Genomic DNA, 260,493 nt, shown 5'->3' with positions numbered 1-260,493 from the left:
AAATCAAAGTCTTGGTCTCCTTGCAAATATCCAGAAGACTAAGGATTGCAAGGGGGAGAGAATGATTTCCATCGGCAACCGACATTGCTTTTCAAAGTTTTTCACTCGATTTGTGGCTTCCCTCTGCAAACAAGATCAGTGGTATTGACCGATTAATTGTAAATCTGTTCTTTCCCCCCTCTATAAAATTGAACACAATTTTCAACACTTAATAATTCTAAACAGCTTCCCTTGCTGTTTTCCTGCGGGAGGGATCTGCAGGTGCCATACAGAGGCAAGATTGGATGACAGTGATGGAGGAACGATACTTGGATCCAAACAATATTGAAATGCAGAAATATCACCCCTGTTTACTTTTATACTGAGCTGGATTTCTTCTTAGCTTGTCATTCGGCTAGCCTTTCTGCTGAATCATTACAGCACTTTGAAAGCCAGGCATGCTTAGATGTTTGTATTGAAGAAAGGAGGGGAGAGAATAAAGTCTTAAGGACTTTAATAAGCACAAATAAAAGCTTCACACCACAGCAGAGAGGTGTCTGCAAGGTATGGTCCAAAAAGTCAAGATGCATATGCTGTCAACCAATAGGTTGCTGGTACAATTAAAAGTGTTGGTTTAACCTTTAAAGCCATGTCTTGGCTTCCCGCCTAGCTCCAGGACTGCTTCCTCCTGGTAGAACCAGTCTATCCTATGTGCTCATCCCAGTTGGGGATGCTTCGCAATTGCTGGTTTATGTGAGGAGCAAGGGCCCAGAGGCAGTGCATGGCTTTCCTGCAGAAGTTTGATTGGCACCTTCTTCAGCAGTTTTCCAGAAGGCTGTTAAGACTGGACTCTTTCACAGGGCACTGGAAAAATAGTGCTTATGAGATGAAGGAGAAAACACTGTGCTGTTTCCTCTCACTTCCATTTCCAAGAAAGTTATTCCCTTTAAAAGGAATGCAGTTTTTTTTAAAAAAGGAGGGCTTGTTTGCTTGCTGCGCTCAAGGAGTGAGAGTGGATTTCAAGTGCCAGAAGACATAAGAACATTGCTAAAGAAAAAGAAAAGCAACAGAAAGAGGAAAGCTGGAGCTCTAAGGCTAAAATAAGAAAGAAATAAAAAAAGGGGGGGGGAAGCCGAAATATGCTGTAAGGGAGAAGAATCTGTAGTTGGCAGCACGTAAGTAGCTGTGCATTCATATGCTGAGCAGGGCTGCTTAAGAGCTTTCTCTAGCAGAGGAGGGAAGAAAAGAAAGGCCTTGGCAGCTGGAGAGGAAATTCTGGAGGAACTTAGTTGCAATGACCCAGGCAAAGCTGGGAGAAGGAGAGGCAACAGACCAGGTGGACAGTGCCAAAGTAAGACCAAGTGGGAAAAGTTCTCTACAGATCAGAGGCCAGCAGAAACCTAGTAGTGACGGGCTGTGTTTCTAGAGAGGGGTCCAAGCTACTGTAGAAGAAGGAAGGGAGATGAAAGTGGTTATTTTCCTCCCTTTGGAATTCCAAGTAGCCCATCCCCTAAAACTTAGCTAAAGAGCTTCAAGAGGTGTCTGGAAGGCTGGGATGATGGTAATGCAACCACAGTCAGCCAGAGTCAATGGCCAGCCATATCAATAGAAACCACACTCAGATAAGAATAAGAAGAAGTAGTAGAATTCAATAGACTGTGGTGATAGAAAGAAAGGAGCCTGGGAAAGAAAATCATAAGGCCAAGAGGACAGGACAAAAAAGATCTGAAAAAGTCAGGAGACAACTCAAGGGAGCCTAGTAGCAGCCAGTACTGTCTGCCCCAACACCACAGTGAAGAAAGGGTTAAGCCAGTGGGGAGCAGATGTAGCAAATGGCCAAGAGAGGCAAAGCCAGAAAAGCCAGTGCAGATAGGCTTTCACCTCAGAGTAAGAAGAACCAGAGCCGTATGATGCTAGTGGTGATGTCAGGCAACAACAAACCATTTCCAATACCATGGAGGCCTTGTGGTTCTCTGAGCTTGGTTCTTTTCTTGCAAATGTTTCATTACCCAGTTAGGTAAGATCTTCAGTGCTAAAATGGGATGGGGTTTGCTCTCTATTTATATACTGTGGCCTGCTTTGCCAGTGCTGGTGGGGGTTTTGTTTTGCTCCTCTGGTAGTTCCTTGATTAGCATATATTTACTGCTTGATTGTGTGCCTGGTGGTAACCTTTGCCTATCTGGGTGATGATTACTGGTGAGGAAATCTTCTGGTCTTTTGTCTCTTTTGAATAGTATGTAGATGCTGTTTATCTCTATGTGTCTGTCAATTGCTGCCTTGTCTGAATACTAAGCTTCCAAGAATTCTCTTGCATTTTTGGATTTAGCTTGGTCTAAAATGCTGACAGTTCCCCAGTTACTAACCTAGCTGGGTAATGAAACATTTGCAAGAAAAGAACCAAGCTCAGAGAACCCCAAGGACTCCACAGTTCAACCCTGAGCTACACATATTCGCCTCTATTAGTTCCAATACCACAATAGTCCACCTGAGTCAATTGACAACAGAAACCAGCCAAGCAACAAAGAAAGATAAGGGAGAGATGGTTGGTGGCATAAAAAAGCCTGAGGTGACTCCATATTGAGGAGCATAGCAGCATAGTGATTGTGCATAACCAGTGTGGGGTGAGGGGGAAGCTGAGAACAAAAAGGTTGCAATTACATGCTGGACTTTGCATCAGCATCAAAGAATGTGCAAACAGGCATGGGACTGTGCAACTCAAGGCATACTAAATTATAAAATTTGCTGAAAAATCTTGGGTAATGTAACCCTGTCCAGAGCTAAAGATGGAACGGTCTGGAATCAGAAGGTTTTTGAACCAACAGTTGTTCCATCTTGCTGGTAGTAAATCTTCACCTGTTTCTCCCTCCAGTCTCACACAATGTCCAGGCACGAATCAGCTTCCACCATAATCCATCATGATTATGGCACTGAAAAGTCATGGATTAATGCATATACCAATGACTTGTTAAAATGATGTAAGGGAAAAAAAACAGAATAATACATTATGTACTGTTATTTGCCTAGATAAATTTTAAGCAAAATATCAGAAGGAATAGTCTTCTTATGTGAACTGAAAGCATACTAAAAGAACCTTTCAGGTCACTCTTTCAGTTTTATGTTCTCTTCTAGTTATATTTATGAATTCAGGGAGACAGACTTGAACTTCCAATGACTCACTCATTTAAACAGTACTATCTAAAACCAGGAAGGATCATCAAACCACTATAATAGCTTTCTCCAGATCTGATGCCCTACAAATATGTTCTATGCAATTTCCATAATTCCCAGGAAGCATGATCAATTATGGGAGTAATAGTCAAAATTCACTCAAGAAGAAGGCAGAAATAAATGTAAGTTTATAGTATAGTTAAGTCGTCTCTAGTTACCTTTAAAACTGGGACAAGAGTTACTGGGTAATACTGTACTAACTTTGGCATGTTTTCTTTTCAATTAGCTAGTGAAGAATTCCAGGTATTATGACTTTCTCTCCACGATAACATCGAGAAGGAGAAGGAGGCTACCTCCAGAAGTATTACTATAACACTTCAGCAATCTTTGTAGCTAAAAGTACAGTCAATTGTGCAATGCCAAATGTATTGAAGTGCAGTGTAACAGAGGTCACAACAAATATTTTATTTAATTGATTTTGGGGTCTCACTGGGTTTGGGAGTGGCAACCTGATTCCTCCCACACCTAGAGTGCCAAAGGTGAGTGAAATTGGAAACTGCTGAAATCTTGAATATCCATTCCCCTGAAAGCCCCAAATCAAGTTGTCATTAAAGTAAATGAGATGAATAGCTTATGCTCGTATTCTATAGCATCTCTCTATTCTTTCTATTTACTTAAATGTCAGTTCCTCTGAATTACATGGAGTGCACTCTAAAGAAACACAAAAAGGCTTGCAGTTGTAGAAAGAGATTTTGGTCTTGTAAAGTAGTTATAGTCACTGTTTAGCAGTCACACCTGGAGGCTGGTAGTCCTGGAGGCAGCTGCATATCCTAACTTGAGCAGATGTTAAACCACTTCAATTATGTTCATATGAACATCTTAATGCATATTAAGATATTAATCATAATGCTGGACTTTTTGTGTTTCATTTTAAATATGATTTTTACAGGTCAGCAAGTCTATATTATAGCAACAACAAATATGTATATATTTGAGTAGGCAGGATCTGTGTTATGATGTTACCTTATTTTACTTTGATAATTTATCTGATAGCTCATTAACTACTGGTTATATATGCTTGTTTTATTGTAGTAGTTGTAAGAAGCTTAGGGTCCGAAGGTGGAAGAAAGATGCAATTCTGATGATATGTGATTGGGAACTTCTCTGCCGTGGCTCCCTCCTTGTGGAACATTCTCCCCCGTGAAGTTAGGCTGAAGTCCCTCAAGACCTGGTTGTGTCATCAGGCCTGGGGGTCTTTGGGAACTGGAGACATTTTTAGATGGCTACACTGTAATTGATATTCTTCTCTCTCTGTGGGATTTGTATATTTTAAAATCTTTTTTAAAATGTGTGATAATGTTTTATTCTAATAATAACTTTTTATCTTTTTATAATGCCTGTTTTTGTTCACTTGTTATTTTATTTTAATTGTTGTATGCCACCCAGAGTCGCTTTGTGTGAGATGGGTGGCTATATAAGTGTGATGTATAAATAAAATAAATAAAAGTTAGTAGAATATGACAAAATTAACAGCATACAGTATATGCACAACAACAGTTTAATCAAATTCAAGCAAGCATGGTTCCCTATATACAATATATTATACAGCATGGTAAATATCAACACTTCTGAAGGAGCTTAAATGCTTTTAAACACAGCAGATTGGTCAAGGCACAAAAAAGGAGAAAGTTGGAAACCAAACAGCTTTTTTATAATGTTACTGATTTTTTTGGTCTGTCTTTCTTTTTTCTTGAATATGCACAAATAATCATAAATAACAATACAGTGGAGCCCTTAGTATGAAGTATTATGTTTGCAATGATCCTTGCTCACAGCTATGTAGGCTGAGCACCTTTGACCCTGGAATTTCTCTAAAAACATGTCAGGGGAAGGCAGGAGAACAGAAGGATGATTTTTCCCTGTGATGGGTGTGGGAGGCAAGTAGCTTGCAGAGGGTTCTGAACTGCAGCCCCCAGCAATCCCTGCCTGCTTGGCCAGTGCTAAGGAAAGCTGGGAGCGGTAAGACTGCAGAGGTTGCTGAAATACATGTTCTCCATCCCTGCCTTATGTCTCCATTCCTTTTATGAAATTAGCATGAAATTAGATTTTTGAGGCAGCCGGAGCAATTGAGGAAAATAATTTCAAGCGTTGTGACAGCTCATTGTAGGCCACTCTGTAGAGCTAGATCAGGATTCTCTAGAATAACTTGTTTAATACGCATTCGGGTAAGGAGGCTATTCTTCGTATGAGCATTATTATAAACAAAATGGTGGGTCCAAACATCTCTGAATATTCACAGAAAATCATCTGCTAAAAGATAATCCCTGGACCCCTCTAAATTAAACGAAACAAATCCATTATCTATTGTTTTGCAGCAGCAAATAAAAGCTGAGGATTTCCCATTTTTCTTTCAGAGCAGGGCTAAGCGATCTGCAGCTGACTAACTGGCCAATTTCCCCTTGGTAGCCCTGAGCACTTTCACACTGCACTTTCAAAATTTGGTGGCAAAATCACTGCTTTTCAGAGGCGTGATTTGCGGGTGATTTAGGGGTGGGAAGGTAAAAATATATTTCCAATTTTAAGTGTTCTGGTGTTGTTATAACATTACTTGCCTGATTATGTATTGCCTGACTCCTTTCTCTCTCTGAGCTGTCTGCAAAGTATAGTGTAATATCTATTGCAAATATAGCCACTGATTCGATTATCAAATGAGAGCTGATGCTCTGAGAGGACAAGAGGGGCGTGGGAGGCGAGGCAGTGTTTATTAAAGTCACCTCTATGTGGGGACTCCCAAGGGCAGTGCTAGTTCTTGCATTAAGAGAACATCAATGGCTGCCACAAAAGGTCTATTAAAACGTGTCACTGCATATGTTAGCCCAATGGCCCAGAGAGTCAGATAAAAAGAGGGAGAAAAAAGGCTTAAAAACTCAGCAGGTCAGTCTTGAGCATCTGACCCAAAGATTGGCTCTATAGTTACAGCTCATAGTGTGAGATTCTTTTCCAAAATATGCTAAATGAGCAATAGAATGAATAACTCTTACCCTTGCTATTAATAGGTACTAGAACGTACATCTACTAGGAGGTGAAAATGGCTGGTTCCAAGAGTAATGTGATGCAAGGATAAGATTATGCATTATAAAATTACACCTTTGAGAACAAATGCATAGGCAGATTAAACAGGCAGAGAAATCTATAATATTTAAGCTGGCTTGGAGTATTCTCCACTATCTATTCTCAGAGAGAAAAAAGTATTTTTTTCAGAAATTAGATACAGAGAGGGAGTAATATTTCCAGTCCCATATACTGTACCTATTGCTGTCTCGTCTTTTTTAGTCTGTCCAGTAGCATCAGCACAGTCATGCCCTGCTTCTGCTGCTTCGGGGTTCTTTCTTCAACTTACATATCTTCCTCTTTTCAGGATAAGTTGCGCAAGCGGGTCAAAGCCAATGACAATGACATGGTGAACAGGAGGACATGCTGCTATTGCATCGTTTGCTGTGGGATGACATTTCTATAGGCAACAGTTCTTTCAACTAAGTGCGAGTGAGAGCAGGATTAATACATCAGTGAATATCTTCACAAGCATAGAAAGACAGATGAAAACCACTGGTGCGTGTGAGAGTATAGATATTGATGTACTGAAGTCACTCATTATTTGTTTTCCTATTTGAATATTTTTGCTTCTATAATAGGTCTAGTTTTGTTTCCCAGCATTTCTATATCCAAAAGTTATATAGAAGAGCTTGTTTAGAAATACGACTTAAATAGAAGTTTATTTTATACATTATAATTTTTGCACAAAAACTGCCCTATTTTTGTTACCAATTACCCTGTTTTTGATATCCCCCCCACAATACTTTTATTTAAACAGGTTGTTCCCTCTATTTTCCCCTCTTTAAGATTTATGATGTCCCAAGTTCTTTCATTCCCCTGATGGATGGCGTGCCATTTGTTCTATAAGGCTGGTTATACAGAGTAAATTTTAATGCATTTTTATTTCTGGTCCACCTGTGTTGTGGTCCTTTCTGATCTAAGCACCTAATTCACATTAAAGAGCCAGACGTTTTAAGCTACTACTCCTAGCAATTGCTTGCATTGCTGATTCCTTAGAGAAGAATATGATAAATTGAGAAAGAGTAATCTCTTTTATGTATTTGTTGATTTTTAAGGGCCATTCACTGTTTTCAGCCTAGCGGGGGATCTGAGAGGCTCAACCTGTCCCATCACTTCTGATCACTCTGACTAATATCTTTCCACTTTCTCCCTCTGATCTTACATGATCTCCCTGAGAAGTTGGTGTGACCAATCATATCCTGTTTTACTAAAGCATTTTGGAAGACTCAGGGAAGTTGGGGTCAAAGGGAAAGGGCTAGACTGGAAAACCAAGATTTGAAAATGTGAACTTAGTTTCATTCAGAACAGCTAGTGAAAAACAAACAACAAAGCATCTGGGTTGACTGTACCATTAAGCAAAGTGAGGTGAAAATGGGAAGTGGTGATTGGTATTAGAGGAGAGAGTTGGGCTATGCATTTCTGAAGCCGGCCTCTTTCCTCCAAGTGCAGATTATACTATTCCATTGTTAGTTGAAGAACTTTTAAGAATTGAATATGGGCCATAATATTTTTCGTTCTTTCAGGCAGCAAGATAACTTTGCCAAGAGAGAGGGAGGGAGGGAGGGAGGGAGGAAGGAAGGAAGGAAGGAAGGAAGGAAGGAAGGAAGGAAGGAAGGAAGGAAGGAAGGAAGGAAGGAAGGAAGGAAGGAAGGAAGGATACATATTTTTCTAGAATTATAGACATAAATTAGGTACAGAATTATGGACATAATTTTACAATTTTATATACATAAATCTGTTAGATTGTACCAATTATCCTTTCTCCCATATTTCTCCTGTAGTTTAGGTAAGAATCAATTATATTTCTTTTTTCTTCTGTGATTGCAAAGAAGACATGCCTTGTCCTATATATGGAATATAGAGTTCTTTATTTAATGTACTTATGTGACACCATACTACATATGATATTTATTCCTGCTTCTTAAGTGCTTAACCCAACTGCCTTTGTGTCAAATCAAAACAGCCATAATCCAGAACCTAATCCCAACCCAACCTGGATTGAGATCACAGGTTAGTTTTCTGGTGGAAATTGCCTAACTTGCTGCTATTTAAACATTCAGTAAACCTGGAAGGAATTGCTTTTGAAGCAAAACATTTTTGCAGAAACCCAACTCAACTTGTAAGTTTGAATAATGCCATATGTAGTTTGACCCTCATGCATAATTCATAAGTCAGGCTTGTTATGCATGCTGGTGGCTGCAGATCAGAAGTAGTTTTAATTTTTATTTGCAAGTTGCATTTTGGTATTTATTTTAATTGTATTTTGCTACTTTACATTTTATTTATTTCTACTTTTATTTGATTACTTTTGTGATGAGGGATTGATAGCAACAAAATTCCCCCTTTCAAAAATTAGCCACCATTTTTCCATTAGCAGTGGAGGACACAATGACATGGAGATGTTTTTTTTCAGTGTTATGGCTTCCTTGACAGGTGAGGATGAAATCCTGCAGCCAATTCTCTTTTCTAACAGATGGAAGAGCAAGCGGAAGAGGGAAATCAACAGAACAGGAATGCTAAAGATACTTCCTTCTCGTATATTGGTAATGCTGGAAGATTTTCAATGGAAAATACTGTTTGTTCCTTAAAAGCAAAAATGAAATTGGAAGATTTAGGGAGGTGTTTTTTTTTTTTTAATGGAGACAAAATGTAAGGTTTTGCCTCCAATCTCCAGTGCAAAAAAGACCAAAAGATTCAGCCCTGCCCATATTTGGCACTTGGGGAGTGGGGCACAAAAACTGCTGGTGGGCTACTTGTTTTTTATGGCCCTCTCCTAAGTCTTCCTATAATTCCATATATATCTGTACGTAAGGGTGGAAAACCTTATTTTGTTTCAGCTCATGAGGGTATGATGCTGATGGGGTAACATTACCGAATGAGGCAAAGCTGGAATCAGGGGTATCTGCAATGATGTGATCAAAGCTCTGGCTGTATTATAGGTCATTGATGAAGATATAAAATGGATGAAGCTTTGTTTGCAATGTTGTGGCTGCCATCCCAACATTTTTTACCCATACCCTGCAGACCCCCCAGATGGCATTTTATAAGCATTTCCTTTTTTCTTTTTTAACCACTAGGGACATTAATAAATGCATTAAGCCTGTTGGAAGCTTTGTATTTTAGAAGAAAATATTATTGTTGTAATTTTATTTATTTACTTGTGCAATTGATCTACCTCCCCAACCCTAATGCACTCTAGGCAGATTACAGATAATAAAAAATATATAATAAAAATTAAATTAGATTAATCATTAAAACTAGTACAGATATAGACTCCAATGGGTCGACAGTTAGTTCTTTTCTGGAAAAGCCAGGTTTTTTAAATCAGCTTTTGGAAGGCCATAAGAGTGATGGTATTTGTCTGGGGGAGGGGGAGAAGGAACAAAGATCTGGGGGAGGGCGAGAAGGAGCAGAGGGGATGTGTGTGGTCTATAAGCCACAGGTTCCTCACTCTTGCTATACATTATATAGGCTCAGAAAGGCAAAGCATTTAGTGCAACTCTGATTTTCTCTGATTACATGCCCAGCAGATGGAATAGTGCCAGCTGAGCTGAAGATATGAAAGCTTTTTAAAAAATATATATGCATTGGAGTGAAAGCTAAAGTAACAGGAGCAAGAGCAGGAAGCCTTCAAGATAAAAATAACTTTGAAGGTAATGACGAAGCCATGGAGATGGAAGTGAAGGAAACATCAGAGAATCAGCAATTTAAGCATGTTTCAGTGGACTAAGAGAAAACAAGGTTCAAAACCTTAGGGAATATTCAGGCTCCAAAGGCCAGGAATGATGATTATGTCAGTGGATGCATTTCAGATGTCAAGGTCAATTTTCAAACTCATTTTGTAATGAACTGACAAAGTTGGAACAAATAACACACATAGAGATCTATCTATCATCCATCTACCTATCTATCTATTTATACACAATTTATGCACACAAAGACACATACATGCAAGGTCCCACCCACATCTGTACCTGACTTAAGGCTACAACCCATCGTCCCCAGAAGGGTGTCTAAGATGATGCAAGCTGCATTGGGTACCAGTTTGCTTCCGGGTCCAACTCAAGGCATTGGTTATCACCTTTAAAGCCCTACATGGCATGGGACCAGGTTACCTAAGGGACCGCCTCTTCCCCATGACTTCAGCCTGTCCCACCTGATCACACAGAGAGGGCATGCTTTGGACCCCCTTGGTAAAAGAGCTCCGATTAGCGGGGTCCAGAAGATGGGCCTTCTCGGCTGTGGCCCCCGCCCTTTGGAATATCCTGCCCCCAGAGTTGAGATTGGTCCTTTCACTCCTGGCCTTCCAGAGGGATTTGAAGACCTGGCTCTGCCACTTGGCCTGGGGTGAGGAGGGAAGACATCAAGTGTGGGGATGGCTAGTCCCTTAGAAGCCTTTCGTCTGCAGCTCTGGAAACCATCAGCCTTTTGGACTTTTTCTTTTTTGGTACTGCTTTGTATAGTTTTTATGTTTTCTGTAATTTTATATATATTTATTGTTTTAATGGATCATGTGAGCCACCCAGAGTCCCCCATTAGGGGGAGATGGGTGGAGATAAATCTAATCAATCAATCAATCAATCAATAATCAATCTCCAAGGAGCCTTCTAATTGTACGTTTCTATGAAACCACTGAACTGTTCCCCATTCTCATTCATTTGGTGCTTTACAATTGCGCCTATGTTCTTGATGAGACTTAGCAAACCGATATAAGCATTTTTTTTAAAGGCATATACTGAATGTGTGGAACTTTATATTTTAAATTGGTTAAATCAGACTTTCACAACTGGGTGACCAGGTATGTTGGGCTTTGTGTTCCATAATTACCAGGATTATAGAATTATAGGCATCAAAATCCAGCACTTTTCCAAAGTATATTTATCCCAGGGAATCTCTATGTTTATGGCATGCCTTTAGTTTGGTGGAATTTCTGTCCTCGCTTGTTGTACTCTGCCTTTCCTTTCATGATAACTACATTATTCTTCTCCCTAAGAGAATTATATTGGCCAGTTTGACAGAGATTTCTTGAAATTCTATTTTTTAACATTCCAAAAATGGCAGAAAAGAGGGCAGTGGGGAGGGTTGCAAAGGAGATTGTAGTCAATTCTGTCTGAAACTTCAGATATGTGAAAATTCTGCCTGAAACTTCAGTGATATGATCATTCATTTCTACTTGCTTTAGAGAATATTTGGGGATGTTCTGTAAGTTTTGTCAGTCATCTTTATTTTGATATTCCTCTCTGAGGCAGAAAGTATATATACAATATATGAAACAAAACAGGGACATGGGGGAAATGAGGAAAAAAGCTATGAAAAGCTATAGTGGATGGCTTAATGTACATTACTTTTCACTCTTATTTTGTGCCTTTATTGTGTGTGTGAATGTTGGAAACTGGGCATGTTCTGTTAAGAAAATTAGTGTTTAAATTTCAGGGTGATATTCCAATAATCTCAACTGATAGGAAAGTATATTTCCCAAGCACAAGTATTTAGCTCAGCAACTGCTAGAATGTCACTGGTCAAAGTTCGCTACATCCTGCTGAATGATCAGAGCTGTATCACTTGATTGTGCAAATGTTTAGACTGTCAAGGTGAAATTACCTTATTGAAAAGAATTTACCATATCCCCCTCCTCATTCAGTCATCCTTCCATCCATCCATCCATCCATCCATCCATCCATCCATCCATCCATCCATCCACGTTATGCCATTCCTGTAAGGACACACACTAGATGCAGCGTTCTTGCCTTTTCTGCCAGAACTTTCAACCTGATTCACTCTTTTTTCAAAAGATGTTCCTGTAGTTGTTTTTTTTTTTTAAGTCAAAGTATGATATGTAGTTCTAAAGGAAAAAAAAAAAATTGGTTCTGGATGAAATGCAAACAGATCTTATGTATTTTTAAAATGATGTTATATATCATGTTAATTTCTGAAATAAACAATATATTTATGGATAATGGGAAAAGTGATGGATAGATAGCCAAGCTCTTCTTGGACGTCAGATGGTTAAGCATCTTGCTCAAAGATGCTCTCTGCAGAATTCACAACTCTCCAGCAAGAGTTGAGTCTTTAAAAAAAGGAAATCATTCTTATTAAATGAAAAGTACCCCACTCTTGCCAAGTTACATGACATTTATGTAGCAATAAGGGAAGGATAATGCCAGAAAATATCAACTATGACTTTCTTAACAGGGATCATGATAGGACCAAGTTAAATGATACCCAAATATACCATTTTCCCACATTAGCTAGTCTGGTCTCCAATAAAATAAACCTGGGGGCACTTTGGATGGACAAATTCTCAGTGTGCTTAAGGTGTCCTTTTCATTCTAGATTTAAAGCAGTCAGCCTTTTTGTAGTTAGAGATCACACTTCAAGGGGGTGTAGGGTTTTTTTACATGGTATATGACACTGTTCTAAATGGCTTTTTGATTTCTTTCTCCTTATATACAGTACGTGTCAAATATTAATTGTATGCATTCTCCTTGGCCTTTTCTTTCCTCTTTGCCCAGCTCCACAGAACAGTTAGATAATCTTGACACTGATAACCATGCCAAATGTTCCCAAACAGTTCACTTAGATTTATTTTTGAGCTTTCAGCCTCAATTGCTTGAGTTTTTCATCCCTATCTTTTGTGCCTTACATGAAGCTGAAGGAAGGACATTAATGCATGTGATTAAATATGTGACTAAACTCTTCACATAGTGTAAGTGTTCCTATATTCTTCTCTTTGGGATGTTGGATCTATGTGATTGAAAGATTTCTTTAAATAGCAACTTTGTTCCAAGTTCTGACATAATTTTTACCAAGAAGAGAGCAAACTGTACTCTGTGGGGCACAAGTGAAATCTCCTTGGAGCCTCTGTCCCAAGTCAAATTTTAAGATAACACTCTTCTGTGTAAGTGCTGTTACGGTGTTCTGAGGATTATGGTTCCCTTAATGTCAAGGAATAAGATTCTAAGCAGCAAAGTATGTGTATACACACAGGAAAAGTACATGGGAATTATCTAGTGACATATGTTATGCATATGAATTACTATCACTTAATGTGCATAATACAGATTTTATTTTATTTTATTATTTTAAAAGATTTGTATGGCCATCCATCTCAGAACAACTCTGGGTGGCTCACAAGAAAACGATATGGTGATACTCACCTTTAAAGAGTCCCTACAACTTTCTATGGCTCCTGCAATGCCTGTTAAAAGAGGGGGGAAAGGGTGCAATTGTCCACAGCTTAATATGTGGAAGTGGTCTATCCACCCAAAAATGTAGTGCATAAGACTTTGATTTAACAGACTCACATTTAGTGGACTTTGAATGCAAGAGACAACATTTCCACCCAGACATCCCCACGAAGTAATGATAAGTTCATTCCATGATGGCAGTTAAATTTGCATTGGTTTTACACCATTTAGGGCAATTTATATGCGTAACAGCATCATTTGCATAATAATATTATTACATGAAAAGATGCAATTTTATGAAAATGATACAGTTGCATGATTTGGGCAATTCAAATTACATAAATTGAGACGAATGGTATAATTTGAGATATATTTGACATATATCCAGGAGCAATAGACAATTCCTCCCCAAGCATGATTCATTGAATTTTAAATCTGCAAATGGATCATTTTTTTTTTCATTTAAGGAGGGAAAACTAATCAATTGAAATATAATAGCGACAGTTATCTCAGTGTATCAATTTTCCTCACACTCAATAGCCAAAAACAATGTAGAAAAAAAGTATAACGATGGGTGTATGAAGGGAAATATTCAACCATAAATTCTGCTCTCTGGCTTCTCAATGTCAGATTCAGCCTAGAAAGCACACACTGCTAGCGCAAAGCCATTGGTCAGTTTCACCGCCTCAGGCAACAGGTGATCAGGGCAAGGAAACAAGGTAACCGCAAGTTAACTACTGACAGGGGGCGGGCAGTTAACTCGCAGCAGAGAGCCAATTAGAAGTGGCAACACTGGAGCCCAGGCGCCCCGGGCAACTCCGGCTTACAATACGCCAGAGTGCAGCAATCCAGAGGCAATCAGCGGGCAATTCAAAACCAGATTAAAACAGCCACTCCAACTCACCATAAGAAAAGTTCAAGGAATGCAAGGGCAAGACAGACAAAGGAAGAAGATTATAACACAACAGAAACCGGCTGAATCTGCCATCAGGGCAAGGGGAAGGAAGATCGCAATGGACAGATGGGCAGCCCAGGTCAAGGGCAAGGGGCGGAACCGAGGGGTAACTACGGGTCAAGGGGGGAACCCTATAAAACTGCTGTAAGAAACCGCGCAAAGCCAATCCTGGCTGTCTGTAACTGCTATGCATTACGCCTAAATAAACTAGCTTTCATCCGAGCCTGTGCCTCACCAGGTTTCTGTTCAGCTCTGAATGCAGCGAACCTTATGCTCAACACCTTAAAAGGCCATGGGCTACTGAGGATGCTTATTCTGACATTTGAATTGTGGAAAGGAATGCTGCAGTTTTAACTTCTATATGTCTATACATTGCAATGTTTTCGGAAGTATGCCAATAGCTGTCCCTTGTTCACTCGTCTGGTTTAGCTCCAATTCTGTTCACAACCAATCTGAGTCTGCTAACAGAAAAATGCTATAAGCCTTTGGATTGCTTTAAGTGAATTCCCTTCAGCTTTGACTCTAGATGTTTTTAATACTTTCTCCCTTTTTTTAATAGGATTTTTAAAAATATAATCTTTATTAAGAATTTTAATTACAATAGTAAAAAACTAATAAAGACTAAACTTAGAGAAAGAGAAGAGAATGGAAAGAAAGAATAAAAAGTACAGAAAAAAGAAAAGGAAAGAAAGAAGAAAAAGAAAATAAAGAATACAATAAAGAAAAAGAAATGAAATGATATATATAAAGAAGTGATTTCCAACCTTCTTCACAGCAAGTATAACAAATTTAATAACTCTTCATTCCTTATAAGGTTAAACATATATCTCTTCATCCCATATTCCATCCCTTATCTATAAGCAAATCCATCAAACATCAATTTTTCAATCCTGGTGTTAGCAAAAAGTCCATAAAGGGTTGCCAGAACATTGCAAAAAAAAAAAAATCTTATTTTAACCTTGATCAAATAAACTAATTTTTTTTATTTTTTACTTTTCCTTCTAACAGTCTTAATCTTTAAATCGATCAAATATTATCATAAGATGATTTTTCTTCAATACTTCTTTATCCATTGCACAGATTTCTTCAAGGCTTATAAGCCTCTTTTGTAGATCCAATAAGAAAACATTTTCAAGGTAATTCTCTTGGTTTATCATTTGTATTTCCCTTTTAATTTTTAAAACTTCAGACAGTTTCTTTTGTATATCCAGTAAAGTATCCTTTTCCAATTCATTCTCTTGGCCTGTCATTTGTAGTTCCACACTCTGTACTTTCTTTATCTTGTCAGATAAAATTTGTTCCACATCTGTCATTCCTTCATTTGCATCTTTTAGACATAGTCTATCCATAGAATCAGACATCATTACTGGCAGTGTTGATATTGTAGTTACTAACTTCTGGGTCCATTCTTCAAAGAACTCCTTTAGTATTTCCGATGTTACAACATTTTGTATCATTTTGTAAGTCCCAATATTAACTGATATTAGGTTTGCATTTTTTTTCCTTTTCTCTGCTTAAAATATTTAGTACCCTCTAGTGTCCAATTTCTAAAATCATCTCTTATCTTTTGCTATGACTTGTAATTGCCAAAACAGTCAAAATAAGTCTGTTTCCCAGAGAAGTTGTTTATTTTTTATAATTAATTCCAAAATCTAATAGTGAAAGTCAATTTTACATATTTATCAGGATCCATTTATAACTTTCTTAGATCAAAATCTTATTTAGCTTTTTGCTGTTTATTTCAAATTCTTTAAGTTCTTAAGCTTGTAATTAATTTTTCTTTTGTTTAGAGTTGAAGATAAGATTTTTATATTTAACAGGGCTAGATAGAAGTATCTAGGCATCATGAATCTAATCTCTAGGATGAAAATCTGTCTTAGTTGTTGACTGTAATAATGAATACTGTACCTTTTTAAAAAGTTCTACACAAGTTAGTTACTTAATTAGAAATCTTTAAAAAAAAATTCCAAGGGTTGTTATTTTTTTAAGCCTCTGTGTTTGTCACAGCCTGAAGATAATTGATATCTGACCACTGTTCTTTGCCATCCTTTCAGACAAAACAAAAGAAATCAGTATTTAAAATTGGGTTTTATTTTTTAAATTGCTGAGCATCCACTAAGGACAAGGATGCCCAGAGTTCTCCACTTTCAAGAAAGGCTGCACTGGAGAAAATTGCAAGCTATTTAAAAATGATTCTGAATGTTTTTGTAGAAATTAAAAAAAAAGTGGTTGTAGGGCAAGTACTCTGGGGAATTGTAAAGAAATTAGAATAAAAGCATGTAGCTGGCCAATATTACTGCCAGGTATGTCTATGCATATATTAGCTAGTAATCAGGAAGAAACCCCTTTTAATTCAGGACCCTTTCAGATCAAGAAGACCCCAGATTAAATGAATAAGGAGCCTACAACTGTTTATATTCATTTATGTTTTTGAGGTTAATATTTGGGCCATAATAAGCTGCCGTGAATGCACTCTAAAAAGAAATCTCTACTCCTTCCTTGGCTGGCTCCTGTGAATGAGAACTGCAGACAACTACTGCTTTATTCTACTATAAAATATTTACCAGGGTTTATAGATAAAGGCTCATGTTTCTGAAGTCAAGTACTAAAACATATTGGAGAGAATAAAGAATCTATTGTTCCACAAAGAAGTTCCTTAATGTGAGAAGCTTTTTCATTAAGAGGAGAATGGATACTTATTCAGAAAGTCAATTGATATTAAATCACAAAGACAATATTGACTGAGTTATTGGATCATTAAATTCATTTTACCCTGACTTTCTCAAGCTGCTTGTGTTGTTTCTTACTCTTACCCCTCCCTTCTTCCCTCCCCCCCTTTTGATAACTATAAGCATTATGGAATGTCTTTCCATCATATTTTATTATAATGTTGCCTTCCTCAAAATTTTTGGATGTTCCTCCTAAAGGGAAACTATGATTTCAGTACCTGTTGCTTTTATCCAATTTGCCCTAACTTGGTTGGGAATTTCGATAGTTGAAATCCAAAACATCTGGAAGGAATCAAATTGGGGAATGTTGCTTCAGCCAAATCCATTGACATAACAAGACAATTAAAAATATATAGAAACCTCTACTGTGACACCAGCCACATTAAATAAATAATCCATGGATAAGAAAAGCATATTTTAAATTCATATACTGACAAAATTCCTGGTTTCCCTAAAATTATCTTAAAACTCGTAAAAATACTTTTGAAAAATCTGGAAAGATTCCCAAAATGTATTATCCAAACTTAGTTTCAGTCTTCCTTCTTGTCAGGGATTTATTGACAAAGATGGAGCTAAGCAAAGATCACTCAGTCACTTGATTCACTGCCTGAACTGATGCCAGACCCTGGTAGCAAAACCTCTCTTTCCCATAGCTCATTAGATGCTAGTACATTGTCCAATATTCTTCAAAACAATGACAGTGAATAGACTTTTTAACGATTACAACCCAATGTTTGTTATCCTTTGGGGCATTATATAAATAGAAGATCAACCATTTATTTACATTGCAAATGTCAGAATGCTATCTAAAAAGCAGGTTGGGATCAGATAGAAGTTTCCTTCTCACTTCTCATAGTTAAATATTCAGAATCACAACAGGACTGTTCTATCACATATGTATATACATAGGTATGCATGTCATCCATTTTAAATATCTTTATCCTCTGGATTTTAAAAATATACCTATTGTGGATGGAGATGGGAGGAAAGGTGTGGATTAGCATAAATTATTTCCCTTTTCCCCCTTATGCTGTAGTAATTTTCAGGATGAGAAATGCCTGAATAGAAACAGCAGGAATAGAAACCTGATCTTATATTTCATGAGATCTGCTGCAAATACAGATGTACACAGATATATTTAATCTCCCCTATAAAGTGTGATTTTTTTTTATTTTACAGAAACATTGCTTTTATTTCAATATTTATACTGAAATATCCATTTGTATTTGGACTGTACCTGAAATTCCAGAATAGAAGTTTTGAAGAATCCTTGGAATAACTATTACATATAGTTATGCAATATAAATGTACATTTATACAAGGCATATACTCCAAAACCCCATTAACTGAGTGGACCTGCCCTTGGGGTGACAAGAAGATTGAAACCATTTTGCATGTATTGTTACACTATAAATTCTACAGGGACATCAGGTCTGTTTATATCCTACCCCTAATATGGAAATTTCCTAATTTCCAGGAAAGGCAGACAATTTTTATGTGAACCATCTTCTAGAAGACTCAAAACTCTTTATCATTTGTGCAGTAGCCAAATTCTGTGTTGTCGCGATGAAAATAAGGCATAACTGGTCACAGAAACAATTACTTCTGTTTTATTCACCACTTCAGGTTTATTATAAGTTAGCTATTTTGTTTTGTGTGATATGTTACCTCACAGGTTATAATATTTTAGATTTACACTTCTACAGGTAATTAACACACCATTATTTATTTATTTATCAAACTTATCCCCGCCCATCTCCCCCCAATGGGGGACTCTGGGCAGCTTACAACATATTAAAACAATAAATAAATATACAGTTAAAATTTATAAGAAAACACATTTACACAGAGTAAAAAGAAGAGGAAAAATCCAGGAGGCTGATGGAAGCAACACCAGGCCTCTAGGAGGCTAGCCAACCCCATATCTGATGACCTCCCTCGCCACCCCAGGCCAGATGACAGAGCCAGGTCTTCAAGTCCCTCCGAAAGGCCGGGAATGAGGGGGCCTGTCTCACCTCCGGGGGCAAGATGTTCCAAAGGGCAGGGGCTACAGCAGAGAAGGCCCCCACCCTTTGGATGACATGCAATTATAGTAGCATATGTTACATTTTTATTACAGAGATTCTTTGTTATGCTAATATTATATCTCACCCAATTGATTTTACTTTTGTGTTGTATATTTTCAAATTTTGCTGATAATTGACCAAATAAACAGTATTTTAATATATTTTTGTGTCTTTGTTAACAAGTTTTATTTTAACCATTAAGAATTTAATTATTTCTCATGAACTTCAAGCTGAATTTTAATCTGTCTTTTTGGAAAGTTCTATAAATAAATAATTTTAAGAGTCATTCCATTATTTTGAGTAATATTACTTAATGAGATTTGCTTTGTTTAACATTAGATTATGTGCATATTGTAAGTGGATAGATGCATACATTCTACTATTATTTATTTATTTATTTGCTCTGTAAACATGTGAAAAATTTAGAACTCTCTTATTAGTCTCAATTGCTCAGTTATGGAACATCAACCTGATTTTTAAACAACAAATTCACCACATATTATCTGATCTTTCCATCAGTAAAAAGCCAATTCAAAGGTGAGATATGATATAATTAAACCAATTTTTAGAGTTTGGAATGCTCACCTTCTTCCAGGAATGCATAATCACCTTTTTTGTGAAAGTCAAAATATTTCCTAAACCCTTCAAAAATTGACAAGTTCCAAACGTGGAGGATATACAAGTCTAACAACACATTAACATCTTTAAATCTTAGCTTCCTCTCGGGGACCTGATTCACCACAGTAGTAATGTCTAATAAAAAGAATTATTATTGGACATATAGCATATTTATTTACTTGCTGATATTTATTTATTAGATTATATCTTACCATTTTTTTTTACAACTGCACTAATGTATTTTCAAATTTATTATACTTGCAACATTTTGAACATCTGTTGGAGGTCCAATAAATCCTCCAAAGAAATGTTTGTTTAGTTAACTAGGTTTTAAAATTATATGAAACAAATACAAAGTTCCTTAATAAATGAGACCATTGGTTGCTAAGGGATGAACCAAACAAGGAACATAACTATTGCTTTAATGATATATTGTCATATTTGGCAAATTATACTCCTTTTGTAATATTTCAAAAGTTTTGAAAGTATCATTAATATCCATGCTTTTAAAAAAAGTATTTTTAAAATAAGAATTATTCCAATCTATCACTTTCTCATGAAAACTAAGGACAAATTTTAATTTCTTAGACAGTAATGCTCAAATATGTCTAAATGTCAAGTACTGGAGATATCATTGAATTTCTACTCTAGTTGAAACTAGGAACTTGTTACAACTTCAAGAGTGCCACCTAATAGTTCTGTTGGGTCCAATATAGGATATAATTTATATTATTTGAATACATTATTAAAGTTAATAAATATGCACATAAAATGAGGAAAATGAAAACCCTCCATTATCATATGAGAGACATACTTTTAAAAAAGAGATATTTGGTGTATGCAAATATTAATTAATGCATAATTTGTTTAAAGTATCTGGGAGGAATCAGCATGGCCCTAGCCCTCAGCATATACATCATTCTTAAAGCCATATTCATTTTTCTCTCATTTATTCTTCTCCATAACAACATAGATATTTTCATCTATCCCTTAATTCATCCCTTCCTAGAAATATCCATGTGAGAGGGACAGGAACTTTCATTCATTACCTAAAATTTATAAAATTGCTAACGGCCAGTGATATTTGGGTAATACCTTTATGAAGACCAACCAGAAGGACACAAATGGGTTTGTAAGTTTTCAAAGTCTACAAACATAACATAAATATGCTTTGTGCATTCTTTGCAATCACAGCGGGGATTTAGAAATCTAGTCTAGCATTAATCATCTGTTCAGTTGTCTAAATTCCTACCGATGAATAAAGTGGTACTTTTGAAAAATAACTTTATAGAAAAATGCCTGCTTAGGAAAGCTTATTTCCAAATTTAAATGTATTGGTTTCCACTGTCAGCTGGATGATTTTTACTCAATATAAAAGATGTGCTAATGGAAATAGGATCCATTACAAAAATACAGAAACAGAATTACATTTTAAAATTATGGCATGTGGTCAGGATTCTGGATTAGGTAACCATTTATCCAATTGGAAAAGTAGGTCCTGTGCATTTTAACAATCAAAACCAAAGAGTACAAAAGCATTTCCATGTTTATATTATGAAATAGCAGTGACCTGAGGGTAAAATGAAAGATTGTATACCAAATGACTAGATTGTGTTTCAAAGCCAACTGCAAATAGAATTAAATCACAGAATCATAAAGGACTGTTTAGGCCACTGTTCAGTGTAAGAATCCAATAAATTCTTTTGTCTCCTAGAAACATAGATATAAGTAAATGCTGATGGAGGATGGACAGTCAGAAACATCTTTCTTTTTTAAAAGGCCCTTTCACATGAGCATGATCAATGGCAGTATTTTCAGTATTTAGTATTATTTGTAATCTGGCTGCTTGCCTTGCAAATGTGACCAGTTCTTTGATTCTAGATATATGCTCTTGTTTTAAAAGAGTACTGTATATACTCTTGTTTTAAAAGTATGAATGGGTCAGTGTTTATTTTGGTAGCTATTATACATCTAAGAATAAGCAAGAAGTATGCATGTATGTTCAAATACCAGAGAGAGAGAGAGAGAGTTAACAGAGTGTGTAAACTATTGTAAAATATCCTTAATTTCACCTGCTAGCAAAATAATTCATAGGTTCATCCAATGCAGATTAGAATCCTACATGAAAAAAGAGATGCCATATGTTCAATCTGGCTTTAGAAAAGGCTGAAGAACATGATATATCGTTGCTGATACATGCTGGATAATTCAGAAAGACAAAGAATACCAAAAAGACATCACTATGTGCTTCATTTATTACAGCAAGGCCTTCAATTGAGTTGATCACATCACACTGTGGAATGTGTTTAGAAAAATGGGAATCCCAGAACATCGCATTGTCCTCATGAAAAACTTATATATAGATCAGGAAGCCACAGTATGTACAGAACATGGTGAAACAGAATGACTCTAGATTGGCAAAGGAGTGATACAAGGCTGCATACGTTTCTCTTCTTTATTCAGCCTATATGCTGAATATATTTTAAGGGAAGCTGGATTGGAAGAAGATGAGTGTGGTTTTAAAATTGGAGGAAGAAGCATCAATAATCTGTGCTATGCTGATGTTGCTACTCTGATAGGTGAAAATGCAAAGGATCTGCAAGCTCTAGTAATAAAAGTTAAGGAGCACAATGAAAAAATGGGACTAAAATTAAATATAAAAAAGATCAAACTAATTACAACAGGTAGAACAACCAGTCTTAAAATTGACAATGAATATATCAAAGTGGTGGATAGCTTCTGTCTTTTATGATCAGCCATCAACAGTAAAGGAAAAAGCAGTCAAGATTACCACTTGGTAGAGCAGCCATGTAGGCCTTGGAAAAGATATTCAGATGCCATGATGTATCTAAACCCTCAGAGATTAGAATCATGCAAGCCATAGTACAGTGGTACCTCAGGTTATGAATTTAACCCAATTTGTTCGCAACCCGAAGCAAATTTTCCCATAAGGTTCAATGTAATTACCGTTAATCCGTTCCGGCGTCCACGGACCACGCGTCAAGGGTGGAAAAACGGCTGCGGACCACGTGGCAGGGTGGAAAAACGGCCATGGACTGCGCGGCAGGGCGGAAAAATGGCCGCAGACCATGTGGCATGGGCAGAAAAACGGCTGCGGACCACGTGGCAGGGTGGAAAAACGGCCGCGGACTGCGCGGCAGGGCAGAAAAACGGCCACAGACCATGTGGCACGGGCGGAAAAACGGCCGTGGACCACGTGGCAGGGCGGAAAAACGGCTGCGGACTGCGCGGCAGGGCGGAAAAATGCCCGCAGACCGCGTGGCACGGGCAGAAAAATGGCCACGGACCATGTGGCTCGGGCGGAAAATGGCTGCGGACCACGTGGCACAGGCGTAAAAATGGCCGCGGACCACGTGGCACAGGCGGAAAAATGGCTGCGGACCACATGTCACGGCGGAAAATGGCCGTGGATCCGGTTCGTACCCCGAGGCGGAGTTCGCAAACCGAGGTAAATTTTTGTGGCCGGAGCTGGTCGTAACCCGAAAAGTTTGTAAGCAGAGGCGTTCGTAACCCAAGGTACCACTGTATTCTCTGTGATGCTCTATGGAAGCGAAACCTGGACTTTGAAGAAGCAGGATAGAAAGAGTATTTATGCTTTTGAATGTTGGTGTTGGAGAAGACTCCAAAGAAATTGATCATTAAAAAAATCAACCCCAAGTTCTCACTTGAGGCACAAATGATCAAGCTCAACTTATCATACTTTGGACACATTATGCAAAGATCTAGCTCTCTGGAGAAGGTTGAAGGAAAGAGAAGAGGACAACCAGCAGCAAGGTAAATAGACTCAGTTACAGTGGTGATGGGGCACTGTTGGGAGATGGGAGATATGTAGTTTTCCTAGCATCCATACATAAGTATTGGTTGGTGCTTGCTTCCAGGACATTTATTTTCAAGTCCTCAGCATATCTTACAGCCCTGGGATTTCCTGGTGATCACCCATTCAAATATCAATCAGGTCTTTTGCTATAAAATAGCATTCATTATTTAGAAGAATTCTTCTGTATTAACTTATCCAAGCTGACCAAATTGTCTTCAAAAGTCCTTCTCCAGGTGTTTCTGCTATCTTACATTTGTTAGTTAATGACCAAGGAAGAGTTCTTTCCATTGTAGCACCCCACCGGGCATTTCTCAGTTGGCATTATGTAACTCTATAAATTTTTAGTTGTTAAATTCTTCCTTTTCCTCCAAGGAAGAAACAACTGCCCAGGAGGCTCAGATTGAGTGAAGAAGGCCTTCTGCCTATGGCCCTGCAGTTAACTCTGCTGCAGCCAGAGCTCCCACTGGTGCACCCAGTTCTGCAGCTCAGGAATGAGGCTAATCTAGTTCCTTCCTTCCTGGGCAAGATGATTGAAAAAGAAAGAATTGAAATGGTGGGTTCTCCCTTTAGCATGTACCAATATCTATGAAATCTATGAAGTATGGAAAAAAGATAAGCCTGGAAGTCCAAGAAACAGCAGTGGGGACTAATTCTAAATATAATTTCTCTCTGTCTCTCTCTCTAGCTAATTAGTAAGTTATAAAAAGGGCTTTAGCTTATTTAGAGGAATTACTCAGCTCTCTAAGGAGAGTTCCATTAGATTAACCAGCTTGGCTTGGTTAATAAAATCAATATTATCCTGCTGAGATCGACCTGGGGGAAAAAAACCCTTAAGGAGAGGAAAGGTCACACTGATTTTAAATTTGACCAAGAACAATTTCTCGTTTTTACCAAGGCTTTTAATGCATTCTCTCTCTCTCTCTCTCTCTCTCTCTCTCTCTCTCACACACACACACACACACACACATTCTTTTTTGATCCAGCTGCTGTAGCACTGACTGCAGGGAGCGAAGCTTTAGAATGACAAATTGGGACTGATAGTTTGCGGAGGGTTTTGAATGCAGTGGTTTACATCCACCCACCCTACCACAAGAGAGAGAAAAAAAATCTGCCCTGACTAGTCACAAATCACCTGGAATTTGGCTTTTGGTCCAATTTGCATTGCCTAATTTGCCTTAAATATTGTTAAGAGCAGGAAGGGCTTTTGCTGGCTTATCTTCAAAAGAAGAGATCTTCCATCCTGATCTGCATTGAAATACTTTCATTTCTGAGGTCCTTCTGCACCTGTGCTTTTCCTCAGTCATCATTATTGCTCCAGGGCCATAGTTAATTCATGGACTGCTTAAAGAACACATTTCTAGTGCTACACCCCAGTGATTTGTGTTGCAATTGCAGGAGAAGTAGACTGAGTTTTAAACCTAAAAGTTGTTTTGTTATTTGATAAATAGTGTGAATCCCTAGCATTGTTCCTGATGTTAGGGGCAACCCAGGTTGTGCTTCTCTCATTGGTTACGGTGTACAAACCCCAAGGAATGCCGGTGAAGGTCTTCTCTTGGTCCCACCAAACTAGAGAACTTTCTTTCGAAAATTCTTTTTGCCCCTTTCTGATAGCCCAGTTATGATTCTTTTCGCAGGCCTTTCACCTAGTTGGTCAGTGATTTTGAATAAACTGTTCTCTTAAGATCATTTTGGCACAGAACTCCAATTCATGTTCGCTCTATTTTAGGTCATTGTACAATTCTATTGTTGATTGATTTTCTTTCTTTATAGTTATGCCACTGTGAGCTTCTCTGAGTATTGGAATAATAATTGAAAGGCAGCATATGTATATACACAGCTTTTTAAAATGTCAGTAAATATGTGTTCCCAACACCACCTGTGCCATGATGCTAGAACAAATCTTTTATTTTCCATATGTTTCTACATTTGCTGCATCAAGATCCCAAATATGAACACAAGCTAGCATCCTTTGTGTATTCAGAGAATACATACTTCTTAAGTGATCGAATGTTAAGTCATCTGCAGGAGGAATCCCAAACATACATGTCACCTTTCTCGTTTATTTTGAGGAAGATGCGTACATTATTCTTGAAATAAGAGCACTCAGCAGAGGCATTTTCCTAAAAGGTTTTTAAAAAAGGTAACATAAAAAAGTAAGTGACGTATGCAGCTCACAGTAGATGACAAATGATTTCAACTTATTTTTAAAGATTGTGGATCCACATCAGCAAGAATACATCTCATGGAACTGGACTTTCCTTTCCATAGATATGCATAAGATGAATACATTGAGGTGCAACAATTACTTATGACTAACAATTACGACTACTTAGTTGAAGATGACTTTGATTGGGTTGCAATGATTGTTTTGTTGTGAGTGAGTTCTATTTAATACAATAGCACTTACCTCCAAATAAGAATGGCAAAGGATTGCGCTGTAAGATGCAGTTGGGACTTAAATTTGTTTTCCTTCTCTGCTCTATAAATCACTTCTATAGATAATAAAAACTCAGCTTCAACAACAAAATTGTGAAGTGAAAATCAATGTGGCAGAGTGCATTCTTCCCAATTCTGAGCAGTTGTAGCTCATTCCCATTACTTAGAAACAAGGAATGTAGGATTCAGAGCAGAGGGGAGGGTGGCTTGAGCTACAGCACCTATTTTTAAAAAAGTGGGGGGTAGAAAAAATTAAGCTCAGATTTTAATTAGTATTCTAAAGATTTTCTTGGAATCTTCAACACTGAAGCTGGCACTTGGAAGCATTTTCATAAGTTGGAGGGCAACAACTTTAGTATTTCATTTGCATTTAATTAATATGATTTCTTTCTCATCGTGGAACATACTGGTCCACAGCTGTCAAATTTATTGTACTTTTTTCTTTTGTTCCAAGATTCTTTTTCTGAATCTGGAAAAAAAAACAACCTTTTGTGCTGGCAATGAATATGTAACTTAGGTATTATTAAAAGGCAAAATAGACATGGCCTCTAGAAAGAAGAGGATTGTTCACTTTCTGTTCAATTAATCACAATCACACCTGGACCCTGGAAGACTATCTATCTGTTTGATTGATGCAATTTGTAAAGGTGGACTTATTACAAGGTAGCTGTGCAGTGAAAACAGGAAGGTGAAATTGTCCATACAGTGTAGTCACATTTAGAAGAAAGAACAAGCTAAGGAACGAAATATGAGACTTCATTTCACATTATAACAAAACACCATTCATTTGAAAAAAAGAATTGTTTTGCCTGGTCTGATATTCTGCCTTGTTAATCATGTACCTGTCACAGGTCATATAGCAATTCCAACAGAAGAGAATATATGTGGCTCATGGTCGATCTGTGGAGTCCTTACTTAGTAAATAAAGTCAAGCATTATTGATCATTTTGACACATCGTTTGGCATCTTATTTCTTCATTCTTCCACCAAACTACAGGGATAATTACAACATGTGCTTCTACCAAAAGACATCTGTAGCCATTCTTTTAGGGTGGAAAAAAATCCAGACAGCTGAGGGAGAAAAGGGAAGTCTCCATCAAAGCTATCAGCACTTATCAGGTAGTGCAGTTAGCAAAAGTGGCTCCATTTTTGTTCATTGCTAACAATAATTTCCTTTGATAGGAAATCACTGGCAGTATATCACATGGGGATCTGCATCACTGCAACACCAGGAGGGGTGCCATTACAGGTAGTCCTTGTTTAGCAACTGCAACTGGGACTGGCAACTCGGTCGTTACCTCAATGGGGTAAGACAAATCTCGGCAATGCCCATCAAAATGATTCATCCCTATTTTCTTCTCCAGGTTCACATGCTCACACCTGGAGGCTTGGCTGGTTCTTTTTCATTTCATTTACTCTTACTCTCTTACCCCACAGTGTGGCATCTCTGCACCTGTTCTTACTGTACAGCACCAGTCAGGGACCTGTCATTCAGGAGTGGGGTTTTCTTTCATGTCCCTTTCTCTAGCTCTAAAATGTCACACCAAAAATTCTTCTCCTAAAGCAAATGTCCTTCTGGCTGGCATTATCCAGCTTAATTAACTTAGCAGGAAACAAAGAACCAGAAAGGTAAGTAACACAGCTTTACTTCTGCTCTTCAAGGCAGAGAAGCCAAGCAGTCTCTGAAATGTCATGCCATTTCTTTTCAGCAATGAAGATTTCATTTTCATAGTTCTTTTCTTGAAGCATCAGCCCTAGTTTAGGATCAGATGCCAACTGCCTCAATTACTAAGTTTGCTACTATGGTAGATGTCTTAGTTATGTCAAATTTGCACTAGTGCAATCCCATGATTCAGTCGGCTCAGAATACAGAGAACTTTCAGGTAGATGGACAACTGGTTGTTGTATGGCTATCTTAGAAATTGAAATCCATTTTTGTAACCCTCAGAGCTTCTTTGAGAATTGTCCCCTAATTCTCAAAACCCCTCAGACTCGACATATTAAACACAGAGAGAACTATATTTAAGTAATTTGATTTTAATTAGATGTGTGTCAAATTAAATCAACTCTATTTTTTCTCTGGAGGCAACCAATTTCTTTGCTTTGATTCAGGCCACCGCTCAAAAGCCAGGTATGCCCTCAATGCAAAAATGTTCTGCTCCTTTGACCTTCGCTCTTCTCTGTATCTCAATATGAATAGGTAATCAGTTACTTGACACTGTCTTACAATGGCAGGCAGGCACCTGATGACAGAACTCTCTTACAGGTGCTTCTTTTAGTTCCCTCTCACTTTTTTGCTGTTGCTGCCAAGCAAAGGCCAATTTGTTCAACAGGGTTTTGGTTTTTGTTAATTAACCATGGGATTTCAATACAGTGTTGCAATGTGAAAGAATATCTCAGTGAACCCAGCACCATATCCAGGCAGCCTGGCAGGAAGACATGTGTAAGAATACTGCTTAACATCTCATCCTTAAGGGAAAAAAATCCTCTCATTGCATCAATTGAGGAGTAAGGCCACTGAATTCAATAGGATGTGGTGATGAATCCCTGCCCTCTCATGACTATTCCTCTAAATAAAAAACATAGCTAACATCTCTAAGCCAAATCTACCAGATTCCACATCCATTCAATGACTCAGCCTTGTGTTAAGTATGTACTTAGGAATCATGTGGAAGTCACCTGAGTAGGTCATCTAAGGCTTTGATTTGATTAGCCACTTTGAATTCTCTTCCTTGGAAACTGTTTCCTTTATCCATTTTCCATAAAACCTGTTGGATGAAGCTGTTTGGGTTTCAAGAAACTGGTGGACAGTAAAGGTCAGAGCCTTCTGTGAAATTTCAGGAAATAACAAAAGACTTATGTTCAAAGATTAATGCTTCTGATAAATGTAGATGACTGAGTCTGGTAAATTTTAGTTGGTAAAGTTAACAGAATAAGTTTATTTTAAACTCTGAGAACTTCGGAGCTAGATTATTTAATAAATGGGGAATAGCAACTGATTTAATCCTGATTTGATCCTTTTTCCCAGCTGCCAGATTCTCAGTGTATGTTTATTTGGTTCTGAAAGGGGGAATATGAAATACCAGTTTTGGATATTAGATGGAGCTGAACTTGGTCCATAGTTCATACCAGTAAATGGAGGCTTGGATTTTGTTTTAGTGATGTTTTCGTGGGGCTTTTTTGTTAGTTTGTATATTTTTTTCCTTTCTCTAGTCTTAAATATTCAGAGATTGTTACGCTGTCCATACATGGTGTGCAGAGTGGATCCCAATTCTGTACTAAAGTGCAAGTGCAATAGCCAAAATGCATAAGTTTTACATTCAGTGATCTTTATTTTTTTGCTGTTATATTTCATGTTTCCTCAAAAGAATGCAGTTTAACATATAAGACACTGCGACTCTCATTTTGTTGTCATAGCAACCTTGTAAATTAGATTTGACTGAGACCATAATTTGCCAGGGCCATCCAATTAAACTTCACGACAGAGGTAGAATTTGAACATGGGTTTCCTCTCTCTATATTTTGATAATGACTCTCAGACACCTACACATTGGCTAATCATGAGGGTATCTGGAGATGATTGTCTAAACAACAGGAAGCAACTAAATTCTCTTCTCTTTTATTATATCCAAGTCTTCCTTAATGGCCTTTTTTTTTTTTTTTAACTTTTTGTACTCTAAATGTTCTGGACATTATTCCACCAATGGCCATAATGGCTAGGGATTATGTAAAAACACCAAATCAAGGATAGCAGTACATACACTTCAATTCATATTTCAGTGACATTTAATGACTTTTCTTCTTATATTATACCATGTTCCTGTTTCAGGAGCATAAATCAGGGGGGGAAAAAGCCCTTTATTAGTAAATGGGAATACATTTTTTCCTTTTCTCTTTGCTTTAATTGACAGGAACCAAAGTTACAAAGAAACTGGGTATGGACAACTTTACTATTTACAAGGGTATCTGAAAGATGTGATCAAAAAAGTAAAGATGGTGGCCCTAATGGTGAGATTCAAGACCCATCCATTTTTTATGTATATTGCTCATTATTTGAATAACAATTACAAGACAGCCAGTGTGGTTTAGTAGTTAAGGCAGTTCACTAGGACAGGGGAGACTCAGGTTCAAGTTAACTCTTAGACATGGAAGTTTACTGAGTGGTCTTCAGTCCAACCTACCTTGCAGAGTTGCCACTGTGATGATAAATAAAGGGTGGTTCTGATGTAAACTGTCCCAGATGGGATAGAAATCTACCAATAAATAAGTAAATAAATTATGCAGGATCTTGTTATAAATGATTGACAGTGGGGACAAATACTCACCTCCCACTACACTTTCTCCACAACATGCTGGTACTTCTGCCTTGTACCTTAATGTTTAATTTCTGTTGGTATTTGTCATTACAACTACCAATATGGGATCACAGATAAAGACATCATTCCAACACAGATTTTCAAGGAAGATTCTTTGAGGGAAAGGATCAAAGAGGATATTTCATGACTTTATAAAAGAAATTAAAATAGCCACTAACTACACAATTATATTAAAAGGTACCCTGTGATGCCTTAAGAAATGCTTAGAACATTTGTGTGATGCCTATGTTAGGTGATTATAGCTATATACCAGTGAATTATTTAAAAAAAAAAACCAAACCTGCAGTTCTATATATATTCTTTTGGAAATCAGTTGCGCTGTCTCCCAAGGGACATAATCCCTAATGAATGTGTTATGAAGTGCAGCTTTAAATTTTAGAAATCGATTTGTAACCCAGACATTTTGCTCAACTTCTAGAATGATCATACATACAGCTTTTTAAAAAAGACCTTATTTTATTTCACTATGCAACTAAAATAAAACAAATATTCTTTGCATTTTGTAAGGTATTGAATGGTTTTTCTGAGCTAGAATTATAAAGGGCAACGAGATAGGAATCTTACATTATCTGCGTTCATGCAACATTTTTCAGCAGTTTATGTGAAACCCCGAGGCTACAGTGTGTTTGATTAGTTTTAATCAAAATGCATGTTTTGTGTGTCCAGCCCATTAAGTTATTTTATAGTTTAATGTAGTCTACAGTTTGAGAGAGGAAAAAATAATTCAGTAACCACATTTGTCTTTTAAGAGAATGCAGCCAGAAAAGGAATAATGGTTATTCTGGCTAAAATATAAATATCTAAAACAGATGGTAGTTATCAAAACCCAAGATAAAAAATAATCTGTTCTCTTCCATTGTTGTGAATTACAGCTCCATCACAATCCATCTGTGCGTTCACAATTTGCATGCAGTAAAAGATGGTATGTTCACATATATGTCTGCATAATTTCTTGATCGTTGTACTGTTTTGCTTTAATGAAACTTTGGCTGCACTTATCTCTGTGTCTCTGCATTGATAGAATTCTGGTCCTGAAGCAATAGATCTTTCATTGTGATAGAAATGGGGTTCTCTAATATGATGCTTTCCAAATGCACTGGATTTCAACCTCATTAATTGCTAGCTAGCATAGTAAAGAGCATGCTGACTTGGAAATTTGAGGGTTGAACAGATATATCTGGTGGGATGGGAAGTGCTGCCACTGAAGTTGGTAGTATAACATGCGTCACTCCCTGATCATTCTCCTGCTGGTTATTTTGGTGATACAATCATACAATCAGCATGCTTCCAGGTGAGACTTTTTTTCATTGTCCACCCTTCTTTATGAAGGGATAGAGTCTCCTTAACCCTTTATTATATATTTTCTTCTCACTGTAGTAAATCTACTTATGAGAAAAAGACCGATGTGCTGCATAAAGAAAGGTACTGCTAGGAATACCTTTATGTTTGAAACCACAATAATCTAGAATAGCCCATTTGTCTCTTATTGTATTAGACTATGATTAATGTTACAAGAATTTCTGCTGCAGTTGAATGAACAAATGAATGGACAAGTATACAAATGAACAATCCAATAAAGGAAGGAAGGAAGGAAGGAAGGAAGGAAGGAAGGAAGGAAGGAAGGAAGGAAGGAAGGAAGGAAGGAAGGAAGGGAAGGGAAGGGGAAGGGGAAGGGGAAGGGGAAGAGGAAGAGGAAGAGGCAGACGAAGAATGTCCTTTGGCCACTTATCATTTTTCTCCTGTACGTAATATTGACTTTGGAACAGAGAAAGTTCCCATCTACTAAATCATACATTGGTTGGTTTAATGTGGCATATTTGACACCAACTGGCCTAGGTTCTCCAGATTTTTGGCTAGATTTTTTTTCAATCCTACCAGGAGTTCTTGGAGGATAGAATTTAAGAACTTCAGCACCATGAATATTTTTACATGTATGAGTCTATTCTTTCCATGTTCACTTTCACTCAGCCACCATTTTATCTCCTCAGCTGAAATATTTTCACACACATTATAAATATGATTAACTATAATTCTAGACTAGATAAGGAAGTCAAAAATACATCCTGGAAGAGCACAAAGTGAAACCACTTCCATATCATGCCAGAAAGTCACATGAATGTATCCGTGTAAGTCATTAGGAGTTAAGCTTGAATTGAAAGAGGTTTTATTTAATAAAGACAAAATACTTTTAATTTTACTTTTTGCTAATACATGTTTTTAAAATTAAGGGAATGAAAGGAAATGGCTTATAAGTGCTTTAGAAATGTAGAAAGGTATAAGAGACAGGGGGTGAGGGGAGAGAAGAAAGCCATTGCTTTGCAAGTTCATTAAAAAGGCTGCATTGGTGTTACTTATGCAACGGTAAACCTGCAGCTTCTGATTTTCAATTCTAAATCTACTAAGATATGCAGAAGTTGAACACTAATGAAAATTGAAGCAAAATAATGTAAAAATAAACATGAATCAGGTGTTAAAAGGCTTGCATAAATGACAAAGGAGCACATCAGCAAGGCTAATGAATGTTGTCTAGTACATGCTATGTGGAACAAAATGTGCTATATTTTTTCTTCTTTCTAGGTGAATAAAAGATAAAACAGAACAAAAAATCAAGTGTAGAAATTACTGATCGTTCAGGCAATTTCCCTTTCTAATTTAAATTCAGGAAGACACCACAAGGACATTGATCTTCATTCCATTGAGTTAGTCTCCAGAAATGTAGCCTTGAATTGGGCAAACTGTTGTGCTATTACACATACAAACAGCTATCAGTCACAAAAGATATTTAAATAGAATAAAACCCAGATCTATCAGCTCAGAAGCAGGTGTCTTTACCAACATCAAAGTAGGCTCTCAGGATATTGAGATAATATTCATATTTTAGTGCCCCAGAGAAGGAGATTGCAAACTGTGTTGAAATTTTTTTAAAAATGCAGCTTTTCACTCATGCACACATTCAGAACCATCTCTTTAAGTATAAAGGATATGAATTTGGTCAATTTGTATAAAATATTAGATGGGATTTTTTTTTTTTCCAGCCCTGATTCCAAATGTGGACTTTACCATGAAGCTTTTGGGGAACTTGGACCAATCCATTTGTTCATTTGAATGAAAAAAAGAAACAATTTAATTATATTGCCTAATAGCTGAAGTTGCTGCTCATATTTCCAAGCAGATGGATAGGTAGACAATTAGGTAGACAGATGATGGATATTTAATCTGTTCCTGTGCAACTTTAGCAGTGACAGATTCATTGCTAGCAAATAAACGTTTACAATCCCAGTCAATTTTTTACTTATTCATGAATATGAATATGTATGCTACTACATTGCCTTCAGTATTATTGAGACGTTCAAAATAGTATGGACATATCTGCACTACAACTAGAGTGAAAATTGTATTTTCATGGCTTGTTGAGAATTGTCTGTTCAAGATCTGCGGCCCTCACCTTTTAGACAGCTACAGTTTCCACTGGTTTCTGGAAATCCAATTTAGGTCTGAATTGTAATTATCCATTTGGAAAAACTCTTCCAATTCCTTGTGTCTTGCCTGTGTTGAGCTGCAATTTGGTAGCGTCTTTTAATTTCCATTTTAGATACTTTCAGATAAGGCAGTTTTGTGCTAGTCATTCATCTACATAACATTCAAAATATATACCAGTATGAACTTTATTCAAATTATATATTTTCCCAATTGTTAACACATGATTATTTTCCAAATTTATTTTTAATTTAAAATAAAACAGATATATGCCATGCAGAAGTTTTCTTAGGCAAGTGAAGTGTTAGATCACATAGATGACCACTGCAACTTGCTGTATTCATTTTTATGAATATATCTTGATCTCACAACTTGGTGTAATTCTATGGTCTATGGTCTATCTATAGTCTCACAACTTAGTGTAAATTATGCAGAAGGCAATCATTTATCTGACAAGTTAATTTCTGATTTGTTCACACAGCTGCAGTCTACAATAAATTGTTTCAAGAAAGAAGGATCAGCAGATGTTATAATTAACAAGGAAATGATGGAGGGACAATGAATAGTGGAACATTTTGCCAGTGCCTGAGAATACACATCTTTGTGATGTATATCCCTGTTATTGTGACTGCTTTTTTAAGGATTATTGTTCTTTCTGACTTGCCAGTATTTATCTTGTTACTGAATTCCTAGTTTCACAGGATCTTCTAAATTGTAATCTCTCACAATAAGCTAATGATTTGCTTCAGACTCCTTACTTCCCCAGATGACTAATTACCTCTCTCCCACAAATGTCTGGGCTTAAAAAAAGCTTTCTTCCAGACTGTGAATCCTACAGAATTCTCAGGTGAAATTAAGTCATAGTGCCATTATGAATCTAATAGAAGAGAATATGTGTAGCTCAGGTTGAACTGTGGTACTCTTTGAGCTTGGTTGTTTGGTTGCAGACATTTCATTACCCAACTAGGTAACATCATCAGTGCTAGTGAATGTGGGGTTGCTCCCTGTTTCTATACGGTAGCTTGCCCTGCCAGTGTTGATGGAGGTGTGGTTTTCTCCTTGCTGGTTCCTTGATTAGGGTATTATTTTCTGCTTGATTGTTTGTCTGGTGTTAATCCCTGCTTATCTGGGTGCAGGCTGCTGGAGAGGATGTGTTCTGGTCTTTTTGATTCCTTCTTAGCTTTTTTATTGTCTCTTTTGGATGGTGTGTAAATGTGGTTTATTTCTATGTGTCTATTGATGGCTGATGTGTCTGAATGCCAAGCTTCCTGGAATTCCCTACTGTTTTTGGATTTAGCTTGGTCTAGAATGCTCACAGTTTCCCAGTTGAAACTGTGGTTGAGTCTGTCCATGTGTTATGAGATTAAGGAGTTTGCATCATGTCTTCTGACTGCCAGCTAGTGTTTATGGATGCATTGTGCTAGTCTTCTGCCTGTCTGTCCTGCATAGTGGCTGTTTCAGCCCTTACACTGTATGTTGTAGATGACTCCTGTTTTTTTCTTTTTGGGCTACTGGGTCTTTTGGTTTACATAAGGTGTTTTGGAGGGCTTTAGTTGGTTTGTGTGCTACGGAGATGCCATGCGGTTGTAATAGTCTGTTGGTTGTTTCTGAGATGTTTCTGACATATGGCAGTATTATCCTTTTCATAGCTTGTGTTGGTTGTGCTGTAGTGGGTTGAGTGGTCAAGCACTTTTTGATAAAGTTGTGTGGGTATCCATTTTGTTGGAAGATATTGTATAGGTGTCTGTTTCCTTTTTCTGGTGTCCCAGGTTGCTGCACATTGTTTGTGCTCATCTGGATAATGTTCTTACACAACTCCTCTTGTGGGAGGTTGGATTGTTACTTTGGTAATGGAAAAAAAAGATGGGACATAAGTTGAAGAGATCATTGGTTGTAAATTAAGAGGAGGTGAAAAGTTACCACAGCTGTTTATACTTGTGATGAAGTTGGAAGTCACTTCTTTATATATGGGAAGACATGGCCCAACTCTTATCTACAAACAAATATATAAAGCATTGTCATTTCAGTCCTGTTGTCAACAAAAGTCCATTAAGCGTTGCCAGAAATAACAACATATCTAATTTAACCTGGATCAAATAAGCCAACTTTATATTCCTTCCTTTTACTACTAACAATTGTAATCCTTAGTCCATTCAAGTAATATCATAGAACTTGATTCTTTTTTTTCTTTACTATATTCTTATTTTTCTTTTTCTTTCTATTCTGTTTTTTCTTTGTCTTTGCACTTTTTACTCTTTATTTCTACTCTTCTTTATTTTAGTTTGTATTAGTTTTTACTATTGAAATTATAATCTTTAATAAAATTATTTTTTTTAAAAGAAAAGCACTTACAAAAAATATTCAGCACTTTTTGTAAAGTTCTACTATTTTATTACCTGGTTCCACTTATATTTTACTCCTCTACTATCCAGCTTAGCTACCAGGGCTGAGTTTCACCTATTATGTTATAATGGTACATGTTACCACCCAATTCACCACCTAACAAGCGGTGGATGGACACGTGCCCAAGTCACTTTTATTTTGCAAGACTTTGACAGTGATTGCTGAAAACAGACAGCAGTTTTACACCATGGAAGTTTCTCACATGGAAGTGAGAAACATGAAAACCATAATGCTCATCTAAAACAGGCCTTAGTATTATGGTATCTGCCAAATTCCCAGACAATTAAAAAAATGAAAATCCCCCAAATCTTGTGAGATAGCTAAATCCTGATAAAAGAGGGTGTATTAGTATGTGGGAATGACCTTGAGGGACGAGGGGGAGAGAGGCTACCTATGGAATGATCAGATAAAGTGGGGAGGAGCCCACAGCTGAATATTGGATAAAGAAAGAAACTTAGGAAAGATATGCCCTAACTACTCAGGCGGTAAATAGGGAGGGTGGGAGATTTGTACTTTCAGACTTGCAAGATTCTGTTAATATAGCCTTACAATGAAGTAGAATTATCTCATCTGGTCCTATTTCCTGTCTGGTTTACCTGAGAGGGCTGACAGAGGGCCATTTTCCTCAAGGATATCTCTCATTAGCTTCAGGGATACATCAGAGTGCTGAACAGATATAACTACTGCCAGGCCTAAGGAGGACCTGGGAAAGCTACTTTGTGACTGCCTTTCTCTGACCTCTTCTCTGTCCTGTTTTTATTTGGTATTAGTAACGATAACAGCTGTTTGTTTTTATTCTACACAGTGATGACACCTCTTGGACTTCTTGTTTTTCTTCTTGATCACTTGCTACCACTAGCCAACCTGCATCATAACAGTACTGAATTGCTGGTCACCTAGTCAAGTTTGCGGTTGTCACAACACATGTAATTGTAAATAAAAGAATTTTATATGGAATAAAGTGCAGATCCCTAAGCTAATCAGATACTATTTCAGCGGGTACATAATCAATAAAGATACCAGGGCAGGGATAAATCCATTCCATACCACTCTAATTTCAAATTGGTGGCATGCTCCCAAAGGCAGCATAAGATTAATTTCAGAACTTTCTAGTAACACAAGGAAAACTCTTCTGCTGAAGAGTTGGGTGGTGGGGCTTATTCCTCCTCCATCAGTTGGTTGGCTATACATGGATTTTATATCAGTTACAACTACACAAGAGACAGTATAGGTTTTGACAACAGAGAAACATTTTGATGGTCAGATTTAAATATTACCAGTATAGAATAGACTAAGAATCTTGAATTATTGAAAAAAGAAACGTAAGGAGAGACTTGCTAAATCTGATAACAGCCTCATTTATTCCAGCATTCTGCTGGTTAATCAGGTGCTGGTAACAAACTCACGGAGTTATAAGTATCTGGTTGCTTGTGTTACCCAGGGAAAGTATTCATGGAGAATTTGATTCTTGGGTTAATATATATCCAATTACCTTGAAGCTACTTTATCTCAAGGGTTATTCAGAGAAAAAATTATGTTGCCATCAACTGGCTTTACTGTGACTGTTTATAATATGTAAAAGCATGTATGATGAACCTGGGCTACCACTAACACCCTGAAATTTTCCTGATGATTTGTGAAAAACCAGGTATTAAAACGTGATTTTAAAAAATATTATAGACAAACTATGCCTTCCATTAAAATTAATTCATGCTCTTATTTCAAAAATTATTTATTAGAAAAATTGTTTCTGGTTCATATACATTTTGTTTCTTAGACCAGAATGTTTATACATTTTTGTTATATTGTAAAAGGGAGCAACTTATAAACTATAAATTTATGATGTATTGGATCTTATAATTTTATTGAAGTTGATTCTATGAAAAGAGAATTTGTTCTGGAAAACTGGTTATCTTCTAATTTTAAAATATTAAAGGAGTTATAATTATTCATGGACCCATTTTAGGAGATGATTAATCATATGCATAAATGTAACGTTTTTTTTAAAAGACAGAACTAAAGAACTGAGAAATCATTATATAATCAATAATTAAAATTACTGCTGTATTTAAAGTTTGTTAACCCACCAATATACTGTAAATATATTAGGTAACTTTATAATTAATGCATTAATCTTAAAACACCAAATCAGAATGTGCTGTTAATTTTAACAAAATTCCATCAAAATATAAATTAAGGGATAGTGCTTGATTTTAATATGTCTATATTTTATTATATTTCTACAATTTTAATAAAATATTTTATTATCCAGAATAAATGTATATATGATTGCAACCTTAAGTTAAGAATACCCCTCTCAAGGATACCCCCATCCAGAACATAAAGAAAAATCTTCCCTCAATGGGGAGATAAAAAAATAAAATGGGGAAAGCTTGGGCTAGCGGTTAAGGCACCAGGCTAGGAAGCAGGAGACTGGGAGTTCTAGTCCTGCCTTAGGCATGAAAGCTGGCTGGGTGACTTTGGGCAAGTCACTCTCTCTCAGCCCAACTCACCCCACAGGGTTGTTGTTGTTGAGGGGAAAATAGGAGGAGGAGGAGGAAGGAGTATTAGATATGTCTGCCGCCTTGAGTTATTTATAAAAATAATAAAGGCAGAATCAAAAAAAAGACATCAGATGCACCTCCCAGCTCTTTCAAGACCTCATCCAGCTCTGATATCTGAAGAAGCAAAAAGGGAAAGCATCTTGAAGTTTGTCTTAGGCAGGCCAACGGAGGCTTTGTATCAAAAGTCTTTCTGGCCCTCAGATGTGGCCCCAAATTATGGGGATAGCAGTTGAGTTAGATTTGAAGCCATGTAATGCAGTTTTCTTGATTGAGGCAAAGAGGTAACTCAGTCTCTCAATCTCCTCACTTTTTACCTCCTCTGCATCACTTACATAGAAGCTTCTGTGGAGAAGCTGTGTGTATTCACAAAACTTCTTCTAGGGATAGCAAATGTTGGAAGAGGCTGTGATAAGCATAGGAGATCAAAGCAATGAATCTATTAGTTTTAATCCACCTCTTGAGCTAATCTAAGTTACACAAACAATTTACAATGATTTGTTTCATAATTCTGTAATAACCCAAAGCTGCAATTCGATACCTCATGTACCCACCTATAAGCCCTTAGGAATTCACTGAGCTTATATCAGAAAAGACTTGTGTAGGATTGCACTATAGATTTGTGTTGTCGCTGAATTACTGGAAAGTATCCAATCAATGTCAGATGTAACTCTATTGTTTTCTTAACTGCCTCCATTGGCATCAATGGTTTTCAAGTATCTTTGTTGAGATCATGTCTGCTGTGTGTAACATCATACATAATGTGATAGTAGAATATTTATGTAATTACTTACTTTGGTTCCAAAATGTTGTGCATATAATCTTATCTAAATGCATATGTACATGTAAGGATCCATGTATTGTAACAAAAGTTGAACAATAGGACTAATACGTGGATTTAATACTTGAATGTCATGAATCATAATACTTACTAATTGTCAGTAACTAGACCTCTCCTTTCATACTGAGCCGACCCTCACTAAATTGTTTTTTGTGAGCAGGGGTGAGGGCTTGCTTTTTATCCTGTCTGCAGCATCATTAGAACTGTCCTGGAAGAAAACTTTTCTTGTACAAATTGTCCTAAGTATTCGTTTATATTCTCGTCGGAAGTTCTGGTTGAGAAGTCCATAAATGATAGCATTAAGGCAACTGTTGAAGTACGCCATGTAGTAGCTAGAAACAAACAACCATTCTGGAATCTTGGGAATGATTGTTTCTGGACTGATAGCCACAGTGAGGCCGATGACATTTAATGGAGCCCAGCAAACTGCGAACAGTACAAAGACCACAAACATGGTGATAAAGTTCCTGAAGTCATGTGGCTTTAGCTTAGGTTTGTAGTCAGGTTTAACTCTTCTCCGTACTTGGATAACTAGGATCCAGATTCTCAGGTAACAAAATGTTACTATGGTTATTGGAAGCATGAAATGAAAAAGCACCACTGCTATGGTGTACGTGGAGCTCACTGACTGGGAGAAAGTACAGGAATAAATCCTGGCATCATACTGAAGGGATCCAACAAAAAGGTTGGGCACGATGGCAACCAAAGTCAAGGTCCAGATTAGAATGACATAGCAGACAGAGTTCTTTTCACTGTACAACCTGTTGTACTTGAGGCTGTGGCAGATGTAGCAATACCGATTAATGGCAATTCCAGTAATGTTGAAGATGGATCCAATAACACTTAGGCCCATAAAAAATCCACTGAGTTGGCAGTGTATATATCCAAGGTTCCAGCCATTATGAAAGATAGATGTCAAGATCAGGGGATAGGGGTAGATAGCTATGATCAAATCAGCGATAGCTAGGTTGACAACAAAAACATTTCCTGAAAAAGAAACATAATACATTGATAAATAACTTACAGTTTTTTTAAACCTAAAGTTACATATAAGCTGAACTGAAGATCAAAGTGTGTGTGATTGTGTGTGCATGTATACACTCATTTCTCCCATGAGAAATTCAACCTATTATGAATTCAACCCATTAGAGCCATAATCTTGATCATAATAAAATGTTTGATAGAGGAACACACACACACACACACACACACACACACACACGTATAGTCTCAAAATTGGTAGAAACTCTAGGTGGTTGATGCAAGTTAGACACTACTGGTCACTTATTTGAGGATATTATAAAGAGTATGGAAGACTGTTATTAGTATTTAAAGACATTAATTACTATAGATACATGCAATCTGTTTCACTCAGTAGAGGCTTTAGAAAAAAAATTCCCAAATCTGCCTCTACATGTATAAGTATTAAAAAATGACACAACATTTCCATGAAAATAAAGTTGTGAAAAGCGCCAAATTGGATGCCACCATAGCAATCTTTCAATGCTCAAATATCCACAGACACACAGAAAGTGTGAGAGATGCAAGAGAAAATTAAAAAAAAAAAAAATTGCGTAGAAAAATCCTTAGTTTCATTAAAAAGGAGATCTTAAATTGGGAAGAATTACAAAATCTAGATCTCAGAAAGTGACTGAACAAAGAAAAACATAAAGGCAAATGATATAAAAGAATTATTTTCAGAATTAAAGTTAGCTAGATACATTAGAGGAAGCTGAGTATATTTTTGAGTATAGTGAAAGCTGTAAATGAAACTTGCTTTAGAAAAATCAATTAAAAATCCAATGGATAAAAATGCACTCTACTAAAATAGACAGTAAACTGGATTAGATTTATACTACTCTAACTACTTGGACATGTGCACTGAAAGCTATTTGTTCTGTTTTGATATTAAAGGAAAATAATATGGGTAGACATTCAGGATTACAAAACTATTAGCACATTCTCATCCTGCTTTAATGATCAGAGCTCAGTTGTCCAAGATTGGATGATCAGAGCTCCAATCTTTAGGGTACATAATGGTTGAAGAAAAATAGAAACATTAATTCTAGCAACTCTCAGGAATATTACATTCTTTTCATAATTCTTATCAACTCCCTCAAATGTGAAATGACTGTTTTATAGTACAGATTCTAGATATAAACCTATGTTATGTAAATGTATAAAAATCCATGTGCATATTAAATGGTAATTCCTATAGACCTGTGGGATTTACTTCTGATTAACTAATTAAAACTGGTAGTGTAGGTGGCCATCCAAAAGGATGTCAATGACTTTAAACTCAAAGTGTTCATTTCAGCAGAAAGGACATGTACTTCAACATGTATTCCCCTCTAAAAATAGGCCATATATTTTACATTATTAGTAATTTTCACATGGGTCTATTTTAGTAGCTTAGCTAAGAGAATTCTGGTAGCAGCTGTCACGTTTGTGGACTGCCTTAACCAAATGCCTCTATTTAGGAGATACAAGCAAGTCTTGTTAATCAAATAACTGACCCAGATGGACATCTAAGAACCAGGAACTCTACAAATGTGTTCCATAAAGAACCAGTTCCCAAAGTGCTGCCCTCATCCTGCTAAGTGTTTGGACCCAGCTGAAACTTTTATAGAGAGTTAAGATTCACCATTAATCTATTGGTGGTTTTGTTTGTAATCTAAGGTATTATGATTTGTGGTTATGTTACAATCAGTGATTGTGATTGTGATTATATAGTGATTGTGTTATAGTGACTTGTGATTTCAGTTATAGTCAGAACAATCTCATGAGTAATTATTTAAAAGATACCTATGTTACTGCAAATAAATCAGAGAACAAAAACTAGACCATTACAGAGTGTGCAACCATGGTCAGGTTGCACTGGGTTTAACTTCAATCATGTTCACAGTTACTATTGTCCTTAGCCCACAAATGCTGTTGGAGCAGAAGTTTTGCAGAAGAATGCCCAGTGTGTAAGGTTTTTAGAAATCATATAAAATCAGCTTCATAAAAGAAGCCTGTCCCCCTCAAACTAAATCTTGACTATCTTATACAAAATGAATTGGCTTACCCTGAATTAAGCTCATATGAATGAGTTCCTGAATGGCCTTTACAAACATATTTCTTTGCAACAATCCACATTTTTGGTTAAGCAATGCTTGCATTTGTTAATCCTATAAAGTGGATGCAATGAATTGTTGGACAAGGATTCACTCTCAAAACCACCATTCCTAAGGAACTGCAAGGCTTTACAGTCTTATCATTTGGACACTTAAAGATGGATAAGAACTTTATTGTGGTACCAAGGTTCATACCTTGGTAAGGCAGGCTGAAATCGGACTTTGAAAAGAGTAATTAATCAATATAACCTTCTGCAATGTTCAGGAAGCATTTAGCACTTTAAGATTACAAACAGTACCTTCAACAATGACTAAGAGTAGATACTGGCAAATTCTTGTTATACAAAAACTCTGCCTTTGTGATAATTCTCAGACTCAGGACTTAGTTTTATATTTCATTTTGTAAGTGCTGATTACATTTATCAGTATATTGAAACGAGATGAGGTATCTGCTAACTTGTTTCATATGTAAGAAAGGTACATTTTATCTGATTTTAATGATGGCACATGAAGCCCCATTTATGTTAGAAGTACAAAAGATCTGTTTAGATTGTATGTATAACCATTTAGATTAAATGGTTATAGGTCTGCAGCCAGTGTTGAATTAAAGCTTTCTGTTTTAACTGTATTTTAAATTGTGTAAATGTGTAAGGGCTATGGCTGCATGCATTTAATAGATTATTGTATATATTGAAATAAAGTCTGGCAAAATTTCAGAAAAAAAAATATTCTGCCTAATTGTAAAATTCAGTAAATCTGAATCTACTGCTAAGAGAGTAGCTAATTGCATAGTTTTAACAAAAGAAACATGTCAGTTTTGTAGCAGAATATATTTTTAATTATTGTTGCAAATAGAATTTCATGTGCCAAATATACCCTCTATTATCATTCTTTCACTCCTATAGTTGAAAACAAATGCTGTTCAACTAGAGAAATTAATCTTCAATCTTTGTGTGAAAATTTCCTATGAAATTTCTGGTACTCAGAAAAGTTCTGTCTCTGGTTAACAGTATCCACCATTAAAATTAGATGCAGTTGGCTGTTTATTCAACACTGGCATTAATTCAATGAATAATTTCCTCTAAAGAGATTCTTATTGTCTCATTAAATTTTAATTTACATCCGTAACATATTTTTAAAGTCTTAAAGAGCTTTGAGTCATGAGTTAAAAACCATTGCCAGTGATTCTACACTTTTTTTTATGTAATAAATTACGTATAATATTTATGTACTTGCCAAGGCACACTCATTTAAGTGAGAACTAACAGCTGGCACAAATTCTCATTTCTCAAACAAATATCAAATCTAAAGCATACCAATATACCTTTACTGATTTCAAAAATAGTAGGCAGGCGGAGGGCGGAGCTGGCGTCGCGGCGATACGGCGGGCGATCCTGGGCTCCCAGGATGGCAGCCGATATCTCCTCGCCCGGACGGTCCCGATGGACCTAAGCCGTCCCGTAGAGATGGCGAACGCAAAGGGCGCGTCCCGCGGATCTCAGGGACGCCGCAAGTCCCAGATCGATCCGGGGAGAAGCTCTTGAAGCCGGTGGAGGAGAGGCAGCCAAAAATGGCTGCGAAAGCCGGGACAGCTCCAAAGGAAGATGGAAGAGAAGGGTGTCAACTGGGTGAGATGGACTTTTACTATTCAACTATTCTTAGAGAACACCTTAAGTAACTTAAAGAGATTTTTAAAAGTGAAGAAAAGTGGATTAAGCGGCGAGATTGAACCCTATTAAAAAAAAGAAGGGGGAGAAAATTTTTCTTTTCAACTTTCCCTTTTTAGTGGAATTGACAAGATGTTTTTCTTTTAAAAAAAATATATTTTTAACTGGATTGGCTTTCTCTTTTTAATACTCAATAACTTTATATTTTAAGCCTTTTTTTTTTACTAAGATTTTTTTTATTGTTATAAGAAATTTATATCTTTTTGACTTTGAAATGGGGAAAGTGGAGTTAAGAGAAAGTAAATGAAAGAAAGTTGCACTGCCATTTAGAGGCGCGAATTAGTGCTTTTTTTTTCATTGTGACGCACGCTCAAAGACCCTGTGCTTTCTAAAAAGATAGTGGGATGTGCATGTTTATACAGGTGCCATCCGTAACTATAAACAAGAAAGTGGAGTTGAAAGCGACTTTGAAAACATTAAGATGGAAAGTTTGAGCCAGTCACAAGAGCCTTGATTAGTGGCAGTAGCTCTTTTTCTGCTAGAAGCTCTGCTTTGCTTTCTATTCCCCCCAGATGGATTTTTTTTTTAAAGAGGCTTAGCCTTTTCCTTCTTTTCCTTTTCTTTTTATTTTTCCTTCTTTTTTTTTCTCTCCTTTTGCTTCTTTTTTTCTCTTATTTTTGGCAAGAACAAAGATAAAGAATCCTTTGACTCAATGAAGGTTTATCAAGATAATAGACTATACGAGAAACACAATGCAGAAAAAGATCTTTAAACTATTGAGGATGACTATAAAAAATTGGAAGAAGAGCTGCAGAAACTCTCAAAAAAAAAAAAAAAAAAAAAAGATATTAAAGCTAAAATGGACTTAATTAAACATAAAACGGGATCATTGGAAAAGGAAGAAATAGTACAAGAAATCAGAAACATTAAACGGAATTATTGTGAGGCCTATAAACTGAGAATTAAAAGGGTTAATCAACTGATAAATGAAGAGAGACAGATTTGTTCTTGGCACTGAGGGTGAGAAAAAGATTATACAAGATTATAATGGAAAATCGTACTAAGAGAATGTACAAAAAGAAGAAGTAAAACAATATTGAAAGAAACTATTGCAGATGTTTAAAGAGAAAATCAGGGGAATACAACAATGATGGAACTGACAGAAGCTCCCAAAAGCAGAATGTTCAAAAGGACACTTATTATTGCTTTCTCTTATCCAATAATATAGAAAAAAGGAATGAACAGCCAGATATTTTGGGACATTGAATGAAAAGGGTGAACTCAAAATTATGCAAGCGCTGGAATAAAGTATAAATCTGAGATATATAGTTAAAAATTGTATAACATGTAGTGAAATCTGGTTAGAACTGTAACTTGGTTAGAATTGTAATTGATACTGTAACTGATATTGGTTAGAATTGTAACTCTTAAGAATTGGAAAAATTAAAAAGTACTTATGCAGGAGGAAGTTATTCAAAATTATGGAATGTGCAGAGATGACTTAAATTGAGATTTGAAATTAGAGTAAGAAGATAAGCAATTTTATATGACACGGGATTTGTTTTTATTAATGATTAGATGAGAAAATATAGTAATGTAATAGATTAGGAAATTTTATAATAGAAATTTGATATTAATTATTATATATATACACATATAATAGATAGATGGAGATGTATTACTAATCCTATTGAAAGTTAAAATTTTTTGTAATATATGATTTTATAGATTAGCTATGAATGATTAATTGTTAATTGATAAGTATACAAGTATATTTTTGAATAGATGATATGAGAATTTAAGATTATGAAAGGGGCACCAACGAGTTTAACTGGTTGACACACGGTATAAAATGGAAGATGCTTTTTTATGCCTTTTTATGTTTTTGTTTGTTCATGTTTGTTTTGTGTTTGTTGTAAAAATAAAAAAAACATTATAAAAAAAAAAATAGTAGGCATAGAGATTTCAAATTCTTCATCATTTTGAATTAATAATTCTAAGAATCAGGACATATCCACCAGTGGCTTAAAATTCATATTATAAGCTTATTGGATATACAATCTCATTGACAAGGAGAGTAATTTAAGTTTTCAGATGACCTTGAGGGGACTATCAATAAACCATGACACTTTTTCTCAGTTATAAGATTCTCATTTATCATCTAAATAATTAGTGTATTTGCTTTTTTTTGGTGCCTTCAAGTCAATCTTGACTCCTGGTGACTGTCTTGACTAGTCCCTGCAGTTTTCTTGGCAAGACCTTTGGAAGTAGTTTGCCATTGTCTTCTTTTTCCTAGGGCTGAGAGAGAATGACTGGCTCAAGGCCATCTAACTGCCTTCATGCCTAAGGTGGGACTAGAACTCAGTTTCTAGCCTGGTGTCTTAACCACTACAGCAAACTGGCTCTCTTGTATTTGCATTACTTTATAATATTCAGCGGCTCAGCTTTCAGTCTAAAGTTCGGTTCTGCAAGCAGAAACATCCTTGACTCTTGGAGAATAGAGAGTTGCCCATTTCCAGTTTTACAGTTTTTATGTTCTTCAAGAAAAGAGCTTTGGTCATGAAGATGGAACTTGGGATGGGACCATTTTTAAAAACATACATAGGAGTTGAACGGACAATTTATATGGCCCCAAGTCACAAAGGAAAAAAAATGCTATCCCTGCCCTAAATAAAGCATTTAGACTTCAGGAACAGCAGTGAAGTATAGCTAGATAGGTGGATACTGTAGATCATTGGTTCTCAATGGGGGCAGTGGGAGGATGCTGAGGGGCGGTGAACTTGTTTTGGGTGGTAGGGGGGCGGTGGGCATGTTTTGGGCGGTAGAGGGGCGATGAGCATGTTTTGGCATTCGAACTTAATTTTAAAACTCCCAAAAAAAGTTATTAAATCGATTATCCGATTTACACCATTTGTACCAGCAATAAAACGAACTTACACGACGGCTGCCCTCACGCACTTCTAAGAATGGTGAGACAAATTTGTATTCTAGGTAGGATGACCTTGAAGAACTTGACACTACGATTCTTCTCCGATCCCAACCAGCACAGCGCATGAGTCAGCTGTTTTCCCGCGCGATTAATTGCAGTGCGTGCGTTGAGCGTCCTTTCAATATGAATGTTTGATTTGACCCATGTTTCTTGAGTTGCTTTTCGTTCGCTTCATTTCTGCTTTTTCCCCTCAGTTTCGATTTACTTTCATTGTTTATTTGGCCAGTCGGCTAGGTAAGTGCGCTTATTAGTTCTTTATCGTGGTTGTGAATTATTAATTTGGAGAAACTAATGAAACTTTGAAAGCCAGCTTCCAGAATGGTGATCGTCTCACAGAATTTTGGCTTCAAAGTAACATCAATCGCCTCTACCCAGGATTGGGGACTATCATCAAAAAAAATTTTAGCGTATTTTTTTGCTGTTTTTTAAATTATCTAATTAAGAATAAAGAATTTTTAAACATTAAAAAAGCATTTGCAAAAAAAATAAAATAAATAAAATAAAAAATAAAAAATTTTTAAAAATGAGCATCAAAAAAATAAATAAACGTATTTACAGCATTTTGAAATAAACGTATTTACATAAAAGAGCATTTAAGCATTTTTTTTGCATTAGTCATTTTAATTTTAATAAAAGGAATGCAATTACCTTCCAGGGCAAAAGTATCAAGTTAAATCGAACAAATTTGGTGTGTAAGTCTACTGAAAAAAATTACTTAAAATTTTTGCCTTTTATAATTCAGTAACTCCCCCCCCATACCCTAAATTACAGGATTTTCACAAAGGGGGGCGTTGAAAAATTTTCCGCTCCTTAGGGGGGCGGCAGCTTCAAAAAGGTTGAGAATCACTGCTGTAGATGATTGATAGATAGATAGATAGATAGATAGATAGATAGATAGATAGATAGATAGATAGGCCTTCAAGTCAGTGTTGACTCCTGGTGACTGCCTGGACTAGTCCCCTGAGTTTTCCTGGCAGGATTTTCAGAAGTGGTTTGCCATTGCCTCCTTCCTAGGGCTGAGAGAAAGTGACTGGTCCAAGGTCACCCAGCTGGCTTTGTGCCTAAGATGGGACTAGAACTCATGGAGTCCTGGTTTCTAGCTTGATGCCTTAACCATTACACAAACTGGCTCTGCAGATATATTAGCTAAAATCAATTTAGAAATGTTCTAAAATATTTCTTTGTGAATACACACACACACGCACACACACAAATCTTTGGAATAAATTCCACTGGATTAAGTAACATTTATTTTCTAATAGATATACATGATGTTAAAAAGTTATCATTTTACAATGAAATCTACAATGTATCATTGGAATACAAGTGTTTGCACACATTTATTTATTTGTTGTATTTATGAATACAAAGTACAGAATACTTGTAAAACCAAGCTCCTATGAATGAAGTTGAAATTTAATATTTGAACTAATTCAGATGGATGTTGAATGATTACTCAGAATCATAATCTATAGACCCTTCTCTTTTCATTGCTCCTTGTCACAATGTTCAATTTCATGAAACACACTTATAAAGATTGTCAGATTCTTTAAATTATAAAGAATTAAAAATTCTTGTCATATGAAGGAGCTGTTATCTGAGAAAGTTCATTTAGTTAAGATTTTAAAATCAGTGAAATAACTCACAAGCAACTTACACTGCACCAGTTTCAACGGGTTTACTCTAAGCATGACTAAATATGGTTTCAATCTTCTTTTCTCCCTCTTTCTCTCATTTAAGCTATGCATGTTATTAGTACTCAATTTACTTCAGTATGCAAGGTATAAATTATATGGGCCTCTCTGGCTAGGCTTAGGATTAAAAAGCCCTATATATTTAAAATTTGTTTTCATTGTAACATGCATGACAGTTATCTATTATACTGTATACACTCTCTCAAAGAAATAGGCTATTATATTACTAAAAACAGACCTGTATTAAAATATATATGTTCTGTGGAAGAAGTGGAGAAATTGGCTTCAGGACAAGTCAGCAAGTTTAGCACCACCTCATTACTGGCACACATTTCCAGTGATAATAATGTAAATCCACCATGGTGAGCTTAGTTAAAGGAGAAATCTATTGTGAGCACAGCAGGGGGGGAGTTTGAACATAGCAATTTCAAAACCACTACTGTCATGCTAGTTGATGTGTGGACAAAATAAAATTGGGACATGCAGTTTTTAATTGCTTCAAACAATAATGAGACTAAAATAAGTAACCCCCCACCCCACCCCTTGATATAAAGAGGAAAAAAAAGCATAATCTTTGAATATACATATGTTCTCCCAGTAAGCCTTCTGTTTTGCAAACTGCTGTTTGGGAGAAACAAAAGGACACTCATCTAATTTTACCCAACTTGCTACTTTCTGGATGTTTTGGAGAAATCACAGATTGTTCAGCAACTATAGTTATTGGTTATGCTGCCTTCGAATTTTGAGATGTGTAGTCCAAAAGTTCTGCAAGGAAGTAACCATTTAATCTCCTACCGTTTAGCTTTCTTACAAAAGGAAATGTGCTTTCTACAAAGGATACTTAAGATTTACAAAAGAACATTCAAGTAAGTCCCACTGATTTCAATGGGATTTACTGCCAAGTCTTCAGGCTTTTCTTTAATATTGTAGGAGATGGCTGCAAAAATGCCTGCAACTGGCTTTACCCACTTGAGTATATCTAGCATGCTGGAAATGTTCTCAAACTACAGCATGTTCAACCTGAGTCTGAAAGAAATACTGTGAATTGGTTCTATAAAAAAAGAGAAAAAGTCTGATTGGGGTCTCCATCATGTTGTAAACATCACCCAGTACAAAGCTGGCTTTCTTCAGATTCAATACTATTGATTTGGTCAAGCAATTTAAGCACACAGGGACCATCAAGAGGAAGATGCTAGCTTTTCACTTTATTTCAGCTTTTCACCTCATATATTCATATATGAACATCTGGCCTAATATTGTCAATGGATTCATGTCCTAGGAAAGATTTAAATATGTCTTTTTAATAAAGCCAATAAAGCTAATAATATGAATGAATGAATGAATGAATGAATGAATGAATGAATGAATGAATGAACAACTACAGGTCATTACACGTCACAGATCCATCAAATGCCACACTACCTTTCTGAATTCAGTGTTGTCACTGAAAAGCATTGCTTCAAAATGCTATAGTTAGATTGTGCCGTGTTAGATATTTGGAGCATCCTATTTTAGCTACTACTAAATATTTCAATTGCTAATTTGTTCTTGTTTCTTAAGCACACAGCATAAGATGCTGGTTTTGACCTTTAATAACCTAAATGGCATGAAAGCAAGATATCTTAAAGGCCAGCCCTTTAAAACTGTTTGGGAGCTCTGTTCTGCTTGTGATCTACACTACTGCCCTACTCCTTCCTCACCATTAGTAACAAGGTATATTGGATAAATGTCAGGACATCCTCAGTTGTGAAATGTAAACTGTGGATTGGTCTCCTTCATTCATAATATTTCTTTAATAGCTTGGGTTCAACTATAAAGAAAAAAAAATAGAAGGTTGAAAGCAAACAAGTAAAGTTGTTATAGTTTGAACGTAATGGCAAAACACTTTCATTTTCAACTGTAAATTGTAAAAGCATCTTCTTGTACTTGGGGGACAGGAAGGAGCATATGAAAAGACAAATCCTGAGGGAATAACCATGCTTTACAGGGAAGGAGTCAGAAGTCCCTGAAGCAAAAGAAAGATGCCACTAAATTCATCATTCTGGCAAAATAATGGATGCCTGTCTAGACTTTACTAAAGTGGCCAATTAGTAAATCATTTCTGATAGCTATAGTGAGCTCCTTCATACTGTTTTCTAAAAAAACAGAAATTACCAAATGTTCTGCCCTGCCATCTTTCCTGAAGCTGAAATAAAAAGGCTTCAAGTTGGGTAATTGATACTTGGTTTGTCCTAAAATTAGCAAAGTTTAGAGACAGAGTATCCCAAAAACCCATCTATCAATTCTTACATGTTCAGGTAGGGCTGACAACAAACAAACAAACAAACAAAAAACCACCTGCCTTAAACACTGAATGCTCTATCAGTTAGTTGGCAATATTAGGCACAATAGTGTTACTCATAATGCGACGCCTAAGTTTCAGTTCTGGGAACTTCCAGCCCTGGATTGTCATGTTGATATGCTAAAAAAATGGGATTCTTTTTCCAGGTGGAAAGTTGCAGATTTTCCAAGCATTTTCTATATACACTTTTTCTCAATTTTATCTATTAGAATGATAAAATTGGAGAGATAGACAGGACCATTTAGGTCACCAAATCTAACTCCCTGCTCAGCAAAGAAACCCAAAGTAAAGCATATTTGACAAATGGCCTCTCAAGCTTCTCTTGAGCCCAACCAGCAAAGGGAGCCAGCCAATCCTTAGATATTATTATTATTATTATTATTATTATTATTATTATTATTTCGATTTATTATGGCCACCTACTCCAAAAGACTGTATTGGTTCCACTGTCAAATTGTTCCAACAGGTAGGAGTTTTTTTCTAATACTCAACTGAAATCTGCCTTTCTGTAACTTAAATACATTATTCTCTGTCTTGTGATCTGGAATAAGGAGGACTTCCTTCTGTGTGACATCTGTTCTGGTATTTAAAGATTACAATCACCTTTGCTCCTTTCTTAAACATAACCAGCTTTTTTCATTTCTTTTCATAGTCCTGATTATCCTTCTTACCACTCTTGAACCCTGTTCCAGTGTGTCTGAATTAAAGTAAGGTGCCTAGAACTGGACATTATATTTGAAGCTGGAGATCTGACCCATGCAGAATGAAATGAAACTATTTCCTCCCATTATTTAGAAGCTATGCTTTTGTCAATGTTGTCAATGTGTTAAAATTGCATTTTCTTTCTTTTTTTCCCCCTCTGGCAGCCACTCTTCTAGCTCATCATCAGCTCGCAGTTAATTACTATTCAATTATCTTTTTTCATAAATGCTGTTGCCAAATGAGATAACTTTCATTCTATACTGTTAGATGACCCATGACAATTTTGTGTTATCTGCACATTTGGTAAGGATCCTGTCCATCATGTCATTTAAGTCATTAATAAAAATGGGTCAAGGAATGAACTTTATAGCATCATAGTTAATATCTCAATGCAATTTGATGAAGAATTATTAGTGGGCACTTTCTGAATATGATTTTTAAGTTAGTTATGTATGTACTGAATTATCTAGCCACTAAACCCAGCCTTAACTAGCTTGCTACATGGAGTACTTTCTCAAACACTTTGCTAGAATAAAGTTATATTATTTTTATGGCATTCCCGCAACCTATTAAGGAAGTTACCTGATTTTTTAAAAAGTGAGATTGGGTTGGTCTGGTAAATTCATACTAACTTCTGTTACCCACAGAACTGTTTCCAAGGTGCTTTAAAATCTGCTTTTTAATGATTTACCTAACCTCTTCCCAGGCATCAGATGCAGTCAGACTGAATTTTCATGAGTTTTCCTTTTTACTCTTTTTCAGATAGGAGCTACATTTGTCCTCTTCTAATCATCTAGCACTTGACCAGCTTCTGGATTTCTCAAAGTAAATTTTCAGCCAGACTATCAGCAATTTTCTTCAGTACCTTGGGATGCAATGAATTTGGCCTTGGATATTTAGGTTCCAAGTGCATATTTATTCCCTGACCACGTCGCTATTGATCTCAGCTTTATTCCTGCCTTTTGAGGAGGCACCTTGTCTGGTGGAACATCTAATCTCCTTAAAGAAGTCTGAGCCAAAATAGAACCTCTTGTGATTAATAAGTAGTGTTCCTTTATTGTTACTTATTAGCAAGTTACTGTCTTCACTGAGCGACCAATATACTGATTTTCTCTTTTGGTTGTTCTTAGTATCCTTTGTCAACTTCAGCTCATTTTGAGACTCAGCTTTGCTGACACCATTTCTATAATTCTAGTTTATATAATCCTCACTGATGACCTATCCCTCTTTTCATAATTTATACATGTCCCTTTTGTATTCAGTTCTGCACTAAATCTTTTAAGTAGCTGCACTGGTTTATTTTAGAGTCATATTTCCTCATTGGAATTACTTGCAAATGTGATTTTAGTCTCTCCTATTTTGGGGGGAATTCCTCCCATTCAAGGTCCTTTTTCCATTGGCTTTCTTGCTATTGCTCTGACTTTTATGAAATCTACTTCCTTGTAGTTTAAAATATGCATTCAACTACATCGTTATTTTGTTCCCTTAATATCAAAAACTCCAGCACTATATGTGTATATAACTCATCTCCAATTTTTTAACTTTCAGTTTCTACAATAAATTCAATTCAATAGCTTGAGTGCTGATTTAATGTGATTTAGATACATTTGAAATAATATTTTAGATTCTTGTTGGAAAATGTATCTGACTACTATCTAACCACCATCTCCCTGCTATTTAAATAAAATCATCGGAAAGATGGAAACAATTTTATTTGCACTGTCCTTTGGGGCTTAATAATTTTTCCCTCTAGTGACTGATTCAGTAAATGACATCTGCCTGAATGAAATTCTGATTTCTATAGACGGGAATTTTGCCACACGTTGGAAGGGAAACAACTACAAATCGAACTACAAACTAAGCCAATATCATGCTCTCATTAAAGCCTGTAAACATAGGTTAAAATTTCTGTGATAGAATTCTATTTTAAATTGAGGGGGGAGGACAGAATCTTTCTGAAGGATAGAAATAATGCATGCCTTAGTGTCCTTATATTACAGTTATTATCATTATGCTTGAGATTTACTTCCTGTGTAATCAACCTTAAGTTGATTAATTCTTCTACAAACACATTTCTTCCAGCTAATGAGTTATTCTTTGGCAAGGATATGTTGAATGGGAAAAGCGGATGAGTTTGCAAAACTGTAGAGTCAGATTTCTTTTTCCCCAGATTGGAAAACAGTTTTAATAACGGTAGATTCAAACGTATTGGCCAAATAAGGAATTTTCTGGAAATGTCACTTCACACTATATTTTTTTGTGTATCGAAAAGTAAATTCTGGTATTTCTTGTACAGTATGTAAGAACTAGGAAATCATAGCTAATGGCCAGTTGCAATTTCCATAGTTCTAGTGCCATTTTTGTTTCAGTCACTGGTGCCACCGTGATTGTCATTAGCCCAAGGAATGTTATGATTGTCTTTGTAACTGGGTCTTTGGGTTAATGGGAAGTGTCCGCATGCTAGAAAAAGGAAGTGCTCATCAGGAAAATAGATGGGCCAAAAAACTCAGATAAGAAACCACCTAGAAGAGTGCATAGATCCTAATGCAGGGATGGCTAACCTTTCAGTAGCAGGAAACATATGAAACTTGTTTGAGAAGGCAAATACTATGATAACTGTAATAATTATGCAAAGTGGGAAGAACCAGGTCACAAATATGTCACTCAAGATATTCCTGAGTTTGAGCTAATGAACTTTTTTCTCTCTTTTTCTTTCCTTCCTAGGGCTATAGTTTCATCTGTTTCCCACCTTAAAATGGAGAAAATTCTGCCATTGATATTCAGAAGTTGTGGTTGAAGGAGGCTCCAGGTCAAAAAAATGGAAATCAGATGCTGTATATGATCTGAGGCTCAGACTGTGCTGCTGTAATGGAACTTTCCATCCTTTTCTCCAGCCAAAAGTTTGATAGGACAGGGCAAGCTGGCATCTGAATTTTATTTACTGTGAAAGTAGTATGTGAAGGCTGTATCTAAAAAGGCTAGTGCCAAAAGATCACTCTTAGTCAATCTTTGTATTTTAACCTAGCCCAGAGCTTTCAGGGCAGTTTTATCACCAATTTTTTTTAAAAAAATGCTTTTTTAGAGCAGATGTACCAAAAAACAAAACCTAGATTTGCTCTTTAGAGTTTCATCAACACATACTCAAAAAGTGAGCATGCAGCATTACTTTTTGCTAGAAAATGCATACACAAATCTGTATATACATATATCAGCATATATGGATAACTGTGTAGTGTGAGACGAGGCTGAAGCTGCCATAACTAAAGATGAAGCAGGCACGTAAGCAGAGAGGACAAAAACCTCATCTTGTCTATGAGATCCCTTCAGGGAGGTAGATAAGGAAGGAAGTCCTTAAGGAAACAAAGGAAAAATGTGACCTGAACCAGACAAAAGAAGTTGGGCCTGAGCACATGGAAACCCCAATCCCATCAACAACTGCCAGACTTGTGAATCAACAAAGCAAGGACTTTTGGGGATAAAAGTGGTCCCAAAGCCCACTCACTCTGAGTCGTCTGAGTTGTCTGAGCTGAGTCATCTGAGTCACCTTTGGATCCAGACTTGGTGGCTTCTGTCCCTCTAGCTAGTGCCTGGCAGCCTAGTTGGAAAGGACATGGGTAAGTGTGGATGAGCGTGTGTGTGTGTATGAGAAAGAGCAAATGTATCTTGCAACCAGTAAAGTTTTGGTGTTACTTTAAATTCACCGGGTCTCCGTGTATTACAAAGAACCTCTTGTGCCTCAGTGTTCGGTTGGAAGTGATTTGTGTGTATCCCTAATTATTTCCCGGCTGTTGACCAGGGCTGTGTGTCTGTCTGCTCCAGCCGCACCTATCTGGAAAACCGAGGTAGAAAGCAAGGGGGGCTGACAAGATCCACGTGCCTCAACAGGCTATGAGTGTGTGAGTGAGTGACCATAAGCCGAACCTGGAAGCAGCATGTGTAACAGTAGTTGACTCGCTATTCTTAAATAAATATAAAGATAAACGTGCCCTTTGCAGCCCTATGTACAACGTAATGATACCTTAACAGTTTCACAACAAAAAATGCTATAGGCATTTAACAATTTACTCTTCCTGAAAACAAACAAACAAGCAAACTAAAGACCATTATATCATTGTGCCAAAGATCAGAGAAAAGAAAAAATGCAATTTCTTTGACCAATGATTGGTCAATGCTGTCACTATTATTCTTTTTTGGATACAAATCTTTGAAGGTAGCTTAAAACAATATGAAAAAGTGGAATTTCTTCACTGGAATCCATTATTTTCTCTCTTCCTTTCCTCCTCTGTCTTGATACAAAAAAAAATACAATTGAAGATGAGATTTGGAATCTGCTTTTTCACCTGAGGAATGTTTGTTCAATTTATTCAGTTTGTACAATATGTTTCAGTACCTTTATATTAAGTACAAAGTTGGAGAGCAAGGAGTCTCATGGAATCCTGGCTATGGGCTACCTAACTGCTCTGAAAGATCTATTTTGGGCTAGTGCATTCCTCTATTGGCCAATTCCATACCCATTTATTTGGAGGTAAACTCTACTGAACCTAATCAGATTTACTTCTGAGAAGACATCTATATAGATATATTGAAAAGGAAGGCTACTATCAGCAGTGGAAATTTGATTCTCTGAATATATGAAGGCATTATATATTTGTATTCAAATGTTACAGATTACAGTTTCATCTCTAAATTACTCATTCCCTAACCAATAATTATATGCAAACCTGGGACCTGAATTCAAAATTTGCATCCAGCCACCAAGCTATGCCAGGTATACATCAGATGTAGCTCTTCAAAGACTTTTATAGCCAGTTTCCCAATGACTACCAGTTTTAAAGATGATCTGCCAGTCTTCCAGGATTAATCTTTACTTGACTTGCATACATTGACTAGTTTAACCAAGCTCTAACCCTAGATCAACCCAAGATGATAATGATGATGATGATGATATTTTTTTAAATAAAAGTTTAGCAATCCAACCACCCATTTTTGAATCGGCCTTCTGTGCAGTATTGAGTAGTGGTTATGGTGTTGGACTAAGATTGTGGACAGCAAGGTTCAAGTCTATCCTTACCCATAGGAATTCAGTGGGTGACTTTGGGCCACTATCTCTTAACTCTCAGCTGAATCCAGGGTGGGGCTATAGGAAAAAAAACTGGATGAAAAAATGCTACGGATGCCACTTTGAACTTCAGAGATACATCAGACCTTCATTTGGAAATATGATTATGGAATTGATAACCAAGTGAACACCATTCTGGAGTTAGATCTGAATAATGTAAATGACAAAACTTTCAGAAGAAAGATAACATCTAGGTAACCTTTTCATTAGTAATGGTAAGTTACTTACAAGTAACTTCATTATTAAATAATTGATACATATCTGACGATACAAAGCTATCATTTAAATTAGGAAAAATTGAAAAAGAGTCTGGCAGGCTTTCATTAATTTCAGTCACACAGATAGACAAAGAGAACACCAAGAGAAAGAACAGATTGAGAATTAATTCAGATCAAAGAGAACCACTTCAAAATCCTCTCTGAAGAAAATATATCACCACTGCTGCCATATTGTGGAGATGTTTAGCTCCAAAATATGCATATATTAATGTCTAGTTTGGAATGTTTTATTTAATAAAAATATGTATACACCTCATACTGATCAGAGTCCAGATATCTATCTATCTATCTATCATCTATCTATCTATCTATCTATCTATCTATCTATCTATCTATCTATCTATCTATCTACCTACCTACCTACCTACCTACCTACCTACCTACCAGTCATCTATCTATCAATCAAAATGTGCACATTTTCAAAAATGCACTGCTATATAGAATGAGAGCATTAGGGGTAGAAATTTCCTTAGAAGTCATTTAACTCCAGCTCCTTGCCCAGTGAAGAGATCCATTTTTACAACATTCCTGATAAATGACCATGGTTGAAAAACTGTTAACCTGAGGACCAACTGAGACCGTTTGTTTGTAATTTAAATCCATTATTTAAGCCGTATATTTTGGAACAATTATGAACAATTCTGGCTGGTCTATGTAACAGCCATTCAGATACTCATGTCTCCCCACAGCAATCTTTTCTCCTAATAATATACCTAATGCTTTTAACCATGTTTTTCCTTCCAGGTCCCTTACCATCTTGGATGCTCTCCTTCAGAAATGCTGTAGTTGGTCAAGGTCTTTCCTAAAATGTGATGCCCAGAACCGGATACAAAATACTAGGTATATAACAGAACAGAATAGAACTTACACCAACTTCTCTTATTCTTGACATTATGATTACATTGATAAATAGGACTGCATTTGCATCACAATGCTGTGACATCCAGAACCTTTTGCATGTATTATTTTCCATCCTATAATCATATACTTATACTGCTTCTTAGCTAAGAGCTATGGATTTAGAATTCAGTCTGGGAACAGCAAATATGAATAAAATATCATGAAAAAGATGATTCTAATGTTAAAGTTTATTTTTTAACAAATGTAACTTTGATGAATCCATTATTTCTATTGCAGAAAACATTGGCCGTTTAAAAACACCAGCTAACTGAAGAACACTGCAAAATTGTTTTGAGGACATGTACTAACTGATTTAAATGAGGAAATATACTTTCTGATTGAAAAAATAAATTAAAATCACAAACATTATAGTATGCTTTCAGTCTGCTTAGAACTGGGCTGCAGATTTTACTCCTGGCATTTAAAATTACAATTCTCTGTAACATTTTGGTGTTTTGCTAAAGGACTTAGAAAAAATTCACTGCTGCGTGAAAGATAGAAAGATTGTTTGTTGCTCCTGGCAGAGTAAATGCACACAAAAGCATTGATAAGAAAGATACACAAGAAACTTTAACTGCAGTCTTGAGAGAAAGAACATTTAGAAATTCTGAGTGAGATACTGAACACATGATGTTGTCAAGGTAACCTCATCTTGAATTATAGGACTTTCAGCCCCTTTAGAGTTAATCAGGGAGTGAAGATGCATGTGCCAAAAACAGAGTTCACTGAACATTTTTTTACTGCGGTCTCAGAATTCTTGCTGGTTTTTCACTGTAAGGATGGACATGGAAATCAATGACTCAAAATATTCTTCAGGCATCTGCCTTTCCCGCAGAGTTAATGTGGGCTGCCTTTTTCCATGTTTAAACTTCCAAGTCCACGTTCATTGTGCATGTGGTGATTTCTTGAAAATCCATTCAAGAAAAGTTAGTACTCTGGCATTCAGGCAAATAAGGAAGGCGGTTGTCTGATATGAATCTATTTTTTTTAAAAAAAAATCATTTTATTTCCTGATAGTGAATGAAATAATCTACTGCAAACATCAGCACTAGAAAGGCAGAAAATAAGAAACGTGGACATGATGATTTTGTTCAGTGTTCTGCATGTTTAACTTTCATTTATTAAGACCCCTCTTAATTGTTGATTTTAACCGGCCAATTACACATGCTTAGAATTACAGAATTGGAAGAGATCCTACAGATCCATTGAATCCAGTACGTACTTGCCGCAAGGAATCTAAACCTTGAAAACCTACTTGAAAATCTCTAGTAAGAGCCACCACCATTGCCTAAATAATTCATTCCATTGTCACTCTGTTCCTACTATTAAATAACTGTTCCCTCAGTTTACTCATGTCCTCTGAGGCAGCAGAGAACCACAAATGCCTAAATACCTTCATTGAAGTCAATAACACAAACTGCATTTTAGCCCAAGCTATAGAGAAGACACAATGAAATCATGTTTCTATCACTGATTCTTAATCACAGCCCAAGTCAGAGTATATTTTTCTTTACATTTCATACAATATCTTAGTTAAGTGGACTGTACAGAGAATTTAAAAATTACTCAGAAGCCATAGAAAACTTAGCACAGTTTAAAATACAATATGATGGAAATGAATCAGATGAATTGTTTAAATGTATTATACCAAATATGAAGTCTTTAACATACAGTATATGAGGCCTCTGGGGGATGTTATACCTTGTTCATCATCAGTGAAAACTGATGATACTCAATTGTATATTGCCACCTCAGGCCAAGCCAAAGATGCTATGGAAGTCCTTACTCTGTTTCTAGAAGCTGGGATGGATAGATGGATGGATATTAATAAGGTTAAAATAAGTCCCAGCTAGATGTTACTTGACTTAGATATGGTTTCACTGTAGATATGGATGGGGTTTCGCCCCTCGCCTCTGCCACCCCAGCTAAGCACCTCTGCAATTTGGAGATCCTTTTGGATTAACAAATCATGTTAGCAAAGCAGATGGAAGCTGTGGTTGGTGTGCTCCTGGCACATGCTCTACATTGGTCTGCCCTTCCAAACAACTCGGAAACTGCATTGATCAAAATGTGGTAGCCAGGATGTGAGTAGAACACCAACGTTCATTCCCTTCATTATTTACCAATAGGCTTGTAGAATCAATGTATGGTGTAGTTTTTACTTACAAAGCCTTATATGATTTGGCTCCTCTAAACAGAATCTGCCTGGCCCATGTGTGCATAAATGGAGTAGATGCCCAGGACATGGGCTCAGAGGTGGTTCTTCTCTGCAGTGGCTCTCAGTGGCAGCATCTGCCCAGTGGAACAGCATCCCCCAGGAGATTTGGGTGGCCCCAAACCTGTTAGTCTTTCACAAGGCATTGAAGACCTGGCTGTTCCCCCAGGTATTTGGGTGATGATGCTAAGTAGGCTGACTGTTTATCCTTGGGCAATGGGAAGGTTATAAGTGGTGGGGTTTTGTGTTTTAAACTTGTAAACTGTCCAGAGTCACTTGTTTGAGATAGAGAGGTATATAAATCATAAATAAATAAATAGTCTAAAATCTATTTTATTTATTTATCTATTTGACAGCCTATAAATTCCAGCCTATGCCTGCTTTTTAATTATTAATAGATATTTCCTTTAATTGTTTTTTTAAAAAATTCTTTAAAATATTTGAGGTATTATATTAATTTTAAACACTATGAGCCATCTTGAGAGAGGCATATGCACTAAATGGATGTAATAGAAATTGATAAAGAAGCAAACAAATCTGATTTTAAATACCTCCCATCCTTGGCAGTTTAATTATGAATGTCCACAGACATCAATCATGCAATATTGAAAGAACTGCATTGTTAAAATGCTGTCTGCATTAACAACCTTCAGTATTTCATCTGCTTGAAATTCTGTGCCTTGAATGCAAAACTGCTTCACAGGAATTAGTATCTTTCTCTTGTATTTGTAGCAAATGTCCACAGTTAGGTATCATCAAATGGTGATCCCATGGCTGATGTCTTTTTTTTTTTTTTCATTTCTTCTTTTAAAAATGAAAATGCATTTATTGAAATTGTTCGTATGCTACACATCCAAGGAAGGAAGAAAAATACTCAAGGCAGTTTATCAGTAATGTAAATAATGATAAAAATGCACAGTAAAAGGCATGGCATCCACAGTTTGCTTTAATTTTTGTTTGCTATATACCAAAAGTGTTTTTCATACCCATTTAATGCCAACATATGCTTCATCACAATTCCCTACATGGTGGAAACCAGATTACAAGTCATGATTTAGTTCTAATTTTTTATTGACTTGATACATGGAATGAGCTAATACATTTTTATTTGATATATCACTTGACTAATGATATGATTCATCATTTGCAGGGCAAATTGCAGGGAATGTTCAAAGAATATTAACAGTGCAGTCCTATACATATTCAAACAATTAAGCTATGAGCAATACTTTTCCCTTTTGAAGAATCTATAATCTTCAAAAATCTGTAACCTGAATGAGGACCAACCAGCATATAATATTCTTTATTAAATCCCTTTAAGGATCTCCACCATATTAAAGATAAACTAAGAAACAAATGTGTTTATAACTAAAACACTTTTCCTCTTCTGACCTTTTACCAAATGTAGCACTCATCTCTTTAATTTTAAATATAAATCTTATTAAAAATGAAAGGACAGAGGCATATAACTAATAATCCCCTGATATTTCATCAAGATTCACACTTTGAAGCCACCTGATGGAGAAATCATTTGAGGAAATTATCCAAGGAACTTAAAGCAGTAATTCGGAAAGTCTTTTTCCCTCTCTACTAACACTTTACAATATATGAAGCATGCTGCTCTACACTGGAACGTAATTGCCTCATGAAGGTAGAAAGGGAAATGAATCTGGTGATTTATCTGTACTGTCAACTAATCACAGTTGATAAGAAGCCAGATATGCAATAATGTGGATTTTATTGCTCACAAAGCAAGAAATGTCTGCCTAAAATGCGATAATTCAATTCAAAATTACAGTACAATTTTCTTTTCTGATGCATTCATCTTAAAGGTGAAAGTGTTACAGAATGAAAATAACATTTAAAAAGACCCATTGTATCAGGTGGGGCAGGTGACGAAGGCAGGCAATCTTGTTCTTATTGAAGGTCACACTTTCAAGTTTTATTTGGGATGAGGACTCTAGACGGCTGATGAAACAGTGCAAGCAACGGTGCAAGCATGAAACAGTGTAAGCATTTTGTGGGGTTGGGAAGAGGCTATTTTTTGAAAACTTTCAGCCCCAAACTAGTGGTTTTGCCATTGAATTACAATGTCCTGAACTGGAGCTTCCTGGAAAGCTGCAAAACTAACAGCTGGAGGACTCCATGAAACTTGCAAATCAGGCTTCCCATCCCTAATTTGTAGAATCAATGGGGAAACTGCTCTCTTTCCAAATGTGAGAGATTGTGTGGAGGCTGGAAAAGTATTGGGACACCTAACAGATAAGAGAGATGTTCGAGGGTGTCCACAGGACGTGGTAAAAAAAGTCAAGCTGGCAGCTGTGACTGGGCGAGCAAAGCTCTACCTGCTTCTAGGTGTGTCACAGGCACATAAAATAAGGCACAGCTTCAATTATATTGTCATGGCCGCCATCTAGCAATTCAGCATGATGTATCATAGCTGATACCTATAGTATCTTTGACCTAGCCATAAACAATGTGGAAATCTTAATTTGGTTGCTGGCAGCGGTTGAGGTCCAGATGGGACAAAACAAGCTGAACTTAAACTTTAGCAAAATGTTCAGAAACAGTCCCAATCAGTTCCACTTTTATTTCTGGAAGGAATGGCATAGTCCCTAAAGGAGAAGCCCCATGATTTGGGGGTCTCTTTGGACTCATGATACTTCTGAATGTGCAGAAGGAGGCCATGGTGAAGGGAGTTTTTGTCCAGCTTTGCCTGGTGTGTTAGTTGGGGCCCTACCTCACCATGCCACCTCACAACTTTACTATGATGTGCTGCACATAGGCTGCCTTTGAAGATTACTTGGTAACTGCAGATGGTACAAGTATGTTAGCCCATTTATTGGTAGGTGAGAGCCACAGTACTCACATTGCACCTGTATTAGAGGTTATGCAGTGGCTCCCAAGAAGTTTCCAGGTGCAACAGATTTGATCTGGTCAGTATGTTCTTTCTGGGAAAAAGATATTAATGGTTTGCCATTTTAGGGAGATGAAGGACCTGGAAACAGTGCTTTTCTGTAATTGTCTTATATTTTATGGAATAGTTTTCATCTACTCCTAGAGACTAGGGCTGGTATCCCCCAGTGGCTTTCCAAAAATTGATTAAAGATGAATTCTTCTGCAGAGCTTTTGGAGAATGCTGCAGTTTGATGTCACCTATGGTTATTATCGGTTGATTATATTACTGTTAGTGTTTTATTTCTTTACATCTTCTCTTGTTATATATTGTATGCTTTTATGAAGTTAACTACCAGGAATATGTTGTTGATTACAGATATTTAAAAAAATGAATAAATAAATATAAGAATGCCATCCCAAGCATATTTCTATCTAGAATACGAATACATTTTGGACAAATTCCATTTATTCCAATGTGATCTAGCAGGAGAAAAAAATATAGAGATTGTAGTGCATTAATTGAAATAGTGCACAAGCACAGGTTTTACAGATGAGAATCTATTCTCTGTTTCCTATTTGTAATTACTGAAATGTGACTGAGTGCTTTTGTTGGCTGCACAGGCATCTCTTTCTAAGCTGACTGGTTGTTCTGTGCAGACAAATGGGGGTCATTGATATCATTGGGATTTTTTTACTTCCCTGGTGTTCTCCTTCTCACATGCACAATAAACCCCTCTCCCCATTACATACTTTTCAAATCCTAAAGACCTCAGGAATCCTGGATTATTCCTTTCCATTCAGTCTCTGAAAATCTATTCATAACAATGAATATTGCCTTAGTTTGGATTTTCATATGCCTTTACGCTCTGGCAAAATAAATGCCATAATTCCCATATCACTTCAGTAATATAGCTTCACATCCATGGAATGAGGCCACCTCTGCTGGTTTGGAAAACATCCATACATTTTATCATCTGTATCTAACAGAATGGCATAAAACACCAAGCTATTCCAAGTGAGCTCATTTCATTCTAGACTCATCCTTAGACGTTTTTCTTAAAAATACACACACACACACTACAGTAAATTTCCAGTTTCCAACATTTGTTGTGCTATCTAGTTTTCTTTCTTCTGTTTCTTGACCTTTGTCAATCTCTCTTCACATTCATTCTTAACAACCTTTTCAATTTCATTCCATAGTTCCTCGGGTTCCCTATCAATGAGGTTCAGGATTTCAATGTGATTTCTGATGTTCTACTTAGAAATGGGGGCGGGTGGGAGGTAAATGCTCACAATCATATTGTGGAAGTTGATGGGATTTATTCTTCTTCTTTAGCTTGACTTGGAACTTGCCCCTGAGCAATTCATGATCTGTCCCAAAGTCAGCCCCAGCTCTTCTCTTTGCTTTTATAATTTAGCTCTTCCATCACTTGTACCAATAATATAGTTAATTTGATTTCTGTATACACCATCTGGTGATCTCTCTCTCTCTCTCTCTCTCTCTCTCTCTCTCTCTCTCTCTCTCTCTATATATATATATATATATATATATATATATATGTCATTTTGGTTGCCTGAGGACTTGGCAATGAAGGAATTATTGGATTGGCAGAAACTGATAAATCATTCTCCTGCTTCATTTCTGTTTCCTAGGCCATACAGTCTGTCTACGTTTTCCTCTATACTATTTCCAACTTTGGCATTCCAGTCTCCAATTACAAGCAGCATATCTTGTTTCCATGTTCTGTCTATTTCAAATTGAACTTGACTATAATGCTTGTCAACTTTCTCTTCGGCGTCAGTGTTTGGAGCATAAACTTGAATAATCATCTTATTAAAGGGTTGTCCATGAAATCTAATTGATGTAATTCACTCACTGACTGCAAGTACTATCTTTACTATTTCTGTCCAACTCCAGTCCGTTTCAATTCTCTGATGCCTAAGCTGTCAATATGTAGTCGATTCTTTTCATCCTCCACTGTGTTGAGCTTTCCCACGTTCATGCTTACGTTCCATGTTCCCACTATAATTCTGTCTTTGCAGCTTCTGATTTGTCTTTCCTGCATGGCAACACTATCAACTAGATGTTCCAAAGTCTTTAATCCACCCATGTCATATTCACCATTAATACTTTAAAAGATCCTCAGCTCTTCCTCAGTAGCATATTGACTACTATCCAATCTAAGGGGCTGTCATCCAGCACTATATCATCAATCACTTTATATTGTCTATGTGATTTTGGAGGTAAAAAATAGGAGTGGTTTATTATTACCCTCTCCCATGTAGTATCACGTGATGTCTTTGCCATTATCACTAAAATTTTCATCCAACTCCAGCATCTTCCTATATCGCTGCCGCCCACTAGAGGTACCTGCTTGCTCTACCTAGGCAGCTGTGACACCGTTCATGCCTTGGGTGAATCTGGTGAGAGTCTGTACTCTTGGGATACACGTCAACATTCTTTGCTCAGGGACAGCACCTTCCTCAGCCATAATGAGGTAGCACAGCACAGCTCGAGGAGGCATATACATTTTCTTAACTGATTATTTGTTTTACTGCCAAGTGACCTAGAGGCAGTTTACAGCAGAGATAAAAATCTAGCAAAAAGACATTAGAAAAAAACATAAAAGGGTCAATACAAGATAGCTAACGATAAAACAGCAATAAAACAATAGAATGATAATTAAAAGAATTTGTAACACTATTCATATATTAAATACACGCACACACAATCATGAACAACAACAACAACAACAACAACAAATATAGTAAGACCATCGTAAGAAAGTCACCAATGACCAGGTCCATGTAACTGTGAGTAATCTAGAAAAAAACTCCAGTAGGCTTTCAAGCAGGAATACCCAAACAATGGTCTGAGTTCACAAGACCATGGAGAATTAATGTTATCCATCCATGACCATTCATCAATGTGGTTTTTTAGCATTATTTTCTGACTTCTTTGGAAAAGGCTGGCCTTGGGCTCAGTATGCAAAGGACAGTCCTCTCTTTTGAGATATCTTCTGACATGCTGGCCAGTCACAATTTTAAAGATGAAATACCATAAGAAGGAACTGAAGGATACTTGATATTCCTGATGGCATCTAGCCATCAAACTGGATAGATACACAAATTACTTTATTGCAGTGTTACCTGGTACAATTTAAATTATAATAGTTCTTCTAAGTATATGCACATATTATGTATCTATATCATCTGAACCTATATCTATATCTACAGTATATCTATAACTTTGATTTTTTTTGGTCATCCTTTGATATGATGACACATTCTTTAGTGAACAATCAGTGAATGGCCACCCTATTAAGAAAGGTAAAAACTTTCATAAAGAGAGATCTGTATCTCATTAGGATATAACTGGAACTAAGATCACAATCCTGTGCTCATTTACTTGGAAGCAGATATCTCTATATAGGATGAGGTTGTACCTTTAGTAATAAATTAAGAAGATTGATCTTTAAAAATTAAAGAAAGGTCTCTGAAGAAAAATGAAGATGTAGTGTTTAGCACTGGAGTATTAAATATGTTTCTGCAATCAACACTGATATTGAATCAAGAACATAAAAGGGGAATTGGAAGCCTTGCCAAAACTAAATTTATATTTATTTTTTCCAACTGAAAATTGCAGGCTAGCAGTGTTCAACTTATATTTCCCATTATAAAAAAGCAAACCAAATCAACCAAACAAACAAAAAAGGAACTGCCACAAACATATATATTAACTACTGCTATCACTTCTATCAGAAAGTTCCATGGTTGCTATTTTATAATAGAAAAATTTGGCAAGGAAAACAGAAGGCTATTAAAAATATAGAACATGCCACATGAAAGGACACTATATGTGATGACTGGGGAAGGAAGTCAGAAAGAAAGGGCTCCATAGAAGAGACAAATATCACTATTTCATCCAGCTCTCAGATCAAATCCAGAAACTGATGGAGAAGCTTTTCCTAATTCAGTATCTTTCAGACATGCAGATCTACCACTTCCAGAATTTTTACTAAGCATGGCAGCACGGTTGGGAATTCTGGGAATGAAAGCCTCAAAAAATACAGAAGGCACTTCCGGTGGGGACATGGTGGCTTAGCCATCTTTCTGTAAGCAGGGAAATGACACCACAGATGATTGGTGGCTGGCAGTAAGGACTAGTTGCCCAACTTGCTCCGGATTAAGGAAGAAATGAAGGAATTGATCCATAAGGTCTCCAGAAGGCCATTCCTCGAAAGCTAATCATGAAGCTGGCAGCTTCTGTGAACAGCTTTCGAGCTGAGCAGCTGGGAGGCAGGGGACCCACCTTGTTCAAAGCTGTGGTGCAGTCTTTCAACCAACCGAACCTCATTTTTAAACACTATGGATTATGACTACTTTTTTAACTTAAGGGAGATCTTCCTTGCAACAGATAAGTAATTCTTTTCGGGCTTCCTTATCCTTATTTTTGAATCTATATATTTAAAAGAAGGCATAGAGTTTTAATTTTAATCTGATTCATTCACAAAAAACTGGATGAAAAGTGGAATTTAAAAGGGACTTAAAATCCATTTATAGTGAAAAGGGAGAAGATCTATTTGTTAAAGGTTTATTTCGGTTATAATGGTTTATGAAACTTCATCTGTATAATTGGATTTGATTTTTCTATGGGAACATATTTTTGTTTTTCTGCAATATGTTTGTCGATTGGCTAGATTTTTAAAACAGAAGATAGTAATTTGAGTCCTCTGTGCATTTTTGGCTGGAATGTGTATGCAATTACAGCGTGAAAGGCACCAGAGGGCATGAATTTTTTGCTACTTTCACTTATACTTCCTATAGTTGTTTGCCTAGGGGCAGAAAAAAAAATAAGAAGAAAATGGCTAGAAAAAGTTCTTTGGAGCAGCCATCAGAGGATAAAATGACTTCTTTAAGGTTACTCCAATCAAAGTTTGATGAGTTAGGAGATTCAAGTCCCTGGGATTTCTTTTTTGGACCAGGATTGAATGACAAAGTTTTAAGGATTTGTGTATAATGATTTAAGTTAAAATATATTTGTTATTAAATTTATGAATTTTTGTTTTTATATATGGCAACATGGTGAAGTTGATAGAGTTGGTTGAGATGGAGAAATTGACAGTTTTGATTCAAGATAAGACATTGTATAATTTTAATGCTAATTGGAAACTTTTTTTGGACTCTGTGGGAAACAGAAAAAAATGAAAATATGTTGTATGGATTTGATAATTAGAAATAATATGGGTTAATAGAAACAATGGAAGTTACACTGTAACCTTAGAGTAAGAGTTTGATGTATATTGTTACTTATATCTATTGTAAGGGGAATCAGAAGTCAATTTTTTTCTTTTGTTTTCTTTCTTTTCTTGTTTTTCACACTTTTAATCTTGACTATTTCTCTTTTCTAATGTTTCTTACCCTTTCTATCTTCTTTCTTAATATTGGTTCTTGTTAGTTTTTATTGTTTTTTGTTAAAAAATTTAATAAAGTTATTACAAAAAAAAAGGAAGGCACTAGGTTGGGAAGGTTTGATAAAAATAAGGAAACATAGTCTCATTTCATATAAATGTTGGGAAATAGTACTTTTATACATAAGTTACCTATTATGATACAAGTTTCACAAAGAATGGCAAAAACATTTCTGAAAGATTTATTTTATTCTCCTCCTTCAGAAAAATTTAACATGCAATTCTATACGTGTCTACTGAAAAGTGAGTCCCACCTAAGTACAATGGGACTTACTTCCCTGTAAACAGATGTAGGAATTACAATCTAAGGTAGCTAAGTCCCATCCCATCAATGTATGCAGTTTGCTTACCCTTCATGCTACCTGATGTTAGGCAACTTTGAAATACAAATGTTCACTCTCTTCTCATGAGATCCTGAGTTTGCATATAAGTAGCTGGTCTTCTAAAAGTGAAAATGTGCTTCTGATGGTCAGATGTCTCCTCCATTTTTGCTCCAAAAGACATCTGCAACAACGACAAGGACTTTTTTACTTAAGATTCAAGGAAACAATCAATATATTTTTTTTATGTCAAGGACAGCAATAAAAAATTGGAAATTTACTTCAGTTTAAAAATAGGGCACCAAAAACAATGAGGGTAAAAATGACAATTTGATTATCTGAAGTGGATTAAAATCTAGCATTTGGCCTTTTGTCTTTCAACAAATATTTATGTAAAAAAGAGGTCCTTCATTAATTAATTAAACTGCGATTCAATATTTCACATTTGCTTTAGAAAAAAATATTCAGTTCTGCAAATGCCAGTCAGCAGGATATGTCTGTAATTTCAAATGTAAACTTGAATTTGCTTATTAGATCTTTAAATAATTGATTAGAATTAACTTAAAGCCAAGCCCTGCAATCAGAAGAATCATATGATGCAGCTCTTATTTACACTAGAGATGGTAGAGTGAGGTCTGAAGCACACTTGATGTGAAAACATTTAAAGAGGAGACATCCCACTTGCAATTTAAAATGATACCCATCAATGAATGTTTATCATGTGCTCCTGCTGATTGTAGGATACATTTGAGGGTTGTACAAAGCAGTCACAAGACACACAGAAACAACCGGGAATATCTTTCAATACATCCACTCAGTCTTGAAAAAAATGTGGCTGCTTTAATGATTCAGAGACCAATGCTTTGTTATGCTCCCATGTGTTGTGAAGCACCTCTTTGAATCCCTTCTGCACCCCTAGTACATTTTGACTCATGTTCCTACTCCTATTGTTTACGAAGCTTGGTGTAGGTATCACTCTTACTCTTTGCCAACTATCATTCATAAACTAAGAGCTGACCTTAATCTCACCAGGGCTAATTTACTCTCCTCCTCCTCTTCCTCCTCAAGTTTAACTATGGTTAGATCATATATGATCTAAGCCTTTAAATCGAGTTCGGAGTATTTTTGCAAACTAGTAAAATCCAGCCCTTATTAGGGTTAACCATGATTTGGATCAATCCAAATCCAGTACTAAACTATGCCTAAGATTAATTGAGAGAAGAGAAAATTTGCAAAAGGGGGAAATGTAGAAAAGGTCAGAAGTGAATGTTTTCAAAGCTGCATTCTGATGTGAAAGCCATATACTCAAGACCCAAAGTTTTGTTTATATTTACTCCAGTAAATTTTGAATAACAATGGTCTTCTATATCTAAGAAGGAGGTTTAACTCACTCATTCACCCCCAACATTCTTGTACTGAGTTTGATTAACTGAGTTTGATTAACAATCTTCTTGTTTGGCTAAGAACAGTTTGGATTTGGTAATACCTTGAATTTGGAAATGATTCCCATATAGAACAGGTGTACTGGGAATATCAATTCCCAACCCTGAATTCTGCCCTGGAGTGTTTTTTCATTATAATAAGGAGATGAAGTAAAACAAGCATTTGTGACTTTAGATATTTATATTCCAATGACCAATTATAAAAGTGCCATAAAAGTTAAAAATTGGGATCTGGGCAAGGGATTAAGATTGTTTTATCTTTAGAACCAATAGTATACAGAAGGAATGGAATGGACTGCTCTGAATAATAATTTAATAACACATCCCAATTTAAGATTTTTAAAATTTTTCCCATAGTTGGGCTCAGAACTAATATTATTTTCCTGAATATCAGTTTATTTCTACTACAAAAAATAAAAATAAATCAATATTTGCATTCAAATTGGAGAAAAATATGGATAGAAAAAATAGTTTACAAACTTGTGTGAATTGAAGATTGTACCATTTATCTTAGTATGATGTAGCAGTTGATTGGAGCAACTCAGTTGGCTGTCATCTGTGTCACAAGAAGTGACAATAGAAGAATGGATATTGCAACTGAAGCACTCACTTCATTAAATACCAATAAATTAAGTTAGTTGCATCAAAACTAAATGATTTTGTATATACCTATGACTAATTTGTTAAAAATATAAATGAATGATTATTCTTGAGAATGGGATTTGCAATTAGTCAATTCCTTTGTTCTTTATGCACTACTTCCTTTGTAGGAATAACAAAGAAGGTTTTAAGGATATTACTAATCATAGAAGTATCTAAATATGCTACACTCCAGATTGGTTGTATTTGAACTGTTATAATCTTCCGTTGGCTAGATTAACTGGAAATTATGAGACTTGAATTCCATCTGAAAAGCTGGAACTTGGTGAGGGCTGTCATAAATGTTTTGGAAATGGAATATGGATATTCAACTGCTAGTTGTTTTCCATATAAAGATAGCAAAGACTTAATTTCAAAGAATAGTCGTATATAATATGCTGCTAACATATGCAAAAACAACTTTGTTACCCAACAAGGCTAATGCAACATGCCAAATACTGAAGCACTAGCCTCAACCATGCTTTGTCAGGGCCTTGATCCCACTCTTATTTTTTGCAATTCCAGGAAGTCAGCACTAGAAGGAAATCTATCAAACCCTTGATTAGCTACAACATACTGCTAGACTGTTCGGCTTGATAACTCTAAGTGTAGGCTTAGTCTAATTACTATTTAATTTTTGAAAAACTAACAAACAAAATCTTCATAATTATTAAACTCTTAGTTTAATCTCTGACTATAAATTAGCAAATGCTAAATAAAACACAATAAGGACATAATTAGCACATGTGGAATCCTTTTTGCACCGCTGAATGGCAAAATATTTGAAATAACTACATCAACATCAACATCTGCTTCTACAGAAGAAACCACTGATGTCCATATAGGAACTTTGTAACTGCTAGTTGTTTGCCTCCCAGACAACCAGCTCATAGCTACATCGTACCACATCCCATAAAATAAACAGTACTCAAACATGGGCAGACCACATCATACAAGACCATATCCCATTATTATAATCATTGAATCTACATAAGAAGCATATCACCCCATAATTTTTTTGAACTGTCTACTTCCCCATGTTGGCAGCAATTTCCTGCTCAGAAAAATAAGTGCATGTTCATTTGCCACACATTACCATGTATATGCTATGTGCACAGATAATTTCTACACAACAGTAGTTTTTGGCGTAACTTCTCTTGCAGTGAAGTGCCTGTAATTTTCCTGACTAATTAAAGGGATTGTGTCAGCTTTGCAAGTAAGGGGGTGAAATGAAGTCCCAATCATTGCAGAAATGAAGATCGAGAATCCAAGGATGATCAATTCAAGGGCTAATCTGATCTCAGGATAATAGTCTGTCACCAGGTATTTTGGCAAGTCAACCAAATTGTTTCATCAGCAGAAAAGCTGTATAATAAAAGTTGTTGAAACTTCACAGTTATGGAATAGGTATGTTAGGATACCTCCTGTTCTTGATGTATGAAAATTTAACAGGGACGTAGCATCAAATTGTGAGGTCTCTATATACTGTACATAATTTGAAATTTTCTTCTTCTTTCTAGAGTGACTATAATTTGCCAGAAAATCAAAATGCTTCATGAAATTGCTGTCCCAGTTTGCATTCCTTGGCCATCCCTGGTTTACGCCAATGGCAACTGTAGGTTTTCCTTCATGCTAAAGTCAGAGTGAACTACTGTAAGAAAGAATATAAGGAATACTTCCAAGGATGGTAATGTAGATAAAATGTTTGGCTTTTTTTGCTATCCTCAGCTAGCATTGCCCAAATAGCCAATAAAAACAGAGACAGCATACATTATAAGACTGCCAAATTCTAAGTATTTAAGAGAGAGAAAGAGAGAGATACACCATTCTAACAAAAGAAAATATTGTTCTATAATATGCACCACTCCTAATACCTACATCTAATCAAGGAATCATATTGGTCCGTTAAATGAAAATATGATTAATAATTCATACACAACAAAATTCTTATGCCTTCTCTGTATGTTCTGCAAGTTATAGAAAAATTAAAGGTCAACAGACATAAAGAACAAAGATGAGTCCATCATCCTGATGAATCTTTTTTTCTTCCCAAAGTAACTGTCAGCTGCCACAATCTATTCAAAGGAAGTAGCACGTTCATATGTGTATTACTGTGTGTATTTCTTCTATTTCTGCTCATCTTCTTCTGCCAATTAAAATGAATTGGGTAGGGCATACATTCAAGACTTCTTTGTATAAAGAAAGATCATATTGCTGGTTCAAGCAAACACAACGTGAATCAGAGTTATTAGTGTGTTGGATTCTGTCAAATCCTAAAAGATTTTAGATGAAATTTATTACAGTCAAGTATATTCAATAAAGCAAGAGTCCTAGCAGTTGCATCACCAGCTTTTTGGTCTAGAAGCCAAGCCTGTGGCTATGAAGAAGTCCTTTATATCTGAGACATATTCTTGAACAACATTATTTGGGAGACTGAGTCCTCTGATTTGAGCTCCTCAGCTCTAGTTACTAAAGTTCCGACTGCTGTGCAAGAGATACTGAATTGTCAAGGTCTTTCTGTGGCCTTCTCTACAGTGCATAGCCATTTTTCTTTTCTCCCTCCACCCTTCCCCAAAAGCCAATAAAAGCTAATAAATCTGGATACCCATGTTCTCCTTTTCTTCAACCATTTGGTAATGTGATGGCAGGAATGAGGAAACATAGAATGATTTTCCCAAGCCACCACTTCCAAGTAGCCTTAATCAGTTGCTCACATACACATCAGCACAAATAATACCATGCTTGATATATATCCTATATCCTTTTTCATTTATGTCATATCAGTAGAATAGAAAATTCATGTTGCTTTGATGTGTCTCATTTAACAGTATTCTCAGGACTATAAAGTTACACAAAATATGTAAATGAATAACTAAATACTCTTGAGTTCAGAGTTTAATAACAATTATTTAGAGTCAGGCTTGCATTTTAAATCTCTTCTCTCAACATCTCATCAGCTGCAAATGCTTTAATAAAAGAGAACAGCTTTGTTTTCCCAAAAAAGGGTAAAGGACAGTTTAAACTGCAATTTAAGTAGAAAATACTAAACTTAAAAGATAAATTTACAGTGGTACCTCGGGTCACGAACTTAATTTGTTCCGCGACTCTGGTCGCAACCCGAATTGGTTGCGACCCGAATCAAATTTCCCCATAAGGTTCAATGTAAATACGGTTAATCCGTTCTGACCCCTACGAATTTGGTCGCCAACCGATTTTGGTCACAACCTGAATCAAATTGTCCCATAAGGTTCAATGTAAATATGGTTAATCCGTTCTGAACCATATGTATTTTTTTTTAAAACCACAAAAATATGACACAAAGTACAGTACAGTACAGTACAGTATGAAGAGAGAGAACACTAACCTTGCTTGAGGCGTGGAGGACAGGAAGGCGGGTGGGGAGGCGGTTATTGTTTGGAGGGAGAGTCCCCCTCCCTAAAGGAAGCCACGACCACGTGTGTCAGCAGGGAAAATGGCCATGGATCCTGTTCATCACCCGATGCGGAGTTTGCGAACGGAAGCAAAATTTTGGGAACGGAGCTGTTCGTGACCCGAATTGGTTGTGAACAGAAGCGTTCGTGACCCGAGGTACCACTGTAAGTTGCAATTCTATGGTATTTCTCACTGAAATTAATGGGTGTTTTTTGAGCATATAGACATAGGATTGTATTGTTCATTACAATGGTAATTTCTTTATAATCACAAGACTTCTGCATTTTACATCGCATACAATTACTCTGTTAGCACATCCTTAACTGCAACAACAAGACAATCAGAAAAACAATACTTGAGATGAAGACAAATAAGCAGACATGTGTGACAATGCTAGTGGAACATGGTGAGAAGTTTTCAATGTGGCAGAGAAGAAGGAGGAAGTAGAAGCTTGTTTCTAGCAAAATACCAGTTGTAGCCTAGCCATCTCTCTCCCAGCCACAATATCTCCCTCATGATCTGTAGACCACAGCTAGTTTCATTCAGTGACACGAGTCTAAAGCATTTTCTATTATCTTTTAGCCATACTAAGACCATGCATTGCACATGTCTATAAACAAGCTTGCGATATTGATATTCTGAATTACTGAGACCTCTCCTTAATACTTTGGCATACATGCCTGAAAACTGTAATCTCTGAAGACTCTTGTGGCAAAAGCAGAAGGCACAAGATAGCATTTGTATTTTGGAACTGCATTATGGCAGACTATAGAAAATAGCCCTTTCTGAGAAATATTCACAAGGAAGTTTTGTTTAGGTTGAGTAGAATTTGCTTCATCTAGTCCAACTACTCCAACTGCGAGTCACTTTCTAAGATTATAAATTTAACCCATTGCCCTAGTATCTGCTGCAGCCCCCAAACTCTACAGCTGACTCTGACCATTCTGTCAAATTTTAGTGTGTAGCTGATAAAAATCAGTGGTGCAATTTTATGCCATTTCTAGGTAGAAAATGCAAGAAAATGGTTGTGTGTGCTGCACTAGTAGAGTGTTAACATAAAAATGAAATATATTGCCCCTATCCATGAACAAAACCTATAAAAAGATGGAATCCTTCCTATACGTTATCCAGTCCTACCCACTGTGCATCATCATGCCATTCCGCCATTCACCAAAATATTTAGTGTGATTCTGACTATTAAGCATTCTGACTCCCCACTCCTGTTCAAGCTGATAATACCAAGCATGGAACTATAATATTCTTGTAAAACAAAATTCATTCTACTGGCGTGGAAAAAGATTGATTTAATGGATTCAGAATGTTTCAACTGATCTATGAGAAGAGGCTATTGATTGATATTTGAGCTCAGCAATGCAGGTAAATACAGAAACTAAATTATGCACTAATCTTGTACACAACTCTATTTAATATGCTATCTTTGCTGAGCCAGTGTGCATCAGCGGTTAAAGCTCCAGGTTCTACTCTACCCTCAGCGATGAAAGCCACTGAGGGATTTTAGGACAGTCACTTTTTTGCAGCCCCATCTTGTTCCCAGGAAAGATTATTTTGAGGGGAAAATATTGGAGTACAACAGATACCACCTTGAACTCCTGGAGGAAAGTCAGATTATAAATCTAATAATAAATAAAATAAATAAACTTGCCTTAGGAAGGAAACATTTTCACATAGGAAACAATACACAACTCTCAAATGATTGTGCATTATGATTCTACAGCTCTGAACTGTTTTGGTTGCAGGTAGTCCTTGGTTAATGATGGTAATTGGGACTGGAATTTCCATCACTAAGCAATGCAGTCGTAAAGCATGACATCATGTGATTGTATCACTTAGTGATGGCAATCCTGGCAGTCCCCATTGCCATCATTAAGTGAGGTTTGCGGGTCATTAAGCGAGTACCTCCTCATGATTTCCTGCTGGCCTTGAACAAGCAAAGTCAATGGGGAAGCTGGCAGGAAGTTGCACGTCACAGGGGGTTTGCAAGCAGGCCAGCGGGCAGACAAGTGATTGCTGTGGCATGAGCGTGGCCAGGCATGGGGGCTGCTGCAGCATGGGCGCAGCTGGGGGGAGCATGTGGAGTGCAGATGGGGTGGGGGTGCTGTAGGCGGGTGTGTGCTATGGAGTATGAGATCCTCAGGAACTCATACTCCATAACCAGAGTCCTCAGGAGAAAAGGTGAGGGGAGAAGAAGTGACTTCCAGGAGCGACTTGCGACCTTCTCTGCTGGCTTTCCCATTGACTTTGCTTGTGAAAAGCCAGCAGGGATGGTTGCAAATGGCGATGAAGTGACTGCGGGGGTGCTGGGACAGCCAGAACTTTGAGGACTGGTCATAAGTACAACTTGTTCGATGCCATAATAACTTTGAATGGTCACTGAATAAGTGGTCGTTAAGCAAGGACTTCCTGTACTGCATTTATACATTATTTATCTGCCCTGAGAAACCCAATTTCCTTGTATGCATACATGGAATAGAATGCAGTTGTCTTGATTTGCCCTGGGAGAATCAGTTCCTATTGCCTATTATTTTCAAAATGAAAGTAAAACTTTGGTCCACTTGGGTCTGTCCACCTGTCAGTACTATAGAATGGATATCTCCATCCCACGTGGGGGGTGGCGGGTGGGGGGTGGGCAGAAGTGACTGCAAGAGAAGGCAAGGAGTATTCTATAGTGCAAGTGGAAGTTCACTTTGTAACCAAAAGTGTTATTTAGTGCAGACTTCTGAAGTCTAAACTCAGTGAGGTAGCCTCCCCCAAACAAAGAAATGTAGGTGATCTTATTTTTGTAACTCCTCAGACTGATGAAAAGAACACCAGTAGCAAATAACCCAAAGAAATATTATATCCTTTTATTGCATTCTGGTTATGTAATAATTACTTTGCAGTGGGTAAGGAAATGATTGTGACTTATTCTAATCCCCCCCCCCCACAAATTCTAGAAAACATTGCAGCATGTTAGTTGTTGTTATGGTCATCAGGGAAAGGGATGTGTTCCCCAAAGTCATCTGTCAGATCTCATCTGCCAGGTTGTCAAAACACCATGTAAGAACAACTAACATTCCATATGACACCCTTCAAAAGCTGGCAAGACATTTCATTTAGAGCATCAACTACAGATTGGAATTCTAGAATGGGGCGGGTGTGGAAATACATTTGTCTGCTTTGCTGACGCAATTCCCTGCATGTGTTTTCCGTTCCTTTGGCAAGCAAGTTTTTTTCTTATTGAAAATTTAAAAGAGGTTTGAGTGCAGGGATTTAGAATATGTGTGCACCAGCTGGTTCAACTTTGATAAAGTGAATAAGAGGACCTCCCTCTATTAGAACAATCGTCAAGGAGGGCTGATTTGCTCAAGAGACCCTCCTCTTTAAAAAAAACACACACAAGAAGAACTAAAGACTGTTTAGCTGTCTGAGGGTCTCCCAATGAGTAAACAACCAGGGGAGAAGCCAAAAAATTCATTAGCCTTGAATTTGCTGCACCCCAAACAGGCATGGCAGCAATATATTCACTTTATAAGCCACTACTTATCACCCTTGATTAATAATATTGAATATGGCTTAATTGACTGTACCTCTTTCCATTTATTCACCTAGGCGAGAATGACTTTGCTTCCCTCTCTTGCCTGGCTCAACTCCACTCAGGCTAGATCTTACCAATGCCGCTAAGCATGGAGTTTTAGCCTGGCTCTTGCTAAAAATCTCTATGTTTGCCTCTTGATCAACCATCTGAAGTGTGAGAGAAAAAAATAGCATTTTGGCCCCTTGTTTTTTGTTCCAGTTTGAAGGTGATGCTCTGCATGTTAGAGGGCTTGGGAATAACAGACCAGGCAACCTGAAAACCTTGGGAAACCACTGAACATTTAAGGTGCACAGGACAAAAGAGGGAGTCCATGAGATGGGTTCATCCGAAGGGCAGGTTGTAGGAACGATGCCACCCCAAACTTCCAGGAAAGGGTCTCCTGAGCTACTCGCCCTGCAGCAGCCCTGGGCAATCCGGAGAATCGAGAGTCCGGAGAATAAAAAGTGGACGGCTTGGTGGATCGCAGTTCTGCGTTCAGGAGCTGCCAGCCAGATTAAACCGGGAGGGTGGGTAGAGGAGGCAAGCAATTGCTTTCTGGGGGCGGGGAGACAAATGATTGAGCGCAGCGCAGCACAGCCAGAAGGAAACGCCTTTCGCACTTGCAGGGGACCTTTCCGAATATTGCCCCGGGGCCCGAGTGACCGCCTGCCCCCTCGACCCTCCCGCTGCTTCCCTCCTCTCCCCGGAGCCCCGCCCCAAGCGCGGCTGGGTTGGTTTGTAACTTTCTTGCCACCCTCCTTCGACTCCCGTTGCTCACCAGCGTTCCTCAGCTTCTTGTTCCTATACACGGACAGGATCACCAGCAGGTTGCCCAGCAGGTCTACCACGATGGTGAAGATAAGGACGACGGCCAAAGTGGAAGCCACCCAAGGCGGCCTGTCCAAGGTGAGCTGGTCTTGCGGCCCTGAGCCATTCAGTCCACTCCCATTGACCGGCATGCTGAGGAGACTAGGAGCCTCTCACCGGACGCCCATCCATCGGGGCAAAGTTGGGCAGCAGAAGGTCCCGCTCGTCCCTTCCCTCTACCCTTCCTAGTGGGAGACGCGAGATGTGCATGGGGAGGCGGCGGCGGGCACGGCATTACCCCATCTCCCCCCTCCGTTTGCAAAAGAGCCGATCCGCCGCCGCGCTACTGCCGAACGCCTTCGCCGCCTCCCATCGCGCGCCCCTCTCCCACCCCCCTTGCTCAGACTGGGACGTTTCGCCGAAGTGTGCAGGTGCCTCGGTGAGTTACTTTTATAGAATCTCCCCCCCCCCCCCCGTCCTCCTCCTCCTCCCTTACCGCCTCGACGCTTCGGCTGCTGCACTTGCCTCCGCCATCCACACCTCAGCCCCTCTCCCCAAACACACACATACGCCCCCAACAGCCGCTACCGTCGTCTCCAGGTGACATCTAGCGTTGGCGTCCGGCCTCCCCTTCCCAAGACACGTGCGCCGCGAGGGAATTCCAGCTGCCGCCTGAGTGGGCAGCGTAGCCATAGTGCCCTCGTCAGGCCTTTACAGGAACAAGGACCTCCATTCACGGAGGAATTGTAAGCGGGAGGTCCGTGCGGGCGCGGGCGCGCCAGGTCCCATTCATTTTTTCCAGGCTTCCCTCCATTCATCCGTTTGTTCGCTCATTCATGAAGGTCCCAGGATTCATTCACGGGATTGGCCGACGGTAGGTCGTCGAGCAACAGCACCCAGCAATTTTCTATCATTTGCCACTTGAACTAGTGACTGGATAGCCTTCGGGCGGACTTTCTTTGGGAACCCTCACAATGATTTGGGAGAACAGAAGAACGGAAGAGGAAGATGAGAAGAAGGAGAAGGAGTTATTTGTGATAAGAAATATGAACTTTGTAGATGCTTTCTAAATCTATTTTTTTAGTTAAATAGGTAGGGAAGCTAGGAATGGTTGGAGACAGGGAGGAAGAGAGAATCAATTCTGATTCTGAACAGAGTGCTATAAAAAGTTTATTTGCCTACAGTATTTGCTTTGCATGGGGAGTGAGGGGTGGAGGCAACTTAGATCTGAATTCCCTGGAGCCACACCTGCATTTGCCTTACAGGGGAGGAGAGAAGAAAACAGCAGAGAAGGTTGTGTGTGTGTGTATAAAATTTCCTTAGTAAAAATCATATGTGCGTATGCAGTATTGCTTATGAAAATACATAAGGATGCAGGACTCTGTTTCCTTTGCTGATTGTGAGATACAGTGTAGATAGTTCATGTGATCTCTGAACACGCCAGGGGTATCTTTCTGGAACTGGATCCCCTCCATCCCACCCTCCCAGGGCCTGCCTGATTCTTCAGTGGTGACACTGCCAACAGCATAATGTTATGCTTGTGGGTATTATGAATTGGTAGCCATGCTATGCTATAAACAGTCCGATTGTGTATAAATAGCATGGAAATACTGTTCCTTTGCTCTCAAAGAGAATGTGGATTCTATTTATTTTTTAAGGTGCAAGTTATTAAATTAAATTCATGCACAAAACATATTGACATTATTCAAGGAGCTTTAACAAATGCTAACCAAATAGTCAGTAGACCCCCCCCCCCCTCAATTTTGGTGTCTAGATGGAAAAGAAAGGAGCAATGTTTATATGTGAAAGCTTAATCTATAATAATTTGGACCATTTAGAGAACAGTCGCCTTTCTTTTTTCAAATGGTGTAAAATTTACTAATCTCAATGCTCTGATCCTTACCTATTTGGTGATTATGCCATTTTGAAGTCCTTGATACCAGATAATGGAACATATTGTGTTGGGCTATAAAAAGGGAAGGAAAAGAAATCATAATCACAAAGCTTAACATGCTGCATAAGAAACAAATGAAAAAGTGGGAAGTGGTAGACATTAAAAAAAAAAAAAAAACCTCTAAGAAGATGCAGCAGTTTCCTATCTGCTAAAGCACCAGCATGCATTTGCTAAAAGGAAAAAAAAACTGTGCTAAAAATAGCATCCAGTGTTCTTACATGTGCTTTATGCTACAAGGAAAATTCCTCTGATTTGTACTGACCACAGAGTCAGTGGAATAGTGGATCAGAAAGTGAGAAAAAGGATGGTGCACCACTACACTAAGCCAGTGTTTGTCAATCAAGCTATTCTTGTGAGAAAACAGACATGTTAAAATAATCTTTTAAAAATTAATACAAAATGTATCCAGCAGCTATCCTAATACTACTTTCATTCAGGTTGGTGTTCAGATATATTTATCTGAAAGGAAGATGATGCTCTGTTTAAGACAATCCCCACCATATAAACGTGGACCAAAATTTTGTTCAGTACCTGACTTCTCCAACTCCAATTCTAGCTGTTTTAGCTCTAATGCTGTCTCCATTCCTAGAGAAAATTTCCTCCCTCATGAATATATGCATGTGACACATTTGAATATACGTATATATATCTACATATGTTGAATTGCCACAACTACATCAAAAGACAGCTTGGCTAGGATAATCTGCTCCCAAATTTATATTGCTTTTATTGTAGGTCGCCCAGAGTCACATTCGTGAGATGAGTGGCTATATAAATGTGATGAATAAATATTAATTGAAATAATTACTAATCAAATAAAGTAAATTACCTTTAACATAACCTGTTGACTGTCATACACAAATCAATCTCAGACACATGTATGCGCACTCCTATCTTGCTCCAGTAGAAAGAGAAAAAGAGAGAGAGAGAGGGAGGGAGAAGGGAAGGGAAGGGAAGGGAACAACAAAACCAGATGGAGATGATGCAGAAATATGTAATTAAGCATGGAAGGACAAAAAGAGAAGGAAGACCTATTTAGGCATTACCAAAATCCAATTTTTCTTTTTCTAAAGGAGAAAAAGCTGCTAGAAGAGACGTCATAAGTGGGGGATGAGGGTGGGGAATCCTTGACAGAGTGGAATGTCATCACTTTCATCAAGGCACAGCATGGCACCTGATACAGCTCTAAAGAATGTAATAAAATAAATAAATAAAACCCAGAAATGTCAAGAGCATAGATTTAGGGAAGTGCAAAATTTCTTGGTCCAGAAATCATTCTAGAGAACGGTTCCATTTTGAAATAATTCCACTCCATTTTAGACTGTTTTGAGTTTTGAGGGATGAGGGGAGAGGGAACTGAGTGGAGTAAATCCTCCAAACCAGAAGCAGTTTGAGGTTTTCTGGACAAAATTGTCCCAAATAGTTGCAGATCCCTAAGCAGTTACTGCCTTGTCCTCATGTTAGCCAACTAAACTGCTTTTTTTTCCTCCTGTATGCCTTTTCCTTTATAGTTTTCACCTTTTTAGTTTATAAGTCTCAGCTTATTAACTAAAAGTATATTCATATACTATTTGCACACTTAGAAGGATATAATGCAGTGTGGCTGTAGCTCATACAACATAAAACCACTTACATCAATAACATTCCAGAAAACTTACCTTCTTATGTATCATCAATCAAATTGTGTTCCTTGAAAATTGAATTGAAATGTGGATGATCATTCTGTATTACTTTGACAATCTGCAATAATTTAATTTAAAAGTATGTACAATGCCTGTTGCTGTCTCTGTGTACTGGTATATGCTAATTTAGTGCGCGAAGGGCCCCGTTTCATGGTTGTGCTGATACCGACAGTTTTTAAAGATCTCTTGGCTGTATTTATATTTAATTTTTTGTACTGTTTTAAGTGTTGATTGTTTTTATTGTTGTTCGCTGCCCAGTCTCAGTGGTCTGAGATGGGCGGCTATATAAATTGAATGAATGAATGAATGAATGAATGAATGAATGAATGAATGAATGAATGAATGAATAAAAAAAATCTGGATTTCAGCAATGATGTAATTAAGTGGTTCATTAAGATATGTAGTTCTCCCATTTCATTTGGAAAGATGGATCAAATCTCCACCTGCATTTTGTTTCTGTGTGATAACTGCTTGCCTTCCAGAACACCAGTTTACATGCACTTTAATGAATGAGTATTCAGGCAATCAACACAGGATTCATTACCTTTCCTTCTAAATACAGGTATCTTTTTTTAAGGCAAACATGTCACCAGCATAAACAAAGCCTACCTTTGGCAGTAGAATAGCTGTATCAGAGACTCGAGTTTGTGCTAGAGAAGGTTTTAAAGGTTTGAAGGAACAATCTCACTTTTTGATACATATATTTTCTGTAAGTCCACACCCACCTTAGTAGTCACTGTGCAAAAGCCAGCCCACCCATGGAATCTGTTCTGTGAGAGTAACAATGATACTAACTAATACTGTCAAATGTGACTGTAGCGCCAGAAAGGTTATGCACCCCTACCATATTTTGATCATGGAGAGAATTTTATTCCCTTTAGATTTTTTAAGACCCTGAGAAGATCAAGAACAGGATACTCATTTGAGGCATCTCTCAGTAGTCATTTGAGGTGCTCTTTCTCAATATCCATGCATGAATGGATACTGTAGGTGTCAAACCAATTGGAATGCAGGCTGGTGAATAAACCTCTTCAGTGTCTTGCCTTCAGGCTATCTGAAGTTAAACTCAAAACAGTTCAGCAATTCCTAACTTGCAGTGATATTAATCACCTACTGTATATTGTTTAGGGCTTCTCCATGTATGAGGTATAATTGCTTACTCTCCTAAAAGGGACCACTCTCTATCACCCATTTTGCTTTTCTATGTGACACTCAATATTCTATAAGTATTGAGGATGCTCAGTTATTACTGGGCTGCTTTTCTTGGAGGTGAGTTTGACTCTGATTTTTCAAAGAACTTATTTATTTACTGATTAACTGATATCCTAAATATTGCTGATACTGCCCTCTTATTTCTTAGTGGCCTACTGTAGCTCTGTTTCATTAGCACCCACCACCCAAGTTTATGTTTGGGTATTATAGTAAAAACAAGATTGGCTACTTGGAACTCAGAATACCCACATATGTAAGCACATGCACTTACGTACATAAGAGCTGAAAGCCCCATGATCTTATTGTAGACAGACAAGACAGGTTGAAAGAGAAAACGCTCAAGAACTCCTGGCCCCTCTAGAAGGCAAAATGGGCCAAAGCAACATTAAGAACTAGGCATGTTTAAGGTGGCATATGCTGGTACTGCAGGGTGATCTAAAGCAGTGTTTCTCAACCTTGGCACCTTTAAGAACTTCAGCTCCCAGAATTCCCCAGCCAGTCATTTTATTGCCAACAGGAAAAATCACCATTTGCCTTTCCCACAAACCAATATATCCAACATTCAGAAGACATTTCTCAAAAACAAAAAAACAAAAACAACCTGAACTGGCAATAATATGGCTAGCAAACAGCTGTTTATACAATATTTTTTCCAAAGAAAGCTGTTGGGATGAGGCATTTACAGCAAACTGGTATTTGGACTTGATTGTCTGTCATCTGCTTTACCTGCAATTTTTAGAAAGTGGATTATCATTAGAGATAAATCTAGAAATAATATGCATACATATGCATTGAATATATTTATAGCAAAGCAACCTAAGACAAGAGACTTCTTAAACCAAACCCATGTAAATATGCTAATTTATGCTCAGCATTATTGAAAGAATCAGACAGATTCTTAAGATATTCAGCCAGCAGACTTTATGTTGCTTCTAAGACATAAAATTAGCAGCACTAAAGCAGATTGTTCTGTTTAACAGCAGTCTGTTCACACGCTAGCTCATAAAATTGTTTATGCTTACTTAAAGAGGGTTTTAATCACTGCATTTTAACTACCATTAGACTATTATTTATAGGACTGGCCACTCTGACACTCAGTATATTTAGTTTATCAGTCTGCCTGACCACTCAACCTACTTACAACAGAACCAACACAACCTCTGAAAAGGATAACACTGCCATACATCAGGAACGTCTCAGAAACTACCAACAGACTATTACAACCACATGGCATCTCCGTAGCACACAAACCAACTAAAGCCCTCCAAAACATCTTAAGTAAACCAAAAGACCAGTAGCCCAAGAAGAAAAAACAGGAGTCATCTACAACATATAGTATAAGGACTATAACAACCACTATGTAGGACAGACAGGCAGAAGGCTAGCAGAGCGCACCCATGAATACCAACTAGCAGTCAGAAGACACGATGAAAACTCCTTAATCTCACAACACATGGACAGACTTAACCATAGTTTCAACTGGGAAAACTGTCAGCATCTTAAACCAAGCTAAATCCAAAAAATGCAAGGGAATTCCTGGAAGCTTGGTACTCAGACAAGGCATCAACAGGCACATAGAGATAAACAACATCTACATACTATTCAAAAGAGACAATAAAAAGGAAAACAAAAGAGCAGAACATCTCACCAGGAATCATCACCCAGATAAGCAGAGATTAACACCAAGATTATCACCAGACATACAATCAAGCAGTAAGCAATGCCCTAATCAAGGAACTACCAGAAGGGGAGAAAATAAAACAAAACTCCCACCCCCACCAACACTGGCAGGGCAAGCCACTGTATATAAACAGAGAGCAAACCCCACTCCATTCTAGCACTGAAGATGTTACCTAGACGGGTAATGAAACGTCTGCAAGAAAACCAAGCTCAGAGAGCCCTGAGCTACACATATTCTCTTCTATTGGTATCAGTGTTTTGAAAAGATATTCATATTGCATATATTTTAATGAGTAAGTATTCCTGGCACCTTTCATGTTTTCAGTTAGCACTGCTGTTTTTTGGGGTCGATATCAGATTCGCCATCACTATTGGCCTTCCAGAAATTGTTAAATACTTAATTTTTCTGAAAGGCCTAAGATGACTGAGACGTCACAAAAGGATTGATGTTTTTTATACATTGTAATGGTGACATCTTAAACGTGAATAAATGTCTGCATATCCATTGATTTTTGAAGGTATACAAGCCCTGTCAGAAATAAAAGCCTAAACAAATATCCATTTACTTTTATCCACAGGGAATGAATGACAACCTAAAACTATTAGCAAAGATAAGCTAAAAGCTTCACAGAATGTCTGAAAATCTATACATTACTAAAACTCTCCTGTCTGTAACCTTTAACTGGGTGAAATGGTCTGTGGGAGAGCAACAATTTCCCAGCAAAGGTACCTCAAATGGGGTAACTTACAAAATGTAAGGACCCATGACTCCCATAGGATTGAAATTTGGGAAATTGGTAACTGCTTCAGCACTGCACTGCAGCAGTCAGGGCAGGTCACGTGATCGTCATAGGCGTATTCTTGACCTCATTCCTGCCTCCCTCTATCCCCTGCGCCCAATCGGCTGGCGGCAAGGCTTGACAGGCAAGTGGTGATTGGCTGCTTTGGAACTGAGGCATAAATTTGAAATCTCTTAACGGCAGTTGGTGGTAAGGGAAGGATGAGAGACTCAGATGCCTGTTGGCAAGGTAGGGCTGGCTGGGGGTGAACCCTCTTCCCCCCTTAAAGGAGAGGGCCCTTGGGGACATGCCAGAATATGGAGCAGGGGTGCAGTTTTCCTCATGGACCACAGCTCCCTTGGTTCCACCTCCCCCAAGCAAAGTGGCAGGCTGAGGAAGAGGAGGAAGGGGAGCGGGAGGAGGCAGCTTCACTGGGGCTATCCTGAGGAAATGAAGGGAGGGAGGGAGGGAGAGAGACTATATGGCTTTGCTATTTAGATCTTTCAGATAGAGTCACCATTTAATGTGCAAAGAGACTGCTGGTTTCTGTAAATCTAATAAAGAAAAGGGTTTTAAAGGGAAGAGATTTTCAAAGAGAAGCAGAAAAACAGAATTCTATTATTGTACACCTGATGGGAAATAGAGCGCCACCTTGGTGTAATGGTTAAGGCATCAGGCTAGAAACCAGGAGACTGAGTTCTAGTCCTGCCTTAGGCACAAATCTAGCTGGGTGACTAGTCATTTTCTCTCAGCCCTTGGAAGCAGGCAATGGCAAACCACTTCTGATATCTTGCCAAGTGCAGGGACTAGTCTAGGCAGTTGCCAGGAGTTAACACTGACTCGAAGTCACCAAATCAGGGGTCTCCAAATTCTTCAGTTTGTTGACCCCTTCATGTTGTTTTAGATTGTTCATTGACCCCAAACATTTATTATATGAAAATAATTTAATAAATACTACTTTAATAGTACTACAAATAACAACAACCCCTTGGATAGTCCCATCAACCTTTGGGGGTCAACATTGACTTTGGAGAAAACTGCACTAAATAAATAAATAAAAATTGGGAATAAGAGATAAAAAAGCTACGTATGCTGAGAAAAAACGTCATAATTTATTCTATATAATCTGACTTTTCTGGAGCAATGTAGAATAGAACTATGCATTTCTACTACCACCTTAGTGAGTTTTGTTGTTTCAGCAGTCCTAGTCCAATTTTTCACACAGGTGTCTGTTTTGACATCTGATGTAAACCCATAAGTTGCATCATTTGCATGACATCCTGATACTTGGGTCATCATTTGGTCCCTTTGCATCCTAGATGGTTGCCTATAATTTATTTGCTTCTTTTGAAAAATGAACATAAGAGTTTGTCAGACTGCTTGATCCAGCAATTAGTAACACATAATGCTGGATCCAAAAGTGAGCTTCTGCTACAGAAAAGCCTACTCCCCTTATGGAGAAAGTGTTTGTGATTTATTAAAATAACATAGCATGAAAAAGCTGGCTACATGTGCTCACTCTCACAATATATACATGGCCACCTGTATTTTTCGTGCAAGACAAAGGTGTAACAATGGAAGCAAATATGTGTACCTCAGGGTTGAACTGTGGAGTCCTTGGGATTCTCTGAGCTTGGTTCTTTTCTTGCAAACATTTCATTACCCGGCTAGGTAACATCTTCAGTGCTAAAATGGGATGGGTAGTTCTGGTAGTTCATGAGCAAAACAGAACCCCCACCCCCACCAGCACTGGCAAAGCAGGCCACAGCAGATAAAGAGAGAGCAAACCCCATCTCATTTTAGCACTGAAGATGTTACCTAGCTGGTTAATGAAACGTTTGCAAGAAAAGAACCAAGCTCAGAGAACCCCAAGGACTCCACAAAGGTGTAAATCTGAGGTTCCAGGATTGTACCAAAAGTCCAGATGCAACTCCCCAGAGACCTTCTAAAAATGTAATTATTAATGTGAGAAAAAGGGAGAAGTTTAAACCAATGGCTGCATTTCACTGGGCATACATTAAACATCTTTTAATTTAATTACATTTAAATTAAATAAAATTTAGCATGTTATGGTTTAAAAAAATTAGTTTCTGTCCTAGCCTCAACCATAACATGCTAGCCTCCACCATAACAGGTCAGGAAAAAACAAAACAAAAAACAAAAACCCACCTCTCCCTAAGAATCCTGATGCATTCTGGGATTGTGCTATGAAAAACCAATTATTTGCTTATGGGTAACAACATCCCCACTCCCCTGTACTTTTGATTTTCTTTTCATCAAAGCTTCTACAATCTAGGGAGAAGCAGCATTCATTAGCAATGAGCCAAAAATGGCTTACGTGTTTGCAAGAAAATCCTTGCTCAGTTTCACAACAAATTGCTTCTATTTAGGAAAATCTTATGGGGGTTCTTGATTTTAAATAATTTTGTAGTGGTCCCTATTTTATAGTCACCCAATAATCTGGAGCCTCTTTGGCTTTCCATAGTTCAATTTAATTGCAGAGACTATAAATGAACTCCTCCTAGGGGCTGTTTCAGATCAGGAATTAAGGGCAACCATGTATACTGCAGGTAAATAGGAAAATGCTGTTATGCAACAGTAAGAACATGCTCTGCTATATTAAGTTAAAAATTGTCAAAAAAGTTCTAAAGATATAAAATACCTTGAGAATTACAGGAAAAATAGAAGTCTTTCACAGAAGAAGAAAAATGGGAAAATGGAAAACACATTTTGGTCTAGTATTAATCCTTTCTTTCGTTTTTCCTTTCCTGCCTTGGTTCTTTATCATTTTTACTTTTCAATGCTGGCTGGGGAATTCTGGGAATTGGAGTCCACATAACTGAGGTTGAAAAACACTGACAGACGGTTTAAGTAGGCAATTTTCTCCATGTGGTGTGGCACTAACTGTAAAGCAGCTCCTCAAAGTGGAAATTGTGTTATGCCATATTGTAGTAACAACATTTTAATGGATACCTTCTTTTGATATAACTACAAACCTTTATAGAATCAAGAAAACATTCATGATCCTGTTATAAATTGATGTTATGTATATTTAATTTTTGAATAGCAAACCTTACTGCAAATTCTTCCTTGCAAATTTTCTAATTTGCTAGCACTTGCCAAATTCATTGACCTCACAGGATTCCTTTACTAGGTTTAGTTGCTCTCAGAAGAGCTAAAATTGACTGGTGCAAAGCAGCACTTCTCCAAGGCTGATCATGAAACCTTTCCAGTGATACCAAATCTCATTGAAAAGACGTTCTTATACTGTTGTATCTTTAGAAAACATATTCCTATGCTAAACCTGAAATGCTCTTAAGATATAATAGATAAAACTAAATATAATTATTTTCTTCTTTGGTGCACATAAATGACAGAATAAACTGGGAAGTTACACTGAGATAAATTTATTTTGATGCAGCTTGCAGAAGAGGATTTCCTCATTCACTGGAGTAAACAATTCAAGGGTGGAAATCAACATTATGAAAATCCAAAGTTTGGGAAAAGTGCACTGGTAAGTTTCCTCACTTACACAATGTAAACTTCAGATTGTCAAGATTGATTGCATGAAGATATGAGGGGCAGTCCTTCAAGCCAACACATAATTAGCTTGCTTAACCCTATTAATTTCAATAGGCTTTTCTTCATTCATCAGAACAAACTTCAAAACTTTTAAGAGGTTTGTGGCTCTAACATTAAGGCAAGGTCAGACATGGTATCTCTGTACTGTATAGTTCTTTTAGGCTATTGCACAGGACCTTTAAAGACCACCTGGGACATTCAGTTGGTGCAAAATATGGTGCCGGGTTGGTAGGTGCACATCACATGTTTTGCAAGCTTCTGCGTGCAATTTGAAATGCTGGTTTTATAAAGTCCTTTATGGCTTGCCATAACCTCTAGGACCTCATCTCCCCACTACAGTTAGCCCAACCAGTTTAAGGTATAGTTTATAGCATCATATGGAAGACATATTCCATCCCACTTTATATGAATTAAAAAAACATCATGTACTCTGTAGACTTGAACAACCAAATATCTTCATTTTCTAACATTATCACTAAGTAAACTAAAACCTAATGGAAGTTTCTGGCAACACCACAAAGCCGAAACACATAATTATTTACCACATAACATGTGATTCTTCGATTCTATTCTGTGCATTTACACTATGATAAAGCACTGCCGTGTAATAGGCAATATATGAAATATCTCATTACTAAGTATCTTATCTATTCTTTCTATTTGTATTGATCAAGAATGATATATTTGATGTTTAAAAATAATTGAATAAGCTCCCACTGCCACCTAGTGGATTGATTGCACACAACTAAAGCTTTCTTTAGTTGGACTGCACCAAGCAACATTACACTCTTATAAAACATGTGAAATAGATACAGTAAACAAAGCTAAAGTATTTTATTAATAATTTATTATCTGTAAGAAAGACTGGCTAATGGTAGATTTCAGTAAAAACCTTTACAAGACTGTTGCATCACAAATATACAGACACTATAAAAACTGTGCCGTGATTTTGGTTCTAAACAGGAATGCAGTGGGCCCAACACACTTTTCAGGAAAAGAAAAGAAAAAAAATGTATACCGTTCCAGAGTACAGAAACCTGTGTAAAACACTGCTATGTTTCTTGCCCAGAAAATATCAGGTATGTTTTACAACTGGAAATTATGTACAGTTGGAAATGCATGAGTTATTACACTGAAATATGTAAGTGATATACTGAATTTCTGTGAGAACACATTTAAATACAGTAAACCTTTGATTTAATGAATAAGGGGAAGGTATCTGCCACAGCACTGTGTCTGTAAAATCTGAATCTGATTTTAGAGCTGCACAGTGGTTAGGATTGTAGATACATAGAAGTTATACAAGTGTATGGATAGATTATATCGTTAGCATCTTAAGTCTGCTAAACAGAGAATTGTTCAATCAAGGGTTTACTGTATGGTGATTCCTGAATATAATGAAGCCCAGGGTTTAATGGCACACAGAACACCACTAGAATCAGTGGAAATCAAACCTGAAAATTATCTACAAAATCTAGTTAAAATTACTGAAATCAAAACTGTACATAAAATTTACAAAAATATAAGAAAAATGATTTGTTTCTGAATGATATAAATACATTTATCATGCTAAAATGAGAAAGTGGTATGTGTTTTTTCTGTATTTCTAACATAGACAATGTAAGTACAAAAAAAAAAAATACTTTGGGGAATGGCACAGCTAACAGGAGACCTGTGATTAGTGAAACTGCAGGAGGAAGAAATGCAAATTTGGTTAATATGTTGAAATGAGCTGCATATTCCATTGCAGCCATGCCAGTTTAGTTTACTGAAATAATAGCGCTCAAGCATTGCCAGGGGGGAAAAAAGCTCTCCAAGATTTCTCTACAATCCTTTTTCTTTTTTAGTTCATTAACATCCAGGCACTTTTTTTGAGGAAGAGTATCAGACTTCTGTGTGCTGCTGAGGATCAAGTGGAGGAATGATCACATCTTCAAAATGGCCGTCGTCCCCACTTTCATAGTCACTCATCATAACCTCAGACTCCATTTCGCAGCATGCTGACATATCAGAGCATGAAGCTGTGGAAGCGTACACAGAAATGGACATGTTGTCTACAGGGTCTCTGTTGTAGCCTACAGTATAAGGAGCAAAAGTTTCTCTGTAATTACTAGAGATTCCATTTATTGTGTTCTGAGGTTCTGAAATGTCTGAAGGATAGTGATGGGGAAGATACTGGTTGAGATTGAACCTTTGCCTACTACTAACAGAAGACCCTAAGCTACCTACAGCAGATATGTCCCTGGATTGCTGTACTGAGTCAAACTGATCATTATATTCCGGTGGCAATGGTGGGAGGTCATCAGGAACAGGGAAATCATCTGGTGGAGGCGGAAAGTCACTTTCAATGTCATAGCCTCCAGGGTAGTAGTCAGCATCAATCGAATTTGGATCTGTGTACAGAGGTGCCGTCTCTTCAACAACTTCATAATTTGGATATTCCTGTATGCCAGGCAGTTGGACATTTGGCATCCAATCAGAAGTATCCCAGTGATAGCCTACAAAGCAAAAATAAAGAGGGACTCAATATCTTGTTCCTGATTCGCTGTTAAGACTGAAAAACCAAAACAGTGCAGCAAGAGCAACACAGCCAACCAGTGATTAGAAAATGAGCATAATTGGAGCAATTTGCTTCCAATGGTTAACAAAGGCATTCAGTGTTACAACCACAAGTTCACAATGTGCCATGCAGCTTATTATTGAAGCCTGAACTAGTTATAATTTCAGCATACCTCACCCTAAGTTGTGAAAAGATGTAGTTGACCTGCTACACAATGGCATAAAACCATTCTTGGTGTAAAAGAATGCCTCTGCCAATTACCTGATGCATGGCAACCACTTACTAAAAACACTTTCTCTGCATGTAATGCTTGTAGTCCATTATTCTGATTCATGTTTACTTAGAAATAAATCCCACTGAGTTTAGCGGTAATTTCCTCCTCAGTAAAAATTGCAGGAATTGTCTATTACAATTAATGGAAAGTAGAAAACTTGCAATGAACTTCTGACTTCAATGGTTTTGAAATAGGGATACCAAAGGATTTTTTTCCCATCAATTTTTGGCAAACTGACCTGAGTTGCTTTTCTAGTCTAAAATATGCAGTAGTTGTTCAAACTGAATTTCCTCACTTGGAATAGAAAACTCAGAAAGTTAATGTGTGTGTGTGTGTGTGAGAGACAACATACATGTATGTATGTATGTATGCACACACACACACAATTGCATATTGTAAGAACAAAGTAGGTAGTTCAGGAACTACTTTTCTTGCTCTTTTGGCTTTTAACAGATCTGAATTTGCTTGTAAAATGGTTTTAAAATAAAATCAGCCGAGGACTGCATGTGACCTCGGGATATGTACCCCTGCTATATAGGAAATATGTTGATTTAAATATTGTCACGTATTTTTTTTTTAAAAAATCATACACTAATGTAAAAATGGAATGAAACAGACTTAGGAACGAGTATATTATGCAAATAGCACAGAAACAAGTTCATCTTTGGTCTGGATTGGGTCCAATAAATTTTAGGGTCTCTGATTTTTAAAATCATTCAAAATTTTTAATGGTTAACGTTACTGTCACTAATTACTGGCTATCAGTTCTTTAACAGAGACCTACAAAAATACAATTGAATATCTGATTATTTTTTAAAAGAAGACTATTAGTAAAGGCATTCAGACATTCACATGTCAAAACAGATATTAAGCTAACCATGCAAAAATTCCAAAACTGCTTTGTGTTGTAGAACAAATACAAAATATACTGAAAACAAAGGTGAACTAATTTGACGACAAAAAAATGCAGCGTTACAACAAATAACACTTCTCCATTTCATGATAGATTCTAAAAAGGAGTATACTACAGCACTGCAATAAGGTGCATGAATTACAACACAAACACACACTAAGCAACCAATTAAAGGCAAGTTAGTGCTGTGGCTAAATATTAACTGAACCATTTAAGTGAGTATCATTGAACATCTACATGCAGAAGTCACCTCTTGAATTGCTCAGGTCAGGAACAGCAAAAGACTCTTTAGAAGACAGGGGAAAAGAGGGGGAGAAAATATGTACAGTCAATTAGTTCCAAAACTGCAATGGCCTGAAACCCTACATGATGGCAATGATAATGGCACACAAATTCACATTCACTGTTATCTATTATAGTTATGGGACTGTGTAGCCTAAGACTGAGATCCATGAAGGAACATTAGATTAGTACCTGGATGATGATGGTGATGATGTTCCTCCTCAGACAGCCTTATAAAAAAGGACTGCTAAAAGGAACCTCAGTTTCAAAAGGCGACTCTGCGTCTCAGAAAACCAACTTTTGGGTGCATGAAATTAGTTAAGTGCCTCCTTCAATCCTAATGAAAGTTAATGCTTATTATGAACCTGACAGCTGCCAAATCATCAGGGGACACCCTTCTGAAGATACTCTCATTACCAGAGGCACAACTATCTGGCATGCAGGAAAATACCTATGTGGCTCCAAACTGTGGAACGTACCTCTTAGGGAAAGGTAGTTGGCTCCCACTGTCCCAAAATTTGGGAAACTGGTAAAAGCACTTTTCTTTTGTAAAGGTTTTAGCTGTTAACTGATTTGTTTTAATCTTTGATGTCACCTGGATATTAACTTAATTTTAGCTTGTATTTTGTGTGTTTACTGTTGCAAGCTAGCTTGATTGTCAAATAGATAGGAAGGTGGGATATAAACCCAATAAATAAATAACAACAATAAAGAGATCACCCTAGGCAATTTTTGAGAAATATAAATCTCGCACTTGTTTAGTTTGCTCTAATGCCCATAATGATCTTGCATCATTATTATGACCAATACCAGGATTACCAGTTATTTTTATATACCAGTTTAGCAATTATATATAAATAATACACTTTACAGCATCAAAGAAAAGCATTAGATTTCAAGCTAAATGTGGCCTGTGGAATCCTCTAACTGGACTGAAACCTCCTTCTGTATCTTTGCTCCTAGCATTGTAAAAGGGAGGCTTCTTTCAGGCTAGGAATCATCATCAGAAGAATGTGGTATGGTTACTTTTGTGTCTTAAAGGCAATGGTTCAAAATTATTCTTCCTTGGAGATGGCAATCTGTTTTGAAGAAAGTTTCTATTATTATCAAGCCCAGCCATGCACATGGAAGACTGCATCTGGGCAGTCATTTGTGATATGCAAGAATGTGTTGTGTGCATCTTTTATATTTGTGAATTTGTTTTTCCATATATTTTGAACAGATTGGGGTGCCTATATAAATATATGTGTATGCCACAGGAATGGGTATGGGTACTCCGATGAATAAGTGTGTATAATATGCTGAGATGGGTTATATTTTATGTCTGAAAGTCGATGAATGTACAATTGACTGGATCCACTTTATCTTGTCCTAACTACTTTTCTAGGGCTCTGCCACTCTGACCATGTTCAGGGCTCACCAAGCAGATATTGACTACCTCCTTAGGTTCTTTTTCCCTGTAAAAAAACTGTTTATGAGTACATTATTGTAAGATCTGGATGTTCCGCAGCCTTCTGATTCTACCTTATTTATAGATGGGGGTGTCTGTAATATGGGGGGTGTTTGTAGATGGTGGCTTTGTAAGATTATACATTTAGAGAATTTGTGGATTTTTGTTAGTTGCTTCCCCTATTGATTTCACTGATGTCAAGTGCAACATCAAAAGCTTCCAAAAGCAAAGATCATCTATTACTACTACTACTCTGTACTACAAAGATAATCTATTACTACTACTACTATAGGAATGATACCACATAAACGACACTTTTAATATATGGTATTTTAGAGATACCTCTTGCAGCAATTTCTATATAGAAGATATATGTATCTAGATATTCTAACATAACTAGTTTCATATTGTTATCGCTGGGGTATTTGTCTTGTTGGATAGACTGCCCTAATATGATGGACTGTCCTAATATCAGTCTGCCCTGATACGACGCCCTTCAGCTGTGTTTGGACTAGATTTCCATTACATCTTGTCCAGCATGCTTGCTTGACACTCTGAGAGTTGTATAATGCATTTGGAGAACACTAGGTATGGGAGGCTTGCTGTATTCACATGTAGAATTCAGTCATATTGTAAGTAACATTGTCACCTTGCACTAATACCCAGAGAAAGAAGAAGACCTGAAATACTAGCTGTTTTTACATACTCATTTTAAACAGCTTCTACACTGCACACTATTTTCTCTTCTTGCCCAATTAAAGATACGCTTGTATGCGTAGAAATTAATTCAAGTAATTTTCTCAGTAAGGAGATAAAGTCTATGTGCAGAACAGAAAACTATGAGTATTTGCAGAATATTCTGATTACTTTATACCTTTTATGTAAGCAAAGCATAAATGTATGCAAAATGGAAAGAATTCCATCTGACAAAGAAGTTAATGAATGAACTGTGTATGAGCCAAAATATTACCTATTGGTTATTCAGATTGCCATTTAATAACCTTCCCATCAATATTATTACAAGAGTGGGGGAAGAGGGAGTGCTTTATTCTGAGAAATCTTTCATTACTGAATTCTTGAGTTGAAATATAAATCAGTGTCTTGTTGTTTCATAACTTGTACTTTTCATCAGTACAATACAACAGCTCTCTACCTGCATTCAACTATTGATGCAATCATATTCTAATCTGATGCCCTCCAGGTGTATTTGGATTGTAAATCCCAGCTAGAAATCCTAGCAATCAAAGTTCCAATATACCAGGAGGTTTCCCTTGGTGGAGGAAGATGCATTATCAGACAAACTTTTAACAGTTGTGCTATGCTGCCTTAATACCAGTTTTGTCATATCAACTATCTAAACATGAGGAAGGAAAAAGGGAACTGTTTATAGTTATGCATGATTTAGAAGGCTCTGAGAATGTAAATCATGGGTGATTAAGTTTTGGGTCCAGCCCCCGCGATCAGAGCGGAAACAGGTACCCATTCTATACAGAGCCAGTCAGTAATAAAGTTTTTTTCTTATTGGCAGAGAGTCCAGTTAATGGATTATGACAGGCTTCCCAAATTATGCCTGATGGAACAAGCAAGTATGGACCTCTCCATATCTTGGTTAAAACACTTTACTAAAGTTATTTCACAATACGGGCTTTCTACACAACAGGTACTCACAAATTTTTCACAGGCAAAGGATATTTTTAAACAGCGAGCCCTGGATATCAGTGCCCAATTGGACATGGAGGAATTGGCCAAAAATGGGTCATTAAAATGGTTGGCGAAGAACAAAATTACCTTTAATTCCAAAAAATATCTATCGATGAGTCTAAATCAAAACCTGAGAAGGGCCTACACTAGAGCTAGGTTTGAATTACTGGACTCCATGGTCAAATATGGTCGTTTCCATCGTGTGCCTTACGATGAGAGGCTATGCCTCTGTGGGGACCCAGCTATAGAAGACATTGGCCATGTTTTGTTCAACTGCAAACTTTATGACTCACTTAAGCTTAATCATCTGTCTCCTCTGCTGAAAAGAACAGTCCATTGGGACTCCAAATTCAGATTATCCTATTTTCTCTCGGGCACAAATATCTTTATTGTGAGTAGGACTGCCAAGTTTGTGGACAAGGCAGCTCAGTTGAGAGCCCGATATATAGAACAGATTGGAGTATCATGTAGGGGGACGGTCTCACATGAATCTGGCTTATGATATTAGTGATACATAACTATTTTATAGTAGTATTAAACTTGGTACTACCTCATTTTACTATTATATATTTTAATCTATTATGGATTTGTATATTAGATATTTGTTTTGCTTTTGCTGATGTTTCTCCTCCTGGTTGATATGGTTGCAAGACTAATCAATAAAAAAAAAAAAAAGTTTTGGGTCCATGAAGACCACAACCTCACATTCACATTCAACCCCTTTTTCCTTCCTCAGGAGAAAGGAGCTTTAAATTTCTCATACAGCCAGAATTCCTAACTTTATCTTGCCCTCTCCCCCAAAAGCAGCAATACTGAAGTATTTGCACGTGGGAGCTGTATCAGAGGAATAAAGTTGTAAGCTGCTTCCCACACCTCCTTCTTGCCCCCAAGGTCAGAGTCAACTACAGGACCCTCTTAGAATCTTGCCAAAATTCACAATACCAGATTGTTTCAGTTTTCTTAGAAACTCTGTGAGGGTCTTCTCCCAGAGTGGCTGCCAGCACTCTCAAGGTTTCAGTGGCCATTTCAGCATCATGTAAGAGCTAGATGTAATGGGCAGAAGGAATAAACTTGAGAAACAGGAAGAAGAGCCACTGCCAAGACAGTGGTCAGGTAAAAGAAAATTGAGTCTGGGGCAGAACTGTAAAGTAAAGGTCTCAGACAAGATCTCCCCTAGTTTTCACGAAGGAAGCAATTCTAAGAAAACAGTGATGAAATGATCAAACTGACTTTAAGAGTGCATTTACTTTCACATGTTTATGTAAGTTCAAATAGGGGGAAACTGAAGCTGAGATACAAGGAGCTGCTCAAAGCCATCTGGTCAATATCTAATGCATTTGGATGAGTATCTGATTTCAAACCGGTCCCTAACTGCATGAGCTTCACAAATAGTTGGTCCACAGCTATCATTCATTTCATTCATCATGAGGATTGTGCTTCATGTTACCATTCAGAATCTTGAATTTTGTGCCACATTAGTGTTACAGAGGCTCTGTGTATATATAGAGATGTGGACTTTTGGGAAATCAAGTCAGAACAATACAGGAGTACATTAGACTTAGATTTAGTCTCCCACCATAAATCAATAAAGATGTCTATTTTAAAAATATATTCCAAATATATGCAGCACACATAGACAAATATGACACATTACTAATAATAAAGCAAATATTTTACATTTATCTTTCAGTGTTTCCTGTTAAAAGTACAGGGCATGCAGTGTTCTACCCAGGCAGTAAATAAAAATTAAAACTATATACCTTCTTTTCCCACCGAGTCAACAACAGCATTGACAAGGTGTATTACAGTCACTAGGGAAGCTTGTAAAAAGTATGGAAGGAGTAAATTTAAAAAAACAAACAAAAACCTATGATTAGCAACCATTTCAAACAGCACATAAAATTACGTCAACATGAACTAATGTAAGACCTATATATTTTATAAAAATTACATGCAATGTAAAGCTTGAAACAATTATTTATACACACCCACACAAAACATACACTCCCACCCCACAAACAGATTAGCACCAGTAATGCTTCATTTCAATTATACAGTAATATTCAAAAGAATATTTATTTATTTATTTATTTCAAATTTGGTCACTGCCCATCTCACTAGGAAGTGACTGTGGGTGGTTTACAGTTAAAAACAATTACAGTCTCTCCAGTAGGATGAAGACATTTTCAACCTGAAAATATCAACAGCCAATCCTATCCACATCAATGGTTTATAAAGGTTACAAAAACAAAAAATGGATTGCAAAGAAACATGCACATACATTTTAGCAATCATTTACACTCATTCAGTCTTCTTTTCATACTTGGATAAACATTAACAAACACATGTGCAATACAGCAATTATGAATGGCACACATCAATAGTTACTTTTCAACAAACAAAAGCGTGGATTCAAGCTTTTCACTATTGCTACTAAGCTGTTTGGAAAAAGGCATCCACTTACAAGAGTGTGCATCATCAAGAAATTCCTACATTACACCTGGATTCTATTTGTTTTTAATTATGTTTGAATTAGGTCTCTATCATGTTGCAGGAAGCACCCTTGGATTTACTGATACAAGAAAGCAATTTTTAAAAAGTGTGGGGAATGCCAGTCAGAGCAATTAACCCCAAGCAGAATCTGTTTTATGGATACGTGTAGCCCCTGTGGCCTACCACCTGCTGGTCCTCAAGCACCCATTTATCACTCATAGCCACTGTCAAGGCAGTCACAAGTATTGCAACTTATAATATAGAGAGGGAAATAAATACAATGTAGCATATAATCCATCTTCCATGCAGGCAAGATGTAGAGAAACAGGTATCCTAGCAAGTGTTATGTGAAGGTTGTGGTGATACCTGGAAAACTGACAGGTAAGAAGGCAAAGTGGTAGGGATAGGAAGGAAGGACAGGTGAAGAATATTTTAAAAAATCTTTTGAAAAGCATAGGGACAAGACAGAGAATAGGATTGAGGCTCCTTTTCACAGAGAAAGGCAAGAGTTGTATAGGATAGTAGTACAGAATAAACAGAAGAGGTGATCAGAAGACAATTAGGATTGGAGTTAGTGGAAACAGGGTGGAAAGAGGAAGCATGAAGTGGAACAACATTTCAGTTTCAGAGAGGTTTAATTACATTTCTGAATTATGCTTTTAAATTTGGTTTTGTTTTTAATTTTTTAGCTGTCATGGGTATCCTTACTGGGTGTAAAATGGAATACAAAACCAGATGATGTTGATGTTGATAATATCAAAAAAGGAAGTGTAAATTATTAGAGGTAGTGGGACACAAGAAAACAAATAACAGCTAGAAAGCCAAATTGTGGAGGGTGGGAGATATTTTGATATAAGCAGCCAAATTGCTGGCTCTATTTCTCTACTTCTTCTTAATTATTATCTGAGCAGGCTATGTCATGTTTACAGCCACACAATACTTTCAGCTGCATTCTACAATTATAATATTTATCATTTGTATTCCTTTCTTATCATGCTGTATTATATTAATATATTTGGAAACAGCATCCACATTTACAGAAAAAGGAATCATAAATGCTAATTTATATAGCGATAAAGGAGAGGAATACTTTTTGAACCTTCCAGAACTTTACAAAAATAGTTTTACCATCTACTAAGAGCTACTAGCACACACACATACACACAAACTCCATTAAAAGAGCCAGTGATCAATAACATTTACTTTTTTAAAGTAATAAAAGGAAGTTTTAAGATGCAACATCTTTATCAGAAAAATGTGTTTTAGAATATATACGTACATACACATGTACGTATATTTACAAAAATGATGTTAAAAAAGCAGGCTTTGTAGTAATTTAAAGGGGAAAATACTTCAGGTCAAATCAAATTTAAAAATAAAATTTGCTGGATATATTTGATGGGTCAGGCAACTTTCAGAATGTTTTCCAGTTAAGATTATAGACTAGGGTCTGATTCTATTAAGTGGAATATTTTTAATGCACAAAAAGCACATTATGCTATGATAAGGAGTAAATGCATATTTACTCCTTATCGTGGCATAAAGCAGATTGCAAGACATTTATAATAAAGCCCCACTGGACAACTTCCTTCATTACTCATGTAATCAGACTTACAAGCAAATCCCTTATACTCTGCTTTCACTCAGTACTGCTCTGATCCATATGGGAGCTGAGGCAGCAGCAAGGGAGAAAAAAAGGAAACAAATAAAGCTGTAATCCAATTTTTAGACATTTTAAACCCTAACATTAGCATCAAACTGCTAATGTTTCTACTGCCAAATGATTATTTTGCAAAAGAATTATTTAGTCATTATCTATAATCAACTACTCATCAAACTAATGTATATTAACATTTACAGAGCCAATCTATATTATGTGGAACATATGCATTCCTATAGAATATTATGACATTGGTAATGTTAGTGTAGAACAGATATCTGGTGATAAAAAGGAAAGAGATGGCAACCTTCTTCTGATGGTGTTGCACAAAGTTCACAATGGAAGCTATAATTCTACATATCTGAAGAGCCCCAAGCTGGGAAAAACTAAGATGCAGAATGACGAATAAAGATCTACTGTGTACCTACCATTATCATCACATGATTCTGACTGGAACGAGCTGAGTGACTGGACCTCAGACATACTTTCTCGAGCACTGTAAGGTTGAGACACCTTTTCTTCCAGAGGCTTCTTTGGCAGGCAAGAATCAAGATCAACAACCTTAGCTAAGAGGGGGGGAAAAAAACACCCTCAAAATAAGGATAATCAGAATGAAACCAATTTACCCCATAAAAATAGCACAATAAATATAAAAGGAATATGAAAGACATACATATGTTTGATTAGGTGTGCCTTTCCGTGGACCTCACTAGCCTTAATGAAAGGAAGTAGGGATGGGAGTAAACATTAGCTAGATATGAACAATACATTCTCACACAGAACAGTGAACAGAGATGTCAGTGACGAGATGATTGTCCACAGGTACAACATTAGGATCAGAATTGCCGACAACTGCTTTGTACTTATGACCTCTTCCCCTATTGTGCACTTAGGGATGATGGCTATTTAAACCACAAACTTAAATTGTGGCTATGGAGAAGTACCAGAGAAAGAGAAAAATGGCTCTTTTTCTGTCCCTTCCATCTGAAACACCCCATAGCACAATGGGAAAGGAGTCCTTCAATTCCATGGCATACATCCCCCAAATCCTATGTCCCCTGTTAAAGGATACATATTATAAAACAGTTAAGAGGCTTGAGCAGGCAATATTTTTCATTCCTCCCAACTTTTTTCTACTTCTTGGTGCTCTCAACTGTGAATTTAGTTAATCCAGTATGTAAAACTTACATTCCTACTACACTCCTTTTCAGCTTCTCCATGGCAGAGTTGAGATCTGTCAACTAAAATAACTCTTACTTTAATGTATCTGAAACTGGGAAAGTAGCATGTTGCTTTCTGCTCTACAAAAGCCAACAGTAAAAACAGGAATTTCTGTTCTTGGTTTTCCATGTAATTCAGAAGTTTCTAGCTAATAAAATAACTACAATTTTCTTATTTCTATGCTCTCAAACCTTGGAACCTCATAAGTCCTTGTAGATCATTCTGCATGGAGGTGGGAAGGGAGGAAAGGCTATTTTACTTTTTTCTGAAGTGTATACATATCTATAGTTTTGAATATCCAGGAGCCTTTCTGACTATACAGAACAGTTTTTTCTATTTTTGGATGAACACATCTTGCTTGCATTCAACCATCCAAGTTAACTGTCAGAGGGAATAATTTACTATATAACGTAAGTGGTAAAAAAACTGACTTGTTACTTGATGTTTGGCTTACATTCTAAATTGCCACTGGTCACTTTATTCTTAGTCTATGAATTGATAACGTTTATTGCAAAGCACATGTCTCAACATCCTATCAGCAAACCTTTTTTTAATAGAAATAAAAGGAGCACTTACTATCATAATCGAAGTCCCAGCTGGGTTTCTGTATTGAGTCACTGTCTGATGGAGAATTGGATGGAGGAGGCGGTGGCAAATTAGGAGCTACACTACAAACAGCCACTGTTTTTCTATGACCATGTACAGAGTCAGGGTTAAAAGTAGTAAACTCTGGATGCTCTGGAATAGTGGAACCTTCAAAAGAATTTCTGTCCAAGTTGTTCCTAGAGTCACTCGGAATGCTTGGAGTATATGAAATGGGGCGTACAGGCACCTGAGGTGGAATGTCAGAATAAATGTTCTTATTCAGTCTGGAATCAAAGTATGGTCTTTGCAAGAAAGCTGTTGTGGTACCTAGGTGTTTGTCTTCTGGTTCTGGCTGCTTTTTTCTCTTTTTTGTGATCATTTGGTGACAGAAAACAAAACCCCCCACTAGTACTAAGATTGCCACTATGAAAATGATTATTCCAATTACTTCTGCTAAGCCAATGTTCCACGAAGTTGAAACATATTTATTAAGGACCTCAACACAATGTTTTCCTCCAAATCCATGACTACAGTTACAATTATAAGCACCATACGTATTCTCACAGAGAGCGCCATTCTGACACGGGCTTTCTGTGCATTCATCGACGTCAGTTAGGCACCTGTAAAACATTAAGAGAAGATGGGGTCTGTGAATACTAACAGCATATTATCCAAGTTACACACTCACAAGTATATAGATACCAAGATTGTGTACAATCTCATAATACAAACTGTAGCGGGCTGTAAATAAGCTGAGCTATGAAGGGTGAAAAGGACAATATAAACGTACTTTTCTCGGCCAATTACAGCATAACTAGAAACTGGCCATCCTACTGCATCCAGCCACTTTCAGTAAGTTCCATTCTGATCCACTTTCCCAATTGGTTTGTGACCATCCCAACAAGCAAGTGGGAGATATGGTTCTTCTACTTTGCTTTCAGCAATCTAGGCCTATTTCTTGGAATATCTGAGCACCCCCCGCGTAGCTTTTGGGAAAAATTATTTCAGGACTACTGCCACTGCATTGACAAAAGAGAGAGGTGAATGCATCAATATGTGGAAGGGAAGACAGCACTGTGGATAGGAGAAAGGTTGTGTTCTAGTGAATAATTATCTGGTGCTTACAGCAGAATGGACTTCTCCAAGTAACTGTTCCACACATAAAAGTGCTGCTGATGTAATTCTATGTTCAAATAGCTGAGCACAAATGAACACTTTGTTGCCCTGATGGTGAAGATGAAGAAGTCCCTAAACTACTCAGCAACTTTGCTAGAGAGGCAGTTGGCAAAGGCTTTTTTCCCCACAGCTATTATCATCACAAAGGAAACTCTAAAATTACTGCTGAAGTTCGGTGGGGCAGATTGCTTTCCCCCCTCCTACTTTTGCAAAGAGGTGTCTTAGGCTGCACATTTGCTACAATCCATGGGCAAGTATCAGAAGCAAAAGTAAGTACTTTCTCTTGATTGCCAATGCTTGTGGTATTTTGTCTTCACATTTGATACAAACCCATTTACTGTTTGCTAGACTGCCGCCAACAGAGCCCCAGTTGTACGTCTGTCCTTTCCAAGGTTCAGATAGTCTCCAGTAGACACTTGCTCAATAATTCAGAACAGTTCAAAATCCCAGTAACTGCTGGACTTCAGGAAGTATTAAGAACTCCTGCAGTTATATTATTTTGGAAGTAATCATGTTTTTAAAAAACTCTCATAAAATGAAAGAACAATAAAGGCACCATATCTATGAAAAAGCAACTAAGATGATTTTTTATTTTCACAGTAATGTTATCCTGTTGTAAACTGTCAAATGAAAAATTAGCCCCTTGGCTCCCATTTAGTATGTTATTGTTTTGTAATATATAAACTAAAGAATTGTAACTTTAGTGCCTCTTCCTTCTTTCTCTTGAAATCCAAAGCTATTAGCACAAACCCTATTCCTAATGAGAGATAAAAGAGTTTGTAAAGGACAGATAATCAGTATATTTGCTTTCTGTTGTATTCTGTTAGCATTCTAAAGGCTTACGAATAGAAGAAAACATCTGAAACAAATGCCTTAAAATACAGAGTTTTGGGCATATCCCTGATACACACACACGAGTTAATTTGATCAGCAGACAGAACTGAAGAAAGTGCTTGTCTCAGAAGTATAGGGAAAATTAGCTAGACAGAATACGCCTGGCACAGAATCAACTTAGTTTAGTGTTGGGCTACTATATGATTATGTGCCATCAAATCGATATTGACTCTTAGCGACCACATAGATAAGATTTTCTCCATGATGATCTGTCCCTAACCTGGTCTTTCAGGTCTTCCAATGGGCCACTCATCGCCACTGTAACTGAGTCCATCCACCTTGCTGCTGGTCATACTCTTCTCTTTCCTTCCACCTACCCCAGCATTAAAGCCTTCTCCAGAGAGCTAGGTCTTTGCATAATGTGTCTGAAGTCGGATGATTTGAGCTTGGTCATTTGTGCCTTTAGTGAAACTCTGGGTTGATTTATTTAATGATCCATTTGTTTATTTTCTTGGCTGTCCATGGTATTCACAGGAGTCTTCTCTAACACCAAAATTCAAAGCTTCAATTTATTTCCTATCCTGCTTCTTCAAAGTCCAACTTTCACTTCCATAGAGCGTCACAGGGAACATCATTGCTTGTACTATTCTGATCTTTGTAGGTATAGATACATCATGGCATCTGAATATCTTTTCCAAGGCCTTCATGAATGCTCTACAAAATGCTGGTCTGTGGTGTATTTCTTGACTGCTTGTCCCGTTACTGTTGATGGTTGATCCTAAAAGGCAGAAGTTATCTACCACTTTGATATCTTGATTATCAATCCTACGGCTAGTGTTGTATTTGGTTATTAGTTTGATCTTCTTTATATTTAATTTTAGTACCATTTTTTTCACCATGCATCTTGACTTTTATTACTAGAGCTTCAGATCCTTTGCTATTAGAATGTTATCAACATAGTGCAGGTTACTGAAGTTTCTTCCTCCAATTTTAAAACCAAGTTCATCTTCTTACATTAGTATAGCGTTGGGCTACTTTATGACATACAGTCAATTCATTATGACAACAGCAAGCTACACTTTTTTTAAAAAAAATCCTAACTTATTGATAAACGAATACTATGTTGCTTTATGCAGTTCAAGCAATTTGCTGGCTTGTCTTCTAAACAGCTCTATTTGCATTTTATAGGCTATGTCTTCCAAACAAAAACAAATCATGGATTCTTTCTGTCTGATTTATTCCCACAGGCCTGCCTCAACAACACAGCAAGCAAATTATAGTCAGTGCTATCCATGGTTTGCTAGCTGCCCAGAAAAGCCAGTGGGAATGACTATTCTCTGATAAACTAAAATTTAGACAAGTTCTTGTCTCCTGTGTCAAATGAACGTAGACAGTAACACAAGCCATCTCTGATCAGAATGTTCTACATTCAGAGACCATTCCAGGATCACCTTCATAGTTAGAATTTATGTTGCATCTTCTTATGGTAGAACTAAGTTTTTAAAATGCATAAGTAACATTCTAGCCCACTTATCCCCCTCCCTTTTGTAATTATTTTTATTTCACATGCTATAATGCTAAAACGTAAACTTTACAAAAGCTACCAACCTCTCTCCATGAAAACCAGCTTCACATTCACAAACAGGTCCATCTAAGCTATCAATACATTTGCCGTTGTTCTTACAGGGGTTGTCTTTGCAATATGGACCAATCTGACACCTAGGGAAAAAAAAAAAAAGAATAGTTAATTACCTCCTAAATCAGCCATTTAAACCTGATGTTCTGAGATTGCCAACTTCAACATATCCAGCCAGAAGGCTGGGGAAAGTTAATTGGTTTACTAAATGACACGAGTCACAGTATAATTCCAGGATTATTAACATTTATCCTGCCTCTGTATTTGCCCAAAGACCATGAATAGATATGATATCAAGGATTTCAACTGCTTTTTCACAATTCCTGCAGGACAAATTGTGATTTCCCAATGAACGTGCATTCCACAAGAGCTACAGCAAATTTGACTCTCCATGAGATCGACTGAACGAAATGTATTTTTGTATACACAAGCCTGTCCTGATTTGTACTTTACCTCTTCAGACTTACCCGACAGAAAACCTTCTTCCACTTAAAAAAAGGCAAACGGATGCAAAGCTCACACAGAACATTTCTCAAAGCACACATGCAAGCAGATAATATTACAGAGGCGATACTATCAAGATAAAAGTACTGGTGATGAAATTTATTTCAATAGTTAGAAAAGGCATCATACCTCTGACCTGTATACAGCCCTCTACACTGGCAGATGAATTCATCATTGAGGGAAATACAAGTGCCACCATAAAGGCAGGGATTGGAAGCACATGGGTCGACGTTTACTTCACAATGTGTACCCATAAATCCAGCTGCACACTTACAATAATAATCTGCAATGAAAAGCCCAGTATGAGAGCATGCCACTGTGCTCACAAAACTATGCAAGTATTTGTTTGCACAGAAAAGACAATCTAAAGGAGCCTTTCTGAAACCCCAAACAAGCAAACCTGGATAAATTATCTAAACTGCATAGCAGCACAGCACAGATGCACCCTCCTAAAGAGATGCAAGAACCAGGCAATAAAGTTGAATAATATCTTACTTACAGTAACTGTAGCTATGATAACCATTTCAGAAATGACTATAGTATCATAATCGAAAGAACACAATAAATTCTACTCCTTTTAAAAGGTTGAGGGAGTACAAAAACTTTAAATGCTGAAGTACAATATATATATAGTACAGATAGCTTTCCTCTACTGGCATTTTGAAAACTACACATAGCAGTGTTGCTCCAGTGGCATTTAACACTTAGGTTAATTTAACTGAATGACACCTGTGATGTGTTAGTTTTTAAAAAGTTGTTAAAATAAAAGACATCTTCACTTGCTTTTAGGGAAGCCTGGTTTTAGACTATTGCTGGGAAAGTATTCTAAATAGCTAATACAAAGTTGTGGTGGGAAAAAGTGGCCTTGCACAGTGTTTATATCCATACAAAATAAAACAATGCTAAATACTAACAACAAACCTCACCTCCAGTGGGGAGTGGATTACAAATGCCTCCATTCTGGCATGGACTGCTTGAACAACCCTCCATAGTTGTCAGTAAACATCCAGGAGATACATCCACAGATTCTTCCATTTGAGCATAACTCTGGGGTTTGCTATTTAGAGGCAATTCTTGACCATTGAGTACAATGGAATCCATACAGCCTCTGAAGCCATTGCTAACCTGTGGGCTCCTTCCATGTCTCATACCCTGCTGTCGAATGTGACCACCAAAAAACACATGGTTATCTAAATTCAGCGTCCTTAGAGTACCAGGGGCGGTACCAGAGGCAGTGTGTACCCTATCTAGAATAAGTTTAGCATAGTTTCCATCAACTTCAAGAGATACTGAATGCCACTGGCCATCACTAATTTGAATGCTCTGCACAGACACAGTTCTGGGACCACTTCCGCAGTCAAATTTGTATTGAAGTTTCCCATCGTGAATCTGAAAGAGAAAAGAAAGGCAACAATTAGCTATGAAGATACCTTACTGACTCCACTTGCAGGAATGCCCAATATGATACAGCCTTCCCGGATGTGATGCCCTGAAATCTTTGAGAACTACATTTCCTAGATTTCCCAATTCAGCATTAAAACTTGTTGTCCCAACATATCAGAGGGCATCAAACTGGGGACAGATCATACAATGGTAACTCCATATAACACCACTGAGATTCATTCAAAACTGCAGCATTCAAAATTAACCCAGCCTGGTTCCTTAACCACTACTTGATCTAGTAATATTTACCAGGGGCAGCAGAATAAACCACTATATATGTTGCTGTGTAATCACTACACTGTAGCACATGTGGGGTACAAACTAGAATCCTCTAATATAAAAATATTTACTTGCATGCATGGATACAAATTTTCTGCTGTTCAATAAAGTAGTGTTAATGTTGTTGAGTGTTTTACTCTTGTACAGGTAATCCTTGGTTAACGACCACTTGTTTGGTGACTGTTCAAAGTTATGACGATGCTGAACAACAGTACAACAGGTACTTACAACCAGTCCTCAAAGTTCTGGCTGTCCCAGCAACCCCGTGGTCATGTGTTCACGATCTGGGTGCTTGGCAACTGGCTTGCACTTACAATGGTTGCATCATCCCACGGTCACATGATTTCCATTTGCTATTTTCTCTGCTGGCTTCCCATGAGAAAAGTCAATGGGAAAACCAGCAGGGAAGGTCACAAGTTGCTTGGGTAAGTTTCCTGCACCCGGCAGCAGCCACCCCAAGCCTTGCTGTGCTTGCAGTGCAATGGATCTTCACGCCTCCTCACCTGTCCTACAGCAGCCATGCCAAGCCTCATTGTGCTCGCACTGGGCCGGATCCTCATGCACCCTTGCCCATCTGGCAGCAGCAACCCCAAGCCTCGCTGTGCTTGCACCGCACCAGACCCACTTACCTGCCTGCCAGCCTGCTTGCAAACCCCTGGGACCTGCAACTTCCTGCCAGCTTCCCTACCGACTTTGGTTGTTAGAAGCCAGCAGGAAGTTGCGAAGAGGTCCTCGCTTAATGACCCGCGAACCTTGCTTAACGATGGCAATGGGGACTGCTGGTCATAAAGTGCAATGTCATGTGACCACATCACTTAGCAATGCAAATTCCGGTTCCAATTACCATAATTAACCAAGGACTACCTGTAATTCATATTGGATTTTTCATGCAAGGGAATTTTTAATGATTAATTTCTGGTATTCATAAACATTACAACTTAATTATAGTGATTTCTTCCTGCAGTAAAATGACAATTATTAAGCAGAATAATGTCTGAATACTTAAACATCTACGCTTTTTGTCGAAGTGGAACGATTAATGCCATTTACAATTCCTAGTAATTGCTGGACAATTCTCAGTAATTCTGAATCATTCATTCATTTCCCCCTTCTATTTATTGTATTTATTTTTCCACAATGCTTCTTACCTGTATTATAAAGTACTAACTAGGAATACATTTGCTTGGAAGGGTTAAAAGCTTAGAAGATTAAAGTACACATTCTAAAAAGCATTAAATATTTTGCTAACCATCTAAAGCATTCCATTTGTTAAAACAGCGTGTTCTCCTGATGTTTAAATTATAGGAATTATATTAGGTCTGCACCAATTTAGATTTAAATTAGATTCAGAACAAAATACAGGAGGCTTCCTGTTAATTAAAAGGTTTCAGACTTTGGAGCCACATACCTCTAAAATACTATAGTCAGTTCCTCGGGCATACATGACAACTGCATGAGTAGAATATGTTCTGAGTCTCATACTGAGTTTCATTTCCTCTTTGTTTTCATTTTCCATGAGGCGATACTTCACGTAACTGCTTCCAGTAAAAGTTACTACTTGTCCAGCTGATACTTAAAATAAAGACAACAAACCAGGATTTAAAACTGCACACCGTATTTTAATTGGATAGAGAGGATTAAATGATAAAACCTTACCAGGGCACTGGGTGGCAGTGCTTCCATCACAAACACAAGTGTACTTTTCTTCCTGAAGGTCAGCTACACATTCGGTACCATCAGGGCATGGGTTTCCCTCACAAATACTGTTCACTAGTGGGCACCTTCCATCTGGGAAATACATAACAGCAGAGTTTTAGTTTTATTCCTGTCTCTCCTCCTCACCCCTCAGCAATTCCTCAAGCAAGAGCACTGAAACCTCTGATCCTAATTTTGCTCAGGCACAACAGGTGATGAAAGTAATAGCTGTCAGAAAGCAGGAGAAAGCAGAGTACGCCAGCCAGCAAGCAATCATTCCATCATTCAATTGTAAATTGCTATCAGATCGAATTCTGCTGGGAAAATTACTCACCTGAGATTGTACTCTTCTTTTCTATTCTTCTACAGAATTCATAAATTATGTTATCAAGGTAAACCATATACTGTTTCCCATTTTCAAACCCCTTAGAGTCAGTAGGCCAAATATTCTAGGACTTGCAATCCTCTAGTATACCATTAAAATATGTTCTCTTAAAGGCCGCACTGCATATCCTTTAGGACAGAATTGCTGGCTGTGAAAGCCATCAAGATAATGATAGAAAAAAAAATGAAGCTCTTAAATGTTTGAGAGACCTCTTATAACAGCCTTCTCCAAATATGCTGGGACAACTTTGCCTAGAAGTTACGGCCAGCATGATTTGGGGAAAACCTATTTACAACAGTGAGATGAAAAACATGAACTCTGAAAACTTATCACTGTTTTAAATTTTGCTTAATATCAGGTTACACTTATAACTGTGGCTGTTAAATAAGATGGGGTCAATTTTTGCACTTTATACAAAGAATATTTCTTATACTTCAGTTATTACTTTTCTGCTTAAGAGTTTAGAAAGTTCATTTTCTACCTTTCAATACAGATATTCCTCACCTTTACAAAGGCAAACTGCGCTTCTGTGGTGACGTGGTGTGACAAAACTCAGTCTGGCAGTGCTGTGGGTTGACATGATTTTCTCATCCACCATCACTTTTTCTTCACAAAATTTCCAAGGGCAATCCAAACCCAAGCAGAGTTTGTGGAAAACTTTAAGGATTTGGACGCCTGAGATCTCTTCAAGATCAGGCACAGAGGAATTTATCTTGTGGAGCAAGGCTCTGGTTGAATGCTGAGAACTAGCAGTCTTTTCGACGAACAGCAGTACATCAAGGTTTGATGGATGATCAGAAGGTTGCAAGCTAATTATCTGAATATCATTTCTTCTAACTCCCAAGCAAGTCCTTAAAGCCCTTTGAAAATTGCGCCAATAGTCACCAATGAATTCCTCTGGGGCAAGGTTGGCAAACTGAAAAGCTATGCTGTGATTCAGCAAGTCTTGTGTGACCTGCTTGATATGTACTGCAATGACAGCAGCAGTGGTAAACTTTCCATCTGTAACAGTAACATTCAGATGGTATTGTCCTACATCTAACCTTTTGTGAGCAATCAACTTGCCTCCAGTGCTAGAAACACTGAACAAAGATTCCATTTGGGGATCCAGCTTGTACGTCAGAGTGTCATAAACATCTTGGTCTGTTGCGTGCACTTTTCCAATGACACCACCAGCATATTCTTCTCCAAAGGTTGTGATAAAGATTTCTAAGGGCAGGATTGCAGGAGGATGGACGCTCTCCTCAATAACCTTAATGTCAATGTAAGTCACAGAAGACAACTGAGGCCTTCCACTATCAACCACCTAGAATAAACAATGAATTTCAACTCAATTTAACTTGCTTTTAACTTAAAGCACTATACGATGTATGATATAGGTAATCTTTACAAATATAAATGACTAATTAACTCGAGATTACCAATTAGTGGCAGTATCTGTCATATTTATCCAGTTGCTTTCAATGTCTCAACTATGATCAAGAACCATTCAATGCAGACACGAAACTCTCACTACTGGCAACATTTCTAAAGCAAGGCCTAAGCAGGGACAGATGATAATAAACTGGTAGCTCTCTGGAGGATACAGGACACTGTAAGCATTTCTGATTCCCATTTTTTTAAGAACAAGAACAACTGGAAAATGGACTACTATTCCAAATTAAGCTCATTTCCAGTATGTTCCTAAGCTGACAAAGCTCATTTTAAATGTATAATGTAAGGTACCGTTTTGAGCTCTGTTAGTGGATCTTTAGATTCTGCAAAAACAAAGCAATTCATTTAGATCTGAAGTTGCTGCACATTCTTGGTCTACAGCACCCAGCCTGGCAGGCATATGAGGTGAACATAACTGAAATGGAAGAGTTCAATAAAGTGCCACTCTTGCCTATTCCAAGGTTTCAGCAATATCTATTTATAAAAGCTTTTCTGATACAATTAATACAGCTTCACTGCCTCCTCAAAATTGTTTTAATCTAGCTTAATTAATTTAATTAGAAATCAACGGGGCAAAATGTTATAAAACACTCATTATAAACCTTTATAGGAAAGGCATGCTCTTTAAATATTTGAAACATTTATGCGTAATAAAAGTAGACTTTGGGATCACAAATTCAGCATGTTCTCTAAGGCGGTAAGAAATGATCAAGGACGCAATAGCGAATCACGAACAGCAGATGGCAGCGGGGGTGCTTTTGTTCTTTCAGAATTCAGAGCTCCTCTTGTTGAGACTCAACCGGTCCTGCAGTAAACTATTCCAGAAATGTGTTTCTTAATATAATTACAAAGCATCCTCTTACACCTCCTTAAATATGTTATTATGTACGTCATCAGAATCAGAAATCATTTATTTTGGTATCACGTAGGAATTTCTTCTACGGAATCTGGCTTGAAAGGGAATGGGAGGTTCTACCCAGGTTATGGTGCTTGTCATGTACAAAGCCTGCTGATCTGGGGTGGCGCACTCTGGACAATGTGGCAATATTGTTTTCTTCTTCGTTAATATGCCTACAATATGCCTGTTCAGGGATCCTTTGGCAGTTCTCTGACATTTTCCAGAAAAGGTTCACAGTGAGGTGTAACCCTGGCCAGATTGGTTTGTTCTGGAAGAAAACCATAATATTCTGCTGCTCTGGAGTGGTGGCTATTGCACTTCCTCACTTCTGAGTTTTCACATTAGTATCTAAATGTAGTTTCCATAAAGAATGGTAATAGACCATTAATGTAACAGTAATTATGCATTTTAATGTAGATAGTTCTTGAATTATGACCACAATTGGGACTGAAATTTCTGTTTTAAGGGATGCCGTCATAAAGTGAGACGTCACGTGACTGCATCGCTTAGCGACTGCAATCCCTGCAGTCCTGGTTGCCGTCATTAACTGAGAATTGCAGGTCATTAAGTGAGTTCCCACCCTAATCCAAGCCATTCTGGACATGTCCCCCCTTAAGTAAGGCAAGGGAAAGCCTCCAATTTCCCCCACCTGCCTATCCCCCCCATCTCTGCCCTTTTGGCCACCCTGCACCCTATCTTGTGGGGTAGCAAGCAGCCCCAGAACTGTGTGGGTCTGGGGCTGCTTGCCACACTCCAGGAAGCCGCAGCTAGCCCAGCCCAGCCCAGCCCAGCCCAGCCCAGCCCAGCCCAGCCCAGCCCCCTTGCCACCCTGCACTCTGAGACCCCTGTCACACTGTGCTCCATTGCCCCAGCTGACCTTTACCATCTTCTTGCTCCTGCTGCTGAGGAGGCATGCCTGGTTTCACTGCTGGGCCGGGTGGGACTGAACTTTGTGCTGTGGGTGGGTGGGGGGAGCCAAAAGCAGCTCCTGAGCTATGGTGCACTAGAAAGCCCCTTTGTGCTGCGGTAAAAAGACAAAGAAAGAAATGCGAAGCCCAGCCCCACCCGGGAGCTTTTTGCAAAGGGGCTTCAGGGGCTGCTATCGGCTTTTTTTTTTGAAACGTGGAGCCCAGCTGTGCCCTGCAGCTTTTTGCAAAGAAGCTTTTTGGTGCACCATGGTTCTGGGGTTGCTTTTGGCTTTTTTTCCTGGAGCAGAAAGCCCAGTTCCGGCCTGGCCCGACAGTCAGGCTGGGCACGCCTCGTCAACGACGGGAACAAGAAGATGGCAAAGGTCAGCTGGGGTGGTGGAGTGCAGGGTGGCAGGGAACCAAAAGGGCATAAATGGGTGGGAGAGAGGTGGGTGGGGGAGTTCAAGTGCCCCTGAGGTACAGGAAGGTTGCCAAGTGTCCAAATTTTGATCACATAACCCCAGGGGCGCTACAAAAGCCATAACATCGGGCACAGGTCATAAGTCCCTTTGTTCAGCACTGTCATAACGTTGGATGGTCACTGAACAAATAGGTCGTCAGTCGAGGATTACCTGTAAAACAGCAGTAAAGATGCAGTAGCAGTAATGATTTGAAAAACTGATTTGTCAGTTTGGACTGAATCAATGATTTGTTTCAACACATTTCAAAAACATATAGCATTTCATACCTTAATATGAAGCAAGTAATGATCCTTCAGTTTGCGCTGTAGTTGAATACCAGTTGTAAGTACAGCTTGTTGGTTGATCTCAAAAGCATTATCTTCATTTCCACTTAGAATTGTGAAAAGAAAGGGTGGGCCGTTGTGGGAGGAGTCTTTGTCTGTTACCACCAGTTGCTGAATGTTATATCCAATTGGCTTATTTTCCTATAAAAGTGGGAAGAAATTGTCTGAAATTTCTTAAGGATGCCTTATTAGGATGAGTTATGGTGTTGCAAAGCTACTTTCAGTTACAAAGTAACATGACAATGGAACAAGAAGCTCCATTTTGAGTTCAAAACAATCGTTTGAGAGTTTGAGACTGGCTATTTCAATCTTTCTGAAACTGTTTAAAAATATTGATGTGACAGATACTATAAGTTTGGAATACTTCTTTCAAACTCCACATGGGTCATTTGGATTTCAAGGTGTTTCAAATTAATTTTTTTTTACACACTCCTTAGCGGGTGTGCTTTATCTTCCTGCTAGGCTTTGCACAATGGAAGCAACATGATTAGCCCCTATATTTCACTTTTCACCACAGAGGCAACATATAAAGCACTGAGCATAGTGATCCAGCAGAACCAGCTGCCCCACTTCAAAGGAAGTTGCTGCAAATGTGCAACTTGCTATAGGCAGAGCAGAGCATTCAAACAACAGTTTGGGAAACTCCCTGAAACATTTTTTCCACATACTTCTGTGTCCTTTCTAGATCATGGAAAGTAACATTAAATTATAAGCATGTATAAAGTACAAAAATAAAATAAATAAAATAAAAATAAAATGTGTAAGAAAGTGTGTAATTGTAATTTATGTAGCACTTTCCAATCTCTCTCTCTCTCTCCTCACACCCTCATATTACTCAAAATGGTTAGGCCAAATAGTCCCATGATTTTCAATTCAATATCTTCAATTACTGGACTAAATCAAATAATAGTGTTAACATTCCTAGGGTATCTTGAAAGCATGTTAAAGTCCTTTCAGAAAGAGAAAAATGCTTTATAAATAATGTATCAATATATGTTATAGTCAATAGATCTCACTATTAAGAAATTATAGTTTATTAGCCAAAAATTTAAGTTTCTACATATTGGGGCCTTTTTCAAATGGAAGTCAAGTTTCCCAGCTCCCCCTTCCCCCTTTATATAATACCACCTAATCTATTTGCTGAATACTACCGATGCAACCCAAACTTCAGGAAAGCAACCTTGAAGAACAGAGAATACTGTTTACTGCTTTCTAAAAGACTTCTAGCCCTTTGTTTTTATTTTTCTGAAATGACCACTGCTGAAGTAGCATGCTGGATTAGATGAAACGTGTTTAGCTGTTAGGACAATCCTAAAGTACAAAAGTCTCAGCCACAAAACATCCAGAATTACTTCCTGTCTGTGTCATAACCCTCCTGTGAAATTGATCCTTTAATCTCTCTGTCACTTTACTTCCTATCTAGTTAAAGGAGAGCTAAGCTTACTGTCTCCTATCCTTTGTTTGGTTCATGTATTTTACGATGCAACCCAACTAGGCCTCCAACCATCAATTCTTGTCTGACAACCAGCACATCAAAAGCTGCTATTAATTTCTGTAAGAGTGAAATGAAAGATTCAGACAGGACATATTTAATCCATAATGATTACTAATATTCTTTCTGAGGCCAAACAAACAAATGCACCATTCTCACAATGCAAGAAAGCATATGAATGCTGCAAATAAAAGCAAATGAGAATGTTTTTCATCCCTTAACTAAGCTGCCCCCATTCTCAGCTTCAGTGTATATTTCTAAGAGGATAAATTTGATATGACCGATTTAAGCCTGTCCATTTTTTTTTCTTGTTCAACAGCACAATATTCTTAGTTGTATCCTTGTTTTTTTTTTTTTTAAAGCTTTGGATTTGTATTTTAAAAAGAATTTGTCAATTGTTGTCAATAAACATTACTATTATCTTTTGCCAACTTTTTGAGTATTGCAAATTCCAACATTAAAACCAGCCTCCAGATAATTCCACCTGGATGACTGAGAATCTTCATCAACAGCCTTCAGACGAAACTGTAAAATGTATTTGACTAGTTGCTTTGTACTTGAGAATATCAACAAAGCTTTAACAGACTAATTTTAAGTATGAACCTGCAAACTGATTAACATTTACCATAATTTTATTTGTTAATCACTGATTTCCAGTGACTTATTTTTACTGAATCAGAAAAATCAGTTCATTGAACTGCAATAGTTTCTTTCCCTTTCAATTAGGCTATGATTTGTTTGTTTCTGTAGAAAGCAAAAGAAGGGCTAGATTTCTCATGTTGGCAAAACTAAATTTGTGAATTTCTGCCCTCCCAAAAGAATCAGAAAGAATGGCTTCCATTTGCAAGATGAACTTACATAAAAGTGTCAAGCACTGCTTTGCTGATTCTCCCCAACCCTGTAATACGGTCAGAGGCATCTATGAAAGACAAAGGATTCTCCCCATTTTCCTACAGAATTTTTGAAGAAAATGGAAGCAGCGCAGTGCCAATGTGCACCTCCTTAAAAAAACCAGGATAAGGACTTTCTTGATTTCTTTCCTTAGGCCATGGAATCAAGAAAGGGAACTCTTAATTTGTTAGCATTATTAGAGAGAGTTCATTTATCAACTCCAAAAATCCATATGCAATCAAAAGACATCTTTATCTAAACCCAGAACCTTGGGATTGATCAAGTTTCAGTGGGAATTTATTCAAATGTTTTACAGTCGTCTAATGGCTGAATTATATTACATTATAAGTAACAGTTTTCCAATAATATAGAAAACAAACAGCAGGCATCATGTGCTACAATATAATATATATGAATTACCTGGATAATAATGCTATAATTTTCCTTTGAAAACAAGGGCGGATTATCATTTACATCAGATACATCAATATTGACTGTAGTTGTGTTGCTTCTTGGTGGGTATCCATTGTCTGATGCTTGAACTGTCAAAGTGTAACCTGAAATCTTCAGAGAAAAATATTAACACAATTAGGCTACATTTTTTGATATAAGAAAAATAATATTGGAATCCACATAAAATTGGAATCCACACATTCTCTACCTTTTGCATTAAGAAATTTTGTACAGACAGATCATAAATGAACAACACAGCATCTGGAGATAAACAATGCTAGTTGCTTTACAAACATGATTTGGACATAAGCACCTGTCTATTAAAATATAAACTATGCACAACAAACAACATAACTTAATTGTAATTTTGCTCTTTCCAAGAGACAACTTTTTCAATAGGGCCAGTTCAGATACCCTGGCCTGTATTTTATAAACCAGTTTTAGTAATATGCTACAAACCTCCCCAACATTAATCTATTTTGACCATTGAAGTGCAATTAATACAAAATCTAGCAGCAAGAGTACTAATTAGTATAAGCTACGAAGATCACATTATGCTTGTATTAAATATTTGTACTGATTGGCAACTGCTTACAAGGCATTATTTAAACTACTTGGATTAACAGTTAAACCTCTAAATTGCTTAGGGCCTGACTATCTGAAGGACCATCTTTCCTGTTATAAACTAGCCTGGCTATTAAGATTGGCAGGAAAAACCTTTAGAAAATGCTCTTAGTTTAATAGGCTCCTCTATCTGGTATGTCAGAGAAAGTATTTTCTTTTTTTTATATAGGAATATTTTTATTAAGAATTTTGATTATAATAGTAAAATCTAATACAAACTAAACTTAAAGAAAAGAGAACAGAAATGAGTAAAAAGTACAAAGAAAAATAAAAAAAACAAGAAACAAAAAAGAATAGAGAGAAAAAAAATAAAGAAGTGACTTCCAACCTTCATCACAACAAGTATAAACAAATTTAGTAACACTTCATCCCCTCTAAGGTTATAAACATTTATCTCTTCATCCATATCCCATCTCTTATCTATAAACAAATCCATAAAACACCATCTTTTTAGTCCAGGTGTCAGCAGAAAGTCCATAAAGGATTGCCAGAAGTAACAACATATCTTGTTTTAACCGTGATCAAATAAACCAATGTTATATTCTTTCCTTTTACTTCTAACAATCTTAATCTTTAGTTCATTCCAAATATTGTTGGAGGATTTGATTTGTCTTCATTTCTTCTTTGTCTCACTGCAGAGTTCTTCAAGCCTATTTTGTAAATAAAAGCCTCTTTTGTAAATCCAGTAATAAAAAAAAAAAAATCCAGGTCCCTCTCTTGGTTTGTCATTTGTATTTCCCTTTTAAATTTTAAAACCTCATCCACTTTCTTTTGTAGATCCAGTGAAACATTCTTTTCTAAGTCATTCTCTTGGCCTGTCAGTTGTAAATTCACTTTCGATACCATCTTTATCTTGTCAGATAAAATTTGTTCTATATCTGTCATTTCTTCAATAACATCTTTTGGACATAGTCTATCCAGAGAAGCAGACATCATTACTGACATCGTGGCTACTATTTTCTGATTCCATTCTTCAAAAGTCTCCTTCAGTATTTTTACTGTTATAATGTTTTGCATCATTTCATAGGTTTGTATATCTTTCCTCTACCCAAAATTTTTAGTCCCATCTGGTGTCCAATTTTTGAAATCATAAAATTGCTTATTTTTATTATAACTTGTAAAAACCAGAACAGGATCTATTTCCCACAAGAAGCTGTTTGTTCTTCATAATTAATTCCAAAATCTTATTGTAAAAGTTTCAATATTCCAATTTTATCTGGATCCTTAGTATGTTTACAACTTTATAAGGTCAAAATCTTATTTAGCTTTTTGCTATTTATTTCAGATTCTTTAAATTCTTAAGCTTATGATTAAAATTTTCTTTTGTCCAGGATTGAAGGCAGACTCACCCGGCATTTTCAAACTTGTTGTTCTGAAGGTCTCTAATAGCTTAGAAGTAGTTAATGAGCAATTCTCAAAAGCGATTAGAAAGTGAGATTTGCAAACTTAGAGTCCTTTAAAAGTCTCCACTACCGTTGTGAGCAAGATGGCTAACCTAATTATGTCCCGGTGCCCAAACTCTCAGAAAACTGCTGTCCTGTGGTCTCCTCACAAGAAGCAGCCCTCCAGAGCACATGTGGGTGATCTCCCATCCTCTCCTTATCTGTAGAGGTTCCAAGGAATTGGTCTGCTCAACAGTTCCTTGGTCTTTGCTGCGGGTGTCGTGGCTCTGCTCTTGGAGAGCTGTCTTCACTTAGCCATATCTCCCCCAGAAGTCCAGAGAAAGCTTTTTCTTAAGTTGGTTGTAGCTTCCTTAGAAAATGAGTTTGATCTCCATTCTCTCAATATTCAGAAAATCTTTGTGGACACCCAGTTCAGATGGAGATTTCCTCACAGCAACTCTGGACTCTTCTTAACTTCAGAGAAAATCTCTTTTTCTGATTATTTATTTAATGTTCTTATTTGATAAAAACTATGAATCTTAGTTTTCCAAAACTTTTTTGAAAGACTGGAACCTTATATGAACTTTTTGCTGAAAGAAGAAGAAAATGAATTGAAGATTTATGGATCTGAAGACTAAGAAACATGAGGACTAAACAAAGGGGTAAAAGGACTTGTAAAATATTTAAGAGGGAGGAGAGACAATAAGAATGTAACCTATTGAAAAGAAGGCTGGAAGTCATCTATATGTTTTTTATCTTTGATTTTCAATGTCTTTTTTAGCACTTTTCTGGTTTTTTTCCTTTTGGTTTGTTATTATTATATGAACATTTCAATAAATATAATAATTAAAAAAATTATTTAGTTTTCCTTCAATAAAGCTTTGAATTCTGGAGAGAATAATGGCTTTAAAAGCCCACTGTCAGAAAAAAAAAAGTGCCTATGCCCATCTTTTGGAAAAGTTACTGGCATAAAAGCTTGCAACTGAAAGCTTTAAGGGAGCTGATATTGATGACACTGCTAGTTATTTTATTTCATGACCTACTCAACATTCCCAAGAAGCAAAAAGTTTATAATATGGAACTTTGTGAACTTTTGAAATTTCTTGTTCAGCCATGTGTTTAATCATGAAGAAAATGAGTATCTTCATAAAGATACTAAATGATCTAAACAAGATAATCATAGTGTCTCATGAGACAACAGATTGGTCAACTTGACAATATTTATAAGAGAGGCACAAGAAATAGTCTGTGTGTGTATACATAATTTTCACAACAGTTATCGCAGATGGTCCTTTTTTCTCGGTGGGAAGTTTCTGCTCTACAATTATCTTCATGCAAGTATATTCCAAACAAGTTATCTGTAAAGGGTTACAAAATATTATCTTGGCTTATTGATCTGAGGAATTTAATTACAACTGGGCAAGATCGTTTTCTTGCAGAATGGTGGGCTTTTATTTTGACTTCTTTGCTCAAAAACTATGATTTGGTGGACTGATTTTATGATGTCTATACCCTTCCATAGTAATCTGATCCTTTTGCAATAAAACCGTATTAACCAGGAATGCAGTACCTGTAGTACCACTGACTACTAGCACATATAGAAAGAATGACTTCCTAGCCAAGCCAAAGGATATGACTTTCAGATAGACATCTTTGCCCTCCGTTGAAGAAAAAGCTTGGAGAAAACTCTCTTCTAACTGGCTTATTCAAGCTTCTGTGTTTTCTCATATTAAGCGTATTCTTACAAAACATTAATTGAAACTAATAGATAATATCTAGCAATACTGTTCAAAAAATTGCAAACATAATCTTAAAACATAGGACCCTACTTTTTCTCTGTCGAGAGGTTTAGCCACTTTAACTTCCCCCAAGGTAGGATCAATTGTGAAAGGGCTTCCTTGGTTGCCATCTATAATAGAGTACTGAATGCGGTTGTTCAAAGGACCATCAGCATCAGCTGCAAGAATCTAAAAGACATATAATTTCTCAATTAAAACCAAGCCAAGTAGACAGTGATGTTCTCTCAAATTGTTTAACTTTTCAGATAAACATTTTCCAGATTCATTAAGTCTTATTTAAACCAATCTGTCTTTAATTAAAAATGCAATCATATTGCAGAATCAATACTTTGGACGTTATGGTATTCTTTATCCTCACTTTTAAATAATACTTTAAAGAATTAGCAAATATAGAATGGCATTATTCTCTCACACAATGCCCTTTAAACAGAATTATTTATTTATTTATTTAATTAATTAATTAGCTCAGGAAAGCTGGGGATGGAAGTACATACTGTGATAACTGATTGTTCAACCTCTGCATCTTCACTGATTACTGCTGTATAAGTCTCTTGACTGAATACTGGAGTATTATCATTGATATCAGTTACGTTTATATTCACTGTTACAACATCACTTAGTGAAGGTGTTCCTCCATCAGTGGCTTCCACCATGAGATAATGCTCAGGGGAAATTTCATAATCAAGGCTTCCAATAATAAAAATTCCACCTAGGAAAAAAATAAGCGATGCCAATAGTTAAAGCAAATATAGTGACAATTATACATCTCAAATTGCTTCATAAATTATTTCAGATTTAGAATTGGTTTTAAGTTTAAAATGTCTTTGCTTTGTAACATGGGAAAGAGATGAAAATAACTGCTCATGAACATAAGGCATGTTTTATGGCTGATAATTTTCATAATATTCCCAATAGAATTAGTATTGTTTCTATGATGCATTTATCCTAAAAAGCCACCAATCAGTATGCAATAAATAAATGTTAAAAGCAAGCAAAACAAGGGAGGGTAATCAAGGACGGCCCTTCAGATGTTGTTGATCTATAACTCCCCACATCTATTACTCCTGTGAATTCTGAAAGACAGTTTTTGTAACAGGATTTCAATCTTTCACTCATTGTAATCAAATCTATCTCTAATCTCTAAATGTAAGGTGTGCATGAGTGTCCATGCAGTGAGTCCAAGGGGAGCAACTGTGACATGTCACACAATGGCTCCAACTTTCCTACTTGCAGATGTCAGGACATAAGTACATGACAACATTTGCGTAATTATAGTCTATGTGTTGTCATGCTGGCATTACTAAGCTGGATATAAATTGGTGTTAATTATGTACATGTTCTTTAAAATTATTAAGTCGAATGTTCTATCTTTTTAAATAAATGACAAGTTGCTTGAAAGCTTTGAGGCAAGCTTCCTTTGTTCTTAAAATGAAATTAACATAACATAAAAACTTATTTCACACCTCAAAGAAGTTGGTTACAATTCTCTTGTTGCTGGAAATATAACTTGGGAGTTGTGGCTTCTTCCATATATTTTGATAAAGATTTCACCAGCTTACTAATATGACCTTACAATGATAATTTTTCTCTACGTTTCCTAAGCATCTGTTATATACAGAATTTATCAACATACCAAGTATTACGGCAGATTGTTCAAGCTTGGATGTAGCCCACAGAATAATTATACAAAATTGGAAGGATATATTAATGCCTGATTATCATAGCACTTTGGATATATGTTCCCTGCCTATGCTTGAACTTTTATACTTTTATACACATTTTACACTTTTTTTATACTTTTATAAAATGCTATACTTTTATACATTTTATACTTTTATACACATTTTATACATACATACACAGAAAAGGATTTTCAAGACATTTGGTCATATTTGCTTGTTTAGTTTCTGATAACATTTTCAACCAGTTTTTCTCTTTTTTTTGGTTTTCTATATGATATACTCTATTTCTACTTATTCCCATGCTGTTTAATAGTCAAGAGCAGTGTTTCTTGAATGTTTTTATCTCAGGAGCCCTTCCCACTTTTAAAAATTATGGAGAACCCCCAAAGAGCTTTTGTTTGTATGGGTTACATTTGTTGATATTTACTGTATTAAAAATTGAAATTAAAACCCCTTCTCATGACTGATGGGATTTTAATATTGTAATAATAATAATAATAATAATAATAATAATAATTTAGATTTATATGCCACCCAACTCCCAGCAGTATTATTTTTCAACACAGGCTCACAAATAATTTTGATTTTGAGGACCCGTGAGAGGGTCTTGGGGGACCCCAAGCGGCCTTAGGACCACATTTTAAGAAAAATTGTTTCAGAGCTAACAAAATTTGTCTTTGCAGACAAGCACAAATCATTACTAATCTAGTTTCCTGATTTCAGTGAGCCAATCTAAGCATGATTAACTCTGTATTTAACCATCATTAACAGGTAGTCCTCACTTACCAGCCACTTGTTCAGCAACCGTTTGAAACTACATGGTGCTGAAAAATTTTTTTATGGCTAATTTATGATCATTTACGATCTTTACAGCTTCCCTGTCACGTGATCACCATTACAGTCAGTACGCGTTGTTCTGTGCCTGACCTGTGATTTTTTTCAGCAGTGGGAAAAGGTCAGGCAAAGGAGAAATTGCCTACAGAAATCGCTTGCTTTTTTTTCTGTCCCCCACCATTGCAAAGCAGAGAGATTGGAGAAGAGATTTCAAGAGAGTACTATAAGCTGTTTACGTAGTACGCCTAAGGCTCCCAGCCCCGGGCTGCCAGCGCAATTGCACTGCTTTTGATGCAGAGAAGAGCAAACAGCTTACTCTCTTCCTCTCCAATCTCTCTGCTCTGCGAGGTGGGGGGAAAGGGTCAGCTAAAGGAGAGATTGAAGAAATCGCTTCCCTCCCTGCAGAGCAGAGAGATTGAAGAGGAAGGGATTGCAAGAGAGTAAGCTGTTTGCATAGTGTGTCTACATCTCCCAGCCCTGGGCTACTGATGTGATTGCATTGCTTTCGATGTGTACAAGACAGTAAGCAGGCCCTTGAGCATTGCAAAGGGTGGGGGAGTGGTTAGGAGGCAAACAAAAGCTGAAGGTGTGGAACTGACTAGTCTTGTCTCTTTCCAGTTGGAAAGCACAGTGGCGGTCATGTGATTTCCCACTTAGCAACCGCTTTGCTTAGTGGTGGAGCTGCTGGTCCCAATTAGGGTCGTTAAGTGAAGACTACCTGTATTCAAACATATGCCAGTTTGTTTATCTTTTGGACATTTTTTCATATAACCAGCCTATGATTGAAAATTACTGAAATATCATAGTATTACACAACTGACAAAGTGAGAGCATGTATCATTTCCACACCCAGTAAATTAGAGTATTTTGGACCTGCATTATTTTCAAAAGGAATGTATCACATAGAACTGAACCCTCATTGTGAAGGATATCAAAATGAACCTTTTGAAAAAGCAAAAAAATTAAGCATGATAATTTGCCCAACCCTTTTACCCTTAATGTTTCTATCTCTTTCATGTTTTTTTTTTGAATAAAATGAGATATTGTGTCCATCAACACAACACATTATAGGAAAGAATGCAGGATTAAAAAAAAAACATACACCTATGCATAGTTATTAACTCTAGTAATTCTTCCTTACTTATTAGTAGTTACGTTAGTAATTACCTGTTTTTGAATCGATACTGAATTTTCCATGTTCATTTCCACTGATTATGGAATAGGTGATTTCAGCATTGGCTTCAATATCCCGACTAGCAGCGTAGACCTGAAGAACTTCCATTCCAACTACTGCATCTTCTGAGACAGTTGCACTGTATTCCTTATACTCAAAGACAGGTGGATTGTCATTTATATCCAGAACAGACACCACAAGAGTAGCAGTAGAAGACAGCTTCCTTGGTGAACCTTCATCTTCAGCTTTCAGTATTAAAGAATACATTGCCTGTAATTCCCGATCTAAGGGCTTTTTCAACTGAACAATCCCAGATAATTCATCAATAGAAAACTGCCCATCTGCATGTGTTAGCAGAGAATAGTGAATCTTCTGATTTAAACCTACAATCAAAAAACAGCAAATCAAGGCTCCTTACAGTATTTCCAAATGAATCTCTTTGGTTAATGCAGAAAATAATGAAAATTGATTCTTTCAGATTTTACTATATAGCTTTCTGCCAGGGTCAAATGATATACAATACAAATGTTTACATAACTTACCCTAATTTTTTTTTCCAAAATGCATGTATATATTCAGTGCATGCACACTGATCCGTAGTATTTAGTCTAGATGGATTGATTGCCCACAGCTCTAGTTAAATTATATGCTATTCATTCATAACCACAGGACCTACATTTATACTACTATAGTGAATATGTCTTTCTCCTCTAAGGATTCAGTTTTTCCACTAGAAGATTTTCCACTAGAAGATTCCACTAGAAGATTCTGGATAACAATACTTGATCTTATATAAAGTAAGATACACCCCAAATTCAGCACAGGCACTGGCTGTCGGCTGGAAGTTGTGAGAAAGATTATGCTCAGCAACATCGACATTTGTATATACAGACACTGTATCATAAAAAGAGGTAAGAGCGACAAAATATAACAAGTAAACTAATGCATAAATAGTAGAGCTTTGTTTCAGAAATGTTATTATATACATCATACCTGTATCTGCATCAGTAGCATGAACTCTTGTCAACAGAGTGTTCAATTCAGTGTTTTCAAACACTGTGATGGAATACGTTTCCGCAGTAAACTCTGGAGGGTTATCATTTACATCTTCTATACTGAGGATAATATTAGACTGGCAAAATCTTCCTCCTGCATCTGAAGCCTTGACCATAAAGGAATATACAGATCTTTGCTCACGATCAAGGGCTGCTAATGTTTTCAGCTCACCTATACATGAAGCAACAAAACCAAAGGAATAGAAACAAATGAGTTTAGAAACTAAATACTTAAAGATTTGAAATTCATTTAAAAAACAATCTTACAAATGGACACACATGGCGATGTATGAAATAATGCCTTCATGGCATAATTTCATGAAGACTATATTTATATTATTATATAGAGCATGGGTCCAAGATATTTACAGGATCATTTTGTCCAACCTGACTTTATTTGTTCTGATCATGTTCTTGGCAGCCTCATTCAGAGAGGTGAAAGGATGAGGACCCAGAAACACTGCTTCTCCATTCCTGCCCCACTCTTTGGAATAAATCCCTCCTCCCAATGTAATTGGTTTCTGTTTAGTCAACTTCCAGAAACCTGCTTCAACAAGCTTTGGGAGATTAATATCTGTGCTTTGTCTGTCATCCGTCTGGCAGGATGCTACTTTAATTTTGAATTGCTTTTAACAAGTGTTATGATATGGTTGATTCAGGTATATGAACAGTCTAAAGATGTGCAATTATGGCAGTATATAAATAATGGGAAATACATGTTTAGTTTCAAAACTTTTGATGGTCTAAATGCATGCAACTGTGCCTTTTCCCTTAAAGCAGTGTTGTCCAAACATGGCTGGCTGGGGAATTCTGGGAGTTGAAGTCCACTCATCTTAAAGTGGCCAAGTTTGGACAACACTGTCTTAAAGGGATCAGATATAACATATTAAGAGGCCATGAAACTGATTTCAGAAATTAGGTAAGAACATAAAAACAGCCATCATATGGGTGAAAGCCCATCTTAATCCAGTATTTTGTGTGCCTCTTGGGTGCTCACAAAAGATGGAGACATACCCCTTTCCCACAGTTGTTCCCTTATATGTAGTATTTGGAGGCATGTTGGCCCAAGTGTTGAGTCTTGAAAACTGATTGTCCCTCATAAATCTCTGAAATTTTAAAGCAGTCCAAGCGACAGGCTGTGACAACTACTACTATGCATTCCATAGATTAATTAAGGGCTATGTGAAGAAGTGCTTTCATTTGTCTGTTCAAAACCTTATTCCAATTGGCTCCATTGGCTGGGCCTAGTTTTTTGACAGAGAGATGAAAAATTATGTCTACTTTCTCCATCTTGGAATTTATGCACCCTGATAATTTCCCATCTTTAGCTGCCTCCCCCCCCCCCCAATTTTAGAATTCTAATCTTTTCAGACTTTTCTGATGGGAAAGATGTTTGAGCTCTTAATCATAGGTTCTTCTCTTCTTTACTTTTTCCAGCTCTATTGTACCCTTTTTCAAATATGGGAACTAGACTTTATTTATCTGTTACATTGATATCCTGCTGCAATTTGACAACTCTTGGGAGCTCATACGACGTAAGGAAAATATGAAAACATTCACAGGACATTTAAAAATTACAATTCAATCACTAAGTGGTACATATTCCTTATTAGATTTTCCTTATCTTCCATCCTGCAAATCTTTGACAGCCAGGGCCATTAGAACTTATAAAATTCTAACAGTATAAAACACAATGGCGTAAGACTTTAATTCCTGGTAGGAGGGGTTGAAGCACTTAAATTCTAATGCTAAGTATAATGGTTGTGTGAACCTGATTAGTCCTAGTAAGGGCAAAACCGATTCTATGCTGCTTCTCGCTATTAGCAGCGTGTAAAACCACCATGCAACCACTAAACTGAAATGCCCATGGCATAACATAATGTAAGTATGAACATAAAAGGTGGGGTGCAGGAAGATCATGCTTTCCAAAATAGCTGTTAAGATCTTCCTAAAACCTACCAAGGAAGGGGCCAGCTTAATTTCCAGTGTGAGACTATTCCAAACAGTGATGCTACTACTGAGAAACAGCAGTTCCTACCTCCCAGAAGTATGGGACTAGGAGGAGTTTTTCTCTTAATTTGAATTGCATTTATCATTTGGTTGATCATTCAACCAGCTTAAAGAGATCTTCTGAATATCTTCAATTTCATTTTAGTTATTACCATACTGAATAGTTTAGTATCATCCACAAACTGGCTGGCATTGCTTACTCCTTGTCAATAACATTTACAAATAGGTTAAGGAGCACAAAGGCCAACAAAATCTTTGCAGAACTCCACTTTTTACTTCCCTCCATTGATATCCGTTTACCTGCTCTTTGCTTTCAATTTTAATCAGCTATGAATTATTTAAGAGCCTGATAAGGATCTTTGTCAAAAGGCTTTCTGAAAATCTAAGTATAAAAAGTGTGTAGTGTCACCTCCATCCATGTGCCTGATAACATTAAAAAAAAACAAAACAAAACAAACAAAAGCTCTAAAAGTTTGGTTAAGAATTTCCTTTGCAGAACTATGTTGATTTTCCCTTAGCAACACTTGTTCCTCTATGCATAGTTGTTTTTTCTCTAATCACGGTTTATATCAATTTGCCTGGAACAGACATAAAGGTGATTTCACTATAATTTCCAGTATCACCCATTGTTCCTTATAAAAAGTTGGTGTCATATTGGCTACCATCCAGCCTCTGGCACTGAGCTTATTTGTTATATATTCTTGCTAGGAAGCCAGCAATTTCATGCTTTACTTCTTTAAGAACTCTTGGATAGATGCCATCAGGACCTGTGATCTGTTGTAGTGTAGTCACTCAAGAGCTTTTGGAATATCTTCTGACCTTAAACTGGTTTAGTTGTTCTAATTTCCTACTTGAGAATGAGGCTGGCTATCAAATCTAGCATTCTGTAAGAGGAACCAACAATGACTAGTAGGATTGACAAAACTATGTAGAAAAAATATAGTGGTGATGAAAAAACATTTTTATGTAACAACTTTTCTAATGCTCAGTTGATATGTATTAATATAATTCCCACTACCCAAAACTAGACAGCTCATCAAAAACGAGACTGAAGTCACAGCCAACCGAAGAAAGCCATGTTGGAGAAAACTGACTTAAAGTTCCTTGGATAGCTTTGTGATATTTGATGGTTAACAGTCAAATCAACAGAAACAAGATTTTTTTCCCCAAGTTATGTATGTAGACAAAGATAGTGCATAATGTAACAAATACTGCACTGAATATTTTATCTTTATAAAAATGAACAATATTATCAGCTTTTAGGTAGTATGATAGAATGATTAAGGCTTTGGGAATCCACAATTCAAATTCCCACTCAACTAAAAATCTCACTGAGATCAATGACTAATTATCAGTCTAATGCTGAGCTCCTTGCGAAAGAGTAGAACACAAGCATAATAAATAATTAATAAATTACAGTTTGCAAATCAAATCCATCCAGCAGTAATTCTGGAATAACAGTAATTCAAAACACCAACAGCTAAAATAACTGACAAGTATAAAATGATACTAAATTGTCCATATTAAACTAATCAAAATACAGGTAGTCCCTGGGTTTAAGAATGCCCAGTTCAAGGAAGACCCATAGTTATGAACAGAGCTACTATAGCAAAATTCGAATATTGTAGCACAATGATTCAAATTAAATACACAATGGTTTGTACAGTATTAATTATACAATACTACTTAGTATTATACAATACTGTTCCAGCTTACATACAAATTTGACTTACAGGCAAACTTTGGGAATGGAACTCATTCTTAAACTGGGGACTACTTGTACAATCTTAAAGTCACTAATTATGGAATAAGCCCATAAGTATTGGGCTTATATACTTGTAAGTATATAAGATCCCTAAAAGGTGGGCCATGGGAATGTGAACCTAGCACCTGTCAGCAACATCTTAATGCACTTGATTGCTGGCAAGGGCAGCAAACGTGTTTGCTTTGTTTGGCTTTTCTGCTAGGTGGATTCTGCATTCCTGATTTTAGCTATAGCAGACTTACCAACAGCATAATTGACAGACTCAAATTAAGACTGTTTAGGAGAACAGAGAAGTGTTAATGATTCCAAAGTTCACTGCTCCACCCTCCATTCCTGGACTGCCATCATTACAGTGTCTCTGGTAGCTACAAGTGGCAGGAGAACCACACTCAATAACTGTTCCGCCCAACTCACGAGGAGCTCGTTCATGGTGGCCCTCTCTTGCCTAAGCCAGCAGAGAGCCAAGTACGCAAACATCTATCAACCATAAAGAAGGGCTAAGATTTCACTGAAAGCTTAAATCCTCTAAATACTACCTGTGTCTGGACTGAGTCTGAAGTCTTCTGTTCCAGCACCATATAATGTGTAAGTTATTTCTGCATTGGAACGAATATCTGCATCTGTGGCCATGACTTGCATGATGAATTTGCCTGGTGGGGAATCTTCTGGAACAGTCTCTGTGTACAAGGCCTAAAAGCATTTGTAAGATAATAGCGAGTAAAAATACATTAAGGAATTAAGATATAGACTAAGAGAGATAACATTATTAAGATCAGATGTTACAAGATTTTAAAATGTGACAAAGTGTAAAAATAGCTAAAACTTACTCCAACATGTTCTACTTCTAGGATTCCTCATAGTTCTGATTCATGTTATAAAGAACGTCAAGTAAAATATTTGCCACTACCTGGGCATTAAGCAGAATAGAGGTATGCACATATGGGCCCATGGACTAAACATGATCCTCAAATGTTTTAATGCAGTCCCAATAACTGAGTTATTGCCTGCAAAATTTGGCAGCAAATCAACATGCAACAGCAGAAAGAAAATCACCAGAAAAAAAAAATCCGACATATGAAGCCACACAGATTTTTAACATTAGTTGAAAAATGAAGGAGAGTAACAAAACAGAACAGAAAAACAGAAAATAAAACAAGGTGAAAATCCAGCCCTGTCTCTTTCAGTAGCAAGTACTGTGTTACTACTGGTTTTGGAGACTTGGGGGGGCAGGGCGGGGGGGAACCTAAGGAATGGTTCCTGACCTTCCAAAAATTTCCCATATCTATGTTAAAATTATGACAAAGCTCTTCAGTCCTCCTCCATGTGGTCCTTTTCTACAAGTCCTATAATTTTCAAACAATATGAATGACTGTCAGGAATTACAGGAAGTCTCAACACTTCTCCCTGGTACCAGGTTGGGGAAGATTGCTCCAGAAAACAACAGCATCCTTAGTAGTTTTTAAACTTTTAACTGTTTTTTTAAAATTATACATTCTTACGCCTTTCTGAATACTGTGCAAGTCTCTCAATGATTCTGATCAGCTTACAATTAAAAGTCAGGAAAAAAAAAATCATAAGTGGCCTGACACCAAATACATAAACCAACCCCCCCACCCCACCTCCAATCCAACAGAGGTTCAGCCACCAACCTATCCCAAAGCCTGGGATAAGAGTTAGGTCTTAAATAGCTTCCTGAACATCATCAGATTAACTCCCTGGATGTAATTAATATAAGTTACTATTAGCAGACATACAGACTAAAAATGTTTGTGGGACCTGAGTATTTTCCCACTCTTCAAAGTAATCATTCAGTTTGAACATAAACTGGCAGCATGTTTTTCAGGTTAGAAACAAACATCTATCAAAAATCCAGGTCAATACCTTTTCACAAACAGGGCTATTGTCATTTGAATCAAGGACTTTTACTTCTACCACTGCTTTAGCAGCGAACATCCCATCAGTGGCTGTGATATTTAGAAGGTAATTATCTTTTACTTCTCTGTCCAAAGGTTTTCTGACATAAACTTTCCATTCATTTTGTATGTTTTCTACAGCAAACTGTCCCAATGGATCACCTCCTAAATAATTAATAAGACAACATATGATTATGCCATGAAAAAAATGAATATATGCAATATTTTATGAGTATGAACTGGTACTATGCAGATATATGCACAATAAATGGAAATCAATCATTTAAAGTTATTACAGTCAAAAAGCCCACATGTAATAAATTGAAATAAAGATATTATAAGCCTTATTACATTTAGAGCATTTTATTAATTTTAAATAAAAACTGTAACTGCATATTTGACAAAACATGCAAGGATTATATTCTGGTTCAGTATGCTTTGTATGTATATGGTTTTACCTATGTGAGAACCAGTATCCAATGCTTTAGACTGGTGTTTTTCAAACTTGGCAACTTTAAGATGTGTGGACTTCAACTCCCAGAATCCCCCAGCAAAGTTTGAAAAACACCGCTTTAGACTCTTAGGAGTATGAAAGTTTCTCTCAAATCATTGTTATGCATTGTTTGATATAACAAATATTTCTTCTATTTTCCCAGGCATTCCAAGTTGATCAGTTTTTCCTACATTCCTTCCTTTTAATATTGTTTTACATTGCATTAATTGCTTAACAGAACTTTATGGGTTCTTTTCAAATCCATAAAATCAAGAGTTATTTACATACTGTTAAATAAGCAAGGCAAACAAATATGCAGACTTATAAGCTGTTACTACCCAAACAGTGTTGAGGACTTAAAAAGTTCAACTATCCCCTGCTTTGATCCCTTCTTTATAGTATACCCAACCGGCAATAATTGTGGATGGGAAAAAATACCAGTATTGCTAAATACATACTAGACACATTCAGGACTGGAGATACTTATTTTACAGATATATTGATTACTTCAAGGTATTTTTTAAGTAATGGAACTCTTACAATCAATATAATTAATTGTTCCATGATAAAAATTATATCATTTTTATAATTATAATATTGTTTGTTGAATGAACAATTGCTAGTTTATTATCAGATTCAGGATAGTGGAAGAACTCAGAAGATCTGAAGTTGTCACACTTTAAAAAACCATGATGGTTCCACATAACGTGCCAATAATGCATTACATTATTTTTCTTCCTCCACAGCAACTCATATTAAAAGCTTAACTTCCCTTGACTTATGGCTTTAGCATACTGTACATTTCTCTGCTTGCCAGAACCAACTAATTTTATGAGCATGGGTGAAGAAACGTTAAGTACAATGACTTCACAATAGGGATAGGAATAACAATATAGGACTGCCACATTAATTTAATGTTCTATGTTTCTTATATCACTATAGCACCAGGTTTTTGACCTTATATTTCAAGACCTTTGTCATAAAACAGCTTACGGAACAATAAATCTTCCTCCTTCCATGACAGTGAATCTCATAAATAAAGCAAGGACATGTATTTAAGATGAAAAGGAATCATTATATAAAGCATATAAAGCTAAAGCTGTCTAAATGTATTTCTAAATATTTACCTGTAATAAAATAGTTGACTTGTCTATTAGAATATTCTGAATCAGCATCTGTGGTGCTTATTATAGCAATTACTCCTCCAACTGGATCATCTTCACTGACCGTTCCTTTATAAATCTCTGCAGTAAAGTGAGGAGGGCTGTCATTCACATCAGTTACATAAACTTCAACGACAGTGGTAGAGGACAACTGCATTTTTTCAGCACCATCAGATGCCACCACAATAATTTGGTATTTGTCCTGCTTTTCTCGATCAAGCTCTCTTAGAGTGGTAATCCAGCCAGTTTCCAGATTTATGCCAAAAGACTCTATGATTTCAGTATCCTGAATTGGCTCTAGCCTGTAAGTAATATGTCCATTGTTCCCAGAATCCTGATCCATTGCTTTTACTTGTATGACTTTTGATCCAGCTGGCATATTTTCTACAAAGTATGCTTCATAAGGATTGGCCTCAAAGATTGGCTTGTTATCATTTGCATCTTTGATTTGAATGCTGATGTCTACGGAAGAGACAACTTTATAATCTTCGTTCATGTAATATGCGAGCACTGAAAACTGGTACCATTTAGTTATCTCATGATCAAGGCTTTTTTCAACTTTCAGCCTTCCATTATGCTTGTCTATCACAAAACAATCATCTCTATTTCTTTCAGGTGTATATCCTTTAACAAGACTATATGACAAGGTATGGGTGTGCGCTGCTCGTATAATATCAATTTCAGTCCCAATAGGAGTATCTTCAGAAAGAGTGTAAGAATAAAATGGTTCTGAAAATTTTGGCAGACGTATTTCAGGAGAGAGTATTCTAACATAGAGGGGGACGCTAGAATCTTTTTGTGGGGATCCACCATCCAATGCTCTAACAAAAAAAGTAAGAAACTGATTTTCTAATCCAACTAAACTTTCTTTTGTGGTTATTACTCCAGTCAAATGATCAATTTCTAAATTCTCCTGAACATGTTCAGAATCTGCTTCAATTGTGTAAGTGATATCTGCATTAGAGCCTTCATCAGCATCGGAAGCCAAGACTTTGACAACAGATGTACCTCTTGGAACATCTGATCCAATATTTACTTCATACTCAGTTGCTCGGAACAGAGGAGCATTATCGTTGACATCAGTAAGTATGACATTGATGCTGCAGAATGCCACTTTCCCCCCAGCATCCTTGGCCATGAACCTAATGAAGATTACCTTTTCAGCTTGAGTTTCACGATCAAGTTTTTCCAAGGTAAATATTTGCCCCTTCTCATTAGTATAAAACCTGTCTTTTGCAAAATCATTCATAATATGGTACGTTATAGAACCATAGCTGCCAGTATCTTTGTCTGTAGCTTTGACTTCTGTCACCAGGGTATGCAATGGAGCATTTTCAGCTAGTTCCACCTCATATTCATTCTGAGTGAAAACAGGATTATGCAAATTGGCTCCAATCACATTTATGAGAACATGAGCTGAACTTCGGAAGACTCCATCAGAAACAGATATATTGAGATGATAAATTGGTTTCAGAGTCTGTCTATGTACGTTTGAAAGCGTGATGACCCCAGTCTTGCTATGGATAACAAAATGCATGTTATCATTGCCTGTTACTATGGAATATTCAAGCTTTTCTGCATCTGAACTGTCTGGATCTGAGGCCTTTACACACATTACAAAATGCCCATGGGGAGCCAATTCGCTGACGTTAGCTTCATAAAGCAGCTGGTTAAACACTGGTGGGTTATCATTCAGGTCTGTTATATCAACAGTTACCACGATGTCACTGCTCAATGGAGGCATTCCACTGTCTATTGCTCTTATCAACAATGTGTGTTGTCGAGCCTGTTCAAAATCCAAACTCCTTGCTGTCAGAATGAGCCCAGTGCTATCTATAACAAAATAATCATTGTTCTTGCTGCTGTTTCCTACCAAGTGGTAAGAAATCCTTCTGTTTATTCCAGAATCGGCATCAGTGGCCCTGACACGTACAACAGATGTTCCAATTATGGATGCCTCAGAAATTGTGGTAGCATATATTTGCTCTGTAAAGACAGGAGGATTATCATTGATGTCTTCTATTATTATATCAACAAACACTTCAGCATGGGCCCCTGTCAATGAATCAGTAGCCCGGATACTCAATTTGTAGGCAGGATGGGACTCGAAATCTAAGGAAGCAATAACACTGAGAACTCCAGTATTGAAGTTGATACTAAACTGATCAAAAGGATCACCATCTGTGATGCTATAAAACACTTTCAGCCCTTCTGGGCTATACGCTTGCACATGAACAACTGGACTATGGAGCTGGACATTTTCTGGTATCTCTGCACTATAGAAAGCTTTTTCAAATATTGGCATGGCTTTATTTACCACAGTGATTGGAACTGTCACTTCAGCAGAAAAACTTGGCTCTCCTTTATCCTGGGCTACCACAGTAAGACAGTACTCTTTATTTAGCGTGTCTGGGTCAAACTGTTTCCTGAGCGTGATTTTACCAGTTTCCCCTATTTGGAATTGGTCACTGCGTTCCTTGAAGTAATAGTGTATTTCACCATTTCTACCAATGTCGTTGTCTACAGCAGTGACATAGTGAATCACTTCACCAACATCAGTATCAATTTTAACAGTGGCATAATATGGAAGATTGACAAAAACAGGGGCATTATCATTTATGTCCTCTACAGTGACCTTTACCACAAGGTGTCCAATTAGGGATGGATTATGCTCTGCAGTCACTTCTACCACGATATCAAAAGATTCCTGTTGCTCACGGTCAAATGGTATTCCAGTGGTTGAAAGGACTCCTGAAGTATAACTGATTTTAAATTGACTATCTGGATTTAGAATCTGATAGAACAAAGGCTCATTTATTTGATTCCCTAAAGCAGTGATAACGGCTATTGTTCTGATTTCTGTGGAATTTTCCTGGACCACAGCATTATAGGAACTGTGTGTGAATTTCAGCTGACTTGCCTTGCTCTCTTTTACATTAATTTTGACAGATGTGGTGCTTGAAAACCTGCCATCGGATGCTCTGATTGTCAATTCATACCTGCTTCTTAACTGAGTTGTATTTTGTACAGTTATCCACCCAGTCCTGGAATTGATTGAAAATTTTTCTCCAATATTGCCTTCAGTGATAGAGTACAGGAGTTGTGAGAAGGCTTCTGAATCAGGATCGTCTGCATTTACTGTGACAACTTTTACTCCTTTATATGTTGGCACTAGAACAGTTGCTTCGTATAGATCTCTAGAGAACACTGGAGGACAATCATTGATGTCAATTACATAAATGGTGACATTGGCTGCAGATTCTGCAGATAAGCGTGGTATTCCCATATCATATACTTGCACAGAGAAGCGAAAAATATTGGTTTCTTCATAATCCAAGGTCATTACTGTACGAATGGCTCCTGTACTAGAATCAATGGCAAAATATCTGTGGGCAGATGGCTCAACAATCTGATAGACAAGTAAAGCATTTGAATCTTTGTCAGCATCGGTAGCTCGAATCACTAATGGCATATTCCTGTCTGTTAGAACCACACTGCTAATTGAAGCAGATTCACTGATGAGTCCTGTGTATTCTGATTGCATAAAAGTTGGTGCGTTATCATTCTCATCTCGAAGGTGCACCAATACAGTGGTGTTAGTGGACTGGCCAGCCATATTGGTTCCCTGAACAATAAGCCTATATAAAGGCAAGGTTTCAAAATCAAGAATCTTCTGAGAGGTGATAACACCAGAATGTGAGTTGATAGCGAAGACATCACCTATATTACCCTCTTTTATTTCATATGTTACAGATGATTGGCTATATGCAATAACCATGATTATGAAGCTGCCAATGCTGCTGCTTTCACTGATTTCTGCGGAATATTCTTGGGAAGAGAACTTGGGCAATGCATTGTCAGAGATTGTGACTGAAATGTGCACAGATGTGACTTCATTCATTGGGGGGATCCCTTTATCTGTTGCCTTCACCATCAAAGTATACTCATCCTGAATCCTCCGATCCAATTCTTTTGCAGTAGTAATACTACCTAAGACCGGATGGATACTGAAAGTATTCCTAATATTGCCTGTTGGGGGGAGAAAGAAAAACAGAAGGACAAGAAATTAATGATCTGGGAAAAAATGAAAAGATTTATTTAGATAAACCTATAGGTTGACAATTGTACCTTACTATGCACCAAATCATTGGATTCAAATAATATAAAGTGCAGTGGTCCTTTAAATGCCATGGCACTTTATGCTGAGGTAACCGCCCCCCCCCAAACCCCTTAGAATCAGTCTTGCATTTAAACACTCAGCTGGTACCCAGCAAGCAACTGAATTCTGCAAGTGCCTGAAATTTTATGCAGTCAGAAGAAGCAATCAAGTGGGCTATAAGCAATGGGAAGGCCTGTGCCCCCATGTCCACAATAGGAATGTAGTGGGCTGCTGATGGATGGAGTTTTCTGACCCTGCTTTGGTAAGCCGACAGCAATCTAGAATATTTTTGGAGGAGGAAGGTTAATTTTTGTGGTCACATTTTCAAAACTGATTTCTCCATAAATATCCAGCCTGCAGAATTGCAGTCAAACCTCCTTTGATCAAGTCTCAACTGAAGCTTAATTAATAGTTCATTAGTAGTCCTTTTATGACATTATTTTTGAATCCGAAACACTTCAATGGCTTAATTAAAACATTTTTTTCAGCTAAATTACTCCCGACTAAAATGAATAGACTTGAGGCACTGTATTAACATTCTCCTTTAAGAAAAGGCAGTTGCATTTTGACTGCTGAATAAAGCAGGAGCAGATAGGCCCTTCTAAATGACAGAAAGTACTCTGGTATTTCACACAGTCTGTGTGTACCACAGTCCATAAAATTAAGACATCAAATATTTGTCCTAATATTTTAATTAGAGAACATAGCAATCAACTTTTGAATCCACCGCCTCACCATGGCTGATTTTATTAAAATATTTAAATTATGTATTTGGGTAGGCTGTTGATATTTTCCTTTTTTATCACTGAATGTCATAAACAGAGTGCCATTCTTAGAATATCCCATTACTAATCCTTTAAGCCATTACAAGCATTTAAGGAATGTTCATTTCATATGCCTAAAATGTTTGCCCTAATGCTTTAGCTGTACAGTTGCTGAATATGCCAGAAAGACAATGTTGAGAAAGTTTTAACATTTCCTCCCACAATGTTCTTTGGATAAATAAGGAAGAAGAATTTGTAAGGGAAAGAATGGATGACAGGGAGGAAGCTGGAAAACGTGCATTTGACCAGATACAGTTTTCATTTCAAGAGCGTGTCCTTTCTGCTAGACTAGTTGCACGTAACATGGGATGGTAGGTTTTCATACCTTTTGATTGAGAGATTCCAACCTAAATTCAAGTTTGGGGTTCTAAACTTTATAGAAGTGGGTAGAAGATTCCTTTATATAACCTTCATATAATCTTCTGTGCTGTGAGGAACTGGTTGGAAATATATTGCTTTGAAGGTCATCACTCTCTAAACAGAAAACTATTTGACTCTAGATAGACAGGTCATTTTCAGAGATGTCTCTTGATTTATGGAACTTCCTTTTAAAGTAGCTTACCAGATGTATTTCATCATTGTTTTGTATCCTAGAGAAATACATTTTGAATCTCCTTGCAATTTTTAATGTTTTTTTTTTAACTTCTTCAAAAATAACTGAACAATCTGCCATTACTCAACTACATTTAAAACAGTGGCAGTTAAATCAATCAATGGTTAATTTTATGCTGGATTGTGGCTCTTAGGATTTTTCTTGTGGGAAGGGGACACTGTTTTGATTCATGCTACATAAATCATCAAGCAAACAAACAAATGAATGCAGTTCAGATCAAACCCTGTTGAAAGTAAGCCTTGCACTATTTTGAACAATCTAGTCTGATCACAATTTGCATGTTGGAATCTGTGTGTATTTATTTTTATACTACTATACTTTAATCTTTACAGCATTAAGCTTAAATCTAGCATCTGATAATAAATGACATGATGTTGAAAGTATTGGAATTTACCTGATTCTATGGAGTATATGATTTCTGCATTTTCCCCTTTATCTTTATCTAACGCTGTAACTTGAACCACCATGGACCCAACAGCTGCTGACTCATATACTTGGCCTTCATAAGAAGAACTGGTGAAATATGGTGCATGATCATTTGTATCACTAACATTAATGATGATTTTAGCAAAGTTGCGCTTGACAGGAACATCTTGATCCCGTACCTAAAATAATTAGCACATTATTAACAATTATCACATTATCTTATCCAAATCAGCAAAAAAGATTTTTACATGCAATTTTATTCTAAACAAATTCTCTAAACTACTGAGTAGAGCAAATCATAAACATTTCCTACAGAAATGTTTTTGCTTAGTACAAATAAATTCAATGCAAGAGAATAAATATTACTACTTTCCCTATTTCCTTTGTGAGTGGGTGAGCGCATCTAATATTAGTGTACAATTCATCAGCTTATGATCAGTACTGATGACTTTTTATATAAATCACCTTAGTTAGATTAGGCAAGGGAGAGATAGTAATGAAAATGGGGAAAAGGAGTAATAATAGTTAAGCCCTTCCTCCTAATTGGTCCTCTCTATGAGAATATTGTAAAATTGCTTCCAAAAAAAAAAAAAAGACAAAACAAAAATGATGGAGCAAAATATTCAAGGGCTTGAATGCAGAAAAAACCCTGCAATGGTAATATTAGCTGGCATTTTTGTAGTATTTTATGTTTTAAAAGTGTTTATCATCTCAAAAGGTGTTTGACATCTCAAATATGTCATCTCAATAAACGTTACAAGACTCTTATCAAGTAGGTCAGTATTATTACAACCCTTTTATCCATGTTAGCCACTCAGAATTGCTGTAGTGAGTTGGCAGCCCTATAATTTGGATATCTTAAAGTCAGCATCTCCCACATGGCTTGTGGATTCAGAGAAAAAGTTGCCAAAGACCACCTTAAGTAGCTCACAGGAAAATCAATGTTTTAAAAAACGACTATCTAGTTTACAGCTCAGTCTCAGAGTTAAGCTCAAGTGCAGTTTGGATGAAAGCCAGTGTGTGTGTGTTGAAAAGGGAAGAGGCATTCTAGGAACTAAGAAAAGGCTTGACTCTTCCAAACGTATCATTGCTCTATTCAAAACAGCACCACACAAACCTTTCCTAAGATAAAACATGTAAATGGTTAAGGTATGTGCGCTATGTATAGTGTAAGAGGTAGCTGACCTGTAGTCATTTCAGTTTCTGCTTATGAATGGTACTGTTTCACTGAAAAGGCAGTCATTTATTTAATTATTTGCTTTTCAAATTTGTATCCACATACTCCTGGCAAAGTTTAGCACTTCAGATAAAGAACAAGCACAATGGATCTTTACCATCACTGTGAGCACATGTTGATGGATGACTTCATGATCCAACTTTTCAACAGTATAAAGTGAGCCAGTTACAGGATCAAGGCGAAACTTCTTAAGACTGATAGGATCCATGCTACTTTGCATAGTATAAATCAGCTTATTCTTCTCATCTCTATCTGAGGCAGTGACTTGCAAAATTTCTGACTCTGGCAATATGTCTTCTGCTATAACAACTTGGTATTCTAGCAGAGAAAATTCTGGTCTGTGATCATTTGTATCTATTACCTTAATGTACACCTGTAATGAGACACAAAAACAAAAAATGGCAGCTAGAGCATGATGACACAAATATGAGAACCTGTAGGAAATCAGAAAAAATGCTGGAAACAAGGTACAGAAGCCAATATAAATATAAGACAATATAAACCAAGACATCTTAGAGATGATCAGTCTGTTGCAGAAGAAAAAATTCTCCATACACATACTATAGAAGTTTTCAAGATTCTGAGCATGGTCAGTATAATCCTTATTTTGTCTTCTAAACAGCAGAATTATTTTTGGGATGGACTGGCCTTTTTACAAAATATGGTATCCTTAACACATGACAGACCTTTTGAGTCGTATCTACTACAGTATATTATGTTTAGCAACTAAATTAGCAGAAATTATTTACTACCCCAATCCAATGACTCCAGCTGGTGCTATATAATTCATACAATTATATAATTTGGAATGGTACTTTACTTTCCTATGAAGGTGAGAATATCTGTATTACTTCAGCAGAGTTCAACATTGGACTAGGAAAAGCAACACATCACCATGGTTTGTAAGATTCCTTCACACATGTATATTGATCAAAATGTTCAAGCCTGTTTTTCTTCATTTACTATTAATAGCAATTTTCATGTAAGGACGGATCAAAGTGAATTCTTATACTACATGTATTTGCTTCCTTCCATCTCTTCTTTATTAACCACAATTAACACTGCAAATATTATTGAAAGCCTTGAATTTGTTCCTTTTCTATATGTACTATGCATGTAGCATCAATCTTTATCTTAGTCACTGACTTAACATAAAATAACATTACACAATGACAATTTACAACCATCCAAACGAGAACAGTCTAGCTTGTGAAAAAATAACAATTCAGAATTATTAACACAACTATAAAACCGTAGTATCACTAAAATCTACATGTAAATTTACAATTAATATGGATACTATGTAAACTATAATATAGTGCAGAATAAAATAGTATGGTATAAATATTACTATATAAAAAGCAATGGCAATAAAAACTATAAACTATAAAGCTAAGCAACTAGAAATAAATCAACAGCGATGCAAATTTATGTCTTTGTCTAATCCAGTAGCTCTAACCGTTATGAATGAATGAGTTTCTTTACAGCAGTTATGGATGTAATGGAACAAATCAAACAAGTAAAACTACAATCACTGACATCCAATGACCATCTGTGGGCAAAGTTTACACACAGTGAAATAAAATCTTTCAACATTTACAAAAATATAAGTATGTTTGTCAGGTAGTAAATGGGACAAATATCTGAATGCCCTGGAAAATTAGTTGAGAGCGGTGATCAACTTAAGGCAGATAAGAACTGACAAGAAAAAAGACCAAAGGCTATGTTTCTATAGCACCAGAAAGTGTCAAGATCATCTGAGACTCTAGCAGTAACAACATTCACCCTCAGTATTTAAATAACTTTACCAAATATTCCAAAGATGCTCATAGCAGTTATATTTAAGGGTTATTTTTTTCCCCATAAAATTATTCACAAGGTTACTATTTTCTTACAGATTAACTTGGTAATATGCTCTAAAATTAAGTTGATGAAACAACAGAACAGCTATTAATCAAAACCTGTTGAATTTTTGTGCCATGAAGAGTTTCACGTAGCTTGCTGCATTCAAATATATTTCACAAAATTTCCTGCACAGCATTTGTGATTCTCAAGAGATTTCTTTGAAAATTACACATTCTAAAAGAATTTGCCATGATTATATGAAAGAAACACTTTTAAGATAATATAGTCTTTAAGAATGTCCTCCATTCAGAGGAAAGATACAAACATGAATATTCTTATATGCCAACAGAATATAGCCCAGGTTTTACTCTGATAGCATCTTAAAAAAATATAAATAGGTAAATACAAAGTTGTCCACGAGGGGGATGGTAAATGATAAAAACAGCAGTGTAACATAATGATGCAAGCTCCTTCCCTTTTGTATGCACAGTATGATGTTGCATACATGCACAAACAGGATGGAGCTTGTCCTGCAACCATGCACTGATGCTTCCGTCATTTTGACTAAAACGTGAAATGCTGAGGATGCCCCTGGATAAATAGTAAAATAATATAGTAAAACAACACTTTGAAGCATGTAAGATGGACCATCTATATTTTTCTTTTAGAATTTTTAAAATGGAGTTCTTGAATCAGGAGAAGGTTGGGGAAATTGACTTAAACAACAAACATGTCTGGACTAGTTGGAAATTTTGCTGTTTATTAAATAAGTACAGTTCTATTTCACTTATACAGTAATGTGAAATTCTTGTAGCCATAGTTTAATTCTTTCAAGAAAGGAATATGCAAATTCAGATAAAAAAAACAAGCCTTTGTACATTACTGCAAAAGTAATCTGCTCCAGTGATAAATGATAAGAAGCAACTTAAAAAGGAGCTATACGCTTTTAAACAAAGGAAAAAATTGACAAATCCATTATGACAACTAAAAAAAGTTTTTTTAAAAAAAATTAGCAAATTATTTATTTTATCATTTTCTAGAGGACATGGCAAATATTTTGATTATAACCATGGCAAGAATCAGAGGCAAAGATGCTGTTTTGACCAAGAAGCAAATCTATCCTCTCCCTGAATAAAAGCCAAATCTTAACAGTGTGTTCCACGATTAAATAATTGCTTGTTTCCCTAGGATCTGTACGTAATGGCATTCTTTCTTTCATTCAGTTAGTAAGACATAGTCTAACTTCTCAGCAACTGGGATCTAATAAATCTTTCAGATGTACTTCAGTTAATGTCCATCAGCACATCTTCTGGCAGCAAATTCCACAGTTTAACAATAAGCTATGTCAAGGCCCCTTCCAACTGCCAAAAACCAGTTAGCTTCACCACAGAAAGGGGAAAAACCTTCTTTTTATTCACTTTCATCATACCGTGCATATCTTCTTCGGGGGGGGGGGAGGAGAGAGAGAGAGAGAGAGAGAGAGAGAGAGAGAATGAATTCCAAAGTACAGTGTGCAACTGATAATAATTGTCTTTTATTTTCTACTTTCTAATCTTTACCCAGTTATACAACTTGTTCTTTAATCATTTCATCGGTGACAGCCAAGTTTATTCAAATTGCTTTGTTTCATACAGTCTTCCTCAAACTTGTGCTGCCAAATTGTATGGGGAACTGTTGTCCTGTGGAAGCTGTTTTAGGTGGCCTCAGCGTAGAACTTACTTCTCAGCCATTTTATTTTTAACAGACATCATCTTCAGGAGGTCTTCAATCATTGGGATAATTCATAAACTACAACTATTGTGGTTTTATTTCAAGTTTTAATTTAAATGAAAGAACTACATATGCAAACATAAATATAGTATTAGTATATACACTTGAGACACACAAACGGGTGCAACTTACTGTTGGGGAAGCATCTAGTAGCAAGTAAGAAGCCTAATTTCTCATTATTATTTGTACAACCAGCATTAACCCATTCTTCAAACCAAGATTGTTTCACTACAGAAATGAGTATTTTCACTGGATCTGGATCTGGATGTGTTTGTGTATGTGTATAATGTAGTATTTTATTATTAGTGATATTGCACTTCTTTTCTTTCCTAAGTGAATTGTAGTTTTGTCTAGCTTCTGGTGCTCATTTATTTCACTAATGGTAGAACACTGTCTGATTTTAAAGCTGACACAAATTGCACTTACATATTTACACAGAATCTTCTCCCCTAGGGTTATGAACTTTAGGGCTATTGTACTCTGCTTGTATGGAAAACTCTTTCTTTTTCAAATAAAGTTATTCTAATTTATATTTTATGTAATTCTGCCCCAGGGGGACAGAGAACACATACACAACCAGCTACAAAATCTGATTTCTATAAACAGTTCATTAAAAATTCCATTACCTGAGTGCCAATAGTCATAGTTCCATCTGTTGCTTCTACTGTCAAATTGTAATTTGATTTCTGTTCTGCATCAAGAGGTTTAGCGACAACTATGGTTCCTGTGCCCTTGTCCACATCAAAGCGGCTGTCAGAGTTGCCACCTGCTCCAAGAAATCGCACAGGATGTAAGTTCATAAAACCCAGCTTTGTTGTAACATGGGAATACGCTTTGCTCTAATGTTTAAATCAAATAATAATTAAAAAAAAAAATCTGAAATACCCAATTGGTAATGTTTCTGTAATACAACAGATTGCCACTAGGAGCAGCCATATGAAATCTCTATTTCATTCACAACTATGCATTCAGTCTTAAAAATCAAACTCACCCTGCTATATTCCTATAGTTAGAATTCCTCCAAAGGCTTCTGGGTAAAACAAATATAAACAAGAGAAGATCCCACCCACCATTTTCTTTTTCCTGAAATCAATTCTGGGCATGGTATTGTTATCGTGGGTGCAATCCCCTCTGCAGCGACCCTGAAGTGCTACTATATTTACTGAACATTATAACCATTAAAACAAACATTAGTTGGCTGTAATAAATACTGGCCATCCAATTTTATTGATTCTCAATTTTAGATAAAATATTTCTAAATAAGAAATCATTTTGCCTATTACCAATTCACTCAAATTATCCTACTTCCATGATGCATATATTCATAATTTTAAAAAAATTTTTAAAACAGACTTCGTCATTCATACCTGAGCTATACTTCTTTCACCATACATTTCTTCAAACCCTACATATATTTACTTGGAAAAAAAAAGCCTCATAGATTTTAAAGGCATCTAATCTCAAATATTACATTAACAATTACATTTTTATTCCCTAAAATTAGGAACAAATTTTATTTTAGATACTGTTTCTGCCTTGAAGACAAATCAGCCAGAGTAATGGGCAGGATGTTGCCTCATTACAAACTATTCACTACTGAATTTCTAGATTGCCGAACTCTAAAAGCAGGATAAAGCTTCTAACTGCTGCAAAACACAAACATGCCTACAGCAGAACAACGTATAGATGATACAACAACAGACACAACCGCGGGCATTTATTGTGAGCTAGAAAGCTATGAACTGTTACAAAATATTCTATATCAGAATGTTTTTACTGTAGATCTCATAATCTGACCAGCAATTATGTGATCTCAGCAGATACCTTCTATTACATAAGCCATTTGAAAGATGTAAAAAACTTCACTAGCAACTTTGTCACCTGATTCAGCCAAAAAGAGAGAAAAATACAAAGCAAACACAGAAAATGTCAATCAGATTGATTCATGCTCTCAGTAACATTCAAGAAACTTGCAGTAACTGCCCTATCCTGATCAGTATGTTTTATTATCTACACAACAGCAGCAAATAAGAATTCTCAGAATTCTCATCTAGCTAGGAACAAGCAGACATATATTGATCAATCACTCAAATTGGCTCTTCTCTAACAACTCTGTATCATAGAGTGCAAACCAAGCATTCTAGCTTGTTCAGCTTCTAATAAGTGAGTTCTAGAAATCAGTGTTTGCTCTTTGATTTTAAGATGTTCAGATCTTTGGCAAGGGGGGAAAAACCCACAGACACAGACACATGAGTTTGTTACTCCTGCCTCCTGGCAGCAGCCATCAAATGGAAATAATGAAGCATCAAGATGCCTTCTATTCTGGGATACAACTTCTGGGAATATATTCACATTAATTCTCTATGTTCCATGCAATTTTCTCTTACTTTTTACTATTGATCTTGGGTCAGTATGAGGTTTGGAAGACTTTGGATCAAGCTTCCCTCCAGGGTTGAAACTTCTATGTTACCCATGAATTATGTTTCTTTTAGAAGTATTTGGACTTGGAAATGACATGTTTCCACAGCAGAGTGCATTAGGGAAAGTCTGCCCTGGTTGATAGTCATTTTGATGGGAAACGGAGAGACATTTCTGTACCAAATAAGATTCTTGTTAGGTGAGTTCTGTGAAAACGCATTCAATCCTTTTCAGATTTTTCCATTTTTGACACCACCGAATGTTATCAGAGCTTTATGGTGGTCCTACCTATTATGCAAAAGGAGTCTAAGGGGGCAAACAGTGTCAAAGCATGGTGTTTATTTCATATGCTCTTAACATGCTAGTGTGAAAAACTAACTGCCCCCATGGATACAGTAACAGTTTGTTTCACGTTTAGCTGCAATTATTACTACCAAAAGTTTTCTATAACTGGGATAAATTGTTCACATCACTGTATAGGAATCATACTTTTTTCTTGCATTGTGAATTGCTTCAGCACAATAACATTTGAGAGTCTTAGATTATGACCTATTTCCAGTCCTGCCACAAAACATATGATTTAGGCCTGGACTTTGTCTTGGCCCTTCCAAAACAGTGAATTTGTTCTTCAGCCTTTTGGGATCATTGTCTTACTGTATGACCCACTTGTGCTTCAGCTATAGCTGATGGACAGATGGCTTGATATTCCCCTTTGCAATTTTCTTATAGAAAGCAGAATTTATGCTTTCCTCAAATACAGCATGCAGCCAAGACCTGAGGAAACAAACTTTTCCTATACGGTGAGACTATGACCTCTATCCCTGGCAGTTTGTAACAACACATTCTCAGCCTGAAAGTTTCCATTTTTTGACTGGATGCTCATCCAGGTGTTTTTGGACAAACTTGAGATGAGCACCAACATTCTTCTTAGTGATCAATAACTTCTGCCTTGTTACTTTTTTACTATTACCATTTTTATCTAGTGCTCTCCTGATCGAGTCACGAACATGGGATTTTAGCCAAGGCAAGAGAGGCCTGCAGATCTTTGGATGTTGTTCTGCAGTTGTGACTTTATGCATGATTGTATGAAGCATTCTTTGAATGATATTCAGAGGATGAGACACACTTGAGAAGACCTACTATTATCCATTTCAAGATCCATTGTGTCTGACTGTGGATCACTGGAGTTCTAGAGCTTTAGAAATAGTTTTGCATCCTTTTCCAGATTGATAGACATTAATGGCTATTTACAGAGCTCTTCAGAAATTCAATTTAAGCAGAACATCTGTGGTATGAGAACTTCACTGTGATGAAGGGAACCAAAGTCTGTGTGACTGCTATGACTCCTGATTGACTCCTGATTGCTATGACTCCTGATTGTTTAATAATGTATTCAAAGAACTGCCCCTGGTTATCCTTTTTATTGAATCGATTAAACTAGCGAGTGCAATTACTTTTTTATACTGGAACACTGAACTTTGGATTACTTTGTTTATGAAAAAACTGAAACAAACATCAGGCTCTCCTTACTCATTAAAAGCAGGATATATTTAATTAAATCCTTTTCAGATTTCTTTTTCACTTTGCTGCTAGAACACTGAGGAGACATTAACCACCACCTAGATAATCACTCACACATAGTGAAAAATTCTAAAATGCTCTTTACCTGTAATATCAAACCAGAGTGGAGTGCCCAATGGCTCAACACCTATTACGCCAATCATGTGAGCTACCGGATCACTTTCCATGACCGTAAAAGAAAAAAATGATTCTTCAAAAGAAATGGGTACAGAGGATGGAGTGGGTTTTGAGATCCATTCTATATGAAGACGGGCTGTTGATGACTTTTGTGGCCGACCATTATCCACAGCCTTGATCTAAGAATATAAGAGTGTTACTTATTTTAAATGTATAAAGGAAACAGATTGCATATATCCAGAGAATATTGGAATAAAATGGGCAAGACCACTATCAAGAGAGGTCAAGAACCAGTAGGTTCTGTTAATTGCCAGAGAACTTTCAATACAATCCTACTCAGACCTAATCAAATATGTTATTGGCTTTATTGAGGTTTACTGTCAGATACATTAGAGTAAACTGAAGCTTATGCTTATTTTTCCTATGCAACACCTCTCCATGCATTTGGGAAAACCATTTTTCAAAGTGTTTAAAATGTATATGCATCTGTGTAGAAGTAAGCTAACTTAACTGCTTACACAAAGAAACTCTGGATCCCAGCTAAGAGACGTCTTTGAAAAAAAAATCCTTTGGTTACCTAGAACATGTTAAGCATTTCAGTTTTTAAATTGCTAAAAAAAAGAGAGAGAACATTCCTCCCTTTATATTTTGAAAAAGTAAAAGTTTGTTTACTTTGTTATCATTTTACATATTTTCCAGTATTTTATACTACTTTCCAACTAGGCAATAACAACAGTGCTGTATAAAAATGGAAAGGCATCGATAGGATACGCAACTGAAATCCAAACTTACTGTAAGAATATCGTATTCTCCAGCTGCAGAATATTTCTTAGATGAGACAACACCAGTTATTGGGTCGATAAAAAATTTGCCGTGTTCATTACCATCCTCAATTTTGTAAGATAGTTCCGCGTTGGGACCTTCATCTTTGTCTGCAGCTACCACACGGTAGATTGGTTCCTTTCTTGCTGTTCTTTCTCTCTCTGGTTTCTCACGCTCTGGCAGTTTGATTTGATACAATTTTTGCAAGAACTGAGGCCGATTATCATTTTCATCTAAAATTTTCACAATGACACGGGCAAGAGTTGATTTTGCTGGTGTACCATTGTCTGTCACAGTTACCTACATTGGACAATAAAATAATTCGCAAAAATAAATGTTTCTTCTTTGTTACAAGTCAAAGCAGACTATGACGTTCCCTCTATTTTCCCACTGTAGAACTTCCAATAAGGTTTCCAGCTGTAATGTCTAAATATTTTGAAAATACATAATACTTAACAATCACAATCACTGGGCTCAAACGTCACTCTACACCAATGCCTGGGAAAAGCCAGCTAGAAGGGTGGGGACCTGCCAGATCTCATGGAGAAGGGTGTTTCATGGGGCGGGGGCTGCTACTTAAAATGTGCACTACCTAAGCCCCACTAGACAGCACCCACCCATCTGACCTGATAGAACTGGAAGACACCTCAGGGAAAGGTGGTTCTGCAAATAACCTGGCTTTGTGCCATATAGTGCTTTAAAGGTGATAACCAACACTTGAATTACACCTGAAAACAAACTGGAAGCGAGAGCAGCTCACACAGCAATCATGTTATACAGGCAACTGAAGAAACCTATAATGATGTTAGATTCTGATCCAAAATCTGCAAATCCATTTTTTAAAATCTCAGTAGTTACAGAACCTGCAAGACTCTTACACATTTTTAAGTCCTTCTGCAAATTTATAAACATTTTTGCATGAATTTTGATTATTATATTCCATACACACACAGACACATTTAATTTTTTTTGTTCATTTCATGTGAAAAGATCCTATGCAACTCAATAGAACTGTACTAAAGTTGTCACTCCTGTGGCGGGATGGAATAAGTTTGAATCAACTGTATCATTCTGCTTATGCTTATTTATCTGGATGTAGGTTATGTGTGTGTGTTTTCTTAATTTGTTCCTTGCTGTACCTCCCATGAACATCCATAGTATAGAATTTTTATAATTGCACCAAACTATGCTTGTTAGTGATTAATTAAGGAATTCACGTCTTCCTTGAACATTCAAGAACTTATATAACTGCGACTCTTTATCTCTTCCTGCTGTAAAACACAAGGTGAGTCTGTTAAAATAACAATTAGGACCTTGGCTCAACTTACATATCAAAGCTATTACATTTCCTTTCTAGGAATGTGTCCGTAAAGTTTTCATGCTATGCGTGATACTCGTGGTTCCCTTTGCGGTTCCCTTGTCAGTTGTAAAGGAATCCTTTTTGTATTTGTGGTGTATGGTTAAACTGTCTCTGATCAACATTCTATATAAGATCCATGTAACCATGTAGCTCTTGGCCCATTTTGGTGCCAGAGACTAATAACTCGTAACATGCTAACTTTGGGCCAATAAATGATAGTTTGATCATTGTTGGCATTTCTTGGTGAAATATTATTTTGATTTAGCAGAATGCTAATTTCTTTGGTTGTTTGTAAAGAAGTAGAATGCTAATCCCTAAAGCTTAGTTAATGCAAAAGTGCTCACTTTCAAATGCTTGCCCTTATCTCCAGCAGCTAAATTACCAGCCAAGGTTTGTATGTCAATTAAGCTGAGGAACTTAGCCATAAAACCAATCTTTATCAGGGCATGGTTGAACTTTCTTGCTTAATGACAGACTCAGTGTACACAATTAAGAAAGTTAAGCATATCAGAATAGTCCAACTTAAAGGAACTCATAAAGTTATGATAGGTGTGAATCTTTCAACTTTGTACTACTTTAAATGAAAATATATATTCTATGAGTCTTTAAAAAATCTTCCTATATATCTTTACAATTTCCACCATATTCAGTCAAGTCAATCTTGTATTCTTGTTCTTTAATGTATCTTTCGTCAATTGTAGAATTTCAAAGTTAAGTAATGACACTTGTTGCTTGAAACTGATGGAGAATGATTTGGCTATTATTAAGTGTCGCTTTGGTCAGTCCACCAGAGAAATTAAAGTAATACAGAGTCCAATTGGCCAGAAAAAAATTAAAGAGAAAGGTTGAATGATCTCAGATGTAAGTATTTAATATTCTATGCAACACCAGCAAGCTAAGAAGAAAAATACCATTGGTAGAAAACTTTTAAGACGCCTATTGCTTTTTAAAAATATTTTTCTACGGAAAATTGCTTCTGATATGGTATTTTTATAGTATATATTGAAACATTTTGCCTGAATATTTCTAAGGCAGGTATATCATTCTTCTAACAGAGCACTTGACAGACTTTTGACCTTAAGAAGAAACATAGTGGGCAAAGATAAGGAGCTTGCTTGTAAAAGCTTTCTTCATACTCCACCCTGTGCAGCTCTCTGTACCACATTATAGATTTCTTTGCAAAATCCCTGATTCTCAAGAATGGATTTTGACATAAACAAAGAGGGCACAGGGGAAGGATAAAATGGTATTTCATTCTCATGAAGTCTAGATAAAATGCCTTAAGATTCTAGTTTTTTTTTTTTTAGAGCCATGAGCAAACGAGTAGGAAATATCAGACTGAATTTGCAACAGAAAAGGTATCTGAATTTGTAAACAGGTAAGAATATAGACATATGTGAATTTATTTAAAAAGTGGAAAAGTCAAACTGTACAAAAGTGATGCTGAAGAACAACATTCTTTGTTAAGGACTATTGCTATTAAAAAGGAAAGAGATGTGCCCTCACGAACAAATGAGAAAAGGAAATGGAGAAATGTATATTGAAATAAAGACCATCTGCTAAATTCGTCTATTACGTTGATACTTGAACATTCAACTATATTTCTACCACACCCTTCCCAAAGATCTCCAGGGCTGAATTTGATCCACACCCCAAAATATGTTTCTTTGAGAAACAGTAAACAGAATGAACATTCCTTGTCCAAGACCACCTATAGATTTTATGGCTGAGCAGGGATTTAAATGTGTTATTACTAACACTCAGAAACTACTGTAAAAAGTAAGCCAACTGACCAGGGTGGTTGTAACAGCATTCGGTGTACAACAACAAAAATATTGTTAAAGCAGCAAACAGTTATTCAGGAACTACACCTGCAATCCAATGCAAATCTAAGTAAAAGTACATCCGACTGAATGCAGTTAGCTTGGCCTCTGAGACAACACGTTTAAGACAGTACTCTAAGCTTCTGGAGCTATAATTAAGTTTGTACAAAATATTTTTTTTATTTCATATGTTATGTAGGGAGAAAACATGTATTCCAAGATTGCAATTATACATACGTACGTACTTATTGGATTTAAAAGGCACTGTAAAGAATAGCTTAAAATCCAAAAAAATATGAACAGGAAGTAAATGGTAGAAGGCTGTTTCAATGCAAACAGGAGTAAAATGTAGGATAAATATTAATAGTTGAATAAGAAATAAACTTGCTAGTCCATCTGGTCAAAACTTTATGCTAAATTAATTAGCCAGATGCAGAGTTTTTGGCTCAAGCTGCTTATAATATTGCCACCATTCTGCAAATAATTTGGACTTAATTCCAAAATGTTTTTTTCCTATAACAATATCAAGCAAAGATATTATCTGTCTGATTTTACGTATAAAAATGGCCTACTAATTTTCCTTATTTCATATACAGCTATGCCCAAATTAAGATATTATTAATTTGTACAATATTCCCTTCCCAGATCAAGAATGCAAAAATAAATGAAGAGAAGGAGAGGAGAAAATGATCAGTACAGCTGAAAATAAACTAATTCACAGTTCATCATTTACAAAAAGAAAAAGATAGTAAATTGTCAAAATCTATAATAAAAGTAGCACAAGATATTCTTTCAAAATTTTGTTGCTAAAGCACTTTGTCAACCTTGAAGACTGGTCTAGATAATTTTCCATGTAACTTCTCTTTTCTCACCCTCAAGCTTTATGCAGAATGAACAGACACATACATTTAGAACAAATCATCATTTCCTGATATAAGTGAACTCAAGGAAATGTAATTTTACTTACGGAACAAAAAATAATTAATACAATGATCACTGTTCCTTATAATTGTGATCAGAACAAAGTTCCCCAAGTTCAAAAATAATTATGTTTGCTCTAAAAGAAAATCATTATTTACAATATGTCATGTGCAGAACAGATGGGAAAAAGGATTTAAGGAAAGACTTATCTGTAGTGCAATAACCTAAACTATGGCATAGAACAGGATATATAACTGTGTGGGGGGCTATACCATTTATGTGGATACAGAAATGTAGAAAAGGCTACAAAACCCCTAGATGTATGGGGACCTTCAAAATAAACATTCTTTACAATTTAGCCTAGAAGTCAACATATGTTTTGGTTTCTCATATGAGATCATACCAAATTCTTGGGGCAAATGTTAACATCTCAAAGACATGACATGTTTTCCAATGATTTTTGAAAAAAAAAAGGGGGGGGATCCTTCACAACAGCACCCAAGAAGGAATGCTATATCTTGACATTGTTTATGGACTGTGGGTCTTACATTAACCCTTTCCCAAACTTCTGCATCAATTGTCTGGATTATGTCACTATACCTGGGTTGTTTTGCCAGAATACAGTGGGAGAAACGGCGGGGGGCGGGGGTTGTCATGACTGTTTAAATCAGTGTTTCTCAACCTTGGGAACTTTAAGATGCGTGGACTTCAACTCCCAGAATTCCCCAGCCAGCCATGGTCCCCGCAACTTAAAGTTCCCAAGGTTGAGAAACACTGGTTTAAATACAGCACAGAAAAAGCTTTCCAAGGATGAAAACATTCCATGTGAAACTGTGGCACTGCTCAGCTATATGACTGCCTTCAAAAACTCTACCTACCAGCATTCTTATTTAAAATAGTGTCCAATTCCAAATGGATAGGTATATGAAACTCAAAAGAAGACAACTGGCCTATCAATAAGGAACAAAGAGAAGAAACTGAATAACTGGGAGAATTCCTACTTATCTGCCTAACGTATTTCCTTAAAGCTGCACTAACATATTTCTAACAAGTATTTGTGAATGCCATATCTTGCTTTATCATCCCATGATGGAAGAGGAATGCCCACACTATGGAAACAGTGGAGAAACAGCTTGATCATTCAATATCATTGTTTTCTTTTTTAATTCAATTCAGTGGCTGTAGAAGGAAATACAGAAAAGAGAAGGAAGATTCAAGAGGAGTAACTAGGTCACTACCAACCAAGATGCAAGGGTGAGTTCAAACCCTGACACCTCCAGTTAAAGAATCTTAGGAAGCAACACTGGGGAAAAAAGAGTTGTTTATACCAATGAACTCAGAAAACTGCTGAAAACTAACATGCAGGACTACAATAAATAGAGTAAATGTAGCTGTGATCTCATGCAAGCTTTCCCAATCTTCACTTGTGCTAAACTTCAGCTCCCAGGCACTTTGGCCCAGTATTATAGAGCCTGAACTTCAACCTTATCCTTCTGGTGGGTTTGCTTTAGTTGTTGTCTGGTTTGTGCCATCTTTTCTGTTCTTATCACTGGATCACTTCATTGTTCTGTGTTTTTTTTTAATCTGTGAATCGCCCAGAGTCACTGGGATCATAAATAAGTAACTAAGTAAATATACCTGAAAAGTTCCAGGCTGGGGAATGCCGTATAAGTGACATCTCTAAATTAACATGTTTTGACAAATTTTAAAGTGCCTCTGGATGGTTGGCGTAATTTTGTCTTTAAACTTCCCAGGTGAAATTATATACCCTTTTATTTTACTCATTTCTTTTAATATATTTATTTCTTTGAAATCCATGTTACATCTTTGGTGAATATCAAAGATTTCCCTCTGGCTCCTAGAGCAGCACAGCTTTTACTGTAAGCAGAACTACTGTGAAAACAAAAGCAACCAGCCAAAGGCATTTGATGAATTGCAACGTTAATCTCTTGCTGATCAGGTCTATGAACAGCTTACTGAGTGGGCTTCATCAGATTCTCAGAATTGGCGTGGCTCTGGCATGATTGAGTAAAGAAAAGAATGGCAGAGAAGGTTTTAGTTTAATGTAATACATAATAACAGTTCAATGTGCTGGATTGCTGTTTCACAAGAGAAATTGAATCTGCGGGGGGTTTTACGGGGATCACTGCAATGGCATGCTCTCCTGTTCCAAATATAAATGGACACAGGGAAGCATAAGAATAGAAAGCAAATACAGCGGATCATATCCAGACAGGTGGTGTGCAGGAAAGAAATGGAAGTTGATTTCCATTTCTAAAGTTCAACCTCACACAATGGACTCAAGCTGGGCGAGTGCCTTGAACCGAGATATGGTGGGCCAAAAGGGATGAATAGATAAACAGATAATTAAGATTACAATATATGTAATTGGAGGCTTGAGGATGGAACATTGTATTGTGAAGAAAAATCTTCCTCCTAGTAGTCACATGTGGAATGAAAAGTTAAGCGCAAACTTTTCTTCCAAAGGAATTAATGTGGAGGACCTAGGACACTGTTGTCCAAACTTGTCCACTTTAAGATGAGTGGACTTCAACTCCCAGAATTCCCCAGCCAGCATGGCTGGCTGGGGAATTCTGGGAGTTGAAGTCCACTCATCTTAAAGTGGACAAGTTTGGACAACACTGACCTAGGACTTAGAACTGTCTGGACCCCAACTTATCTGTCTCTCACTGCACTGGAGGAGAAAGGGCAGGAAAAGGGTGGAGGTATTTATGAGGCTTTATCACGGAGAGAGAAGCTCCCCAAGAGCAGAATTATTTTGTGTGGAACGTCCCAAGAATACAACAGCTTAATTTACCTCTAATATATGTTCTGCTTGCTGTTCTCGGTCAAGTTTTCTTGAAGTTGTTGTAATCAGACCTGTAAATATAAAAAAAGTTAATATAACTTTTAAATACTTCTATATTTAAAAAGTAAATATAAAAAAAATGGTTAATGGTCATTAACCATTATTTGGTATGAAAAAAAAAGGGAGAATATTGTCAGCTGCAATTTTATAAGCTGTTTTTTGTTAAAAAAAAAATACTGTATTAGTGGTTGCGGTCTATGCATGTATTTCCCAAGCCTATTTAGTTTTTAGTTCATACATTACATACCTGATGCTGTGATATTAAGCAAGAAAGTCTTAATGCTAACGGCAGATTAAGAGAAAAACCACTACTCTTAGTTACCTTTCCACCTGATTTGTTTATCCTAACCTTCATTCTTTTCTACCTTCATATACTTCCCAGAAGGACATCTGCATCCATTCATAAACTCTTCAGGATTTTCCTTCAAAAAAAGATGCCAGTAAGTGCTGATATTATCTGGCTAGATTGACCAATGGTCTGACACTGTAACAGCATTTCTATATTCCTATATTCCTATGATCCTAATGCTTTATCTCTTTCTTTTCCACATTTTTGAATTTGGCTGATTCTTCTGCACATTTTTCTGAACAAATTACTTGAGGAACAAACGCATCCACATAGTGTGATGGTATGCGGGAATGACCTTGGGAGACAGGGCAACAAGATGCAGCCAGGGGAATGGTCAGAAACAGCCAGATAAAAGGCAGCTTAGCCCACAGCAGGAATGTGGGCAGGGCAAGAGGCTCAGAAGAAACCCTCCCTAGTTTTTTGGGCTTTACAGGTAATCCTCGACTTACGACCATTCATTTAGCTACTGTTCCAAGTTACTATGGCGCTAAGAAAAGTGACTTATGACCGGTCCTTGCACTCATGACCACCATAGCATCCCCATGGTCATGTGATCAAAATTCAGGTGCTTGGCAACTGGCATGTATTTATGACGGTTGCAGCATTCCGGGGTCACAGGATTGCCATCTGCAACCTTCCCAACTGGTTTCTGACAAGCAAAATCAATGGGGAACCACATCATTCGCTTAACAACCACCGCAAAAAGTCATAAAATTGGGTGTGGTCATGTGATCCCTCACTTAACAACCGCATTATTTGACAATGAATTTTCTGGTCCTTATTGTGGTTGTAAGTTGAGGACTACCTGTAAAGGGGACCGGGGGTGGGGGCAGAGAGAGAAGTACTTTCAGACTTGAAACAGATTCTGTTAATGTAACCTTACAATAAACTAGAATTAGCTCATCTGGTGTTTCCTCTTTTGTCTACCTAGTAAGGCTGACACATAGCCTCTACCTTTTGAAGAGTCTAATGCATTTTCACACAAGAGTCTTTGACACTTACGGAAATTACATAACATTATTTTCTTTTATATCTGTGGGTAAGAAATGGCCATAGTCAGTCATATGCCAGAATTGCAATATCTTTGTAAATGTAAGTAACTGTGCAGCAAGAGGTATACAAAATGTGAAAGTACATTTTTATATATTCTGATAAAGTACAAAGTATTTTTGTATTTTTTTCGTACTTAAAAATATATATATATATAGTAAATTCCATATTTTCTCAATGTTTTCTGGAATAACTGCAATGTGAAATTTAATATACTTGAAATTAGACATAACTTAGGCTAATAGACAAGACTGCCTGTGTGTTCTCTAACTCAAGTGACCAATCTTTCAGTCGCACTGTAATAAATATATTTTTAATATAGGTAAGATCGCAGTGGTCAAATACAGTATTATCATAAAAGGAAGGGGGCTGGATTTCCAGCTGGATGCTTAGTTTTCATGAGTAAATGGAAAATGTAGGGTTCTTTAAACATATAAGGGTTTGTTTTTTTTTTGGCTGCTGAAAAAACAATCACAGTGAAATCACAATTCCCATTTGTCAGAAGTAAAATTTTGGGGCCTATGGGGACTGCATCCAATTCTAGAAATCATGAGTTTTTTTAACTGAATATTAATTATATTTCCTTTCATTCTTTTCTTCCATGTCCACTTTACTGAAATGAAAGGTAACATTTTGAAAAAATACTGGCAAATTATGAAACTTTGAATTACTTTTTAAATTAACTAGAAATATGGCAATTATATAGTTTTTTTTTAAAATAGACTTTTCAAATTATCAAAACAAGTAGAAAGGTTTATGAAGTTTTTGACTAAGGATGGAAGTATAACAAACTCAAAAGTACCAAAATTTTCAGGATAGGTTCCATTACTTAGTTATTTATCCACAAGCACAGCATAATTATGGCTACTGAGGAGTGAAATTTAATTAACTTTGAAGCACTTTAACCTGCAATTGGTTGATAACCTTATTCAAGATAAGAATGCATTCTGCAAAGTAAAACCACATGCCAAAATATAGAATGCTGCATTTAAACAGAAATTTTAATATCAATTAGTTCTTGTCCCTCTGGAATGCAGATATGCACATCACATCCACGAGGTTAGACTTGGGAGAGTGGAGGGAACCAAGCTCAAGTCCAAATCAACCATGGAGCAAACTAGGTAACTTTTAGCTAATCCTGCTCTATTGGCCCAACCTACTTCATATGGTACATTTGTTTTAAGAGACACTTATGTAAGCCAGTTTTAAGAGACACTTATGTAAGCCAGTTTGAAAAGCAGAATATAATTGTAAAATAAATGAAAAAAACAAACCCCAGTGAATTGAAGTATGCATTATGGGGGATGGGCAATGAAAGTTTCTGGGGAAATCATCCACTAAACCTTGTCCTGTCTCTTGCCAAATGGAGGTCATACAAGTTAAAGTGGGATTTAAAAAAAGGATCTTCTTCTAAATGAAAGAAAATAGTCTGAATTTTATACCACATTTGAAGCACAGATGATGCATATTTGCTTTATCTTTCAAGCTTCCTTCATTGGATACCAAAATATAAACAACTGAACTAATGATGACATGCACAGTTTGACCAGGTCTGCAGTCATCTTCAGTTCAGCTGAATGCATGGATAGGTTCAAATAAGGCAGAGAAAAGAGAATGTTGCGGGCCCTATTTTTTTTCCTCTGACCTCCATAGATTCAGCTGGAGAATGTAAAGAAAGCAAGCTGCTTAAGATTCCAGATAATGAAGGAAAATGGTTCTGAGCTGAAGCAAATATGAGTAATTTTCCTATAGGCCCATGGCTTCAGTCTTTGCCCAGTCTGAAGTTGCCCATGCCTCCAGCTAAAATCTGAAAACAGCTTTCCCATTTATCTGTGTATTCACACATTTTGATGTACATATGCATCCCACCAAACACACTTTCCAGGAGTCACTTTATATTGTTGCTAAGCTATGAAGAAATCCAATTTAAAGATGCACGAAAAACATGTTTTCCCTGTTTATATTTGCCAATGAGCAAGTAATATTAAATTGCCCTTTTGTAATATTAAACTATCAATAATGCAATACACTAAGCTAATATGAATGCTGGCTCCCAAATTAAAAAGTGTCCTTAACGAACTGACTTTGAACATTCACAAAATAGTAAGGAAATAGTGAAAAGATGCTTTCATCAACTATCTTTTAGAGTTTGAAAGATAATTATGAAACAGTATTTGGATACACTTTCAGCCTGTCTTTTTTGACCTCTAAACTTCTGGCAGGGCTATTTTCTGATTTCCAGCAGATTGGACATCAATTAGCATATTCCACCATCTGGCACCATGTATGTTAGCACATCATCTTAAGGTTGTCAGAGAACATTCTTCAAAACCTAACAGTATGGTACTATTTCCTGCATCTTTTCTCATTATTGGAGTTAGTTGCCACTAACAGAGACTTGGTAGAAATATGTGATGCAAAACCACATCTACAGAAGATCTAGTAGTGTCAACACCAAATGCAGTATACTTTGCCTACAACTACAGTACCGTACAGTTGTTCCCTCTATGTGCGCACATACCAAAAAAAGACAGATAGTGGTATATTATGAAGCTGTTCCAGTTACAGAATCACAGAGTTTTCCAAAAACATTTCGAGGATAGCCTGTTTCAGAATTGCCTTTAAATGGAAAGACGAAAACCAGAGATACATTCCTGGCAACACATTTCAGAATGTTCTCGACTTTAAGCATGAATAACTCTATTAGGTTATCTGCTTAACTGGAGCTTAAGTAAGTTCCATTATGATACTGTTATTGGAAAATTTAGGCAGACTGTATTCTGCAGCTTTAAAAACAAATAACAATAATCAGGGGGCAAAGAAGCAAATATTTTTGAGATGTCACTTCTATAACAGTCTTCCTGTTGCCTTACTCTTTAAAATAGCTTTCCCTAACTGAATACCCACTAGGTTTAATGAATTACAACTTCCGTCATATTGACATGCAAAAAGCTGTCCTAAAGTGTAACTTGTGAATGAAAGAGTGAGTAACAGTGTCTTATGGATAACAGACAGCACACCTACTTAGCACAAAGTCAATGGTGCATACTGGCAAACTTGTTTGATTAGTATATGTTTGTCAAGGAAGACTTCAGGACTTCATGTGCTAGATCAAAGGTCACCATTTTAGCTCATACTTGGTATACCACTGTAACAGTCACTGTGTTATCAGCAGTCAGGAAACACCAGAATAGGTTTCAGCAAAACGACAAAGTACTGGCATTAGATTGCCTATGTGCCTGTACCAGACTACTTCCTCAGTCTCTAAGCAGCATTAAGATGTTATGATACTGAATCTGCAGATTTTGCAAGAATTAGACTTTTAAGTTATATAATGCCACATGGGAAGATGGATCCAGATATTGGCAGCCAAGAACAACACATAATAAAACACAACTTTCACAATACAACTTTCCGTCCTCAAGCCTCCAATTACATATATTGTAGTCTTAATTATCTGTTTACCTATTCATCCCTTTTGGCCCACTACATCTTGGTTCAAGGCACTCGCCCAGCTTGAGTCCATTTTGTGAAGTTGAAGTTTAGAAATGGAAATCAAAAGAGCAATTCAATCCTATTTCAATTTTCCCATTTATACATTGTTCTACAATTACATCCAGAAGTTCTGATGAGACTTTATGTGAAATTTCTTTAATCTTAGTTTCTTCCCATTCATGGACTGTTCTGTTGCTTAATTCTCATTTTGGCTAGATTAACAAGGGCTAAGAAGCAAGAAAGCTCAAAGATAAATATCAAATATAGTTTGATGGTTATTTTTATCTATTTGATGACTTCATTGTGCTTGAGAATCAAGTTCATTTGACTCTGAGGTTTGTTTGTTTTTTTAACAAGAAAGGCAAATATTTGAACAAAATGCATCATAGGGCTTATGAAAAAAGCTCTTCTAGATGGAATATTTTTACTTCCCCACTTTTGTTTATTATTTGAAACTAGCCTCAAATGGGTGGGATGACAGAAATTTTGGTAAAAGACAATATACAGGACTCCTGGTCTATTACTGAAAAGAGGACATACAACATTAAAATATCCAATTTAAAAGTAGATTTTCTTGAAGATGAAGTATAAATTGTATAGTATGTGTGTTTTGAGTGTGGGTAAGAGAGGAAAAACTCTTTGCCTTGTGCAAAGATCAAAGGCAGTAAGCCCTAAATATTTTTCTAGGACAAACATGCCCTTAGCAGATCCTGCAAAGCTAAGCAAGGGTTGGATCTGAGTAACATTTTTATGGAAAGTATCTAAATATCTCAGGGCTATAGGCTTGACTGGGAAGGGGGAAAAAGCATCCTAGGAGAAACATTTGCAAACCGCTTCCATTTTGTTGTTGAAAAAAAGGAAAAAGAACCACTACATGGATGTATTCATGGAACCCCCAAGACCTTTTAGGAGGAGGAAACAGTGAGAGAGGAAAACTTGCCATCATTAATGGCTTCCCTAATATATTTGGTGGACCACCACGTGACACAGTACCTTGGACTTTTTGAACTGTTCAGTACATAAAATAGAAAAGCAGGGTTTATTCATTCAATTATACATATGTTTATTAAATTTACTTTAAAATGTGGGGCCATGTTTCTAGAACTCAAAAGAATTCAGCATCATTTCTGCATATTTAGAAAAAGGAGACTAGCAAAGAGTCACTGGTGAAAAAGAAAAGACCATGAATACTGCAGTAGAAACAAAATTATGCATTCTGGACCTTGTACTCCACAGTATCAAAGAAATATTTACTCTGCTCCTTGTGCTTTGAGGCCTAGAAGAAGATAAAAACAGATCTACCAGCCTCCAGATCAAAGATCAACAAGAGGAAGCAAATCTATAAGCAAAGGAAGACTGAATCTTTCCTTCCTTTTGTAAAACTGTATGTAGTCCTAGAGAAGAAACGCACTATCACATTTGAGAATTGTATTGGGTAACCTGTTCGCCATATACAAGAATTGCAAGGAAGTGACAGTGCAAATAGATTCCCCGCCCCCCAAATCTACCTATTACATAACTCGAATGAAGACAAGGCAGTAATACACAGTTCTTCAAACCTTTCTGTGACATTTTAAAATAATTTTTAGGAATATATTTCATAATCTCTCAGTTTAGTGGGGGGATAGGTGGGAACAAAAAGGTCTTAGGGAAACAAAGAAAAACTTTAAAAAAAAATCAGGTAAAAGTTATTTTTCCTTTCCCAACAGCTTAATAGATGAAAGGGAGAAATAAAAAGAAAATGTGATCACATGCCAGAAAATGTGATCACGCAAGGAAGAAAATTGCAGGCAGAGAGACAAGAGGATGGTCCCCAGAATTTTGGCCACTAGCACACAAATGTGGCTGTGACAGATTATTCTTACAGGAATGCAGCCTAAAGACAAAGTTAGTTAAGAGAATATTATTGGTCCTTTAATCATTTGGCAAAATTTAAAGATGGATACTTACCATATTTTATCTCATTCAACTGGATACAATCTTGACTGGGAAAATTAAGGGTTGATAAGCCAGGGGAGGGCTAAATCTGACAAGGCTGCACACACAGTTTTTTGTTTGTTTGTTTGGGTAAGTTGGCTAAGACAACTGAAATAAAAGCTAAATAAAAACTGAGCTTTCATACTAAAGCTTTACGTGTCTAAATGGTGCTGCAGGAAATGCAGAACCTCCGCTGGTTAAAACAAGAAAACCTTCTACCGTAATAGGCTAATTTAATAATAATGTAATAATAATAATAATTTAATAATCGACTATTTTGGAGTCACAAGCCCTTTTACTGGTTCACTAATCAGTTTCCCAATGTTATAGGAAGTCCTTGGAACTTGTCTGCACTCATAGTCACTTCCTATTTCACTGAGCTCAGTCTTCAAATGACCCACCACAATATTGGCCCAGAGGGTCAGGAAAGTTGGGAGATGATAGCAGAAGTAAGATAAACTGTCTGCTGTTACATATTGCATTTTAGATACCAGCCATTCAAAGTTAATTCAAAATAGTAGTAAATCCATTCATTTGTGAGAATCTTTGATTGCCAACAGCTTCATTCCTTTGTTTAGAATATACTGAAATTCCTTCTTCATAAAAGTAGGAGAATGCAGTTTATTAATATTGCTAAAATAATCTAGAGAATGGGAGAACTATTTATAACATCAGTGAAAATATACTATGAAATTATTTTCTAAAGGCACTTCTGTAGCTTTTGAAAACTGGATACAAAAAGTGAACAGATATCAAAATATATCTCTGTATTCCTCCGTATTTATATTTGTAACTGAATTGTAACTGTTACGATTCTCATGGTTTGGAAATATTAGAAATAAAATACATTATTTACCAAATGATAACTCTAATCCTGCAGAAGAGAGACTTTAACTGATACGTGGCCGAATAATCAATAAAAATAGGAAGGATATTGTTATCAATATGATACTGATAACTCCATTTTTATTGTACAGGAAACCTAAACTGGATTCTATCGAGCAAACCATACAGAAAGGCAGGCTCAATAACATTAGCAAATCTATGCTTGAATTAGATGTTCTCCTCTCTAAACAAGTGCCTATTTAATAGAAACCATCTAATGCATGCAGCCTCTAACTGTACTGTATTAAAAGGGGCAATCTTTAAAAACTGTTCAGAATTTGCAGCTGATCCCAGGGCGACTATAAGCTTATTAATTAAAGCTGATAGTTATCCCCATTACACCTGTGCTGTGTCAATGCAATGCCTCCCACTCCATTTATGAAAGCAGCATGATGTGCTTCCAAGGTTTAAAGGCCTTTCCATTGTATTACCTGAAAGACTATTTTCCTGTATGCACCTTCAAACTTCATATTCCAAGTACTCCAAGCAAACTCAGGGCAACTACCAGAGTTTGGTATTCTCGTTGTGGCATAGTTTTCTTATAAAATATGGCATCATCAGTGTACTCTCTTATGCAATGTCCCTTAACCTCAGCAACTTTAAGATGTGGGGTCTTCTACTCCCAGAATTCCCCCAGCCAGCATGCTGGGGTTGAGAAACATTGCTCCTACGTTTTATAGGTTGATACGGTGGTCTGAAAATTGTGTTGTTTGTCGGTTTTAAATTCAGTTTATTAAAAAAAAATGTTAATCTAAGCACAACAATTATTATAGGACAGTTATAAAAATATGGTAGATAAATAAAAATATATTATTTTGTCCATTATTATCATTCACAGTCAAGAATATGGAACAGCACATATTTCTGCTCAAAATACCCTGGGTTTCTTTTTTATGTAAGAATCTAGGAATCGTTTACTAGTACTGTTAACGCATCTACAATTAGAGCAGGTTTGGCTCTACTCCATTGAGAATTAGTCATTTTGGATGCATACTGCAATGTAATGATTGTAGCTTCCAGGTAATTAACCCACCTCTTCCCCACTTGAATTCAAGTGGCTTATATGGCTGAGCCCTTACTTTTAGGGAAGCTTAAATCAAAGCCATTATCTTTTACTTTCATGTGGTGCTTTCATTCTAATAATGAAATAAATGGATTTCATTCTTTAAAATGTAAGGAAGCAGAATAAAGAATGTGTGCAAAACCTTCCCTCTCAATAAATTTTGACCTCCAGTAGAAGACAAAGTACGTTCAGAAAAAAAATAATAGAGGTGTTAAAAGGGCAAAAACACCCTTAGATCAAGCTCAACTGCTGCTGACTTTGTGAAGATTTATATACAAATGTATTAATTATTTTTATTAAAACATCACCACTACGATTTGTTCCTAAATTTAGTCTGAATGACATACTACTAATTGTATACATTATGTGGTGCTATAACGTTCCTTGTTTCTACACAACTGTCTTTCCCCCTTCGCATTTTATATGCCTGGGATGAAAACAGATTAATTTAAAGTTGTATTCTTATATCATATTATTTTGTATTTTCATTTTGTTTTGGAGTTTTGGGGCTTTTTTTGACAAAATCAATAACTAAAAAGAAATGCTTATAAATAAAATGGAAGAATATAATGTAGCATTAATTTTTATTAATCTACATACAGATAGCCCTTGGTTAACAACAGTAATTGGGACTGGAATTACTGTCACTAAGTGATGCGGTTGTAAAGTGTGATGTCATGTGACCACATCACTTAGCAACAGCAATACTGGCAGTCCCCATTGCTGTCATTAACTAAATCCCACCAGTCATTAGGTGAGGGCCACTCTGATCCAACCCGTTCCTAGCTTGGCCCCAGCCGGAGCCTTGGTAAAGTAAGGGACTGCCTCCTTTGGAATTCCCCCACCTGCCTATCTCGCCCCCCATCTCTGCCCTTTTGGCTGCCTGCTTACCCACTGCTGCCAACTGCCCTGAGGCAGTCATAAATGCGGGTGGGCCCAAATTTTGTTTATGTAACTGCAGAGGCTCTGCAATGGCCAGAACTTTGAGGACCAGTTGTAAGTCCCTTCATACAGCACCACCATAACTTTGAATGGTTGCTGAATGAGTGTGCCTTAAATGAGGACTATTGTACAGATTTTTAGAATGAAATACCTAACAGGTTTGCTAATCATTCTTGTAAATCATAAAAACTACCAGGTAACTCATAAATCTATTCCTGGAAGTGATCAAATATGTCTGATATAGAAGATTCATGAAATCTGGAAAATTCTGTAGAAAAAGTTAGCCAATATCTAGCCAAATGAAATACCCAAATAAAAAAATTGCCCCCGTACAAGACAAGTGAATAAGGCATACAGGACTGCAAGATAGCAGATAGAACTGGGGGAAAAACGCTGAACTAAAGAGCTGCAATACACTGTCCATGGCATATTTCACCTTAACTCACCGATTTCTTGACAAAAGGTGTAAAGAAATAAAAAAAAACTGACTGAGAAATGAATGGGACGGGATAACCCAGCCTTTTAGATAGCTGGATTTGATGGATTCAAGGACCTAAACAATGAAATACACAAACAGCTATCTACTTTCAAGACTTAATGACCAGTACAGATTTACACTTAATCCTGACTTGGACTATACCTTACCCCATGTGCTCCCATATACTTATTTCCTGTGGCAAATTAAATCCAAGACATTTAGGTCTGCATTAATGGGACAGTATATATTTGTGAAATAAATACAAACTAACCATAATTCAGCAAATTGGTGGTTGAAAATAAGATACTTTGAAAGTCTTCCTCTGTATTTTATTCAGAAAATGTTCAAACACAAGTTTCTGACAGCATTTCCAATAAAAGCATTTTCGCCAATTTGGGCAAATATATCAATCAGTTTTGAAATAACAGCCCTAATATTACCCACGTATTGTTCATACAGATACAAATTACCTTTCAAAATCTCAAATGATTTTCTCCAATTAAATTTATATTTAAAAATCTGAAGAATCAATTTACTGATGTAAAGTTCGGGAAATAACATCTGGCAGCTACTTACCAGTTTTAGGATTTATGTGAAAGAATCCCTGTGGATTTCCACTAGTAATCTTGTAAGTGAGCTTTTCATTAGAGCTTGAATCTGAATCAAAGGCTTCGATCTGGATGACTGACACGTCCTTGGGTGAGTTTTCCATAACTTCTGGGTAATAAACAGGTTGAGTAGTTTGTGGAGCATTGTCATTAACATCTCCAACTTCTATGTAGATTTCAATGAAGGAAGACAGAGGAATAACACCTTGGTCGGTGGCATAAACAGTTAGCCAGTAGTGAGAAGTAGTTTCTCGATCAAGCAGGTCAACAGTTACTATTGTACCTGTTTAGAAAGGAGATGGAGAAAAAATATATATAAATATTACATCTTCTTTGTATGAAGTATCAGATCTACTTGATTAAGCTTTTTAACATTTTTCTTCCCTACAAGGTCAGGTCAAAACTATTTTTGGTATTTTGTAAAGAAAAAAATGAAGCTCCTTATATTTATATAAAGTACAATATCCAAAACGAGGTAATTACAGACGGGAAATAAAAAGTGAATCATATTCAGCCAATTATTGTGGATTAGCATTATGAAAAACAAGAGGAAAACCAGCACAATTAAATCTACATATCATTGTATACATCAAATACTTCCCAACTAAGGTTTGAGCTGCAATGATGCATAGATTGCCAACAGAGTTGCTCCATTCCCACTTCCAAAAGCAGGAAATGAACAAATACCTTAATGTGCACTGGTACTACAAACTGTGAGCCATACTCTTCAGAAACTCCTGGGTTAATCCTCCTCTAGAAATCTGAGTAAATAGTCCCTCCCATTTCTCTGCTTATATATATAGGCATGGGCCCAATCCCAGGTCATAGGAACTGCCTAGTGAAGGTCCCCATTTATTGAGTGGTACAACAGGAAAGAGCCTAAAAGCAGGCATGGGGGGTGGGGGAGGGAGGTGCTCTCCTCTCTGGACACTTTGACCCAAGACAAGAATAGCTGCCACTTTTTTGGTCTCCCAGAAGCTTGTAAAAACTTGGTGATCCAAAGAGTGTTTGGGACTTCAGTGCTATAGTGTTCCCAGTGCTGGGAATATTATATTCATTATTTTTTGCAGAAATGATATGTTGTATTTCTGTTATTTTATACAGTATTATTATTACTGTATTGGCTATGACTGTGGCTTCTGTACACTGCTCAGGGTAAAAACTGACTAAAGAGTTTATAAATTCATAAAAAAATAAAATTGAATAAATTAAGCTACATATTCAGAAGGTCTGGCTATACCTATACGTTAACAACTAACCATTCCCCACATTTGGTTTTCACTATGCTTCTTTCTTGCTTCAGTTCCAATGCTTCAGCTATCTACAAACAGAACTAATAATCTTATTGGTTAATATATTTTCAGTGCTCCTAATGCCAAAAAAGTCTGACCATCAGGTGTACTGAGCTGAACTACAATCAGTCACCAAGAATTCAGATCTTTCCTTCCCTTTGTTGTTCCCAGCTACCTCTTTCCCATGAAAGCATGTTTCAGAAAGGGGAAGAGGCCATTTAGTACAAAGAGAGGACAGGGATAATAAACATCAGGGAAAACTCACTACAAGCCAACATGAACTCTGAATGAATGGCTGGTTCAATTCAACCCCAGAACCGTTTTTAAACTTGTTTCTAATGGTATCTCACTTACTTAAAAAATCCACAAAAAACCCCAACTGTCATATTTAGTTTTAAAAAGGTTTAAATTCAGTTTCAAATGCTATTTTAAAAATGTCTGAATTACCACCAGATGTCACTGTATAAAACAGTTTATAAAAATAGTAGCGATGAAACAATATGAAAACCAAGTAAGACAGGGAAAAAAAATTACAATTTTTTTGTATCCTGCACATATTTTCATCCAGTTAGCTTTTGTTCTTCATGCAAAAATGGTCCTGTTTTCTTAGACAAAAACTACTAATTGCTATGAATCAAGCAAAGCAAAGTTATTAATGCAGGTCAAATTGTCATTTATACAGTACAACCAATTCAAATTAATACCTGCATATTTTTAATTACAAAACAGAAAAGTCTTTACATCCTAAATATAATATATGTATATTATCATTGATATAATATTATACTGTCAGATTTTATTTTCTTTCAAAAATTCCACAATGAGATGACTTAGAAGAAAAAGAGTGTTTTGAAGCTAGCAGGTACTGTCTGAATGAACTTGAGGGAACTATGTCTGTCAGACCAGTGAGGAAATTATCACCTCTTTGATACACAAAATATTTCCAGACAATCAGTCCAGACAATTTGCAATTTTTATTCATTGGCTGTAATTAGTTTCTCCCTGTATAATGGAAAAAGTAATGTTGGGGCAATATGAGACCTTAACTTAGACGAAGACTGTGCTATATGGATGCCAAAGTATCTACTGAACTCTACTTTGATCAGGAGAAGTCTGGTAGCACCTTTTCCAACTAACTAACTTTATTAAAAGGCATAAGCTTACAAAAGCTTAGTTGGAAAAAGTGTACCAGACTCCTAATTTTTTTGCTGTCATAGACTAACACAGCTCTTCTGCAGTATCTACAATTTGATCTCATCAGTGATAAAGGCTTCATCCTGAAAAAGCCAAGTCATGTTGTAACTCAGTCAACCCAGTTGAATCTTGCCACAGGAACTAAAGATGATTCATCTCTAGCAACAGATCTTGCCAATCATGTACTCACAAATAGCAACATGATGTTATTTTATGCAGAAAAATGAAAAATATTCAATTGGAGAGATCCATATGATCAGCCTTATCCAACTGCTTCTAATATTCACCCCTATACCACAGCAAGTTGCAACAGTATCTAAATTTACAGTGGTGCTTTAAAGTTTGTGAACCCTTTTGAATTTTCAAAATTTCTGTACAAATCTGACCCAAAGTGTGATCTGTTCTGCACAGAAGTTCCAAAACTTGATAAAGAGAACCCAATTAAACAAATAAGTCAAAAACATTATACTTGTACATTGATTTATTGAGGAAAATGATCCAAAGCTACATGTTTGTCCTTGAGATTGTTTGGAAGTTCTAACAGGGGAGTGCAGACACTGTACACTTTCTCGGATGGTTGTCCTCTACTACAGAACACATAGCTTTGGGAAGAATGCAGAGGAAGGGGACGCCTAGGCAACTAGATCAAACAAATCAACCCTGGTGTTCAATGAGGTGACCCTACATTTTGGGGGATTTGACTTGGTAAAGACTATTCTGGCTTTATAACACTACCGATTTGGAATCCCACTATTCAGACAGCACTAATTCACATCATCTCATATTTTCTTATAGTCCAAAATAAATTTATTGTTTAGAGCAAGTTCAGTCTGAAGCCTTTCAACTTACATACATACATACACGCATACATGTATAGGGAATGCAAATGAAGGTCCTGCCACTTAAAGATGAAAGAAATGATGAGTAGAATGCAAGAAAATATATAAAATAAAGAGATCAAAAAGAGTTGTAGCTAGCTCAGAAAGCTGTTGATCCTGTAATCGCATCTTAAAATGGAAGATCCCCATGATGTCTGGTACAAGGAGAGAACTTTGGGATCTCTTTGATTAGGTTGCTCCTAGGTTTGTCTAAGCACCATAAGATTTTACGATTTAAGTAGCTGTGATGTGGATGGGAATATCACAACCATACTATGCATGGAACAATCTATGCTAAATAGGAGGTATTAAAGAGTGATTGAGATGCAAGCTAAGAGAAAGCAAGCCAACAAGAACTGGGTGTAGAACTTAAAATTAGTATTGATTGACAGGACACATCTCAATACACTATATAAGATCTTTGAAGATAATACAGAAAGAACATAACATTCTTTAAATTGAAAAATGTTTAGATATACAGCAGATCCCCCCTTTTTTTAATGACACCTTGCTTGTGAGATATGGGATTGTTCTAATATTGTACTACAGAATTAGTAGTACATTCCTACGTTAGTAGGAATTCAATATTAAATGTCAAGTTAATAGTTACTTTGGTGTCAACTCAGGTTTGTCTCCTATTGACTGCATAGACAGATGATCGTTAGAATTTTACTGATTTGACACTACAGGCAGTCACTGGCTTATGACCACAATTGGGACTGGAACTTCTGTTGCTAAGTGATGCGGTTGGTAAGTGAGATGCGCCCAATTTTATGACTTTTTTTGCTACAGTCGTTAAGCAAATCACCACAGTTGTTAAGCAAAGCATGTGATTGTTAAATGAATCTGGCTTCCCTCATTGACTTGCCTTGTCTGAAGCTCCCGGGAAGGTTGCAAATGACAATCATGTGACCCTGGGATGCTGCAACCATCATAAACACATGCTGGTTGCCAAGCACTCTAATTTTGATCATGTGACCATGGGGATGCTGTGACAGTCATAAGTGTGAGGACAGGTCGTAAGTCACTCTTTTCAGCACCATTGTAACTCTGAATGTTTGCTAAGTGAATGGCCTTAAGTCAAGAACTACCTGTAGTAATAATTTGTAACCCTTCTAAGGACATTCCAGTAATTTCTTTGGTTCTATCCATTCACCTTATCTATTTTTATCAACTAACCCTAACCAAATCTCACATCACATGCCCAAACAACAATGACCATTGTCGAAAAGCAGCAATCTGTTTTTATATGGTCCAGGACTGATTTACTGATTGGTTCTTCTCTTAGTAACTATCTCTAACTCCATCATTCAGTAGTCTCTATTTTCTTTCTCTTTTTCTCAGGTTCCTGTTTCGCACCACACAGTTGTTTCAACTATCTGCAGTCTATTGTGACCTTATGAAAATATGGATCCAAAATCATATTAATCAGACAGCACAATGTTATTCCAAGGTTTTCTTAATGTTCAGCACATGTTTCATTGTTTTACAACAACTACAACTAAAGGGAGCCAGGGTACAGTAGAAACACAAATCCCTGGCCCACAATAGCTGTTGTTTGTTTCTTATGAGAAGATGGTCAAGAGATGGTAAAAAGACATGAAAGGATAAGGAATGACAAGGTAAAAAGAAACTGTAGTTTAGCTGGTACAGACAGGAGGTGAACCCTGACAATCAAATCAGAAAAATGGAAGATCCCAGAACATCTAGTACATGCAGAACACTCTGGGATCACTTTGGATAATCTGCACTGAGGTTTGGCTAAGCTCCAAAGGATTTAAATTACTGTGATGGGCATTGATTCAACCATTATTATGAACAGGGCAGGAGAAATGTGAGGGTTTGAAGTAACGAGCAGATTATACAGACAGAGAACACAACCCATATTGTGCAGATTTGAAGAAATGTGCAAAAATCACCACTCAAAGCAAATGAGACTAGTGACAGCTTAGTGACAAATCTGCAGAGAATACTCAGATAAACAGCTCTATTAGGAGAGTAGTGCAAATATATTTTAATCTTCCAGAGTTACAGTATCAAGTATCCAAACTGACAGACTAATATGAAAATGACTTTGTTTATCCAAGTTTGTTTGGGTAGGCAGACTCTATGTAATTAAATCCTATTACATTTTACAGATTCGATCACCATTACAGTCAAAGGACAGATGTTGGAATCTACAACATAAAGGGGAAAAATGTGATCTCTACTGCCTTCTTTTGCTTGGCATGGACAGCAGACATTTACCTCCTACTTTGCATGGGTCACAACTTCAGATCACTACAGTATCAAGCTTGTATTTAAAAAAAAGAAATCAAAGCATCATACAAGTAAAAAAAAAAATCACCATTCCACAATTCTTTCACAACTGTGATATGTCCATTTGTTTCTACTATCTATGAGAGAGAAAGTCAGCAGCAGCAGAAAGGTGCATCTGAAAAGTAATAAGCAGGTTGTTGGGCTGCAAGAGATGGGAAAAATGTATAATGTTTGCAGAGAAGCTTATTAAGCTGTTAGATGGAAAAGAGGTCATCCTGCTAAGGAGAAGATTTATGGTATAGAGTGTTCGATACAGCATCCAACATAATCTTGAACTTGTTTCATGTCCCTCTGGAGACGATTTTTAGAATTCTTTTGGTACTTCATCAGGAATCTCCTTGGATCCAACCAAATTATAATAATATTCAATTTAAAGTTATATTTATTTTTAACATGTCTCTTCTCTTACTCTAAAGAAATATCCATTCTGTACAAGGGAATATTTTTTCTCCAAAGTAATACATTTTTATCCCTCCGGTAGAGTCTCACTAAAAAACAAAAAGAAAACCTAAATTAAAATTTATCTGAACCTTTTCAGAAAACTCTATTCCTATGTTAAAGTTTCTTGCACTTGTTCCAACTTGACTGGTGTTGTTGAATTAATTATTATCATGAGGAGCTTTGAGATGACTAAGCCTCAGCCAAGCAAAATGAATCATTTAGTCATTCTCTCTTGATAAAGGAAACCACAAATACAAAACAAATAATTTTTCTGTGCATGATGCTGTTTATAAATCTGATTCCAAGTCAGACAAACCCTTTTTAGAAGAAAGCTGAGGAACAATATTTAACTGAAATATATTTAGATATTTTTTGTTTCTATACAACTGCCTGATTTTCTGGAAAACCACAAGCAATGAAATAGGTTAGTAGACAGCTGAAAGTGTCTGTTGCAATTACTGTCTTTTGGAATGATCTCCCTCAAGAAATTTGTATGGCTCCCACTATTATTCCATTATTGAAGACTTGGTTGTTCTCCCAGGCCTTGTTTTTGTTTTTTTTGCTTCATTTTATTTTGTTTTGGTCTTTTGTATTTTTTTTATACATAGTTTTTTTAGATTTTTCTAAGTGTCCCAGAGTTGTTTGGGAGCTGGACAGCCAATGAATCAATGACTGACTGACTGAATAAAGTGTAGGAACTGTTATGAGACTCATGTTATAATTATGCTTATTGTGTAGCAATGAAGGCATTGGGCAAGAATTATATAAATCTATATGTTTATTAAAGTTCTTAATTTTTTAAAATTTAGATTAATAATTATCTCCCTTCCAGTTCCTGCATTTCTGACCTGAGACGAGCAATGAAGGCTTCAAAAGGCAATTACTCTGTAGTCTCCACTGCATTCTCAGTTTAGCAGGGCCCATTATGTTCTAAATGTTTTCCTTCAGGACAAAAAACCCTCAAGTACATAGTTTGAGGGTGCTCTTCAGTGGCCAGGAACACCTATACTCAGCTTCAGGTGTTATACCTACTATCTTCTTTCATGGATAAGGATAACCTAACTGATGTTGTCCATGCACTGGTAATCTCTCATTTAGATTACTCTTATGCACCTGATGTGATCCAGAACCTGGGCTTGGTGCATAATGCAGGTGGGCAAGTTGCCAAGTGGGGACACTGGCCAATCATTTTATATTTTGGTCTCTTCAGAGACTGAATTGACTCACAAGCCAAGTTCACTTTTTAATTTTTGGCATACAGAGCCCTAAACAATTAGCATCAGGATATCATGAAGATTGACATTCTGCAGTGGAATCTACAAAGGGTCCTATTTTGGTTTTTCCCAGGTAGTCCTTCTCTTTGATAGCATCGTTTCTCTGAAATACTCTCCTTCCATCTTTGATACCCATGAGATTCTTATCTCCTCATCCAGGTCTTTTCAACATAAATGAAATGGATTATTCCCCCCCCCGATTTTACCTTCTTTTCAACACACATGCTTTTTCGTAATTTCTGTAATGTTTTATTTTATTTTGAAAACTGCTCCACAATGATTGCAGGGGAATGAATATTAAAAATACACCATAAATAATAATAATAAAAAAAGATTACGAATGCAAATCTGAAGAAATGGTAACAACTCTCCTAGTCTCCCTCCACACAAACACACATACTTCATGTTTTCAGTCCAAACATTTTTTGAGGAGGGGGGAAAGAAGGAACATAGGCATGACTGTTTTAAAATCTCTTCAAGTGCCCAGTTCTCAGTTTTCTCACATTGTACTGACACAGGAGGAGAATATTTGCAGAGAAAATTAATGTATAGAAGATTGTTCAATGTTTCTGTGACTTGTTGATTTTCTTGGGGGAAAAAACACCTAGATTATTTCAAATAATTGTTTTTTCCAAAGTAAACCTAGTTGGGGGAATGGAAAACTGATAACCTGGATGGGCTGGGTGTGATCTGCAGTATGAAATCTGTCCTAGTTCATTTATTTTAAAAAAAGATCAGGGTTTAAAGCTTACATTGATTTTTAAAATAGATTACCATGTGAAAAGCATTGAATACCATATTCCCAAATTTGAGTAGTTATTTGAACCACAGTTTAATTGCAACATGAGGATAGATAAGAAGACACCTGGTCACAGAAATCTCATTTGTCCTCTGGCATGCAAAACAAGTTCTGGCGCTTCTTCAGCAAAGCTACAAAAGAAGATAGAACAAGGCATTTTTTTCATTCAAAAGTCTGGCTGAAATCTTTGATCTGACTCAGTTTTGCTTCTGCTAAGTATATATACTTTGCCAGGTCAAGCTTCTGTTTCTAGTCTTCTGCTCCCATTTACTAATTTACCTATATAGTAATATGTATTCTGAGTTTGAAATGTCAGTCATGCATAATACAGACCAAGCAGCCCCATTTTCACTAGAGAGGAAGACCAAGAAAGCAGAAAGGAAGCCCATCATACTCTATTTTCATTCATTGGCTCTGAAACACAGCAATAAGCCAGGGCCATGCCTTTACCTTGAAGGCGAGACCATGCCCTGAAAAATAGTTTTAATTCCCCCCCCCCCCCCAAACAAAGGGGAATGAACATTCATTCATTCATTTATGATGGTTCTGGACAGAATGCAGAATTGCAGTGAGCTCTTCCTTTTCTTCCATTATTGGAGAACCATAAAGGACACTTCCTTATGACATGCTGACATCTGAAAAAAGAATGAAAGAAGGGACTTCTGATGTGGCCTTGAGTTTTAAAAACACTTCAGAATCGATATACTTTTCCCCATTTTTTTAAAAAAAGTATCTGATGTTAGCTGTTATCCTATTTATTCTTAGCAGTGCAAAACAGCTGGAAGAATTTCCCTATAATTGCACTGGATTTTGTGCTCAAGCTCAGCATTTCAGAAGACCTGTCTCTTTTTGCCAGAGCAAGGAGACAAGACATGGTGAAGTCAAACTTTGGCTGGCTACTACATCCAGTCAAGATCTCTTAACCCACCAAAGGACCAAACTGAATCTGCTCAGTAAAGAAACAGGGAAATAGAAATTTGACAGAGGAGACACTTTTTTGTTATATGTTGTTTGTCAGAGGAACAAGGAGATAGGAGGAACTTTCCTGTGACCTGCAGAGGATGTGCCATGTTTGTTTTCCTCCCAAAAGCAAGAACTATACATGTTACAACTGCTGGATGATCACATTCCTGAAAAAGAAGGTAACAGGGCTTCAGGCAAGACTCTCTGAACCCTAGTTATCAAATAAGATGGGGAATTCCGGAATCAGACAAAGGAAGTGCTCACAGAAGGACAAAAGAAGCCTTTGCGAAGGAAGCCCAGCAGAGGGGATGGAGCAATGTGACACAAAGATTCAAACCTGTCAATAAGAAGTCTTATCTGGAAGAGATTATAAAAATAGATTTCAGGATTTCATTGTTGATGTTTCTGGGTCTGCACAGGGAAGAATTCTTGCTTCTAATTCTGAAGAGGAAAAAGTAGCTGTTGGTGATGGTGACAGTGAACTAAGACTTCCCTTTTGAAAGAGACTGAAGCAACTACCTGTTGGCCACTGATCAAGGGAAAGAAATTGCCCTCCTGGTATATACATTTGGGATATGATTCCCAAGACTCTTTAAGCCCACTGACAAATATCCCTTCCAATTGATCCACATGGGAACAACTGACACAGTGAGACAAGTTCTTGGAAAAAGTAAACATGATTTTTGAAAAATGTCTTTAATTAGATTTATTGAAAGGGAAAAGGGATTAGGTTACAGAAATCTCAACAATTGGATGCTTTCACTTGAGTCCCCAATTTAACTCCACTAGGATGGGAGATTCTTAATTAACTTAACAACTATTTGATGACAGCAGAGGTCACTAGCCAGTTTTACCAATAATGGAGGAACGTATAGACTCTATATAGTTTTAGTAAGGTTTTGCAAATTGTTATCCATTTCCTTGGGCTCTAAAAAGTGTGTAACAATTAGTCTGAGAAATACTGGGAGAAGGCTGAAGGAGCTGGGATACAAATAGTGTTTTATTCATTCCTTACTATCAAAGGATGTGCCCTAGGAAGAGACAGAAAACCGTTAGTGGGCAACGGGCTCCATTGATAGTGCCAGAGGAAATGGTTTGTATTTTTTAAAATAATGGAATGCATTTTTCAAGATAGACTTTTGGTTAAAAAATGGGCTGCATTTATATCGGGAATAATGTAAATTTATGAATCCTATGGGGAATGAAGAGAAGTAAGCCCAGTAAATAGTCTAAAAAGAAGTATTTGGCGATGTGGGGTACGCGGCATGTGAAGGCACAGAAATAATGAGCACCTAATACAGGTAGGAATAGGTCAATTTACAAGATTTCAGTGTCTTTATACAAATGTACTGAACACGGAGAACAAAAAGCAAGAACCAGGTGTCTTAATATAGGAAGCCAATTATTTAATAAGCAATACTGAGATTTGGTGGGACAAAACTCATGAAAAGCATGCAAAGATTGAAAAACCTAGCAAAACAAACTGGCCACCCAAAAGGAGAGGGAGAAAGGGTGGTGTTATATATGAAGGACTCATATTGGCACCCAAAATTTGAGCACAGGTTTCTTGACATGTGTATTTGAGTAAGAAGACAAGGAAGGGGAAACCATAAGATATTATTGTGGGAGTGTGCTATAGTCTGCCAACCAGCCAGTCTAGGAGAGGTGAGACATAATGGGAGACTCTTAATTACTAAGATAATCTCTTGGAAAAAAGCAACTTGGCCAAAACTGTGCACACGCACACACACACACATGCAGAAGTGGGCCAAACCCATAAAATTTCTCAGCGTTTTTTTTCCCTTTCATTTTCAAAACAGCTGAAGAGGAAATGAGGGGATTAACTTTCCCAAATCTGATCCTAAACAAAGGTAAGAGGTAAAGCCATGAGAAATCTGGAGACTTCCAAATTTTCCACGGCTTTTACCTCTTTGGTCATCTTGGAGTTCAAGAGAATGACACTGACAAACTGGACAATGAGAAACTGGAACACATCCAGAAGAGAAAAAAATGTAGATGACAGGAGACCTGGAAGGAAAACCTTTTGAATAGTTGGAGGCACTGAGTACGCTTAGCCTTCAGGGAGACATTATAGCTGTTTTCAAGCATCTGAAATATTGTCATGTAGAAGACAGGGCAGAATTACTCAGAGTTGCTGGAGAAGATAAGGCAAGTAACAACGGGTTTAAATTACAAAGAAGCAGATTTCAAGTGGAAATCAGGAAGATTTCCTAACACAATAGCTGCTCAACAATGGAGCAGACGGCTTCTGGAAGTTGTAGATTCTGCTTTATTGAAGCTATATAAGCAAGCGCTAGATGGTGCTGGTGCTGGGGCTGCTACACAGCAGATTCCAAGGTAGCTTCCAACCCTCATGCTTTGTGATTTGCAAGTCCTCCTTGGCAACTACAAAGGCCACCCAAAACATGTTAATCCCTTTAAAGTTTTCAGTTAACTTAAGTAAGATTAGATCAGATAACAAAAAGTAATATAATATTTTATCTTCCTCAACCTTTAAAATATAAAAACTGCAGGGACAGAAGGTGGTATAAGACTTGTGTCTCCTACTGAGAAATAGAGGGAAAAACTATTAAGCCAGACCCACTCTCTGGAGGGTGACTAACCATCTGCAGCCTGCCTTTACATAGGGACAGATTAAAAAAAGTAAAACTAAAGACTTTTTCTAGCTGAGTTTGACTTCAGGTGATTGCCAGGACATCTCCATGTCTGTACAGTTTTATTGGCAATAATAGGGTTTGCTATTGTTGTCTTCTAGAAAGTTTTCTTTCAGTCTCTAGTCTTGCCTGGTATCTCCCATTCAAGTATTAACCAGGTCTGATCCCACTAAGCTTTTTTCAGGATCTCTTCAAAGCCTAGATGGAAATGCTTCTGTAATATCTGCATGCAGGACTGAATCAAGGAATATATTCCCATCCTTCTTTGCAGGTATTGTAAACAGTGACTCTAAATAGCAGTTTACCCTTCACAGAGCAAACATACTTAAGGCTGATTGTAAAATAAATTCCCAAGGCTTATAAGGGGCTGATTGTACAATAATCTGCAAAATCATATAAGCCACAGATAGAGTCAAACAAAAACAATCCACCAGTGATTAACAGATGCTGAAAGTGCCCTTCTAAGTAACTAACATTATAGTTCAAATTCTCCCCTTATATATAATTGCAAATCAGAATCAGAATATAACTTGTATGTTGTAGAAATGGTATAAAAAAGTAGGGCTTTAACAAATACAGTCGTGTTACAGAAGGAAAAGATTAAGCTAAAGAACTAATTATGCCTGCGCTTGTAAGATTTTTAAAAATCAGTACTTCCCAAATAATAAACTTGATTGCTCGGAGAGGGGGGTGGATAGTTCATTTCTCCTGCCTGCCTGAAGTATACAAGTCAAAGTGATTATTGGAAAAAAAAAAAAAAGGTAATTAATTTGTTTCAGTATGACACAGCTTTCAAATGCCAATTTTATTCCATTAACAAATTATAAAACTATCATTCCCTGGATAACCTTCCTTAAGTGTACTTATTCATGAGAACTCTTATTAATATTATTAATGATTCTGTAATGGAAATCAAAACCTGCAATCATTTCTCAGAAATGCATGAAAATGAAGTTTAATGGACCATACATTAGAAGCGATGACTGAAACAAAGCGAAAAAATATTCTAGTCTTTGGAACATGATGTTCAAATTTTGATTATAACTGTAATTAATCTGAATTCTAATAAGCTAGGCGGATTGAAAAAAGTCCTATTTTTAGTTCTTTGGTAGTTTTGTTTGGGGATATGTACATATTATCAAAGGATGACTTTGTAAAAATATTAAAATTATATTTCAGAAACAATAGTTTAATAAAATATGTATTTCTCCAAAGAAGTTTTTCCCTTAATTTTTTTTCAGAGTATTTTTAAATCATTTCATCTTTATCTAAAACTGGTTCCAAAAATAGAGACCCAAATGCAATAAAGGTGGATAATGCTTTTGATCGTACTAACTGCTGTCAGAGTAACATTGTATAGGCACTAGTGACTAATACACAGACCATACAGTCATGCCTATTATCCCTTCTTTAATTAACTAAATTTAGGCACCGCCTAACTTCAAACCAACTCTGGATGGCTTACAATGTAATAAGCAATAGAAACACAAAAGAAAACACAACAGGATGGGATTTGTGTGCTTGATGCAAAAACACAGACAAAACCACATTCAACTGGGGGCCTCAACCATCTTAATCCAAGGGTTGGGCAAACAACCATGTCTTCAAGGCCTTATGGAACACCAACAGGGTGGAGTCACACAGATTTCAGGGGCTGTGTCATTCTCGTGCACTGCGGCAGGGAAGCATTTATGGGTGAAACATTCCAGTCAAACATCACACTCCCAGCTAGATTTCCAACTGACAGGCTGTTAGATAGGGTGGTGAAGAACAAAATCTATATCACACATGTAGCCTTATTTTAAAGTAATCGCACAAGCCATCTCATATAGGGTAACTCTGTTGTAGCTACCCACTAATCTATTCCCCACTCTCTGATGTTTCAGGCAAAGAAACATATGAGATGAGATTCTTGTTTTAACACTGAATTGGAGAAACAATACTGTCAGCATTTGCATTTTAATTTGAGGATCCAAGATAATAAGAATAAGAATAAGGAAAAAAAAACCCAATTTGTGGAGTAAGAGAACGGGGGAAAGGAAAAACCACCATGGAATGAATTACAGAATGATGGTCTCCTCAAAGCCACTAAAGCCACTGAAAATTGCCTACTACTTAGCACCTAAGAAAGAAAAATCAGTAAGTAAAATTAATGAACTGATACATTTTAGAGTGGGAGCTCCAGCAACAATGACTGCTAGATCTCTCTTTCTTCCTTTGGGAAGAATAGAGATATATGGTAACTCACCCTCTCCTTCACTGCTGCCTTCCTTGTCCAAAATTTGAGGCCTTGGTCCAAGTGTGCCTTAGTTTCCAGCCTGCGTATTTTTGGTTCACAGTAAATCTGTATCGTTTGTTAACCACACAGTGTACAACTAAGGTAAACACTGTTCTTACGTATCTCACAATCACCGTGATATGCTGATCTAATGGTGGCATGACAAGTTTTGTAATCAATGTATAGCAGAATCACTTAAGGGACTCCTGGATTGAGTGGTTGTGATAGATGCAGTGAAAGAACTGCCTGATTTGTAATTAATTTCTTAAACTCTAATGAAATTGTCGGTATTTCACATTAAAATATGTTCAGTCTCTGAATATTGTAGCACAGGGTTCTAATTATTATAAAACACGTTGATTTTTTTTTAAATCAGGCATATGAGTTTAGAGCAAATTGATTATACTGCCTCAATAACTATGAACCTATAAACCATTAATTAAGAGGATCGTCAACATATAATGGGCTTTGTGAGCTCTTAAGTCACCACCGCATGATGCTGACTTGCTTTAAACAAATTAATAGTAATACAAGAATCAAGCAACTTTGTTTAGACCCAACTTCCACACTGTGATGTAAAACACATTTCAAAACACAAGAGTACAAGGAACAAATGTGATTGCTTGGATCTGGCATATTCCCAAACCTAAAACCATGAAGAATCAGAACATGATGATTGAACCAGTCTATTGTATCCATTTATGGACATGTGAACTTATGTAAATTTCAGAAAACTTTGTTTTGAAATACCATCTTAATTTCATTAAGGTAAGGTAAAGATTCCCATGAGTTGAGCTTGATTCTTGGTAAGTTTTCTCAGCAATAATATGTAAGTAATGTGACATTGCTGACTATGAAATCTTCTAATTTCAGGATTGAAGAAGCAATCTGTATTTTTCAAGCAGAGATGCCCAGCACTGTGGACCAAAGTGAAAAAATGTGCTTCAAAGCAGGCATGGGTGTGCATTCTACATCTGCTGGTACCTCCTTAAAGAATTTGTGTCTTTTCTAGGACTCAAACAGTTAACTGCACAACCCCAGAACAATCTGCATTTTAATTAAGTATTGACACAGCATGGTCATGAAGTAACTTCTTTCCCCCGTCTGTGCCTCCTTAACTCAAACACAGATATTCATGGAATCTCACGGCTACCATGAGAGCTCAGAAAAAGATGATGTTTCTCTCAGAAGGTGATGATGAGGGCAGTGTCCTCATCCTTCCTTATTCTGAAGCATCTTTGTGGCTTTGAACTCAAAGTGCTGAACAGCCTTATTTACGAACAAAGATAAATTGAACAATTGTCTTAGCCTCCTAAAGTTTCTACCTGCAGAATATAAACTGAACCAGCAAGTTTTTGTATGGCTTCAGCAATAGTGTTTTTTTTTGTGTGCTTCTCAAAATGGAAATGTGCATTCTTTTTAAGGATGGGGAAACAACAGTGGTCAACCTCATGATCTGAAAGCTCTAGTTCCTACTAGGTCTGTAAAAATATTTCAAAAGAGGTATTTTAGAACATATAAAAATCCCTACAAAGCATCTTTTTTAAAATCACTGATATCTTTTATTAGATGCAAGTGGCTGTTCTGGAAGTCTCACCAGCTGTTTTTGCATGTGTTTTTTCATATTGATATTTCTACTGAGCAAATGATCCTGTTAAACCTCTACCTACTGATTTTTATTACAGGGATAATACTGATTCGGTGCATTTAGGAAAAGCCTATGCAAATTTCAATTACTTTTCTGACTTAATATGTCCTTAGCTTATAAAAAGACCACCATGAGCACTGTATTCAAAATATTTTTAGCTAAAGTGCAGCTTGGTAGATCAGACTGTTAACATTATTTGAACGTGTAGTACAAGGTGTCCATCACCAGCTCTTTTTCAGCCACTTCCTTACCATCAGATACTTGAAGATTAAGCCTTATTGTTTTGAATAGAATTTAATCAAGAAGCAACTGTATAATCTCTATGTACAGCATAAGATGTACTGTGGCTAAGTAGTACAGCATGTGGTTTGTATGTGAAAGGTCCCAGACTCATCCATGGCTAAAAAAAAATCCTTTATGACAACACTGCTGACAGTTCTTGACAATATTAACTTGAGATGGACCAACCACCTGATTAATTATGGATCACCTTCTGTGTCTACTAAGACTCACTGACTTCAGTGGTACTTGTAACCCAGATAATATATACAGAATTGCAGCCTAAGAATTCAGTCTATCAACTGCAGCCGTTCTATCCCCTCTACTTCTAGGACTAAATCCAGAGTTCCATAAATGAGCTAATCCATTTATGGGTCACTTAGGGGTAGTTCAATCCATCTCAGTCCCAGAAGCAGGAATTGCGGACCCCTACCTTCCTTTGTCTAATATGGGAAAAATAGATGCAATTTTTGTGATGAATGGACAAAGCACACCAAATATCACAGAGAAGTGTGCGGGGGAATTTCAAGCTGTAACGCAGCAGACTCAGTTTCAAAAATGGTGTGCCTATCACTGTCTTTGTTCATCCAGCTCCAAGGAATCACTATGTACGCGCCACTTTGAGATTTATAAATAGACTAAAATAAATATTTCTTTTTCCTTTTTCTAAACTGCAGAATTAAAGTAGACTTCCAATTTAAAATAATAAAAAGACCTGTTTCAACCTTCAGGACTTGGAAAAGACTGATCTAAACTGCACCCTAAGATCTCTGAGTGCAACTGCTTGCTGGCTCAGCTGACGCATAGTTGTGTCAGCAATGAATTACAGAAAGTGAACAACTCCAGGCAACAGCTAGTTTCAGCCATGGCTCTTCAGGGAACAACAGAGGAGCTTTCAGTCGACAGAGCTCTCAGACCATTTCAACCTGCAAAATTCCCAGGGGCAAAACTCCTCCTTTCTCTCTTTTAAAGCAGCTAGACTTCTCATGCTTCTCAGTCTAAGCAACCCAAAACACAAGCAAGCTCTTTGTATGCAGTTCTGCTAAAAAGTGTCCAATCACAGTTATCAAGAAAGCAAGAGAGATAGAGGACCATCTATATTAAAAAGCCAAGGAAACAGCTCCACACGGTCTTACTGGTTGTTTCCACGAGGCAAAACCAGCTTGCCATAAGCATTTAAGCTGTAACGTACATCCTGCTGCAGACAAGGAACTATTGAGCACTAAGAATGTCAGCTGAAAACACACACAGTCATACATACCTGTACCCCTGAAGCAAAAGAAATTTGTACTGTAGAGTCTTATATATCTTCAACTAAGATGCCAGATTGTAGGTTATATAAACAGAACAGCAGTTAAATTTTGCACTGGGATTAAAGAAAAACCATTAAGGTGATTCTGTTCCCAAAGTATTATAATAGCAGTCAAAGTACTGATTAGAATTGTTTTTAGTGGAGAAAAGAATTTTCTCTCTTCATTCCTACTTTTTAGTTATATATTCTGGATGAGAAAACAAACAGGAAATCTTATTTTCTCAGAAACAAGGTGCTGTAGATTTACTTGCATATGATTAATTGGCTACTTTATGGCTTTGCAAGTAGAAAATGGATGACTAAGGCAATTCAAGCTCAAATACCTGACCTGTATTAGTATACCAAAGGGAAAAACTGATGCCCTATTTTAAGAGTAATGGAAAAAGATATGATAGTCTATAAAAACCTGTCTATTAATTACTAATGGACTGTTATTCATCAACTTCAAGAAAAGTTTCTAAGCCAGTTAAATGTTGATAGCCCCAGAAAAGTGTACTTATTTTCCCAGATTTTAAGATTTTTGTTTGAATACATGGAACTGGGGGGCAGGGAAGGAATTACATCAACTACATGGTCAGCAAATACGAAATATATACATATATATTCTTTTGTGTTAACATTGCAAGTTAAAGATGGATTCATTTACCACCAAACAGTGAAAAAAATGAGTGTTATCAACATTAATTCACACAGTGCATTCTAATTTGAGGGATGCTACCATTAAATGACCATTTTAACAGGATCCTGAAAGACACCAAATAAAAAACATACATTCTTAAGCTCCTAGCCATGTCTAAAGTTACCTTCACTAATATGTAAGCTATCCCATTTGAGTAGAAATAATTAATACAATTTTATTCTCTAATTTGCAAGCTTAAAAATAGATTAGCTGTTCTGCTTGTCTGGTAACTAAAAGCCAGCTGACAGAGAGAAGACACTAAAGAAACAATATTTATACAAGAATGTGTGACAAGCTATTCAACAACTATAAATTGATTGACATGTTCATGCTTATTACCTGTCACATACCTATCTTCATTTAGTATCTTGGGTATATGAATAAGTGAATAAATAAGCTATGACAGATCACTTAATATGACAGAAATTTCATTACATTCATATTTCCTCCTATGGAGCTAGGTTGCACATTCATTGCCAATAATTAGATGATATGATTTTGATTTTTATGTGAACTAGTTTTCCAGTATTAACTAGATATAAAGAATGGTTCAAGAGGTAAACAATGGACTGTTTTGTGCATAATGCTCCTGCTGAAAGTTTTTAGTTTCATTATCCCTAATTCCTGATTTAGAGTGGGCTAAAACAAAGCACTAGATAACAGCCAAATGTACCACAATATTTTTCTTTGATAGCCTAATAAATTAAAGCTAATGCTAAAACATATTATTATTTATCATATTTATATAGCCACCCATCTCACACAAAGTGACTCTGGGTGGGGTACAACAATTAAAAAGAAGAAATACATAAAAACAATTCCAAATAAAAAACTATAAAAGCACACAAAACAGGAGGGGATAAAATTAATAAGGGAACCATCACAAAATCTCCCTGGTCCCTTGGGAGCCCCAGGCCTGATCACATAGCCAGGTCTTGAGGGACTTGTGGAACGTTAAGAGGGATGGAGCTAATCTCACTTCTGGGAGGAGAAGAGTCCAAAGGCGGGCGCCATGGCAGAGAAGGCCCGCCTCCTGGGACCTGCCAAATGTAAGTCTCTGGCAGACAGGACCTGCAGCATGCCTGCTCTGCCAAGACCTGATGGGACAGGCAGATGTAATCCGGGAGAGGTGGTCCCTCAGATATTATAACAAGTAATATAAAAAAATAAAATCTACTCAGAATGCAGTCGCTCTTAATTTTTAGTTTCAGTTTGGGGAATTAATAGGAAAAATACAAGGGCAAGTCAGCAGCCTAAGAGGGTGCTAAATATTGCCATTCTCATATACATCCCAAGTTGTTTAGGATGTCTAGATTCTATCAAATATACCAGCATTTTTATTAATTATGGTGTCATGTTTTGGGATTTAGGGTACAAAAGATGGCCTGGGTTAAATCTTCCTAAAATTAATGCATTTTGGTTGCTATCTCATTTCAATTTATATCAATTGGAAGGGACTAATTTCTGGGCAGACATGAGTAAGAGTACTCTAGAAACAAATTAATCAAAAGGTGCAGTATTGTTTCCATTCACCTTTTATTTTGTGATTTATGTGTACAAATGAAAGGAGAGATTCTTTGGACTTCTGCTAAAGTGTGGCTGCTATTCTCTTTAAAAAGAATAGGAGTATGGTCTTCATCCCAAGCCTCATGGTTAATTCCTGAATCAAGATGCTGCTAAAACCCTACTCTCCAGGGTATTAAGCTGCTTCAGAAAAAATAAAAGAAAAATCATATAGATATAGATATATTACAAAATTCAACAAAGCCTATTAATTGAAAAGGCCATTGCCCTTTCTAAATTCTGCTATACTGTTTTCTTAACATGGATGGTTAATATGAACCTTTCCAATTCACTAAGCAAAATTATTTCAGGAAAATATTATTAAAATATCCTTGAAGTTGAGTCTGTGGAGCTTTGAGGTCCAGTACTCTAAGCAGAAGGAGATTAGAAACAAGTCTAAACATTCTTGAAAAAAATAAGCTTTTTTCAAAAAGATTTAATTAATAGCTCCCAATGGGGCCTTAAAATTCAACTTATTACTTCCAGTTCAGGAAATCTTTTGGGACCAAAGCAGACAGCTCTTACTGTTATTGCAGTTTGCAGTTTATAGTTATTAGGTTGCCTTTAAATCAAATTTTAGGACAAGTGATAAAGTTTTCTGAGACAGAGAACACTCGAGAATACGTAGCCAATTAAAAACCTGACTGTTCTGTATGTTTAAACACACTAGACATCTTGCTTAAAACATATCAGGAAACCCTCTTGCAGACTACAAGCATCATAGCCTTCTATACAGGTAGTCCTCACTTACGACTGCAATTGGGACAGGCAATTCTGTAGCTAAACAGTGCGGTTGTTAAGCATGATGTCATGTGACTCTGACTTGCAACCTCCTGCCAGCTTCCCCATTGACTTTGCTTGCTGGAAATGTGCCCACTGCGACCATCATAAATGTGCGCCAGTTGCCAAGTGCCTGAAATATGATCACATGACCGCAGGGATGCTGCGATGGCCATAAATTTGAGGACCAGCTGTAAGTCTCCTCATTCAACAGTGTAGTAACTTTGAATGGTCACTAAACAAGCGGTCAATTAGAAAGGACTACCTATACTAACGTGGAAAATCTAAATCTACCATTCCATCTAAATCTTAAACAATTCTGCTACTTTTCTTCTCATGAGGATATTCAAGCTAATACATGTATTATATACATGGAATGAGATTATTTTAGTATAAAGAACATCAAGTCTTTCTAAGAAGTCTAATAATTTTGGAGGTGATAAAGTAAATAATGGAAAACATGCTTTAAAGATTCTTGCTAACACAACTTCCTTGCCCTGCACAAAAAACATGCAGCCAAATTTATTACTCAGTAAATTATTGTTTAAAGTAGAATTGGGTAATAAGCTATATTAATATGCGTATTGTATGCATTTTCAAATCGGCATCAAAGATAAATACAAAAGTTTGGTGGCATCTTTTAACAATGTAAGATCTAATGTTACACAGTGTGACTGAATTTTTTGTTTATAATTCTACCCAATTTCTCTCACAAAGCAATCAACATTCCTAACCTAAGTGGCATAACATTTGTTGATCATTAACTGCTCCGGTCATTACAAAAGCAGCATAACCCTTCCTTAAATGATCTAAGGACAATAATTTGCCTTTTATTTTCTCCTATTCAGCCAATGGGTTTAACTTTCACAATAGACTGGAAAGTTGCAATGCACCAAGATAAAGTTTTATTTAGGATTGTAGTCTTGCACTTCAAAACTAGGAGTTATCTGAAAATGTGCTTCTAAGCAAGACAATGGAGAAAAAACAGAAGTATGGTGGTTACTTATCTTTTGTGCATGAAAAATAAATTGCAATGGCATGGTTATTGAATCAAAAATGTATACCCACTGAAGACATTCCGTTATTATCTACCATCATTTTGATACATTCTTCCTTTTTAGAAATGCACGCTGGGCACTCTAAGGACACATATTTGGATGAAGCAGACATTCTAGACTTAATTTTTTCATAGCATTAGCAGATCAGGTTCCTAACAGGAAAAGGAACAGAGCGAACTGTTTCATAACTTTTCCATCTCTCAAACAAGTTTCTGAAAAGAGCTGGACATATCTAGCCTGTTGGAAAAGATTACGAAGCTTTTAAGAATGTTTAATAGAAAGAAATTAGCCATAAAGTACACTAGGAAGTTGAAAAAAACAATTCCCAAAGAAAACAATGTCCAGCCACTTCTATACTATCCACGGGAGCTGAGCTCAACTCAAGGGAAACCTCACTGTAGCTGAAATGGATATAAATTTAGACCTATAACCTGTCACAATTACCATTACATGATCCATGCAAATGACAAGTAATGATGCAAAATGTTATGAATTCAAAATGGCCTGAGCTTTAAGCATCTGCTTTCAAACTTGAAGCACTGTCTTGAGTTTGAAACAACTGCTCTGACATCAGTGCAAGTGATCAGACCCTCTTTTGACCAATCTAGGCTGTGTCCTGTTTCAGTCTTACTGAACAACCAATTTCAAACTTAATGGAAGTGTTATGAACTTTGCACATTTCAACTCCGAAATATTTTGCACCTTTAATGAAAAGATGTTCAGAGAAATACCATAATTTTGGAACCAAGTAATAAATCATAATTGTTAGCAGCACCAAACTGGGATCCAAAACTAGATTGCAAGCCACAGTTTGATCATATTATGCTTTAACATTACATCCAAACTACTGAACTACAGCATGTGAAGCTGCTCTGTCCTCAAAGATCACCTTCTGGAATACCATTTGAGTATTCTCAGAGAAGAGAGAAACAAATACATAAATTGTAACTTGCTCCCACATCACAGTTGAGAACCTAATGCAGCCAACTTTGAAGTAACCATGCACATTAAAACTTTGCAAGATAGTTTTATTTCATTTTCCTTTTAATTTCCTTTTCATTATTAGGAAGAACATTTGCTATTGGTTCATTAGATTGCATTTTGTTGTTCATCTATGTTCACTACTTGCAGTTATTTTCCTTGCACAAAAATTCTACAAGAAAAAGAAGAGTATATAGCAATGGTGTCCAAATTTATTCTTCTGCTAAGGTTCTAATTTGGATTTTTGAGGTTTTAAAATACTCTAGAGGGTAACCCTAGACTGTAGTTTTTCTGTGCAGTTAGACTCCAGATCTTGAGAGAAATGAGAAGAGGTGAAGGAGGGATACTGGATTTGTACATTCATCATTACTCCCCCACCTCACCGATAAAACTTACACTCAAGAGGAATTGCAAAAGATCAGGTGGAGTCTGGTAGCATCTTTGCTAACTGACACATTTTATCAGCAAACTCCTCCGGAGCTTTTGCTACCATACACAAACATGTCACTCCTCCTACAATGTCAAGGGGAATGGCTGAATCATGTTAATCAGTAAACTTCAATCAGCAGGTCAGATCTGCTTCTTTCTCAACAGGTTCCCCCCCACCCCCCATTTTTGGTCTTACTTTACCAGTCATTTCTATGGACATTTTTTGCTCCCATAGGGCATGGAACCTCTCTGGGAAAAAGAGAAATGGACTGACAGCCACTATTTCCCTCTGGAATATCTGGAATAACATAAGCTCCTGAACACTGAGAAGGCAACATCGAGTTTTTTTTTAATCCCTAGAGACTTGTAAGCATGAAGAAAAATGAAAATTTCCTCTGTGCTCACTCATACTTCTGAACAAATACATCTGGAAAAAAGGCAATTCACTGAGCTTAATTTTTAATTTATTCTGAAATAAAAGCACCTTTTACCTTGTATGGATAGCCAAAGTATAATACACAGCTGAGCTATACAGACATTCCCATTATACTTTTCCCTTTCCTGTGAAAAGTCTTCTCATCACAGACACATTAAAGGAAAACCCTCAACTGGATAGGAACAAGGTAAGCAGAAATGCACACTGCATAATTCAAATAAAAGGAAAAGTAACTACTGCTCTCTTCTTTAAAAAGCAGCAGTACTTACTTTAAAAATGTAACAATTCTATTAAATGGTCTCCCTTGAACTTGCTACTCTTTCTAGTGTCAATTATCTTAGACTGCTTATTAATATAACATATACATTCTTGAAATGCCAATGTATTATTCCCAGAAGCCAGCATGAAGCCAAGAACAAGAGAGAAATATAAAATGTAGGTCAGATCCCAGACAAAAAGGCTGTCATGTAAGTACACTGAAGAGGAATACATGGTGAAAATTTACTAAAAAATCTTGAGCGACAGGCAATGACTGCACCTTACTTTGCTGCATGTTAAACCTAGTTCTTTCCGAATGAAAATTAGGAATAGCTATTTTCAGTTTGGCCACTTCAATTACAGTCCTGGAATTCTGGGTTAATTTTTAAAATAACTGTAGTAATGTTATTTTCACAAGAAGAATAGTTTTGAGTAAAGTTCATATAATTTGTTTCTGAGTGTGTGGATTCATGAAAACCCCAACTGTAATCTAGATAGTCACTCTTCCTCAATTCCTCTCAAAACTTCCCCAATGTCTCAAGTCAGTCCAGCAAAAGATGTCCAATGCTTCAGCCTCATGAGATATGCTGGGTGTCGGTAAGAAGATCAGTGTTTTCTAAGCCTAACTTTCACAGGGGTATTAGTGTTAAAACACATCATATTCTGCACATCACAAATGTTTATAATCCATCTTATTCTGCAAGATAGAAAAAATAAAGACATAGGGCCATGTTTATTCCATCCAAGATCAATGAAACAGTTTTATTTCCTTTTTTTAGAAGAATGCTTCTGCATTGCCTTCATGTTAGAGATAGTTCAGTGAGAATTAGAAATAGAAAAAACTAACAAAATGCATAGTAAGTTAATAATATACAGACTTCAGGGTCATAATCCATTGGAAGCTATTCTGAGCAATTCCTACTGCTATTAACAATAAACCACAGGAATACACTGTGGTATATTTAGCTACTTGTTCTAGTCAGAGTTTCTTCATGATTTAAAGCAATCCATCTTGGTCAACTCCCATTGATCTTTGGTCAACCTTTTCTAAAGGTGGCTTGAAAAAAATGACGCAGACATAACTGCATACTCCCATAAATTGGCTATCTGAGAATATATCACACCATGATAAAGTCTCTATCAGTATCCTTTAATCAGTGATTTATACTGAAAGATAAGTATCAGTGTAATGACTGTGCTGTAACAGAAAAAAAACCCTACTATGAAATAATTGTAAGTCATAAAGAATTAGGTGAAGCACCTGACAATTAACTCTATAATAACAACAACAACAACAAAATAATTTAATTTATTAAATTTATTTGCCACCCAACTCCCTATTTGTATATTTCCTTCCATGTAACTTCTATATTTTAAAAAGTTTTAACAGAAAATAGAAAAATGTTAATTTTTTTCTGAAATATAACTAAGACTGAATGACCACTGCATATCCTTCTCTGGGAATGGACTATGCCCCTTTGTCATACACGCAAAAAATATGCTAACCTAACATACCCCTATCATGTGATAGGGCTTCCAGCTGCCTTGGAAATCAAGAGTACTTAACTTTTCAGAGTTAATCAGTTTATTTGTTGCTCTAGAATGCAACTCTGATGACATTTAAGCAGAACTTCCCTGGACTTCCAGGAGGCTTCCTGTTGGCAATAACACCTGTCCTCTCCCTCTGGAATTCTCTCCATGTATTTTCCTACTGAATGGAAGAGCAGCTTTGCTACTGTCTCAGCAGTAGCCATATTGCTCTCTTCCTTCCCAAGTAAAGAGCAAAAACTACCAAAAGGCATGGGCTGCCCCAGCTTTTCATGCTCACTGGATGCCTATACAAAGTGCTGGCTAATGCAAGAAAAGCATGAAGACTACTGCTAAGTACAGTGGAGAAGTGCCCCTTCACCAAATAATTATGATTAGAAAGCAATACTGTATGCTGTGGCTTAATCCAGAATCTGTTCTATTGATGCACATACTGAATATTTAAAGACACATCTTATTTAAAGATTCACATTTGGTGCAGGAAACTTCTATGTCCACACAGAAGAATTTTACACCTGGAGTGAAAAATGGCAGAGAATACACTACAAACTTTTAATTTGGTTAAGTGGAATGCATCTTGTGCTAGTTCTTTGTATGCTGGTGTAGAGAGCCATGGAGATGGGCTTGGGGGGAGCATTCAGAAGTCATTACAGACATGACAAAGGCGGAAACTTTCCTTAAGTCCTGGGAAAGGAGATCATACTCGGAAGAAGCTCAGGCTGGCTTCTCCCTGACTCAATGGGGTATAAAAGGGAGGGAAGGTAAAACACAAAGCAGACTTGTAATATTCTGTTACTGTCGCCTATCTCAATAAAGTTTAGTTCTACTCTAGTCATTCTAGGAGAACGGTTTCTTAATCTGGTTTACTTCACAGGCCTGACAACTGTTTGCTTGCACCTGAAGTGCTAACAGAGCTTATGTCAACACATTCAAAAATGATTCAGCAACCTTCAATCTAGCCACTTGGACAATCACTGGATTTTCAAAAGAAATATCAGATACAATGTTGATCTGTTTCTTTCTACACTTGCAGGAAATGCTATGCCTTCTTCTTAATACCCTAAGTAAGGATCCCAAGAATCCAAAATCAACTCCATCTGCAGATACCTTTCTGCATGTTGAAGTCATCAGCTGCTCATTATCCACAAAGGCTATGGAGCAGCAACTTCTGTGTTTGGGCACCCAGTCCATTAACTCAAAACACTGTGTTTCTATCAACTCACTCCCAAGAAAAGTGGAAGATTCTATTTAAAATTTTATTTAAAAAATAATTCATTAACTTTGGTTTATTAAGTTAATTTTAGAAAGATTTTCCATAAATATAGGAAATATTTAATTATGAGGATGTTTATTGTTAATAAACATTACAGTTATACATTAGTGCATGAGCACAGGTCTTTGTTCATATGTTCAGAAGTTTATCAGATAAATATACTAGGGCACTAAAAGTGTTCATCTAGGCTACTCTTAAATTCAAATGAAAAATTCTTCCCTTGAACAAGATTCTTTTATTTGCTTTTACAAGCACCTCCTGACACAGGTATTAGAAAATTTTGCAGAAATATGTGCTTGCTGAAATGAGTTCCTTGTTTAATTTTAAGCAATAAAATATTAAATTCAAGAATATGAGTGTCATAACATATATGCAGAACTGTACCACTCACAATATAGGATTAATCCCTTTTTAAATAAATACAAAATTATTTATGATTAAATAAATGAAAGAAAACATGTAAACATATTGCCAGCTCTACCCCTTCTTTCTTATCTTAATTTCAGGAGAATTTCCGGTGGGACAGTTGTATCAGCAGCTATATAACTAACAGATGTTTCAGGGTTTGAAAGATTTTCCTGCATTATTCCTTTACTTGTTGAGTTCTTTGCTAACAGAGAGAGAGAAAGAGAGACCTGGAAAATTCAATCCACCTTCATGGGTACTTTAATGAATGAATTTCTCTAAGGCAGTCTTAAACTCAAGAGAAACTGTTTCACACCCAATCTTAGTTCTCCTAAAACTAGTCTGTTTTCATCACACCAGGGAATGACCTAGTCAATAGGGGTCACTGCTAAACAATGCTCACTTTCAACAATCAGAGAAAGAGACAGAAAAACCCAGTGTTTTCATGTTTAGTGCCCTTATTGACCAGGCAGGACAGTTTATCCAACAAGATATTTAAGGATCTTCACCATTCTCAGCACATTTTCTACTGCAGCAAAAGAGTAGTTTTTTCTTCTAAAGTTTCCATATTCCACATAAAAAGCCCCACAGTAATACAACAGTTTTATTAGCGTGGCTACTCATATAGTTTTTTCCCATGAAAGTCAACTATTTCTGTTTATGCTTTTAAATAAAATTTCAGAGGCTACATTAAAAGGGTGCTAAATATTATACCTTCCATCCAATATAATATTCTAGGCTACAATTGTTGACTCTTTGTCAGCATAATTAACTTCATTAAAGGCTTAAACACAGTCTATTTTTACAAATAACAACCAGATGCTTTTATCTTGTACACAAATACAGAACTTGCATTTCACAGGTAATATTCATTTTGCAGTCACATTAGAATGCTAATATATGGAATTTATCTTATCTGACCAACCTCTAGTTCCAAGTTCCATATAAAACTAAAATAAACATAGCTACTGACAACAAATCCTACACATATTTATGGACTGTCTTCTGAATAGATATGCGTAGGATTTGTTATACTTTCCTGGGGGGAAAAAAAAGACATTTTAGCACCTAGTAATTTTTTGTTTTCTCAAAGTGTTTTTAAAATCAGTTAAAGCCTTTTTAAAATTAGTTTTATAAACCAGGTGCATCTCACGGGAATTTCACTTTTTCTTCTTTGTTTTAAAGAACACACACACACACAAAAGCGTTACCAGCTTTTAAATTCTCTGGTTCTGACTCCCCCACTCCCACCAAATGAGAAACTTATACTGAGAGAAACCACACATCCTGGAAAAGGAATAAGGTCATTCAAGAAACCAGTCTATAGCAAGAAAGATTTAAATCAACGAGATTCTTCAGACCAGGAATGGACAACATGAGACACCTGTTGTGACCACCACCGGCCACTTCCACTATATTATGGAAAGCAACTTACTGCAGACCACTTCCACTATTTTGTGGAAAGCAATCCATATTATTTTTGCTATTTTGAAATGGAAAATCACACAAAAACTATAGCATAATGCCTAAACTAAAACAAAACAGTCACGTGTGTGATATTGCCTTCTCTACTTTGCATCATTGCCCATTCCCATTAAGTTAAATTTCCAGCTACCAAAATGTCACCCTGATCTACGAGAGTATATGACATACAAAAGAGTTTGAGCTCTAGAAGAATTACAGTATGCTATAATTTACTGTTAGTGTTGCTCTTCTGGCACTAATGGTTTCCACTGCTCACTTCACAGACACATGCCTTCATCAATGGTGCTACTATCATTAAGAAAGGTTCTGAGAATCAGTGCAAGGAGTATCTCTCTGTAAAGGTGCTGTTACTTCTGTTTTGTAAGTACAGCCCTTATGATATATTTTATAGGCCCAAAAGGTTTTTCTCTTCCTCTTTCCTTTTGCTACTATCCTGGCCAGGAAAACAAAAATTAGGTTACACAAGAAAGCAATGTTATCTTTGTTCCAAAAAGATTAGAAACATAAAGTTACATATCATCAGACATGCTAAAATAATATTCCAGGTAAAATCATTGTAAATTATATTCTATTCACTTTGGAGCACATCTTTATCATGTGATTTCTAATCCAATTCTATAGGTTGAAAAAGTACTGGAGCATAAGCTTAATATGAAGCAGATTTTTTTTAATATCCACATACCAAGCATTCTGAATGAAACAATAATAATTGCTAATAATCACCAGATTATTTTTGAAGTGTGCATTTTGAAAGAAAATAGGAAGTATTTCAAAAATGCCATTTTTCTTGTTAAACAAAAAGCAAACATATGTGTGGTGCAGGCACTGAAGCAGAATTTCATGCTGCTTTCCTTGAGTATCATCCAGCTAATACACAATCCCACTAATACACTTTCAGAACCAGCTATAAGAATCTAATCCTTAACCAATTTGCACAAGATTCAAGCACAAAGTCATGCAAGAATTCCAGAGATTTCTAGTGTGCAACAAGCAAAGTATTAGTGTATTAGGTTCCTGACTTGTTTCTCATTTCTGATTAGTTTGGCAATTGCCACTAGTGAGACAGGACAAGCAAAAGCAAGCAAAGCGACTCCAACAGCAAGCAACATGGTAACAATGCATGCCTACTGCTTAGTGAGAGGGCAGGACAGTCGGGCAGCACAAGCCAGCAAGGACATTTGCTCAATGGTTACAAAGGTCAAGGAGAAAAGTTCTTCACTGTTCTCATTCAGAAGGACAAGGAGAAAAGCCTTGCATCAGGAACAGATGAGAGATAAAAACAACAACAAACATTGATAAGAGAATATTTGCAGGGTGATCAGACAGTATCCCTATGTCCTTAAGAGTGGGAGGAAACTGAAATGGCAAGAAAAGGGTTGAACAGTAAAATATGTCAAAGTAACAAATAGAGCAGAAAGACGTTGGCCACCCAGATATTCTCAATCTTACTGCTCATGACTCTAACTGAAACTACTCTTCCTATTCTTTTTAAGGAAAAGCAAAGGCAATAAACATGTTCCCCTCTCATAATCAGCCCAACATTTTTAATTAATGCTGTAATGAAATTATTATATTTTCAACAAATATCTCAGGAAATATTTGAAGGAGATTCAAATCAGTTAATTAAAACTGTTTTTTTCTTTATGTCCTAAAAATCCATAATTAAGATCAACCACATGCAAAGATACCATGCTATTATTATAATCAGTTCAAGGTTATAATACTGGCCTGATAATAAACAAAAAGTACTTCCTTATTTTATGAAGACACTAAATAATTTAATGTCCATGTCTTAACTCTCTATGGAGACTTGATAAAAAACAACTCTGTTGCCATAACATGTCTGTAACCATAATAACTGGTCTGACAAAGAAGTATACTCTGTATTTATGCTTTTTCATTAATGAGAATAAAAAGATACCAAGCCTCTTCTATTACAATGAATGTATCAGAATTCTTAGAACACTGAATGCAGTCCCCAGCACCAATCAATCAATCAATCAATAACCACCATCATCATAAATTAAACTTGTATGCCACCTGTTTCTCAATGACTCTGGGCAGCTCACAACAAAGAAATTACAATAAAATCAATCAATAAAAATAAATTATCAATACATATACATTTATTTTATTTAGATAAATAAAAATAAATATCAATAAAATATAAAAGAAAGATGGCAGGTGTTATGAAGCAATGAATCAACAGTGTAATTCTGCGATTACACTGTTCAATCTCTTTATTACACATGCTTCTTGTCATTTTTAGGGGAAATTATACTCTAATATAAATTGTACTACTTACTATTTCTATATTTGAACCCTCTAATGATACTTGGAATTTATACTGCATTTTTTTGCAAATTAGCCCACTCCTAGATTTCAGAAACTCTGAACGCTATGCTGTTCAAAATAGCAAACTTAAAAATGACTGCTTGTGAGTCTTTTCAAAATAAACATGTAGAATAAAAGTAATTTCTTACCTTTTTCTTCGTCTATTCTGAAAATTCCAATACCAGATCCATCCCTTATTGAGTATCTGATCTCACCATCTCTTCCTGTATCCTCATCATAAGCAGACACAGTCATTACTGAAGTACCAATGGGAACATCTTCACTTACAAAACTCTTATCCACAAAGTTAGGAAAACGTGGTGGGTGCAGATTTTCATTTACATCAACTACTTCAATTTCAACATAACAGGTAGAAGACAATGAAACAGGTTTTCCCTTATCTTTAGCCCGCACTGTTAGATTATAAACTTGTTTCCTCTCAAAATCCAGTCCTTGCACAATACGGATTGCTCCACTGAGTTTATCTATATCAAAACTCCCATTTCCACCATCTAAAAGGCTGTATCTTACTTGGCTTGCCTGACCTAAGTCAGGATCGTAGGTTTCTAGCCACATGATGATAGTTCCTTCAGGAAGATCTTCTCGAATTTTCACTCGATAATTTGCAGGAACAAATTTTGGAGGATTATCATTAACATCTTCCAAAGATACCTTTAGTAGAACTGTTGAAGACAACTGTGGTGCTTCTTTAGCTTGGTCCCTAGCCTCTATTTTTAGGAAATATACTGCTTGAACTTCACGATCTAAGGGTCCTAACACTGTGACAATTCCTGTGACGCTGTCAATAGAAAACTTATTTGTATCTGTAAGAATTGAGTATCTCACTTCACCGTTGGTCCCTAAGTCTTTATCTATGGCTTCTATCTGTATTATTTCTGTATTTAGGTCTTTGTTTTCACTTATATCAACAAAATAGCTATCCTGTAAAAACTCTGGAGGATTGTCATTGGCATCAAGAACTCTGATATCTAAAAGACGCCAGTCAGACTTCTGTGGTATTCCAAGATCATAAACTGTAATATTCAAAGTATATTTATCTCTTACTTCTCTGTCAAGAGGAGACAAGATTTTTAGCATTCCTGTTTCCATACCAACGATAAAACTGCTGTCATTATTACCTCCAGAAATAGCATACACTAACTTTCCATTGAATCCAGTGTCAAGATCAGCTGCATTCAAAAGTATGATGGTGGAATCTACAGGCTGATCTTCTTTTACTTCAATGGTTCTGGGAAGATTACTTTCAAACTGAGGTGCATGTAGATTCATTGTATGTGTATCAAAAAAAGTATCCTCAGCTTCAACACGACCATGTAGCCTATTTGCTTGCAAGAGTTTTTCTGCCAACATTTTGGCCACACCAGTCTCTTCACACTGTAAGTTCACTGGTTTCCGGCTGGTAACTACAGTGATGTTAATAAACAAGGGTGCTGCAACATTCTCTCCATCTGTAGCAGTTATTTTCAAGCTATGAAAAGATGTTTTTGAACTTAAGCCATCTCCCAGTGATTGTTTCAGGGAAAGAACCCCAGAGTTTGGATTCAAACTAAATAAATCTAATTCATTTCCAGATTCAATTTGATACTGTACTAACTGGAGCTCATCAGCATCAATAGCAGACACAGTAGTTATTTGCTCTCCCACACCAAGTTCCCTGGGAATTGTTCCCTCACAGTTTATTTTCTCAAAGAGAGGAGTGTTATCATTCAAATTATTTAAAACTATTGTAACAGGGACCTCAACTTCCCGGCGATATGGAGTGCCCCAGTCAGATGCTCGAATTCTTAATTTATAAATTCTTGGCATCAGTTCATAATCCATATTTTCAGAGGTGGTAACAATGCCAGTGAAGTGGTTTATCTCAAATGGAACAGGGTTTATGTTTGCAATGCTATATGTTACATAGCCATTTTCACCTTCATCAAGATCCTTTGCGTTCACACTCATAACACTTGTTCCTATAGGAACATTCTCATTAAAAGAAGCTTTATAAGATGTCTGAGTAAATTCTGGAGGATGAGTATTCACATCTATGACTTTAATCAATACTTTTGTAGATGCTTTTCTGTCACTTGTCATTATGTCAAATTCAAAATGAGATACATGTTGAGCTTTTATAGCATCTAGAGTAGTAATAAGGCCAGTGTCAGGATTCAAACTGAACCGAGTTTTGCTTGGTGCATTTACAAACAAATATTTTAAATAGGAATAAGTAGGTAATGCTTTTACCATAACCACAGGTGTGTTTGGTGGAGCAAATTCACTTATTTCAGCTCTATAAACCATTCTTTCAAACTGGACTATTCCCGACCTGAATTGGGGAGATGGCATATGAATTGCTTTTACAGAAGAAAACTTTGGAGGATTTCCTTTATCTTTAGCCTGCAGGGTAAGATTAAAGCCAAAGGGTTGGCTCTCCCAATCAACATTGCCAACTGCTTTGATTTTATATTCTTTTCCTCCTGGGAAGGTTCTCACTGCTTTGAACTGCTGAAGTGGGTCACCTGCTACAATACTTAGAGATGCTACCTCTCCATTTAAACCGTGATCTTTGTCCTCCACGGTTACAAGTGCATATGCTGGATCCTTGTCCATCTCTGAAGGAGTCAAAGCAAGGGCTGTGATAATTGGAGCATGTTCATTAGCTTGTTCGATATGAATTGTCAATCTTGCCATGCTACTAATACCACTGCTGCCATACAATTTCATACCACGATCCACAGCAAGGATTTCCAACTCATAAACTTTTGTTTCTGAATAGTCAAGTCTACCAGTCAGAATGACCACCCCACTTGTTGGATGAACAGCAAACATGTCTGTCCTCTCCTTAAAACTGTAATAAAACTCCCCATTGGTTCCAATATCTGCATCGGTTGCACTGACTCTGGCAATGCTGGTCTTTATTGCTGTATTTTCTGACAATGAAACACTGTAAGAAGTTGGAGAAAACAAAGGCCTTAAGTCATTTGTATCCAATACTTGCACTCTGACTTTTGCGAGAGCTTCTGCATTTGTATTTTTCTCTATTGCTTTTACCGTTAATATATAATGGTCTTTTACTTCTCTGTTAAGTATAGCTGTGTTCCCTCCCTTGGTCCGAATTCGTAAAAAGCAAAAATCTCCCAAAATGTATTCTTCGGCTTTAAACAAGTTCTCATTATCTCCAGAAATAATTTTGTATTTTATATCCCACAGGGAGGTTGTGATATAAATCCCCATTTTAATCGGATGCCCAACATAGGTCTTAGCTGCAGAGTTTTCATATACTGTGGCATTGTAATGAATTTGTGTGAATTGCATTGGCAGCAAATGATATTGTCTCAGGGTTCCATCACAGTTTTCAAAATCCTGCAGAAGCAGCAGTAGGAACAGCAGCAGCAACATGGTCAAATGGCTCTTCATGGAAGCAAACACCAAAAATCTGCAAAAAAAAAAAAAAGAAGAATAGAAATCAATGTCTTTGAACATGTTCCTTGAAAATAATTATTGTGTGACTAAAATAGCTTGAAATTCTCTTATAAAGTCTATGTAGAAATCTAATGTACAGTTCCATTACACTGTATAAATACTTTTTGAGTTAAGTAGTCACACTAAAGGGATTAAAATAATGAAATGGAACAGAATTTCCATACTAGTGATGTCCAAGAATCCCTTGGTTTGGGCTAGCTTTGGAGGTCAACAAAGCATCACGACTCTACCAGTCTTAAGTGCCAAGCTCTTGTCCTTAGTTTGCATTTAAAAATAGGCATAAATCAGATCTAATACTGGATAACCTTCATAAGCATCAGTCTTACATTGCTGAATTCTGAGATCCTTCATCTAAATTCAAGGCCCTAACTTAAGCCGAGGAGCTACTGAAGAATAATTATAATTCTTTCTTCTGCATAGTTTCATAGCCATTTTCAATCAACTTTATATCTTCCCCCAAAGAAGAAAAACTAGGAAAAAATTCTCAAGAGTAGGATGTCAGATTCATGTACCTTAAGGGACTTACAAAAAAGCTTGGACATTTCACAGAGGGGAACAAATATTCTATCAACTCCTCACTACAGTGCCTCCAGAAAATCAAAGACCTAAAAATGGAAGATGAAATTATGGTTTCATTCGACGTCACAGCACTCTTTACATCCATAGATTCAGAACTAGTGAAAGAATCCATGGCAGCAGTACTATAGAACACACCTGACCTAGCAATATACACTAAGGTCAAAATACTCAGAATCGTGGACCTCATCAACCTCTGCCTCACTATCTACTTTTAGTGTGATGGACAAATATACCAACAATCAGAGGAACACCTCTGGGATCACAACTTTCATAGCAGAGACTGTAATGCAGCATCTAGAAACTATAGCACTCCCACATATATAATCCGGTATGTATATAACACCTTCGTCAGAATAAAAATGGAACAACTAAAGAAGACATGTGAAACAATCAACATCTTCAAAGGAATAAAATCCACACGGGAAGAAGGAAACAACAACACACTACCCTTCCTGGATATCCTCATCAGCAGAGGAAACGATGGCAAATTAGAAACATAAGTCTATCGAAAACAACCCACACCAACCAAGTTCTCCATTACTAAAGTAACAACCCAACATCCCACAAGAGGAGCTGTGTAAGAACATTATTCAGACGAGTACAAATGCACTGCAGCAATCCAGAACACCAGAAAAAGGAAACAGACTGCCTATACAACATCTTCCAGCAAAATGGATATCCATGCAACTTCATCAAAAAGTGCCTGACCACTCAACCCACTACAACACAACCAACACAAGCTATGAAAATGATAACACTACCATACATCAAAAACATCTCAGAAACCACTAACAGACTATTACAAACACACAGCATCACCATAACACACAAACCAATGAGAGCTCTCCAAAACATCTTAAGTAACCCAAAAGACCCAATAGCCCAAGAAAAAAAAACAGGAGTCACCTACAACATAAAGTGTAAGGACTGTAACAACTACTGTGTGGGACAGACAGGAGAACACTAGCAGAGCACATCCATGAACACCAACTAGCAGTCAGAAGACACAAGGAAAACTCCTTAATCTCCTTAATCTCACAACACACGGACAGACTCAACCAGTTTCAACTGGGAAACTGTGAACATCCTAGACTAACCTAAATCCAAAAATGCTAGGAATTCCTGGAAGCCTGACATCAGCCGTTAATAGACACATAGAGACAAACCATATTCACACACCATTCAAAAGAGACAATAAAAAAGCTAAGAAAGAAACAAAAAGACCATAACATATCTTCTCCAGCAGCTTACACCCAGATAACTGGGGATTAATACCAGTCAAACAATCAAACAGAAAATAATACCATAATCAAGGAACGACCACACTCCCACCAACACCAGGGCAAAATACTGTATGTAAACAGGGAGCAAATTCTGCACTCACACAGATGTTACCTAGTCGGGTAATAAAACATCTGCAAGAAAATGACCAAGCTCAGAGACCACCAAGGACTTCATAGTTCAACATTGAATTACATATATTCTTTTCTATTGGAACCTTAAGGGACACCCAGATATGCACCAGTTTCCTGTCTTTCACTATCCAATCTGCCCTCAGCTTCCCTCATTTTCTAAATTGACATTAAATCTCTAGGGAAGATACCATAAGAGAACTTTTCCCATGGATTTTTTTTCAGATCAGGATAGCTAGGAAATGAAAAGGCAGTTGATAAATATATAACTGGAGAAGAGCAACACCAGCATTTTGGGACATCGTCCAGAAATAAATTCTAAAGCATTCTGAGAGTAAGAAAGAAAAACAAATGCCTCTTCCATAAAGAAAACTTTCAGGAATTTGGAAGATAGTTTTCAATTTGGCATGCATAGAGATAATTCACACTGTCTTGAGCTTCTGATATTTAACAGGCCAGTACAGCTGTGAAGATGATTCCTTCAGTTCCAAGTGGAAGAGGAAGACTGCGGCTTCTTCGCTATAGTGAATTTCTAAAGAGACCATGTTGTGTCATTAATACCAACATAAAAGCCTAGAACATACTTTTTCACATTTTATTGATGAGAATGAACTAAGATGAACTAAAACAACGATTCCACACTCAAGCAATGCAGCCTTTAAGCACCCAAGCAATACCTCACTTAAGAGGCAATACACAAATATTACAATAAATGTCTTGTTTTTGACCCTAATCTTAATATTAACAGTTAACCAAAATCAAACATTTTGTGCTTGTTGAATCTTATATAGAGGATTTACTTTTCATTCTTTCAAGGCATGAATAAAATAGGCATAAATAGGACAGGAAATTAATCTCCACTGCATTCCTAATCATAACAGTTCTAAGTGAAGATTAGTTTTTAATTAGACTACCATCCCAAGATGAAATTCTATCCTTTAAGAACACTGTAAAAAGAATTATGCTTGCTACTTTTACTAAGTAAGGTAGCTTTAAACAGTGACTCTGTTCTATGAACATATGCAATTTCTGAGTAGATAGTTCAAATATTTTAAATCATACTTTTAGAGGGCAGATGGTTTACCTTAAAGTCTTTCTCCCAGTATACTACTTTTTATTGCATACGCTTAGCTAATACATGATACAACAAGAACCTGCTAGTATCTGAAATTACATGTACTCTCAAGTACTGTCAGATCTTAAGATTTGTTTTACCTATCAGAGGCCCATCTGGAAAGAGGACAACAGATAAGGTATTCAACAGCTCTGAACTCTGACTTTTTTTCTACAAAATACTTGATAACCAATATGTGATTTCAGGCAAGAGTGTTTTGCAATCAAAACCTTATGGAATAATCTCAAAAACTGCAAACGGTTTTCTAAGTCATTAACAATTCCATCAATTATCTCTAACCAAACAAGAGGACTGAGATTTGGCTTGAACATTCAAGAGCCAATTGTGATTTCTCACAAGTATGGATGTTACTTTATGACCTAGGATCCTACATCCATATAAACACCTCCCCGGCACTTCAAAAACTCAGCTACAGTGGGGCAAAAAAGTATTTAGTCAGCCACCAATTGTGCAAGTTCTCCCACTTAAAAAGATGAGAGAGGCCTGTAATTTTCATCATAGGTATACCTCAACTATGAGAGACAAAATGAGAAAAAAAATCCAGAAAATCACATTGTCTGATTTTTAAAGAATTTATTTGCAAATCATGGTGGTAGTTACAGCTCTCACAGACCTGTAACTACTTCTTTAAGAGGCTCCTCTGTCCTCCACTCATTACCTGTAGTAATGGCACCTGTTTGACCTTGTTATCAGTATAAAAGACACCTGTCCACAACCTCAAACAGTCACACTTCAAATTCCAGTATGGCCAAGACCAAAGAGCTGTTGAAGGACACCAGAAACAAAATTGTAGACCTGCACCAGGCTGGGAAGACTGAATCTACAATAGGCAAGCAGCTTGGTGTGAGGAAATCAACTGTGGGAGCAATAATTAGACAATGGAAGACATACAAGACCACTGATAATCTCCCTTGATCTGGGGCTCCATGCAAGATCTCACCCTGTGGGGTCAAAATGATCACAAGAATGGTGAGCAAAAATCCCAGAACCACATGGGGGGTGGGCCTAGTGAATGACCTGCAGAGAGCTGGGACCAAAGTAACAAAGGCTATCATCAGTAACACACTATGCTGCCAGGGACTCAAATCCTGCAGTGCCAGATGTGTCCCCCTGCTTAAGCCAGTACATGTCCGGGCCTGTCTGAAGTTTGCTAGAGAGCATTTGGATGATCCAGAAGAGGATTGGGAGAACGTCATATGGTCAGATGAAACCAAAGTAGAATGTTTTGGTCTTATCTCAACTCGTCGTGTTTGGAGGAGAGAGAATGCTGAGTTGCATCCAAAGAACACCATACCTACTGTGAAGCACGGGGGTGGAAAAATCATGCTTTGGGGCTGTTTTTCTGCAAAGGGACCAGGACGACTGATCCGTGTAAAGGAAAGAATGAATGGGGCCATGTATCGTGAGATTTTGAGTGAACACCTCCTTCCATCAGCAAGGGCATTGAAGATGAAATGTGGCTGGGTCTTTCAGCATGACAATGATCCCAAACACACTGCCCGGGCAACAAAGGAGTGGCTTCGTAAGAAGCGTTTCAAGGTCCTGGAGTGGCCTAGCCAGTCTCCAGATCTCAACCCCATGGAAAACCTTTGGAGGGAGTTGAAAGTCTGTGTTGCCCAGCGACAGCCCCAAAACATCACTGCTCTAGAGGAGATCTGCATGGAGGAATGGGCCAAAATACCAGCAACAGTATGTGAAAACCTTGTGAAGACTTACAGAAAACGTTTGACCTCTGTCATTGCCAACAAAGGATATATAACAAAGTATTGAGATGAACTTTTGATATTGACCAAATACTTAATTTCCACCATGATTTGCAAATAAATTCTTTAAAAATCAGACAATGTGATTTTCTGGATTTTTCCCCCCCATTTTGTCTCTCATAGTTGAGGTATACCTATGATGAAAATTACAGGCCTCTCTCATCTTTTTAAGTGGGAGAACTTGCACAATTGGTGGCTGACTAAATACTTTTTTGCCCCACTGTAATTCAATTTTGCTAATTTTTTGTTCATTAACAAATAGAAAGCAATCCAGCATTCTGCAAAACAAAGTTTTAAGTTTTATTTCCAACAAAGGACCGTAATAAAAGGCCAACGTTTGACACTTTCCCTTTCTTAACAAAAGATTAGCTACTAAATCCATTTGGTGAGCTGAATGGCATCACAGTGATCACTTGAAATGATACTTGGTCTGGAAGCCTGAGAAAAGGTTCTAAAACCCCATTTCTCTTAGGTGTATATAAATTGTTTCACTTTCTCTGAGGTCTTCATGCAAGCATTATTCTTATGTTTAACAATAAACAGGTAAACATTTATATACTAAATTCAAATTTAGATAAGCTAGGCATATCAATTACATAAAGAGCTAGGATTATCTAAAAGGTTTACTGAGTCAAAAACAACCTCAACCATCACAAATCACTAAAAAAAAAAAAAAGGAGTTAATCAACAGGAGAGGAACACAACTACAGGTAGTTCTCACTTATCAACCACAATTGGGACCAGCAACTCCATTGCTAAGTGAAAAATCACATGACTACACCAGGCTTACAACATCACTTACGCTTCCATTGTTAAGCAAGACACCACACGGCCATGACCTGCAATTTGGCTTCTATGTTTGCATTAATTCTGCTTGTTGGAAGCTAGTTGTGAAGCTTGCAGATAGCGATCATGTGAATGTGGGAAACTGAGATGGTCATAAATGCACACCTGTTGTGAAGCACCCAAATGACAATCATATGACCATGGGATGCTACAACAGCCATAAATGCGAGGATTGGTCGCCAAGTGGTTTTTCACCAACTGTTGTAACTTCAAATAGTTGCTAAACAAGGCAGTTGGTAAGCAAGGACTACCTGTATAACTTTAGAAATGCTTTTCCAATATTTTTCACTTTTGGCCAGTCACCGAGCTATCAAAATATTTCATTACATTCTAGTTGTGAATGCTGAATATTTTAATCTATGGATGTGTTCTCCATTTGGGAGTAATTAACAGTGGATGCCCTAAATACTTAGAGCTATGATTGTCCACTAAGCAACATCTTATAGGCCTCAACAGCAAAATGCCTACATAAGTTTCTACTACTAATATTATTAGCTACAATACAATACTATACAGTAGCAAAATCTGTAATTAATAAAATGAGCCTTTTATGCAAAAATATCATCTATAAAGCAATGTAAATATATTCAATGAGTCAAAAACCTGGTTTGCACAAACTGGATGACCTTGAGCAATGCTAAAGACCTACACACTCTTTTTCCATGTATAGCCCAGGGTTTAGTTTCATTTTACATCAAATTTGGTTAGGTGGCAACACTCAAACCAGAAACTGTAGCTTTAAATTGTGGTTACTGAAATAAATTAGCAAAACACTAAAGATCCATGGATGTACTTTTCTTGGGTTTTAACAAAACGAATAAATTTTGGCAATACTTTAAAAGACTTAAGCTTGTTAATGTAACATTTGGTTAATCAAAATTTAAATACAGTATGAAAAGTTGTTTGCTTAAGTTCACTGGTAACCAAGTACTTTGTTTTTAGTGTGGAACTAATGCTTGGTACTTTTTTTTTTTTTTTTTTAATGAAGGCTGGAGTTTAAAATTGTTTTTCTTTTCCCTTTGTTTCTTTAAAAGCAAAGGATCATTGCAACTCAGGGTTGTCCCTTAAAAGTGGAAAAATACTCTACAAAAGAGTATTGCTGGCCATAGTACAGAATAGGTATAAACTGAAGCAGCATTTTTTTAAAAAAATCTTAATCCAAAATCCATTCTGAAATGAACCTTTTGCCATATAATGCTTGCCGCCTAACGTTTACAATCATCTTTCCTTGGTTTCAGTGTGGAAAGAACTGTTAAACATTATTACACTGCATATTTAGCCCTCAGTTACCAATAGCCAAATCATTATAGCTGTTGAATAGTATCTGCTCAATTCTAAGACTGTCAGTTCTTCTATCTATAGTTTATTGAATTGCAATTCATGCCTACATGAAAATAAGTCATTTGCTCATCAAATCAGCATATCATGCTGAACTATAATATGGTTTAATTTTTCTTTACTATGTTATGTAAATCCAACTACTACATATTGAAACACTGACTTTGTCTTAGAGTCAGACAATATATCAGACAGTTCACTTGTGGTTTATTCAATAAACTACAATTAAACCAGAGTTTGGATCCAGTTACTATGTTCAATGGAGTTTTCTTTTTGGTTTTGTTTTCTTCAACCTGCTGCAATGTAATGGATTACAATCACCATCACCCTCATCCAGAACAGCCAACAACAGGATTAGTAATGCAACAAATTGGAAGAAATTAGATTGGAGCCTAAGGGAAGCTACACTTATGATTGCAACCTATGAACAACCAGTAGAAGTTATCTTAAAGTACAACAGTTTGTTACTGTTTTTTGAGATAGGCTTAGTTTCTAACTAGCTGAGAATTTTCCTGACTAGCATATGTAAATCACTCCTAAGATGACCACAACATAAATGGAACACATGTCACATACCCTAAATATACAACAGATTTTAAAATAAATAAGAAAGTAGCCTCTCACATTCAGGATCAACAAATAACAAAGTAAAATGGGATTGATTTTGGAGATGGACAGATGACTTGTTTTTTGTTGCAAGCTTCTCAGATTGTTGAGGACATCATACAAAACACATAAAGAAAGTAAACTATCTTAAAATAGTAGTAATTTTCAAGACCTTCCCCTCTGAATATTCTGATTTCTATCCTTCCAAAGAATTTGAAGGCCAGACTGTGGCAGACACTGTCAACAAGCCAGAAAAGAAACAGTTCAAGGATGAAATCTACCTAAAGTTAAGCACTTTGAAGGCCTACTGAAGTCCTAAAGGAATTTGCCTGGCCAATGTTATTCAATAAACACTTTTTTACATTAATGTAAGATTGAGATATATGAACAAACACTAGGCTGTGCAGTGAACTGGATCCAAAGAGGAGAAAGCATTTTGGAGTTGTTGGGGTGCACACATTGCATCTACTGGCAACTTCCTTAAATGAGCTGCATCCTTTCCTGCACTCACAGCAAGACACATTTGATTAAGGGAGACAGTAACAGATGCAATATGCATGTTCAAACAGTCTCCATATCACTTTCCCTTAAAATTCAGATTGATGCATAACCCTAGTATACCTACATAGGTATGTTTGTATGTAAGGCAGATGTAATACAGAACTTGTTAACATTTAACTAAAATGTTATATGCGGATAGGATTCAAGCAAGCTTAAGTGTTCCTATTGAAATCAGTGGGACTTTGCTATGAATGGATTATAATCTAATTATAAAGTATGTCCTAAAATATTGTATTCCTATAAGGTAGACTGGGAGATGGCAAGGACAAACCACTTCTGGATTACTGCTAAGAAAGCTATGTGAATATCTCCATGAAGTCACCAAGAGTCAGATTTGACTTCAAGAAGACTATCTTCAATGAAGCGCTTAAGATGTCAAGGAGAGCCAGATTTAATCCAACAGAGCCTACCAGCCCTCTCAGACCAATTTATCTCATAGGTTTATGTTGTGGGATAAAAGGAGGAGAGATCCCCATATATGCCAACTCGAGCTTTCAAGAGAAAAAGTGGAATATAATTGCAACAAACAACTCTTGGCTTTTCAAATGATTACTACTTCAGCTTATAAAGTTTATAATCTTCCACTACATGATGCCAAGAATTCTGCATGCCTTCCCTTTAAGACGTATTAATCACCCTTTGCTCTTCAAAACAAATTCTGGCAAGCAGAACAAGAGAAATCACAGCCTCAATCCATAGTTAACAGCTCCTTCCTTTCCAAGCCGACTAATAAGAAAAGATCATTACTGGCTACTTCCTCCAATTTTTCTCCAGCAATTTAGTCAGGTCACAACAACTGGATTCTGAACCAGTTAGGAAAGACAGGGCGACCTTGATAAAAAAAAAAAAAAAATAACGAACTTGATCCAAGGGAAAAATAACGGAAGACTACCAGGGATTGAGCAGCAGATAAAACTTAAGCACTTCTTCTGAAATCAAGAGCAGGAATTGTACTGGGGGAGGAGGGGGGAGAGAAAGAGAGAGAGCAAGAACTCTTGTAAGGCATTATCCCACTTTAAGAGCTACCTCCCATAAAACGTAAGATTATTTAGCGACGACTCCCGAAAGAAGAGGGGGTGCTCGCTCCCCCCGCCTTGTTTGTAAGTCCCTTTCATTCCCAACGTGGCTCGCCGTGCCCTACTCAGCTAATGGCAGCAACAGCAGGACAAAAGCCGGGGTAGGGGGCAGCCCCTCGGGGCTCAGTTGCTATGCTGCTCACGTTCTGATACCCCGGAGGGGGGTCTCTCGGCGACCCATCCAAATGCAAATGGGGCGGCCGGGGAGAAAAGCGCCAAACTTTGCAGAAGGCGCTGACTTTGTGCGTTAGCTGCGGCGCCTCTTTCTCCCTGTTCACGCCTTTGCACGCCCGTTTTCCGGGCTCCTGCTCCTCTGCCGGCCCCCTCCCCGTGCGAAAGACCCCGGCGAGAAGGCACCTCGGTCATTCCGATCGCGAACTTTCTTCTGCTCCGTGCCCCTCAGTTCCAGCTCAACGCCGGTGCCGCCTGCCCTGTTTCTCACCTTCAACGTTTCCCCGGAAAAGGCGTCGGCGGAGACGGCTTCCACAGAGGCAGCGCCAGCCCGCTCTCTCGCATGGTGCCCGGTCCGGCGCCCTCGCCTGCCTTTCTTCCTCCCCCCGTCCTGCAGCGGCGCCTCCTGCGCTCTCGCAGCCGCGCGTCGCGACACGCTCCCGTCCCCGGATTCCTCCGCCAAAGCAGGGGCAGCCGCCACAAACCGCGTCCGGAACTAATTTCTTTGGCATGAAAAGTTAAACCACTCTTCAGCGACTCCACGGCTCGCAACCATCTGGCTCCGGAGTGATTATAACCCTGCAGATCAAACGCGCCACTATCACCCCCTTTCCCTTTAAGGAAGGAGCACACTTAGCGGAGCAACAGTTGTGAGCGCACGCAGAATCGGGGAGGGGAGATGGGAGGGCTGAAGGCAAGCGAGGTAAGTGTAGGGTCAGAACCCTATTTACTCAGGAGGAAATCTCACCGAGTTCATTGGCCTCCTACATCCGTCTTAGCTCGACCCAATCTGTTTACTCGGAAGTAAAGCTAGGTGGAGCTTCCTTTAACGTGGGCAAATATTTTTTACCTGGCCTGGAGTAAGCCTTCCTGAATTCACATGCAAGTTGATCTTTGGGATAAATCCCGCTAAACCTTTCTAAGAACCTTTAAATATATTTAAGGCTCTTTTGCAGGTACTTTTAAAGTCGTGTTTGCCTCCAGCTCTACAGTACGTTAATCTTTTCTTTGAACCCTCAAAGATCTGACTTTAATCCATTACTGGGTTAATGTCCTAAAGCAAGGAAATGCGAACAAGGCATCTTTTCCTTTTTTTTTTTTAAAGAACCAAAGCCTCAGATCTCAAGAGTTTCTAGTTTCCACCCGCCCGGGTTTCGGCCGAGCGTGATTGTGCTCTGCTCTGAGTCTGTCTCCTAGCATTTCCATGCCTGTAATTGCTTTATACTCTGCACATTATGCTACAAGCCCTTAAAAGGAAGGGCTCCGCGAAAGAAAACTGGCCTCCTTTGGCACTTTAAGCACTCCACCGCCCCAAACCTCCAGCCACACCGGCCGCGACAGCGCATGGCACATTAGCCCGCAGCTGCGTTCACAGCTGGGGATTCGCTAACCTTTCAATCTTGCAGAACCCCAACGTACCTAAACGCCTTTCGTGCGGATTCCGCAACGTATCCTATCCCAACCAGAAATTAAAGACAGGAAAGGGCAGTTACACCAACTTGGGAGGCCCAAGCAAGTCTAAATACAGTCGCGTATTTGAATTAAAGACGAACTCACCCAATTTAAACTAAGGAATGCACACGCGAACGCCACCCTCCCCCGGGTAACAGTGTGGACCTCAGCAACCGTCACAGTACAAGCCATCTTGCATTCCTACTCGAGGTCATCCGCTAGAGTTGCTGCGTTTACTCGTGAGTAAACTACTGACTGCAAGTGGGCTTATTCCCAGGTTACACGTAAAGGGTTGCTGCCTAAACCAGATCTTTGTTACCTGGGCGCCGATCCCACTGGATTCAGCCAATGGAAGCGATTAGGCGCCTCCACGCGATTTGACGGTACGATCCTAAACAGGAGTACGTCGCCGGAACCTTAAATACCGCTCGGATCGGCGACGGAATCATCTCTCAGTTAAACAGTACCGCTTAAATTATTAATTGCAGCGCGATCCCGAACAATGTTAAGGAGGTCCTTGGAGCTCAACTCGCCACAGGATCGCCCTGTCGGTAACTTTTCAGGAGTGCGCGCAGGCTGTATCGCCCGATAAAAGATTACTGTACCATAACCTCCTCCGTCCGGTGGAGGAGGTGTCTTTTTTACGGAATTTCAAAGCTGAACTACTTACTTTTAGGAGTAGGAATTTCCACACTCCAGATGCATTGCTGGATTATTTCTGAGACAGTGAAGGCTGGAAGGGATTCTCCAAAAGGAACTGGGAGGGGGGAGTTTCTCCTGGAGGAGGGGGAGACTCCGGGGAAATGGGAGGGTTTTCAGATTCCATTTCAGAGCTTTAATTTAAAATGTAAGCCGATCCCAGCAATCCACCTCTTAATTTCAGGAACCGTCGGAACAATTTATAGAGGTGAAGACGACTCCCCCCCATTGATAAAAGGGGCGAGGCTGCTCTGATGAATGGATTAAAAAAAAAACTGCCGTGTCATGAACAGTAACTTGAAATCCTTTGATGTGCTCAATAAAAACGAGTTCACCTGCCTATCAGCAGTTTACAGTATACAGAAGGCGGAGAAGGCGTCTGCCTTCTGCAAACAGGCGTTGGCGAATGGAGGATTGAACCAGGGCCTCAACTCCAGAACGTCCAGCACGGCAACTTTATGCTGCTACTCGGGTGTAAATCCTTTCGTAGTTAATGGGGCTTACTCCTAGGATAGGATGCATAGTTTGCATCCAGGGCCCTACACGTACTTACCTAGAAGTACCCTCCGTTGGCTTTGCTACGCGATCCTACGCATCCTACTCAGAAGTAAACTGGCCGTTGGCTCTGGTTTCCACTAGGCTACTTTTGTCAGATGGAATTTCATCTCGATCCGCAGAAATTCTTGGGACTGCGCCCGTTTGGGCTATATCCTTGTAAATGACAGGCCGCCACGTTCTTCGGCGGAAGGGTGGCACGTCGAGTCACGATCCTGCTGGGGTCTGCAGGGGAATAATGCCTCGGAGACCTGGACGGACCTGCTTCCGGGTGGGGCGCTCAGTAGGGTCGAGCTATTGGTCTCAGGTCGCTGTGATTACAAATCACTTGAAGAGCCCAGCGCGTGCCGGCTCAAGTGGTCTGAGGATCACAGGGGCAGCTTGGAGCAGGGGACACACACGTCGATTTTTGCGCCACGTTGGTCTTTGTTGTGGGCAGAAGCGCTTTTGCAAGAAACCCAATGTGCCGACTGAGGATAGCAACAGCGTGGCACGTTTAACTGAGCAACTCTCCTCCCCCGGGGCTGACTGAAAAACGGGTTAGAACTCGGAGAGCGGGGGAAAAAACCTGGTGTGGGACGAGACCTTGAAGAGGCATTCTCGAGGAAGGGACCGCAACGTGTTTAGGCAGTTCCGGTTTCCAGCCTTGCCACCCACCCTCTGAAATGTAATTGCCTGGAAGGAAGAAAGCGCCTTTCTCCCTCCCAAACCTGCCTCAAAAAGGAGGGACTAAAAATAAGGCAGATTCTCCGAGGGCCTCACGTCATTTGTTCACTAGCCCTGCTTTCAAGAAAGGGTCCCGCGACAAGTTCTAAAGGGGGCTGAACCCCCCCGACATCGCCTCGCGCTTTAGAAACCCCGGTTCTCCCCATTAACTCCTCCAGGCGCCCCGTGACTGACACGGGGTCGCGAAGCGAGACGCCAAAGCTCGCCCTCGAAGCTCACCTTTGGAGGAAACCGGAAAGGCCCCCAAAGAAGGTGGGACAACAACGGACGGAGTGGGAGTCGCCCAGCTCCCTCCTCGTGGCTCCGGACAATGCTGAACTTGACTGGCTGGTTACCGGCCCAGGCAGCGGCGATTCGGGCCACAGGAAAAAGGACGGGAACTCGGCTCCGTCCCCTTTTGGCGGCTAGAGGGCGCTGCGCCATAATGCTTCCTCGTGGATCGCCTACTTGTTTCTCCTTCCCAAAGGCACCATTGCTAAAACAAGTTGCACTCGACCATAAATGTAAAAGCCAGGAGCACCTTTTTGCAACCAGGTTCCTTAAACCGCGATCTGAAAGCCTGTAACCGGGATCGTTGGTTCTTGCAAAAGAAAGGGAGCGGGAGGGGGGAAATCTTTGCTAGGGGTCACACAGATGGAAACTAAAGGAGATGAAGAGAGCGAGCGCGCAAAAGACCGGTGCACGCGAAGCGTCTGTCCCTTCGACTACGGAACACTCCCTCTTCCAGGTGAATGAACCGCAGGGCTTCGGAAACGCAACTGGAAGGGCCAGGAATGAGGGGATGAAATGAGGGACTCACCAACCAGGCCAGCTGGGTGCAACGTCTCTCCCTTGCTTACATCCGGATTCCTTCGGCTTCAGTCCATTCCAACAGACTTGGGTCCAAAAGACTCGTGTAAACCAAATCAAAGACCAACTTGGCCCCGTTTTTTCCAGCGCCCGAGAGATCGCCCGCTTCCCTCCATCTCCAGGTGGCCGCCTGCCGGATTGAACTCATCCGGTTTCAAAAGGGGGGGAAAACGCAACAACTTGAGAGGGGCGGGACAAGATCCAAGTTTCTCAAGACATGTCCAGGCAAAGCACGCGGCTGAGTTGAGTTTCAGCGCCGGGGAGCTCGAAGGCTGCAGCGCTTCCCTCCCCGCTCGCTTCTCGTCCGCCTGCTTGGAACTCGCCGGCTGGAGCGCCGCCCACTCCCGCTTCCAAACGCTGGTCTGGAGGGGCTGCTCCAGTCAGACGCCGGTGGCGGCGGCTTGGCGCTTTCTCGCTTGGCCTCCGCCGCTCTCCGCGAAAGGGCGGCGGCCTGGGCGGGCGGTCTCTGGCTTGGCTGTGCTCCGCGAAAGGTGGAAGCGAAGGGCGCCACCCCAAGCCTCCTTCCCCGCTCCCTCTGCCGCGTGGGCAGCCCTGCCTTCGCCGATGGGGGAAGGGGGACGCGTGGCTTGAGCGACTGCGGGCAGGTGAAGAGAGGGGGACGCCTAAGCGCATCTCATCCCCGGTGAAAAAGATCGGTTTGCCGAATCCTGAAGCAATGGATTTCCTCTCTGAGTTTCTCCAAACATCATTGGGTCTATTTGTCACATCGGTGTCATCATCACATCCCGCGGCTCTTGCGATTAGATGCAGTCACGTACGTACACACACTTGGATTCGCCCAGAAATCCTGGATCCGTAGTACGGATGCTAATACGCTCATGTTAATCATGGTAGGGCATGATTTCAACACATGACAGATTCGTTCAGGGGAATTGCAACAGGGATTCAAGAACCACAGGAAAGTTGGTGGGGAAGGGACAAAAACCCTTTTGGTCTGTGGTTTTCGCTAACCCTTTCAATGATAAACATTAGCATTGCATAATCTTAGATAATGGGTTTCACTTTTCAAAAGAATCACCAGAAGTAGCCAGCAGAAATCCATAATCTTTAGGGCAAATTCCCTCTCCCTCCCTTTGCCAAGCTCCTGCAAAGCATGACTCTTGAGATGTTTGTGATGTACAGCAGATGACACCAAACATCCTGTTCCTTGTTTAGATGGTTCATGCAAAAGGAATGAGTAAAAAAAAAAAAATCTAGCAGATGCCAGCAGGCACCCTGGCTTGGGCATTTGGGTAGTGTTAGGGGACACTGAGACTGACGTTCACAAATGGTACGTAGGGACATTTCTGCTGAGCAGAAATTAAAATCATATACAGTATTAGGGGATACAACCTTTTTAGGCTGACGTGCACATTTGGAATTTGGGGAACACAGCAGGGACACTATTTGACAAGACTAGGAAGTCTGGATAGAAATCTAATAAATAATACATTAATCAATATTATTATTATTGGTAATTGCAATAGCGATGGTCATAGTTAGCCACAAAATGTTCATTTACCCACAATACAGTCATTGGTTTATTTATTTCCATTGATTTATATGACCCTCCATCTCGCAAACTGGACTCTGGATGGCTAATTTAAAACCGTATGACTAGTAAAGTAAAAAGAAAAAAAGGATGTACAACATATAACAAACGAAACCAGCAACCAACCTACCTGGGCTCAGTTAGCTTCTGAACCTTCAGGTCTGGGAAAGTAGCCACACCTTAACATGGCTATTTCCCCCAAACTTTGGATTTCAAACAACTAACTCTGCTATTTGTTAAAGCAACCCACCTTTTCTCAGATATTTGCCCAAACTTTAATGGCTTGGCTGTTTTAATGAGATGATTCCTTAAAGCAACTGTGTCTGTTTTATTGTTTTTAAGGTCGGTGTAGAAGTCTGAAAAAAGAAATGGCTCCTTTAATTAGTAGCAGGGAAATGCTGTGCTCAGATGACATCCAGAACCCTCCTTCTGAATTCAAGCATGCACAGGCCTAATAATGTTGGAGGCACCTTACTGACACAGTTCGTTTCTCTTTTTCCTGGGCAGATGGACACCCTTCTCTTCCCAACATTAGGATTATAATGGTCTAAAGGGTGTATTTCTTTTTCTGTACTTGAACAAGCATTTGCCAGGAGCCTTGAATGAACAGCCATTTGGATACGTACATATTATAGTTTTTGTTAACTTTCTCATTTTTAAAATTCTAATATAAAATGACTTAAATGTGAATAACTCAGTTGTATAGTATGGCAAGAATTGACATCTAAGACTAGTTTTGATTACTGAATGAGAGAATTATATTCTGGGGCTAGATTCTATCCTCCCATTTTTGCTTTTTATTTATTACAGCTTTAAAACACACACACACACAACACTGCAACCATCCCACTGTTTTCATTTTCTAAGAATGCCTATGGAAAGCATGTGAGTCTGGATCTTTATATAAAAATGAAGTTGATGAAACAAGTTTCCCATTCAAGAATGTGGTCATAAAAGTCAAGGTTATGGTTGCAACAGTACAATCAAACCTCTATTTTTTTCTGTGCAACACATAAAAATAGGCAAAGCTTTGATCACATTGTTGGTGCTACCTTCTTGACTTTTAGGACTACACTTGGTGGATACCCTTTTTCACATTAATTGTATTTAATTAAAGGCACTGCTAGTCAGTGGCAAAGGAATGCTGGGGCCCTGGGAAAAGTATCTGCAGCCCAGTGGTGCTCACAGACATCAGAAGATGTCTATTCAGGAGCATCTTCAGGGGGACAAGAGGGGGCAAATCACAACATGCTTCTGATGATGTCATCATGCAACTGCTACAACTTACACCCTTGAGCCAGGCATAATGCCTCAAGAATGTAGTGGTATCATTTGTGCAATGACATCATTGCATCCAGGTCATCATTTTGGTGTTGCCTTTTTTTTTTAAGCAGACACCACTGTGTTTATCTATGGACCAGAGGACGTGAGAGAATGAAAGCATTCTGATCTTCAAGCTTTTGCATTAGCTGCTGGTGTGGTGCTCTTTGGGCATTTCCACACAGCTGAATCCCATAAACTAATAATATGTCATGACTGTTTTCAAAATTGCCAAATTCAAAATGCTGGGAAAAAAGAAGCAAAAGTCACTGCTGTGCAGTTGCGGTAGTAAAAATCCCCTTGAGAAAAGAAAGTAACATGATTTTCTTGCACATGCTCCTCAAATCCATCAATTCCTGTGATGGGGAGCTGAAAAAAAGCATCAAGCCACCTTGCTCATTGAAAGAACTGAAGCCTAGAAATCAAGAGGTGGATGAATCAAGAGGGAAGTCAGTGGGGAATCTGGAAGCTCCACGGAGTCATATTTTTTTCCAAAAAAGGAACAACTGCTTTTACTTCAGTTTCAAATCAATAGCAGGTGAAACAGAAATAAATTGGATCCATTCTTGAGTCAGCTAACCTCGTGAGATCCCAGGGATCTGGAATTGTTTTAGGACTGATGCAGAGTCCCTGTATGGAACTGCCCTTTCTCTTTTTTCTAAAGCTGTAGAGCAAAATTAGGTAGATGTTTTGTCATACGGGTAGTTCTCAGCTTACAACCACAATAGGGACTGGGAAATTTGTCGTTCGGTGGTGAGGTTGCTAAGCGAGGTATCACGTGACCTCACCCAATTTTTTACGGTGGTCATTAAGCAAATCACCATGGCCATTAAGCGAATCATATGGTCGTTAAGTGAATCACATGGTTGTTAAGTGGATCACATGGTTCCCCATTGATTTTGTTGTTGGAAGCCAGCTGGGAAGGTTGCAAATAGCGATCACGTGACCCCAGGATGCTGCAACCATCATACATGCCGGTTGCCAAGTGCCCACATTTTGATCACATGATCATGGGGACACTGCGACAGCCGTAATTGCAAGGACTGGTCATAAGTCACTTTTTTCAGCACCGTCATAACTGTGAATGATCGCTGAACAAGAGGTTGTAAGTCAAGGACTATCTGTAAATGCATTTTGAAGGCATGTTCCAATCAAAGTTCAGCACTTGTTTTAGTGGGGATTTAAATCTCTCCATATGAGCTTGAAAGGACTTGACTAGATAATGTTCTGAGAATTCTGAAGCACAGAAATTTTGTTGTTGCTGCCATACCTTGAATAGATTGAAGAAGTCATAAACTTCCAAACTCTTTAACCAAAGAAGGTTTATTCTGTTTTTGTTGTGCTTGTCAATACACAGTTATCCTTGGACTCATTTGTTTGCACAGAAGCATTATTATCTGTTTCAGCATCTAGGTCTGGTGTTTTGTTTTGCGTTTTAACAGCCATTGAGATGTCATGATAACTAAAATCCAAACTGTCTTGATGCTTCTGAAAATCCCTGTTTTGAAAGAATCTGATACACATATTTGGCTGAACGTATTTTTACATGTTCTTTTTTACCTTTAATTTCATTCTTTTTAATATTTTTATTGTTCAGAAATGTTTTTATTGGGTTCAGGTACCCCTTTTATGTTCCTTCTGAAGGGTTAGGGAATGAAGAATACAGTTTTTAACTTTTATCCTTCTCATATTCCATTAAAAATGGGAACAGTAGAACAAGTTATGATTAGTCCTTCATTGTGTGGTGGAAAGTAAAAGTGAATGATTAAAACTGTGGGCAACATTTCTTTTACTACCCATTACTTTTAGTCTAGTAAGGCAACCGTAATATCTGCCTTTGGACCATTTTTTGAATAGGCTGCAAAGTAGGGAATGAAATTAGTAGTTTCTTCTGTTACATTCCTTCCCCAAAATATGGTCTTGTCTTAATCCCTAGGGAACTAAGGCAGTCAGTTAATATATATTTCTAGAAATGTATAGGGGAAATAGTTCTTGATATTAAATATGTAAGGCTGAGGAAACTGAGTGTTACATGGTATTGCAAAAGCATATTTTATCGTAGCAGCACCAAATATTTATTTCATCTTATTTATAATTTTTAACTCTCTGTATTGTCTTTAAACAAGGCAAAACTCATTGTATTGTTTTAAACAGAACTAGTCCCCAAATGATGATGGTTATCAGATCTGAGGACTTGATAAAAACATATACTGTATTTGGGAATGCAAAATCTTATTCGACTCTGTTTCTTTGCTTCAATCTTCCAAGCAGTGCACAGAGCCCCTCATGCCTCTGTTATGCTACCAATGTACAACTGAGCAATTTAGAAATGATTCAACATCACAGCGTCTTATCCAGCAGCAAGAAGGTATATCGTTTTAATGATTGGAAACCATTGCTCTGACCGTTCTGACTTCTATAATTTCAGAAGAACACCACATCAGATAAAACATTTAGGACACCGTAGTGGAGATGCAACATGGGGCTGAGCCAAATCGTATGAGCTACTTTTACCTGCCACTGGTTGAGAATCTGCGAGCATGATAGGCCCTCAGCTTCCCCAATGGTAAATCAAAGGAGGAGAGACAAGCTTGAAAACATATGTTCCTCTTGAAGCTAAGGCATGGCTAGGAGAAAAAGATCCTTTCCTTCCAAGGTTTCTGAGCATTTGGATTTTGGGGCTTCTTCCAGCTTTTCTTGTGTTGCTCCCAGTGCTGTCTGTCTGAGGAACTGCCTCTTCCATCATTTCTGTCCATTCCATCAGATTCAAGAGAATAGGTAGTACTACTTTGTAGCCCATCCATTAAGCAGTGTTTTCTAAAGAGCCCAGGAGGTGCTTCTCTGTTGCAGCATCTGCCTTTTGAAAGAGCATCGCCATGGAGGTTCAGACTGCCTGACCTTGCAGGCTTTAAACAATCCTTGAAAACCTGTCTTTTCCTTCCAAGCTGTGGGATAGATTGGGATGTGTTCATCTGGAGTGTATTGTTTGTTCTGATTGGGTAGTTTTGTTTGTTTACTTATTTATCATCCTTGTAGGCATTTAATTTGTTTGAATCAGCGTAGAGCTGGGCAGTCTTATAAATGTAAATAAATGAATAAAGGTATTCGCTTGGGAGTTGCATTTGGCCTTCTACTCTTTTTGCGTTCAGAAAATCTGTAAGGACACACTTCTGCCAATCTTTTAATTGTTAATTAGTTTGAATACCCATGTTGGTGTTAATTCTAAATTTAGTTGTTAATGTTTCTATGTTAGTTTTTGTTTGTTTGTTTGTTTGTTTTTAATTTTGTTAGACCTCCCTGAGTACTCACCAGCAGAGAAAGATGAAGGATCAATCATACAAGCAAATAAATAAATGTCATCTCCATTTAATTTTGCCTGTTTTAGAGAGGTAGTCACATTTTGAAAGAAAAAAGTATTGGATTGCCCCCCTATAATTTTTATTTTTTAAGAATGACTCAATGGTATATGGGGGTGGGGAGCAGACATGTTTGAAAAAAAGATTGTACTTATGGTTGGATTTTGTTTGCTAGCCCCCCTACTTTCTTCATAAATAAAAAACACTTGAAACCTCAGGAGTACATAGAGTTGGGCAATTATCAAAAGAATAAAATTGGTCTCCATAGACACCGTGCAGGGGACTAAGAGGTCAGAGTCCAGTTAATCAGATACAGAACTTCTGGACAATAAATGGATATTTTAATAACCCATGCCAGGCAGTTTTCATATCTCAAGGTATTTTGAATGTTTGGTACTGGAAGATATGACAAAAAGGCACAATCCCATTCTCTAAACTCTCTTCTTGGTTTTAGCCTTTTCCTGCTAGTGCCTTAGAGCATCTTCTAGAGTCATCCATCCATCGATGAAGCAATATAAAGGCCACCCTCATTACTGCTATATTGGCACAGGAATGGTTGGATGACTCTAGGAGATGCTCTAAGACAGCAGTGGAGAAATAGCCTAATTGAGGGTTGCAGTGTGTTTTGACAAATGGCATACATTACACGTAATATTTATTTATTTAGGTAGGCTAGATTGGAAGAGAATGACTAGCCCAAAGCCGCCCAGTGAACTTCCACGGCAGAAGATGGACTTGAACCTGATTCTTTCTGATGGTAGTCAAGCATCTCAACTGCTACACTGCATTTATATTAGCTATTCGTTCACAGGAATATGACTCTGCATTCCAAATGCATTTCTTTCGCATATGTATCATAGTGCAAAGGAAAAAAAGATGGATCCATTGCTCCTCTCTCTGTATGTAGAGAAAGTCATAAATCAGACAGGTGCTTTTCCAACTTAGCACTTGAGGATTGCAAGGAGGGTGGCTTCCAGCAGTCTCAACACATCTGGAGGGTGTCCACTGAGAGAAGGTTACTGCAGCACATCAAAACTATTCAGTTCTGAATAATGTTATTTGAAACATTATTCGGTGTTTGGTGACTGTAAGAGCCTAGCAGGAGGAGGAGAATGACTTATTACAAAGTGTACAAGAAACAAAGAATAAAATTTTTTGGTAGTGGTTGATGAAATGCGTAAGATTTTTTAAAATTAAAAAACACCTATTCTCTCAGTGCAGATTGACACGGGGAAAGAGATAAATGTGACTGGGAAGGGAAGAATCACACTATAAGAGAATTCAGGGAAAGATGATTCAAAATAAAATAAATCAGCCCCTTCCCCAAAGCCTGTGTTCAGAGATGTTGATTTTTTCCACTTAGTTTTCAGGATTCTCTCTCTTTCTCTCTTTCTGTCTCTCTCTTTCACCCACACACACACACACACACACACACACACACACACATATACACACCAGCAAAATGACATCTGTGGACGATAATGAATCAAAACCCTGCTGTCAACCTAGTGCAGAAAAAGCTTAAGTCCTGCTGGATCATTCCCTTTTCCCTGAGTAGTTCTGCTTCTGCCCCAGTCAGTCATCGAACGTCACATCACTGTTGCATCTGTCCTTTTCCACTGCAACATTGTAATAAGGAACCGGATGCTGAAGTGAAACAGCAGATACAGAGAAGCAGGTTATCCTGCCAGATCCATTTTCTCTTGGGAAAAGAGAGAGATCTCTCAATCTATCAACTCAAAACCACTCTACCCATCCATGCCTGCCTTTATCGATCTTAGAAAGTCATAAATCAGGCTACTCTTATCATTGCCATAAGAGTGATCCTTCTCAAGACTACTCTATATCTAATTTCTGTCTCTAGATGAGAAACATTACATTAGAATGTCAAGGCAGGATAAAAAATGAAGGGCTTTATCAAGTTCAGATTTGATTTGGGAGTCAAACTTAACCTCAGTTAATAACTGGATCAAACAATTATATGTGTATGATTTCCTTAAAACAGTCAAACTGGTTTGATTCACTGATAAGTGACTAATCAGTGAAGTTAACTATTAACAGATAAGTATTTCTTCAACTGGACTCATCGTGCTGACTATCTCAGCTATAATGCTTGTGACATAGAAGTTTTAATAAAAACTTTCATACTTTGAAAATGATTAGAAATGCTTTGGACCCCACACCTTAGGAGTTGACTGCTTTTGTTTCAGGCTCATGTAGAAGCCTGAAAAAAGATAAGCTACTGTAATGAACAGCAGAGTTCATTAAAGTTATGCTTTACGAGGCACAAGAGTAAGTGGAGGAGATCAGCTTTTGTTCAGTGGGCTGTTTTACACTTTTTAATAGAAAAATGTACTGTTCCCCCATTGTGACACTCTTTACACTGCTGTTACTGTTTTAAAATCAGCAACTCTATCTAGTCTCTGGTGGGGACTGGTCCACTCCTCCACTGATATGAAATTGTTGCTGTTAATTAAGAAGTTAATGAAAAATCTTCATGCAAGGTAGATTTGACAATTACAATCATCTCTGTTGAAAATGTAATATAGAAAGGAGTGATGAAATAGGAACAAACCTAGCCAATGATATAGCTTATTGATTTATGATGTTCTTTTTTTTCTTTGATTTTTTGATACATATATTTTTAAACTTGATTTCTCTGTATAATCTGATCATTGATCAAAATAAACAAACTTACTAACTGGCTAATGGGAGGACCAAAACACTTCTGAATTATTTTTGAAGTGTGCCTACCTTTAGGGCTGTTACGAACTTCTGTTTCAGTTCCAGAAAGATGCTTTGGACTATGAGGGAAACAGCTACTTTAAAAAGTTGTAGAAAGGGGCTACATTCAGGCATGCTTCCAAATGCTCTTTTGGAATCAAATCTGAAGCACTGCAAATATCTACAATTTGACAATTCGATATTATGCTCATATTTGTTGTAATCATTGCCTGTTCTTCCAATGTGTATTCAAAACAGCTAATAGCTAATATCAAAGCAGCTAATTTAAATAAGAAGGACATACATACATTCCAGTGGCCCGGGATATATATAAATATGATACTGTTCAACTATCTGAAGGGCTGTCATACAGAAGGGCATTTATTCTTTATTGCCTTATAAAACAGGAACAGAACCAGTGAATTAAAATGACAAGGAAGAAGGTTCAGCTAGATATCAGGAAGAACTTCCTGACTGTATGAACTGTCAGCTGGGCAGGGATGTCACATGAAGTGGTGAGTTCTCCTTCATTAGAGTCTTCAAACGGGCTGGATAATAATCTCCCAGAGATGCCGTAGTGGATCCTGCACTTAGCAGGGCATTGAACTAGATGACATCTCAGGTCTATGATTCAGTGACATAAAATATATACAAATGCTTAAACTCCAAACATCCTACCCAATGATTTATCACTTCGTATTTCCAAACTATTGCTTGTAATTTTGCTTCAATCTCAGTGTCTTTTGAATGCCAGCAAGATGGTTCTCTGACACCCTTGGGGAAATAAAAACAGTAGGGCCAAATCTGACAAGGCTGTGCTCCAGAGGTGTCTGATACAAACCATAATGCTGAAAAAATGACAAAATATCCATTGCAACATTGTGACACAAGCTCCACCTTTTGTACTTGCATCGAGATCTCAGATGCACGCACATAAGTTTCATGTTTGCACTGCAGTGTACATTTCATCATTTCCCCCCATTCTCTCTCCCTAGCAGGTGCCAATGCTGTGCTCCCTTCTTCCTTCTTAAATTTTGCCTCATACATTGAGAAAATAGTCATAGGGGATACAGTTAAATAATATGGGGAAGTCCCCAAACTCCCCATCCATGTCATAATGTAAATCAAGGTCTTCACAATAATGGGGTAAAAAAAAAAGAAACGGCTACCTAAATTTGACACCTGATTTTTATTAGTAGCATTCAAATCTTTGGAGCTAGTTGCCAAAACACAACAAACACAACAACAGCACCCTTCAGCTATGCAGAATTCACTAAAGTGTTGTTAACTCACTGAAGTGTTGTTCTGCTGACTCAGCTCAGAGATCTGGTCGCAGAAGATACTGTACAATAGAAGCTCCCTTATTTGTTTCAGCCACATGCCCTAATTTTCTCTCATCTTTGGTGTCTGCAAGGGAGGTCCACAAAGCCTTGCCCCTTTTGTACATGTGTCAATGTCACATGTATGTTCAAAGAGTTATGATTTTGATCCCAAACCATCTTTACTTTTTGACACAACCCCTTGCAGAATACTACTGTCACAATTCCTCAAGGCCAGCCTATTACACAATAGTGCATGCTATGGACACCATAGAGAATAAAGTCAGATCCACATAATAGAACAAGTTAGAGGTGGTGTCTAACTTGTCACTTCTCCAGACCTTTGCAAATCTGATTATGTATCATATACAGTATTGGAAAAATGATAAATCCTGCACAGTGTTTCTCAAAGTGTTAACAGTGGAAGTGCATTCTTGTTCCTCATTGAAACAGAAGGTGCATCTTAATTCTTCAGGAAGCAATTTTTGATTTTATGTGCATCTGTAGGTGTAAGAATTAAATACCTCAAAAGGAGTCCATCTCCAAAGTTTCTACATGAACCATTGATCTATCTGTACTTCTTGACTACAACATGGCAAATCCCTAATAGCGACTCATTCAGTGGCAGAGCTTCAATAAATAACTTTAGATTGTGAAATTAAAGGCCTTATTGAAGCTCCCCTTTAGTTAACCATGTTTATTATTTTGACTGGGAAGCTCATCCTCCAATTTCAAGCTTTACAGTTGTTTTTCTCTCTCTGATTTTAGGTAGAAGTGTGCTATTTTGGAAATATGCAGAGTAGAATGTTTAACTTACTTAAATGACAATACTGTTATTAAGTAGGGGAATAAATCTGGTTTGAATTTCAGAACAAATTAGCAGTTTGTAAAATTCAGCAGGTTAAAAAACATGTATTAAAGAAAAGACTGCCCAAAAATACAGCTAGAGGAATCCAGAGTGAAGGAAATTCAAGATGGCAGTTGTATGATTGATGCCTTCTTCCTAGGGGCAGGTATGACAGTGCTCTTTGGGAAATTGTTTACCAACATTGTATATATTAAAAACAACTGCAAATAAACATTTAGGAGATATTTGCACCAAAGTACATATAAATGTTAGTATAAATTTATTAAGAAAAAAGTTCAAGTGCAGTAAACCCGACTGTTCTGTAAAAATAAGACACCAAAGAACCCTGAACTTGATAAATTTGAAAAATGAAACAAAAAACAAAAAACTAAAGTTGACTTATCTGCCCCTTGCCCATCATGCCTCTGGGAATAAAAAGAGTTGGCTTCTGCTGCCCTGACAGAAAGTATATTTACTTTGGAATAAGTGTCCTTTTATTGGAGAAAAGGGAATATATATTTTAAAGAGTAATAATAAAATAAGAACTTTAATTGTTGCTCTGGGATTAGAGATGTAGAGGGTAGCGTGCTCTGGCCTCATCTATCGGCCAGGGGACCGAGGACTGTTGGAAGCCTGTTCCTCCTGCCTCCTGTGAAGAACAACAGGGCAAGAGGGAAACCAGCTTGGTTGCTTAAATCAGCCAGAGAAGAAGCATCTGCAGAAAGTTTGCTTTGTTCCTTCTGCCAGATAGAATAAGGCAGTTGCCCTGAGAGTGGAGAGCTGATATTCAGCACACTCTAACCCCCTTTGTCAGCCAAAGGAATAATAGCCACAATTTGCTATTGGAGCAAGAAAGCCAAGAAGGAGCGAGAAGTCCAGCTGAGTGGTATATAAATGCCTACCCACACCCAACTAATCCTTTCTTGCTTAAAAAACGGATTTTCTTCTTTTTCCCTTCATCCCCACCTTTGTTTGATTTTTTTTTTTTTAACATTCTGAGCCAAATAGCAAGGCCCATCTCTCTTTTTTTTTAACTAATATGAACTGATTCTCTGGAAAACAAGAGCAGTCTGCAAAGCCAGGTACAATACAAGAAAGAGATAAATGTTACACATAATAAACTGCATAGAATAATATAATTAAAACAAAACAAAAAAAGCATGTAACAGCTACCAATGTCGGCTCCATTAGAACCATCGTGACCACAACATAACGATGCATCATCTTGTGGTGGCTCAATCCCATATCTTTTGTTTTAGTGGCTGGATAACCACAGCCTTTAGTCACAAAGCCCATGTAGTACTGACTTAAGCATAGCATGAACCCTTTGTCAAGCAGACTCCTTATATCCTGAATAAAACTAATAGCACATTTCTAGTCTGCTAAGGAAAATATTCTCCTCATGAGATATGGTAGCAAGGCTTCCTGTTGAAAATCAGCTAACTCTGAAAAGAAAAAAGAGCCACAATGTCCAGAACCAGATGGGGTTCTCCATTTCATTGCATAAGTCTCCATGCAATCCTATCTCAAGCAAATGCCTGACAAACTTTCACTGTATCCTGAAGTATAAACCAGACTCTATCAGATAAAGTAGTAAAGTGATTTATGAGAAAATAATAATAATAAAAAAGAAAAAAACCTACAGGCAAAGGTCTTTTACAGCAAATACCATGAGAGTGATCTGTAGACATTTTAATCTAGGGAGGCCTATCTCAGTCATTTCACTGATAGACTGATAGCATAGCTGTTATAGCAGGAAACAAAGGAGTAGATAAAGAAACATTCTCTCTAGCAGCATAAAATGAATTTGCAAGAACTATTTTCAACACCAGATTGAAGACTCAACCTTGATCATGACAGTGGTGAGTCTAAGGAAGATCATGCTAGTGACCTACAGTATTTCTAACTACTTAGGAGCCATGGGCATCTGTAGAAGGACAAGTAGGACGAGTGACATCAATTGTGTCATGAAGTCAATGTGCATCAATTGGATATGACATCCTGCCACACATGTCCTATGCCAGAAGCTCTGCCATTTGTTCCTTATTTCTTATTGAGTAATAATACATTTTACTACTAAAGAAGGAATCATGAAGTAAGAAATAGTGGCTGACCTGCCATATCTTCCGGACCATCCTGGTTCTCAGTTTGTACAGTAATTCACAAGACAAGTAATAGAATGTGTTTTTAAGCCAGACATAGTAACTAAAAGACCCCGCTCCACAAAGAGAAGACCTAAGTATTTGGCAAGGCTCATCTGGTGTGTGCCAACATGGCTGATTTCACTTTTCAGGTTTTACCTGGAAATGTTAGCTAAAACCTGACAGAACTCTTTCACAATCAACGTATTGAGAGCAACTTGCTTGAGGGTCTCCTAGATTTTAAAACTGGAATGTCCTTGCAAACTTCAGAGCTCAAGATCAACCAGCATCACTGAATGGTGATAATCACCTCATCAACCTCACTATGCTTGAAATGGAAGAAAATGTGTATAAAAAATTATCATGCTTCATTGCCTTTCAGTGTGAAGAACTGGCCTCTCATTTTTTATTGCTTGGAACATGTTTCATTGGCCTAAAACTTTGGTTCGTATCCTATATTTACATCCCGTACCCTTCTCACTCAGACAAAGCCTTAGTGTCTATCGTCCATATTCAATCCCTTGTCTTACAGAATGAGAAATTTACTTTACATCATAGCTTAACAATTGCAGTGTGACATTTTATTTTAATATACAGTAGTAGGGGAAAATGCATGAAACAATTGCCTTTTGAGGGAATTGATTCAGAACTTTGACTGCATTCAGGAGACCCTGTTAATGTATATTCAAGACAAAATAAAACAAAAAGGCATAATAGAAAAGATGTAAATTTGCCTCCCCCTGGCTTCTGACTTTTATGTTCCAGAAATTTATTTTGCACATATACATCTTCATTTAGTTTTTAAGGGAACAATTTATAGGAATGAATGAGAACCACAGAAGACAACTGTTATTGTATAGCAAAATTTGGGAAGTAGATAGAAACTGAATTTATAGGGAATGTTATTTCTCTTCCCCAACTTTTCTTGTATCTCAATAAGTATTTTAATTTTCATTTTAACTGGATTGGTTTAAGTCCACAGTAATGCTTATGCATGTCTTATTTGCAGGTTTATTTTCTGCACAATCTTTTGCATGTTATAGCACCTTAGGTAAGGCCATTACAATGTAAATTAGTCAGATAATGAACTCTGAAGAAGTTTTCATTTGGACCAATATTATATATTAAAGGGAATGTGCCTAACTTCCTTCTCTAAATGAGATCATACAAAGGTCAATGAGTATAAAATAAAAGCACATATCCAAGTAGGATCTAAGTAAAAATCTATACAAATCTGCATTATTTCACATCAGTACATGTATATAAACGTATCAGCCACATAAAAATATTACATTTTATTCTTTCAGGTGTTGCCCCTCCCCTAAAATTTGGCATGAGATAAACTTTAATTGAAAAGAAAAAAAAGTATTATTTTATATTTTGAGCCTTATAACTTTAGTTTTTCAAACACCAAACTGAATCTATTATGTTTTAATTGATATAAATATAAAACAATTCAGCCCAGAGAGACTAATTCATGTGAAGTGGAGAAATAATTAATAATAGAATTTCTGAATGCAGCTAGAATAGAATGAATCCTTTCTGTAGATGCAGGGTGTTTTCTGTTTGTAATCAGAAACAAAATTAGCACAAACCTACAAGTTTGGGAGTTGTGTTTTCCAAACAGTGGACTCACTGCAATGATTTACAATTGAAAAGCATTTGACATAGGCACTATGACAAGATGATATAGGCACTTTTTATATTAAGTGATAAATCTTTATATTCCTTAGATCCTGTCCTTTTTCTCCTTCATTTGTAAAATGTATTTTCTAGGCTTTGTATGTTGCTTAACCAATTTATATAGTACATAACCAACTTTTGGTTGTCCCATTTTCACAGAGTTATATTTAGGTCATGCTACAGTTTTGACTTAGCAGTGATAGACCTACTATCAAAGCACACTAACCTGGTTTGTGCCCAGCTCATATGCATAAGGGTCAGGCAATGGTGTTTCCAACTTCCATCTTTTTCAACGCATCATAAGGAACCAAGGGTTCCTTTCCATTTTCAGTTAAACATAGCTTGTCATTATGGTTTCTGCCTTGGGCCAGCCATGGAACTATTTACTCTAGTTATAAGTTCATTAGGGGAAAGCATTTAAAGAACTTTATGAGTTGCCTTGAACAAAGTTTTATCTATGGAAATATGGCATACCAATTAATGTCTAAATCTAATATATCTGCCTTATCTTGGAAAGGAAACTTCTGTGCATTGTAGATTTGGCAGATAGTCTCTTGAACTTAAATAAGAGAGACAGGCTAGAGGTCAAAACACATCTGGAATTTTTATTATACAGAATCAAGACACCATTGTTTAAAGTTTTAAAGATATATACCATTTCTTACATATGCTATTTGTATGGAGTGAGTTCACTGTAAACACAATTCCCTAATTTTTATATAGATTATGGATATGATCATTTTACCTCTTGAAGACAAATATATGAATATCATACCTAGATGTCATTTGTATGTAATGATGCAGTGTATGTGTATATGTCTCATGTACATAGGGAATTATATGATTTTTTTTTAAGGTAAGAGTTGCTTAGGATAGGTAACTGGGATATATAAGCTTTAAAGCTGATTTGAAGAAAGCACTTTGAACCTCCAGCCAACAATGCATCTTTCTGCTATTCATTAAATCAGCCCAACTTTATTTATTTATTAAATTCAGCTTGAACAAACAGCTCTGGGCAGCTCAGAGCATAAAAGCAAAGAACAAATATACAAAAGCGTACAAAAATAGTAATCATCATATAGCAGAACTGGTCAGCAAGACAAGCATGTCAGATACCTTCAAGGTGCTCCAATCATCCAAGCCCAATGCCTGGGAGAAGAGCCAAGTCTTTAAGGCCTTTCAGAATGCCATCAGGGTGGAAGCCACCTGGATCTCAGGGGAGCTTCATTCCAGAGGACAGGCACTCACCATGACAGAGAAGGTACACTTCTGGGATCCCATACGTGGCACTGCTAGTCATCAAGAAAGAATGGGGGAAAAAAAGAACATAGTAAGGAAGAAGCATGAATTCAAAGGAGTAGGTTGTTGTCCAAAAGAATAAGTAGAAATTCACAGATGGCTCTAACAGAATGAATTGAATATACCTACTTCTTACCAGAAACGGTGAGTTATAAAAGAAAAGGAAATTAAACTACACATTCAACAACCTAGCAAACCAAAAAAGTGAGAAAGCTTCATTTTATGTTTGAGCTTTAAAAAGCAGTAGTAATTACAGTACTATTAAGCCTGGTAGTTCGTTTCTAAAACAGCAAATCCGTTTGTTTACATTTATGAGTGGATTTGGGGAAGAATTCTAAGGCCACAAAGGGCCTTGAAGAGAAATGTTGCATTTGCTAGATTGTGTTTGCTTGGTTTATTCTATTTACATACAATTTGCATCATGCCTTCAGTTTAACCTTGAAATTCTATTCCTCAGTCAGTTTGACTTGAAAACTTAAAAACATATTAACTTTGTTCTTGTTCTTTTTTATATCTTGCAGTTTGAACCACTTGCTACACTGCTTTCCTAATACCATATAAAATAAATGTTTGAGAAAATGTCAAAGTAGCGCAAGAAAAATCTCATAACAATTAACCATGAGGATGGTTGATAAACATGTCATATTTACTAAATTATTCCGATATAGAGTCAGTAAAAATGCATATATGTGGTCTTATGTTCATTGTTATAGATTTAATTTTAATTGTTTTTACTACCCAATAACATATACTGCAATCTGCAGAGTCCCTGAAAAATACCCTAGTCTTAGACTGGTAACTGAATTTACCAGGGGTGGGGGTGGGGGGAGGGGAAGAACCACCCAAGAATCATATAAAGTCATTTTTTAGTTCTCAGCTTATGCAAAGACTAAAAAAGAAATTAAGGTATCTTGTTGGGTGTCAATTAGTGAAGTAGATTACTTGTAGAATTTATTGCAGCTTTCTGCAATCTTACTACAACTCAGCCACCATGTCCAAGTAAAGCAGGGAGTAATGTCTTTAACATCTCCGTTGAGGAGCATAATGCAATTGTAGTGCTGATGTTGGAAAGATAAGACATACATGAATGGGCAATGAGAGATCCGATATTAATGAGGTGGAATATACATACAAGAAGATAATCTAGGTTGCTTGCAGAAATTATCTCCTGCAGTCCTTTAATTTCTGTTTTCTTTCCTATTCACAAGTGGGCTCTTTTAATCACAAATTCATCAAAGTACATATCTGGAAAATGAAATAGCAATGAGTAGGAAAGCACAAGAGGAAATTACACAAGATTAGAAGAATCTATTGGAAAATACCTATGAAATATTGTCCTGCTTTGAATTCTGGAAATGATTAATTTTATCGGTAACCAAACTGACCCATACCACCAAGAACATCTTTAATGAGGTGTGGTCTTCCCTTGTTCCTTCTTAATGCATGATTATTATTTCTGAAAGAAAGATTGGTCATAAAAATAAAATCCTGCTAAGTAGTAATATCTGAGCTTTCCCCCCACCTGTTGATCTACAGACATTATGAAAACATTTTTGTGGTTGCTTTCTGTCTACTGTGAGTACACCACCAACTTATATCCATTTGATATCTTTCAGTGGTCTGTCACATCCCAGGATGGAATCCTTAGAACTGAACTATGTATCATTTGTTTCTGTAATGCTTTTGGTAGCTTGTTTGCCAAGATACACCAAAATCTAATGTGTTTCACCAACTAACTTCAATGGAAATTATGTCCTACATATGTATGTACATAGGATTATAGTCAAGGTCCATTGATGAAGAAGCCACATTAGTAGAATGTGAATCAGCTACTTTTCATGTTGACTTGTTCTCACTCCTAAGACATGAACAAGACTGTTGTGGCTGGCATAGATTTTATGGTTCTTGCTGAGTAGTCTTTTAGATAACATTGGGCCTTTCCACATGCAAGATCTGTGTCCAGCCAAGATTAGCACTGCCATAGTGTGGAGTTTCTGATTATTTTTATGATGAATGAATTAATCCAGAAATTAATGATTCTCTTGTGCCTCCTACCAAAGGACATTGACCAGACAGAAGGAGGGAGGATTGACCAGTTTGGGCAGGGAACAGGATAGAAGTTGGAGAAATTTAGAGATGCAGAGCTATGAAAATGTTCCCCGTGATTTGGAGATGAAATGGAAGGCAATATTGAAAGGGCTTCTTTAAGGGAGAATAGGCTCAGAAGGTTGATATAGAGGGGGAAAAGGGGGAAAATTATAAACTTTCACAAAGCCAGTCCTCACAATCTAACTGTATATATCTGTTTAATCTTTTCCAACTTTTCTTGCCAAGCCAGGAAGATTCCATGCTTGGGGAACACTATTTAAATATTCCATAATAGGATGAGGGAGGGAAATATAAGCAATAAAGAATGCATTATTTGTCTCCTCTGCTTTCTTAGGGCCAAAACTGGAAGAGCGGATATGCTGGATCTTTCCTATACTCTCCAAAACCTGAGATTCTATCTTCTGGTTGTTGTTGTTTTTTTTGACATATTATCCGTTTAGAAGGTGAAATGAGGCAGAATGTTTGGGACTGACATATGTACATGTAGTCTTCAAAAAAGTATTTATAGTACTGTATTAATATGCTTAACTAACAGGCTTTGGCATAATGAAAGTGAAGCATATCAAATAGCACAGCTGCCAACTACACTTTGGCCAGGCCAGGCCAACTGCGAACAGCTGACAACTAATCATGCTTAAGCAATTCTACTTTTTAGCGAGTGATCTAAACAGAAGCATTTAATTGTTGAGCCACATATCCATAGCAAAATTAAGCATTTTTAATGCAGCTCTGTAAGAGTATTTCCAGACTGGTAGCTCCTAGAAGAATTTTGTTCTTCCCAAGAGCTGCCCCTCCCCCCCGCCAAGTTAGTGAAATATATAGCTGAAAGTAGTGGCAAACTATTACACAACTGTGTAAGGCAGTGACTTGTATAAGGGCAAGCATTATGCATTATCTGGTGTTGAAACAAGATTCAGTTACCAATCTTTTCAGTTTCTATACATGGCACATGGGGAATTCAAATGCCTTGGCTTTTCCAAAATAAAGGTGAATTCCACATATTGTAAAATTCCTATCTTAAAATTTTACTCTTCTACATAATTACAGTTGCATGATGTTGGACAGAGATAAGTACCACAGTTCAGTTACAAATCATGTTGAGGGGACATAATGATTTTGGGGAATTTACATTCCTTATTTCTGTCCACACTAGAAAACATAACTTGACTGTGTGTGCAGGAGAGGGACCTTTCCCTCTGATCAGGAGCAGACATGGAATATCACTGTTCCACTTCAATTTACCCCTCCTTCAGCGGCTGTTCTGAATGAGAATGGTGGGCCACACTAATTTCAAGACTACTGGAAACAAATATGAGATTAACCTGATTTATATCCAAGACTTGCAATTTAACTGTGTGTCCAGTCACATTAGTGCTATAATACTGGATCAAAAGGAGATCAAGGATTAAAAAGGGAAATGTTCATGTCATAAGCTGAGAAAATGCATAATATATTTGCAAGTTGCACTTTTCCTTTTGCAGGTTGTTTTTTTTTTTTTTTTTTAATGGACACCTTTCAGTAAGTCTTCCAAGGCTTAGGCAACTGCCAGATGGAAACATAATTAGTAAGACATTGTTCATTTAAACTGTTATCTCTAAAGCTAAAACCTTGAAATATTTTAGCAACAGCTAACAAGTGCATATAGTTTATCTGACACTAAAGCAAAATTGTCATAGTATAATTATATGCCATTTCACTGTACTATTAAAGAAACATATGTTTTACTATCATAACCCTACAATTAACTAGCTGATATCTTGCCACTTAGATTCAAAGTAGATGCACCAGCTTATAAACGATGTCTAGATCCTTACTCTGATCATTTATCCCTTCCAGACTTTCTACAAAGTACACCAAGAAAATGTGGATTCTGCTGCCAGATTAGTTTATGAAAATGTATCTGTTATTATTCCATTTGCATTGTTGATTTAACATTTAGGCTTACTCTAATACATTTTATAGAGAAAAGAAAATTCTTTTGCTCCAGTTCTAGGGTGCTTTAGAAAGATATGTGCTCAAAGATATATTTTTAATGCCAGGCAGAAACATTTTTCTGCATTTTTTCTATCAGATGTCAATCATTTTGTTCTAAGAGAATATAATGTAAAGAAGTGTATTTTGGAGGAATTCTCATGGGTGGAATATGGTGCTCTTGTGCTTATTAAGTTATGAGGGTGGCCAGGGGGTGAGTGCAAATGCCCTGTCTTTCTACAAGTTTATGGCCTCCTGACTTCCCAGGCCTCAATTTAAATCCCAGGGAAGACATAGGGAGTGTCTCCCACATGATGGAGGAGGAGGAGCAATAGCAATACTCTTGTCACCACTAAGGGGAATCTCACTCTTGAGAAATTATTGTAGAACTTCTCCTGTAGAAATCCAGAAACATTTCTCTGCATGCAGATTTGAAAGAGAATCCATGAAACAGAGAGCTGAGGTCTTCTAAAGGTTCCTTTTCTGCTTGCACATCTGACAGCTACAAAGAACCCTCAGGCTAGGGGCAGCCTATCATTGAATATAATTTGCTGGTAAAGGTCTGGTTCATCAGTCCTCATCTTGCATCCTTTTGTAAAGGCAAAGCAATCTAATCCTGGCCATAGTTGTTATATCATGTATTCCTTACTTCATGATCCATGTCACTGGGAAACATAAGTGGGTGTCCACCTTGGGATTGCGGTGGGGGATAGAAAAGGCACATCTCAACTATGGCCTTGGAGGAACTGTTGTAAATGGAACAGATTGGGCCCATCAGTCCTGTGTGAATCAGCTCTGTTTCAGTTTGAGTTGGAGACTTGAGATTCAAAAATGGCATAAGTTACTTTAAGAGTTGACTTTCAATCAAAAATAATTGTCCACTCTTCTATAATAGGGATACTTCAAAATGTCTGAAGTTGCTTTGTTTTGGGTCATAATGGGATCCTTTGGAGGACATTAATCTGGCCAAGTTTCAGCTAGATATCTTCAAGATTTTATCACAAGAGTTGAAATGTGGTCCCTGCACTTCTTTTAGGGTAGAGATAGTCGGGATGAGGAAAGGACAGAGCAACAGCCTCCAAGTTATCTAGTAAGAAGCCTATATAGAAGTTGCCAGAACCAATGCAGAAAGTGTCTAACTCCAATTTAAAAATGCAAACATTCAAGAACCCTATTAAAAAATAAATTCTTACCTTTCCACTTTCTTTCCTAGGACAGTCTGACTTGATATAACACTCAAGAATGACCATTCATTTCCTCTTGTGGAGTGGCATATTCTGTTCTCCAGTTTTTGGGTATACCATGTGGGTTGGCAAGAATGACCTCTCCCATTAAGGATCACTGACTTCAATGAGCTGCCAAGCTGGGCAGAGTGTACTAACAAAACTTGGCATCTTGTGGACAGAAATCAGAAGAATGATCACTGACTTGTCCTTGTGGGATAATGTAGTTTGCTACCTCTAATCCCTGGAGTTTCTGGGGTGACAAGAAAGTTTCATAGCTAGTTGTCAAACATGGTCCCTCCTGGAAAGACCCCCTCATCTCTGGCTGGGCTCAATTTATCAGAATTGTATCTTGCTGGCCACACTCTTGTTAATTAGCTGTCAGAGGCAACAGAAGCAGGATGACACCATAAGATGCAATTCGACAGAGAAACAGGCTAGCCCAGATTAAATGACAATGTTTTTTCCATTCCTTTTCTCAAACGTAAGTAAGGCAGTGTCTGTTAAGTGCTAGTTTTGTCACCTATTCACTCATTGTCTAGAGATTATACCTTCCACATTCATGCAAAATGTGAAACTAAGGTCAGCTGAAGCCCATATTGAGAAAGCTGGGAGCAAAGTTGATTTCCAAGCTGTGTTGGCAGGATTAAGAAAGAAATGTAACATTATGTTAGGACAGAAGACAGCAAAGTTAGGGTTACAGCTGGCCACATTTTAAATGCATGCATGCATGCATGCATGCATGCATGCATGCATGCATGAATGAATGAATCCCAGGTTATTATGATACCTGACCAGAGGCAGAGAGTTGAATGAAGCATTGAGCTGAGTAGCTACTAATTTTTTTTTTTTAATTTGATTTGTCCTCACTGCAATCAACCAGATTCTTAGTTCGACTACTCATGGCAATGTTAGACAGACCCAGCACTTCACCAACAACACTTCTCCCAGCCATCTCCATATGCAGAACTAAAGTGGCAACATTATGCATTGTCTATAACAAACAAAATCAACAGAAAAAACCCCTCAAATATACAGCTTCAAAAGGGCACAAAACATTTCAGAGCCAGCTGATTTGATTGTCTGCTTTGAAGCAGGTTCCTACTTTGATTCATGAATCTGCTTCAATAGGTTGGTTCAGCTGAAGTTTCAAGTTGAAGCATTCCTTCTAAGTTTTGCACAACCCTAAAGCCCACTAGCTGTATCTTCGCCTTAGGTGGAGAAGAAATTATAAGAGAAAGGACTATTCGCTTCAAGCAAACCCATTTCACCTTCTATCCTCACTGGCCTTAGCGGTTAGGGATCAAAATGGCAGATCAACCTCCACTTCACTTCACTTATCCCTCCCTTTTAAGATCAGTCAATAAGCCTTTTATTGGTTCTGGGAAGCCTGAGGACAAACTACTATAGTCCTTCTGTATGTATACCATTTTGTTGTGTTGTTTGTATGATGAAAGATACAAAGAGCTCTGCATGAGATAGAATGAGAGCTCTTTGGGGTTTGTATTAAAAAAATAACTTAAATCCTCATGGAACTCTTGATGAAAATGTATGCATGTTACCTGGATGAGAAAACAGCCATGCTTGCGCATGCCCACACACACGCACATTTAAATACAATACATCAAAAAGAAGTTTTGATCTCAGATGTAACTGATTGCAAGCAGGGAAAGTTTAGTTCCTAAAAATATTTGGTAGTCAGCTCGTTGTACACAAATGATTAATGGCAAGATGTGAATGGTCACTGTTCCCTAGAAACAGAAATATACAGGCACTTCTGGCCAGCTATGGAGCTGCTTGATCTACAATCCAAGCCTGAATAGACAACCCAGTGTGTTCCAAACAGTACCCATAATTCCTGATCTTTGGCAATGCTGAATGAAATTATGGAAGTTGTAGTCTGAAGCATCTGGAGAATATCCAAGTGATAATAGCTGTTTGAATCATCAGGTGTCTAAAAACATATCTTACATGACTATGTTTTTAATGAGTGGGAAAAAGGAATGAGTAACTTTGACTTAATTCAGTTTTAATGTTAGCAATCAGCCACATATAGCAAAGAGAGGCCTTTCTATCCTGAGACAGCTTTTGTCAACCTGGTACCTCCAGCTGTGTGCAGCTACAGTGACGCCATAACTATCAAGCAAGTAGAATGCGGATCAAGGGAGTTGCAGTTCAACATGTCTAGAAGGTGCTAAGGTGGGAATGGCTGCCATAGGCTTCTACTGTTTTGTGACTTCTTTTTTGAGATTAACAATGGTGGTCAGTGGTGCTTTTGCAGTAGATGGTAAGGCAGAAGTATTTAAACACATGAAATAAATTAATGATAACCTATGCCCCACCTAAGAATATTCACTTCACAAAGAAGAAGAGGACAGGTTCCATATCTTAACAGACTTTCAATCTCTATGCCAGTGTTTCTCAGCCTTGGCAACTGCAAGCTGCATGGACTTCAACTCCCAGAATTTCCCAGCCAGCATGAGAAACACCGCTTTATACAAAGGAAGTAAAGGAGGAAGAGGAGAAGGAAAACGGAAGGAAAGATAAATAGGGGAAGAAGATGTAACCAGGATACACATATATATAGTTACGGAGAGGTACTGGTTTTTAAACAGAGTTGTCTGAAAAAGGCAGAGGGGTGCCATATGTGGCACTCCTAATGTTGTGGATATTGCTCTCACATTCCTTATCACTAACCAGTTGAGTTAGAAATTATAGTTTGGCAACATCTGAAAAACCACAGGTTCCCCATCCTTGCTCGAAGGAAAGGTTTTGAAGACTGAACGGTGACAAAATAGTAGTGCACTCATCTTGCCTTCTTTACACACATTCTGATCAGCCCCATCACTTGTAGCTCACAGGGAATTTCTCTCCAGGCTGCCTCATTTCAGGCTAAAGTTGAGATCATGGGAACATATGGGCAAGCTTCTTGAGCTCCGCTGAGTAACTCCTCATGAAAAAGGTATTTATGTGCATCATCGCTTTTGCTTGTTATTTGTCTTCCATGCTTCCCTTTGCCAGAGGCTTTAGCCACTCAGTTAGAGGACCAGAAACATGTGTTGTAGGACACAACAATGAGTAACAAATTCAAAACTGTTGGAACTAAAAATTCAATGTAGAATGTAGGCTAAACATTAGTTAGGCAATCAATTTGGCAAATAAATGCTCTGTTTTGAACATAGACTACATGAAGTCTAAATGGGAGTGATTCCCAAATAACTTGGAAACTGAAAAAAGGTAGAAATTTAATGGATAATTAATTTGCAATGAACCATTTCACCAGCATTTAAATTATTAAAAGCTTACACAGTGCTTTGAAGATATACCACGCTATATAATTGCCATGTATTACCTTTATTGGTATTATGCCTGCTTTAGCTCTTTCTTTTCCCTGAAGGAATTATGCAAAGATTTTGCTTTCCAGATGGCATGTATATATAGGCCCTTTAAGTAATGAAATACGGTAATCATTCTGAAGTAGAGCTATATAATTATAAAATACAATGAAGAGTTAGGCTAAAAAGGAGGGGGGGAAAGCTCAGATTTGCCATTATTTCATACAGTTTAAGGAAAACAGGTTAAAAAAAGCTTCAGAACAGCAGATGTGTTACTTTCTTACTGACCATTTTTTTAAAAAAAGCGTAAAAGTGTTGTTTTTATTTCACTGTTCCCCAAAGAAAGCAGGAAGTACAGAAATATGTGTATGTGCAATATGCAATCAGCCCTAGCACTGAATCTGATATGTTTCTTAGTATATGGCAACCTAGTTTTTTATTAACATATTTTAAAAATTAGGTTGATTATATTTAGACAAATATTGTTTAACCAGTGATAAGTACTTTATATACAGTAAAAGGCACACTTCAGCATTTGAGGGATAGTAGAGTGCTGTGAAAATGTTTATGGAGAATTCTGGCAAAACGCTGTTTCTCATTTTCTTTCAAGTTTGCTCTGTTGCTAAAATACTGCTTTATAATCATAATCTCACAGTAATCATAATCTCATACTAATCAATTGCCTTGCTTCTTCCTGGCACGCAGCATGTAATCTCTGTGACTGTGTAAGATTAACCCTGAAAAACTAGTGTAGTTTGCATGTGCTGTTTTCACTATAGATATATTTCACCAAACTTTGGATGCATTTTTGGAGCGAAGTATTAGCAACAAATTCTCAGAATTTAATCATGGTGAATTGGTGTCAAAGAGGCCTTAGTTGAGAGGTCCTGTGAACATAACCAAATGACTACAACATAGTTTTCAGATTAAAAGTCATGTGATTTATAAACAAGAAAGGAAAGTTTTCATATAGTTTCTTGTTCCTGTCAGTGGAATGGGATTTCTATTCTTCCCAATCCTTCAACAGCCCCTTTCTCTCTCCTTCTATCAAAAGTAGTAGAAGATCTTGAATCTAGATTTTGACCATGGGCGTCTGCAGGGATGGAGTCAAAAAAGTCAAGTTTGTATCCACAATTGCATGATCAAAGCTTCACCCACCCTTGATTCCAGGCATCAAAAAAATCAAGAGAGTAGCTGCAAGAGCACAAAGCACACTCTTTTTTTATATGTATTGCATGCAAATAATAATAAAAATGGCAGGGCTTCAATAACACTGTCACAACTGCCGTCTTGAGTTTTCCTGCACATGCCCCTAATTTCAGCTAGTGCACACACACACGTATCTTTGGGCCAACTGAGGCTATTCCATGCATTTGATGACATGAACTCTGTGCACAAAAGTTTACAGAATACAGTTATACCATCATCTTCAGATTGCTTGTCTGAGTAACAAGAAGTCCCAGCAGTACAACACTTATACAGGTTTCATTTCCTTTGGAAGAAGATCAATGTTGACTTATGGCATATTGTAATATTTATGTTTATTTATAAATATACCAATTAAACATTGACAGGAACAACCAAAATTGTTGCCTACCTCAGATAAAGGTGTTCACTCCCAAAATGTTGTTAGCTCATAAAACATAAAGACATTTCTCTCTGGAAGGATAAACGCGTAGTGAAAAGCCACAGTTTAATTAACTATAGTTTGTTTAATAAACCACAGTTGTCTGGGCTTCCACACCCTGGTAAGCCATAAACCACATTTAACAAAACACAATGGTTAGGTTCATAGAATGAGTTAAACGAAACCAAGCATGCCACATTTTGGTTTACCTCAATCTGTGAAGCCAAATAATGTAATTAATATGTTTCCAGACCTACTTGAAACATGTTTTTTAGTCACCTAGACTGAATTATCCCTTTTCAGGTATTTGCAGAAGATGTAAGAAAAACTCTGTATCACAGAGGCATGTTTGCTTCTCCCAGCCACTCCCTGAAATCATGCCGCTGAAATTTGACAGCAAAAGATTGAATTTCTATGTTGTACTTTCAGACCATTTGGGGATGGTGTTTTAAGAGTTGGTCTGGCCTAATTGTCACTCCCAGTCTCATCCTTTACCATCCCCCCTCCCAAAAAAAGTTATCTAAGCCATTTGTTTTTCAAGGTTTGGAGTGAAAATAAAGATGGAAATGCAAGCTTCTTTTAAACTTTAACAGTAACTTCTGATAGAAATCATTTGTAATTTCCCTGATGAAAGACTCCTAACACTTTGCAGTAGTTAGTTGCTTAGTTTCTTCTGGGGAAAAAAAAATCCTTCCCAATTGTTTAGGTACAAAATTCTTTGTTGGCTTGGCTGGAGGACCTAACAAGACCATCTCATTTGATCTTGAATGTTTGGTACATTTGAAAGAATTGGAGTTAAAAGAAGACTCAGTATGGAGGGGTGGGGGTGGGAATCAACATAGTGCCAACATAATCAAAGCCTCATCCCTTTTTAATATATATCACAGAGGTGGGGCTTTGAACACACAGGCACAGTTGCCATTTTGACTGTGGAGTCCTTGGGGTTCTCTGAGCTTGGTTATTTTCTTGCAAACGTTTCGTTACCCGTCTAGGAAACATCTTCAGTGCTAGACTGAAGCTCAGAGAACCCCAAGGACTCCACAGTTCATCCCTGAGCTACATATATTCAGTTCTATTGCCATCTTGACTCCCCCCCACCCTGCCACAATGCTCTGGAAGACTTTTTCTTTCCCTCTCTCCCTGTTTCCCCATGGCAGAGAAGCAATATGGTTTGTGCCCATGAACCACCTCAGTTGTGCAGCACCAAGAGAGAGGCAATTTGCCATATCATGAAGGCAGCAACCAGCACCATTCAATGCCACAAAAAAGTGATTGTGCTGGTGATGAACACATGCACCCACCACTGATGTGCCAGAGAAATGCACTTATACACCGTATGGCTGTCACACATGCTTTTTTTAGTTTTTCCTGAACTGTTTAATATGATATATTTATACAAAATATGCAAAATACTAAGAATACTAATAATATTCTTTGTAGACAAATAGAAAATATTGGGGGGAGTTATTTATTTATTTATCAAATTTATATATAGTATACTGCCCATCTCACTATACAAGTGAATTGCTGTTTCCTTGTCCCACAATATAAATTACTGAGTCATTACATAGGGGGAGGGGGTCACGGGAAGCATTTCAGAAGGGACCTTCCCTAGTTTTCTGGACAGTTGATGTTAACCCTTTAAAGTAGTCCAGACAAGAAGTACAACTATGAGTACTAACTCTGTCTATATTGAAAGGTAAAAATTAACAGAATTTTGCAAGCCTGAAAGTATTTTTCCCCTCCTCTCCATTTACTTTCCAGAAAACTAGGGAAGATCCCTTCTGACATGCTTCCCATGCCTTCTCTCCTTCTGTGGACTGACATATCTTTTACATGATGGTTGTCCAGTTTGCAGCTCTTCCTCCTGTCTCCCAAGGTCATCCCACATACCATTACATTACGTCTGAGAGCTAACACAGCATAGAGATGTCTCAGGGTTTTTTTTACAAGTTCAGTCTCCATAAGACAAATGTGTCCTCCTCCTCCTCCCCTCCTCCTCCTCTTCCTTTTTTGATTTGGAAGCTCTTCCATCTATTATTTGGCCACGGTGAGAAAAGACTGCTGGACTAGATGGACCAGGTACTCACCTGAGCAGGGTGCCACTTATGTTCTTATGTTTATACTTAATGGGCATGCATAACTATGGTTGGTCAGTGATGTGGAAAAAGAAGCTATGAATGTAGTCAAAGACACTTATTATCAATGCACAGACTGTTTGACCCCATGCTCAATCTTGGAAAGCAGGTGAGAGAAAAGGCTCCACCTAGAACCAAACTAGATATCATGCTAAACAAATCATTTTTGCTGTGGTTGTGTTTTTAGTTTTAACTGCCTCTGTGTCCAGAGATGGCAGAGATTTTTTTTTTCCCTTAGGCTAATGGTATGGGAGAAGGGAGTTATTTTTTTCTTCTTCTGCCAGTCCTAAACAAGAACGTTCTTACAACAGGTATTAATTCTACAAAGCAAAAGTGTACTGGAACTGGGATTGCAAGGATAGTGTTAGCCATCCCTTCCTGCATCGTGTCTGGGGAAAAAAAATGCCTCTGTATGGTAGCTACTGATAATAATCAAGAATGGATGTGCTTCAAGCAACACATCAAGTTCAATGCAGCCTTTATAAACTGTCTCACAAATTAAAGTTTGTAAACTGTTCTTGTAAACTGCCTCAAAATGAAACAAAAGTAAAATCTGCAGCCAACAGACAGGGATATCTATTATGGCCCCTTCAAACACTTTGATATGCCAATCCTTGTGGGCAACAGTGACCTAATGTCAAATAGGATTTTGGAAGATTATCAAATTACAGACAAGGAGTACAGAAGATCAGTCTAATTTGTACCCTCCACCCTTACTCCTCAGTGGAACAAGCCAGAAGAATCCAAATCTTGTGATCATCTGAACAAATACTTTAGCTGACCTATGTGAGAGGACATGCTGTCCCAAATATCTGGCATTGCTATTGTTTTAGCGCAATCGCCTTCATATGGAAGATTAGCAACTTTTTTTAAATTAGATCCTACTCCTATATTTGTAATGCAACTTGATTTGCAGATGTAAGCGTATCATTACATAATGATAATAATTTACAACCAGCTCTTAAAATGAATTCCCAATATGGTTTATAATTTAAAATTAGAAGTACAGTAATGCATCTTTTTAAAAAAATAAATCATTAAAACTCTACAGATGAAAAACAGTTGGATTCAAAATTTAAAAGGGCAATGAAAAAAGTCTCATGGAGATAAAACAACATGGATTAAAACACTGGGAATAATAAAAAAAAAGTCTGCCTGGCACCGTAATTATATAAACTTAGGTTTTGTTATTCAGAAGATCCTTTTTTTCATTATAATATTTTAAATAAGTAAATACTAAAATAAGAAAATAACATTAGGGAAAAAAAAATCCCAGTCCAGGATTCACCTACTCAGAATTTATTTTTTCACAGACCAGCATTGGCATACAATATTAATTCGGTCATAACTCCCTATTTAACACTGCTGCTTCCATATTATTATTCCCTTCATTACAATAAATTTTCTTGACCAACTCCATACAGTCTTTAATTTACCCTTGCCCCCAAATACATAATGTCGTAAACGTTAGAGGGCTCAGAAACCAACACTGTTCCAAATATATTGATATATGTGCATTACTCCTCCTGTTACCATACGTGGGAGAGAAAAGATTTAAAATTTATTATTTTTCAAAGTGATAAAAACAAATGTGAACAAATATAGTGAAAAGGGGGGAGGGAAAGAACCCCACATTGAGGCGATGCTTTTAAAAAGTCCATCTAAGTTTTTATGCCTTTTGAGATGTTCAGATTTCTTCACCAGGTAACATGTTAGAGATTTGGAGATTTCAAAAATATTTGATGTCCTTTGATTTGGCCTAACAAAGGCATTGCTCTGGTGTGGGTATGGATTTGTATGGGCACGTGCATGTGTTAATATTTGCACTACATTTTGATCTCCAAAGATTATTTTCTTTTTCATTGATTGAGTCTAGACTGAGATCTATGTAAGTCAGGATTTGGGAGTCAGCTTGGCCTTAAACTTCTTGGTTTCCTTTACTTTTTGGGTGGTGGTGGTAGGGGGACAGCCTTAGCAGTTCTGAAGGACTGGATCTTACCACTTTTCTAGTTTCTCACAAGGGCATTGACGTAGTGCAATTCTGGGGCATGATATAACAAGACACTGCTGTTCAGCACAGCTTAGAAAAACCACAAGTACGTTACAAGGAATCCAACAAAATGTAATAATTGAAGTGGAAAAGTGACTAGAAGATTCTTTGCTCAGGGATTACTCAACCTCTGATCCTGATTGGATCAGCCGGGACTGTTTTCAATAGGATAGAATGGGCCTAATAAAAAAGCACATATGAGCATATGAAAAAGGAATTCTTAACTTTAAACAAGTACAGCTGATCTTTCTAGAATTAAGAGTAGGTCCAGGGCTATATGCCAAAAGACATGGCTCATAGGTTCCTTTTTTTTTTTTTTGAAGCATTTAAAAACACTGGGAGGGGTACCAAATCCAAATCATAGTACACATTAATAAAATGCAAATAGATGATCCCCACTGAATTTTGTGAAGTAAAGTTTGTTACATTACAAACATACTGAATGATGATAATCATGACCCAATAACTCTGTTTAATAAATAACTGGCAAAAAATGGTTTATCCCTTTTAATTTTATGAAAATATATCCATCTCACATTTCTGCTTAAAAATAAAATCAATCAAAAGTGTGGACAGCAATTTAAAAATCATATAAGTGCTAATTCAGAGAATCAGTCAAGTATTACCATCATTTTCTGAAGCCGAATCCTGGGTCAGTGGAAAAAACATAGAAAAAGAGGACACAGCCGTCTTCTGTAGGGAAGATACTTCAGAAACTAGGCTAGTGATAGAAAACATGTCCACAGAGACCTCTCTGGCACTTGCCAGGCCCCTTACTCTATCTAGCTATGATTTGTTTTTAAATTATTTTAATTAAAAAACTGGCAAGCTGCAACGCATCTTCTTTATTTACAATGGTACCCAGAGCTTCTTAGAAAATAAAATGTTATGGAGCTCACCAAAGTCCTTTTAGCAAATGGATGTTTTGTGGCTGTCAGAGTACTCATGCCTGCCTGCAACATTCCTCTCATAGGTTTTGGAGAATGTGTTTTGCTGGCTTTGGCAAATGTATCTCCCCAGCCATTGGACATAGATTTGGTAGAAACTAATGCTTCTGCCTGGGACTAAACATACAACACAAATAATGTAGATAATAACAATTCGCTCATTACTCAAAACCAGCTTCTAGAAATAGGTATCCTCTTGCATGTCCCCTGGAAGCACACCTGGGATAATGACAAGAAGCTTAGGAGAGATGCCCAGGAGGTGAGGGCCAGTGTGTCTTCAGATATCTTGGTTTCAGGTTGGTTGAAACCACCCGAGCATTACGGAGCCAGGAAGTTACTGCGAAAGGCAAACTGTGGGTTTTTGGAAACTGGCAGCATTTGGAAACTGGCAGTGAACTTTTCTGGATGTGTGTGAAAGGCAATTTAAACCAAACACCCTGCAGCCATCTGATATAGGCCATGTATCACCCTGGGCAGATTTGTCCTGTCTAGGAACAGGTGCGGTTTTTTAGGTTCAGCCAATAAGTTCTGAATCTCTGTTAGGAGTGGATAAGTATCACATTATACTTCAGGGTTACTAAATATCTTACAGATGGTTCGACAACTACTGAGTTCTCTCTCCCTTTCAGTCACTTACAAAATACCTTACCAACTGTTGCCATGAAAGGATTCTATTCTATTCACTCCACATTGTAAACTGCTGAACTTGGAAAGAAGAAAGTAGTATGCACTTAATTGTTTACTGAATTGAATCAGATTTCTCTCTCCTGAAGAAAGCCACATTTCAGATCGAACCATCAGATAGGCTTTCCACCTCTTTCTTTTTCAGCTTTCTAAATACATTTTTTACTTGTATATGAGCATGCATACAAATGCATGAAGAATGCTTTGATGTTCAAATATTTCTATGTTAAATAACTAGGCTAATTTCAAAAACCTGCCACTTGAACATTCTTACACCTGGACCCATTTGATTCAAGGGGTTCATACTGTGCATTTGTATATACAGGGTGAACCAAAAGTCAAACCCCATTCCATTCTAGCACTGAAGATGTTACCTAGCCAGATAATGAAACATATGCAAGAAAACAACCAAGTTCAGAGAACCCCAAGGACGCCACAGTTCAACCCTGAGCCACACATATTCTCTTCTATTAGTACCGCGCTAGGCGTTCTAGTTCCTGGACATCTGGTGACAAGTGGGCTACATGACTCAGGACTGTTGGCTGAGTTGTTATTGTTGTTGTTGTTTTTGTTGTTGATTGCACAGTCAGCCAAATGTTTAGACTGGATTTGGCATTTTTATCCACCTATCAAGTCCTTCCCAAGGACCTGGGATAGGCGGATGTTTTGATGTTGTTAAAGGTATTGTTGCAGGATGTAAGCTGTTCCAAGTAAAGCTGCCTTTTGCAACTGACTGATGGTGATTTTGTCAATGTTGTTGTTGTTGTTGTTATTATTATTATTATTTTACATTTGTTTTATTTTTTATTTATTTATTTAGTGGACTTGTCCCCACCCATCTCCCCACAATGGGGGACTCTGGGCGGCTTACATCAAATTAAAATCATAAATACATGATTAAAAATTATAAAAGAACCACACTTACAGAGATAAAAAAGAGATTAAAAGAGATTAAAGTATTTATACTTTGCCTTTCAAGGAGTTCAGGCTATCCCATTTCCTTTTTTTACATAAATGAATGAATGAATGAATGAATGAATGAATGAATGAATGAATAAATACATACATACATACATACATACATACATACATACATATGCAACTTATAACTACAAACTGTAAAGTAAGGTTATTTGCAGGCAAGCATGTATTTGTACAAATATACACCTGTGTTGTTTAGATGTATATCCCCCCTTCCTCAAATAGTTCCCAGCAATGTATATTGTCTTCTACCACTTTCTCACAATGAAAACCCTCTGAGTTTGGGCTGAGAGATGTTTACTGGTCCAAAATCATTCAAGGAACTTAAATGACTTAAATCCAGATACAGTCCCAAATCCTAACCATTATGCTGTCCGGTTACTTGAATTACTTGGGAAGATGTGGCTCTTTCAGAAGAGCAAAGGATGGACTGTAAGTTAGACAAAATGGGGAGCAACATCCATAACAAGCCTTGATGACATCAAAACAACAGTAAGTCAGTCATGACATTAATACACAAATGGCATGATTAATTAATGCTGTTATGGCATCCATTGCATAATTTGTGTGATGACATCATCATATGGACATTGCCTTTTGTTTCTTCTTATGTCCTTCCAGGATGCCTCACATACTAGCAACAGAACTAGAAAAAACAGAGATTGGAAACTGGGATTGGATAACTACATAGTGCTGAATGTGCTAAAATAAATGGTGAAATGGTTGAGAAAATTAAAGTTCAGAGATACAGGAAGAGCTGCAAGAGAAGCAGGAAGGGCATATTGGGGGGTTCACATGGCACAGTGAACAATATTAGTCAGCCACATGTTAATCTAAGATATTGGATGAATTCAGCCCATGTTTATAATTTAGTATGTTGTATGAGTCCAGAAAATTGGATTAATGTACTATGATATGGGAAAGCATGTATTTATTTTTGCCAAAGGGGAAAACAATAGGTTTTACCTCCTGGTTAGTCATTATGGTTTGCAAATTTTCAAGAAGCAGTACTGGCCTGGGTTGTACAAGCTCTTGGTCATGGGCTTAAATTGTGTAATTATCTTTGTAGAAAAAGAAACAATATGGTATGCCATGGTTTTCAGTTATACTTGGCATGCTTGTACTTGGTTGAAGGCTTCTAGCATCTTGACCTGGCAAGAGTAGGACTAAATTTTTACTGTAACACTACTGACTGAACTGAAGCCATTACCGATAGTTGATAGCTTCTGATAGTTTTCTAAACTGTATGCTCTTGAACTGAGATCTGGTCTCCTCTCTCTCTTATGATGATTTCCATGGAGAAACAGAACACTGGCCTTTATCAACTAGGAGATCTATAAGGACAACTTGGGGAAATGTAAAAGTGAGTACGTCTCTGCATGTGCACACAAGTGCATGGATCTATGCATGTGAATAAAAGTTTAGAAAGAGGAAGAAATTATCTATATACACATTCTCAGTATTTCTTCTGGCTGTACTCAGAACTCTAGCTGAAGTCACCGTTGGTTTCCAGAGTTTTGCCTTAGGCCGGTAAGGAGTTTAGTCTCAGGCCAGTCTACATACACATCTGAGGGTGTAGCATGTAAAGCAGTGTTGTCCAAACTTGGCCACTTTAAGATGAGTGGACTTCAACTCCCAGAATTCCCCAGCCAACATGGCTGGCTGGGGAATTCTGGGAGTTGAAGTCCACTCATCTTAAAGTGGCCAAGTTTGGACAACACTGACGTAAAGGAAAGGCTTCAGACTTCAGGTTGGACTTATGTTTTCTGACCATCAGTAGCTGCAGATCAGATTCAGCCAAGCTCACAACTGGCACTTTGGCCATTATTCTACTACCATTATATGCCTGAATTTTTGGCTAGCATAGGTGTTCTTTGTGTTTGTCTTTTGCTGACTTCCCTGGGGGTTAGGAATCAAGAGTGATGTCAGCTGAACCTCCTCAGTGGCGAAGGAAACTGATCATATTCCCAAGCCCATTGTCATCCATCTGAAGGTTCAGTAGAACTGTAAGACATTACAGTAGACTTTTTTTGTTCTTCATAGTGTAACTCCTAAGCTCTGTGTTCTGAGGTTGATGGCCATAAAGATTATTGTTGATCAGTTTCAAGTGTCTTCTTGCAGGAACTGGATTGTGGAAATAATGGCAGCCCAGAACTGCCTTTCTCTCTTTGGAATCTCCTTCTGTTTTAGTTCCTATGGTAATGATTTTCTCTTTCTACATTCTATGATCTCATTGTCTTTAATTCCATAATACTGAGCAGCTCTCTCATTTATATTTGCCTCCAGTAAGCAAAATTCTTTCAGATAAGCACCTGAGACAAATCACCTCTGCTGTCTTGAAAGAGCTGCAATTTATTTTCTGGCTTCCCATGGCAAGTTTGTGGCTTTCAAGTTTCTTTGGTCCTCAGCTAGAAGACTTCCCAAAATGCTCAGCATGGAAAAAAGAAAGATGGAGAAAAGAGAAAAAGAAGGAAGTTTTGTTTCAATTGTTGTCTAATGTGCCTCCTTAGCAGGAGCAAGCCTAAAAACTCCACTGGAGTTGGGCAGCTAATACATTCGAATAAATTAAAAAAACAAAAACAAAACTCATTTCTCAAATGAGAAATTGAATTGAATTGAAAAGGATGTGCAAATCGTCTCATGGGTAAATTGCAGAAAATTCTACAACTCTTATTCTTGAAATATAATTAATTTTATTAGCAGATTATGTATTTTAGCTGATAGATTTTAATAGACATTTCTTTTAATAAAATCATATTATTATAATTAAAAGAACCACATTCTGTTTTCTCTGCTAGGGAAAGTAATTTGAAATAATTGTATTAACTCTTTTTAAGATCAGACAATCTGGATAAATGCCTTGTTAAAAATCATTCCATTAACGGGGCTACCTTAGTCAGCTGGCTTTTCAATTTTCTCTAACAGTTTTTAATGGTGCATTTCCCAGCAACATTTATCCAGGTGGCCATTTTGTGGCAGAAGAGAATAAAATTAGCCTGTAATAATGTACAATTATGGACCTGTTTGAATGGTGACAAGAAGATTCACACTATCTTCAATGAGATTAATATTTGAATGTCAGTTTCTTTTATTATCCAGTGCTCATTCTCTTTTACTTTTAAAATGCTTCTGGGGACTGTGATAATATAATCTTGTCTTTATTCCCCAAATCTTTAATGTTCATATTTACATGCCTTTACTGGCATGTCTTTTCTAAGCATCTCTCATTAGCAAAGAATGTGCATATAAACATTGCATTCCTTCCTGTAGCTCCCTTCTAATACGGAGCACCCAAAACCAGAAATAACAGCTGTCCTACCTCCGCATTTTTAATGAAATTCATTAATTTGTTTTTTTTTTTAATTTTCTTGCTTTCTGTGTTGTGCAGATTGACATAGATGAATACAGCTGAAAGAGTGATGTTCAAAGAGCCTCTGGAATGCCATATGTGTAATTCTGCCTAGTAGCTATATGGGTAGAGAAAGGAAAGGTGGTATGTTCATTTTTCCTCAACGGCTCTTCATTTACGTAGCCTGATAGGAATGTAAAAGAAAAACATGTTTAATAATTCACTTTTTTTCATCTTTCCGACAGCTGCCTTCATCAAAAGAGATCATCTACCCAGTTGGGTGTTCTTATTGACCAAGATTCAATCTGTGCAGAAATGCTAACTTCAGCAACAACTGTAAAAACGATTCCCTTCTGCTTCATTTTCAGTACCTATTTCTTTATCTTTTATAAAATAAACATGAAAAGTTTTTAAAATCTGGAACACGAATGCCATTTTTTTCTCTCGCTAACACTTAAATTCATCACGGAAGCACACAAAAAAGTGATCGTCTTTTTAAATAATGTCATTTTGCACATAGCATTAAGCTGTTATTTATATAGAATCTGTGCAATTTGCTTGGAAGATATTATGTTCTGTCCCTTCCCCATACCTATGTTAAAATGAAATACAAATCTTGAAAAAGTAATTCACCCTGAATCATGAATATGCCACATCAAGTATAACTACAAGTGACTTATTCAGGAATCAGAAACAACTTGGCTTGTGGGTTATTACATACAAATGCAACATAAAATCAACTCGATTTAAATTATACACAAAGCTACAAAAACAGAGCCATCCCTGCAATTACTTTATATGTGAAATATGCTCCCTACACTCTCAACTAACCATTTATAACCAAGCTTGTCAAAAATCTCATTTTAATAAGAAAATATATCTCAGGAAATTTGCACAGCCCTCCTTAAAATGTAATAAAAAAAGTGACTGCCTTGTCTCTGCTTTTAAAATCCTTTATATATTTGTTGCTGAGATTGCAAAATGTTTACTGATTCCAAGGAACAGATTTTACTTTTCTGTAATTAGGTTTAATAATGGTAGAGAGCAAGCTTAAAATTAAATATTTGAAAAGACTATGGGCTGACTCACCCAGCTGTAGAAAAGCCACCTTTAAGGATACCAAAGACATCTCTCATTTTTGGACAGTCCACACTGTGGGCTGTAGCCTAATATAGCGTTATTATTTACACCAGAGTAGTTAGTTCCTTCCCTTTCAAGTAGGACTGTGACATCATAGAAAACCTGCCATGCTCATATATGCCCAAGTGAGCTTGAATATTGTGGCAGATGTTCGTAGGTTAATTCAAGCACCCTTTTGTTTCTGTCACTTTTTCCACCATTTACCACACTCAGTCTAAGAAGGAAGTGCAAAAGAACTAGCTTTATTATTGCCTCCTGCAACTCAGGGAAGAGTTCCCATATACTACTAAGATAGTGACCTTTCAATTAGAAATTAAGTTTTAATCAAATACAAATAAAAGTTCTGAGTTACACCTCCATTTATTGGCAAACAAATTTGGCATGCAAAGTTGAGGTCAATGCACTGGGAAACCAATTCATGCAATGTTCAAAAGTATTCAAGCTTGCTTTCTGGAGAATGCAACTTTCAAAATAGAAATATGGAGTATTCCTAGCCTAGGTAATGTTAATGGCTATCAGTTTCTGCCTTATTTTGTATGCTACTGCAAGAAATGGAAGAGGCATTGCCGAAATGTAATTAATGGGCGTAAACTTGGTCAGAATGGCTTAGTATCTTTATGAATAATGTGTGAATAATCACACTGCAAATGTCTCTATAACAAGTACACTTGGGAGAGCATTTTCAATCATTTCTATTAGCCCATCACCACAAGGACCCAAATGTTCCACTCAATGAAACTGCTTATATCTTTCTTCTAGCATAGTTGAGGGAGGGGCACAGCTAGTGTGGTATCATATTAAAGTGTAGGGTTAGGTCCAGGGAGATGCAAGTTCAAGACTACTCTTCACCTTGGATGCTTAATGGATAACTTTGGGTTAGCAATAATGCTGTGTATACCATTCTGAACTCTTGAAAGAAACGCAAGATATAACAACATCTAATAAAATAAATAAATGAGCAAGCAAACAGCTTTTGGGGGAAGTTTGACTGTAATTACCATTATGCTGATGTTTCTCTGCTAAATTATCAAGGAATCTTGGAGCACAGCTTGAAATCTACTGAGCTATAGTATCAGTGGACCAACTGTATATTCAGTAATTTCTCACCAGCCATTTCTATAATGTGGATACTTCTGTTCTTTTACACTTCTTTTCTTCTATTGTGGATATACTGTTTTCTGATAATTGTTTTCTCTTATTGTTTTCTTTGTGAGTTTCATCCAGAGCCACAATCATCAAGTGATTTAATTACTGGATTTAACTGACAAGGTCACACTCACAATTGCTTCATATAATCCCATGGTCCAAATGATTCTGTAACTCCATGATTTAGGGAAGCAGCAAACATTTGGCTTGTACAGATTGTTTTGCTAAGCAGAAGTTTAACACTGTTAAAACATCAAAGAATGCAATAAACCAGGTGGATCATGGCAATTCCCAAACCATTTACTCAATTTAAGGAATACTTTCTCACAGCTTAAATCCAATGTCTGCTTATAATCCATTATCATACCTACATTATAGTTTTAGATTCTACCTTGCAATACGTGTAAAAAGAGCAAGTTATGTGTTTATAGTCAGATAAAATATATGTGTGAAGGCCCCCTTTTCTTGCCTGAACTATGTCTCTCCCATAACCGATAGTACTCTCAGTTGGAATATATGTCAGATAAAAAGTCAGCAAGCTTCTCCCCTCCTCTTTAGCAGTACAGTAAAACACACTTACTAGACTGTGAAAATCCTTCAAAAAAGTGCTTTGGAATCTGTAGGAACACTCCTTTTTGAATCATTAAAGCAATTTTATTTAAACAGATTCATGTGGCTGTTCCAAAAACTGCTCCTGGTTGTCTCTATGTGTGTGTGAAATATGCAAACACACATGTGAGGGGAAGTTGGATAAGCTTCTGAAACAGCCATGCAAAGTTCAGAAAAGACACAGTTGCTTTAATGATTCAGAAAGAAGTACTTTTAAGTGTTCATATGTATTCCATAGCACTTCTTTTGAAAGATTTGCATGGCTCTATGAGATATGTTTTGGGAGGGGAAGGGGAATTTGTAAAGAGCAAAAATCACCTTCCGGTGGCAGCTGTTCATTCTGCCTAAAAGTAGAATCAGACTTTCAAGGCTACTTAAAAGGCATTAATAATAAGAGGGGGAAAAAGAACCCATACTCCTTAAAAAAAAAAGCCTAATAATTTTTTTTTACAAAAACTCCATCTGTTGGTCTTATATTTTCAAGATACCAAAAGCGTGAGGATTTTGTAATTGCATGAAAATTCTAGGCCACTGTTCATGTTAACGGTAATCATAATTGCACTTTTAGTGTTTAATGTTTTAACATAATTGTTTTAGTGTGTTTTCATCTGTTCTGTTATAATTTTTAAAGTCATTTTTACGGGATCTTTGAAAACCACCGAGAGCCAAAGGGACTGGGTGGCATACATATTTTCTGACTGAATAAATAAAACCAGTGCCAAGTTCATCTGTGAGTCCTTGCTCCACAGGCCTCCACATTCTTTACTGCTGCAACTGTGTGCAGTTTTAACCATCAGCTGCCTTGAGAGTTCTTCCAACAGAAAGCCAGCATGTAAATAAAAAAATAGTAATAACAGGATATCCAACGAGAAGGTGTTCAAATAAGTCAAAATAGTGTCCCCAACTGCATGATTGAAATCCTACCCCCACTTTATATGTGTGTTGCAAGTGTGACACACATAAAAATGAGACAAAGTTTTGATTGTGCAGTTGTGGCCACCATTTTGACTTTTTTGAACCCCTCTGCGGATGCCCCTGGAACCAGGTGACTGTTATTTAAAAGTCTTCCAGACTTCTTAGTGCTGTTTTGCCTCAATTTAAGAACATATTAATATCATTGATAAGCATTGTTAGGTTCCCAGAACTTTGACTGGATTCCTTCTTGAAACAATCATATTTTGTTTCAGATTCTACCTGGCAGATTTAATTTAAAATTTGAGCTCAGGGTCCAAAGAATAGTTTTAGTACTGTCCTAAGACTTGATGGCATAGGATCTGGTTACCTGAGGGACTACTTTTTCTCATTGTTACTGATATGTTTGGGCAGAGTGGGTACACTCTGGGTCCCTTCTATTAAAGATTGTCATCTTGGGGCACCAAGGAAGCATGCCCTCTCTGTCACAGCCCCTGTCCTCTGGAACAGCATCCCCTCAGAGATATGGATGGTGCCCTCTGTCCTGGGGTTCCAGAAAGCCCTTAAGATCTGGCTTTGGTCTCAGGCCTGGGGTTAATGTGTTTTTTGGGGGCGAGGAGGCTGTTTGTTTTAATGATTATTTTGAATCTGAGCTGCCTTCTCTTGTTTAGGTTTTGTTTTATTCTAGTATTATATTTTGTAAACTACCCAGAGTCCACTGGAGTGGGTGGCTATATTAAATTTAAATAACAACAATAATAGTTTTATTCTGGCCTTTAGGTGGAAAACTTTGTATTATTAAAACTTTGTATTATTATTGGGGTTGATTTGCCCTCATCGTTTGGGAAGCACAATGGATTCCATCATATTAAATAATATAAATTCCAACAAATAATGGTGATAAAGGTCTGTTTTGAAATTTCTGTAAAAAGAAAGATGGTTTTGAAGATATAAATGAAAAGGAAATAAAACTCAACCTAATTTTTACTAACAAGTTGGTTACACAGAGTAATGTTTTTGTCAGTTACAACATTTCAAAGTAATCTGTCCCTTCCCTCAAAATCAAATTCCCTATTTTTTCAAAACAATTAAATGAAAGCTGTCTTTTTACTAACAAAAATGAAGAACACCTTGGCAGGAGGAAATGTTTAATATTTATTCCATACTGTTAACATTTCTGACAATAAAGCTTTCCCATTTATAGTTTTAGTTTCACTTTTATGTAATCCACAGTAGCTGCAGCAAGAAATGGCCATCAGAATTCCACTTAGTTTTCTCATGTGGAAATCAATTCAACTACTTACTAAACTGAACAGTTTCATAACCTACTTGGTACTACCTGCCACACAATGCTACACTACCATTGTACGCTAAGTTTTTTGAGGTCTCTCCTTCCCCTTTCCCCTTCATGGATCACTGCCTTGTCGTGGCGAAGGGGCTTGCGTAACTCAGTGAAGCCATGAGCTATACCGTGCAGGGCCACCCAAGACGGACAGGTCATGACAGAGAGTTCTGACAAAATGTGGTCCACTGGAGAAGGAAATGGCAACCCACTCCAGTATCCTTGCCAAGAAAACCCCATGGACAATGTTAAAAGGCTAAAAGATATGACGCCGGAAGATGAGCCCCTCAGGTCGGAAGGTGTCCAATATGCTACTGGGGAAGAGCGGAGGGCATTTCCAAGTAGCTCCAGAAAGAGTGAAGCGGCTGGGCCAAAGCCGAAAGGACGTTCAGCTGTGGATGTATCTGGAAGCGAAAAGAAGGTCCGATGCTGTAAAGAACAATATTGTATAGGTACCTGGAATGTAAGATCTATGAACCAAGGCAAGCTGGATGTGGTCAAACATGAGATGACAAGATTGAACGTCGACATCTTGGGAATCAGCGAACTGAAATGGACGGGAATGGGTGAATTTAATTCGGGTGACCATTATATCTACTACTGTGGGCAAGAAACCCTTAGAAGAAATGGAGTTGCACTCATAGTGAATAAGAGAGTGGGAAAGGCAGTAATGGGGTACAACCTCAAAAACGACAGAATGATCTCAGTGCGTATCCAAGGCAAACCATTCAATATCACAGTCATCCAAGTCTATGCCCCAACCACTGATGCTGAAGAAGCTGAAGTTGACCACTTCTATGAAGACCTACAACACCTTCTAGAACTGGCACCAAAAAAAGATGTCCTTTTCATCATAGGGGATTGGAATGCTAAAGTAGGAAGTCAAGGAGTAATCGGAATAACAGGCAAATTTGGCCTTGGAGTACAAAATGAAGCAGGGCAAAGGCTAATAGAGTTCTGTCAAGAGAACAAGCTAGTCATAGCAAACACTCTTTTCCAACAACACAAGAGACGACTCTACACATGGACATCACCAGATGGTCAATACCGAAACCAGATTGATTATATACTTTGCAGCCAAAGATGGAGAAGCTCTATACAGACAGCAAAAACAAGACCAGGAGCTGACTGTGGCTCAGATCATGAGCTTCTTACTGCAAAATTTAGGCTTAAATTGAAGAATGTAGGGAAAACCACTAGACCACTCAGGTATGACTTAGATCATATTCCTTGTGAGTACACAGTGAAGGTGATGAATAGATTTAGAGGATTAGATTTGGTAGACAGAGTGCCTGAAGAACTATGGACGGAGGTCCGTAACATTGTACAGGAGGCAGCAACTAAAACCATCCCAAGGAAAAAGAAATGCAAGAAAGCAAAATGGCTGTCTGATGAGGCTTTACAAATAGCTGTGGAAAGAAGGAATGCGAAAAGCATGGGTGAAAGGGAAAGATATAAGCAACTGAATGCAGATTTCCAGAGAATAGCCAGGAGAGATAAGAAGGCCTTCTTAAATGAACAATGCAAAGAAATTGAGGAAAACAATAGAATGGGGAAGACTAGAGATCTCTACAAGAAAATTGGAGATATGAAAGGAACGTTTAGTGCAAAGATGGGCATGATAAAGGACAAAAAAGGCAGGGACCTAACAGAAGCAGAAGAGATTAAGAAGAGGTGGCAAGAATACACAGAAGAACTATACAAGAAAGATCTTAATGTCCCTGATGTCCACGCTGGTGTGATCACTGACCTTGAGCCAGACATCCTAGAGAGTGAAGTCAAGTGGGCCTTAGGAAGCATTGCTAACAACAAAGCTAGTGGAGATGACAGTATTCCAGCTGAGTTATTTAAAATACTAAAAGATGATGGTGTTAAAGTGCTGCACTCAATATGCCAGCAAGTTTGGAAAACGCAACAGTGGCCACGGGATTGGAAAAGGTCAGTTTACGTTCCAATTCCAAAGAAGGGCAACGCCAAAGAATGCTCAAACTATCGCACAATTGCACTCATTTCACATGCTAGCAAGGTTATGCTCAAAATCCTACAAGCTAGGCTTCAGCAATACATGAACCGAGAACTACCGGATGTACAAGCTGGGTTTCGAAGAGGCAGAGGAACTAGAGATCAAATCGCCAACATTCGCTGGATCATGGAGAAAGCACGAGAGTTCCAGAAAAATATCTACTTCTGCTTCATTGACTATGCAAAAGCCTTTGATTGTGTGGATCACAACAAACTGTGGCAAATTCTTAAAGAGATGGGAATACCAGACCACCTTACCTGTCTCCTGAGAAATCTGTATGCGGGCCAAGAAGCAACAGTTAGAACCGGTCATGGAACAACCGATTGGTTCAAAATAGGGAAAGGTGTACGACAAGGCTGTATACTGTCACCCTGCTTATTTAACCTATATGCAGAGTACATCATGAGAAATGCCAGGCTGGAAGAATCACAAGCCGGAATTAAGATTGCAGGGAGAATCATCAACAACCTCAGATATGCGGACGATACCACCCTAATGGCAGAAAGTGAAGAAGAACTAAAGAGCCTCTTGATGAGGGTGAAAGAGGAGAGTGCAAAAGCTGGCTTGAAACTCAACATTAAAAAAACTAAGATCATGGCATCTGGACCCATCAATTCCTGGCAAATAGAAGGGGTAGAAATGGAAGCAGTAACAGACTTCATTTATTTGGGCTCCAAGATCACCGCAGATGGAGACTGCAGCCATGAAATTAAAAGACGCTTGCTCCTTGGGAGGAAAGCTATGGCAAGCCTAGATAGCATATTAAAAAGCAGAGACGTCACCTTGCCGACAAAGATCCGCATAGTCAAAGCTATGGTTTTTCCAGTAGTAATGTATGGCTGTGAGAGCTGGACCATAAAAAAGGCTGAGCGCCGAAGAATTGATGCCTTTGAACTGTGGTGCTGGAGAAGACTCTTGAGAGTCCCCTGGACTGCTAGGAGGTCAAACCAGTCAATCTTAAAGGAAATCAACCCTGATTGCTCATTGGAAGGATCGATAATGAAGCTCAAGCTCAGATATTTTGGCCACCTAATGCGAAGAGAGATCTCTTTGGAGAAGACCCTGATGCTGGGAAAGATTGAAGGCAAA

General features: G+C 37.3%; 2 protein-coding genes and 1 long non-coding RNA gene across 4 annotated transcripts; 1 reads left to right on the top strand and 2 right to left on the bottom strand.

The window, feature by feature from the left end:
* Window positions 1-39,866: 39,866 nt before the first annotated feature.
* On the bottom strand, window positions 39,867-79,761 carry MTNR1A (melatonin receptor 1A). Its single transcript, XM_088131456.1, has 2 exons — window positions 79,324-79,761; window positions 39,867-40,735 (listed from the first exon to the last, which is right to left on the bottom strand). The coding sequence occupies exons 1-2, from the start codon at window positions 79,502-79,504 to the stop codon at window positions 39,867-39,869; spliced, it is 1,050 nt and encodes a 349-aa protein (XP_087987582.1). The 5' UTR covers window positions 79,505-79,761.
* An 11,310-nt stretch (window positions 79,762-91,071) lies between these two features.
* FAT1 (FAT atypical cadherin 1) lies at window positions 91,072-211,723 on the bottom strand. Of its 2 annotated transcripts, XM_015888834.3 has the most exons (28): window positions 211,568-211,721; window positions 198,470-201,762; window positions 167,708-168,022; window positions 156,842-156,903; window positions 149,890-150,219; window positions 149,066-149,276; window positions 145,608-145,747; window positions 141,464-141,739; window positions 140,098-140,308; window positions 134,072-138,136; window positions 132,420-132,616; window positions 131,075-131,228; window positions 126,702-126,935; window positions 125,702-126,091; window positions 122,513-122,727; window positions 122,049-122,186; window positions 118,181-118,324; window positions 115,321-115,518; window positions 111,837-112,638; window positions 110,909-111,040; window positions 110,661-110,824; window positions 108,457-108,919; window positions 107,660-107,813; window positions 106,999-107,109; window positions 103,372-104,000; window positions 102,003-102,140; window positions 94,239-94,274; window positions 91,072-92,739 (listed from the first exon to the last, which is right to left on the bottom strand). In XM_015888834.3, the coding sequence occupies exons 2-28, from the start codon at window positions 201,741-201,743 to the stop codon at window positions 92,126-92,128; spliced, it is 13,797 nt and encodes a 4,598-aa protein (XP_015744320.2). In that variant the 5' UTR covers window positions 201,744-201,762; window positions 211,568-211,721; the 3' UTR covers window positions 91,072-92,125. The 2 variants fall into 2 exon arrangements, with proteins under 2 accessions (XP_015744320.2, XP_007432722.2); XM_007432660.4 differs by lacking the exon at window positions 94,239-94,274 and having other exon boundaries at window positions 211,568-211,723.
* A 3,655-nt stretch (window positions 211,724-215,378) lies between these two features.
* LOC148216834 (uncharacterized) lies at window positions 215,379-252,589 on the top strand. The gene is made up of 3 exons (XR_015794654.1): window positions 215,379-216,352; window positions 252,272-252,376; window positions 252,478-252,589. It is a non-coding gene; the product is annotated as an uncharacterized LOC148216834 (long non-coding RNA).
* The last annotated feature ends 7,904 nt before the right edge of the window (window positions 252,590-260,493 follow it).

Source organism: Python bivittatus, unplaced genomic scaffold, assembly GCF_059951505.1.
Source record: "Python bivittatus isolate LINGU-HERP-01145 unplaced genomic scaffold, Pbiv_v1 ctg000070_np1212, whole genome shotgun sequence".
NCBI lineage: Eukaryota > Metazoa > Chordata > Lepidosauria > Squamata > Pythonidae > Python > Python bivittatus.
The sequence above is the reverse complement of the archived record's forward strand: the minus strand, read 5'-3'. Positions and strand labels throughout refer to the sequence as shown.

Excerpts from the sequence above, each read along its gene's own strand:
- FAT1 (XM_015888834.3), bottom strand. The coding sequence starts at position 201,743 with ATGAAGAGCCATTTGACCATGTTGCTGCTGCTGTTCCTACTGCTGCTT. Across the intron at positions 140,309-141,463 it reads AACATGTGCTCACAGTGATG|GTACGGGATCAAGATGTTCC; the intron begins GTAAAGATCCAT and ends TAATTATTTTAG. Across the intron at positions 126,936-131,074 it reads CAGACTCAGTCCAGACACAG|GTGAGCTGAAAACATTAGCA; the intron begins GTAGTATTTAGA and ends CTTCATGTATAG.
- MTNR1A (XM_088131456.1), bottom strand. The coding sequence starts at position 79,504 with ATGCCGGTCAATGGGAGTGGACTGAATGGCTCAGGGCCGCAAGACCAG. Across the intron at positions 40,736-79,323 it reads CAAGAAGCTGAGGAACGCTG|GAAATGTTTTTGTTGTCAAC; the intron begins GTGAGCAACGGG and ends TTTCTTTTTCAG.